At 36.0% G+C, this 231,200-nt stretch overlaps 2 protein-coding genes across 2 annotated transcripts; one reads left to right on the top strand and one right to left on the bottom strand.

Annotated features, from left to right (window-relative positions):
• Positions 1-5,171: 5,171 nt before the first annotated feature.
• On the bottom strand, positions 5,172-126,291 carry Shoc1 (shortage in chiasmata 1). The gene is made up of 27 exons (XM_047525047.1): positions 126,166-126,291; positions 89,449-89,569; positions 85,266-85,353; positions 79,801-79,985; positions 66,494-66,659; positions 66,205-66,289; positions 64,504-64,636; positions 61,178-61,276; positions 59,637-59,745; positions 56,524-56,618; positions 54,834-55,073; positions 52,171-52,575; positions 50,312-50,428; positions 36,451-36,624; positions 30,583-30,687; positions 27,884-28,062; positions 26,628-26,700; positions 21,945-22,014; positions 19,990-20,168; positions 19,188-19,305; positions 17,686-17,797; positions 16,228-16,349; positions 12,293-12,386; positions 8,161-8,292; positions 7,795-7,944; positions 6,094-7,057; positions 5,172-5,300 (listed from the first exon to the last, which is right to left on the bottom strand). Exons 1-27 carry the CDS (start codon positions 126,220-126,222, stop codon positions 5,200-5,202), a joined length of 4,473 nt encoding a protein of 1,490 aa, XP_047381003.1. The 5' UTR covers positions 126,223-126,291; the 3' UTR covers positions 5,172-5,199.
• Positions 126,292-192,722: 66,431 nt separating this feature from the next.
• Positions 192,723-230,317, top strand: Ugcg (UDP-glucose ceramide glucosyltransferase). The gene is made up of 9 exons (XM_047525586.1): positions 192,723-193,259; positions 212,753-212,894; positions 220,428-220,530; positions 221,595-221,696; positions 223,348-223,460; positions 225,510-225,688; positions 226,961-227,047; positions 227,720-227,909; positions 228,379-230,317. The coding sequence occupies exons 1-9, from the start codon at positions 193,162-193,164 to the stop codon at positions 228,547-228,549; spliced, it is 1,185 nt and encodes a 394-aa protein (XP_047381542.1). The 5' UTR covers positions 192,723-193,161; the 3' UTR covers positions 228,550-230,317.
• Positions 230,318-231,200: the final 883 nt, after the last annotated feature.

Genomic DNA, 231,200 nt, shown 5'->3' with positions numbered 1-231,200 from the left:
GCTATTTACCCCATTTGTCCACCTTGATCACCCTCAGTCTGCCAGCATATTTACTACTTTTTGAGTGCAGATTGCTCACTGCTGCCTATCATCTGCCATTTGCTCATCTGCCTGCCCCTTGCCTGATCATTGCCTGCCTTTCACTTACCCATCACCCACCACCCAAGTTCCACCTGCCAATCATCTGCCAGTAGCCTGCAGACCACCCGCAGACTGCCAGCAAATTGCCAGCTGCCTGCTGTTGCCAGAAAGTCCACTGTCACTGTACCTGCAGGTTTGGTTACTTGTGACTGCTGCCATTTTGGGACAACAGCCAGGACCTCCTGCAGGACCACAGCCTGACCAACAGAGTCCTGCCTCCAGAACCCCTGGCCTGACTGACTGCACCTCACATGGACTTGGTGCCCACATCCTGTGCTGCAGCTCCCCATTTACCAACACGTTTGGAAGCCAGTGTAGCCATCTTGGATTATCCTGGAAGCAGAAGCTGCCATATTTAGGTGGGGCCAATCCCATCCTTAGATGCCTGCTGAAGACTGGAAGCTCATTGTCAGGTACCTTTCATGCATCAGGCTACTGAAGACTGGGATGTGTGAATAGTATATGACTGTTGTAGTGTAGTTTTTTTCTCATTTTTGAAAAATTTTAAGTTTTTATTTCTTTATTTCTCTTGTTCTATTTTCCTTTTGTTTACTTGTTTCCTCAGAGTATCTTTCTCTCTTTTCTCATGCTAACAACCAACTTCTTTTGATTCTGCTTTCACTCTTCCTATGATCTAGTACTTCCATATACTCTTATCTTAGCCCATTAACAGTTACATCCTACACCCCTCCCCATCCTCTTTGTCCACCATTAGAAATTGTAGACCTCAATACAAATCTATTTGTTATACTGAAAATAATAATTGAAGTCATCCTCTCTGTTTATTATGATAATATTGATAACATCTTTATGGGGGTTATTTGGTTTAGGACTGCATATTGTCTGTTCCAGGTGCTACTAATATTGATCTCCCCCTTAAAGAAGAATTTTTGGAAATCTGCAGGGTCACTATAAGCCTATGGGGGGAAACTACAACACTCCAGATCTGCACTGCTAGAAGGGAAGATATGTGAACAACATGAGAAAATAAGGGAAGAAAGTGTTCCAAACAAACCAAGATTCTATGTTAATAGAATCCAGTGACAGCATGGTAGAAGAAATGTCAGAAAAGTTGTTCAGAATATACTTAATTAAAATGATTCATGAAGCAAAGGATGAGATAATAGAACAAATGCAGGCAATGAATGATCACTCCAATAAACAGTTGAAAGAGCAACTGCAGGAAGCAAAAAATCATTTCAACAAAGAGATAGAGATTCTCAAGAAAAGAAGAAAAAAAAAAACTAACAGAAATCCTTGAAATTAAGGAAATAATAAATCAAATAAAAAGCTCAATGGAAAGAATCACCAACAAACTAAATCACTTGGAAGACAGAACCTCAGACAATGAAGACAAAATACTTAATCTTGAAAATAAAGTTGCCCAAACAGAGAAGATGGTAACAAATCATTAATTAAATCTCCAAGAACTATGGGACATCATAAAAGACCAAATTTAAGAATTATCAGGATTGAGGAAGGCACAGAGATACAAAGGAATGAAAAACCTGTTCAATAAAATAATATCAGAAAATTTCCCAAGCCTGAAGAATGTAATGGAAAATCAAATACAAGAGGCTTACAGAACACCAAATGCACAAAATTACAACAAATCCACACCAAGACACATTGTAATGAAAATGCCTAACATCCAATATAAAGATAAATTTCAAAGGCTGCAAGAGAAAAGCATCAGGTTATATATGGGGGGAAACCCATACGGATATCAGCAGATTTCTCAGCCCAGACCCTAAAAGCTAGAAGGACCTGGAACAACATATTTCAAGCTCTGAAAGAACATGGTTGCCAACCAAGAATCTTATACCCAGAAAAACTAATCTTTAGATTTGAAGACAAAATAAAATCCTTCCATGATAAACAAAAGTTAAAAGAATTTACAAATAGAAAACCTGCACTACAGAACATTCTCAGCAAAATATTCCATGAGGAGGAAATGAAAAATAAGAAAGTAGGTCAGCAAAGGGAGGAAGTACCCTAAAGGAAAAATCATCAAAGGGGAAACCAAGTCAAGTTAAAAACTAAAAATAAGCCAAAATGACTGGAAATATAAATCATATCTCAATAATAACCCTGAATGTTAATGACCTAAACTCATCAATCAAAAGACATAGACTGGCAGATTGGATTAAAAAGAGACTCAACAATATGCCGCCTTCAAGAGACTCATCTATTAGAAAAAGACATCCACAGACTACAGGTGAAAGGATGGGAAAAGACATACTACACACAAGGACTCAGTAAAAAAGTGGGGGTTTCCATCCTTATATCAGATAAAGTGGACTTCAAACCAAAGTTAGTCAAAAGGGATAAAGAAGGACATTTCATACTGCTTAAGGGAAACATAAATCAGGAAGACATAACAATTGTAAATATTTGTGCCCCAAACAATGGTGCATCCATGTACATCAAACAAATCCTTCTCAATTCCAGGAATGAAATAGATCACAACACAATAATTCTGGGTGACTTTAACACACTGCTGTCAGAATGCATGAGAAAATGCTTTCTCCTCCAGAGTCCTATCAATAGGGTATGTTAGCTAACTTTGGATTGTTGTCAATGGAGAGAGAAAAAATGATCTTTCATCTGCAGTTTTAATTTTCATTTCTCTTTTTTAATGAGTGAAGTTAACAATCTTGTTATTTATTAATAGCAAATCTTATTTCCTTTTTCTATGTTTTGGAAGGGTTATGATTTTGTCAATTTACATGTTAGGAAGGATAACTCTTTGTGATATGAGCTGTAAATATCTCCCTTAGTTGTTTCTTGAAAAGTTTGTTAAACTAAAGGATGAATGATCTCGCTGATAAGCGGATGAGGACATATAATGGGGGGTGGGAGGTGTTAGCATTAGGGTTAGGGTTAGGTTTAGGGTTAGGGATAAGGAGGGTAGTAAGAATGGAGGAAGAAAGGACTGTATAGAGGGAAAAGAGGGGTGGGAGGGGTGGGGGGAAGGGAAAAAATAACAGAATGAATCAAAAAACATTGCCCTATGTAAATTTATGATTACACAAATGGTATGTCTTGACTCCATGTACAAATAGAGAAACAACAAGTATCCCATTTGTTTACAATAAAAAAAAGTTTATGATGCTTATTTCCATAAAAATTTGATTTTTAGGTAAAAAAATCTACATTTGCTCCCTTGATAATCCATTTTGTGACTTTCACTACCACCTATGCCTGATATCTCTCAAATTTGTACTTCCCAGATTTATATATTCTATCAAACTTGAGACTTTTATAATTCAAATGCCTACTCAATATATGCACTTGGAAGTCTAGTAAGTGCCAAATCAGCTCCTGATCTTCTCTCTATACTCTCATAGTCTCTCCATCCCCATATCTGTAATTGACAGTATCTTTCTTTAGCTCCTCAGGCCAAAAACCTTAGTGTTATCTCTGAGTCTTCTCTCTTACGTCACATCTAATCTGCCAGCTGTACCTTCAGAATACACCCACATGTATAAAGAATGACAAACTTTGTGTTTATTCTCATCCTAACTCCCACTGTTAAAAGTTTGTGATGTATTTTTCCATATTTTTTTTTGTGCCAGAACTGTTGTCAACACAAAAGACCACTTGTGAGAGAATGATTAAATATATTATGGCATGATATATTAAGCAGATGCTAAGGAGGATAAGCATATAGTCAGAGCTGCCAGAACATGACATATACATTCCAAAAATTCAGCAAGTTATGTAAAATCACACATAAAAACTACAGGACTTATGGAAAAATGAGGCTAGGGACTTAACACTCAAAAATTTCACCAGTGACAAATAAAAAAGATAGGAATCCAATCGAAATGATAGCACAGTTTTATGTGTCGAATGGTTAAGGAAAACATAACTATAATAAATATGGCTCTTTGCCTTGGGATAAAACTGAAGTTGGGAGTTGGGGAGATAGCTCAGTCGGTAGAGTGCTTGCCTTGTAAGCACAAGGCCCTGGGTTTGATCCCCAGAACCAAAAAAAAAAAAAAAAAAAAAAAAAACTGAAGTTGGCTTGTGGACCTGTGGGCCCCACTCCTGGTCAGCATGCCTAGCTCCCATGCCTAAACTCTTTGTGCTCAAGGAAAAGAACAAAAGGGTGGGGAGAAATAGGGAGAATACATATAAAGAGAAAAAAATAGTAAAGAACTGGGAGGAAAGGAGAGGGAGTTGAAGATAGGGAGGTTGCAGGGCTGAGCAGCCAAGTTTTTAATTTGTGTTATTGTGAGGTGGTGGTAGGAGGGTTATCTAGTCAAGGTTGAAACACCAGATGTGGCATCGAGCAACTTTGGGTGTGGCTCAATGACCTTACAGAGTGTGTGGAGTGTGTGGTGTGTGTGCGTTTGTATTCCTACCTAGCTCATTTCAACTGGGTACAATATTTGAGTTCCCTAGTGTTTCTTGTGAACAAAATCATGCATCAGAAAATTTGAAATTTGTGTATACCCAAATTGTTCCCTAATGTATCTATCATTTTGGAACAAATTTGAATTTCTAAAGGTTTCTTTTTTAAAAAACAAAAATATGGAGTTGTGCAATATTCTGCATGATGTTCTGCCTGAGGAATGGAGTTGGCTGTCTACGAACTAAGAACTCGGAAACTGTGAGCCCTCAGATAAACTTTTCCTCCCTTAAAATTGTTCTTGCCAGGTGTTCTAGTCACACCAGGGAAAAAGCTGACTAAAACGTGCGACCTTCTATTCTTGATCCAAAGTGTAAGACTGTGACAGGGACTCATTAAAAGATTCAGAATGTTAAGACTGTGACAGGGACTCATTAAAAGGTTCAAAATGTTTAGGTGAATCTGGAAGATATTTTGAATTATGGTAATTATTACACTAATTGATAAATCAGAATATTTTACTGATGCAAACTATAAGATGTAAACTATAAGACAGAATGTTATGAAAATTTAATACAGAAACACTGAGAACATCAAAATAAGTAAATTTTCTTTAATGTATAAGCAAACCTAACAAATTTTGTTATAGAATTGTCATAACTGTCATGGAATATGGCATATAACGCTGTTCTTTCCCTATTTCAGAAAAACTTCAGCCGGGTTTGTCCATCTATTCTTCCAGGGACTTTTTCATATATTAGACGTCGTTTTTTGAGTTGTGGTAGCTGTGAGTACATTAAGCCTATTAAAAGGAGAAAAAGGAAAACCATTTTATTGCATATAATAGTAAAGTGTAGCTATTTTTTTCCAGCAGTTCAAGTGGATCCTGTCTGTCACTTATCTAGACTGTTAACAATTTCAAATAGGGGTAAAATAATAACTATTAAAAATTACATTTTAATATACATACAACTTCCTAAGGGTTCAGTATCAAATATTAGAATGCATATTCCTTGTGCAGATAGTTAAATCTCCCTGTATTTCAATGTCCTCTTCTGTGAAATTATACTACATATGATCTCTAAGGATTCTGTTGGTTCCTAATTTTTTTTTCAGTACTGAGGATTGAACTCAGGGCCTTGTGCAATGCTAAGCAAGTGTTCTACCACTAAGCCACATCCCCAGCCCTGGTTCTAATATTTTTAAGTAAAATCTAATCTGAAATGGTTTTGGAAGCAACTCAGGAAGGGTTCTCTAATTCCTGAAGGCTTACAGTATGTTCCCATTAATTAGAATATGGGTTCTAAGTTCACCCTGATGGACTCTGAACCTTAAACAAAGAGGTACCCTGGTCTCTGTGTACCTTGAGAGAATCTATCTGTTTTATGATTAATATAGTTCCTTTAAAACAAAAATTCGACATGTCTTCTTTGTATTTATTTTCTATGATCCAAAAGTTTTGATTTCTCTTTGATACAAAAGTTATTGGAGAATTTCAGTGTAGTAATTAAAATAAGAAAATTATTAAAATTTGGATCTGGTTTTATCTTTTTAATTTAATAAGAGTAGTTTTATTAACTGTTGGATAGTGGTACCTGCTAATGATTCCTTGACTCCCACATCAGATGAAGATTCAAGTTGCCTTTTCTGTCCTAAAGGTTTTCCAGCTCTTTGGTAGAAATGAAAGCTACTGAATTCTTTATTTACATTAGCATCAGAAGCACAGAATAAATTCAAACTGGAAACAGGTGGCGATTCTCTCCGCGAAGTCTTTTTAGTCCCAGCATTTGAACTTTCACATGTGAAGTCTTCTAATTCATCAGGTAGACATTGTTGCTGATTAGTGAATAAATTATCTTTCTGAGAGTACCATTTGTCATAGGCAGTCTGCTGTGCTCCATATTTTAAGTTGAATGAGTGATTCTGTTTTTCATACATGTTTTTTTTAAAGTTCCAGGGAAGAGAAGGTTGAGAGTCCTCCCCTGAAAGGACTGGAGCAGATACTTCTTTATATGTGGTTCCTTTGGCTTCATGTGTTCCCTTTTTCTGATATTTTATAAAATTAGAGGCAACTCCCCTCTGAGTGTCAACTGGTGATATTAGAGTTTCACAATTTATTTGTGTTAGGCCCAAAGAAAAGACATCTGACTTGGAATCTTTCTGGTTTCGATAGGAGTAAAGAGCTGTTTCCTTTGATTCTGTATTAGCTGGACAAGGATTATTCTGCACTATCTTGGGGCTACAATGGGAGTCTTTCCAATAGTTAGTCTGATTGTAAGAAGTCACAGATGGTAAAATAATTGGCATTTCTCTTAGTTCCGTAAGAGGAGAGTTATAATTTGAAGTAGTATTTGCATATTCCTGCACTCTCTCCCCTAAGCCTGTGTATGGGTAATATTCATTATATTCTTGAATGACAGAGTTTGAAGAGACCAAAGATGAATTCTGAGAAATAAAGGTACTAGTCTGATTACTCTCTTCCGGAGGTGATGAAATTTGAGGTGATTTTGTTGTGGAGGAAGAACTAATCTTGAATAAGGAAGTAATGCTACAAAAATGCTAAAAAATTAAAAAATTAATCAGTACAACGCAATATGAACATCAGTCTAGTAAATGCAAATAACAATTCTAATCCATATGGAAAGAAGGAAAAATATAATTATTCTATTCATAGATACTTTATTGATCCATGTTATCAGGAACAAAAATTAATTCAGCTTCATTAAAAGAAAACATAATTTGCATTCATTTTCTAATCACTTATAATACATTTTTTTTTTTTTTTTGTAGTGCTGGGGATTGAACCCAGGGCCTTGTGCTTGACGAGCAAGCACTCTATCAACTGAGCTATCTCACAAGCCACCAATTTTTTAATAGACTTTATTTTTCAGAGAAGTTTAGATTCACAGCAACAATAGAATTTTTAGTTATACAATTTATACATGAATACTATTTCCTTGATGAGAATTTTAAAATATTACCAATAAGGTTGAAGTCCTTTTCACTGCTATAATGAAGGATGTTATTATTTTTGCAAGAGGTAATATAAATACATGTGTAATTGAAATTTATGGACACAATGATATGTCAAAATGAAATAGCATGTGATAAACTATTGAATTATAAAAGTTTTATAATGTGATTGATAGCTAATGAGAATTCTATATGAAATTTAGTTTAAGTAAATTATTTCTTTGCTATGTGAAGCCCAAAACAAAGTCAGATACCTTAATTTTTAAATCTCCTGTGGTAAAGGAAATAAACTCATGTAAGAATATGGATCTCAAATAACTAACCTTTAACACTTTTTCTGGAACTTCGGGTAGGAGGTCCTGAAGTTGACACAGAGTTGCTAATAATAACCAATGCAGTGAGGGTCCTTTATTTAACATAAGCTGAGCCACCAATGGGTTAATACATGGAAAATCAAGTAAGTACATTTCTTCCTAAGAAAGAGTTTAAAGCATAATTAGCCAGCAATCTTTTGAAAGTGGCCCATATTTATTCTACTCACTCCAGCAGATTAAAATTTTGTCATTAAACTTACCACTCAATTTGGGACACCTGGGGAAAAAATGCTATCAGAAAGGAAATTCAGGTAACATGTATTTCTTTCTGTTTTGCTTTGCAAACATCTAATCCATACATTTAGAAAAATAAACCTTAGATGGTGAAACTTCAAGCCAGGATTTATCCAGCCATTCATAAGGATCTTTCTTTGAGGTCATCAAATTGTGGTCAGCAATTTGTCGAATTATTAATGCAGTCTCTTCTACTCCTGGGCAAATTATAAGCTAAAAAAATATATATTTTTATGTGTTAGATTATAGGAAATATTAGGAAGCAAAATGTAGCATTCACAAATAATTTGTAATTAAACAAGAATGTTTAAAAACAGTAGATTCTTAATTTTAACACCATTTTAGATATATTTTATTAATGTATCTGTGAAGTCCAGGATATTTAATTTGTGAGGATAATCAATTTTCTTTCCTTCTTTAATTTCCTGCTGTTTTCTAACTTTTGGAATAAAAATTGCTTTTCTTCACCTCCGTTTGGCATTTATTAATAAAGTCTTCAAAAACATTTAGTGTTGTTTCATCTTTATTAGAAAAAGCAATTTGAATATCACTAGAAATACTTGATATTTTTTTTTGAAAGTTAACCCTAATAGTTCTCGACTAAAAATAAGAATTTAAAAAAAAAGGGAGAAAAGGGAAAGGGAAAAATATTGGGGAGTGATACTGACCAAACTACATTGTTTTTTTCTGTGTGCATATATGAATATGTAACAATGAATTCCACCATTATGTATAATTATAATGTACCAATAAAAATATGGAATATACATCAAAAAGACTTTTTAAAATATAGTGCAGTGTTTTTGAAAAACCAAAATTAAAAATAAAGATACTTATAAGTGGGGGTTGGGGTTGTATCTCAGTGGTGGGGTGCTTTCCTCACACATATGAGGCTCTAGGTTTGATCTCCAGCACCACATAAAAATAAATAAATGAAATAAAGGTATTGTGTCCATCTACAATTAAAAATATTTTTTAAAAACATACTTATAAATGAATTTTATGTATTCAGAAAGGAAAAAAATAAGGTTTTGATTTATAGTAGTCATTTCCCTGTATTATTCTGGGAATCATACTTTCTGATGCCTCTGCCAAAATGCTGTGTGTGTGTGTATATGTGTGTGTGTGTGTGTATGTGTGTGTATGTGTGTGTGTGTGTGTGTGTCTTTATTAAACTTAAATCTAAAAAAGAATTTAATACCCTCTATTTTCTGTTTCCTCCATGCCCTTCTTTTTTCAGAAGTAGCAACCCTTTTTTTTCTTGCTTTCATTTATCTTTCTCTTCTTCACCTTTTAGATTCAATTGAAGGAAAGACTGTAGATTAGCAGTTTAATGTGGACAGAGTATTTATGACCTCAATAATCATATTTTATAAATATAAGAATCCTGTTCTGTAGTGGAAATTTACACTGGGGATATAACTCAGTGGCAGATCACTTGCCTAGTGTGTACGAGGTCTTGGGTTCATACCCTGGGGGGAAAAATACAAATCTCACAAAATAATTATGACCATATTTTCTTTTACAAAAATAACAAATACAAAATGGTTAGTACACAGTAAGGGAATGTAAGTATTTAAAAAGGGATTTTTTTCTAATTATATAAAATATAGAAATACCTTGTTTAATTCCAAATTTATTTTATTTTATTGCTAGTTTGAATGTTTTGAGAAGATATGACATTTTCATTTAAATATAAGCTTAAATGAAATTTTGAATTTAAATTTAAATGAAAAGCAAAATTTTATGATGGCAGTAATGAGTATGACCTTAAATTAATTAGGGCAGGGATTCTGGGGTTTACGTTTGGACTTGGGAGATGTTCTCCTCAATTTGTTTTCAATGTTTTGCATGTGTGCATTAATGTATTTTTCTACAAACATGGTTCATAAAAATTTACATAATTTAAAAAATTAGAATAACATTTAACACAATGCTACTAACCAGTATTTTATTTTGATTTTAAAAAATATATTTAAATATTTTGGCACTTCTTTTATGGTTAAGTCCTTTGGATGCCTGTAAATAACAAGGTACTGGCCAGGCATGGTGGTGCACACCTGTAATCTCAGCAGCTTGGGAGGCTGAGGCAAAAGGATCGAGAGTTCAAAGCCAGCCTCAGCAAAGGCAAGGCACTAAGCAACCCAATGAGACCCTGTCTATAAATAAAATACAAAATAGGGCTGGGGATGTGGCTCAGTGGTTGAGTGCCCCTGAGTTTAATCCCCAGTACCAAAAACAACAATAACAACAAAACAAATTGTCTATAGTTGCTTTCAAAGTCCATGGAAAAACTGACCTACTTTTTAGATTATTATGTAAAATCTGAAAAGTTTTGGAATAGTTTGCTTTAGGTGGAAGCAGACCTAGGTTTGGAAGGGATTGTGCCTAGGCAGTATCCATAGTTCATCCCCCGGTGCCTTCCTTGGGGCATATTCTCTCTGGGCTCAAGCACTGTACAGAAATACAGTACCACTACTGGTAACATGTGTATAAAAGAATAATTTCAAAAGTATATTTACATATAACTTTTTAGCATGTGTGGGGAAGAGCCTAATTAAATAATAAAACCTCACTTGAGTGAGACAAATTTATAGTTTCCATTCAATTATTTAGATAATTTTTCCAAGAATTATATTTCTATGTTTAATATGTATCATAGGATCAAAATTATCTGGAATTCTGTTTCAAACAGATTGTATGCTGATATTCTTAACAGGTTGTGTTACAATTTAATTTTATTCATCTATTCAATAGGTGTTTATCAAATACTTTTGCTTCATATAAAGCACTGCTTTAAAGCTAGCTGCTACAAGTTTTACAAATAAAAAAGACCTAGTTCTTGCCTTTCACAGTGAAGGTTTAGGAATATATATCTTGTACTATAATAAAGACAAGAAGTGTTACTGGAATAATGAAGAAGAGATTTCTCCTGAAAGGGTAAGACTGGGGCAAACTTTTTTAAGGAGGTAGTGTTTGAGCTGGGTAGGGAAAGAGAACTCAGCGAACTGTAAGGATAACAGTATTCCCAGGGAAGGCGGACCAGAATGACATGCTTGTGAAATGGCTGAGGAGTGATAGTGTAGGGAGCTTGTGAGGGAAATGTTGAGTAAAATGATGTTAAAGGAAGGATTGTTAGGGCCAAACTGTGGAGGAGTTTGAATCCAGTTGAGCTTGAACTCCATTTTTAATTAAGCAGGAAGCCACAGAAGTTCTTTAAGTAGGATAATTCAACTCAACAGCAAATGCTTATCCAGAACTTAATGTATACTTGGCATTGTGCTAGGTACCAGAAATACAAATATGGATATACATGTTGTCTGACCTCCGGAAACTTACAGTCTAGGGAGTGAAATTTTCACAGGTATATTTCAGAAATATAACTGGTATATATAACGGAGTGGGGAAAGAACAGAAAAAGGGAAATTATTTAGTAAGGAACTTTTAAAATCCAAGCAAGAGGTGAGGAAGGTCTAAATTTAGGAAAATAGCAGTTGGCAATAGAATTAGAGACAAATTCTAGTTTTACTGCAGAGTTAAAAATCTAATGCTACTGATTAGACCATAACAATGACACCACAAACTAAGGTTGGGGTTAGATGAGAAGTTGTGTTTTGGACATGGTAGAATTTGTGGTATTTGTGGATATTCATATAAGATATTTCCAGGAAACTGCTAAAATATAGGTGTAGATGTTAAGAAATCTCAGGGAGGAAATTAAGAATTGTATTCAGAAATGAAAATTATATCTGTGGGTATGTTTCTTAAAGGAAATAATGTAAAGTGATAATGTAGAATGCTGAGCTCTGAACTTGGACAAAGGTCTCAATTTCAGAGTAGGGCACTGGAAAAAAGAGCCGAGACAGGAAATTTAATAGAGATTATCAGTGTATTACCCTATTCATATAAAATATCCATTACAACTAAGTCTTAGTACAACTTTTATAAGGATATTTTTAACCAAGCAATATTTTTCTTCATATCCTGCCATGTTTTTACAGAAGTCTAAAAAGCAATTAAGAGATGAAATAGGATTTGATTTTAAGTTCACTAAACAGCTTTTAAAACAGAAGTTTAAGTGGTAAAACTATTCATTGGAAGCTGTTTTTTATTTGACTTTTAAGCAGTTTTATTTGTAGGCACTTGAGTTCAAGTTGAGTTCAAGTTTTGTTTATGAAAAATGCTTATGAACAAGCATATAAGAATATAATACCTTTACATCCAGTTCTTCAGATTTAAGCCCAGAGGAAACCAAAGCTGCATAAATCAGTGCTAGGTGATGAAGTGTCTTTTCTGTAAGATGATACCTAAAAAGAATTATGTTACTATAGTTCTACTCATTTGACCTTTGATTGTATTTTCTAAAAAATTCTGTTTTTCACATTACATAGTTTTAGTAGAATAACCTGGTTAGGATATTACTAGTGTGGCAGACTCCAGGGGATGCTGAGGATGTGTGTTGGGAGGAGAGGTATGGGGTGAAGGAAAAAATTTAACTCATCCACTTACTGTCCCCAAGGATGATTATATGACCACAGCCTAGCCAACTAGAATACTCTGTAACCCTAGTCAAAGTAATAGGTTCAGATATGAACAGGTACCAGAGCCTTGATATCTAGAATCTTCCCTGGGTCTTTTTCCAGAACTGCTATGTTAGAAGAAGTACTCATTTTTCCTTCTGTAATTATTAAGCAGGTCAGATGTGAAGGTTGAGCTGTGGATGGATATTTCTACTTGAGGTACCCTAAGCAACAGTGAAGAAATTACTGGTTCATATTACTGAGAAGTTCAAGGGAAAGCATTGTTGGATCCAAAGACTCCAACATTTGCATCAGCCTAATGGATCTCTTCTAAGGATACAATCAACAGGGTTAAGAAACAACCTACAGAATGGGAGAATCAGGTATTCATCTGACAGGATTAATTTTCAGAATATGTAAAAACCTCAAAAAACTTAACAAAAGTAACTAAGTAATTCAAGTTTAAAAAAATGGGCAAATGACCTAAGTGGACACTTCTCAAACGAAGAACTATGAATGGTCAACAAATATATGAAAAAATGCCCAACATCTTTAGCCCTTAGGGAAATGCAAGTCAAAACTACACTGAGATTCCATCTGACCCCAGTTAGAATGGCTATTATATTTTAAAAAATAGCAAGGCAAGGGTGTGGAAAAAAACGAACTCTTATTCATGATTGGTGGGAATGTAAATTAGTACAGTCACTATGGAAAACACTATGAAGGTTCTTCAAAACACTAAAAGTAGAACTACCATATGATCCAGCTATACTACTCCTGGGTGTATTTCTGGAGGAAGTGAAATCCGCATACAAAAGCAACGTCTGTATCCTATGTTTATTACAACTTTATTCACAACAGCCAAGGTATGGAATCAGGAGCCCATTAAGAGATGAATGAATGAAGAAAATATGATATTATTCAGGCATAAAGAATGAATTATTATTCAGTCATAAAGAACTGAAATTCTTTCATTTGCAGGAAAATGGATGGAACTGGAGGACATCATGTTGAGCAAAATAAGTCAGACACAGAAAGACAAGTATTGCATATTTTATCTCTAATACAGAAACTTAAAAAAAAGAAAAAACTGAAAGTAGAAGAGGAACTAGGAACTGAGAAGGGAGTTGGGGGAGAGGGGTAGAAAAGAAGGGGAGAGAAGGTAAAAGGGAGTGTGGCAGTGATCTATGCACAATATATGCATGTATAGAAATGTCACAGTGAGACTGGCTCACTGTACCTAAATTGTTGTACAAACAGTGTGGTTTCTGTTCAACACTTGCTTTCCTTTTTAGAATCTGGAACTTTGACATGTACTAGGCAAAGGCTACCACTCTAACCAGCCCTTATAAAACCCTGGGATCTGTGTCTCTATAAAGCTTCCCTACTAGACAAAAGGCTGTGTGTTATCATAATTTGTTGTTGAGGAAATTAAGCACATCTGAGTGAACTAGGAGAAGTTTCCTCTAGATTGTGCCCTCTGAACTTCTCTTGCTTATTTTGCTTTTTAAGGCTTTGTAAACTTGTACTACAATAAATTACAACATCGTATAATCATACTCATAACAAATCATCCTAGCAAAACATCAAACCTTAGGGTGGTCTCATGAACCTCTGATTCTTCCTCAAACAGGACTTATGGCATGAATACTAAGATAATTCAAACCATTTCTTTTGTATTTTCATTTTCCCTCATCTGATCAGTTGATGAAGACATTTCCTAAATGTTCCAATTATCTAAAAATATAGAGCTGAGATATCTAGAAGCTTGGGAAATAATTACATTTTATAATAATACATAATTGTGAATAAATTATAACTTTATATTGTGAATATAAAACTATCTTTCATAATTCTTTTTATGAAAATCTGGGTAAAAATAAGTTTGAATCATTTTTTAGTCTCCTGTATGTCAACTAACTGCACCATTTGAACTCTAGGGAGATTGTAATCTGATAAACAACTTTAGAAAATTTCCAAATCAGTTATTTTATCTACAACACTTTTAAGTATCAAGCTTAAAATATTTTACAACCTTTATTAATCTTCAAAATGAAGGATTTAAACCTGAATTATTATTTTTATTTTTTAGGGGCAGAAATGAAAAACATATTTTAAATGACTTGCTAGAGGGTATTTGTTAATAGAAAAAAGGGAAAAGAACCAAGTTGTTTAGACTCTTACATTCTAACTTATAGTTTCATGTGAAGAGTTGGATATAGCAGTAAACAAAAAGGAAGTCAAACGAGAAGTAAAGAAAAAGCACACAGGTAATGTCAAAGAAGATATCTACACCTTCTCTAGTAACTAATTAAAGAATATATTTTAAAAATTCCTCTACCATGAGTTATGTGGCATGTGCTATGTGGTACTGCAGGAAAAAAATGAGTAAGAATAGTTTGCAGGTTTGTAGGAAAAATTCATTTATTTAATTAAGAAGTGTTTACCAAGTATTTATCATATGAAATCAACATGCTCTGTGCTGTAAAACAAGTACTCCAAAAATGAAAATAAAGATGAAGAAAAATAGAGAGCTAAGCAGTTCAAAGGATGGAAAGGCCACATCTGAATATCTGTGTGTATTAGTTGAGGAAAGGTTGAATAGAAAAAAATGGTATCTGGTGATAGGTCCTGAAAAATAAGCACAAATTCATCAAATGAACTAAAGGAAGTAGAAAATATCATAGGGAGAAAGAAATTATGAGGAAAGGAGAAGTAGTAAAGCAAAAGTATGTTATCAAGTTATCCATCAGATCTTTGGTTAAAATGGAAAGCAGTGAAAATTAAGTCTGAAAACAGATTAGAATTATATTCTGAAGACCTTGAATATTAGGGTGAGTTGGTGGTACAGATTTACAAGGAAATCAGTAAAAGCTTCTAATAAGAGTGAAATAATCAGAGTCTGGTTTTAGGAATACCAATTGAGTGCATGCATAACACAAGATATAGAGGAACACTGAGAGACATCTGGAGATGGGAAGAAAAAAGACAGTGATTATCTTTTATAACAGTTCACATTAAGTAATGGGAATCTGAACTAAAACACTGGTAATATAAATGGAGGGAGAGGATAGATGGAAGTGAAAATCCAGTGGCTGAATCTAAAAGATTTGTTTTCCAGTCTTGGTGATTAAAAAGAAGGCAATGCCAAAAATAGCTAAGAATTACAAAATAATAAAACACTTAAAGCAGGAATGATTAGTGAGATGTGGGAAGGAAAGGATAATTTACACAGAATGCCCAGCATATATTGTCTCCAAAATTTAAGTTTGTTTTCCTCTGATTCTCCATCTTTAGAGTTCCTGACTTAAAGCAAACTAGATGAGCAAAATTTGCATAGCTATCTCTATTAAAAGAAAATGACTTCGGGGTGAGGTGGTGCATGCCTGTAATCCCAGCGGCTTGGGAGGCTGAGGCAGGAGGATCACAAGTTCAAAGCCAGCCTCAGCAATTCAGCGAGGCCCTAAGCAACTCAGTGTGACCCTGTCTCTAAATAAAATACAAAAAAGGGCTGGGGATATGGTTCAGTGGTCAAGTGCCCCTGAATTTAATCCATCTTCGGTTAAAAAATAAAGACTGAATAATAAGAACTATGAACATGACTTTGGATGAAGAAATCTTTACCTACTCTGAATTTAATATTTCTTTGGTATATAATATCATCCAACAGTAGCTGTATTGGAATGACAATGCCATCAATCTCATAATGATATTGTCTGATGCCTTCTTGTAATTCAATTCTTCTAGGTTCTATCAGAAAAATAAAGATGTATTAGGTTGACTAGTTGTCACAAAAGTATTGTCAAAATTTAAGAACATACGATATATAACGTAACTCAAGAAGAGGAATAGATATGGGCTCCCATTTCGTGGAAAAATTAAAATCACACTGAAAGTAGCAGGAGAAAAGCTACAGTTGACATAAAAATCATAAAAAGACTAATCGAGAGCTTCAGCAGGAAAGGTCATGAATCTATTAAGGTCATAGATATGAAGAAAGAAGCGTACAGAGTGCCCTTGTACTAGAAATGTCTTTTGTGGACTGGGATCTGGGTACTCTAAAGGCAATGGATAATATGTTTAAAAACCTATGAGGGGGCTGGGGAGATAGCTTAGTTGGTAGAGTGCTTGCCTTGCAAGCACAAGACTCTGAGTTCGATCCCCAACACCCAAAAAAAAAAAAAAAAACCTATGAGATAAACTGCGCTGCATGCTTACTCAAGGGAGATGAGAAGGCAGCAGTTATTGAACTTCCTAGGAATTCCCACCTAAAAGTCTGGAATTCCCTTTTCTTTTAACATGAGTAATTTTTGATAGGGTGAGTAATTCAGCAATTGTCCTTCAGACAATATGCAACTGTAGATTCAAACAGTTTTGTCAGATGGAAAATAAATTATTTTTAAGAATTTAAATATGTAAGACACAATATCTTTTTAAAAATCTAACAGAATTGTGTTTTTCCATCATGCAATTCTTATAAACTTTGCTCGTCAAGACTGTACCTTAACATATTTGCCAAAAATCTATACTGTTCATCAAACCTGACTTCTGTTCCCCACTCCTCCTATAATTTCTTTCCAACTGGTACTCCAATCAAGCACACATAAAGGGAGATTTATATATCTGAAATTCCAAACTATATGTATGTTTGAAGAAAATCTCTCTTTAAAAACCAACTGATTTAGAAGCAATCCCTATTTGCCTTAGAGGAAATGTCATGTTACCAATAATCAATTAATATATTACCCTCTTGTAAGAAAAATAGTGGCTGGGATTTGCTTTTTAAAGCTTTCTATACTATAATTATCTTATAAATGTATTTTAAAACAGGTCAAAATTTGATATTAAAGATACTATACTTCCTTTTCTTAAATTTATATTAAAAATTATAAGGTATCAAATCGGTTTGGTAATAGTAAATTTCCACAGTAATAATTTAGCACTTGTGGCCCATTTGCAAAATGTAGAAAAAAATCAGTAATAGATTAAAGTTTCCTATAAAAATACAATAACAGATTACACAATTATATGTATTTTAAAGTATTTTCTTATACATAGTTTATGTTTTTTAAATGCATAATTTTACCTGTAAAATTATAGCAGTCTGTTCATCAATTGTCATAATTACATAACATTCTGTAGTTCCAAAGAGTTTCAGTGACTCACTGCAGTGTCTTTCCACTAGTGTGATATTGTAGCTATAAAATACAATAGTCTTTGGTGAAGAAATGAAATGGCTAAGAAAAATTCTTCAAGGAAAGTTTTATTGTCCTCCTGCTTATTAAGTTATTCAAATCACTGTACTTTTTATTCCACACTTCCATTTATTCCACTTTACAAATTTTAGGAAGTAAATTATGGTTTATTCAGTATATAAAACAAACTCATTGAGATACATGCTGCCTTAGGTATTTATGGCACATGCTACCATTATAAATGTCTTGAACAAGTTATTCTAGCTCTTTAGGTAATAATTCATGAAATGAAAACATCATGTTATGAGACTAAAACATTCTCCATTTATCAGAATTTTCTTTTATTTTTCCTTCAAATTGGCCTACATTTTTAGGGTGGGTGGCTGCTGGGTGTAAGGAATCCGGCCTCCCAACCACCTGTCAATCTGCGTTCTGCCCGCCTGTCCCGTTACAGGAATTTCCAGCCTGCCCATCACCTGTCAGTCTGCGTTCTTCCCGCCTCTTATGTTACAGGAATTTCTGGCTTACGCTGCCATAATCTTCCTGCCTCCCACATTATGTCCTAACATGCTATTGGTTCCTCTGAGCCCCTGAGATTCCAATATCTGGGAGAGGCCACACGCCATCTTTCTCTTCTTTCTTCCCCCGCCTCCCAGAGGACGTGAATCGTCTGCATAAAATAAAGTCCCTTGTGTGAGACCTCGTTTCTGCGGAGTGTTTTTCTGGGAGCTATCCACGAGCCACAACTACCCCTAACACTGGGTATTGAACCCAGGGCCTCATACTTGTTAAGCATGGCTCTACTGCTGAGTTATACCCCCAGCTATTACCTACACTTTAACCACCTTTTATAAGTTTATGGTTTTCTATGAATGTCCTACAGCCTTAAGATATCAAAATAACTCAATTATCTTTCCTTGATATGCAGCCCAAGGTCCAATATTCCTATGACAACTTCTGTGCTATGATAGAACTAAAGATCTAAAAAGAATTTATTTAGAACTTCATAGTCCTGTTTCCCAGGTAGTTTTTAAATTTACCTAGACAAGAATATTTTCTTAATGCTGTCAATGACCCAAAGATCTGAACATCCCATTCAGAGAATAACATGTTTATATTTGTTGGTATCAAAAGAAATACAAGTAAAATATAAATTTAAGGAACAATTAAATTTTACTTTTGTCAACAAAATTGGTAAATATTACCAAAAAAAGACAATATTCAATAATTATGAGGGTATAGTCTTGGAATACATGTATAAAAAAACTTTCTGGAAAACTCTTCTTGTATAATTCCAGGTTTAGGTCAGATATAGAGCTACACTGAGCATAATATTTAGTCTATCAATATAAATACATACATGTTTGCTTAAGTTATAAAATCAATAACTTACTTAGATTCTAGCAGCTGAAGTATTTCTGGAGTATTAAGAATTCCTTCGGAGGCAAAAAACACATATGGAATCTGAATTTCCAGAAGAAAACCACCAAATCTATCTGGCAAGGTGCTTCCTAAATAAAAGAAAATGCATATGTATTTCTTTTTTCCCCCTCGTACTCCAGTTCTTTCTATTTTTACTGAATACGAAAATAATGAATTTTATGTTCAAGGAGTAGTATAAAAATAATATTCATCATAAAATATAAGAAATCTGAATAAAGATCTGAAGAATAAAATTTAAAAAATGTTATCCTCTACACAGAAATAAGAGTAATAGAACTTACTAAAACTATTATATACCAAAAATAGTTAATATATATTTCTAGACTTTTTCCATTTCTATATATTTATTTGCTTATACTCATACATGTACACTCACTTTAAAAAAGCAAGAAAAAATAGGATTATTGTCTATCTGTATTATTCACTTAAGTATATATTGGACATTTGCTGTATAAATATATGGTGGTTTATATCAAATTTTTAAATTATGTACAACAACCATAAGAATAAATGAAAACCAATAAGAATAAATGTAATTCAAAGATAAACAGGCAAAGGACTTAAAAAGGAAACTCAGAATGTCTAGACAAGATCAATTCACATAGGAAAAGAGGAATGATCACAAAGACATGGAAATTTACATAACTATACAATGTTTTCTGCCACCGCTTATTTTCTTTCCATAGGTTATAAACAGAAAAAAAAAAGTTTTTATTCTAATGGAACAAAAAAGCATATTGGTATAAGCTTACTCTTTAAAACTGTGTCTGGAAGAATCACTTTAAAGGCCATATAAGGAATATTCAAAATTTCACAGTGTTTAGACCAACAAGAGTGTTCTACATAATTATATTCCACCACAATTGAGAAATTGCTCCAGGGAAAATCTGCTCCAATATTTTGATTATGTACAATCACACAGGAACTTGCACTGAAGACAAAAGAAAGTAAAAAAAAAAAATGAGATTATACTGTATCATTATTTAAGAGGAAGGCTAAAAATGACTATTATCTGGCTATTCTCTAATCTATGCCTACTCAAGATGGAAAGGCACTAGTGCATTTTCTGTTCATTTCTTCTTTAGTTATAGTAATCTATTTTATTTTTCTTTTTGATGATCATACTTTTTATGCCACAATATATAAAACTTTAGACTATTTCCCACCTAAAATATGATCCTGATTTTATTCCTTGAGTACTATCAACATGAAAATCAGAAATCAAAATGAGAAATTGATCTCGTTTTCATACAAAAGTAAGGTTTTAATCTTTGAAAATCTATATAATATTTTTGACAATTCTAAAATGGGGCATTTTCTTTCTCAATTGGCTTCATTTAACAACAACAAAAAAGACACTTAAATATCGTAAGTTTAGCTTTTGCATCTTCAAAGTTCATACATTACCTATTACCTATTATAATTAAAATTGTCCACTACTGCTTTCTGTCCAGAGCAACCTAGAAGTTAAAAAGTATTTATGTCCAGTTTTTATTGATTTATATCTCTTTTAATTATTTGGCTCCAAATATTAGAAATAAAGAATTCTATGTGAAATAAGGCAAAATAAAGACAGTTTAAAAGCCAGATTTTTTATTAGCAGGCCCTATCTTAAAGAATTTCAGAAAGAAGAACCCAGAAGAAAGAAAGGAGATGTCAAAACAAACAAACAAGCAAACAAAACCCAATGCTGAGCAAAGAAACTGGTAAAAAGAAGGGTAAGTTTCAATAGGTAACCTCTGCCTCTGTCTCCTCAAAAGACTAGGCATGGAACCATCAGATGACCCAACTATACCACTTCTTGGCATTTATCCTAAAGAATTAAAATCAGAGTACTACAGTGATACACGCATACCCATGTTTATAGCAACACAATTCACAATAGCCAAACTATGGTACCAGCATAGGTGTCCATCAAAGGATGACTGGATAAAGAAAATGTGGTATATATACACAATGGAGTTTTATTCAGTCATAAATAAAAACAAAATTGTGGCATTTTCAGGAAAATGGATAGAGTTAGAGACCATCATGTTAAGTAAAATAAGTCAAACTCAGAAGGTTAAGGGTTGTAGGTTTTCTCTCATATGTGGAAGTTAGAGAGGAAAAAGGAAAACAAAGGTGGGAGTGGAGCTCATAAAAATCAAAGAGAGATCAGTGGAGGAAAGGGACTAAAGGGTGGGAGGCAACGAAGGAGAGGGGAAATGCTAGGAGTGATACTGGCCAAATTGTATTGTTATATTGTGTGCATGTACTAATATGTAACAATAAATCCCATCAATATGTACAACTATAATGCACCAATAAAAATGTGGAAAAAATAAATAGGTAACTCTCTGTACTAAGAGTAATAATACTGGTAATTTGAGCATGCTAAAATATTTTGGACACTATTACATATAACACATAAATCTATGATCTGAGTTAAAGATCTTAGTTAAAGTTGAATTCCTTTGTAAGGAATTTTTCAGGAAAAGGGCAGAGGCCATCGACTGATTTCAGATTTCATTAAAACTTTTTAAGTTAAATTCTAGGTGATTTTTTTTTCAATTAGTTCTGGAGGTTGAACCCAAGGTCTTATGCAGGCTAGGCAAGTGAGCTACCACTGAGGTTCATCCCCAGCCCAAATTCTAGGAGAAATTTTGCTTTTCCCATAGAAATAAATTATTTCTGCTTGCTCCCCATAGGTAAAGAAATACATTTTTACCCATTTAAAACACCTTTAGATTCCAGAAAATCTTTTCTTTTATTTGAATGAGAGATAGTCAATATTAAACCTGTTGGGAAAAAAAAGAGTTTGTTCAACAAGAGTTGTTTTTCCCCCAGAGTTTTGTTCATGAACAATTTTTAGGGTGTCATATATTTCACCATCATAAAAATAAAGATATATAAACAAGGAAATTGCTTAAAATATACTTTATGGCATTAGTTTTGAAGTTTAACATCAGAAAGTTTAAACCATAAGTAATTGTGTGTGTGTGTGTGTGTGTGTGTGTGTGTGTGTGTGGCATGAGTGAGTGCATGAAGTGTGTGCATGGAGTGTGCGTGCGTGCATGTATATGGTGTGAGTGTGTGCATGGAAAGTCTAAATTTCTTATATGAAATAATAAAATTGATCACAATTTAAAAGTAACCAAATTAAAACTCATTAACTATACAGTTAATTTTATTTGCTAAAAATCATAGATTTTTTTTTTCTTTAGCCAAGAATTTAAGTACAACTGTTATTTCAATGTGATATGAATGTTCACTTTCTACTGGCTGCATAAGAAACAGAAGACTTCTTGGGCACTACCTGTTTGTTAGATTCATCCCTGCTTTTTTTTTTTTTAATTTTTTTTGGATTCATTTTACACAAGTGGGGTACAATTTTTCATTTCTCTGATTGCACAAAGCTGCTTTTTTTTTTTTTTTTGGTGCTCAGGATTGAACCCAAAGGCCTTGTGCATGTGAGGCAAGCACTCTACACTGAGCTATATCCCCAGTTCCCTTGCTTCTTAATTATAATTCAACTTCTTTATTTTACTAGTGTTAAAAATATATGAACATAAAAATATTCTATAACCTCATATTCAATTTATTTTTGGTAGACAACTGATTTAAGAACAGTTAAATCTAGTTCAAATGAATTCTACTCTCTTTTAGTGTACTCTTGTTAACCTTAAGTTCACAAAGGTGTCATGTAATGACAGAGTAATGGCTAATAATTATATGTAACTTTACTTGACATGACAATTGTTTTGGTAGCAGTAAGGAATTTGTATTCTCTTTTGTAATTCATAAGGTGATTCATATTATTTAAAATCTAATCTGCTTAAATTATTTGCATTAGCTATGATCCTTAGATTACTCAGTGACTTTATTAGATTTTCAAACACATGGAAATTGAAATCACATTTTTTTTTTCCTAATACTAGATAGAAAAAAAAAAAATCCTAGGTCCTAGAAACCTGGATAGGTGTTAGTTTGAAAGAGAGTAAAAACATTTTTCAGTTTACAGATTTAAGCTTTTTGTGTCAATAGACATTGTTGAAATGAAGATAGCAAAAATGATCATGGTAGAATACCCAGATACCAACAGAAATGAGGGTGTTTAGCATGAAGCCTAGATAAAAAAGATACAGAGTAATAATCTGTCAAAATCTTTAGTGACTCCAAAGGAGAACCTGCTCCATTAAGTAGTTTTAAGTATGCTTCTCAGAGGAGCAGGAAGTTGTCCCCTGCTTCTTCACAAAAAACATTCCTTTATTTACTCAAATTCCTTGGTTTTATAAGGCTAACATTGCTCAAAACTTTTCCTGAATTTTAAAAGTGTTTCCAATTGCCCTAATTCTAGACAATGGTTAACTCTTGCTCTAACAGTTTGTTATTAAGAAGAATCACATGAATTTGATGACTATGAACTCATATTGCCAGCATTGAAAAACCAAATGCAATAATGAATAAGATCATTAATGAATAAGCTTGCAAATCTGGACTGTGGACACCTGATAGCTTCATTAAGAGACAGTATCTTATAAGGCTGTGCTAAAAGAACTTTCCATTCTTACATTACTATAATTTAAAATATTGGTTAACATCATGGTCTAAATCTATGAGCAGATATTTGTTGCTGTATTTATATGTACTTCAGTTCAATTATTTTCAATAGTCTCAATATGTACTCAGTATATAGAGAGGTATTCACTGGCACATTGACTTACTCAGTAAACTTTTAAGGAGTGCCTTCTATGTTGTATGTATTTTCCTGAGTATTGAGAGCACAAATATAGGTCTGATCCTTATCCCCCAGAAGCTGACATTTTAGTGAAGTAAGTAGCAAAGAGAATCAGTTATTAAAGTCCAAGGTGGTAAGGGGTACCTTAGAAGTATGCATGTAATGCCCCGAGAGCAGAGGAAAGCATTTAAAACCATCAGAATTTCCCAAAAAAAGCATTCTGTCACTGAGTTACCTTATTTTTAAACAATGTGAGGAGTTAGCTTCATATAAAAAGGGGAAGAGCATACTTTAACAGGAACAGGAGGTGTAAAGTCATGGAGTTATGAAACATCATGATAAATATTTTGGTAGGGCTGAAGTAAAGGAACATTTTAGAAAATAAAGATGGCAAAAATTTACGGAGGAAACTGAAAGAGTAACGAAAGGGTGGCATAGGTTGAAAGTGGCATTTTATTTTATTTTTAATACTGGAGGGCTTAAATGTTAGAGGAAAGAGCCATTAGAGAGGAAGGCTGGGCTAGAAAATAACTGATGAAACAAAGTGTGGAAAGAGACAGCATCCAAAGCAGCAGTGAAAGATTGGTCTTTAAAGGGAGGAGATTCACTTGTAAATGAAATGAGAAAAGGAAAGGATAAGTGAATAGAGAGAAATGAAGGTAAATTTGTATACTGGGCAAGATTCTTACCCAATTAATACAAGTTAAAAGGCATAATAAGTCTCTTCTAAAAAATGATGGGATGAGTGGGGGGTTAGTCATGTAGTCATTTGGAAAAATAGAAATGGAAACTAAGAATGTATAAAAAGATGGTGCTATGGTTTAGATATGAGGTGTCTCCCATAAGCTCACATATGAGACAATGCAAGAAAGTTTAGAGATGGAATGATTGGGTTATGAGAGCTTTAATCTAATCAGTTTAGGAATTAACTGGATGCTGCTATAGGGGGATAGGGTGTGGCTGGAGGAGATGGGTCATTGTAAGTATGCCTTGGAATATCTATTTTGTGCCAGGAGAGTCAGCTTTAGTCTTTCTCAGCTTCTTGGTCACCATGTCCTGATCTGCTTTCCTCCGCCACACTGTTCTTGCATGATGTTCTGCCTCCCCTTGGATCAGAGCAATGGATTTGGCCATCTATGGACAGAGACCTCTGAAACTGTGAGCCCCAAATAATCTAAAATTTTTCTTGTCAGGTCTTTTGGTCACAGTGACAAAAAAACTGACTAAAACAGATGGTTAAGCGGTATTTAAAACCCATGTAAGTTCAGAGATGAGTTCATACTGGTATCAATGTACATGGCTGTGTGATTTTCTCCAACAGTGCTCAGCAGCTCATGTGTAGGAATAGAGAGTTTAAACATACTGATTGAGCCAGGATTAAGGTTTAAATGGAAAGCACAAAAAAAGGATAAGACTGACTGAAAACATGGGTCAAAATACAGAGAGTGGAAAGAAAAGAAAATGAAACAAAATTGATTTGACAAATTATTATCTCTAAAATATTGAAGATTATGAAAGACTGAAGGGTAGGGTGTAGATAAAGAACAATGTGTCAGAGTTTAAAGTTTAGAAGTAGGAGAGTGCTGCATTATCACAAGGTCCATGGAAGAGCCAAGGAGGGAACTGAAGATGAATATAATTTTTGTTGAGGTCAATGAATCTGTAAGGCCTGGGTGTTGAATGACTCATTCACATTAAAGACATTTAAAACACCTAGGATAATGGTACTATTAGCAGTGTAGAGAATTCCCTGAGCCAGGTGTATGACTGTCCATGGATGATGGGGGATGACCAGGTGGTTAGTAGATGATGATAATTTGCAGTGGTGGAGAATGATACAGCAATATGGTTCAGAGTCAAACAATGGAGGAATAATGTTTTGGAAAAAAAGCAAGAAACAACCTTCTCATTCCCATGAGGTATAAATAGAGAGAAAATACCATCTTCTATGAGAGGGATATAAGGGAAACAGTATCATGTGGGGAAAGTTGGGTTTCAGTTAAGGGAGATAAAGAAGAGTTTGCATGTAAGCAATGGGTTTCACAGTGCAAAGCAGGAAGGGTTGACAGAATGGGTAGTGGTGGGTGTAGTTGAAGAATGACACTGAAACAAGAGAAAACTAGGTTAAAATCCTGAATCTCTCACTATTACTTGTGAGATTTGGTATGCTATATCACCTTTATGAACTTGTTTTCAAACTGAGTTAATAAAACCTGCTTATATACCACTTTTATGTATATGTAGAAGAAAGGAAGTTTAATAGAGTAGAGGAGGGAGGAAGGGAGGAAAAGGGAGGGAAATGGGGCTGGAAATAAAATTCCTTGCATGTACGATTTTGTCAAAATGAACCCAATTACTAAGTATAATTATGATGCTCTAACAAAAAAAAAATTCAGAGCGTTCTTGTAAGCACTCAGTATTATTTAGCAACTAGTATGTAATCAGTAAAAGGTATCAATTATTAATAATAACAAATAATGTAAGTACACTCTAGTATTTGTGTGTTGTAGACCTATAGTCTAGATTAATAGAACCCCACTGAGTTGTGTACTTTTAAGGGATGAATTTTATAATATATTAGTTACATTTTAATTTAAAAACCTGGTTAGATCAATACATCTTTGTATGTTCAAACATTTGCTATTAAACAAAGCATAATTTAGAAGTTCTTACCTTCTATTTTGTTAAGGATTTTAATGAGTGAATTTTTTTCACCATCTGAGTCCATTCTTAGTATAATTAGCACCTATTTGAAAATAAGAAGTTCATGTATATCTCTGAATGATTTTACAACAGTGACAAAATAACAACAACAACTGGTTTCATGAAACTAACAACAATGAAGCTACAAAGTAAATACCTGTGATGTAGAAGATGTCAGTACTTAAACACAAAGGAAAAAAATTCTATATTCATCAAACATCAATGAGGAAAATATTTTAGGGTTGGGTATTATTAGTATTCCTCAAGTATTCCAACATATATGACTATCTATACATGGGTTGTTTTTGTCTATTTTGTTAGTGTTAAAATTCAATCCAGACAAGTTAGACTTTATTGGAGAAAATCAACAATTGGTTGGTTTATTTTCCTACTTACCATTACAGTTTCTTTGTTGGAGGGAGAGCAGTAAACTGGTTCAATTTTAAATTTCTAACTTATTAATTTAGTTTAGTTTAATGACTTAAACTAAAAGTTATTCAAGAAACAATAAAGTTGAGGATAAAGATAAAGGGGGAAGGCTGGGGATGTAGCTTAGTGGTAAGTTCCTATCTAGAATGCATGAGGTCCTGGGTTCAACCCTCAGTGCATAAGAATATATATACATACATATGAAGAAGAGGAAGAAGATAAAGCCCATGTAAATTTGTATCCAGATTTAGTGTAAAGAATTTGAAATGCCTTTCTGCTTGGTAAAATTTAAAAGAGCATTTTGTCTTAAGTCTTTGTTAATATAGACTTCACATTTCACATGCTTGATGTAGGGTTAGTAGATAATTTTCAATATAAGCCAATGCATAAACTAAGTGTTTTATTTGTGTACAATCATATAAATGAGATTATGGCTCAATGTCTAAAAGTAAAGTATTTAGTTCTATTATATATGTGTGTGTGTATATATATATGTACATATATATAAATATATTCATGGACTTATGTAAGAAACAAATCTCTTGGCAACTGGAGAAGGAATCCATGGAAAACTGCTTATAAGTAATATTAAAATATTCTAAAATGCAAGACATATAAATAATGATTCAAATCATCTTTTCTCTAGGTCTGATTTTGTTCTGTTACTATAAGAAGAAAACTGTCAAAGGGCCAAATAATATACTCTATTTCATAATTTCAAATTTAATGCAAAAATTTGTTACATCCAGTTCTTTCTTAAACTGATTACTTTTATCTACTTTGTTCCAGTACTTAACCTTAATTTGCTGCTGACTTTGCATCCAACTTTGTATCTGGCATTGTAGTTCTTGTATCTTATAGTTTGTTTCAGGCTTTTTTCTCCTAATAATCTGTACAATCTTCAGCTGTCTCCAAATGTCATCCAAATAGGAACTTAAAATGCTTCTGTAGACATCTTTTGCATTTGACAAGTATCCTGTTAAAGCAAAAATTTCAAAAATTGCATAATTCTGTGACTTTTGGAGGAACTCCCTAGTTAAAAAAAAAGCTGAAAGGAAATGAATCATAATCATGCCACTAAAAATTTCATTTAATCTTATTGTGATTTTGATCAAAGATATTGATGACTAGAAGTTTTTAAATTTATTTTTTAAACTGACACATAAAACATTAAAAGTACACATATTTATGGGGTAGCAATGTGATATTTCAATACATGTAAAACTCATCACATCACCTTGCTGTGTTGGGAGAGGTAGAAAACTGAAAGTTGGAAGAAAATACAGAATTTTGGGAGTGAACAAGGCATGCAAACAGACCCCCATGCATTTTTCCTCCCATGTACTGCTATGGCTTGGATGAGTGTCCTACAAAGGTCCATATGTAAAGGCTTGGTCCCCAGTGTGGTGCTGATTGGAGGGTGGTACTTTGGAGTATTTGGGAGGTGGGTCTAGTGGGAGGTCCTTGGGTCATTGGGGGCATATCTTTGGAGGGTAGTTCCAAGGAGGTTGTTATAAAAGCTCAAGTTTGGCTATGCCAGTTCTCTTTCTAGTCCCATATGTGACCATTTCACTCCTACATGCACTCTTGTAGTGATGTGCTTCCCTCACTAAAACTAAGCTTATGTAAGCACCATGCCTCAAATCTCTAAAACCAAACTAAATAAACTTTTTCTCTTTACAAAATCACTTGCCTTGGGTATTTCATTGGAGTGACATGAGGTTGATTAATACAGTCATTAGAGAAAAAAAGAGAGACAGCCCAACTTGATCTTTATTTTAGAGGAGTGAAAAAGTCTTCCACTAAAAATGTCCAATGTAGCCAGAATATTCATTGTGACTTTGTACCCGAAACTTAAATTAATTTTCCAACAAGAATCTTGCTTTATAGTATTCCTTAAGGTAGCAAAATAGTAATGTCAAAGCATGATTTAGTAAATGCATTTCTTTGAGGGGCAAAAATAATCCAGCTCAAGTACATAGCTCTCAATGGTCTCAATTAATCCCAGTGTAAATAGTAGTATACTTTTTTTGTGTGTGTGTGGTACTGGGGATCAAACTCAGGGCCTTGTGCTTGCGAGGCAAGCACTCTACAAGCTGAGCATCTCCCCAGCCCAATAATAGTATACTTAAAGGTGAATATCCTCCAAAAAATCTTCCATAAATATTATTTCTCTAATTCAAGGTTTTGATAAGTACTGAGCATACTGTATTTGGTCAGATGCCTGATTAAGTTATAGCTATTTTAGACAGATAACACAGTGGTTTTTCTTTCTTCTTCAACTAAACCACTTGAGTGTTGATAGTGGATTAGGTTGTCTTTTGTCCATCCCTAGACAAGTAAGGACTGGGGACTACAGTACTAGTTTAAAGTACCTGGAACAAGTATAAGGGTGTGGTGTCACAGACCCTTCTGTTTTGTGATCTTTCTTCATTATATTTCTCAGTTTCCATAAAAGAATGTCCGTTCTACAGTTAGACTATTAATGCATAATATTAAAGCAAAATATCCAGAACTTAGAATATCTGAGCTCCTGATGCTACAAAAGGAGTACAGTTGTGATTTACACCTCAGCTCAATACTTTTCAAAATTTGGAAGAGATAAATAATATTTATATATGGGTCACAGATAAGAGAAAATGTCTGTATTTTAAATCATAGAAAAATTAATTTTACCATATGTTCAAAATGGGTTCTAGAAGGTTTAAGTTATAAAACATAATCCCATAGGTATACCATTACTAAATGAGCCTAAATAATCCTGCAAATAAGGGATCTAAAGCAGTACTACAATAAAACATTTTAATGATTTTGGAAAAAAATATCTAAAATTTTCAGTATATTCAAGTTTGATTTTTATTATTCAAGTAATTCATATCCTACTTTACATACACAAGTACAAAAGAAATTACCAAATATCTTACTCTTGATAGTTTACTTATATTTCATCTAGCAAAGTTCAAAGCCACAAAAATGCAATGTATATGGCAAAATACGCAATGTATATGACAAAATAGCAAATCTCACATTAAAAAGTAGTGCATGATAATGATTATACAATCAAATCAGTGTAAGGCCATGAAAATTTTGTAATTCAGACCAGGATTAGAGAATCCTAAACCTATTTTTCTAATAGACAATACTTGTTAAAAACAATTTCTTTTAATGAACATAATTAGAATTATTTATTTAGAATTATTATATATTTATATATATAAAATGGGGTGTGACTCAGTGGTTGAGTGCTTGCTTTGCATGTATGAGGTCTGGGTTTGATTCCCCAGCACTGTCCACCTGATATATATATATATATATATATATATATATATATATATATATAAAATAATTATGTCACAATGTAAATATTCTTGGCGTAATAGAGGTGAAAGAATACTGCATAATTTCTTAAGAGGTCTATCTTTTTGAGAAAAGTAAGTTGTATCAGGTGAAATATTTTAATAGGAAAAAAATGGAAAATAAAATTTTCTCTACCAACCCAATGCTGTGTCCAAGTTGCATGTTAAAAGTACATCTCTAATTGTTACCAGAAGGTGTAAGAGAGCAGCATGCTTGTATGTCATTTCTCTTTCCTCATTCATACCTAAATAAACAAAAACAAATTTTAAAACATGAAAAATACAGTAAAATTTCAGAATATGTATCAGAATACATTCTAAAATAATAACTAAAATTTATCACGGAGTGCTTACTATAGAAACTGGTTGTTTCATAAAAATCCTATAGGAAAATTATTATGGCTTTCATTTTATGGCTGAGGAAAAAATCTTCGTGAGGTTAAGTAACTGTCCAAGGATAATTAGTGAACAAATGGTGGAGTTGGCATTTAAACTCATAGCTAACTTTAGAGTTCATGCTTTTTGTTACTTCCAAGATAGTCAATGATTTCTACTTTTGTTAGAAAAAAGGGTAAATGATTTCCAATTAAGAAATGAAAATTAAATTCATAATTTGCCAATTGGTTAACTCCAACTTAACCAGAGCAGCTCTACTTTTCTCTGTTTTATATATTGGGATTCTGTGAAATATTTATTTGAACAAAGAGTTCTAAAACTTTTAGAAATTGTTTATTCTTTTTTTTTTTTTTTTTTTTTTTTTTGGTGCGGGGGATCGAACCCAGGGCCTTGTGCTTACAAGGCAAGCACTCTACAGACTAAGTTATCTCCCCAGCCCCTCACAGATTGTTTATTCTAATCAATAAAGATTGAAGTAAATATGTAGTAGTCTTTGAGAATCAAGAGGCAACAGGGAAAAAAAAAAAAGAAGCAACAGGAAACAGGAGAACTAATTATAGGTCATATATCCCTGGAAGGACTCATGGGAACACGTCAGTCATGACCTATAATGAGTAAGAAGAGGTTGAAAAAACCATATATAGGAAACTGGAAATGTAGAAATGCTTAGAAAATGAAACAGAGACTAGAAAACCAGAAGTAGGAAGTGATCTGTCTTCTAATCTAGGTTTACTAGTTACCTGTAGGTTTAGCTTCACCTCAATTCTGGGATCAATGAAAGAATATTAAGTGCAGCAACTATGTCACGTCCTCAGGATTAAGGCACTATTGTTCCAGTGGAAACCCAAACTCATGTTTATCCTCCATTACACTTCACGAATACTTATGCCTTATATATATTTTATAATAATCACCATTCTGCTTGATGATGTTCAAGGGCGTTAGAAGCTCAATCTATATTCAATGAATTAAGAACCTGAGAATTATAGAACTCAAAAGTATATTCAGAAGTCATGATTTTTAAAAGACTTTGTGGAAATCTTGTCTTCTTCCATAAAGATCAGCTTGCTGACAATTACTGTATTCTTTACTATCTAGTATAATCATGACCACAATGCCAGCTCTCCAAAATGTGAATGCTAATTCTTTTATTTTTCACCGCTATGTTCTTCCTGTGGCTCACAGGTTTTTCAAGTAGTAAACTATAGGTTAACACTTTCAGATGATATGTTCTATCTTAATTATACCACTGTGAACTCAAGATATTGGTGACTAAAATGTTGGTCCCCCAAAGACTGGGTTCTGTATATATAAACAAACAAACAAACAACAACAAAACTCACATGATTTTCTTATAATCTTTAATGCTATGTCTAATTCTTTCTATTTTAAAAAGATGCAATGTTTAAAAAATAAATAGGACATCCAAGATTAATGAATTTAGAAAATTTATTTAAAAAACAAATCAAGTAGGTTTCAGGTAAGATGTGGTAAGCACAATGCACTGTGTTTCTTCCATTAAATATAACCATACACAAGATCTAACAGTATCTGAGGACTTCAAAAAGTACATGATAGCAGGATGATCAGAGAAGGAGGTCATATTTCAAAATGGCACCAAACAAGTGGTGAATTTCCTATGTTTTCACTTTTTAGTATTTCCTTGCCTGAACTAAAGGCAGCCCAAAACTCTGAAGTGCATAGGGACAAAAAGACCTCTAGGAGAAGTTCTCAACCCATGTTCAGAGAAGTGGAGAAGGGGTCACCTAAGGGTAAGTGAAAGTAGAAGAAAGTCCTTATTGCTTTTCTTTTTTAAAAAAATATTTTCCATTCTCTCCTGCCCCAGGTCCCCAAAATGTTAGGGTTCCCAGTGGCAATGGTATAATTAATAGCTGTCAGGCAGGTGTCTAAAACACTTTTTGAACTACAGTATGGGAACAAACATTATTTCTTGCTATATGTGAATGCAGCATGCTATTCCCTCTAATCCTCCCAGATGGTTTGTTTCCTTAACCTCAGGTTGTTTTCTCATATATATTCTACTGAATACTTGAGGGAGTTCCTTAGCAGGTATATAGGGCCCTCTGTGTGAAGTTCTGTGCTCTTTAATATTCTATTCTTGAACTCTATCTACCTTGGTATTCCTGGACTCTCAACTATTTCCTCAACTCAGACTGTCCACCAGGTTCTATCTCAGGTACCCCTCCCCATGTCACTGCCCAGTAACACTTCAGAGAGAGTAAGCTAGTGTAGTGGCAGGGCTCACCTCATTTGTTTCCCTTCTCTCAGGAATCACTATCCTTCATTGCCTGATGTTCAACGACATAAAAACTGGTTTCATGTATTTTGTATCTGTTTTCCATTGTTATTGTTGTTACTTGTAGGAGGAGGGTAAAATCTAATCCCTCTTACTCCATGTTGGCCAGAAGAAAAGTTCAGGATTGAATTTAATCTAGTTTTTTCATCTCCTTTTTTTTCAGACTCATTGGTTCAGATGGTAACAGTAATAGTTTAACTTAGTTTTGGCAATAGGAAACTAAGTTATACTACTCTATCAATCTAATCTATCTAATCTAATCTGAGAAGCAGCCAGATGGTACTCCTTACTTAGCTGAACCTCCAGTCTTGGTTTAGGGGTGGATACATAAGCTGAACTACAGTTAAGCCTTCATCTATGTCTACTTTTTGCATCCTCTAAAGTTTTACTAATTTGATATAACAATCCAAACATAAATTTATATCATTTTAAATAACGCAAACATTTTTTGAGATTCACTGTGATATATTCATATATATGTACATAGGACATTTATGTTATATTCATTCATCTTTTCTTTTCCCATCCCCTCCTTCCCTTCCCTTTATTCTCCTTTGTCTACTCCACTGAACCTTCTATTGTTCCAATCCTGCCCTTATTGTGGGTCAGCTTCTACATATTAGAGAAAACATTTGACCTTAGGATTTTTGAGATTGGCTTATTTCACTTAGCATATTTTCCAAATCCATCCATTTACCTGCAAATGCCATAATTTCATTCTCCTTTAAGGCCGGGTAATGTTCCATTGTGTATGTATACGACAGTTTCTTTATTCATTCATCTATTGAAGGGCATCTAGGTTGGTTCCACAGTTTAGCTATTATGAATTAAGCTGCTATAAACATTGATGTGGCTGCATGGCTGTAGTATGCTGATTTTAAGTCCTTTGGGTATAGACCCAGTGGGATAGCTGGGACAAATGGTGGTTCTATTCCAAGTTTTCTAAGTAATCGCCATATTACTTTCCAGAGTGACTGTACCAATTTTCAGTTCCAGCAGCAATGTATGACTGGACCTTTTCCCCCACATCCTCACCAACACTTATTGTTGCTTGTATTCTTGATAATTGTCATTCTAATTGGAGTGAGATGAAATCTTAAAGTACTTCTGATTTGCATTTCTCTAATTACTAGATATTGAACATTTTTTCCATGTTTGTTGATGGACTGTATATCTTCTTCTGTGAAGTGTCTGCTCAGTTCCTTAGCCCATTTATTGATTTTTTGGTGAAAGTTTTGTGAATTCTTTATATATCCTGGAGATTAGTGCTCTGATGTGAGTGTGGTAAACATTTTTTCCCACTCGGTAGATTCTCTCTTCATGCTGTTGACTGTTTCCTTTGCTGAGAAGCAGCTTTTTAATTTGACTCCATCTTGTTTATTAATTCTAGATTTTTTTAATCTTGCACTAAAGGAGTCTTGTTAAGGAAGTCAGGTCCTAAGCTGATATGATGAAGATTTGGGCCTACTTTTTCTTCTATTAGGAACAGGGTCTCTGGTCTAATCCCTAGGTCCTTCATCCACTTTGAGTTTTGTGCAGGGTGAGAGACAGGGGTTTATTTTCATTTTGCTACATAAGGATTTCCAGTTTCCCCAGCACCATTTGATGAAGAGGCTATCTTTTCTACAATGTATGTTTTGGCGCCTTTGTCTAGTATGAGATAACTATATGTGGGTTTGTGTCTGTCTTCTCTTCTGTACCATTGGTCTACCTGTCTATTTTGGTGCACAATACCATTCCTTTTCTGTTACTATAGCTCTGTAGTATAGTTTAAGATCTGTTATTATGATGACTCCTGCTTCACTTTTCTCGATAAAGATTGCTTTGGCTATTCTGGGTTCCTTATTTTTCCAAATGAATTTCATAATTGCATTCTCTATTTCTATGAGAAAAGACATTGGGATTTAATTGGAATTGCACTGAATCTGTACAATGCTTTTGGTAGTGCAGCCATTTTGATAATATTAATTCTGCTTATCCAAAAGCGTGGGAGATCTTTCCATCCTCTAAAGTCTTCTTTAATTTCTTTTTTTAGTGTTCTGTAGTTTTCATTGTAGAGGACTTTCACTTTTTTGTTAGATTGATTCCCAATTCCTAATTTCTTTCAGAGGATTCATCACTGATGTATAGAAATGCATTAGATTTATGGGTGTTGGTATTATATCCTGCTACTTTGCTGAATTCATTTATTAGTTCTAGAAGTTTTATGGTGGAATTTTAAAGATACTTTAAATACAGAATCATGTTATTGGCAAATAGTGATAGTGTGAATTCTTCTTTTCCTATTTATATTTCTTTAATTTCTTTGGTCTTTCTAATCGCTATGGCTAGAGTTTCAAGAACTATGTTGAACAGAAGTGGTGAGAGAGAGCATCCCTATCTCATTCCACCCTTTTACTCTTTTTTTAAATATATATATATATTTTTTTGGTTGTAGATGAACACAGTACCTTTATTTCTTTTTATGTGGTGCTGAGGATCGAACCCACTGCCTCACATGCACTAGGCAAGTGCTCTACCACAGAGTCACAACCCCAGCCCCCACCCTTTTATTCTTATAGGAAAAATCAGGAAAACTTTTTCGCATTGGTCCTTTAGGTACTTTGCATTTTAGTAGAAGAGTTAGGTGTAGCTATGACTTAGAACAAAATTGCAGAATAGAAAATGCTAAATATAATGATAGTCTTAGTTTACTGTTACTTGTATTTTTGATAATTTCCATTCTGACTGGAGTGATGTGAACTCAGTGTAGTTTTAATTTATATTTCTCTAATTGCTAGTGATGTTGAACATGTTTTCAAATATTTGTTGACTTCATATTTCTTCTTCTGTGAAGTGTCTGTTCAGTTCCTTTGTCCATTTATTGATTGAGTTATTTGGCTTATTTGGTGTTAAATTTTTTATGCTCTTTATATATCCTGGAGATTAATGCCCTATCTGAGGTGCAGGTGGCAAAGATTTTCTTCCCATTCTGTAGGCTCTCTCTTCACGCTCTTGATTGTTTCCTTTGCAGTGAAAAAGTTTTTTTTAATTTTATGCCAACCCCTTTATTGATTTTTAAATTTTATTTCTTGTGCTTTAGGAGTTGATTCCTGAGTCGATATGTTGCAGTGTTGGGCCTACATCTTCTTCTAGCAGATAGAGGGTTTCTGGTCTAATTCCTAGGTCTTTGATCCACTTTGAGTTGAGTTTTGTGCATGAGTTTTGTGAGAGATAGGGGTTAAACTTCATTCTACTACATATGGATTTCCAGTTTTCTCAGCACCTAAATCATGCAAATTTGATGTGTACTAACCTTGGTGAATGGCATCACTTAGTACTTTTTCTTGTTCCTTCAAAAAGAACCTTGTTTGGTCAAAAATAACAGTGGCAAACTTCCAAGTAGCTGGGAGGGCACAGAGGCATACAAGTTTTTTTAAGATAGGAGCAGCTGCTGCTTCTAGGAAACAGTATGCCTGGCACTGGCTATCTGCAAAAATAAAAGCATTAAAAGCAATGTTTTTATAAGAATGGTATGCTCTTTTTGATAAACCAATTAAACATGTTACTTCATAGAAACCTGAACTTACATCCAAATTATTTTGAGGTAAAAATCATGAGACAGTATATAAACTTATTTTATGATATTTATTCCATAGAAAAGTGAAAGTGCACAAAAATCCTCATAGAATTATATAATTTTATTAGAAAGGATTTATTTAGTAACTAATTTAACATAGCAAGTGTAAAGAGTCTTATAAAGAGACACACACTTTTTTTCCCTCTTCCATTATTAGCTTACAAACTCAAGCCAAATTTGTAACAATGACAAGTTGTTTCTAGTTTTCACTAGAATACCATTAAAGATGGGCATAATCTTATATAGGCCATAAATAAAATTGAACCAAAAGAAAGAAAGGTATCTGGGAACTAGTGTCATATTTCCTTGCTGATTTTAATGAGCATGATATTCCTAAGCATGTTGTGCTTTTGGAGTCAAAGAACATTGTACTTTACCATTGTACTTTACAGCAAATTTAATCAACACAGGAATCAATAGTAACTTATTTACATTACTTTGATAGTGAGTAAGAAAACAGAGAGCAACCACTTGCAGTTCACTTTCCAGAATGGGCAGCAGAGTCTGACAGGTGGAATTTGTTTTACTTTGATGGATGTAGGAAGGCAGTAGCAGTTTTAAATAACGAAGAATTAACAATTAGTGGACTGGAGTAGGGTAATGTGGAGGGGCAGAGGCAGTAAAGAGGGCATTCGAGGACTGGAAATAACTTGAAATTTAGAAGTAGAATGAAGAAATTTCTGAAATGAGTGAAGAAAATTACATGGAAAATAAAGTTTGTCCTAGGTGTACAGGAAAGGGCTTTCAAATTAAATAATTTTGAATGTATTTTAAAAGTAGCATACCTGGCGATCCAAGATGGTGGCCTAGAGGGTGACTGCACCCCCAGTCACTCCAGAACTCAAGAGTTAAGAAGGAGAGGCATTGAGAGACACGGACTGAAATAGAGCCACGGGTGAGTCTGCCCACTGGGTAAAGCTCGGCCCGGGTGGCAGGCCCAGATAGAGGTGGCTTATTGGAGCAGGGCAGGGCAGCTAGAGTCTTCCACAGGCAGCCCTGCGCACTCCGGCGGTGGGCCCCGCCCACACAGCCAGCTTCTCCAGGTTCTCGGAGCAGGCCCCCTAGTGAGAGCCTTTCTGACCAGAACAAGCTCCAAGTCCCGGAGCCAGCGCAGCGTACTCCCAGTGTACTCCGGCTCGCAAGCAGCTTCAGGGACCAGGATAGGGCAGCCAGAGACTTCCCCAAGCAGCCTGGACCCCTGCAGTGGGAGGTGCCTTTCAAGGCTAGCTTCTCGGAGCAGACCGCCCAGTGAGAGGCTTTCTACATAGAACCAGCCACAAGTCCTCGAACCAATGGAGAGCTTCGATCTGCAAGTAGCCTCTGGGATCAGGGCAGGGCAGCCAGAGACCTCTTCAGGCGGCTCTGCCCACTCCGGCCACAGACTCTTTCCACGGGGCGATCCAAGATGGCGGCCTAGAGGGTGACTGCACCCCCAGTCGCTCCAGAACCCAGGAGTTAAGAAGGGGAGGCATTGAGAGACTCAGACTGAAATAGAGCCACAGGTGAGTCTGCCCACTGGGTAAAGCTCGGCCCGGGTGGCAGGCACAGATAGAGGTGGCTTATCAGAGCAGGGCAGGGCAGCTAGAGTCTTCCCTAGGTAGCCTTCCACACTCCAGCGGTGGGCTCCTCCCACACGGCCAGGTGCACTGTGCAGGCCCCCAGTGACAGCCTTTCCGCACAGAGCCAGCTCCAAACCCTGGAACCAGTAGGGGGCTAGGGGCAGCTTTCTTTGGATGCACTGCATTATCAAATTCCTCCAAGACATCAGGCTACTGAAGGCTGGGAGGTGATACACTGGAAATCTACCGGGACACTATAAGCCAATAGCGGAAATCTGCAATATCTCGGGGTCCCACTGACAGCTGACCAATATGAGAAAACAAGGGAAGAAAATGTCCCAAACAAACCTAGATACTACATCAATAAAACCCAATGGAGCGCTTGGACTCGGAGCAACCACTGGGGCTCCGGGCGGCTGCCTGAGGAGGAGCTGCGTGGTGAGCTGTTTAGACTCAGAGTAATCGCTTCTGAACACCGGGGGTTGCCCGGAGGAAGAGGAGGAGTGCAGCAGGTCGCTTGGTCTAGGAGTGACTGCATCGGAGCCACAGGCGGTTGCCAGAGGAGGAGCGGCATCTCGAGCTGTTTGGACTCAGAACGACTGCTCCTGGGCACCGGGGGGTTGCCCGGAGGAAGAGGAGAAGTGCAGCGGGTCCCTTGGTCTAGGAGTGACTGCATCAGAGCCACAAGCGGTTGCCAGAGGAGGAGGAGAGTGGTGAGTTGATTGCACTCAAAGCGACCGCTCCTGAACACCGGTGGCCTGCCTGGAGGAGAAGCGCGGTGGGTCACTTGGTCTCAGAGCCACCGCCCCTGAACACCCGGGGGGCTGCCCCGAGGAGGAGGAGGAGGATCAGGGCGGGTCACTTGGGCTTGGAGTGACTGCCTAGGGCTACGGGCGGTTGGCGGGAGGAGGAGACACGAAGTGAGTTGCTTGGACTCCTAGTGACTGCGTCGGAAACCGGGTTGCTGTCCGGTGGAGGAGGTGTGTGGCGGGTCTCTGGGTACCGGAGCTATTGTACAGGGCTCCAGGTGGCGGTTCAGAGGAGGGGCCGCATAGCCAGGCGATTAGGTGCAGAGTAGGGTCCCAGGAGCTAGGTGGCTTCTTGCTGGAAGAGCCACACAGAGACACGCGTAGGGGCGGAGCGAAGTTTCCAGGACTTCGGGCAGATTATCTGGGAGAGGCAGTCTAAGGAGACTCACCTGCGGAGGGTGAGGCTCCCAGGCCCAGGAGGTAGGTCTGGGACCCTGGGAACATTGCAGAGGAGGACGGCCCAGCTCAGGCGGTAGTTGTGGATTGAGGGGAGCCTCTAGGAGGGGAACTGATCAGCGAGACGTTCCCACCAAGTGAGTCTTCCCTACCGGGAGAGGTTTTCCCACAGGGACGGTTAAACCAGAGACACAGACACAAATAGGCCTTGCCTCAGCCCCCAGCCTAGTTCCCCGTTGGATGACCATTGGTCAACAAGTGGAGACACCTCTGACCACTAGCAGGGAATATACGCCACCGGTCACCACCCTAGAGAGGCAGCTTCTTCGTGGAGCTCCGCATTATCAACTTCCTCCAAGACTTCAGGCTACTGAAAGATAAGAGGGGGTATACTAGCAATCTTCAGGGACATTATAAGTCGATAGAGGAAATCTGCAATATCTTAATGACCCACTGATTCCTGAACAATTTGAGAAAACAAGGGAAGAAAATGCCCCAAACAAATCTAGATGTTACATCAATAGAATCCAACGACAGCATGGCAGAAGAAATGACAGGGAGTTCAGAATGTACATAATTAAAATGATTAGGGAAGCAAACGATGAGATGAAAGAGCAAATGCAGGCATTGAATGATGAGATGAAAGAGCAAATGCAGGCATTGAATGATCGCACCAATCGACAGTTAACAGAGCAAATTCAGGAAGCAAAAGATCATTTCAATAAAGAGTTAGAGATATTGAAAAAAAAAACAAACAGAAATCCTTGAAATGAAGGAAACAATAAACCAAATTAAGAACTCCATAGAAAGCATAACCAATAGGATAGAACACCTGGAAGACAGAACTTCAGATATTGAAGACAAAATATTTAACCTTGAAAACAAAGTTGAACAAACAGAGAAGATGGTAAGAAATCATGAACAGAATCTGCAAGAACTATGGGATATCATGAAAAGGCCAAATTTGAGAATTATTGGGATTGAGGAAGGCTTAGAGAAACAAACCAAAGGAATGAACAATCTATTCAATGAAATAATATCGGAAAATTTCCCAAATCTGAAGAATCAAATGGAAAACCAAGTTCAAGAGGCTTATAGGACTCCAAATACACAAAATTACAACAGACCCACACCAAGGCACATTATAATGAAAATACCTAACATACAAAATAAAGACAGAATTTTAAAGACTGTGAGAGAAAAGAACCAAATTACATTCAGGGGGAAACCAATACGGATATCAGCAGATTTTTCAATCCAGACCCTAAAAGCTAGAAGGGCCTGGAACAACATTTACCAAGCCCTGAAAGAAAATGGATGCCAACCAAGAATCTCATACCCAGCAAAGCTTACCTTCAAATTTCACGATGAAATAAAATCTTTCCATGATAAACAAAAGCTAAAAGAATTTACAAAAAGAAAGCCAGCATTACAGAACATTCTCGGCAAAATATTTCATGAGGAAGAAATAAAAAATAAAGAAGCAAATCAGCAAAGGGAGGAATTATCCTAAAGGAACTATAAAATAAAGGAGGAACCAAGATGTGTCAAAAAATAAATAAATAAATAAATAAAATTTTAAATATGAACCAAATGACCGGGAATACAAATCATATCTCAATAATAACCCTGAATGTTAATGGCCTGAATTCATCAATCAAAAGACATAGACTGGCGGATTGGATTAAAAAGAAAGATCCAACAATATGTTGCCTGCAAGAGACTCACCTCATAGAAAGAGATACCCATAGACTAAAGGTGAAAGGATGGGGAAAAACATACCATGCACATGGACTCAGCAAAAAAGCTGGAGTATCCATCCTCATTTCAGATAATGTGGACTTCAAGCCAATGTCAGTCAGAAGGGATAAGGAAGGACGTTTCATACTGCTTAAGGGAAGCATAAATCAGCAAGATATAACAATCATAAACATCTATGCCCCAAACAGTGGCTCATCCATGTATGTTAAACAAATCCTTCTCAATAACAATAACACAATCAATAATTTAGACTTAACAGACATTTATAGAATATACTATCCAACCAAGAGCGAATACACTTTCTTCTCAGCAGCACATGGATCCTTCTCTAAAATAGATCATATATTATGCCACAAAGCTAATGTCAGCAAATACAAGAAGATAGACACACTACCTTGTATTCTATCAGATCATAATGGATTGAAGTTACAAATTAATGAAAGAGTAAAAAACAGAAACTACTCCAACACCTGGAGATTAAACAATATGCTATTATATGATGAAAGGATAACAGAAGATATTAGGAAGGAAATTAAAAAATTCTTAGAGGTAAACGAGAACAAAGAAACATCATATCAAAATCTCTGGGACACTATGAAAGCAGTACTTAGAGGAAGATTTATTTCATGGAGCGCATTTAATAAAAGAAGTAAAACTCAAAAAATAAACGACCTAACACTATAGCTCAAAGCCCTAGAAAAGAAGAACAGACCAAAACCAAAAGAAGTAGAAGACAGGAATAGTCAAACTCAGAGCTGAAATCAACGAAATTGAAACAAAAGAAACAATACAAAAAATTGACAAAATAAATAGTTGGTTCTTCGAAAAAATAAACAAAATTGATAAACCTTTAGCCACACTAACAAAGAGAAGACGAGAGAAAACCCAAATCACTAAAATTCGGAATGAACAAGGAAATATCACAACAGACACGACTGAAATACAAAACATAATTAGAAGCTATTTTGAAAATCTATACTCCAACAAAACAGAAAACCTCGAAGACATCAACAGGTTTCTAGAGACATATGAATTGCCTAAACTAAAGGAGGAGGACATACACAATTTAAATAGACCAATTTCAAGTAATGAAATAGAAGAAGTCATCAAAAGCCTACCAACAAAGAAAAGTCCACGACCAGATGGGTTCTGAGCCGAGTTCTACAAAACTTTTAAAGAAGAGCTCATTCCAATACTTCTCAAAGTATTCCATAAAATAGAAGAGGAGGGAACCCTCCCAAACTCATTCTATGAAGCCAATATTACCCTGATACCTAAACCAGACAGAGACACATCGAGGAAAGAAAATTTCAGACCAATATCCTTAATGAACATTGACACAAAAATTCTCAACAAAATTTTAGCAAATCGTATACAAAAACATAATAAAAAGATAGTGCACCATGATCAAGTGGGTTTCAACCCAGGGATGCAAGGTTGGTTCAACATCAGGAAATCAATAAATGTAATTCACCATATCAATAGACTTAAAAGTCAAGAATCACATGATTATTTCGATAGATGCAGAAAAAGCATTTGATAAAATACAGCATCCCTTCATGCTCAAAACACTAGAAAAAATAGGGATAGTGGGAACATTCCTTAACATTGTAAAGGCCATCTACGCTAAGCCCATGGCTAATATTATTCTAAATGGTGAAAAACTGAAAGCATTCCCTCTAAAAACTGGAACAAGGCAGGGATGCCCTCTTTCACCACTTCTATTCAATATCGTCCTTGAAACTCTAGCCAGAGCAATTAGACAGACCAAAGAAATTAAAGGGATACGAATAGGAAAAGAAGAACTCAAACTATGCCTATTTGCTGATGATATGATTGTATACTTAGAGGAACCAGGAAATTCCACCAGAAAACTGTTAGATCTCATAAGTGAATTCAGTAAAGTAGCGGGATATAAGATCAATGCACATAAATCTAAGGCATTTCTATACATAAGCGATGAATCTTCAGAAAGAGAAATTAGGAAAACTACCCCATTCACAATAGTTTCAAAAAAAATAAAATACTTGGGAATCAATCTCACAAAAGAGGTGAAAGACCTCCACAATGAGAACTACAGAACACTAAAGAAAGAAATTAAAGAAAACCTTAGAAGATGGAAAGATCTCCCATGTTCTTGGATAGGCAGAATTAATATTGTCAAAATGGCCATACTACCAAAAGTGCTATACAGATTTAATGCAATTCCAATTAAAATCCCAATGATGTACCTTGCAGAAATAGAGCAAGCAATTATGAAATTCATCTGGAAGAATAAAAAACCCAGAATAGCTAAAGCAATCCTTGGCAGAAAGAGTGAAGCAGGGGGTATCGCAATACCAGATCTTCAACTCTACTACAAAGCAATAGTAACAAAAACGGCATGGTACTGGTACCAAAATAGAAAGGTGGATCAATGGTACAGAATAGAGGACACGGACACAAACCCAAATAAATACAATTTTCTCATACTAGACAAAGGGGCCAAAAATATGCAATGGAGAAAAGATAGCCTCTTCAACAAATGGTGCTGGGAGAATTGGAAATCCATATGCAACAGAATGAAACTAAACCCATATCTCTCACCATGCATGAAACTAAACTCAAAATGGATTAAGGACCTTGGAATCAGACCAGAGACCTTGCATCTTATAGAAGAAAAAGTAAGTCCAGAGCTTCAACATGTCGGTTTAGGACAAGACTTCCTCAACAGGACTCCAATAGCACAAGAAATAAAAGCAAGAATTAATAACTGGGATAGATTCAAACTAAAAAGCTTTCTCTCAGCAAAGGAAACTATCAGCAATGCGAAAAAAGAGCCTACAGAGTGGGAGAAAATCTTTGCCAATCATACTTCAGATAGAGCGCTAATCTCCAGAATCTATAAAGAACTAAAAAAACTCTACACCAAGAATGCAAGTAATCCAATCGACAAATGGGCTAAGGAAATGAATAGACACTTCACAGAAGAAGATCTATAAGCAATCAACAAACATATGGAAAAATGTTCAACATCTCTAGTAATAAGAGAAATGCAAATCAAAACCACCCTAAGATTCCATCTCACCCCAATTAGAATGGCATTATCAAGAATACAAGCAACAACAGGTGTTGGCGAGGATGTGGGGAGAAAGGTACACTCATACATTGCTGGTGGGGCTGCAAATTAGTGCAGCCACTCTGGAAAGCAGTATGGAGACTCCTTAGAAAACTTGGAATGGAACCACCATTTGACCCAGCTATCCCACTCCTTGGCCTATACCCAAAGGATTTAAAATCAGCATACTACAGACATACAGCCACATCAATGTTCATAGCTGCTCAGTTCACAATAGCCAGATTGTGGAACCAACCTAGATGTCCTTCAATTGATGAATGGATAAAGAAAATGTGATATATATGTACAATGGAATATTACTCTGCCATAAAGAATGATAAAATTATGGCATTTGCAGGCAAATGGATGAAACTGGAGAATATCATGCTAAGTGAGAGAAGCCAATGTCAAAAAACCAAAGGAAGAATGATATTGCTAATAAGTGGATGAGGACACATAATGTGGGGTGGGAAGAGTTAGTATTAGGTTTAGAGTTAGGTTTAGGGAGGGGGGCTAAGAATGGAGGAAGGAAGGACTGTATAGAGAGAAAAGAGGGGTGGGAGGGGTGGGGGTAAGGGAAAAAAATAACAGAATGCATCAAACATTACCCTATGTAAATTTATGATTACACAAATGGTATGCCTTTACGCCATGTACAAATAGAGAAACAACATGTATCCCATTTGTGTACAATAATAAAAAAAATAAATAAATAATTAAAAAAAAAAAAAACCAATGACAGCACAGCAGAAGAAATGTCAGAAAGGGAGTTCAGAATGTACATAATTAAAACCATCAGGGAAGCAAATGAGGAGATGAAAGAGCAAATGCAGGCATTGAAGGAGGAGATGAAAGAGCAAATGCAGGCATTAAATGATCGCACCAATCAACAGTTAAAAGACCAAATACAGGAAGCAAGAGATCATTTCAATAAAGAGTTAGAGATACTGAAAAAAAAACAAACAAACTGAAATACTTGAAATGAAGGAAACAATAAACCAAGTTAAAAACTCCATAGAAAGCATAACCAATAGGATAGAACACCTGGAAGACAGAACCTCAGACATTGAAGACAAATTATTTAATCTTGAAAACAAAGTTGGCCAAACAGAGAAGATGGTAAGAAATTATGAACAGAATCTACAAGAATTATGGGATATCATGAAAAGGCCAAATTTAAGAATTTTTGGGATTGAGGAAGGCTTAGAGAAACAAACCAAAGGAATGAACAATCTATTCAATGAAATAATATCAGAAAATTTCCCAAATCTGAAGAATCAAATGGAAAACCAAGTACAAGAGGCTTATAGAACTCCAAACATACAAAATTACAACAGACCCACACCAAGGCACATTATAATGAAAATACCTAACATACAAAATAAAGACAGAATTTTAAAGGCCGTGAGAGAAAAGAATCAAATTACATTCAGAGGGAAACCAATAAGAATATCAGCAGATTTTTCAATCCAGACCCTAAAAGCTAGAAGGGCCTGGAACAACATATACCAAGCCCTGAAAGAAAACGGATGCCAACCAAGAATCTTATACCCAGCAAAACTTACCTTCAAGTTTGATGATGAAATAAGATCCTTCCATGATAAACAAAAGCTAAAGGAATTTACAAAAAGAAAACCAGCATTACAGAACATTCTCAGCAAAATATTCCATGAGGAAGAGATGAAAAACTACGATGCAAATCAGCAACAGGAGGCGCTAGCCTAAAGGAATAGCCAAATAAAGGAGAAACCAAATCATGTCAAAAACAAATATGAGTCAATTGACTGGGAATACAAATCGTATCACAATAATAACCCTGAATGTTAATGACCTGAACTCATCAATCAAAAGACATAGACTGGCAGATTGGATTTAAAAGAAAAATCCAACAATATGCTGCCTGCAAGAGACTCATCTCATAGAAAGAGACACCCATAGACTAAAGGTGAAAGGATGGGGAAAAACATACCATGCACACGGACACAGCAAAAAAGCTGGAGTATCCATCCTCATTTCAGATAATGTGGACTTCAAACCAAAACTAGTCAGAAGGGATAAAGAAGGACATTACATGCTGCTTAAGGGAAGCATAAATCAGCAAGACATAACAATCATAAATATCTATGCCCCGAACATTGGCTCATCCACGTACGTCAAACAAATCCTTCTCAATTCCAGAAATCAAATAGACCACAACACAGTAATACTAGGCGATTTTAACACACCTCTCTCACCACTGGATAGATCGTCCAAACAAAAATTGAATAAAGAAACTATAGATCTCAACAACACAATCAACAATTTGGACTTAATGGACATATATAGAATATACAATCCAACAAAGAACGAATACACTTTCTTCTCAGCAGCACATGGATCCTTCTCTAAAATAGACCATATTTTATACCACAAAGCTACTGTTAGCAAATACAAGAAGATAGAGATACTACCTTGTACTCTATCAGATCATAATGGATTGAAATTAGAAATAAATGACAGAATAAAAAACAGAAACTTCTCCAATACATGGAGATTAAATAATACACTATTATATGATGAATGGATAACAGAAGACATCAGGAGGGAAATAAAAAAATTCTTAGAAGTAAACGAGAACAAAGACACATCATATCAAAATCTCTGGGACACTATGAAAGCAGTACTTAGAGGAAGATTTATTTCATGGGGCGCATTCAAAAAAGAAGTAGAAATCAACAAATAAACGACTTAACACTACAGCTCAAAGCGCTAGAAAAAGAAGAGCAGACCAATACCAAAAGTAGTAGAAGACAGGAAATAGTTAAAATCAGAGCCAAAATCAACGAAATCGAAACAAAAGAAACAATTGGAAAATTAACAAAATAAATAGTTGGTTCTTTGAAAAAATAAATAAAATTGATAAACCCTTAGCCACACTAACAAAGAGAAAGAGGGAGAAAACTCAAATTACTAAAATTCGGAATGAACAAGGAAACATCACAACAGACACGACTGAAATACAAAACATAATTAGAAGCTATTTTGAAAATCTATACTCCAACAAAACAGAAACCTCGAAGACATCAACAAATTTCTAGAGACATATGAATTACCTAAACTGAACGAGGAGGACATACACAACTTAAATAAACCAATTTCAAGCAATGAAATAGAAGAGGTCATCAAAAGCCTACCAACAAAGAAAAGTCCAGGACCAAATGGGTTCTCAGCCGAGTTCTACAAAACCTTTAAAGAAGAGCTCATTCCAATACTCCTCAAAGTATTCCATGAAATAGAAGAGGAGGGAACCCTACCAAACTCATTCTATGAAGCCAATATTACCCTGATACCTAAACCAGACAGAGACACATCGAGGAAAGAAAATTTCAGACCAATATCCTTAATGAACATCGACGCAAAAATTCTCAACAAAATTTTAGCAAATCGCATACAGATATATATTAAAAAGATAGTGCACCACGATCAAGCGGGTTTTATCCCAGGGATGCAAGGTTGGTTCAATATTCGGAAATCAATAAATGTCATTCACCATATCAACAGACTTAAAGTTAAGAACCACATGATTATTTCAATAGATGCAGAAAAAGCATTCGATAAAATACAGCATCCCTTCATGCTCAAAACACTAGAAAAAATTGGGGTAGTGGGAACATTCCTTAACATTATAAAGGCCATCTACGCTAAGCCCATGGCCAATATCATTCTTAATGGTGAAAAACTGAAAGCGTTCCCCCTAAAAACTGGAACAAGGCAGGGATGCCCTCTTTCACCACTTCTATTCAACATCGTCCTTGAGACTCTAGCCAGAACAATTAGACAAACCAAAGGAATTAAAGGGATACGAATAGGAAAAGAAGAACTCAAACTATCCCTGTTCGCTGATGACATGATTATATATTTAGAGGAACCTGGAAATTCCACCAGAAAACTTTTAGAACTCATAAGTGAATTCAGTAAAGTAGCAGGTTACAAGATCAATGCTCATAAATCTAATGCATTTTTATACATAAGTGATGAATCTTCAGAAAGAGAAATTAGGAAAATACCCCTTTCACAATAGCATCAAAAAAATAAAATACTTGGGAATCAATCTTACAAAAGAGGTGAAAGACCTCTACAATGAGAACTACAGAACACTAAAGAAAGAAATTAAAGAAAACCTTAGAAGATGGAAAGATCTCCCATGTTCCTGGATAGGCAGAATTAATATTGTCAAAATGGCCATACTACCAAAAGTGCTATACAGATTTAATGCAATTCCAATTAAAATCCCAATGATGTACCTTGCAGAAATAGAGCAAGCAATTATGAAATTCATCTGGAAGAATGGAAAACCTAGAATAGCTAAAGCAATCCTCAGTAGCAAGAGCGAAGCAGGGGGTATTGCAATACCAGATCTTCAACTCTACTACAAAGCAATAGTAACAAAAACGGCATGGTATTGGTACCAAAATAGACAGGTAGATCAATGGTACAGAATAGAGGACATGGACACAAACCCAAATAAATACAATTTTCTCATACTAGACAAAGGTTCCAAAAATATGCAATGGAGAAAAGATAGCCTCTTCAACAAATGGTGCTGGGAAAACTGGAAAACCATATGCAATAGAATGAAATTAAACCCCTATCTCTCACCCTACACAAAACTCAACTCAAAATGGATCAAGGACCTTGGAATCAGACCAGAGACCCTGCATCTTATAGAAGAAAAAGTAGGTCCAAATCTTCAACTTGTTGGCTTAGGATCAGACTTCCTCAACAGGACTCCAATAGCACAAGAAATAAAAGCAAGAATCAACAACTGGGATAGATTCAAACTAAAAAGCTTTCTCTCAGCAAAGGAAACTATCAGCAATGTGAAGAGAGAGCCTACAGAGTGGGAGAATATCTTTGCCAACCATACTTCAGATAGAGCGCTGATTTCCAGAATCTATAAAGAGCTCAAAAAACTCTACACGAAGAATACAAATAATCCAATCAACAAATGGGCTAAGGAGATGAACAGACACTTCACAGAAGATGATGTACAAGTAATCAACAGATATATGAAAAAATGTTCAACATCCCTAGTAATAAGGGAAATGCAAATCAAAACTACCCTAAGATTTCATCTCACCCCAATTAGAATGGCGATTATCAAGAACACAAGTAACAATAGGTGTTGGGGATGATGTGGTGAAAAAGGAACACTCATACATTGCTGGTGGGGTTGCAAATTAGTGCAGCCACTCTGGAAAGCAGTGTGGAGATTCTTCAGAAAGCTTGGAATGGAAACACCATTTGACCAAGCTATCCCACTCCTTGGCCTATACCCAAAGGACTTAAAATCAGCATACTACAGAGATACAGCCACATCAATGTTCATTGCTGCTCAATTCACCATAGCCAGATTGTGGAACCAACCTAGATGCCCTTCAGTTGATGAATGGATAAAGAAACTGTGGCATATATATACAATGGAATATTACTCCGCAATGAAGAATGATAAAATTATGGCATTTGCAGGCAAATGGTCGAAATTGGAGAATATCATGCTAAGTGAGATAAGCTAATCTCAAAAAACCAAAGGACAAATGATCTCGCTGATAAGCGGATGAGGACATATAATGGGGGGTGGGAGGGGTTAGCATTAGGTTTAGGGTTAGGTTTAGGGTTAGGGATAAGGAGAGCGGTAAGAATGAAGGAAAGAAGGACTGTATAGAGGGAAAAGAGGGGTGGGAGGGGCGGGGGGGGGAAGGGAAAAAATAATCAAACATCATTGCCCTATGTAAACATATGATTACACAAATGGTATGCCTTGACTCTATGTACAAATAGAGAAACATGTATTCCATTTGTATACAATAATAAAAAAAATAAATAAAAATAAAAAAATAAAAAAAAAATAAAAATAAAAAATAAAAGTAGCATACCTGATGCTTGAACCTCAAGGACATCATCCACTCCCCTTTTCTCAGGCATTTTTTTAGTGGAAATAACTGGACTCTGTTCTTGAAGAGTCAAAGAATATTCTTCTTTATCTTGAAATTCTAACAAAAATATTAATATTACATTGTTCAGGAGAAACTTAATGCTTTAATTCAGCTTTAACACTTTCTAAAATATGCTCATAATTGCTAAACTTCTTCACTGCAATATATCAGTATTAAATTGAACAAACTCATCAGATCAATAAGGCTATGACAACACTGTGCTGGATAAGAAGATAGATGATAAAATTGGGAAGAATGTTGTCATCAAATCAGTATTTCATCATCAGTTCTGATGTGAGCTTTGTTTCCTCATGTGTTTATATGGACAAATATACCTATTTTAAATACTGTTATAAAGATTAAACACCAAGTACAGTTCCTGACACATAAAAGGCTCATGCCATTCTACATCATTTCCCTGTGACATTCATTCCCACAAGCTTATGCCCAATTTATTCACTTTTTTCAAATTTACCGTTTAGCTTATTATTTCTACACACTCTGGGGAAAATGTATAAAAAAGTAAAGTGGCCAGGAACATACCACTAATTGAGAAAGCATCAGAGTACAGAAGCATTTCCAACTAATGTTCCTTTAATTTTTTAGTAAATTAATGGCTATTTTTATAAGAAAATATTTTTTTATCCTTTTTTCTTTTCTTGCTACTTTTTCTCATTTATGTTGCTAATACATCCTATTACAACCTATTAAGTATGACAACCAGACAAGGATGTCAGTGTTAATTTTGGAGTGAATTCCTTTTTTAACAAATATAAGTAGACTCTGAAAACATTAAGAATTATGAAAATAAATATTTTAAATGATTCTTATTTTAATCATATCTATAACATAATTCTTTATATTTTGCTCCTCCTTCTATGTAGAAGTTATGCTTGAATTATAGTATAAACATTGCTTAGAATAATCTCAGTTACATGTAGAATTATCACCTAGCAAGGTAAGTTTAAGATGGTCAAACTATTACATAAAAGGGAACTTTAAGGTGAATATATATAAACATAAAGGATCACAAAATTCTGAAATATTTAAATTCTATTCTGCATTTTTACAAGTTTTTTTCACCATAAAAATGCACTGACTGACAAAGTAATACAATTCTAAGAAGAGCTACAAAAGGCCAACACATCTTTTGGAAAAGTATATGTAATCACTGTGATATTAAGAACTAAATATATATATATTTATTAATATATAATAAGTGCCACTATTAAGAAATAAATATATATATATATATTTATTTAAACCCAAAGTGAAAAGATTTGACACATTTCATTACCTTTGATGTGGTTATAAGTGGGAAACAAGACAATGACAACTCAAACAGAAACTTGTTGATAACAGTAGAAAGTGTAGTAAGCAATTAAATGGGGAAAAAGTCCTTAAATACACATTAAAATATAAGTTAAAATATTGAGATAGGGCTGTCAGCTAATAGCGAATAAAGAATGGCAGAATGATCAATATAAGTTAGAAATACTATGAACTTGTATGGCCCAGTTGTAGAAAGCAAGTTTTCCAGATAGTGACTTTTGTTACAAATTCAAATGTAACTTTTAAATTTTTTTGGAAATATATATGTACATCTATATCTAAATCTATATTTATTATTATATACCCATATCCATCTCCACATACAAGTATCATCAATGGTATTTTCTTTGACTGTGAAAAATATAATTTTATCTAAAACAACTTTATTTCTTTGTCTTTTATAATAAATTATGTACTTTGTCTTTACACCTATCAAAGCTATGCCAAAATATTGCTAAATTGCCTACCATCTTTTTTATCATGGTCTGTGACTTCAGTCTTTGAGGTGCAAGTTTTGTATTTATTTCGCAGCATAATAAAGTCACTCAAAAGGTCCAAATCATTCTCCCGCTTTTTACCATGTTCAAAAGAAGCTATTTTAATTCTTGAAGAGGAAGATGATTCAGTGGATGGCACTATGCAGTCATGTTCAACATGATCTTTGTTTTCCTTCTTTTGGCTTGTTTTATCAAGTAGTTCCTGATCTTCCTTTTTTGGTCTTTCAACAGATACACATTCATCAGACAAACACAAAAGAGCTGGTACTTCTTTTGTCAGGGATGGGCTCTTTTGTAGCAGCAACATATGATCATTTATAGATTTCTCATTACTAAGTACAGTTGATGAGGGACAGTCTTTATGTTCTAGCTGTGCTGAAAACAGAAAATAAAAAACCCAAATAACTTTCATACTTAAATGAGTATTCTGTTAGGGTATTGGATACCATTTAGTTGTAGTTTCTTTAAACATAATTTGATCCTTAGGAGTATTTGTTTACTGTTTTAAAAATCAATTTTGGTCTAAATAAATGAAAATATAAAAAGATAGAAATTTAACACCTCTTTTTCTTTCTATAGGAGCTGGGTTGCCAGGCAAAGAAAGATTTCCAGAAAAGTCCTATTGCTAATAGGCTTATTATGAGTCACACCTTTGGAGTTAACAATTGCCAAAATTTAGGTACAAAGCAAACCACAGACTGTAAAAAAATACTTGCAACATATGTATAACTGACAAAGGACTATATCCAAAATGTCCAGAAAAGACAAATCTATAGTGAGAGAAGAAATAATAGTTCTACCACTAGGCAAAATGGGGAGTGACTGCTAACAGATGGGGTTTCTTTTTAGGGTAATAAAGTGTTCTCAAATAGTCTCTAGTGATGATTGTATACCTCTGTGATTATACTAAAAGTCACTGAGTGGTATACTTTAAATGGATTAATTGTATGGCATGGGAATTATATCACAATAAAGTCCGATTTCTTAAAGAAGATAAATAAAGGCCAATGAACATGTAAAAAGACTATCCCCATCATTAGTCATTAGGGAAATACAAATTAAAATCACAATGAACTACTACAACATACCAATTAGTGTTGATAGGATACAGAGTAACTAGAACTCTCACATATTGCTGGTACAATGGCAAAATCACTTCAGAAAATAATTTAATAGTTTCTTATAAAATTAAACACATCTACCTCCAGATTCAATAATTCTAATTCTAGACATTCACTCATGAGAAATGATAACATGTATAGCATGCCCACAAAAACTTGTACAAGAATATTCAGTTTTATTTTCAATAATAAAATAATAAAAAACTGGGAAAGAAAGACTGGAGATAATCTTTGTACATCTAAATAATAAAAAATTCAATAAAAAAATGAACTAGAGATGTACATAGCATGGATGAATCTCAAAATGTGTTATGTTGAGTGAAAGAATTCAGGCACAAAATAGTTCATACTATATGATTCTATAAAAGAAATTCTACAATAGGGGAAACTAACAGTGACAGAAGTAGACGAGGGTGTTCCAAAACTCAGGGGTGAAGGTGGGTGGTAGAGAAGAGTGATATGGAGGGAGAATGACTGAAAAAGGACATAAGGGAACTTTTGGTAATGGAAATATTCTGCTGAATCTTTGTGTGTGTGTGTGTGTGGTGCTGGGGATTGAGCCCAAGGCCTTGTGCATGTGAGGCAACCACACTACCAACTGAGGTATATCCCCAGCCCTTCTGTTATGTCTTAATTGTGGTGTAGCTCTGCAGGTATTTACACTTGTCAAAATGCATCAAACTGTACAATTAAAATAGGTGCAGTTTATTATATATAAATTATACCCTATAAGGTTGATTTGAAAAAAACTGAAATGCCTCTAGAGTCAACTAAATAATGTGAATGAGTGAAGTAAATGGCAAGGGCTTAAATCATAATCTTTAGAAAGATAGTTACTGCACAAACTCATTTTAAAATAATAATATATATTTCAAAAAGGTATAATTCATGTTAAATATGTTCTGTTTACTATAATGGCATTCATAGAACCAAACTAGCAAAACAACATGCAAAATATATTAGACTTCTTAAATTGTATAAGTAAAAAAATACTAAATTAGTATACACTAAGGGAGATTTCTTTTACCAGTATGAGGATTGAATCCAGGACTTCATATGTTCTAAACAGGTGCACTGCATATCACTGAACTCCTGACTGAGCCCCAGACTCAGTTTGTTGTTGTTGTTGTTGTTGAAAAGAGATTACTAGAAGTTTAGCTCTCAGGTCAAAAATAGTTAATGCAAAATACTGATATAAATATAAACTATACTAATAATTATTTATAAAAGGAAATAACATCAATTGAAAATGACTAGAAATTTAAAAACAGTCTCTAGAATTTTAGGACAGAATTGGATTTTAGGATCCGCTAGCCAAATTTCTTTCTTTCTTTCTTTTTTTGTTTTGAGAAAGTAAAGTCCAGGGAAGCCAAAAATTCTGGCACAGCTAAAGCCAATAATGAATGCTAGAATTTGGTTTTATTTTCATAATCACTGAGAAGAAACCCAGTTATCTAACTTTTTTCATTGTGAAAATGCTCACACAAGTTATATTTATTATTATGTACTTACATTCCAATTGAAGCACTTTTTTAGGCAAAAATATCTCCATTTTAGTATCATTAGATGAATCATCATGACATAAATATGTATTTAGATGTTTCAAAGTTTCTGCCATTATTAGATTTAGTCTTGTTGGTTTCCACCATTCTGCCTTTACAGAATTAATCACAAGGCTTTCTTCTTTAATAGAAAATATCTTTTTCAAATCTGTAATTGAATATTGACTGTTGGGCTCTTGAATTCTTAGTGCTTGGAAAAAAAAACAAGGAAACAGTTTATAGGGAAAAGAAAAAAGAAAAAAAAACACAATAAATAGAACCACATTGGATTTCCTTTTTAAAAAATTTTTTTAGTTGTAGATGGACACAACACCTTTATTTATTCATTTTTATGTGGTCCTGAGAATTGAACCTAGTGCCTCACACATGCTAGGCAAGTGCTCTACCACTAAGCCCATCCCCAATCCCCACATTGGATTTCTTTATGAAATATATTTTCATTAGAACAAAGTGAAACTTGAAGTTATCTGGTATTTTGTCTTCAAGATGTTAATATTTGTAAAAGTATACATTTCTTTAACAATAGAAGTCACATAAAAGATTTATTTCAACCTTTGGATATAGAGCAGAAGAAGGAACCATATTTTGACCATTTTCAATTACTAAATTAATATATTTGATAATATTTTGAAGAACATAAGATTTTATAAGTCAGAAATTCTATTTCATTTTAATGAGCCTAAACAAGGCACATTTATTCAGATTTTATGATAAATTTCATCTTAGATACTGTTGTACAGAGGTTACTACTTCATTACTTTTTAGCTTAAATAGAAGAAATCATAATATGGAGGACCCAAGTAGCACAACTACCTAATATTACTGTCTGCTATCTCAGACTCTATCAAAGGTGCATCCATTCAAAATTAGGATTATGAATTCTGAATTTTTATAATGATAGTATTAATAATAATATGAGTACTAATATTAATAATAGTAATTACTAGTTACTAAACAAATCTGACACTGTGCTTTATATGCATAATTCTTAAATAATTCCTAAAATAATCCTGAGATGAATATTAGGAACTTTACTGAGTTATTATTGATAATTATCAAACTACATATATTTAGTAAAAATTTTGATAACTTTTGACATATGTATGCACTCATGAATTCATTACCATAATCAAGATAATGAACATATCTCTAACCCTCCCAAGTTTCCTCATACCTTTTTATACCTTTGTATATACCACCCTTTGTAATACCACCCTTGTAGTCCACTCTACTCCTCCACCTCTGTCCCAGGGTCTGCTTCCTGCCACTACAGACCTTGCCATTTAGCATAAAAAACTTTCTTTTTTGGGGGGTGCGTATCAGGGATTGAACTCAGGGGCACTCAACCACTGAGCCACATCCCCAGCTCTATTTTGTATTTTATTTAGAGAAAGTCTCACTGAGTTGCTAAGTGCCTCATTTTTGCTGAGACTGTTTTTGAACTTATGATCCTCCTGCCTCAACTTCCAGCCCAGCCAGCACAATAAACTTTTTGATACAAATATGGATATTTTAGCTTTGTGCTAAGTTATATACTTTATGTTAAGCAATACTTAAAGGAAAACTATATCTAGATTTCCATTCATTGTACATTTTTACCTAAACTTTCTACTTGCCATTTGATAGCAATTACTCTTTACCTGTACGAAAAGATGAGTTCAAAGAGCTTTTACAGCTTTCTAATTGCCACACCATACAGTATTTATTAGCTGATTCTTCAGTAATAAGCAAACTACTGCAAAGGAAGAATTAAAGTTTAATACATTAATAACATTGAGTATTTTTTGATAATAAAATTTGTTTTTAAGGAACGTATTTTTCTAAGAAATGTTTACACTCAAAAGCAAGTGAAAAGTTAACTCATAAATGTGTAAGCTGAAGTACAGTTCCATAGACAACATTTCAAATATTTATTCCTTCCCTAGGCAGGTCTAAATCATTTGTAAACTCCTTCATTATTCCTTCTTGTCTCTAAATTACTCTACCTTCTTCAATGTAATCTGGAGCCAGAAGGGACTAACTTAGAAGAGTTTTAGCACTCCCCTCTATAAACTGACAATACCAATCCTCTAAGCCACCAAAAATAAAAATACAATCTAAGTAAAATTTCTATGCTTACCATGCAAATAGCAGCTTTTATAAAAATTTTTACAAAATGGTTGTGCCCAAGATCATTCTATATAGAAATGCTAGACCACTTACTGGCTGAAGATCAGAACTATGCAAAAGTCCTGTTTTACTTCTCCATTAATTCATAAATACTTTATGCCCTAAATCTCCCACTCCCTGTGATTGAGAATTAATTGTATTCTGTTGTTTTGTTTATATGGACAATATGTGAGCATGTGAATTAAATTCACAATCTAGTCTAGTACAAAGCTAGGTTTCATGTCTGCACTATCCAGTTTACCCACATAATCCAAATTTGGTCATGTGGTAGAAAATTTGAGAACCTAGATAATTCTTGAATCTTACTAGGATTTTTTTTTAAACAATTATCCTTAAGATCACAGAAAATAATTTTTAGCTAGAAGGGAGAAATATTTAGCCAGTCTCACCAAATATAGACAAATATTGCTGCTCTTAATGAACTTTCTGAAGACATCTTTCCCACTGAATTCCACATCTGCAAATAAATATCTTTCAACTTAGCAAAGAGACTAAAAGAATTTAAACAAATTATATTTCCATAATTGTCCTATACTATTTTTGGGGGTTTGTATTTATGATATGAACAGTCCTAATTCATGGTTGAGTTCTGTAGAGGTATAGCACAAATTTATCTTAAACAGAAGAGGAAGATACACTTGCGGACCTCAGTGCTGGTTCCTCCATTTTATGGCTAGACATCTTCCTGAGACTATATAGAAATCTAGCAGCCTAAGTAGTGATGAGTTCTAGAGGCTAAACTCCAGTAACTAGGAACTTAAAACTCAGAATACAGTTCCCTGTTTCCAATCCTGGAGTATTTATTAGGGACTTGTAGACTTTCTTATAATTTTCCTGAAAATGTGTTATTTTAGGATACATTAAGTTCCTAGGTTTACAGTGCAGAAGAAGGGGACTGTACCCTGCCTAGTTTTGTTAACAGGAGTAAGAAGCAGAGAATGGGGGAACTTTATTTCAAAATACCTAACTAATCTATCTTAGAAAACATTAAATGACATATATGCCAAATGGTATAAGGTAGCAACCAAAGCTATTTCAGACTCTGTCAAAGATACAGTATGCTGGACTACTGAGCTTTGCAATTTTGGCTCAAATTAGAATACAACAATCTAGCCCTCAAATGTTGGTTCTAAGACTACAGACCATTTTGTGCAGTAACAATGGTATACTGAACAGATTTATGGTTCTACATGTCTGGTTTTCCCAATACTGAGATCACACTGATGGAGGTCAGTGGATGTCCTCCACTATAAGTGAGATATGTTCCCCTGGCACTGATAGGAGCAGTAAGTTGATAGTCAAATCTGCTGATCAACAGCCATACTATTCTATCACTATTCTGTGATCCTAAGCTAATTCCTAGTCAGAGATATATGACAAATCTTTTAGACCTTGTAATAACACTGTGAAGTAGATATTATTATTACCCAGTATTACAGATGAAGAAACTGAGGCACAGATCAATTAAGCTCAGACTTACTAAGTGATAGAGCCAGGGAATCTGTCTCTAGTTCAGAGCTTTAAACTATTTATTGGCTGAAGTGTGCCCCTACCATGTTCCATTCATTGTTGAAACCCTAATCCTCAGTACCACCTCAGAATGTGACTATATTTGAAGACAGGGCCTTTCAAGAGGTAATTAGGTTAAATAGTCATTAAGGTGTACCCTAATTCTACATGACTGGTGTTACTATGAGAAAAGGCAAATAAGACAAAGACAAAGATGGAGGAAAGACCCTATGAACACAAAAGGAGAAATTGGCCATCTATAAGCTGAAGGTAGAGGCCTTAGAAAGAAACCAACCTTGCTAACATTTTGGTCATGAATTTACAGTCTCTAGAATTGTGAGGAAATAAATTTCTGTAGTTTTGTACCCCTAGACTGTGGTATTTGTTATGGAAGCCCTACCAAATTGATACACCACAACTGCCTTTATGGCAGTGAGTGACAATAGAAGCACTATCCAAAGCAATGTCCTAAGCATAATATTCTGATGTCAGGATCTTCAAAATTTCAAAGTACTTATTTTTAGTAGTAATATATTCATATTGAAACTCTAAACTTTGGATTTTGCAGAGGGGAGTGAGGGTAGGGGAGAGGATGTTGGGATGTGAAGGACAGTGGAATGAGATGGACATTATTACCCTATACACATGTATGATTACACGACTGGTGTGACTGCACCATGTACACCCAGAGAAAGGAGTTGTGCTCCATTTGTGTACAATGTGTCAAAATGCATTCCACTGTCATGGATAACTAATTAGAACAAATAAAAAGAAAAAGAAAACTCTAAATGTATAAAAGAATATATTGTGAAAAATCTCCCACCCATATTGCCAGTTCTTTTGTATACAACCAATTTCTTTTTTCTTGTGTCCCCTTCTAAAGATATTTGATGCATAAAACCAAATATGCACATATATATTCATGTATTCCCTTCAGTTGCTTATGATAGACACTATATTATCTCTTACATGTTTTCATGGAATTATCTTGAGAATTGCCTTTATATGGAGAGATCATGTTAAAAATTGGTTATTCTGAATCACAACTTGAGTTCTAGATACAATCTTTGCTTACATTTTAAAAACAGAAGAAAATGGAAATGTCTGAAGTACTGTACATAATGAATTTACTGAAGAAAGTTGACTTGCTAGGTGCAGAGGAGTTAGTGGTATTTCCAATTCTCCTGGAATATATGAAAATTAAAAAGTTATATAACACTGAATAAAATAAAATTTAGAACATTTTATAATCAATTACTATATTTGATCATTGTTACAACAAAATATTTCAATAAAACAAATTTGGGTTACTTGAGACATAAATAATAGGCTTAAATTTATATATATGTATATATATACATGTATATATAAATGTACATATATAAATATATGTCACATGATATCTTAACTACACTAGTAGTGATTTTTTTTTTCTTTGCAGTACTGGGGATTTGAACCCAGGGCCTTGTGCTTGAGAGGCAAGCACTCAACCAACTGAGCTATATCCCCAGCCCTAGTAGTGATTTTTTAAAAACTACATTAATAGCTAAAGTTTACTGAGTTTATTTATTTATTTATTTATTTTGGTACCGGGGGATTGAACTCAAGGGCACTCAACCACTGAACCACATCCCCAGCCCTATTTTGTATTTTATTTGGAGAGAGGGTCTCACTGAGTTGCCTTAGCACTTCATTTTTCCTCAGGCTGGCTTTGAACTCGAGATCCTCCTGCCTCAGCCTCCCAAGCTGCTGGGATTACAGGTGTGTGCCACCACACCCGGCCTGAGTTTATTTTATAAGATAAGTTCTAAGTTTTATATATAATAATGGTTTCAATTATGACAGCTTATTTTGTTAGTACTTAGGAGATAGTACTATTTTATTTCCTTACTGAATAGTGCTGATGTTAAGTAAATAATATTATGAAAAGTAATTTTTTACCATAATGAGTCTGGATTCTAGATGGCCTAGAAGAATTATACATTTATAGAGTGGGGTTTGAAAAATGTATCTTCATTTATTGACAGTCAGCAATAAACAATTTTATCATGTTAATAAATAAAGAAGTAAACTTCCAAATAGATGATTAATGTGATCCAATTATAAATGTAACTAAGTAGCAGTATCATCAATAGAGTTAAGAAATAACATAGTTTGGCATTATATTGGAACAAAAGATGATCCTGAGGTTCCAAATTAAGTAAGATAATAATACAATAATGACAGAGCAGAGAATGATGAAATTGTGAGGGAATTAAAAAGCTAAAGTTTTAAAAAGTATAACAGAGATCAGCAAGATTGCTAATACTGAGATAAAATAAAATTATATTAAGTTATAATATTTTAAGATTTCTATTTCTAATATTAATGCTACTTTCTCCATTCCTCTTCTCCAATCTTTGTAACTCTCCTCTATATATTACTTTTGATGTTGATAAGATTCTGGTAGTAACAAATATAAAGGGATAGAGAAGAGGAAAACATGACAAGTAGGATTATAATAACCAAATTTTAAAATGGAAAACGGACTCAGAATGGATCATATATGTGAATACACTGTACTTTTGTATCATATATTTGTAGTCCTTGATAAGATCAATTATTGAAATTTTCTACCTGATTTTTTGCACTCTGGTTCACTGTGGCTTTGAATAGCCACAATCTCTGTGGAGCTATGTTTGTCATTAATATCAATTCCATGCTTGGTAGAAAGATCTGAAAGGAAAAGGTAGAAACTCTACTAGCAACAAAAGTACCATTAAATTAGTTTTTTTGTAACATTTTTCAGTGGCCTTTTCCTTTTAAAGTATCCTGCTTTATTGTAGGTCAGTTTTCCTTTTAGAAAGAAGTGGAGATTATACTTCTGAAGAAAATGCTGACTTAATAGTGAACGTCATTCATCTAGACATGCTAACTTCTGTCAGTCAAAATTACCTCTATGTATCCCTCTACTGTCAATCAAAATTACCAAAGAAAAATAAAAATGGGGAAATCTACATAATCTTTGGAAGCTAAGACAGGGTGTCAAATCCATAAGTTATAAATTTCAAAGAATAAGATCACTTTGAAAGATTTAATCTTCATCAATACACAATGACTTTCTATGCTCCATTTAGCTAGGCTTCTACATGTGGTCTGGGAATTCAACCCAGGGGTTCATGTATGCTAGGCAGATGCTCTACCATTCAGTAGCATCCCCAGTCCCTGTCTATATTAATACTGCCACTTTTTCTTTTTCTTTTCAGATGTCTGACACACTGTGCCAATCTTTTTACCTTTTGCTTTCTTTCTTTCAAGGCACAACTCTTGTAAATAGCACATGTGGTAATTCCCTGACGATAAGACATAGTTTTTCATGGTTTGTGAAATTGTGATTAATCTTATAATCACTTATACTTAGAATGTTTTTCTCCTAAACATGTTTATAAACAGTTTATCAACTGTTTATAAACAGTTGATACTGCATCTTGTGGTTGGTGGGATCTTAAAATTACAGAAACATGGCAATTAACTTTACTTTAAAAATTTAATCTAAGAAGTCATCTCTCATTTAATGGAGATGCTTAATCCATTTATATCTATTCAGACAAAGGTAGTACTTCTATAATCTGATTTTATGCTTCTAATTCCTTTTGGTTGCTTTATTTTATTTTCCAAAGAATTAATTCTACTGATTAGAGGCTTTTTTCTCTATGTGTTTAGAAACTATATATCACCTTATTTAAATCCATGCATTATCATTAATTTTAAAAATATAGTTTATCTTGACTTTTTTCTAGTTTATTAGAAAAAAAGCAGAATCTCAATTTCCCTATTAACATTAGAAACTCAGCATATTTTTCTATCAAAAATTTCTCCCTTTCTCCAAGATCTCAGAGGCTATAATTAATTTCTTTCAAAATTGTATTTGTGGCTTCTGCTTCAGTATAGCATAAAACATACCAGCAGTTTTCCCTTCCGAGTCCTACTAGACTGACAGCTAAATATATACAAAAGTGAAGTAGAGGAAAAAGGAAGGGAAAACTCATTTGTGGTCCAGAGTTAGTAGAATACTAGAAGATAAAAAGAATTATGTAAAAGAGAATGAAGAGTTTTGCTCCTGACAATTGCTTATATTCTTTTGTAGATAACATCTATAATTCTGAACAAAATGTATAAAATGACTACCAGAAGGTTCTATAGTCTAAAGCAGGCAGATGCTGGAAGGGAACTGCAACTGAGTGAATTTCCCATTTTTACAACTTTTCACTTGAAGGGAGGACACAGTTGGTGTTGCCTGGGGCAACTAGAACTTGAATTAATAACCTGTAGTCTTATTGTCTTAAAGAATTATAGGACAGGTCTTCCTGAACTAAAGTTCAGTTACCACAGCAGCTGAAAAGTGACTGAGAAAAATTCAGGAAAGGAGAAAGCCAACAGAGCCCCAAACCCTGTATAAACTGCCTAATTGTGAGCTATATACACTTATGGCGCAGACTCCAAGCACAGCAGATAGGCTAAGTGTACTTAATAGTCTTCAGTTTCTTCCCATCACAAGGGAGATAAAGTTCATAGTTTGAGTTCATCCAAGTTAACAGCCTACTAAAACAAACAAAAAAATTAATTTAAGGAACACAGTAAAATATAGTTTCTGTAATACATCAGGTATGATGTCAGGACACAATCCATATGTTTAGTAAAATAAAAAAACAGGGAAATATAACTCATACTCAATAAAAATATGTCAATGGACACTAACCAGGAGATAACTCAGATTTTAAAGCTAGTATACAAAAATTTTAAAGCAGTAATAACATAGCATATTAATAATCACTATGTTCTACTTAATACAGTATTTTAGTCGAGTGAAGAGTGGGAGTTTAACTAAGTAAACTATAATTGCTCTTTCCATCAGCATTTATAGAGTTAAGATTTGTGTCCTGCTAAAAAGTTCATGACCCACCGTGCAGCTTTGAACTTTGATATACTTTCAAGTTCTGGTATGGATTTTTAAAAAATTTTTATTTTTACAGACTGCATTTTAATTCATTGTACACATGTGGGGTACAACTTCTCATTTCTGTGGCTGTACACATGTAGATTCACACCATTCATGTAATCATACATGTACATAGGGTAATAATGTCTGTCTCTCTGGTATGGATTTGATTCACTTGCTCAGTTAGTTTTTCATTCCCTTGATTGACTTGTAGCCTGATCAGTAATTCCCTTGATTTAGTCTTATGTGCGAGAATTCCTTCAAGTCTATGATCTGTGGGTGGCAAGTATCCCTCTTCTCAGTGGATGTTACAGATCCCCTCTTTTATTCCTCCCTAATGCTATATATCTTTGACCATTTCAAATGGAATTTATGAGTAGTTAAATATTTGACTCAAATTGTCATTAAAAATAATTCACTAATATTTACTAAAACAAACTCGGGAAAAATCATCTTAATTCTACATTATTCCTCTCCCAGTCATCTGATTCCATGAATATTTAATCTGTGTGCCTTAACTATGAACTGCTCCTGTAGCTCACTAAAGACAGTATAGAAGCTGATAGTGTTTTCATTGTATATATGACAATTCTTTATAAACCCAGTAGAGAAATAGGTGTTTTAGCTTTATTTGCATAATTATTTTGAAATAATTAATGTCAGAGACATTTCAGGCCTAGAAAGTACAAAGAGAATGACAGGGCTGGAGATGTAGCTTAGTGGCAAGCACTTGCCTAGCATGCTTAAGACCCTAGGTTCAATCTCCATCACTGACCGCCCCGCCCCCCAAAAAAAAGACTGACAATGAGAAAAGACTCCTATTAATAGTAATTTTGAGATTTCAACATGTAACTTGTATAAATTTTTTTTTACAAAATATGGAGGTTCAGGACATATTTTAATAAAGAACCAGGATCATATTAATTGGTTTTTATAAGAAATACATTTTAAATTTAATTCTTACCTCTTTTAAAAAGTTTTTCATTTTCGGTTACACAATTTTTTATTTCTGGTATTACATTTAGTGACTCCTTCAGTTCTGAGGGCGGTTGAATATCAATTTCTTGTTTGAAGCTTGAAGATACTAAGGATTCAAACTCAGAAGGAAAAGTTGATGGTTGAAATAATATATAGTTAAAAGAAGTTTTTAGGAAGGAATTCTAAGTAAATATTTTTGAATTTGTAAATATAAATGTTTGCTTAAATGGCACACTGAACTTTAAACTAAAACCACACTCAATTTCTCAATATTATACATACTTTCAAAAAAACATAGAAGTGTAGCAGCCAAAAGTATACTCATATTACAAGCAATGTTCTGAGTAATGTCTTTTTAAATCACTCATTAAATTAGTGATAGACAATATTCCTAGATGCAGAAGCATATTCTTTCTGCAAAATTAGCAAAATTTCAAAATTCTAAATTAAAAACAAGCACTGCAGCAAGTGGGAAGTGGTAAATGGGGAGAAGTGAAAAGATGTGATAGAATGGAATGAATCTTTACTGCACTCCATGGAAAATGTTTCTTTTTCATTCCTACAGACCTGGCTTCCTCAACAAATGAGACTGACTATATGCACAACTCTCAAAATTAACAGGAGAGGAGATGGGGGACTGGAGGGAAGGAGTCAATAGGCAATGATTATTTTTATCATCATGTTAAATTTTTAACTGTAAGAAAACCATTTAAATGTCATTATACATACAAACATTATATGTATGTCCTTTGAATACTTTAAGAAAAACCCAAAATATAAAATATTTTCAGTTGTCCTAAAAAGTTTTTTTAAGTACCTTAGTGAATGCATCTAATCTATATGGACCTGACTTTTTGAGCTTGTTAAATTACAAAAAGATATCTCCAGTTTCAACTTCTAGGATTCCTTACATACTATACTACAATAACAATTCTGTAACATTTTAAATTCTTTAGTTCTTCATTATATTATGCACACAAAGCATATAGCATAATAATGGAACATTAGGTAAAATTCAATATATTTTAATATTATATGCTTAAAAAGTAGGGTTATCTTTGGGAAGTTTGACCTTTATATGCAAAGATGCTATTTTCCTTATTACATACTGGTACACCTCAAATTTAGTCGTAGACAATATGTATTCTTACTCCCTTAATGAGATCACCTCCCATATAGCTTAGGTACTATCTGCTTTGTGCATAATTCATAAATCAATATTTCTAGCCCCAGCCTCCAATTTTTTAAATTAGACATGACTTCTCAATTGTCTCTACCAGATATATTAGAATTATATTATTGTGAATTATATATTGTGAGTTATATATATTATTATATATATAATTATATATATATTATTAGAATTATATATATTGTGAGACATTTGAAATTCTCTATGCCTGGGATATACATCAGATCAATTAAATCAGATTATATCTGGATAGTACCCAGGCTTCAACTATTTCAAAAAATTAACTCCTCAAATGATTCCAATGTATAGTCAAGCCTGAGAAACAATATTTAGAAGTAAATTTGACTCCTTAATTTACATTCAACCCATTATCAAATCTTTTAAATATGATAATCGCAAATAGTTCATATATATTACTAAAATTTATAAGTGTGTTTTCTTACTTTCCTAAAAATATTATCAACAGTCAAATGTTACCACCTCATTTATACCTACTTCATCTTCTAGTTTCTCCTGACAAAAGTTTTCTTTACCCATATAAAAATCTTCTTTCACACAAACTTCCAAAACTTCTTGTTCCCTTAAAATAAGAACAATCAAACACTGATCAGTGTTTTACTAAAAGCAAATTATATAAGAAATGTAGGTAACCAAAATACACAAATGACTAAAATGAAAGTTGAGGTAAAGCAAGGGTAAAATAGCATTGATAACATCTCAACTTGTGATTGTACAAAGAATATATTCTCCTATAAAAATATTTATACCACTGACAATTAAATACCTGAAAAAATTAGCTTCTTTGAAAATCTGTTCTTTGAAGTCTAAAAGGGGGTCCTTTATCAAAAAGAGTTTTAGTCTACTCAAGAGAGTATTCAAAGTTGGTAGCTGACTTTTATAGGTTGCCAAATCATTTATAAAAATTAGTTCTTCATTATCAATAAATAAATCTGAAAAGAAATAAGACATACACAGGAATAAGAAAAAAATCTGAAAATTATACAAAGGGATCTAGATACTTACTGTTATTAACCATTAGATATAATTGGGCTTCTCAAACATTTTAAATTCTTTAGTTCTTCATTATATTATGCACACAAAGCACGTAGCATAGTAATGGAACATTGGTGAAAAAAATTCAATATATTTTAATATTATTTAGTAAACCAGGAAGTAGCCAAATGTTCCAAAAGAGCTATACTATAATGATTTATACTTTATTAATAAAGATAAGTCCAATAACTAAAGGAAAAGATCCTGTGCCTCAAAGTAGCCAGCAAACATTTAAAGAAATAAAGTATTGACTTTGGCTGACCCTGGACTTCTCTTCTCTGCATGATTTTAACTTGTAAGATCTTTAATCATCCCCCAAAGACTCTGACATGTGGGGAAGGGAGATAGTCTTCAGAGCCTACAAATGAAACCAACTCTGATTATACCATTTTAAAATTACTCATGCATGGTTACTATAAAGTTAATTACAATGAAAATTAGACATCAAAGTATCTACTTGAGAATGTGATATATCTTACATGTTAACAAACACTATCGCTAATAGTTAATTGCTGGAATAAATTTTTCTTCTCTATCTTCACCCTGTTGAATTTGGGTTACTTTAGAATCTTGGCTGTTTGAGAATTCTAACAGCTCCTGAGCCTTGGGAGTTTTGGAGCCAGTTTCTGAACATAAAACCCACCAATAAACTCCTGCGTGGAAAGAGAAAAAGGAAAACATATGCACAGATAAGAAATCACTCGGAAAGTAAAATCCTCCAATGTGAAAAACACATTGTGAAGGAGGAGCAATGATCTCTAGTTCTGGGCAGTGGCCTTTCAGTTGAGTGATGGTAGAATGTTATGTGAGAGAGGAATAATAGTATGGAGTTTGCAGGCAGTGATATCTCTCATGGTCAACTACATAAGTGGTATGTATATGTCTGATAAATATATAAATATGTGGTGTAAGTCAGATAGCCAGGGAATCCAGGGTGCTTAAACACTGAGCCACATCACCAGCCCTTTTTTGTATTATTTAGAGACAGGATCTTACTGAGTTACTTAGGGCCTCGATAAAATACTGAGGCTGGCTTTGAACTCACTATCTTCCTGCCTCAGCCTCCTGAGCTGCTGGGATTATAGGTGTGCACCACTACACCTGGTGAGAATATGTGATATAAACTAGCCTCCTAAGAGATTGTTTATCTGAACCTAAGTTCCTGATGATCTCATGAACAAAAAATCTTCCATGACACAAAAAAGACAATTCCATGTCCTAGGAGGTCTTATTTGAGAAAGTTAAAATGGTTTATCCATTTAGTCCATTTTGAAAATATGAATGGGGTCATATTTATAGTAAAAACAGCATTTATATCACCATCTCCACTTTCCTCTTCCAAACACAGACCCTCTAAATGTCTTCCCAACCCAGAGACACATTCTGTTATTTCTAGGAATACATGGGGACATCTCATGTCAGTTACAAGACTTTGTTTTCCAACAATCCTTTTTTTGATGCAACCACTTGATGGCAGCATCTCACCATAGCCAACCTTCTCTATAATTATACAAAGATTTTTTTACCAAGCATGCTGCTTTAAATTCTCTATACAGCATTTCCTAGAGTTCTTACTTTATAACAACTACTATGTGCTTTACAGATACACACAGACTATTTCCTTCTATCATAGGGGAGTGTTAAATTGTCACCAGAAAACAAAATTTGGGCTAGTTGATTATGAAAAGAAGCAGAAAAAAGAACCTATTAATAGGAAAGAAGAAGAGTTTGTTCTCTATAGAAGATACTTCTGTTTACCTAAAACACTCCAACTAATTAAGTAAAAATAAAAGAGTTAACTAAGGTCTCTTGGTTAATAAAATTTATTAATTTTAATTAATTTATTAATTATTAGTTAATTAAAATTATTAAATGAATGGTTTTCTAACATAAAAAAACTTTATTGAGAACTACTAAAAAAAAAAGCAACTTGAAGAAAAGACAAGATAAACCATATTCCTGGATTAAAAAAAAAAAGATAAATTTTAAAGGATCTCAACACAATTTCAATTTCCCACAAGGTCTGTTTTAGAACTTGTAGAAGTGATTAAAAAGGAAATTTAGAAGACTAAAGATATAAGAGTAGGGAAAATAATAACAAAAGAGGAGACCATTACTACAGGTTATAATTATATATTAAATAGTTAAAAACATATAATGCTGACACAATACTAGGCAACACAATAGAAAACCCAGAAACAAACTCTTAATGAGGGTAAGAATTCAGTATATGATGCAAGTGGCATTTCTTTTTTTTTTTTTTTAAGTTGTGGTTGAACACAATGCCTTTATTTTATTTTCATGTGGTGCTGAAAATCAAACCCAATGCCTCACATGTACTAGGCAAGCACTTTGCCACTGAGCTACAGCCCCAACCTGCAAGTGGCATTTCTAATCAATGGGAAATTATATTGGGACAAATGCCAAACATTTCGAAAAAAAAATTTCATACTTTTAAACATATAAAAAATTCAGAATAAAACTATACAAAATCTTAAAGAAAATACAAGTAAACAATTATCTAATTGCAGAAGAATTTTCTAAGTACAAAAGCAGCCATAATGGAAAACATTAACGGAATTCGTTAGGTTCAAATTAAATATATTTGGAGTCACTGATACCTTTATATATAAAGATAACATACACAACAAGAAAAGAAACAAAAAAGTGAGAACCACTTTACAAAAGAAAACTATTCACATGGCAAATAAACATCAATAATTTTAAAAATGAATAAAAATATGCTTTTTTACTCATCACTCTGGTTTAAATCAGTAATATGCCCAATGAAAAAGTTGTCATGAACAGGGTATTGTTATGTTATGCTAGTGGACATACATCTAAAAAAGACATATTAAATAATTACATATTCATAAATTCATTTTAATGCCATAATTGGAAATGAGAAATACATTTATATACATATTTGAAATTAGCAGCATTAGTGCTCTCGAATTGGGAAATGTGTGATGCATACTAAGATTAAAAGTTGCAGGCATTAAAAGCTATTGGTTTCGAAGAAAATGTTAGCATATGTGCAATGTTCCAAAGACAATATTAACATTAAAAAGTAACATGTTATGCCAGGCATGGTGGTGCATGCCTATAATCTAAGTGGCTTGGGAGGGTGAGGCAGGAAGATGGAAATTTCAAAGTCAGCCTCAGCAATTCAGCAAGGTCTTAAGCAACTTAGCAAGATCCTGGTTCAAAATAAAATAAAATAAAATAAAATAAAATAAAGGGCTGGGGATGTGGCTCAGTGGTTAAGTGCTTCTGGGTTTAATCCCCAGTACCCTCACCCCAAAAAAACAATAACATGACGCATATACAGTAAAATAATATAATGAGTATATCTGATCATAATATTACATCAATTTATTTTTGTATTATTGGACTATGAGTTTTTAGTAAAGAGTCATTCTATATATTTAAGATGAACATATCTTAACTGATAAAATTCAGTCCTCATTCATGATCAAAAGCTGTTAGCAAACAAGAAACAAAAGGAAGCTTCCTCAATTCATAAATGCTTCTAACATTTCACCAATTTTCAGATGGAATAGGAATGTTAAAAGTTTTTTCTTTACTGTCAGGAACAAGACAAGATAGTAACTATCAGTATTTCCATCGAATGATGCTCTGGAGTCCTATACAGCAGAGTAAGAAAAAAAAATGATATAAAAAGTGTATAGGAAGAAATAGATGGCCATTATTCACAGATAATATAATTATGCACATTAAAATTAATTATTAGAGGGGCTGGGGTTGTAGCTCAGTGGTAGAGTGCTTGCCTAGCACTGTGTTCAATCCTCAGCACCACATAAAAATAAAAAATAAAATAAAGGTATCGTGTCTATCTACAACTTTAAAAAAAAAAAAAGAAACTAATATGAAAGTTTAAAAGGTGGGTAAATAAAAAGAGTACTATAGCCAGGCACCACAGCACATGCCTGTAATCCCAGCAGCTTAGGAGGCTGAGGCAGGAGGATCTCAAGTTCAAAGCCAGTCTCAGAAAAAGCGAGGTGTTAAGCAACTAAGTGAGACCCTGTCTCTAAATAAAATACAAAATAGGGCTGGGAATGTGGCTCAGTGGTTGAATGCCCCTGAGTTCAATCCCCAGTACCCCGCTACAAAAAAAAGAGTACTATAAAAATCAACTGCCTTGTTGTATATGAGCAATAAACAAAAAAACTTGGTTTAGAAATATAATTAATACTGGTAGTTTAAATACTTAGAAATAAATCTAAGAAAAGATGTGTAACATCTTAAAAAGAAAATAAAAATACATAAAAATAAAACATTTAACATCTTCATAAAGAAAAATGTTAAACTTCATTGAAAGATATTAAAGACGATCTCAAGAAATGAACAATAAGAGATTCAGGAAGAGATAAGGGAATTTGTTGAAAAGATAATTCAAGAAATTTCATAAAATTGAAGTGCATAAATATCTAAACTGAATGGATACATCATGTGCTCTGTCTATTAAGTAAAAACAGACCCACAACAAGCACACCTTATGATATTTCACAATAGTGGAAGAAAAAAATCATTAAAGATAAAGATTATGACATGATTTCATTCTTATTTATGACTGAATAAAACTCCACTGTGTATAAATACCACATTTTCTTTATTCATTCATCCACTGATGGCCACTTACGCTGTTTCCATAATTTGGCTGTTATGAATTGTGCTACATAAACATGGGTATGTATGAACCACTATAGTATGATATTAATTCTTCAGGTAAATGCCAAGGGTAGCATATATACATTGTATTTTATACAATCACAATTCTATAAATACTATTGGCCTAACCAAAGTTATAATATAACTACAGTGGGGGAGTAAACAATAGGTAGTGTGGGTGTATATGGTGGTAAGGGAATAGAAGAGTAGAGACAGCTCCATCTTCATTTTTGTGGTAAAATTTCAATATATAAAGCCTTAAAAATCAAGAAATGGAAGGATAAGTATGTCATATAGACACAAATATTGTAAATGGCAAAGGAATAGAGTTTCTTTTGAAACTGTATCAAAGAGTTGCAAGCAGTTACCTCAGGGAAGTGAAAAAATGAGGGTGGTTGATGAACCAGGGGATTGTTGCTTTTTATGATAAGCATTAATCAACTATTGACTCTCTACATTATATGCATGTGTAACTTTATCTGGAAGTATAAAAATAAAAGATATATTTGTATTTGTTTATGTATTTCCAGGATATCCTGAAGGATACCCAGAAAAATGATTACATGTATTTAAAAACTAAGAAATATCGACAAACCAGTAAAAAGTAAACACCAGTCACTCCTTTTATGTCTTAAAAATGTTTTGAAATAGGGCCGGGGTTGTAGCTCAGTGGTAGAGCACTTGCCTAGCATGTGAGAGGCACTGGGTTTGATTCTCTGAAAAAAATTAATAAAATAAAGATATTGTGTCCATCTACAACTAAAAGGTTTTAAAAAGTTTTAAAATAATCTTATAATTAAGGAATTTTATATCTTTATTATAAGATGCAGCAAATATATAGTATTAATTGAATTTCAAAGTATAATATGTTCCTTTTGATTTAGACAGTAAGATCAACTTATCTGTAAATCTGGAAGCAATCAATGAGTACCAAGAAAATATATGTAATTGCAAATCTAAATTTACAAAAGTAATGTCAAATGACACAGGACCTCTTAGGAAATATAGGATATGGACAATTGGTAATTATTCGGGAAATTCAAGCATTTTTCTTTCAGTGAATAGTTGATTCTAGTCAATAGTGACCTTAATAATAATCCTATGTTTATGCAGCCTATTATTTTTCACACACCATTCCTTTATACATATACATAATATATTATACATTATCTTATTAATGTATTAGCCCCACAAAGTTTTATAATTAGAATAAATTAAGAGAAAGGAATTATAGATGAATATTAAAAACCATAACATTTTCCCTCAAGTCCCAAATGACACTTTGTTTTTTATTAGTGCATTTTAATTATACAGAATTCACTATGGCATATTCGTACATATAACATACTTTAATTATATCTACCCCCTTTACCCTTCCATAACTTGCCCTCCTCCTCCCTCTGTTACCCTTTCTCTTCTCTAATAGTCTCCCTTCTACTTTTATATAATCTTTCATTCTTCCTAGATTTCACACCAGTCATCTGATACTTGTCTTTCTGAGTCTGGCTTATTTTTACTTATTTATTTATTTATTTTCATTAACTTTTTTTTTTTTTGACAGTGAGAAATATTTTTTAAATTCTTTTCATACATGTATATAGGGCAATAATGTATGCCTCACAATATACTGTCCTTCCCTTCCCCAACTACCTCACCCCTCTCCTCATTTCCCTCTGTACAATCCAAAGTTCCTTCATTCTTCCCTACCCACCTTCTTCTATTTCTTTGCTTGAAATCAATCTGCTTAAATTGTATAAATACTCCTGCATCAGTTTGGGTAGGTCATATGTCTCTAGAAATTTGTCAATGTCTTCAAGATTTTCTATTTTATTGGAGTATAAATTTTCAAAATAGTTCCTAATTATCTTCTGTATTTCAGTAGTATCTGTCATGATATTTCCTCTTTTATCATGGATTTCAGTAATTTGAGTTTTCTCTCTCTCTTTGGTTAAGGGTTTATCAATTTATTTTTTCAAAGAACCAACTTTTTGTTTTATCAATTTTTTGAATTTTTTTTTTTGTTTCAATTTCATTGACTTCAGCTCTGATTTTAATTATTTCCTGTCTTCTCCTGCTTTTGGTGGTGTTCTTCTTTTTCTAGGGCTTTGAGATGTAATGTTAGGTCATTTATTTGTTGACTCTTTATTCTTTTAATGTATGAGCTTAATGCAATGAATTTTCCTCTTAGCACTGCCTTCATAGCGTCCCAGAGATTTTGATGTGGTGTACCGGTGTTCTTATCTACCTCTAAGTATTTTTTAATTTCCTCCTTGATTTCTTCATTTCTTGATTTTTATCCATTCATCATTCAATAACACACTATTTAGTCTCTAGGTGTTGGAGTAGCTTCTATAATTTATTTTATCATTGATTTCTAGTTTCATTCCCTTATGATCTGATAGAATGCAGGGTAGGATTTCTATTTTTTTATATTTGCTGAGAGTTGCTTTGTGGCATAACATGTGGTCTATTTTAGAGAAGGATCCATGTACTGCTGAGAAGAAAGTATTTGATCAACGATGAATGAAATATTCAATATTTGTCTGTTAAGTCTAAATCATTGATTGTATCACTTAATTCTATAGTTTCTTTGTTTAGTTTTTGTTTGGAAGATATATCCAGTGGTGAGAGAGGTGTGTTAAAGTCACCCAGTATTATTGTGTTGTGGTGTATGATTCTTGAAATTGAGAAGGGTTTGTTTGATGTACATATATGCTCCATTGCTTGGGGCACATATGTTTACAATTTTTATGTCTTGTTGGTATATGATTCCCTTAAGAAGTATGAATTCTTTATCCCTTCTGACTAACTTTGGTTTGAAGTTCATTTTGTCTCATATGAGGATGGAAACTCCTGCTTGTTTATGCAGTCCATGTGAGTGATGTTTTTTCCCAACCTTTCACTTTCAGTCTGTGGATGTCTTTTCCTAGGAGGTGAGTCTCTTGAAGACAGCATATTGTTGGGTCTTTTTTTTTGTTTTTTTCAAATCCAATCTGCTAGTCTATGTCTTTTGATTGATGAGTGTAGGCTGTTAACATTCAGAGTTATTATTAAGATATGATTTGTGTTCCCAGTCATTTTGGGTTTTTTTGGTTTTTAACTTGACTTAGTTTCTCCTTTGATTTAACTTTCCTTTAGTATAGTTCTTCTCTTTGCTGATTTTAATTGTTTTTTTGAAATTTCCTCCTCATGGAATATTTTGCTGAGAATGTTCTGTAGTGCAGGCTTTCTAGTTGTGAATTCTTTTATGTTTATCATGGAAGGTTTTTATTTCATCTTCAAATCTGAAGCTTAACTTTGCTGGATATAAAAATCTCGGTTGGCATCCATTTTGTTTCAGAGCTTGATATATGTTATTCCAGAACCTCCTGGCATTGAGGGTCTGGGTTGAGAAATCAGTCGAGATCCAAACTGGTTTTCCCCTGTATGCAATTTTTTTTTCTTATAGCCTTTAAAATTCTATCCTTATTCTGTATGTTAATCATTCTCATTATAATGTGTCTTGGTGTGGGTTTGCTGTAATTATGTACATTTGGGGTACTGTAAGCCTCTTGTACTTGATTTTCCAATTCATTCTTTCAGATATTATGTCGTTGAAAAGACTGTGTATTCCTTTGGTTTGTTATCTCCATGCCTTCATCTATTCCGATAAATCTTAAATTTGGTCTTTTCATGTTGTCCCATATTTCTTGGAAGTTCTGTTCATGGTTTCCTACCATCTTCTCTGTGTAGTCAACTTTATTTTCAAGAGTACATATTTTTTCTTTGTTGTCTGAGGTTCTGCCTTCCAAGTGGACTAGTCTGTTGGTAATACTTTCCATTGAATTTTTAATTTGGTTTATTGTTTCCTTCATTTCGAGAATTTCTGCTTGACTCCTTTTTATAATCTCTTCCTCTTTACTGAAGTGATCTTTCACTTCCTGTATTTTCTCTCTAATACCATCCCTTATTTTGAAGATCAATCTAACTATATATTTTCTAAACTCCACCTCTGACATTTCTTCTACTGTATTGTCTATGGATTCTATTCTTGGAACATTTTGGTTTGTTTGAGGCACTTTGTTCCCTTGTTTTTTCATGTTGTTTGTGTGTCTTCTCATCTAGTGTTATGGAGCTGAGGCAGTACAGATTCTACCCTGTAGTCTTTTAGTATCCCTGAAGGCTTCCAGTACCTCACCTTTAAGGGGAAGACCAATATTAACAGCACCTGATACAAACAACATACCACCTTAAACCAAATGATTCCTATTAAGGCGTGTACAATTTTGTCACAATAGACAGAATGAAGTGTTCAATTATTGTCTACAATATAAACAGTAAGTTTGTTAAATGGGTTTACCATTTCAAATGATAGACAATGAGGGAACAGAAGTAGTAGTGTAAGATATGATGTTTATGAGGGAGAGAACATAGAGGTAAAATTTTATAGTAAGAGTGAGGGAGGAATTAATAGAGGATGACTGTTAGTAGAGAGAAGTGAGAAAGAATTTAGGGAGACAGATAGGCAAGAGAAAAAAATATGTACAGATTTTTTTTTTTAAAGTAAAAACCCTTTGCAGGGTTGCTCCTTTGTGTGAGTGCATGCCCGGGGGTCTCTCTGTAAATTGAAATGTCATAGAGATTGAAACTGCAGCAAGACAGGGTCTGGGGAAGCTGAAGCCGAGGTCCATCAGGTTGCAGCTGGGTTTATGTGGGTCAGACTGGGTCTAGGCCAAGGAGTGGGATACCTGGGTCAAATGGGGTTCCATGCTGATTTTATATCCAGATACTTTGAAGTCTTCTGGTGGAGTCTTTAGGGTTTTTAAGTATAAGATCATATCATCCACAAACGGATAATTTGACTTTTCTTGTCCCATTTACTTCTTTGTATTTCTTTGTCTCACCTACTTGCTCCCATTAAAGTTTCAATGGGAATTTAAAAATTTTTCTAAAGAATCTCCACACTGCTTTCCAGAGTGGCTGCACCAATTTGCAACCCCACCAGCAATATACGAGTCTACCTTTTTCCCCACATCCTCGACAACACCTATCGTTGCTGTATTCTTGATAATAGACATTCTAATTGGGGTGAGATGAAATCTTAGGGTAGTTTTGATTTGCATTTCTCTTACTGTTATGTGGATTTTTATTAGAGTATTTACCAAACTGGGATCTCTGAGCTGCATCCTCAATAGCTTTTATTTATTTATTCTTGAAAATAACTGAGCTGGAAGTTCACTGCGGTTCTTTCTTTTCTTCGCTTTTTTGGAGACAGAGTCTCAGTAAGTTACCAAGGCTGAATTTGAACTTGTATTCCTCCTGCGTTAGCCTCCTGACTTCCTAGGATTATAGGCAAGCACTAATGCACTTGGCTCAATGAAGTTTTGAGTTGCATTTCTCCAAGGTCAAAGAGCTGAATTCTCTTTCTTATAATTATTAGCTATTCATACTTATTTTGAAACATCTATTCAATTCATTGTACATCAATTGACCTGGTTATTTGTGTTTTTGGTTAAGTTTTTTAGTTCTGGATAAAAATCCTCTGCTGGAAGGTAGCTGGCAAAGATTTTCTCTTATTCTGTAGGTTGCCTCTTCACTCTGTTAATTGTATCCTTTGCTGTGCTCAAGCATTTTTTTTTTTTATTTTTTTACGTTTACATAGGATAATGATGTTTCTTTTTTCCCCTTCCCCCCCACCCCTCCCACCCTTTTCCCTTTATACAGTCCTTCTTTCCTTCATTCTTACCGCTCTCCTTAGCCTAACTCTAAACCTAACCCTAAACCTAATGCTAACCCCTCCCACCCCCATTATATGTCCTCATCCGCTTATCAGCGAGATCATTCGTCCTTTAGTTTTTTGAGATTGGCTTATCTCACTTAGCATGATATTCTCCAATTTCGACCATTTGCCTACAAATGCCATAATTTTATCATTCTTCATTGCGGAGTAATATTCCATTGTATAAATATGCCACAGTTTCTTTATCCATTCATCAACTGAAGGGCATCTAGGTTGGTTCCACAATCTGGCTATGGTGAATTGAGCAGCAATGAACATTGATGTGGCTGTATCTCTGTAGTATGCTGATTTTAAGTCCTTTGGGTATAGACCAAGGAGTGGGATAGCTGGGTCAAATGGTGTTTCCATTCCAAGCTTTCTGAGGAATCTCCACACTGCTTTCCAGAGTGGCTGCACTAATTTGCAACCCCACCAGCAATGTATGAGTGTTCCTTTTTCACCACATCCTCGCCAACACCTATTGTTGCTTGTGTTCTTGATAATCGCCATTCTAATTGGGGTGAGATGAAATCTTAGGGTAGTTTTGATTTGCATTTCCCTTATTACTAGGGATGTTGAACATTTTTTCATATATCTGTTGATTACTTGTACATCTTCTTCTGTGAAGTGTCTGTTCATTTCCTTAGCCCATTTGTTGATTGGATTATTTGTATTCTTCGTGTAGTTTTTTGAGTTCTTTATAGATTCTGGAAATTAGCGCTCTATCTGAGGTATGGTTGGCAAAAATATTCTCCCACTCTGTAGGCTCTCTCTTCACATTTCTGATAGTTTCCTTTGCTGAGAGAAAGCTTTTTAGTTTGAATCTATCCCAGTTGTTGATTCTTGCTTTTATTTCTTGTGCTATGGGAGTTAATCTGATGCAGTCCTAGTGTTAATTCTTGTTATTTCCTGAGCTAGGGAGTTGAGGCCTGTACTTTTATCTTGAAGTGTTTCCCCTATGTTTTCTTTCAGAAGATTCAGTTTCAAGTCTTACATTTAGGTCTTTGATTCATTTTCAGTTGACTTTTATACAGGGTGAGAGATAGGGATCTAGTTTCAGTCTTTTACTTATGGATACTCAGTTTTCCCAGCACCTTTTGTTAAAGAGGCTGTCTTCTCTACAACACATTTTTGGCTCCTTTGTCAAGAATAAGATGCCTGGAGCCGCCACATGGGTTTGTCACTGCATTCTCTATGTGTCTGTTTTTATGCCAGTACCATATTTTGTTACTATGGCTATGTAGTATATTTTGAAATTGGTTATTGTGATATTTCCAATATTGCTCTTTTTGCTCAGAATTGTTTTGGCTATTCAGGTTCTTTTGTGTCTCCATATGAATTTTAGGATTGTTTTTCTTGTACTTTGAAGAATGTCACTGATATTTTGATGGAGACTGCACTGAATCTATAGATTGCATTTGATAAACATGACCATTTTAACAATATTAATTATGCTGATCCATGAACATGGGAGGTCTTTCCATCTTGTGTCTTCTTCAATTTCTTTCTTCAATGTTTTATAATTTTCACTGTAGAAATTGTTCACCTCCCTGGTTAGTTTTATTCTAAGCATTTTAAAAAGTCATTGTGAATGGAATTGTTTTCTTGATTTCTTTCTCAGAGGGTTCATTATTAATGTATAGGAAGGCTGTTGATTTTGCATGTTGATTTTATGTCCGGATACTTTGTAGTCTTTTGGTGGAGTCTTTAGGGTCTTTTAAGTATAAGATCATATCATCCACAGAGATAATTTGACTTTTCTTTTCCCATGTACATTCTTTTTATTTCTTTGTCTCACCTACTTGCTCCCATTAAAATTTCAAGTTCTAAAGTGATAGAGTGGAGTCTTTGCCTCATCGCTAATTTTAAAGGAAATGTTTTTGTTTTTTCCTATGTTTGTTTGGAAATATTTTCATTTTCAGTATGATGTTGATTATGGGTTTTCAAATATAGACTTTATTATATAGAGGTAAGATCCTTCTATGACAGGCTTTATCAGGCTTTTCTCATGAAGGGGTGTTGAATTTTGTCAAAAATTGTACCACTTCTTAAGAGTAGATTTGGATTAGAATTTTAAATCTTCTGACTTCAAATTCTGGCTCTTCATATTATACACTCAACTTTTGTCTTTTTTACTATTAAAAACTTTGAACTTTGGTTTTACTTAAATTAAGAGATAGAAAATCTTTAGCATGTTTTGAAAAATAACATATAAACAAAGCTTCACAATTGTAATCGAATGTCACACTAGATTGCTATGTCATATCCGTACACAGATGCCAATGTCACTGTAGCAAATGCTATGAGCACACTATGATCAAATCTCTGTAGGTTATTTTGAGGTTCAGCAAACTTACACTCCAAAAAAACAAAACAGAACAATAACAACAACAAAAAATTCCCATTTACAAAAAGGGGATTAATATGAAAGAGGAAATATTTTCCTAACATGAGAAAGCTTAGATAACAAGTATGTACAGTTATCTTTAATAAAAATAAAAAATTTAACTCTAATTAAACAGAAATGCACTGAAGTGAAATATCCATATTAATAAGTCATATTTTATAACAAATAACAAATGCTGTACCTTGGTTCTGTGCCTGAAGTGCTGGACATTTTTCTGATAACTTGACAGGTGTAAAGACTTCATTGTAATCCTTATGGGTGTAGAAATTTTCTTCCTCTACTTCAATTTGGGAGTTTGGATTTGAACTTGGAACGATGTCTTCAAATTCATCATTAACTTGGTATACCATTCCTGTAACTGTCTTTCTATGACATTATAAAATTATTGTTTTTATCTGTCCTTTTTTAAAAGTTTGATTAATAAATAGTGTATTTCATTGTGGAAAAAAATTTAAACTTCCAACAGATAAAAAGAAAAATCATTGTAGCCCTACCACTCAAAATGAATATGAAAATTTTAAGAATTTCTCAATTTTTAAAACTATTTCTCAATTTTAAAAAATATTTTAAGACAAAAATGCATTCATGTGCATAAATTTTTGTAACCTGCTCTTTTATGCTTAACAATGAAGCATGAACACATTTACATTCATTCATTTTTGAATGAAAAGGATCCCATTGTTATCAGTGCTATAGTTTAGATCTTACATGTTCCCCAAAGGAAAGGCTTGGTCCCAGAGTGCACTACTGGCAGGTGGTGGTGGATTTAAGAAGTAGGGTCTAGTGGGAGGTCTATACATCATTGCTGGCATGCCTTTAAAGGGGATGGTGGGACTTCAGGCCCTTCTTCCTCTCTTTCACTCCTGATTCATGAGGTAAGCAGTTTATTTCTGCCATGTGCTCCTTCCATGAGGTGCTGCCCCACCACAGGTCCAAAAGTAATGAAGTCAATCAAGGGATCATGGACTGGAACCTCCAAAACAGTGAGTCAAAATTAATCTTTTCTAAGTTGATTATTTTATAAATTTTGTTAAAATATCAGAAAGCTTACATAATCAGAAAATCAGAATTTATTCAACCAGTTCTCTATTATTGGAAATTGAGGTTTCTTTTAATTGGTTGCTATTATGAGCAAGAGTGCAAGGTGCATCTTTGTAAACTTATCTAATTATTTTCCAATATTACATTTCCTAAAGAGGGGAATGTTGAGGTTAAAGGTATACAGATTTTTAAAGTTTTGTCATGTGCTGCTAAATTGCCCTTGTGCTGTACATGCAATGCCTGCTCCTCAATATCATTATCCAAAGTTTTATATTCTGTTTTGCAACCTGGGAAGCTGATCTCTAAGGACAAACCAATCTTTTGTGCCCTTTAGCTTCTAGTTGGGTTTAGAAAGCACTGGCAGGAGAACAAAGGTGAGAGAGACAGGTTGAAATATTATTCCTCCCCAATCCTTCTCTGCTGGGCCATAATTTGGAAGTGACTATACTCTTCCACCAAAGGTTACATTTCTTACCAGATAGCCCATCTCCTGTAAATGTAGTTCTTACTATCTTGGTAACTGTTCATTCCCTATGCTATTTCATACTTAGGTAGAATAAAACTTCCAGATGTTCCCAGTTCTGGGGAGTAGTTTTGGTTCCCTTAACCTTGCCAATACCTGTTTCCCAATTGATACAGATATATCTGCCATTGTCTATACCACTAAGATATTAGCATTATAAGAGATCTTCCAACAGATAAACACACTATTGACAGTTTTGCCATATGCCCTAATATACCTTTTTTTTTGATATCCTAAAATATTTTAGCCCAAATAATTCCCTCATACTGACTGAAAGACCAAAATTGGCTTAGCTCCCTAAAGTAATTGAAGAAAAAAATGAATATGCTGTATCTTAAAATCATAGGTAGAAAAAATCTCTAAAATTTCTCCTTTACTCTTGAAGAAAGTATAGGTACAATAAGAAATATTTCAGTTCTCTTACATTCATATTACTCATTAAGAACATTGATTCATATGTGGATCTTAACAGACTTTTGACTTCAGTGCTTATATAGCTGCTGTTTTTTAAAAAATAAATGTTGCTGAGTCAGTCTTTGTAATAATACTTGGTACTAAGATTTTGAGAACACATGGCCAATTCTTTTCCCCCTGATACAAAAGATCTATGAAGATCATTTCATGTTTCCTGGCCTTCAAAGGTTTCAGTTATTCATTCTTTTTTCACTGGTACCTCTCCTTTTCCTAACCTGTAAATACTGATGCTTTTGAGATTTCCAATCTAGATCAGCTTTTCTTTCTTTCTTTTTTTTTTTGCTATGATTCTTTTTGTGTAATTCCATCCACTGTCATTCATTAATTCCTTAAGAAAATATTTATTGAGTGCCTACAGTGTACTAACACCATTCTAGGTGCTGGGAATGAACTGGTAAACAAAGCAATGTTCTTGCTCTCATGAAGATTATCTGCTAAAAAAAAAAAAAAGATTATCTGCTAAAGGAAAGATGGATAAATAAATAATGATGGTTAAAAAACTGTTATTAATGGAATAAAACAAGAGATTTGAACATCAAATAACAGCAAGTGGGTTCATAAGAGGTATAATTTAGAGAATATAGTTAGTGAAGGGCCCACTGAGGAGCTGACATAATGGTAGGGAGTGAACCACCCAAAGGCCTAAAGAGGGAAACAAGATTGGCATATTCTAAGAACAGATAGGTCAGGATGCCCAGGATAGAGCAAGGCTAGACAGGTAGGAAGGGATCAAACCATTTCTGAATCTTACAGGCCTTGATTAACATTTTGGATTTTATTTTGGAGTGGGACACTTCTGGAGGTTTTCTGTGGGGACTTGACAAGTAAATGCTAATAGCTGTAAGATTTCTTTTGGCATCAATGGAAGTGATCTAAAATTGATCATAGTAATGGTTGCACAACTGTGAATGTATTAAAAACCACTGAATCCACATTTGAAAAAGGGTGGATTATAAGTAATATGAATTACATATCAAAGTGTTATATAAAAAAACACAAAACAAAATAGTACAGGGTTTGAAGTCATATATACACATGCTAGATGTTTAACCTTTGGCATGTTACTTAATATCTTTGAACCTGTTTCTTGCACATAATGTTGGGATGTGTATTACTCAGATTTGTAACTACAACAAATACTGGAAATAATTGATTTATAAGGAGGAAAGTTTTATTTTGATTCACATTTTTGAAGGTTGCAGTCTATAATCAGTTGACCTGTTGCTTTGGGCCTGTTGTGGCATGTCATAGCAGAATCACATGGTGAAGCAGAACCACTCACCTTATGGTTGGCAAGAGGAGGAGGAGAAGGAAGAAAGAAGAGGAGGAGAAAGAAGAAAAAGGAAGGAGCTGGGGCCCTTTGATGGCACATGTCTAATGACCTAAAACCTCTAACTAGTCCCAACTTCTTAAAGGCTCTTATCACCTCCAAATAGCACCATCCTGGGGTCTAAGCTTTTAGCACACAGGTCTTTGGGAAACATTCAAGATCCAAACTATATAGCAGGTCAATATTTGACCTCAAATAGCTATTCCAAGGAGTATAGGAAATAATTATATGTACAATATTCTACATTTCAATTGTATCAACTGAATGCAGCCAGCCATAAAGAAATAGAAAGTACTGTTACATTTTCTTCCTCTTGTTAATTTGGCCATGTGCTCTGTCTTGGAAGTTTATTGCATGGTTCTCTCTGATCTTTTGCATTTTTCCCTTGCTTCGCTCTGCCATTCCTAGATTTAGTTCTTGTCAACATAGTCCAAGATGACTGCTGGAGCCAGTCATTATATCCATATTCCAGTATGAAGACAGGCAAAAAATGAATAAGAAAAACATGTCCCTTCCTTTTAAGATTTATCAGAAATTGCATTAAGCCTCTTTTGCTTATATCCCATTGGGAAGAACTTAGTCATATGGCTATGTTTGGCTCCAAGGAGGTTAAGAAATGTAAATTTGATTCTGAATGGTGCTAAAGCTTTCACCTATTTGCCATGGACTCTATCTTGGTACTGAAAAATAAATGGAAGTCAGATATGATAAGGTAGCCATTCCTTCAGGGTCTTCCACTTCTCTCAAATATGAACCTTTTATTTGAGTCAAACTAGCCTTATCAATATGATGAGTGTATTCTTACAGCATGTTCCTGCCTCTTTGCCTTCACATTGTTTTCCCTGTCCACAATATTTTATCTAACGTTAATTTCTTCTTCAGTGCCCAGCCTAAGCTCAATTCTTCCTTCTTTGTGAAGTTGATTTTTTCCTATTTATAAATGCACAGCCCTACCAATATAACACTTAGGAATAGAGATTTTAGAGATCATCTTGTATATTGTTATTTAAAGAAGGTTCTTAGACCAGAAGCATTAGCAACACTTAGAAGTATATTAGAAATGCAGACTCTCAGACTCCAACAAAATGCATATTTTGATTCAGACTGAATGAATCAAAATATGCATTTTATTAAGATCCTCAGGTAATTCATAAACACATAGTTTGAGTAGCACTGATTTATCATCAAACCAACAAAGAAAGTGGGAGAGGTAAAATGACTAGTCAAGTGTTAGCACTTGACGTTTTAGGTCAGGATTTGAAATTCACATCTTTCACTTTATAGTACAAAGAGCTCTTTTCACTATACCTTTCTGCTTCCTCACAGCTCAGGATGAGTGTTTACAGGATACTTCTTATTGCCTTATATCTTATAACAGACCTTATGTTGGTCAATTTATATTCTCATTTAATCCTTACATTGTTAGATTTTTTCTATATCTACATCATGTTCCTAACTTGACTTTTAAATTCCTAGATGACGGAAATGGCATATTGGGTTTAACTGTATCCATAGAGTAGACACATGGGTTCTTGTTTCTTTTAGTTGTAAGTAAGGAAAAATTCAATTACTAAAACTTGAAAATGTGAATAATAATAAATTCTTCCTGGGTCCCATTAGTGCTCTGCATGAAATGAAGAAACAGAGCAAACTATTTACTTTTGCACTGAAATCTCTATTTCTATATTAACATATGTAAAATGGGTTAGATGTTCTTCCTCATATTTTTGCTTTGCATGTCTATATCTGTTATTTACTCTGCACATCAGATTGTAATTATTTATTGATAAATCTCTATTCTCTGTTTTCTTGTGTATTATTTGTTTTTGTATCCTGTATTTGATGAATAACTGAATTAATAATAAATAACACTTTGACCAAACACACTAGAAATTAGCCTTAATACTGCATATTTATTACAGGAAATAAGACTGACCTTAATATAAAGACACTTTCTATAGTAGGTCTACTTATTGATTAAAATCACAATGCCGTATTTGCTCTATTTTTGAGTGTCTTTTACAACTAAATACAGAGAACAATTAAAATATTATAAATGGGGGTAATAAATAATTTCCAGTTAGCTTCTTTTTGGTTCAAATTAGGGCTTCTCTTTCTTTCACTTTCTCTCCCTCTCTCTCTCTCTCCCCCCCCCCTCAAATAAAAAAAGAAAATATGTGGGGAGATGAAAAGAATTTTTCCCTTTTCAAGTGTCTGGAGAACTTACTGCTTATCATTTCCTAGATGTAAATGGAAATTTGAAGTTAATAACACATACTTCTCAAGGAAATCTTCCACAAGGAAACTTGCTTTCCATTGATTCAAGATTGATGTATCTGTCATTCCCCAAACTGAAACTGCTGAGACTAGGAAAAAGAATGGTAAACATTAGCTTCTAAAAGTTTCTTTTACATTTAATATGAGGAAGCCAAATCTTTTACATGGTGAATCTTTCATTTGTTTACAAATAAAGTGTTATCTTTATTTTTCACAAATGTATTTTTTCCCAAAGTTGTATCTAATTCCAAACATTAAGGTAATCATTCTCATTGTTACAACCTGCCTCCCCCAAAATTCAACCACAGAACATCATCTAAACATACCATCCTATTTCACAGCTTCTCTTTAGGTTAGCACTATCATCCCAGATAGTCCTGTTTAATAGCTCATGCTATAACTAATAAGGCCGTCATTAACTATTCCATCTCCCTCTCATGTGCTCCCCTTGAAAGTCCATAATATTGTTAGGAGCACTCTGACAATTAATCATGCAGTTGCATATTCAAATTTTTATGTATTTAAGCTTATTTTCCAAATTGTCTCCTTGGTTCCTAAAGGAGAGGGACCATGTCATATGCTAGGGTCAAAATACACAACTGAATACCACCAGTAAAATCAGACTCCCTCAGTGTTACTTCTGACTAGTTTTGATACCTCAAACAAATCACTTTATCTAAGTCTATGTCTTATTGAAAAATATGAAAGTTCAGTGAGTAAATGTTCTGGACTCACTGTGCCTAGATTGTAATCCTTATACTACTTCTAAGAGAATGAGGCAGGAAGGTAGACTTCTCATAGGCAGACAGGATAAGGGCCTTGAAGAAGGGAAAAAGGGAATGAGAGTGCCATCCTAGAAGGAGACATCATGACTAGGGGATATCCTGTCATTGCCCCTGACAACTTCAACCACAACACCTCGATGCCTCTTCCTTAGCTACCCCATTTCTATCCTTAGCAATGGCAGACCACAAAGTAGGCCCCTTCTTCTCCCCAACAGATGTGTCAAACCACAAGTTCAGACATGTCCTCTTAATTATGTAAATAAGGGATTGAAATTATGCACACTGATTGGTCTGATAAACTCAGAGCTTAATTGGTCTATGCTAGCATCCCTCACTCCACCAACCACCTACACTAGGCCATTAGATACACCTTTAAAAACTCCTAGACAACAGACACCTGTTGGCAGCCCTCTCTTAGCACCCCTCCGTCTTTGGGGGCTCTGCTTTCTTTCTGTTATTCTAATAAATCCTGTTACTGTGCTCTCACCCTTGTGTCCCCGGATTTCATTCTTTGAATTCGCAAGACCAAGAACTCACCCATCCACCCTACTTATACTACTTACGTACCTCGGTTTCCTTATGAACAAATTAGGACTAGTAATAGCCGATACATAGTGTTGTTATAACTTACATTGTAAGTTCCATGGTCACTGCTTTACAAAGACTCGATTCCCTTGCTTCTCTTTCCCTTTTATTAATGGAGGAAAATACCTACTCAACTTTCTGGGTAGGTACTATAGAAAAACTGTAAATTATGGGGAAAAAATAATTCAGGTATGTTGAATGACCTCAGTTCAAGTTATGATCATAATTTTTAAGTGACCATCCAACATTGACAGATGATAATAGTATATTCCCTAATAAAATGGCTTTCTTGCTCTTTAAGATAGTTATTTTATATTTTCCCCTCAAACCCTATCTATGACTCTGCATTCACATACAAAATTGACATAAACAAAGGAGAACTACCTCATCTTCCACCACCAGGTCTACCAACTTCCTGGCATAAACACCTACAAACTCCATCTTCCTATCTATACAATAGAAGAAATCATTCTGGTACCTATTGAATACCAACTTCCATAATTATGCTCCTGATCCTATTCCCTTTTACTCCCAAGTTTCCTTTTTCTTTCCTGCATCATCATATTCTCTTTTTACCAAGACAAAATAAGCGTTTCCAATCACACATTTAAGCATGATCGATGTGATCCAAAATATGTATAATCAGAAAAATGAGATTACACTCCATTTATGTATGATTTATCAAAATGTATAAATGCAGTCTACTGTCATGTACAACAAACTAGAAATAAAAAATTAAAAATAAAGTAAAACAAAAACAAAGAATAATTCTCTTTACATCATTCTCCCTTCAGCCAGTGCTTCATTTAAAAACTTTCCTTCATAAAAAGTTCTCAAGAGAGTTGTCCAAACTTGCTACCTTACTTCCCCACTTCTCATTCTCTTCTCAATATACTTCAATCACACTCCAACCACATTCTAATCAAATATGTATCCATATTCCAGGGAAGCCACTCATACCAAGGTTATCAATGACTTCCTTCTTGAAGCACTTTTTTCTTTAGAATTCTACAACACCACACTCATATCATTTTTCTATCTCAACTCTTAGCTGGTTTCTCCTTCTACATGGGTTTTTAACTACTGATGTGTTCCAGGTGTTCCAGCTCTGTCCTAAGCTCTCTATCTATATTCATGGCTGTTGGTGTCTCCTTCTATTTTCATTAGTTTATGTGCAATCTACATTTTGATAACTCTATTTTGAAACTCCAGTTTATGAAGCAGGTTTACTATGCACTGGCTACCAACTTGTTTGACTGCAGTGAGACATACAAGAAGTAACAAATAAATTTAATATTTACAGATAGGCAGTAAGGTACAACAGAAACCTAGGGTTCATTGTGAGCTGATCCCCCAAGGCTTGGGAAAATTACTGAGGGTGGATGGAATCTTGTTTTCATGGGCCCCACTGAACAGCCACTGAGAGATCCCAGAATACACCCTACACTGGGCTAAAGCGTTAAAGGACATCCTCCTTCTGAACAGAGCCTAGTTGTTCCAGTCAATTCCCCGTCTATTTCAGGATGTTATATTTCCCAGAACATTTTATAATAATTCTTTCTTTTTGGAGGAGGGTACTAGGGATTGAACTCAGGGGCACTTGACCACTGAACCACATCCCTGTGATGGGTTGACAGATCTGACTCCATGAGAATGTTATAGGTCAGACTCTAAGGGAAATGACTAAACAGACTCCATTTTGCTCTGAGACTCCATGTTACGTAGGAAATGAGCTTCTCCCATGGGAACACCCTGCTTCTGTGACCATCATCAGTTACTTGGTGTGACATGTTTAATAATATACAATGGCAACTCCTATGTAGTAAAAAATTGCTCTCTTTTGATTCCTATTGCTCCTAAACAATGTACCATGTGAACAGTGATTGTGTGGATGTTAGTAACCATTCTTTAGTTTGTACCTAGGTAAGGGTCATTTTGACCCACTTCCTCCTGTCGATGATCTCATGATGTTAATGTGTAATTTTGAATCATAGCAACAGACACTTATGATTAATGTAATTTTTGGTATAAGAACCCCCTACAACCCTGTGGTCAGGGCTGTTCTCCCAATAGCCATTTTTTGGGGCATTGTGTGAGACAGCCCAGCCGGCTTAATAAAGACTCTCAAATTTGAACTTCTCAGTGGTGATTGTTCTGTTCTTAAGTTGCGCCCCATAACAATCCCCAGCCCTATTTTGTATTTTATTTAGAGACAGGGTCTCATTGAATTGCTTAGTGTCCACTTTTGCTGAGGTTGGCTTTGAACTCATGATCCTCCTGCATCAACCTCCCAAGTCGCTGGGATTACAGGCCTGTGCCACTGTGCCTGGCCTCTTTTTTTTTTTTTTTTTTTGGTACTCAGAATTGAACCCAGGGGTGCTTTACCCCTGAGCTACATCCCCAGTCCCTTTTATTATTTATTTTGAGACCCGGTCTCACTACATTACTTAGGGTCTCACTAATTTGCTGAGGTTGGCCTTGAACTTGTGATCCTTGTGTCTCAGTCTCCTTTTGTGTGTGTGTGTGTGTGTGTGTGTGTGTGTGTGTGTGTTAGGGGATGCTAGGGATTGAATCTAGGGTTTTTCACATGCTCCATGCTAGGCCAGTGCTCTACCACTGAGTTACATTCCATGACCCTTTTTATTTTATTTTGAGACAGAATCTCCCTAGATTACCCAGGCTGGCCTAAAATTATGATCCTCCTGCTTCAGCCTCCTGAATAATTTGTGATTTTAGGTGTGTACACCATGCCTGGTCACAGCATTTGCTAAATAAGTCACTGCACTAAACTCTGAAATAATTTTTAAAACATACCTCTTGTCCATGGCCGCCTATATTTATCATCAGTCACTCCCACATAATTTTCATCTTGATATAAACATGAAGGGATTCGAAGCAATAAAGCATCTCTGGAAAACTTCTTTCTAACTGCACTCTGTATAAGAAGGTAAAATTATAAAATCTTTTAACATAAACTATTAATATTCAGAATATTAAAATTTCTATTGTTTTAAACATAATTTTTCTTTAAAAGTAATACTTGCTTATAAAATATGAAATAACACAGACCCACATATCTGAGAAAGTTAAGGTCCCTAGTAATGTCATTTATAGTTTGTGTATTGTCATCATTTTTTTTCCCTAGGTTAGGCTAAAATATGTGTGTGTGACAAAAAAATGGGGTCTAATCATTTATATATCACTAACCAGTGCAATGAGGCTGTCCTAACTTTTGCTTTCTAGGCCTTCGCAATATTTCACTTGTTAAAACCAGCAAATATGTTTCTAATTTGAAAAAATATATCTAATGAAGAAAACTAAAACTATTCCTTGAAAGGGATGTTTAATCAATTGAAAAAACTGGTAAATCAATCACATTTCTCTCTAATTTAGATCTTTCTTTATTTTTCAATAGCAATTCCCATTACTCTACTTATTCTTCCCCACAGACCAGTTCCTTCTCTACCTACCCATGCCATTCAGAGGTCACTCCCTCATCAACACCACAGTCTATAGTGTGCTTTCAAGAGTGCCTGGCTATTCTCTAGCTATCAAAATGCTACTTATCTTTCAAGGTCCATCTTAAACAATATATCCTTTATGAAGATTAGCTCAGTAACTCTAACTTCTACATTTTTTTCTACATATTTGGACAAATGATACTTTCTTATATTATTTCCAAAAGATTTTTTATGTTTGCCAAAGAAGTTATAACATATTAAATAGGAGGTTATCATTATGTAAGAATAAATGGTAGAGAAAAGATAACTGTATTTCTATAAAATGAGGACCAAAGATTCATAGTAAGTAGGAAAAATGCTTAACACTTTATCTAAAAAAGAAAGAGGGGCTGGGGCTGTGTGGCTCAGTGGTAGAGCATTTGCCTGGCATGTGTGAGGCACTGGGTTTGATCCTCTGCACCACATAAAAATAAAATAAAGGTACTGTGTACATCTATAACTAAAGGAAATTAAAAAAAATAAAGTTAGAAAAGGTGACTTTTACAAAATTTTGTTTATAATTAGCCCATAATTGCTTTTTATCATAATATTCTCACAATATTATGATGTGCACGATGTTAACCATTGCTTTACCTTTGATCATAAAGAAGATATTTTTAGAAAATATTTGAGGAGCTGGGCACAGTGGCACACATCTGTAATCCCAGTGACTTGGGACACTGAGTCAGGAGGATCACAAGTTCAAAGCCAGCTTTAGCAATTTATCGAGACCCTAAGCAACTTAACAAGACCCTGTCTTGCTAAAATAAAATAAACAAAATAAAATAAAAAATAGGCTGGGGATGTGGCTCAGTGGTAAGCTCCCCTGGGTTAAATCCCCAGTATCAGTAAAAAGTAAAAAAAAGAAAGTAGTATTTGAGGAAGCAAAACATCTCTAACTCCTTTGATAGTTCAAATCATTCTCTTTCTCTTGTCTGTATATTGATCTAAGTTGCAAGATCTTCATTTGATAATAGCCTTACTTATTATTTACTGGTTCTTCAATATTATCTTAATAAACTTTTCAAGGTCCTGCATCTTTTACACTTGCTGTTGATTAGTATCATATTTGCATTATATCACAGGAGTGTAGTACACCAGCAAGAAACTAAGAATCCATGGATAAGGATAAAGGTTTGAGGATGACTGAGTTTGAGGATGACACACTGCTTTTGAAAGTGATCAATATATTCAGAAAGTGTTATGAAGACATCTGACTCCCTACCATACATATCTTTTAACACTACACATTTGCTTCCCCCAGTTATGAGGGAATAATAAAAACTGAAGATGGTCGTATGTCTTATTTCCTGTAAGATATAACACAGTTTTAGTTTAACTAGAGCGATTTTATTTTTGTCCTGGTAGATGGGCTCAATTTTATAATGAAAAAGAAAACTTAAATTGCCAATTAAGATCATAAGAATAATGAACTGTTGTATGACTACTCCTCCAATGCATTTTTTAATAATGTGCCTGGGGCTGGGCACAGTGGCCATGCCTGTAATCCTAGTGGCTAGGGAGGCTGAGGCAGGAGGACCTTGAGTTCAAAGCTAGCCTCAGCAATTTGGCAAAGCCCTAAGCAACTTGGCCAGACTGTCTCTAAATAAAATATAAATAGGGCTGGGGATGTGGTTAAGCACTCCTGAGTTCAATCCCTGGTACCAAAAAAAACCAAAAACAAAATTAAAAAACAATGTGCCTAGGCTTGAATCTCACCTCCAACATTTGTACAAGCTATTTAATTTATCTGGAAAGTATTTCCTAACCTGTAAAACTGTAAAAACTGAGTAATTATAATGATCAAAGAATACAATTCACAGAAAAGCAAAGTATCTGACCCATCATAAGTGATTAATATATGCTATAACTGTTATCTTATAATAAAGATGACTAGGATTACTTTTTCCAAACTCATTTCAACTGTAGAGTGTTAATGGACACTTCCAACTGGCCAAGTTCCATTTTTTCTTCTGATAATTTCAGATTCATTTTAATTGTTTAATTATTTTAATGTAACAATTTCCTTCCAAAGTGGAATTTTAAATGCATATTAAAAGTGGGAAGTAATTTTAAATGAAAATAAAAATAATTAGAGTGAGGATTAATTTAAGGATTACTGTAACCATCATATACTGAATGCACATAACATTTTTTTAGAACATAATTCCTAGTAAATAGATAGTAAGCCAGTAACTTTACCTCATATAAATAGTCTATTGCACAATATTTCAAAGCTGGAAACATATCTTGTTTCTTTACAAGCAATACAAATTTAAACATCTGGAAATACAAAATTAAATGTTGGTCAATAGCAAAGCCAAGAGGACAAAATCTCTCAATCACAAGACTTTGTTTCATTCATTAAAAAAAAAGGATTTCTGAATGATAAAAGTTAATTATAAAGTAACATTTATTACTGATTTTAAATCTAATATTAAAATAATGTGTATTTCTATAAAATTATTTATAATTTTCCCATATTGTTTAACCATATAGCTGTTGCTGGGTTGAAATATATTTAATGTGATCATTTTGTTGCAGAAGAGACTGGAATTTCAAAGATTGGCAGAGTGGTTTTCTTAGGGTAGCCAGGCTTCTCAAGTGGTCTTGAAATTGCATACCCAAGGCAGAATTCTGTGCTGAAGCACTAAAGTGGTATTTGGGAAATTATTTCCATGTTCCTAATTAGAAAATCAAAATCCTAAAGCTAGTATTCCCTAGTAGATAGCTTATTTGGAATAAAGCAAATAGGGTATGGCAAGGCAACTAGGCCAAAAGGTTATTACTGGTAAATCAGCAAATACATCTAATGAAGCAATAAGTAAAATTTAGAATGCAGAATTAGTCCAGGCTGGTTCTCATTTACGTGAGAAGTAATGGAATTACACTTACAAATTAATCTAGGAAAGAGCCCATTTTATCAAACAGTTCTTAGTATTTGGTTCATTGAAAATGTCTTGGGGAAGTCAAATACAAGCAAAAGTTTTCCACATAGTAGTTTGTAAATAAGCTTTTATGAAATGGGCATTTTAATGCAAATGGTCTTGCTTTAGTTTCATTATTATTTTTAAATGTGTTGGTATTACCTGTTTCCTTATCTTTAGTTTCATTATTATTTTTAAATGTGTTGGTATTACCTGTTTCCTTATCTGGGGCAAATCTAGTGAACCAAAAGATCTGAAGATACCATTTACATTAAAGGGATGTGAATATACATCTATTTTCAGTGATAACCAAGTGAACATTCTTAATTATGCAATTGCTGGGTTTAAAAAATTAAGAGTAAACTAAAATAATCTAGAACACAATTATTTGATTAATGACTTAAAAGAATTTTTGGATATTACAATAAGCTTTCCAATTAAATTGAGTCCAATAAGTTATCTAGGCTACTTATTGTTTACCATATTATAATATTAGCTTTAATATTATTAGATTCTGTAGTATGAGCTATGTGGGCCAATACAGTGTTACCACTCTCTTTTATTCTACTTAAACAATGCCAACATGGCATTTTATTACTGATTACTTCTCTGAGAATATTTCTAATCATTGCATTTCTATGCCTTTTTCTAATCATTGAAACAAATATTCTAGAATTTCCAGTTCTTGATATTACACTTTCTCAAAAATGTATCTGATTGTGTTTCATTCTAGAAAGCATTTCAAAAAGCAAAAGCAAGTACAACTCTATTAGTTTATCCTTTTAGTTTATGTGAGCATTTATCTTAAATCTCTCTTGTGAAGTCTACGATCTCTATCAACTTCAGACTCAACACTCTCATCAATTACCTTTAAAAAGTTCCTTTTGTATTGAAGTCAATCATTCATATTCATGCTAAATATGTAGTTCTTAACGTATCATACCTTACATACATTCTTAGAATTTCATTTGTTAAGTGTGTTTCATTGAATTATAGATATCTGAGCCTATCTTATAGTAGTGAGTGGATGGGAAGAAATATAAATTGTTCTTATTTTCTAAAACCAAAGACATGAAGAAAACAAGCAAAATCGTGGTTAGAAGGTACTTAAAAATGATCAACTTCTGAACTGCTGCAATTAGAAGGTACTTAAAAATGATCAACTTCTGAACTGCAGCAATTCCCCATCCCCCTTTTTTAAAATTTTTTTTTTTTTTCTTTTGCTTACCTACTCCCAAAGATTTGCTTTCTCTTGTGCTACGTCCTGATGGGTTTCTACTGGGCCCAAATGGAAACGCATACAATTAGATTGGGTTTTTAGGCTCAAGGCCAGGGAAGTAAGTTTTCCCAATATTATTTACAATCACACAGAGGTGAGTGAATCTTTAAGCTGGCTTTTCTCCTACTCACACCATTCTAGGGCATCTGGAACTTTCTCCCTCCCTTTCCTCATTCCCTCGCATAAAAACCACATTTTAACAATGTAAAATCACAGACGAGGCGAGGTTCATTTATTTCCTCGTGTTAGTTAACCCATGCAACTTCTAGCTGGTGGGTTGGAATTCCACAGGCCTTTTCTGGCTGTTCCCTTCACACCCACTTTGTTCGCCTAATGAGGTGAGGAGGACGCTGGTTCTGGGCTCTTGTCCCTACACGGTTACATCAGCCAGGCCTCACAAATCTGTTTTCCAGAAATTTCTGAGCTGCCTTCTTTTAGCCCCGTCCTGTTCTCTTCTTACCCTCTGCTAGGGAATGTTTCCCCCCGAGACTCTCAAGGACTTTACCTGAAGTAAAATCGTTTCCTAAGGTTTTCTCCCCTGGGGAAAATTCCGGCCCACTAAACACGTGACTTCCGGTGCTGAATCCGGCTCTTCCATTGGTCAGGCCAGGCCCCGCCCCTGGTGCAGCCCACCCCTCAACTTCCGGCGGGTGCCCACAGTCTAGGGCGCCCGGTGTACTGGAACCCCACGGCACAGTCTGATTGTTCCCCGGTCAGTGAACAAATCCCTGGCGGCACGGGAGGGAGTGTAACGGTGGAAAAGGCTGGGGAGGTTAGTATCCTGAGTCTGGGCTTGTTATTAACTAGTCCTGGTCAAAACCCAATAGGGCCACTAGTCACTAGACCTAGCTGAGGAGGAAGAACTGTCTTTTTCTCTGTATTTTTTTTTTTTTTTTTAAATTCCTAACTTCTTTTCCATGACATGACTTGGCATTGAATTCTGTCCCAGAAGCTTGCAGGAAGTAGCATGCATGCACTTATTTTACTAGCACACAGTTGTCTACTGATTATTGAAATACTGTAAAACATTAGTATTCACAGTTATCCCATTATTCAAAGAAACCACAGTATTAAGTCTCCTTCCTTCTATTTTGTACATACAGGTTTATGCAGTTTTTTTCAGTAATATAGATTGTTGTTTGGCAGTAATCAGTTTTAGAGATGCTCACCTGCCATTGACACACATTAATTATTTTGTATTCTTAAATATATATATGTATATATATATCTTGAATTAATTTTAAATAATTTTGTAAAAGTTATAAAAGTAACATACACTCACTGTAACCAATGAAAACATCCAAAGACTTATGCAGAAAAAGTAATCTTTGTTTCCACCCTGACTCCCAGGTGACCAATATTAATAATGTAACTTGCATCTTTTCATGCCTACTTATATGTTCATACCTTTTCACACCTTCTCACATGTATAGATAGGCATACACAGAGTTCAGCAGTGATAATAAAATGGGTAACTTACTTTCCTCACTAAACAACTATCCAGATCAGGTTATATAGATTTAACCCAATTTTTTAATACTGCATAATCTAATATTTCACAGTATGTGCCATAATTTATCTAAATATTCCACTATGAATAATTAACAGGTTATTTCCAGATTTTTACCTTTATAGATGTCATAATATAATTCTTGGTTATTCATTTTCAAATAATCTTCATGGGATAGATTTGGTTTTGGTTTGCTGGCTCAAGTTGTAAGAGCATTTCAAATTTAATAAATATTGCCAATTTACTTTTCAAAAATGCATAGCAGTTTACACGAATAATGCTGAGCAGAATCATTTTCCTGAATACATAACAGTACTAAGTATATTTTGCTCTTCAGAAATTTTTGCTGATCCGATACATTGATTAAACTATTTCATTTTAATATATATTCCTCTGATTGTCACTGAAATTTAATGTTTTAGATGTTTATGAATCCTTTGGATTTCTTCTTCCATGAATTGCCTAATTATATATGAGCATGTAATGTGGTGAAAATATATATGTATTTATGTATATTTATGTCTATAAGATCAGGCAATTTTTCTATTGGGTGTGTTGTCTTTTTGAAAATTTCGTATATAGGTATATTCATTAAAATCAGATTTGACTGTATAAATAACAAAGCATTCCAAAATAATATAAAATTTGTTTCTTTTTCATGTAAATGAAGTCCAGAGTTAAGAAGTTCAGGACTGATATGGTAGCTTGGCCCCACAGAATTCTCGGGGACTTACCTTACTTCCAACTCCTTAGTCTAACTTTTCTTTTGTGGTCTCTCTTATTATGGTCTTAGGTGGGTGTTTCAGGCATCAAGATGGAGGAAAAAAAATGAAAAAGAGGACAGGCTAAAGATACCATGTCTCTTTGTATGTCTGTAATTTAAATTATGAAATTTAATGCTTATATGGAAAAGTAAAATAAAGTCAATGTGTAGCTCTGAAAATTATTTTAAAGAAACACCTATGGAATCTCCATTACAGTGAAAAAACATTTCAAGAATTGCAGAAGCCCTGTGATTCCTTTTCTAATCACAACTCTCCCTAGAGGAAATCTCCCTCTAGACCTAGAGATTACTATAATCCTCAGTTTATAGTAATCATTGCCTTGTTTTTATGTAAAGCATTCCACCCAAGTATGCATTTCTAAATAACACAGTCTGCCTATTTTTGAATCTTTGTGTTTGTGTTGTTTGTGTTCTTACTGCTATTCAGTGGATGTTTATATATGTGTGTATATATATGTATATATATATATATATATATAACATATCATGGGAATATGTATGTATGTGGATATATATATATATATATATATATATATATACACACACATATATATAGCAACATCCACTGAATAGAAAAACAAGAATATATATATACACACACACAACACAAACATATGTATATATTTCCATTTCATTGCTGAACAGTATTCTATGGTATAAATATACCTTAATTTATTTATCCATTCTACTGTTAATGGATGCTATAGTTTGACTCTGAAGTATTCCCAAAGGCCCACATGTTAAAGGATTGATTCCCCTAGCCCATGGCATTCTTGGGAAGTGGTAGAACCTTTAACAGGTGGGGCTTAATGTGAGATAGTTAGGTCATTGTGGTTATGCCCTTGGGAATATTGGGTCTTCCTTTTCCTTTTGTTCCTAGCTATAAGACGAAGAGCTTTGCCCTACCACTTGCTCCTTACAATGATGTGCAGCCTCACTGTATGCCCCAAAGCAAGTGGGCTAACCAACCATGGATTGAAACCTAAAACTGTGAGCCAAAATAAACCTTTTAAAGTTCATTTTGTTGCATATTTGTCTTCAAATAATCTTTATGGCATAGATTTGTTTTTGGTTTGTTGGCTCAAGTCATAAGAAAGCTGACTGACACTAGGGATCTTGAGATTATTAACAATTTGGAGCTACTGCACATTTCTTTAGAATATAAGTTTAGGAAAAATTTCTGGATTATTGAATATGCATATCTTTACATTTATTCAGTAAATGCCAGGCTGCTTCCCAAAGTAATTATACCAATTTATATTCCCACCACTAATGTTTAAGAGTTATTGCTATCTCTGCTCACCAACCCTTAGCAATTTACTACTTTTTAAAATTTTGAGAATCTAGTAAGTGTCATTTGTCTTTTAGGGAAAGTTCTAATTAACTCCCATGCAACTCTTCTGCTTACATCTCATTGGATAGTCCCTAATGATATGGTCATGCATGACTGCAATAAAGGTTAGAAGATGCAGTGTTTACTCTGGACAGTTATGTGCATGGTTACAACTTGGAGATTCTATTAATATATGAAAAAGAGAAGAGATGTTGGAAAATATATTGCAGTCTCTCACATTAGAGATAATAGTTTTAAAAATGAATTCTTTTTTTAATATGTCATGGTGCTAGGGATTGAACTCAGGACCTTGATCATGCTAGGCAAGCACTCTTCCACTAAGCAACATCTCCAACTTAAAGCTAAAAATTTAGCTTTTTAAAATTTTATTTAACATTTACTATGTACCAAACACTATTCTAAACACTTTTGTCACAACTTATAAACTAGATCAGTTTACAGATATCACAAGCCCCAGTTTATGATGAAAAAACTGGGACATTGAGAGCTTAAGCATCTTGCCCAAGATTAGCTAGAAATTATGAGACAGAATTGCAAACACAGGCAGTCTGACTTCAGAGCCAAGCTCTTAACTAGGCCATATACTTTTTGAAAGAAGTATTGCTTTTGATCTGCCATATGCTTTGCAAATATTTTCTCCCAAGTTGAGGAAGGCTGGCCTGGAACTCTGCCTGCTGAAATGTCTCTGAAGCTGAAGATGAGGACCTGGGTGAGCATTTTACCCAAGGCTAGTCTAATTAAGGAAATACATCCAAATGTGAAAATATTAAAAATTTTTTTCTCTGCAAGTCAAATCTACACTGAGATTCCATCTCCAGTTAGAATGGCAATCATCAAGAATACAAGCAATAATAAATGTTGGTGAGGATGTGGGGGAAAAAGTACACTTGTACATTACTGGTAGGACTGCAAATTGGTGCAACCTTTCTGGAAAGCAGTGTGGAGAATCCTAAGAAAACTTGGAATGGAACCACCATTTGACCCAGTTATCCCACTCTTTGGCATATACCCATAAGACCTAAAATCAGCATACTACAGAGACACAGCCACATCAGTGTTTATAGAAGCTCAATTCACAATAGCTAAACTATGGAACCAACTTAGGTGCCCTTCAACAGATGAATGGATAAAGAAACTGTGGTATATATACATAATGGAATATTACTCAACCACAAGAAGAATGAAATTATGGCATTTTCTGGTAAATGGATGAAACTGAGAATATCATGTTAAGTGAAATAAGTCAATCCCAAAGGACCATAGGCTGAATGTTTTCTCTGATATGCAGATGCTAATTCACAATAAGTGGGTGGGGGGAGAATAGAAGTATTTTGGACTAGACAGAGGGGAGTGAAGGGAGGGAAGGGGGCATGGGGGTAGGAAAGATAGTAGAATAATCAGACATTATTACCCTATGTGCATATATGATTATATGATGTGTATAACTCTACATCTTGTACAACCAGATGAATGAGAAGTTTTAATCCATTTATGTATGATGTGTCAAAATGCATTCTACTGTTATGTATAACAAATAAAAAATATAAAAAAATATTTTTTTTTTTTTTGCAGTGCTGGGGATTGAACCCAGGGCCTTGTGCATGTGAGGCAAGCACTCTACCAACTGAGCTATATCCCCAGCCCTGTTTTTCTTATTAAAAAATTTTTCTCCCTATTTGTTTTTGTATGTTTTTAAAGGTAGGTTTTTTTTTTTTTTTTGTATATCTACGGGGAATTTTACCATATCCAAATCATCTGTGTTTCTGTATCATTATTTATAAAATTTTACATATGAAGAGAACCTTAGAATAATTTGTTTTCCCTGTTTTTTTTTTTTTTTTTTTTTTTTTTGGTAAATTTTAATTCACCATTATTTGCACCATTCTTACTTTGAATCTAAATGGAAATTAAACAAATTTAGTTTACTCGAGTATAAACTAAGCTGAGGGATCATAATGGAGGGAGGGAGCCCCTTTACTGTCCAGACCTATTCCTTGCATTTGTGGAAATCTCTTGTAATGATACTAGGCTTCATGAAATGTTCACATGCTGTGCTATTGAGGCCACAGAAATAATGTTTAATGTTACTGAGAACATACTTTGTGCCAGACACAATACTAGGCACTGAGGATGCAAAAATTAAAGAAAACAAGTCTTCACCTTTAAGAAGCACATACATTCTTGTCTAAAGTTGCTTTCCTTTTTCATCTCTTCAGATAATTCCAAACATTGTTTCACAATGATATTTTTAAAACAACTAATTGAGAATATAATTTCTTGACTCAAACTCTTTTAGCTCTTTACCACCTAGAGCATAAAATCAGAAATCCTTAGCATGGAGTATGCCTAGAGCATGGAACCCTGTACCATTGACCATTCTTTGAGTATTTCTGATTCTCCCACTCCCAAGTCTTTGTTCTTGCTATTTTATTTTGTACTCTGATCACATGTTGAAACCTTACTTATTCTATAAAATTCAATTCAAATGTTTCCTCCTGCTGATACTCGGTAAGAATTAATTGTTATTTGTTGTCCTTCCTACAGTTTTTCTCAATATCCCGCTGGGGCAGTTTTCTTACTTTGCACAATAATTGTTTTGTTCTCATCTGCTTCACCCACCAAACTGTAATCTTCTTGAGGTCATGGGCCTTGGACCATGTCTTAATTATCTTTATGTACTTTAGTAACTAGCACAATGCCTTATCATTGTGCTTTAGAGCAAGCCCTGAAATGAATATGTTATTTAATTCACTTCTTAAAATCTGGCACTAGGTCATTTTGAATATGACTTTTTTGCATTTTCTATTAATTGTACATTTTCATTGTTTTTGCAGGAATACTAAGGCTTATAAAATACCACACAAACATGCACATGTGCATGCCAAAGTGATCATGGCATGAGTATAGTAGATAATCAACTTGAGAATTGCAGATTAGCTCAAACCAGATCATGCAGAAAATCTGGATATATGGAATGAAAACATATTGCACAAATGTGTTGCATAAGTAATTTATTGTCTTGTGGGTGCTAATTTATAGGTGTAGCTTCATGTACTATCTTCTGATCATCATGATAGTATTGTTTTGCATCAATGCACTGAGAACAAACACTTCCGCACAACATATTCAATCTAATTAAACTAGATAATTAGTGCTGGCAAAGAGCTGTGGTAGCATCAGCATGTAAAGAAATTTTGCAAGTGTAGAAGAGAACCCTAACATTTCATATCCATGTAATTTACCTTTTTTTTTTAAATACAACAAACCAGATGTCATTATATCCTATTTTTGTAGCATTTGTCTCTTGAACACTATCACTTTCTCTTACATGTTAAACCCCTCAACATTTTTCTGATTAGAAACTATCTCACACGGTGTTGGATCTTTTACACACATTGAAAAATTCACACAAGCTAAGATTCTGACCAGGATAAAGACTTTGCCCATGTTGGCACTTAACTGTGTAACTCAGAAGAGCCCATTGGTTGTAATAAGTAGTGATAATTGGATCACCATTTTCTTTGGAAAATGGAAAGGCTAACTCTACATTTTAACATTTCCCTGGATAACTCTTACCCTAAAACCTCTCATATTTTATAGTCTGGTTAAGTGATTTACTCAAAATTACCTAGGCAGATCTAGGACTCAGGTTTTCTGACTAATACTCAGTACAGTCACTCATTAACTGATTTAACCTTTTTTTTTTTTTTTTTTTTTTGGTGGTGGTGGTACTGGGGATTGAACCAAGGGATGCTCTACCCCTGAGCTATATCCTCAGCCCTTCATTTTTAATTTTGAGACAGGGTCTCCATAAGTTGCCCAGGTTGGCCTCAAGTTGGTGATCCTCCTGCCTCAGTCTCCTGAGTCACTGGAGTTATAGGCATGTTCCACTGTGTCCAGCCTATTCATCAGTTTGTTTGTTTGGTACCAGGGATTGAACTTAGGGGCACTCAACCACTGAACCACATCCCCAGCCCTATTTTGTATTTTATTTAGAGACAGAGTCTCAATGAATTGCTTAGCTTCTTGCTTTTGCTGAGGCTGACTTTGAACTCGAGATGCTCCTGCCTCAGCCTCCCAAGCTGCTGGGATTACAGGCATATGCCATGGCACCCAGCTTCATCAGTTTTTAAAAGCATATTATGTGCAAGGAACAAACCAGTCAGGAAGAGCAAATGGATTCCACTCTGTCAATGTGTTAGGGAAAACAAGACATTTATATGTATTGCTTCCTGAGATAATTAATGTTATGGGAGTATAAAATGGGAAATAATGATTTATTACTTTAACAGATAAGTTGTAGAGATACTAAAGAATAATGGATTAGATAATTCATACTTCACCAGATTAATGACACTTGTGGGAAATCTAGCTGTTTGAACCATAAAACCCATAATATAGCACCACTATGTACCTAAAAATAGGTAAGAAAGCAGGCAGAGTACATCCCCCTTGAGTTCAATGTTTCATCCCCACTTACCTCTTCCACAATTTAGTCATAGGTTCATCCTCTTATGTACATCTTCAGATTCTCTCCCATATGCAGTAACAGTTTTTCTCTGTGCCTAAAAAGTGTTTTATTGTATTCTATCCCAAAGTAGTCCCTAAAACTCCCATTTTTATCCTTCTGCTTCTTGCCTAGACTACTGTAATTTCTCTGAGCTCTTCTTCTAGCCTCTAATCTAGTCTTTGTAGTGCTGTAGAATTTAGATAATGTCCACTACTATTCTCAGAGTTTTTTAGCAGTTAACCAATGTGTATGCATAATAACTCTGATACATTAAGCATCTTCAATTTACAAAGTACTAAACTTGGCACTTAAGTTAGTACTAGTGTGTCCAGTTTATAGAAAACAGGCTTAAGTGACTTACTGAGAAGTGGATAGCTAGGAAGTGAGGATCCAGAATTCAAACAGGAATCAGTCATATGTCAAAGTCCACACATGTTACAGAACTCTTCATTCCTTAAGGAACCAACTTAGGCTCCTTAGCTTGGCCTTCACAATGCATTGTGATCTGGCTCCAAACTTTTCAGCTACTTCTGACTGTCATCCAACTCACACTCTTGTCAGATTACTGTTGTTCTTTCTATACATTATTTGCTTTCTTTTCTTCTATTTGCTCCCCCTCAAATTATTACTGTCTACATGATCCTTTTCACACATTTCTACATCTATAGGTTCAAAAACCTGTCTTCCAAAACCCAGCTCAAGTTTCTTAACTGAATTCCCTGATTTTTTCTGATTCTTTCACATTTTTTTTTCCTGGCAGAACTTTTCTCACTTTCAAATGTATGTATGCTTTTTTGCTCTTCCACAACTCTTAGCTCCTTTAAAATAGTAAAATTGCTATGCAATAGTAACATTTTTATGTAGCACTTTACATTCTTCCATATATATTAAGAACCTGGCAAAGAATGTTTGCTTGCTTGCTTGCTTCTAATCTTCCTAACAACTCTCTAAGATATTATTATACTTTATTAACAGATAAGGAAACTGAGGCTCAAAGAAGTTAAGTGACCTGCCCAGGGGCACAAATGTTCCAGGATAACCCAAGTTCCAACCTGAAAGTTCTGTCTTCAGTTGAGATTCTTTCTACTACATTACCTATGGTTTCATAGTTTTGTCCCCTCTCCCCCAACATATCCTAGCTTTTTATCTTGATCTTGGTAGTTATTGAATAAGTATTGAACCAATGACTAAATGTATGTTAAGAACATATTCATTCAGGTTGAGAATCATGAGAGATTTATTGGTCACCAAAAATAAGAGTACTCTAGGATATGACTCATCCTTACACATAATAGTTATTGTTCATTTAGGCAGAAGGAAAACAAACCCTCCCATTATGATAAAATATCTTAGACTATAATGAGGTCTGTATTATTCACTTAAGAATACACCTTTAACAAACAATTTTTTTATGTTATCTAAAATGAGTAGGTAGTAAGAAAGTTGAAGGAATACTTTTTTATTTTTTGTTTCTCATTTTTATGTAGTAAAATTAACCATTGTCTTCATTACTGTTTTCTGCTTTTGGGGCTATGTTCAGAAAAACCATGTCCACCCCAAAGATTATATAAATATTCAATTATTTTCTTCTTTTTTGATCATGTTATCCTTTGCATCTAGAACCACTAGGATAGTGTGTGTGTGTGTGTCTGTGTAAGGCTTGAAATATATTTAATGTTTTTTCTATATTAGTTTAGTGAATTATCCCAATACTGTTGGTTTCTCCTTCTGACTTTAAATTATATCTTTGTCATATACTCCCATAAGCTAAATCCACATATATATGTACATGTATATTTCCAGATTTTTTATTTACTCTGTTGGTGGTTTATTCCTGAGCTATTAACACTGTTTATTATTAAAATTTTTAATTTCTGGTATAGTGATCTCATTCACTTCTTTAAAAAAATTTTCTTGACCTACTCACTAAGATTTATTCTTAAAAATATACATAAGAAATATTTTGCCCATTTGTTTTGCTGGGATTCTGACTGAGATGGAATAAAAGTTACAGATTTATTTGGAAAATTGACATATTTTAATATAAAACTTCCAAAAATCAGAGGACCCATGTGATGTGTATTTATTCAGTTCTCTTCTTATTTCTCCCAGGAGTTTTGCGGTTTTCTGTGTAGTACATTTGTGTTGGTATGTGGGTATGTATACTTTAGTAGAGTACTGTTGAACACATAGGCTAGAATCAAACTGCCTGGGTTCCAAACCCAGCTTTGCCATTTACTTGCTCTGCAATCTTGTTCTTTCACCTTTGTGTGCCTCAATTTTCCCCTCCTATAATATGAGGGATGAAAGCAATAATGCCTTCTAGATTTATTGTGAAGATTGAATGAGATAATTTATGTAAAGTTTATGAACAGTATCTAGCACATATTGAGTGTCATAATACCTGTTATTATATGGGTGTATGTCCTACACATGTTCCATATTTCATAGGAATTTATTATTTCTAGATGACTTATTTGCTATTTTAATAAGTAAGTTTTTTTTCTATTGCTGGTTTTTATTAAGTCTTGTTATGAAGTATGATCTCAGTAAAACTAAACTGTTATTTCAGCTGCCAGAGGGCTCCTCTTTCCTGTGAAATACTGCCATTTCCACTAGTTTTTTTTTTTTTATTAAGAATTTTATCATTTAGAGACTATCTCCCAAATTAACAAGTGAATTATAACTCCAACAGAGAATGTTGCCTTTGAATCACTTCTTTAAGAGCCCCTGTTTCTGCTGATGTGTAGAATTACAGCCTCTGGGATAGGAGTCCCCTGTGTTTCTCCTTTGCTATCAAAGCAATAAAACTTATTTTTTCTTTTTCTTAAAAAAAAAAAAGAACTTTATCATTTAGAGTCAAATGGTGAAGCAGAAAATGAGTATCTGATACTGTTGAAAGGTCTAACATAATAAGTAAAATCAATAGCTGGTCCATTGAAAATACTAAAAGAAAAAACAATCCTCTTCCAAAACATGAAAAACAGGTGAAAACTGCAAAAAAAAAAAAAAGAAATTGAAATTAGCAGAAGAATGTAAACATCTAAGGAGAAGTTTTTAAGTTTATAAGAATATGTGAAGTTTAAAATACTAACAAAATTTTGATGAAATATGATATCTAAAATATAAATTATGAATATTGATAGGACCTGCAAAAAAACTTGAAGGAGAAATAGGAAATGCTATTAAAGTTCAACCCCCTCTGAAAAAGTACAAGGTCTAGATGCTTTGAAACACTGATTTTTATGAAAATGTTTAAGGGTAATTTTATTCACAGAACATTTAAAAAGGTGGAAAACTTTATAACACATTCTAGAAGGCAGACATATGCATGAAAACAAATTAATGAGGAATAAAAGAAGAAAACAACTTTAGACCAATTTCTTTGGGGGTTGGGTACTGGGGACTAAACTCAACTCTACCACTGAGCCACATCCCCAGCTCTATTTTGTATTTTATTTAGAGACAAGGTCTCACTGAGTTGCTTAGTGCCTTGCTGTTGCTGAGACTGGCTTTGAACTTGAGATCCTCCTACCTCAACTTCCAATGAAAATAAATGCAGAGATTCTAAAACATTAGCAAACTGAACACAATGACTTTTAAAAAATTGAATATATCATGAACAAATAGATTTTATTCCAGAAATGCAAACATAATCCAGTGTTTTAAGATGTAAGTTGCTTGTGATTTGTAGCTAAATAATGTTTAAACATTTTATATCATATTTTCTCCTAAAATTAGCCTACATTTCTTCTTTAATCGTCTCTGCCTAGAACATCTTTTTACTTTCCTCTTGCATCCAAAACACGCCTTAAATGACTCAAAGTGTCACCTCTGAGTAATCAGGTGTCAGCTCTGGGTCTCCTCTGACCCCTCTCCAGTTGAGCCTGAGAAGTTGCTACTCTTCTCAGTATCCATAGTACCTTTTGCTTACCTCTATTGCAACACTTATCATACTGTTTTGTAACTGCTAGTTAACTCGTTTGGCTCTTCCACCAAACTTTGAGCTCTTTGAGATAAGATTCAATTTATTTGTTTTCTTGATGTCTTGCATATAATAGTGTTCCTTAGTAAATGGTTGGGTGACCAACTCTTATAAATGGCCTTTGTTCTTAAAAGTAACTGTGCTTTTATTCTAAGCTATCTTTAATTTTTTAAAGTAGCTTTTAAACAAATAATTCATCTTTCATAGATTAAATGTGAATAATTTTATAGAGGCTGAGAAGATTAAAGAGAAAGATTATATGGCACTGATGAAATACTCTTAATGGATCAGGTCAAAGTACACCTTCATCATGACAATGAAAACATAGGTGAAATTATGAACTTTATTTAACTGACAAACAATAACATTAAAGATGACTGAAGTTAATTATTAATGCATACATCTATGTTCTATTGTTGACCAGTGATATTTGGCTGAACAATAAAGACCTGTGTAATAGGAAATTATTATGTAATATTTACACATCTTGTTTTCTTTGAGCAAAATTGATAATTAGACTGTTAAAATCAACACTGCCCCTATATTATGTTCTATTAATCTAAAGCAGAAGTTGGCAATCTATGGCCCATGGACCAAATCTAGGACATATCTGTTTTTGTATGAAATTTTTCCTAGAACACAACCATGTCCATTTATTTATATATTGTCTATGACTACTTTAGAAAATAGGGCTGCCTCTTCCTCAGCCCCCAGTCAAGGGCTATAGTATCATCATGAGGAGAAACCAACCAACATTTTTCAGCCTCCTCTCCCCACATGCCAGATTTTGAGTTGTACAGGCCAAATTCCTGGCAAATGTGCCAAGATATTGTTGGCTCCTTTTCTCCACCGAGCTCCCACTCTTAGTATAGAGACTCTCCCACAAACATGGTAGGCCAAGATCCCAACTGGGATCCTGATTACTCTTTTCCCACCTTGCTCATGGGATAGAAGTTCCATTTGGGTAGATGCAAAGTTGCCACCTCCACCCAGGACCCTAATCCATAAAAGTAGGGATGTCACTCCAGTCCTTGATGCCTAAACTATATCTATCTCAGGAGCTCAGAGACTTTGCCTAGGAGAACAAAGAACACAGAGCTACTAAACTTTCTTCAAATGAACTGTCTTGTTTGAAACTGAATGTGAGAAGTTCAAGCCTAAGAATGCTCCCCAAAATCATGGAGATTTTTGTAGTAAGCAATTAAGGGAAGACTGGTAACTCCATTAGAGCTAAAAGCCAAACCATATGCCACTTTATTAACCTATGCAAACCAAGAAAAGAGAGAGTTAATGACTGTGGCAGGAGGACTGCAAGTTCAATGATAGCCTCAGTGAGGCCCTGAGCAACTTAGTGAGACCTTGTCTCAAAGTAAAAAATAAAGAAGGGGCTGGGAATGTGGATCAGTGTTAAGGGTCCCTGGGTTCAATCCTGGTACCAAAAGAAGGAAAAAAGAAAGAAAGAAAGAAAGAAAGAAAGAAAGAAAGAAAGAAAGAAAGAGAGGAGCACCAGCATGCATACATGCAGGAGCTAGGTATGAAGTACCCTCCTGGGATTACGACAAATTTTAAAGACTTGCCTATAAAACTACCCCTAAGAATAAGCCAAATTACACTATGGACCAGTTTGTGCCCCAGAAAACAATAGCACAATGAGTTGGCAATTAGAGGAAACTAACAGCTAAATATGATAACAGCAGAGGCAGAAATCAGGAAAAGAAATTCTCAGAGACAGTCCTGCTAAACCTATTATCAACCCAGGGTTGCATACCCAAGTTTGTACTCTCTGAGGAACAACAATGAAGACTTCACATTGTAGGGAAAATAGACTTCACTAAAATAGTCTAGCCTAGTCACTAAACTAATAAACAGCACACAACAATAAAAAAAAAGTCCTGGGGAATGGAGGGTAATTGATTGGAGAGTTACTATAATGTCAAGTTTTCAACAATGACAACAAAAAATGAAGCAAGAAAAGAAACAAGATTCATACATAGGGCAAAGAACAGAAACTGCCTATGAAAGGGTCACACAGAAACATTTAAAAAGAAAAAGTGAGATACAGTTAACCCAGCACTTAGAGGGAATTTTATAGTTGTAAACACCTATTTTAAAAAATCTCAAACCAATAACTTTCCACTTTAAGACACTGGGAAATAAAGAGTGACTAAACCCAAATTAGGGAGCAAAACAAATAAAACAAATTTAATGAAACAGAAAAGAGAAACAATAAAGAAAACAAATGAAACACAAAGTTGGTTCTTTGGTGGGGAGTGACATCAGCCACATGGTGATATAGGAGGTTCCTGACTACATCCCACTATACAACAATAATCTGGCATCTATCCATGGATAAAAGTGCCTTTGTGGGAACTTTAGGATCCAGGAGGAGCTTGCAAAACCTCCTTAACCAAAGAAGACTGTTTCAAAAGGCAGTTCACACCTAGGGTATTAGGCTTGCCAACCACCTACCTGTAAATAGCCCTGTCCCCATGTTGGACTTAGTTACAGTACTATTTGGTCTTCACACTCCAACCAACACCATCTTAAGGGACCCAAAATGGTCACACCCAACTATGCTTTAGATAACAGGCCTACTGACCATGGTCCTGGGCATAAATCCTATAGTGGCCTATGACCTGTTTCCTATATGCTTTGGGAGTAGTTTTGTCTGCCAGAAACCCACTGAGAGACATGCCCATATGTGCTCTTGGTTACAGACCTGCAGACTTTGGGGACCCTTAAAGATACACTCTGTTTTGGTTCTATCTCTACTCAGCTGGGACCAATCTTGCCCACCAGGGATTCACCTAGTGACCTGAGATGAACCCTTCAAGAGATTCAGCAGGAGTCTCATCTTCTGCAATCCTACTTGTAGACCCAGAAGCATACCCTTGTTCCCAGTGGAAGGTCTTCTGACCAAGGTCCTGGAGTCAGTCCTGTCCACCCAGGGACCAGATTGGATCCATACTTGTTTGAGTCCGTAGTAATGGGCCTTCCAGCCATAGGCACCACTGTAGATCCAACAGAAACCACATGACCTAGCTTCTACCCCACTTGACTGTGATCCTGGAGCAATTCCATCTGCCCAAAGACCCACATGTCTTTACCCATCTAAGTCAGTTTGTAAAGATCAGAAGAGATGTTACTCCTTTGAATGCATAGGTGCCAACATATGGCTACACAGATCATTAAGAATCAAGCAAAACTACCTAACATTTAGAATAAGGGTAGAATTTTAAAGACTGTCAGAGAAAAACAACAGGTAACATTTAGAGGGAAACCCATCCAGATCTCAGCTGATCTCTCAACCCAGACCCTCAAAGCTAGGAGGTCTTAGAATAATATATATCAATCTCTGAAAGAAAATGGATGCCAGCCAGCAAAATTAAGCCATCAATCTGAAGATGAAATAAACGCCTTTCATGACAAACAAAAGTTAAAAGAATTCACAACTAGAAAGCCTGAACTATAGAACATTTCAATAAAACATTCCATGAAGATGAAATGAAAAATAAAGTTGAAAACCAGAAAAGGGAAGAACTACACTAAAGGAATAGTCGATCAAAGGAGAAACTAATTCAAATTAGAAGCCAGAAATAAACCAAATTGACCAGGAATACAAATCATATCTCAATAATAATCTTGACCATTCATGGCCTTAACTCATCAATCAAAAGACATAAACTGGCAATTTGGATTTAAAAACAAGACTCAGCAAATGCCATCTCCAAGAGACTCACCTCATAGGCAAAGACATTCACAGACTGAAGGTAAAAGGATGGAAAAAACATATTACTCATATGGATCATGTAAAGAAGCAGAGGTTTCTATCCTCATATCAAATAAAGTGGACTTCAAGTCAAAGTTAATCTGAAGGGGAAAAGAAGGAAATTTCATACTTCTTAAGGAAATTACACATCAATAAGACATACAATCATAAATATTTGTACCCCGAACAATGGAGCATTGATGTACATCAAACCAACCCTTCTCAATTTTAAGAATCAAATAGACCACAACACAATAATACTGGGTGACTTTAACACACCTCTCTCACTATTGGATAGATCCTCCAAACAAAATCTAAACAAAGAAACTATAGAACTAAATAATACAATCAATAATTTAGACTTAACAGACATATATAGAATATATCATCCATCAGTGAGTGAATACACTTTCTTCTCAGCAGAACATGAATCCTTCTCAAAAAGAGACCATATCTCATGCTACAAAGCAACTCTTAGCAAATACAAAAAATAGGGATAATACCCTGTGTTCTGTCAGATCATAATGGAATGAAATTAGAAATCAACCATAAAATTAAAAAAAAATAAGCTACTTTAACACCTGGAGACTAACTAATATACTATTTAATGATGAATGGATAGCAGAAGAAATTAGGGATGAAATAAAAAAAAATACTTAGAGGTAAATGAGAATAGCAATACAACATAACAAAATCTCTGGGGCATTATGAAAGCAGTGCTAAGAAGAAAGTTCAGTGCATTGAACTCTTTCATTAAAATATTAGAAAGTCAATGAATAAGTGATCTAACATTACATCTCAAAGTCCTAGAAAAAGAAGAACAAATCAATACCAAAAGCAGTAGAAGACAGGAAATAATTAAAATCAAGAGTTGAAATCAATGTAATTGAAACAAAGGAACAATTCAAAAAATCAATGAAACAAAAAGTTGGTTCTTTGAAAAAATTAATGAAATTGATAAACCTTTAGTCATGCTAACAAACAGAGAGAGAAAACTCAAATTACTAAACTTTGTGATGAAAAAGGAAATATCATGCCAGATACAGAAGATAATAGAAGCTATTTTGAAAATTTATACTTCAATAAAATAGATAATCTTGAAGGCATCAACACATTTCTAGAGAAATATGACCAACCTAAACTGAATCAGGAGGACATAAATAATTTAAATAAATCAATTTCAAGCATTGAAATAGAAGACACCATAAAAAGTCTACCAATTAAGAAAAGCCCAGGACAGATGGATTCTTAGCTGAGTTCTACAAGACCTCCAAATAAGAATTAACACCAATACCCTCAAATAATTTCATGAAATAGAAAAAGAGGTAACCCTTCCAAACTCATTCTATGATACCAAAACTAGACAAAGAACTTCAAGAAAAGAAAACTTCAGACAAATATTCTTGGTGAACATAGATGCAAAAGTTCTCAATAAAATTCTGGCAAAAATGCTGGGCACAGGGGTGCACGCCTATAATTACAGCAGATTGGGAGGCTGAGGCAAGAGGATTCTGAGTTCAAAGTCAGTCTTAGCAATTTAGCAAAGACCTAAGCAACTTAGTGAGATCCTATCTCTAAATAAAATATAAAAAGGACAGGGAATGTGACTTAGTGGTTAAGTGCCCTTAGGTTCAATCCTCAGTACCAAAAAAAAAAAAAGCTTCTGGCACTTCTCATACAAAAACATATTAAAAAGATAGTGCACCATGATCAAGTTGGGTTCTCCCAGGGATGCAAGGTTTGTTCAACATAGAGAAATCAATAAACATAATTGATCACATCAGTAGACTTAAATACAAGAATCATATGATAATCTCAATGGATGCAGAAAAAGCATTTGACAAAATACAGCACCCCTTCATGCTCAAAACACTAGAAAAACTAGTAGGGATAATAGGAATATACCTCAACATTATAAAACCTATATATGCTAAACTCAAGACCAACATCATTCTAAATGGAGAAAAATTGAAAGCATTCTCTCTAAGAACTGGAATAAGACAAGGATGCCCTATTTCACCACTTTTATTCAAGATCATCCTTGAAACTCTAGCCAGAACTATTAGACACATGAAAGAAATTAAAGGGATACAAATAGGAAAAGAAGAACTCACACTATCACTATTTGCTGACAGCATGATTCTATATTTAGAAGATCCAAAAAATTCCACCAGAAAACTTATAGAATTCATACATGAATTCAGAAAAGTAGCAGGATATAAAATTAACACCCATAAATTAAATGCATTCCTATACATAAGTGATAAATTCACTGAAAGAGAAATTAGGAAAATTACCCCATTCATAATAGCCTCAAAAAATATTTGGGAATCAAAATAACAAAAAAGGTGAAAGACCTCCACAATGAAAACTACAGAACACTAAAGAAAGAAATAGAGGAAGACCTTAGAAGATGGAAAGGTCTCCCATGCTCTTGGATAGGCAGAATTAACATAATCAAAATGGCCATACTGCCAAGAGCATTATACAGACTTAATGCAATTCCTATTAAAATCCCAATGACATTCTTCAGAGAAATATAAAAAGCAATCATGAAATTCATTTGAAAAAATAAGAGACTCAGAATAGCCAAAACAATCTTTAGCAAGAAAAGAGAAATAGGAGGCATCAAAATACCAGACCTTAAATTATACTACAGAGCTATAATAACAATAGTATAGTATTGGCACCAAAACAGACATGTATACCAATGGTACAGAATAGAAGACACAGAGACAAACCCACATAAATACAGTTATCTCATATTAGACAAAGGTGCCAAAAACACACAATGTTTTTGGAGAAAAGATAGCCTCTTCAACAAATGGTGCTGGTAAAACTGGAAATCCATATGTAGTAAAATGAAATTAAACCCTTATCTCTCACCCTGCACAAAACTCAAAGTAGATCAAAGACCTAGGCACTAGAACAGAGACCCTGTGCCTAATAGAAGAAAAAGTAGGCCAAATATTCACTATGTTGGCTTAGGAACTGACTTCCTTAACAAGACCCCTAAAGCACAAGAAATAAAATCAAGAATCAATAAATGGGATGGAATCAATTAAAAAGCTTCTTCACAGCAAAAGAAACAATAAAAAATGTGAAGAGAGAGCCTATAGAGTGGGAGAAGGTCTTTACCACCTGCACCTCAGGGAATTAATCTCCAGGATATATAAAGAACTCAAAATACTTAACACCAAAACAAACAAACAAAAAAAAAACAAAAACAAAAACAAAAATAACAAGATGTATCCCATTTATTTACAATAAAAATGAATTAAAAAAAAAAACTGGGTTGGGGACATAGCTCAGCTGGTAGAGTGCTTGCCTTGCAAGCACAAGGCCCTGAGTTCGATCCCCAGTACCACAAAAAAAAAAAAAAAAAAAAAAAAATCCAGTCAGTAAATGGGCCAAGGATCTGAACAGACAATTCACAGAAGAAGAAATACAATAAATCAACAAACATATGAAAAAGTATGCAACATCTCTAGCAATTAGAGAAATGAAAATCAAACCTACACTGAGATTTCATCTCACTCCAGTCAAGATGGCAATTATCAAGAATATAAGCAACAATAAATGTTGGTGAGGATGTGGGGGAAAAGGTACGTTCAAACATTGCTGGTAGGACTGCAAATCAGTGTAACCACTCTGGAAAACAGTATGGAGATTCCTCAGAAAACTTGGAATGAAAACACCTTTTGACCCAGTTATCCCACTCCTTGGTTTATACCCAAAGAACTTAAAAGTAGCATACTACAGTGATGCAGTCACATCAATGTTTATAGGAGCTCAATTCACAATAGCTAAACTATGGAACCAACCTAGGTGCCCTTCAACAGATTAATGGAAAAAGAAAATATGGTATATAGACACGATAGAATATTACTCAACCACAAAGAAGAATGAAATTATGGCATTTACTGGTAAATGGATGGAGCTAGAGAATACTATGCTAAGCAGAATAAGCCAATCCCAAAGAACAAAAGGTCCAATATTTTCTCTGATATTCAGATGGTAATTCACAATAAGTAGGGAGGGCTAGGGAAGAATAGAGGTACTTTGGATTATACAGAGGGTAGTGAAAGGAGAGGAGGGAGAATGGGGGAGGAAGGATAGTAGAATGAATTGGACATTATTACGCTATGTGCATATGTGATTAAACGACTGGTGTAACTCAACATCATGTACAACTAGAAGATTGAGAAGTTATATCCATTTATGTATGATGTGTCAAAATGTCAGGTAGTAGCTAGCAATGTGCAGTGAAATGCAAGGTAAGGTCATAAAGTGTTCTCTAAATTACTTGAGGGTTCTTCTTTATCTTAAAAAGTCAAATGGTGGCAGTTAATATGTAGAAAACAAAACAGAAGCAAGGGAGCTAGTTGGAAATCATGTCAAGAGAAAAGGATTAACTCTTGACAGAGTCCATCAAGGTTGATGTGAAGTTAGAAATTATAGCTGTACATGTCTCCAATTGTCTGGGAAGGAAGATTCTTTTAGGTGCACAGGCACACCAAGGTAACTTCTGACCAGCTGTTGACCCCAGTGCCCACATTAACATGGGATTGACTTGTAGATGAATCCCACCCTAAATAGGATGGCCACCATGACAGTTCTGAAGAGGACAAACTAAGGTCAAAAACTCCACTGCCTGATGTGAAGGAGGAGTTGAATACCTGGTTGACAAAGACTACAGAATGGTTCCCATTTCTCCTAGTAAACATCAAACAGTAAAACACTTGAAGACAGTGTTGTCTCCTTTCTTGTTCTCTGCTTGGAGTCTGTCCTCTCTCTCTCTCTCTCTCTCTCTCTCTCTCTCTCTCTCTCTCTCTCTCTCTCTCTCGTGCTTTCTGCTTAAGCCTCACTTTGCTTTTACCTTATTTTCACCTATGATAAAGTTCTCTTGCACAACTTTTGGTGTCTGACTTTAAATTTTCTTTCATCAGAACACAAGAACCAAGGTTTTGAGTTTCAGCTTCCTACTTTCCTTTGATAAAAATGCATTCTACTGTAATGTATAACTAATTAGAACAAATTTTAAAAAAGAATCAGGCAAACATGACTGATAAAAAAGGGAGGAGGGACCTGATGGGGGCTGATAAAGTTTTAATAACTGACACCAAAGAAATGGAAGTCTACAGACTGCCTAAAAAATAAGTTAAATAATTATCTTAAACCCTATGAGATGCATGAGAATACATGTAGACAACTAAGCAAAATCAGGAAAAAATGCATGAATAAGATGAGTTTAATAAGAAAATAGAAACCATTAAAAAAACAAAACAAAACCAGAAATCTAGAACTAATACAGTGACAGAGCTGAAATTCAATAAAGAACTTCAATGGCAAATTCAATTTTGTGAAGAAAGAACCTCAAACTCAAAGACAGATCATTTAAACCAGTTAGAGGAATAACAAGAAAAAAGAATGAAAGAGACTAAAGAAAGCATATGACCCCCATGGGGACTATCAAGTGGACTAATACACATATTATTTGAGTCTCAGAAGAAAAAGAAGGAAAGAAAGCTTATTTAAAGAAATAATGGAGCTGGGTGCAGTGGTTCACACCAGTAATCTCAGGAGCTCGGGAGGCTGAGGCAGGAGGATTGCAAGTTCAAAGCCAGCTTGAGCAATTTAGCAAGACCCTAAACAACTCAGCAAGATCTTTTCTCTAAATAAAATATAAAAAAGCACTGGCTCAGTGGTTAAGCAGCCCTGGGTTCAATCCCTGATACAAAAATAAATAAATAAATAAATAAATAAATAAATAAATAAATAATGACTAAAACCTCTCCAAATCTCAAGGGATATGTAGACAACCAGATTCATGAAGCTCAAAAAATCCCAACCAATATCAATCCAAAGAAGATTATCCCAAGGTATATTATAATCAAATTATCCAAAGACAGAGACAAAGGAAGTTTGAAATGGCAGGGGAAAATACCTCATCCCATACAAGAAGGTGGATGCCCATAGGCCATCAGCAGAAACCTTGCAATTCAGAAGGAAGTGGGATGACATATTCAAAGTACTGAAAAAAAAAATTGCCCACCAAGAATATATCCTACATAACTGAACTTCATAAATGAGATAAAGACATTTATGAAGACATTAAAAGACATTCCCAGATAAACAAAAGCTGAGGAATTTTTGCCCCCATTAGGCCTGCCATACAAGAAATGCTAAAGGGAGTTCTTAAAATTGGAACAAAAGGGACACCAAGTAACATGAAAACATATGAAAGTATAAAACTCACTGGTAAAAGTAAATATATGGTCAAGTTTAGAAGACTCTGCTACTGTAATGGTGGTATGTAGATCACTTTTACCTCTGGAATGAAAGTTAAAATATGAAATTACTGAAAACAATTAGAAGCAAAAGTATAACAATAATTTGTTAATGGATGTAACAAATTACAAAAAGTACAAAAAGATGTAAAGTATGAAATGGATATCTTAAAATGTGAGGATGGAAGTGTAAGTGTAGAGTTTTTGTATGTGATTGAAGTTAAGATGGTATCAGCTTAACATAACCTATTATAACTATAAAATATTACATATAAGCCTATGGTAATCACAAAGAAACCTCTAGGAGATAAATGAAATATAGAGGAAGGAATAAAAGCACACCACTACCAAAAAATTAACAAATCACCAAGAAAGACAGCAAAAGAGAAAGAATGAACCAAAAAATTAACAAAATGTCCTTACTGATCAATAATTACTTGAAATGTAAATGAATTAAATTATGCAATCAAAAGACATAGAGAGACTTAATGGATTTAGAAAGCAAGATCCAATAATAGTCTGCCTACAAGAGACTCATTGTATCTTTAGTGACATACATGGGCTAAAACTAAAGAGATGGAAAAAGATATTCTATGCAAACAAAAATCAAAAGAGAGCAGGAATTGATACTTATATCAGACAAAATAGATTTTCAGTCAAAATCTGTCATAAGAGACAAAGTCAAAACATAATGATAAAGGAAGTCAGTTCATCCAAAAGATATAACAATTGTAAAAATATGAGCACCCAATATCAAAGTACATAAATTTATACAGCAAATATTAACAGAACTAAAGGAAGAAGTAGATAACAATACAATGGCAATAGAGGATTCAGTACCCCCTTTTAATAACGGATAGCTAATTGAAACAGAAAATCAATATGGAAACTGTGGGTTTAAATAACACAAGAGATCAAATGTGCTGAACAAATGATACCGCCGTTTACTGGTGATGAGTTCTGCTCCCTCTAATGTTGAAGACTGAACACTAGAGAAGCACGCCAAGGCAAGCATATTAAGCAGGTTTTATTTAAAGGTAATAATACAGACTTCTCCCGACAGGAAGAAGGGGGCCATGGCTATTGTTCTAAAAGTCCCAAGAAGTGAGCGCACCCTACATCTTTTATAGGTTAAGGTCTCTTTTGTTCTCCAGATCTCTCCCCCCTTATCTCTCCTTCCTGCCTATGTGACTAGGCCTGGTTTTGCATTAAGTGAGAAGCTATGGGCAGGGGGAGGGCCAGGGTGATTCAGGCAGATAAGGGCCCAGGGGGCACCAATTAGCAGCCCCTTGTTTGCAGTCCTTGATAAAGGCAGGTAAATTTGGTAATCAATGGCCTCCAGAGATCCTTGACATTCCATTCTTCCAGGGGCAGTCTCCAACTTCCAAAGGCAGATGGCTTCATGGCCTCCATTTCCTCGATTTGACCCGATCCCCTATTTCTACACTAACTACCTGTCCTTAATACTGGCTTCACAAATACATACAGAACATTCCATCCAACAGCAGCAGAACACACATTCTTCTCAAATCCAAGGAACATTCTTCAGAACAGATCACAAAACAAGTCTTAACAAATGTTAAGAAGATTGAAGTTATATCACAATGGTGTGAAACCAGAAACAAATAACAGGAGGAAACTTGCAAACTTCACAAATATGTGCAAATTAAACATCATGCTCCTGAATAACCAATGGATTAGAGTAGAAATAAAAAAATAGAAAAGTCAAGTGAAAATGGAACTTATGAACCAATGATACACTTTCTTGTTATTCCAGCAGCGATGTGAGTTGCCAGCAACTGAATCACTTGAGAGTGTAGAATTAGTAGAGCTTCCTACTTATCTCTGGTAATAGTACCTTTTGTTTCTGTGCTGAGTATTGAACCCAGGGCCTTGTGCTTACAAGGCAAGCACTCTGCCAACTGAGCTGTATCACCATCCCTGGTTATAGTACCGTTAGCTATACAGACAGTCCCACCATGAACTGAGTGCCCCAATAATCTCTAGTCCTAGTTATATTGTGTAAAATTCCTGTCCCTGGAGAGGACTGAGGGCATAATGTATCTAGTGAACATTCTGTATGTCCATACCAATGGAAAGAGCCTCTTATGAAAGACTATAAGTGATGCTGAAATCAAGCATAAAAAGGCAAGAGAGATGAACTGATGTTAAGTTTGAGATGAGGTCTAGAAGTTCACCAAATCCAAAAGAAAGGCTAAAAAAAGTTCCAAAAGCTGGATATGTGGAATCAGAGATCCTCAAAGTATGGTGGTTTAGAAGCATGTCCTTAAAATTCTTTGACATTGATAAGTGAGGTCTATGTCCCTTCCTTTTGTGTCTATGTGAGCTTATTATTGCTTTGACCAATGTAGTAGGGAATAAATGAAACTGTGGGACAGTAAGCCTGGGTCAATGTATTTTCTGTCTCATTCACTCACACTTGGAGCCCTGAGTCACAAAAGAAGTCTATTTAGCTTGAAGCCAACCAAGCTATGAGAAGCTGAGTCATGTCAGAGATGGTGTTCTGCTTTTAACCCTCATCTTCACATTACCCCAGCTCAAGTGTCAGACATGTGAGTGAAAGCACCTTCAGATTTTTTTCCAGATGGTCAGTTTTGCTCAGTGTAGGAGATTCCTCAGTGACTAATGCAAATATCTCTAGATTGACTTCTTCCCTTTAATATTGATCTGATCCAGGGATTAGCAAACTATATATAGCCTGTGGGCTAATCTAGCTCGCTATTTTTTGGTATTAAGAATGGTTCTACATTTTTTAAATAATTACATTTTAAATAGTTACATAAGCACCCACATAATATTCTTCATCCTGTCTCTTGTCTTGCAAAACCTAAAATTACTATAGGCTCTTTACAGAAAAAGTCTGCTGACTTCTGATTTAGTTCTCCAAGTAGAACACAGAAGAAAATAAAAGATTATAGCAGAGGCCTATCTAGATAGTATTGATTTTCATCCCCCAGAAACAGAGATCAGAGACAGATAGGAACTATTGAGACAACTCTCTTTGGTCAATAACATAATGCTCAATAATCTACTTGAAGTTTCTGTGTTTTTTTCAATCACAGGATTAATTTCCAGGGTTGTTTCCTTGGGTTAATATCCAAGGAAAATGACATTCTTTTTGTTCCTTGTGGAACAATTTGATATTCCAATGGGATATCTCTCTGATATAAGTCCTATGTTGTTGAATTATTCCATAATTTTAGAATGCTGGAGATAGAGGGCATTTAGGGTTATCTGATCCAACCCCTTTTTCATATTAAAGGAGGTGAGGTTACAAGAACATGACTACTTGTCTAGAGTAAAAATACCTCATGAATTCACTTCCAGACAAGAGTATGGTAAGCAAAATGGTGGTTGCTGCCTGCAATCGTAGCACCTTGGGAGGTTGAGGCAGAAGGATTGCAAGTTCAAGGTCAGCTAGGCAACTTAATGAGACTCTGTCTCAAAAAATAAAAAATAGCTGGGACTGTAACTCTGTGGTAGAGTACCCCTGGGTTTAATCCTGGCACACACAAAAAAAAAAGAATGAGGGAGAGAGAAAAAGGAAGGAAGGAAGGAAGGAAGGAAGGAAGGAAGGAAGGAAGGAAGGAAGGAAGGAAGGAAGGAAGGGAGGGAGGGAGGGAGGGAGGGAGAAGGAAGGAAAGAAGGGAGGGAGGGAGGGAGGGAGGAGAGGAAGGGAGGAAGGGGAAGGGAGGAAGGAAGGAGGGAAGAAAAGAAAAGAATGTATAAACAGACTAGAAATGCCCATGAACTGAGTGATAACCTCTTGAACCCCTGGGTGCAATGTAATTGTTCAGTGTTCTGGTTGTTCCTGATGCCTGTGGTCAAAGAGCAGAGGTGACCGATGTCCACATTCTTAGGCAGCAATGGGAATCTTGCAGGAGTCCTGTGTCCACAATGGCCTCCTGACTCCATTTTGAGAAGTTCTTTCAATGTTGCTTTTGTTATAATTTTCCTTTTATTTTCACAGTAGGTCACTGTGAAGAACTTTTCTCAATAGTTTTGTGTGTTTCTGTATGTGTGTAATTTTAAAATATAATTTGCTTGTTTTTGTTAATTATATTATACAAAGGAACAACAATAATAAAACCCACTTCTGAATTCCACAAGCACAACCACAGAACAGACCCCTAAAATTACTGAAGGTTGACAAAAGTTTATTGGACAAGGTACTGTGATTTGAGATTCAAAAGTTTTGTTGATTCTAGTCTTTATCCTTGCCCTTTACTAGCTGTGGCTTTGGCTACGTCCTGTAGTCTTCTGTGTTCATGTTTCTTCCTTTGCTTACAAAATTAGGTTAACTACAAGGATCAGCCTCAATCTGAAAGCAATTTCCTGGTTTCAACTATTTTAATTAGTAAGTCTTTTAGAACAAAGACTTATCAAGATAAACCATCCATACTCCATTGGTAATAAGCAGAGCTGCAAATGTTGCAAATTTGAAGTTTTTGATAAAAGAAAACCATGTGAGGAGCACTCTACTTTAATGAGCACCAGTTCATAAGAAATAAACATGTGACTTAGTTCAGACATCTAGATACCTCTCCATGAATGCCCTTCTGGGAAAACAAAATCTTAAATCTTGGGACCCTGAAAGGAAATGCAAATTAACTCCTAATGTATACTGCATAATAAATAGTCTTTGCCATTCTTGTTCTGTCACCTTTGGCTTTAATGAATCCTATCAAGTTCCTTGTTCCCACACTTCTCAATGTTTATAGAAAGTAGGTCATAGAAATGGGGATTATTTTTTCCCAAACAAAAAGAGGTGCATATATTCTTAAAGTTAATGGGCACTGGTGGCAAAGTCCCATATTATGTAATATCAAAATGACTAACTGCTTAATTACCTTCAAACAATCTTCACCACACACTGACTTGTGTCTTCTAAAGCTTACCGAGTGTCCAACATAAGAGGAAGAGGATCGTTATGTGCCTGTACCCTACTGGTGCTTGTGACCTAATCTATTTCCATGACAACCCTAAGAGTATTTTACATTCAAAGAAACAATATTAGAGAAGTTTTAGAACCTTCTTCATCATGACTACATAGCTGTAAAGTGGAAGAACCAGGACTCAGGTCTATATGACTCCAAGCCCAAATTTTCTTTGAAATAATATATGAAAATTACTCATGACAGTCCTTGATCCTTAGTAAATACCATGTGTTGGCTTTAGATTATTATTATCATATCACAGTGTCTCTCTCTAGAGTGTGCTCTCTTTCTTCTGACAGTGATTCCCATGGGACTAGAACAAATATAGAGACACTACTTGAAGATGACTTCGTTCCTAGATCCCTTTTACAGAGGAACTTGAGAACAGGGTTTTTTCTAAGATGTGGGTAAAGACCTGCTCTTTTCCACTTTAAAAGCCAGTTTTCAAATGTTATTTGAAAACATATCTTTCTCCCACCATTTGTCTTCCCTCTGATCTTTCTGCTGAGAGTATTTTCTTGAAGACCCCCAGAGGGCACTGGACCAGTTAAAGGTCTATTTCTTTCTTTCGCCTTGTGAAAACATGGTTTTGTCTTATGATGTGCATACTGTGTCCATCTCAAGAATTCAGCATGGGATTCGCAAATTTATGAATAAGCAGAATTGTTCCCCATTTGCTTTGGGGAGACAGGAGAAGCCATGTGAGAGTCACATAAGATAAAGAGGTTTATTGATTCACAAGCTACCCTGCATAAAACCTCACTCAATTTATAATTAATCTAATGCTTTTGACTTGAAACCCTAGAAAGGGTGGATAAATTCCTTCTCTAAAGGAAAATAGGGAATATAAACAATATCTTTTACATAAATGCTGTACTTCCAGCAGCCATACTATTAAGCACTCTGGAGTTCCACTAAAAATACACTTGTTTTCCAAGTATAGATAGCAGCTGAAGTTCAAATATGTGTGAAACTAACTTTAGTTGTTTTTTATGTTGAATTCACCCCACATTCTAATGGATAAGAATGAGGAAGAAAGTTGCTAAAGATGTTGGAGGAGACATTAGTAAACTCTAGGGAAATGAGGAAGAAAACTGAGAAACTAGTGCAGATAAAGCATCCATTTTACTACCACTTGGTCAAATTCTGACTATGTTCACACAAAATTTATGATTTGTAACTAGGGTAACTGTCCTCCCTGATTGGTCTGGGTCAGCCTTAGTTTGTTCCTATTGCTCTAGTGTGATTATTAATTTGCTTCTTTTATTCTCAAAAGCATCAATTACATAATCAACTTATTAATACTCTAATCTCCAAAATTCTGGGTTCACATCACTGTAGTTGTTTTTTTGGGGGAGGTGGGGGGTAACGGGGATTGAACTCCGGGGCACTCAACCACTTTTTTTATTTTTGGTATTTTATTTAGAGACAGGGTCTCGCTGAGTTACTTAATGCCTTGCTGTTGCTGAAGCTCACTTTGAACTCTTGGTCTTCCTGCCTCAGCCTCCTGTGCCGCTGGGATACATGCCCAGCTCAATATAGTATTTTTTTTTTTTTTTTTTTTTGCGGTGCTGGGGATTGTCAATATAGTATTTTATAACCACATTTTATCAAGTTAAAATTTTCATTTATATTGAAACTTCCTCATACTAGATGACTAGAGAAATATTGTTGACACTAAGTAGGTTCTGATAAGCATTCCGAAATTAACTAGAAAAATTATAGAGTGGAATTTTTGAGATCATGTACCTCTCTAGCATGTAAAATGCCAGTTTTCTTAGGTTGTGATATCAAATCCAAAATCAGATTGTGTGGAGAGTTATTTCTTCTTTTCTTCTTCAGTCATGCCTCTGCCTTCTCACTCGATTGGTTGAAGTAGGATAATATAAAAACTTTGAATGAGGCTGTGGCTGTAGCTCAGTGGTAGAGTGCTTGCCTAGTATGCATGAGATGCTGGGTTCAATCCTCAGTACCACATAAAAGTAAATACAACATGCTGACATGTTGGTCTTGGATTTCTAACTTCTAGAACCGAAGAGAATACATTTCTGTTGTTGAAGTCATGCAGTCTAGGCTACAATGGCATGGCAGCCTAGAAAACCAATGGAGCAGCTTATGTTGATTTTTACCCATCCTTGAAAAGGAGTCCTTTCCTTATAGCCTGCTGGCCATATTCCACTTAACACCTTGTCTTGCCCCCAACAAATAAATAAATACATAAATAAATAAAAAGATATTGTGTCCATCTAAACTAAAAGATTTTTTTTAAAGTTATGAATAGTCCAATTCTGTAAAATAGACACATCTGCAGGAATGAAGTTGCAGCATAGCTCATCAACAAAAAAAGTGGGTAGTGGCAGGCAGATTGCTTCAACAATCTTTGTTGCACAAGATCTGGCATCTGCCTCTTATTGTTAGACCCTAGTCTTTGAACATTCACACTTTAACCATTTGATAAATAGCAAGCTCAAATCACTTTCAGCTAAAAGAAACCTTGGCCCATATTTTAAAAAATCAGAGTAATTATATTACAAAGTTCCTTCAATTTCCTCAATTCTGAATTTAGTAGAAGTCTCTATACTCATAAGAAGTCAGAGGCAGGCTACCTGAAGCTGGTAGAAGCATTGCTTTCTTGTTTTTCCTAACCAAGGTTTTTGACTAGTTACTTAGAAATCACTCAAAGGTTGTGTACTGCATTTTGGGGGGGACATTTCTCAGGGATATTTTGTACAACTTTTCCCAACTTCCTCTCATCTTTAGACTCATGACAGCTATTGGCAAATCAATGGATTTTCTTTTCATTACACTTTTCAATACTCTCCCTGGATGTATATACTCAGTTACTATGGATAATTTTCTTGAGGCTCTTTGCCCATTCTTTCACTTTGCTACTCCAGTCAGAAACAACCCAATATTTGTGTTAAATAAACATAGAAAAGGGAAAAAAAAGGCATGAATATGAGGGCAAGAGTCAAAGGAAGTATGAGGAGGAATAGAAGTAGAAAGAAAAAAACTAAGAAACTAATAAGAGAAAATGTAGCAGGTCAAGATTCAAGAAGGGGAGGAGAACCTGGCCTTTTCCTGGATAAGATCTGAGAGTTTAAAAAAGTTTCTCTCTCAAGACCTTAGGAGAACCTGACTTTAGTAGGAACAAATAGAGATGATAAGTGCAGACTGCTTAGCATTTTAGTGCCTGTGCCTGCACTCTCCACCCCTTAACCTCACATGGCTGCATGGCATCTATAATACCAGAGTAATGAGAAAGTTCTGAATTCAGTTCTCGTGACTTTAATTAGGGTGTCTCAGGTCCAGTGCTTCATCCTGTGGTACTTACCCATATATCTGGTTAGGTGTTAAAAGCCATACATCTCCTCTGTGTGGTTGTTGCTTTGCTATACTCTTACCACCACGCCTGGCTATGCATTCTTTCCATTTTCTCCTATCAGTTATGCAGTCCTGTTTTCTCTCATTTTCAATAGTCTAAGCTCCCTCTCCCAGTCTTCCTCAGAACACTGATTGATAAGGATATCTCCTACGAACCTGTGACTCCTGAACTGCAATTACTAACAACCCACCTAAAATCATTTGTTCAGTTTCTGAGTTTGGATTGGTCAATATTATATTGCATCCTTTGTGGGATTCAAAGTGATCTCTACCTCCACTAATAAGGACACAAGTATAGGTGCTTACAAGTAAAAGAAGCTCTTTTGTACTCCATAGTCTTCCCCACAGTTTCGGCTGTCAGGATAAGTCCTCTTGATTTCAAAACTTCATTTTCCTTTGGTCAAAGTTCTGAACCTTTATGTGAGTTTCCTTTTATCCTTGACTGCCTAGAAGGGACATCCTCCTTTCGATGAGTACTGAATTTTGAGGAAAATAAACTTTCCCTGTGAATACATGCAATGATGGGGAGTTCTTTCTCTATGAATGCAAACGGTGGGCAACTATTACTGGGACTTCAGCTTCTTTTGTGGTTAAAACCTATGGGCTCCTTCTTTTGCAAATTTATGGCATGATGGACTAAAATTATTCATGATATTTTAAATTATGTTGGTTCATTTTGATATTTCTTTTGATATGTTATTTCAGAATTGGTTTATTTTCATGCTTGATTAGAAGAAAGATTATAAAACTGAATGACTTAAATGAAAATTATATCTTAATTGGTATTTTGAGGCCACTAACTGTAATAATAATTCTACTATTGCTTTGGGAAACAAATTCACAGTTGTCTTAAAGAATTTCTAAATTGTAAAAATCCTTTGAGATTTCTGAGAGTTTTTCTCCATTGCCTTCTATTTTATCTTGTTCCCTTAATTACTCCCCCCGACCTGTTCTCCTCTTTGCTATCCTTCTGAGTTTCCTTTTTTTATAGTACTAGAATGAGTCCCCTCAAAAACCCAAATATGAAAAAAACCAATTATGAACTCTTGCATATTTTAATGGCCCCTTTAAAACTCTAATGAGTGTCGCCGCCCGCGGCAACAATCTCGCGGATATTTGTTACCACCTGCAGCAACAGTTGCTCGGGTATTTATCGGAGGCAGACTGGGAATAAACTACTTTTCCTATATTCACTAATTTATAGAGGAAGAGAGACTTTAAGAGAAAGATAGGCTTTGCTTATAGAGAAAGTTTTAGAGAAGGACAGGCTTCTACGCTTACCAGAGATCTATTTCTTCTTAGAGTTCTGCTGCTTCTTCTTAGAGGTGCGTCCTGCATCTTGCGAACTAAAGGTGCATACTAGAGGTGCGTGCTAAAGGTGCTATGTGAGGTGCTTCTTAGTGATGCGTCCCACGTACTGCGATCTGTGATATGCAACCTAGAGGTGTGTTCTCAGTTCTCCACTCTATGATCTGCCTTCTGCCGCTGCTTCTTACTGCTTGCTGCTTACTCTCTCTGCTAGCTGCTTCTTCTCTCTGCTAGCTGCTGCTTCTCTCTGCTAGCTGCTTCTCCTTGCCTTCTGCCTACTGCCCGCTTATATTCCCTCCAGGAGTTGGAGGGCGGGGCCACGCCAGTTGAGATCAGGTGAGGAGCCAGCTGCCCTATCATGGCAAAGGTTAAAATGAGCAGGCACGAGCAGGAGCACTCTGGAACACGTGTGCACACGTTGTGTGCGTGGACTTATTTGAATACGGCCAATGATAAATCACCTGGGTGTGCTTATATTAATCAACCTCCTCAGTGCTGATGTGATCAAAACAACCTCCGGCTGGCCACCAGGCGCCATCCCAGCGCAGCCCACATGGCACAGCCCCCAACAAACGAGGATAATTCTAAAACTACTACTTGTATCCTTTGGTCAAAGACTAAGTTGCATGCTATCACTAAAGATTTTTCCAAATGTTAAGAAAGACTTTATTAAATTTACCAGACAAGTTGATCTTTTACCTAAATCCTGTGTCCTAGCTTTCTAGATTTATATCAGTTAATCCACCTACTTGTAGAAGATGTCTTGGTCAGGGATGTACAATGCCTATTTGAAATGACCTTACTGGAGGTTTTTCTAAAGTGAGTACAAGAGGTCAGGCAGAGGCTCAAAAACTAGCCCAAGATTTTCATAAATAAATTCCTATTCTGTTTCGCAAATGCTTTGACAGATACATTGTCCAATAGTGCATTCAGTGACCAGATGAATCCATTTATAATTAATATGCCTGGTTTGAGACAACCTTTCACAATTCTGGAATGAAACACTAGGCAGATAAAACTACGAGCTTGTTCAATTCAAGTTTCTCAACTGGTCTTCAGGATGATTTAAGCACTTTAGTTAAACAACGTTTCCTGATCTGAACTTTAAAAGACTCCATGAGCTAACTACTCAAGTTGAACAGTTGTCCCAAACTTCTGCTCAAAAATTTAAAGAAAAAAAAGTCATAGGGAACAAAATGAACTAAAGTTATGGACTCTCAAATCCAGTTTACTCAACTCTTGAGACTTCAGATGAAAACAATCATCTCTTAAACCAAATTCTCCAAATGGTGTTTGTTATCATAACAACAACAACAACAACAGAAACCTGGGCATGTAAAAAGTTACAGTGTATATCCAATGCCAACAGAAAGGCTTTAATAAACAGCCTCGCCTTATATTTTTCTATTTTGAATTTCAGTTGAGTTTCTCCAAGAAATGACAGGGGATTTTCCCAACACTGACAACAAACTCTAGGGAAGAGAAGTTTAATAATTGGGAATGGGTTTTTAGAGCACCAATTGATAGAAGAACAACCTTATCTGTCCTTAACCCTACCAGAACAAAAAGGACTAAAAGAAAACCTAAGAATGATTTTATCCACCTCTTAGGAGGACCTATTCCCCAATTATAAGGTGCATTTGTGTGGCTTATATCTAGTTATGGACACATAAGTTCTAAGGCTCCCTTCTGTTGATAGCAATGTAATTATACTAAAATAAATTAACCAAGTAGCACTTGCCACCTTAGGTGTTGCCCACCTGAGTCCTGTGCCTCTATAATAACTTTTAAAACCTCTGATTGTTCTAAATTAATTGGGAATAAAATAACCTTGCATTTACTGGGTAGCATCTAATAAAACCCAATGACTCTGAGCCTGGGCTCCCCCAAGTTTGGGTAAGATGTTTCATTTGGGTTTTCTCTGGGAATCGGGCATGTTTGATCCACTCTGGATATGGCCCTACCTCTAGTTTTCCATTTTTAAAGGATAGATGGGTCGGATCAGTGATTCAATGGTGTGATCATTTATTTTTGTGTCCATCTCTTGCTTAGGGTCAAAAATGTGATAACCAATGTAGAAGTGTACTGGGTAACTGACCCAGGCCTGGATATAAAGTAACTAAGGTCGCCGTCTGTAAGAATTAGTGCCCAGGAAAGGGAGAGTTCCCCTCCCTGTTCCCGCCAGTTGGTTTTCAGGGAACCTAATTAGCACCATTCACTCCAGCTTTTGGATTGTAAAGGACTTTCCTGAGCATCTAACCACATTCCTTTGAAGTGTAAACGCCGCTGTGAAGGCTCCAGGGCCTTGTAAGAGGAGTCAGTCTCCCTTATCACGCTCTGTAAACACACTTTCAGCTTGAAAACCCCTAAACACACTCATATATGGTGTTTTTTGAAACCTTGTGCACAACTATGTATCCTTTTAGACTAGAACATTTATGACATTAGATAGCTTATAAATGTTGTCAAAAACTGGTAAGGGGCGCTCAGAATTTGGAGTGCTGATCTCCTCTGGGCCCGCTGGCATAAAATAAAGTTTGGTTTCTCCCACTCTTTGAGCGCGTTTGCCGTGTCTTGCCTGATTCCCATAACAGAATCATTACCTAAATTTATCCAACAAGCCCTAACTGACAGCCAGCAAGCATTAAGTTTGGTGAATATTGAAATACCCTTAGTGGAAAAAGCAGTCTTACAAAACTACGTGGCACTTAATATCACACCTCCCAAGGGGGCATGGAATACTGTGTCTGTGTACCTAATGAATCATCAAATATCATCAACCTAGCAAATTATATGAAGAAATACATTAATTCTTTAAGTGATCCCACCCCTAGTTTAGGAGACTAATTCGAAAGGTGGTTTGGATGGTTAGAACTCTTACTAATGATGCTATTATTAATACTTGCTATTCTTTTTATTTTCTATAGTTTCTACAAGATGCTGCCACATTGTGTAAATTGCTGTTTAACCATTTCTGGTTAAGTAATGATTACACAATGACTAGAGGCAATTGATCATTCTTACAGGGCACCCTCCAATGGGGGGAAAAAAAATCAAGATATTGCCTAAGCTCTGTTCCCTGACCATCTCTTTCTTGTTCACTTGTGGGCTTTAAGCTCTCTATCTGTAGTCACCTTTTTCTCCTCTTCGGGACACTGCTTCCTGGGGACGAGCATTCCCAGATCCAAAGAAGCAGACCTATGAAATTCAACACACAACCCGGAGATTGATCATCAATGCGTGTCATCGAAAAGATTGTGCTAAAAAGGGGGAAATGTGAAAATAAAATGAAAACTAAGCAAACACCTATCATTCCAGCTACTTGGGAGGCTGAAACAGGAGAAGCACAAGTTTGAGGCCAGCATTGGCAACCTAGTGAGACTCTATCTCCAAACAAAATTCAAAAAGGGTTGAGGAGGTAGTTAAGTGATAGAGAGCTGGCCTACTAGGCAGAGACCCTGAATGCAATCCCCAGTACCTCAAAAATATTAATAATGAATAATTGAGAGAGAGAAAGAGAACTTGATGAAAATAGCATTGAAAGAGCATCTTAAAAATGGAGTCAGGAGTCTAACAGGCATGGTGGTGCATGCCTGTCATCGCGGTTATCCAGGAGGAAGGAGGAAGTTTGTGAGTTCAAGGCAGCCTAGAAAACATGGTGAGACCCCCATCTCAAAAACAAAACAAACCAAACAAACAAACAAAACATAGGAATCAGGAAACCTTTATGGATGGAGGACTTATGCACAATTCCCGCGCTGCCTAGGAATGTGAATCTTGATTACCTCCATCTCTTTTTTTTTTAGTTGTGATTTCTGTAATGCAATATGTAAAATATCATTGTTTTTATTGGCATCAGCTGCTCCCAGTATTCTGCCCACCCGCTCCACACCATTTTACAACCCATGTTGTCATTCTGCGAACATCCTAGCCAGCCATTGGTCCATTGTTATTAGCCTGCGAAATTCAAGTACTTAAGAATAGCTACACCATTCTCTCTCTCTTCCTCGCTCTCCCTCTTGCACACGCTCTCTTGCTCTCTCTCACTTTTTCTCTCTCCTCCTCCTTCTAGCTCTCTCTCTTTTCTCTCTCTCATTCTCTCTCTCACCCTGCGGGCAGACACTCTGCCTGTCCACTTAATAAAATCTCTTGCGTAAGTTCCGGCGTCCCGAGTGGTTTCTGGGTGCTTTCAGTTTTACTATGTAATCAATACAAGGAGGCTTTACCATTAACTACTTGTCTTTATGGTACGACTTCTTCAAAATTTTACTGTATTCTAATCTCTCAGTAGCTCAGTGCAGATTGGCCACATTCCATGTGCTCAGGAGCCCAACCTACTCTTTGTGGCTGCCACATGACAGGTACTTCTCTGAGGTTTGTGACTCCTTGATATCTGTCAGCAGAAAAGGACCTGCAACATCCACCCCTCTTTTATGCTACAATGAGGAAACATCCCTTCCCAGCCAGTAGCTCTCCTGCTCTCCAAGGAACACAGAATCAGAGCCCAGGGGAAAACTGGAGCTGCAGGCAAAAATAATCTCCAAGGTTGACCACAGTGTCCCACCTGCTCCTTGGTGGTGGCCCAACCCCTCCCAGAGATCACACAGGGAAAAAAAAAAAAAAAAAAGGAGAAAGGAAACCTAAGTCTTCAGCTGTGTCCCCAGCTGACCTCCACAGTTTAGATGTGCAGGGAGTAGATTAAGGGAATACTTACTGAAGGACGTGGAGAATAAATCAAGGACATTTCCCCTATTGGCAGTTGTTTCCCCACCCACCTTGTCTAGGGTAAAATTGAAGCTTTTGTCATTTAAAAGCTCAGGCCTCAGTCAGAGGGAAGGAACATAAAAGGAACTTGTACCTGACTGGCACCTGACCCTGCACCCTAATGGGTCAGCTGACCCCAATACAATAAGTCCCAGGAAATTCCCTATCCACACTCCTGTTCCACCCTTATGGATCAGCCTGTAAAACCCAGACCCTTGCTTTAGCCCACCGCTATTATTACCCCACTACCTCCACCCAGAAAATGAGCCACATCAGGTGTTTGACTGATTGACTCTGCTGCTGAATAAAGAGCTTGCTGATCCAAGGACTGCCTCTGGCTTCCCGCCTCTGTCGTTCATGTACCTTTTGTGCTTACACTTACTCTGTAGTTTGACCTTGGCTCTAATCTTAAGGCCATGGTTGTCTGTGTGCTCTTCATGTGTGGAGTACTGTGTCACTATCAATCACATGTATAGCTCTTCACTTGCATATCTGTGTAACTCAAGACCATCTAATAGAAAATCCAAGCTTAAACAGGGGAAGATGAAATCAGTGCCTATGGGTTTCCTGTTGTTGGCCAGGTAACTCCTAGTGAACTTGTTGAATCCTGGCCTCCCGTCCTCACAGGGTCTATGTGTCAGGTAGCTCTGACTGCAGAACTGATCACTCCACAACTTACCAGCTCATGATTAGGCTGGTCAGCAATCTGGGCACAGTGGGGTCTACTCGGGCATGTGTTCCTTGTGTTGACCAGGCAGCTCTGCTTCTTGGGGAGAATTAGCTGTTGAATGGGGCACCTTGGGTCTCCTCCCCATGGTATCTCCTTTTCCATCAGCAAACACAGTCTTTGCTGTCATGGAAATGGAGGGTTCTGGTAAGAACACTAAAAGCACTCAAGACTTTTTGATCCAAAATGCACGATGATACACTGTCACATTTGTTGTATTCTATTGGATGCAGTGAATAACGAAAATGTGATCGTAACAATATTGAGTTTTGTTGTGCTCAAATGTTAGCTACCTTTCCATTTATTTAGATCTTCTATGATTACTTTCAGCTTTCTGTCTTACCTTTCCAGTGGACAGGTCTCAACATTCTGTTGTAAAATTTATTTCTATAAATTTTTTGTACACTTTTGAATATAATTGCTTCTTATTTCATTTTGAGTTTGCTCATTACCAGTGTAAAAATCTTCTATTTCTGTCTGTATTTGGTTTGCAATCTACAACTTTGCCAAGTTAATTGAGTCTAGTGTTGTGCGTGCTTATGTATGAATTCCTTAGGAATTTTTACATATGCTTCCAATATAATTTCTCCTTAGTTTCTCTTTGTTGTTCAATGTTCAAACCTCAAGTTAAATACTGAATACAAATAGCAAACTCAGACCCTCTTGCTTATTATTTCCTGAGATATAAAGCACCCAGGTTTTAACTTCAATCATGCTGTCATCTCTAAGTTTTCTATAGATGCCCTAAAGCATGTCTAAGAAGCTCTTCTGTAGTTCGGGGGTGCTAAAGAGTTTATCATGATGAACATTGGATTGTTTAAAGTTAGTTCTTGTCAAAATAATTTTTATACTTTATGGCATTATGATAGTGTGTTATATTGTTTTGTTCTCTAAATCACATTTGTGTTCATGAGATAATCTTGCTTGGTTTCCAGTAATTGTTATATCTTGTTACATTCAATTTGTCTGTATTTTTGAAGATATGTGTCTATGTTAGTAAGAGATAAAGGCTTATAGTTTTCTTTAAGAGAGGTTATTGCCTGTTATCTGGGTGATTGTTTAGGCATACAATACATAGGTAAGTTTTCTCTTCCATTTAACAAATACCCTTCATTGAATGTCAAAATGTGTATTTTCAATGTACAATGTTATGAAATGTAATACCATCACATTATGTTGCTAAATCAATCTTATTAACCATGCATTACTTCACATCCTTATTTCTGTGGTGAGAACATTAAATGTCTACTCTCTGGTGATTTACAAGAATAAATTGCATCCTTCTCACCAGTCATCACCACCTTGTACAATGGATCTTTTGCATTTTCCCCATCTAACTGAAATTTTGGGTTACTTCCATCTTTTGACTGTAGATGCTTGAAATGACTGAAACAACTCAACAATTACATTATGCCCAGAAGTTCAAGGTACATATCAAGAAGTTATCAGACTCTTGGTTTATGGACATTTCTAACCTGTTTATACATTCTTTTATCAGTCACATAGCCCCTGTTCCTTCTCAATACTCAGTAGCCCACATAATCTCCTACTTTTCTTGCCTTTCTCGGAATATTGTTTCAGAGATACCTGAACCCATCTCTCCTGAATCACAATTCCTATTATCTGGGTGATTGACCCTGAATAAATCTGTTTTACTTGTTTGTTTTCTGAGTTTGGATTGATTGACATTACTAATAAGCACTATTAAATAATCAAAGGATGAGTGCATCACAGTACATCCTTCAGAGGAACATGCAGGGTAAGCTGCTATCCATAGGAATAGTTTAAGATGTAAAGTGGTTTACATCCATACTTTGCATGTGATTCTATTCTTACTCTTTCCATTTAGCCAGTCCACAGAGATCACATCAAAACGAGCCACCAGTACTAGGGTTCTTAGCATTTGCTCACAATCCCCTCTCTCACTAGTATAAGAATCCTGCTATTTTTGAGTTTTCAGGCTGTCTGAACTCTCTGATATCCTCAGATTTATACTGTGGTTTTGAGAAACTATCTCAGTCCCTCCTCTGGCTGACTTCTCTCAAACTCTCAATAATATTAAGTAACAGACTTTCTACCCACAATCTCTGTTATAGCTAAGTTACTGCTATATAACGTTTTTTTTTCTGTTTTGATTTTTTTTTAATTTATTTTTATTGTAAACAAATGGGATACATGTTGTTTCTGTTTGTACATGGAGTAATAGCATATCATTTGAGATACAAAGACTATTTTCCTTTTGACCGTTGTGTTTTCTTGAACAAGTTAACCCTCTTTAGATAAATGGGGTGACAGCAGTAGCTTCCAAAGTTACTGCCTAGGTAGCCAAAAATAAAAGAAAAATTCTTGGCTTTGAATTCTAAAGTAGGCTCTTGAAATTCATAGCAAAGACAATATGCTTGAAAGCAGACTTTTAAATTGCAATAGTTGAGCTGTTTGAAATAAGAAATATTGCTGCACATGGTGTAGCATGCCTGTAATCCCAGCAGTTTGGGAGTCTGAGGCAGGAAGATGGCAAGTTCAAAGCCAGTCTCAGCAACCTAGCAAGGCCCCAATCAACTTACAAAGACATTGTCTCAAAATAAAAAATAAAAAATAAAAGAGGGCTTGGGATGTTGCTCAGTGGCTAAGAAACCCTGCATTAAAACCCTAATACCCACCCATACCCTTCCCACCTCTCAAAAAAGAAAGAGGAAATATTTTTAAGTTCATAAGGTTGACTTTGAAAACCAAGAGCCAAAATACAAATATAAAGTTAGACCATAATTATCAAACTCTGCAGGAATGTAGAATGGTGTAGAAGCAATCTACCTAGTCAAAAGAAAGTAAAATTTCTACCACTGGGCAGAAAAGGAAATGAAGGAATGGCGTTATGGGTATAATTTTTATCCTTTGTATACTTCAAGCTAAGTCCTAAGAAGGACATGAAAGGAAACACATCATCTGAGATTTAGGGGTATATCTGAGCAGGAGAACCTCATCAAACTCCCCAGAGTATTGCCTGATGGATGTCACACTTTGTGGTGAGGCCTTGTATCTAGCAGGGTCAAAGGGCAGTTTCTCAGGGTCTGGCACACCCTTCCATGATGTGGGATTACCTTCAAAAGTTCCCATGCTACCATATGGTTATTTCTTTAAAAATAAAATTGAAATTATTATATGATTCATTGATTTCACTTCTAGGTATTATTGGGACTCAGAAAACCATATCCCTAAGTGAAGGTCTCAGAAGCAAAGTTTCTCTCTGACCTGTTTCCTGATCCTCTTTCACCTCCTTCAAGGCAAGACATATATAGACTAGAATTTCTCTATGCCAAGACAAATCATAGAGACTTCCCTGAAACAAACCATAAGGCTAAAAATATTACAATAACCTTCACTATCTTTCTGTCTTGAATTTAACCTTAAAGAATTCTCTGACCTACCTCGTCTAATAGTAGATTATAAGACCCACATTTCAGAAGGAGGCCTATCTCGTGCCTGAATGGAAGGAATGCCACACAGAGAGGCAAAGAGGAATCTGAACAGACAGGCCTTGCTGGGTTTCTTCTCTTAATTTATTAGCTTTTGATCATATCTTTTTTTGTCCAATAACCTTTCTACTTGATTGTTACTGCTTCACTGGATAAAACTTCATGGTCTGGGTGCTGGGATTGTGGCTCAGTGGTAGAGTGTTTACCTAGCATGTGTGAGGCACTGGGTTTGATCCTCATCACTACACAAAAATAAATAAATAAATAAAGGCATTGTGTCCATCTACAACTAAAAAAAAAAATAAAATTGTTTAAAAAAAAAATTCGGATTGGGGAGATAACTCAGTCGGGAGAGTACTTGCCTTGCAAGCACAAGGCCATGGTTCCATCCTCAGCACCGCAAAAAAAAAAAAAAAAAAAAAAAAAAAAAATGTATGGTCCACTGGGTCTTTGGGTTTTCAAGCTAAAGTCCCCCAGCTATGATCACATGAATCTGTTGTGTTTTTTTCATGTCGGCCTGGTTTTTGATAGAGGGGTATCATTTCCACCCTTTAACGAGCAGGAAGAGAATCACTCCTTTTTCTGCCCCTACAGCTTATACCCAAAATAACTGACAGTAGAGATATTTGTACACCCATGTTCATGGCAGAATTACAACAGCCAAAAGATAGAAAAAACAACCCAAAACATCCATCTGTGGATGAATGGATAAACAAAAACTGGCATATCCATCAATGGAATATTTTTTCAGTTATAAAAAGAGTGAAATTCTGATACATGAATGAACCTATAAAACATTAGGCTAAGTGAAATAAGCCAGATGTAAAAGAACAGATACTGAGTCTACTCAGATGATATATTTAGAACAAATTCATAGAGACAGAAAATAGATCAGTGGTTTCTGGGGGTTGCAGGAAAGGAATGGGGAGTTACTGTTTACAGAGCTTCGGTTGGAGATGATGAAAAAGTCATGGAAATGGATAGTGGTGATGGTTGCACAACAATATAAATATGAACAATAATACCACAGAATTGTACACTTAAAATGATTAAAACAGAAAAGTTATACTGTGTATATTTTACCACAATTATTAAAAATCAAGTTAAAAATTCTTATGAACCCCCAAAAGGATGAAATGACTGGAAGTGAGGCCAGTGGACCTGGAGTGGCTTGGACAAAGAGGTCATAGACTGGCTTATGACATCGTAGTGACTGGTAAGCTAAGGTGACCCAGATCTTTCAGCATGGCTATGGGGGGACAGGTAACCAATACAAGAGAAAGTGAATTATTTGTCTCAACAGAAGTCGACTAGGTGGTTTACCTATGACCATGAGACTTCTTTCTGTTTTAAAAAATTATTTTTGTGTACATTTTTTGTTGTCGATGGACCTTTATTTTATTCATTTATATGCAGTGCTGAGAATTGAACTCAGTGCCTCACACATGCTAGGCAAGTGCCACAACCCCAGCCCCAATGAGCCTTATTTCTTTTCACAAGGGTCAGAATGATAGGTCACCAAGGACTTGGAACATTCAGGACTTAGATTCCTTCTAAAAAGGGGTGGAAAAATGTGGGGAAAAAAATCTAACTCGACTATCCAAAAAAGTTAAGTTTAAATTGAGAATAACTAAGTTTACTTTGGATTACAGAGTTAAGTTTTCTATTATCAGTGAAATAAGAACTCCTGAGCTAAAATAAGTAATAAGGTAAATGATAAGGAAATCATTTTCATTTTGCACACATGAATATGTATGGCTGTGAAACTTTTTCCCATTACGTTGCTATATAATCTATATAAGATTGCTATACAATCTTATAACTAAGATGTTCCTCAAATACACAGCAATAATAGGCTCTTTTGTGAGAGACAGGGAGTTTTGCTTGGTTCAGGATTACTGTATGTGAGTTCACCATCTGAGATGACCACAGAGTCTCATTGACAGTCAACTTCTGAACCAACCCCAGAAGATGGATATTTGTTAAGCTGGATCTGTGGGGTACCTACTACAATTGAAACAAAGAACATATATGATTTTCCAGGTCCTGTGTTGCCTTTGAGAACATCTTTATACTATTTTAACTACTGGTAAACCTTCCCACTATTCTCTTCCAGTACTTGATCATAAGGATTTAGAAGGGTCTTCAGAACTAGTAGCTCTTAGTAATTGCTTACTCTTTGCTGGCACTGTGTTGAGCACCTCAGAGGAGGATCTTGTATAGTCTTCACAACAAATCTATGAAGTAAGTACTCCTATTAGTCAAATTTGGCAGAAAAAAGCAACTGAAGTTCAGTGAAAGTAGATAACCTGTTCAAGGTCATTCAGTTCATAAGTGGCAGAGGTAGGAGGAACTTAGAAACCAAACTTCATAGCTCAAGTTCTAACTAAATTACTACTTTTATTTGGGGACATCCTCCTATATTACTTTAAAAATCTGGCTTTACACATATCACTGACATGAATATTCCTGAATGCAGAACTGGCTTATTGATTAGATCTTTCTTTGAGGACTCACAGATTGATTACTGGTCCACATATATAAACAGCTTCTGCTTGATATCCACTAGGACATTCTTGAAATTGTGAAACATGACTTTTCTTAAAATTATGAAAACCATCCAATATATATTGGGATTCACTAGTTTTATGGATACTTAATCCCCCAATTCTATTCAGACCACCTCACAAAAGAAAATACTGTACAGGGCTGGGGAGATAGCTCAGTTGGTAGAGTGCTTGCTTTGCAAGTACAAGTCCCTGGGTTCAATCCCCAGCACCACAAAAAAAAAAAAAAGAAAAGAAAATACTATACAATGACGTGCTACATCCTCAAAATATGAAAACCTCCCACCATCCCAAGTGCTTCCCACCTCCATACCATTGGAAGCTTTACTTCTATCCCTGTGGCATGGGGTTATCCTGTTCTTCCAGGAACTTAATAGCTGTGACTTCTACAATTACACGTGGAGTGAGAGTTAATAGTTCTAAAGATTGCTTTAGAGGATAGAAGACTAAACCTCAGGGATGATCTAAAATCAATAAGGTAGCCCTAGAAACATGCCTCATTTTGTAGAAAACGGCCAGCTTTTTTGTCTCTCCCATAGCCACTAGGCTGACAGGAAGATGATGCCTAATTTCATAAACAAGGGAAATAAAAATACAAAGACTTCTCTATTCCTCATTTGTTCTGCCCTAAAGATACAGCAATCCCGTCCCCAGGTAGAGTAAACTGGTACTCTGTGGTTCAGAAAATATGCAGATGCTGTACACCTGAGCTTATTTACGACCTCCCAGTCATCCCACCCTGGCCCAGGTATATGCAGAATTCAGAGATAAACTATTCTAACCAGGAACAGCCAGTATATCCAGGCCAAAGAAACCCTAACCACTTGTTTTGTCTTTGTCCTAAAACAAACCCTGTCAACCTCTTAAGACCATCCAAAACACTGGCAACTCCCACAGGAAGACACGTGTTAGCCTTACATGTCACCTACTGTACACACATTAATGACATTTAAAGCAGAAGTCATGATAGACCCCCAAAGCCTGAAGGAACTTTTCGTCTCTTTCTGATCCTGAATAATCCTGGGATATCTTCCACAATGTATCTCTCCACGGAAAATCTAGAAAGTTGGAAAATTTTGCAGAAAAGGCAAATAATACAAATGAATCAAAGAGAAAGAAATGCTCTTAAAAATTTCAGGAAAACACTAAGAAATACAGAAGAAATGCACAACCCAAATACAAAACAAACAGAACTTCAGATGAAAATGTTTCAGGGCATTTATACCCCCAAAATGCTCTGCAGTCCCTGTACCTAGTGCTCATAAAAATAAAATATAAAGAAAGAAAATCAAAAGTTATAACCAGGCTCAAATATTAGATAAAAATATCTAAAATCCAAAAAAGGAATAGAAACTCAAAACAGCGAAAAGGACGAAAGATGAGGCAGCTGGAAGTTTGGTTTTGTAGGGTGCAGAGATTGAATATTATTTAGGTCTGGAGCCTAAATAAATAGCTCAAAGCCCTGGATAGCAATGGGGATCCTTGATAACTGTGAAGTAAGAATGAAAATGAGCTTCTCCTACTAACTGCTGCCTGGGAAACAAAACTTCTAGTGAGCTGCAGGCTTAAGGAGGCTGGTCAAAGTCATGGTGTTGCAACCAGAAGATGAGCCAAGACACCAATGGTTGTAACCAGATCCACCCTACCCTTAATTAATATCACCTGGGATCCACTACTGTGAGACATAGTTCTGAATTATAGACCCAGAGTGCTAAGTGAAGTTAATTAAAAACTGAAAGACAAAGAAGAGTGAGGAGACAGTAGAGTGGTAGAGAGATCAATAATAAATTCTCACTTAAATCTATAAAACAAAATTCCATAACACAAACTTACTGCTGATGAAGATTGCCAATAAAATAAACAATTAGAAGAAGAATTCCATCCAGATAAATTCTTCATGGAAAGGTCTGACAAAGCCTTAATCATAGAAGTATTGAAGATTTTTTAAAATGTTAGAATATGCCTTCCTATTAAAAGATCACAAGATTATAAAACAAAATATGTAGAAATGAAACAGGTGGCTATCTAAAAGAAATAATTTTGGGGCTGGGGAGATAGCTCAGCTGGTAGAGTGCTTGCCTCGCAAGCACCAGGCCCTGAGTTTGATCACCAGTACCGCAAAAAAAAAAAAAAAAAAGAAAGAATTTTAAAATCTAGAAATTAAAAAGTACAATAATCATTGAAAAAAGGAATAAATTGGTAAATATATAACATGGATGAACCTCAGAAACATTAGGCTAAATGAAAAGAACCAGATGCAAAAGACCATATACATTGTTTGATTCCATTTATATGAAATGTCCCCAAAAGGCAAATCTAGAGATACAAATTAAACTAGTGATTGCCTGGGGCTAGGGGATAGAATAAGAATTGACTACAGTGAGCCTAAGAGGAATCTGTTGGGGATAATGGAAATGTTCTAAAACTGAATTGTGAAGAGGGAACCACAATTCTATACAATTGCTAAAAATATTCAAATTTACACTTAAAGTGGGTGAATTTATTGGTATATAAATGTTATGGAAATTAAGCCACAATCAAATTGTTAAAGATTATATCACAATTGGAATAAAAAAGTATTATATTTAGGGATAGTCTCTAAACTGGACACAATTGAAAAAAGGAACTGAAGCCTTTACAGGAGGAATTCACAGTATTCTATGCAGAGAGGCAAAGTTGTGATTGGTTAAAAACAAAAAAGCATTTAAAGACATGCAGGATAGAGTTTTGAGGCTCTAACAATTGTTTAATAAAAGTCTCAGAAGAAGAGAGTGGATGTTGGTTAGAAAAGCAATATTTGAAGTGAGGATTGCCAAGAATTTTAAAAACCTGAAGAAGCTTGTTTTGTTTAAGAAATATTCATCATGTGCCTGTTTTATGCAAAGCACTAAGAATTTAACAGTGAACAAAGTACCTTCACTCAGATAGATGTGCATTTTTAGTGCCAAGCAGAATAAATAAAAATACCAAGCTGTACCATAATAAAACTACAGAATATTAGGGATAAAGAAATAATCTTAAAATCTCCCAAAGACAAAGGGATGATTACCTGTAACAGTAATGACAGATCATCAGCAGACTGAGTAGCAATGCCAGTGGAAGTCAGAAATCAGTAATGATGATGCTGATGATAAATGATCACCTGCAAAGAACTTTTTACCCAGATAGATTATCATTCATTAACGATGGGGAAAAATATGTTTGGATATGTAAAAAACAAAAGCACATATCATCCATAGCACTTTATTAAAAGAACTATTGAAAACACTTTAAACAAGGAAAAACACAGAAGACTTGGGTATAAGAAAAAATGAATCTAAAATATCACTCTGTACTCCACTAATATGTACAATTATTACACATTATTTAAAATAAAAATATTGCTAAAATCAAATAAAATATATCAATAAGTTTAACTATTTCCTGTTTTAAAAACCCCAATTTCTGTGTGTTTTTAAATACAGTTAAAACTACAACTCTGAACAATAATAAGAAGGTGGGGCTGGTATTCAATGGGTTAATAAAGCAACCTAAGGACTGTGTTTGGGTCAGAAGTATAATAGAAATTCTGAATTATTTAGATTTCCTTAGAAAAATTATAATTCATGATGTATATGAAAGTTAGATTTAAGAATGGAAACATCCATAATAATTATTTAATTAATTAATAGAGGGGAAGCAATTGTCAGAAATTCTATCAAATATCAATAGGAAAAAACAAGAAAAATAATAGTAAATAGCAGACACTAATTAAGATTGTATAATAAAATCTGTCAATCAAAATGTTTAAATGAATTAAGCTCATCTATATAAAGACAAAAAGTATGAAAGTATGTCTTTAAAAAATCTAGCTTGATTAATTGGGGAAACACATCTAAAACAAACCTACCCAGAAATGTTCAGAAATGAATGGATGGAAATAGGTCATTTAAATACTAACCCTGTGAAAACTAGGGTACCAAGACAAATAAGATTTAGGTCAAACAAACCAAAATGTGACATAATTTTAACTGAAGATACTGCAGGAAAATAGATATCACTTGACCATGACAATTCCTTGTATTGTGAAGGCAAAACCAGACCTGGCTGTGAAATGAAATTTCAAAAACGTTATGGAAGAGACCAAGGCCTGGGGGGTCAGTTCCCCTTCCCTCTCTGTCTTTCTCCAGGAAGACTAATTAACCATAGGTTCCTACCGTTTGCATTGTCAATTACTGCCCTGAGAGTCTGACTACTCCCTCCTGAAATGTAATAGATGTCTGTGAAAAGAATATTTTCTTCTTATGTGTTCTGTGAGCAGCTTTATGTTAGAGAACCCTGCACAGGCCTTCAGCCACCATAGATTAGGAATTTAAAAAAAAAAAAAAAGAGGAAAAAGTCCCAATAATAGGATGGGTCTAAAATGACATCAAATAACCTATAAATATTGTGAGAAACTGTGGATCAGGGCTCAGAATTTGGAGTTTTGTTTTCTTCTGGGCTGGCAGGCATAAAATAAAGTTCTCCTCCTCTCTGAGGGCTCCTTGCTGCTTCTCCACCAGTTTGTTTTCTGCAACACTGGAGGAGAAATACAATCCTAATATGCTGCCTGGCCCAGCACTGGACAATATTTATATGATCTTATTAATAAGAACGCTGTCAAAAAAAAAAAGAACGCTGTCAATTGGTTTGCAACTTTTAGCAACACCTGGTTGGGGCGGGGCGCAGGGAGAAAACAAAGAAAGTCTTGTTGCAGGCAGAATGCATATGTTGAGAAAGTAAAAATAAAAGTGTGAAGACAGTTGGAGAAAGGGGGAAGAAAGAATACAGGAATTAATATAGGAACTAATATAAATGTAAATGGGAGTCAATAAATAATGCCTAAAATTGCTAAATCAAGAAAAGGAAGTGTAAAAATGCACACATAACATAATGAAGATAACCAGCAAAAGTGCTAAACTCTTAGAATAGGCTGCCTCTGGAGAACAGAACTAGAGCAGAAGTAGAGAAGTAGTGAATAGTTATGAATAGTTCTTCAGAAGCAGAACTATTTTGATGGGCATACCCGTAAGTTATTTCAATAAAGTAAAAATTAAAAGAAATTTAAATGCATAACAGCTGTACCACAAAACAATTCTTTCTCTTTGGGCCTGGGCTGCCTTTCATTTTCCTATCTGGAAGAACCCATGCAGCCTAAACAAATTATTGGGGACAAACTGGAACCATTGGGGGGTATGTGTGACTTGAGAGCATTTACATCTCTACGGGGTTTCTGTGCCTTTTTATTTTATTTTATTTTTTGGTATTAGCTTTAACACTGGCATTTTGGCTCTACCATTATCAATAACATCCACAAATTCTCAGATCAAACAACACAGAGACCAATGGGACTGGGAACCCTTCCAGTCTTCAGTGACACATCTGAATTTTTGCTTCCCTGCTAGGGGGCAGCAGTCAACAATCATTTAGGATTTATTCTTAACCATAATAAAGACTAGCAAGAAGACTGGCCAGAAAACGTGGGTGACCTGGCAAAGACTTTTTTTTTTTCTCACTACTATTTATTTATTTATTTACTTACTTACTTACTTATTTAGTTGTAGATAGACACAATACTTTTATTTAATTTTTTTATGTGGTGCTGAGAATTGAACCCAGTGCCTCACATGTGCTAGGCATGCTCTCTTCACTGACCTTCAACCCCAGCCCCTGGCAAAGATTTTGACAAGGATTTACATTGTTCAGCCAAAACCCTTCTCTTCTCTTTAGATAGAACTTCTCATAAAGAGTAAATGCCTCTTGGAAGGAAATTGAAAGGCTAGTTGACAGAGTAAAAGGGAGAATGACTCCCTTATCTTAGCATATACTTTAATACCTTTAAAATTTGGGACATGGGTTTTATTTTCTATCAAAAAGTCCATGGAGGGGGCTGGGGTTGTGGCTCAGTGGTAGAGCCAGTGGCATAGCATGTGTGAGACACTGGGTTCAATCCTTAGCACCACGTAAAAATAAACAAAATAAAGGTATTGTGTCCATCTGCAACTAAAAAATACTTTTTAAAAAAGTCCATGGAAAACTACTGTTTTATTCTTTAAATCTTACATTTATATGTTACTCATTTTTCAGGCTCTCTCCGTAAAGATTTTTAGGCTGAGCAGGCCTTTCAGAGTCTAGGTCCAAAGACCTCGATGACAATTTTATGGTTGAAGAAGTCCCATAAATGTTTGTGAACGTTGGTGTTGTTGATGATGATAATGGTTATGATAGTGTCAATGATCATATGAGCCAGAGCCTGTTTTGTCACCCCAGAAGCCAATGCACTGGAGCTTTGTGAAGAGTCAACACCCTGATTTCTCTAGAATGGCATGTCAACAATGCCATTGCTAACTTCCCTTAAGGCTGGGCACTATGTTTGACACTAGCTTTAGAGTCACTTTCTGCAGTCTTATCATATCATTCAGGCTCCCAATATGAGTTTTCCAGTTATCAGATTTGAGAGGCTTGACTTAAATTCTCTCCACTCAGTAGTGGATGCTGTAGTTGAGAGTGATCCACGTATTTGGGAGGAACCTACATTTCAGGGAGCTATAAATGCTCACTAGTCAAGCAAAACATCAGGTGCAGAAAGCATATTATTAAATCATGTGTTCTTATCTCTTCAATGACAAATACATCCACTGAAACATTGTCTGATAATTGCAGACCTGCACTCAAGGGTTGTAGGGAGAGACATATGGAAATCATTGCCACCTAGACATGCCATTTGCCCAATTCATCATGCATCAGCTATCTGAATATAGCCTGGCCTAAGGCTGATTGTGGAATTCCATTATATTTTATCACAAATACCTGGTATTTGTCACAGAGAATTCTCCACCCCTGATCTTCCTCCCTTCTTCCCTTTAGCCTCCTTTTACTCACTGGACATCCTTTAAGCTGTGTGTGCCAGACACTACTCCTGTAAGATGTCAAGACTCTTTTGCCAACTTTAAATTTAGGAACCTATGAAGGACCCCAACACCATAAGGTTAGGTGAGTTTTTGTCAGACTCTACCACAGGAACGAAAGAACAAATGTCAACTAAAACTGAGTAATACCCATCAGAGCTGCATCTGATTGCATAACTCCCTCTCCTATACTTGATTTGGGTGATAGGATTTTGTGGGCAATCATAAGTTTGGAGATGGAAACATTCCCCTGTGTGATTAGTGTTTTTTGTTTTGTTTTGTTTTTTGGTACTGGGGATTGAACTCAGGGGCACTTGACAACTGAGCCACATCCCCAACCCTGTTTTGTATTTTATTTAGAGTCAGGATCTCATTGAGTTGCTTAGTGCCTCGATTTTGCTGAGGCTGGCTTTGAACTCACAATCTTCCTGCCTCAGCCTCCTGAGCCGCTGGATTACAGGTGTGCGCCACCTTGCCTGGCTTCATCCGTGCGCTTTGAAGGAGGAATAGTAAGGACTACTGACCAATATGGCTGTACAAGTTGGGCCATGCAAAGGAGAGTCAAGGAAGAAATCTAGTACATACTGTGTTCACAGAATCATGAGGTTAGGGCCCCAGAGGACAGGGCAGCTTTTTCTCATTTCCCCAAAGGTACTGTCCATGTGCTAAGAAGTAGATTCATGTTCTCTGATAGTAATTCTCTGGTGGGAAGTTCAGGGGGTTTACAAACCACAGTGTGGATGCACAGCAGAGAGAAGCAGGTTCACAAGACAAGGTGGAGAGTGCACATCACCAGGTTTTCCAGGGCCAAACCTATCTCCTGAAAAATCTTCCTAGAAAAAAAGATCTAGGTTCAGTCATGGTTTGAGTAAAGCCTGTTCTTGAATAAATCCTTTTGTGTCTCTTTTGTGTCTCCACATCCAGTTCCCTGATTTGAAACAGATGGTGCCAGGGTTTTTATGAATATATCTTATAAGATCTTGAAACATTTCTACCTCGTGATTCTGACTTCATAATAGGTCTTCTGTTTTCTTCTCAGTCACTCTTCATTAATTAGTCCTATTGACTTTTTTAAAAAAATTTATTTATTTTTATGTGGTTCAGAAGAAAGAACCCAGTGCCTCACACATGCTAGGCAAGCACTCAGCACTGAGCTACAACCCCAGCCTAGTCCTATAGATTTTTATCTCCCAAATAAAATATATCACTTAATGTAAATATATACTCTTCATCATCACTACATTTTCATTTGGGAAAGTTCTAAAAAACTCCAGAGGGCTGGGATTATAGCTCAGTGGCAGAGCTCTTGCCTAGCACATGTGAGGCACTGAGTTCTATCCTCAGCACCACATAAAAATAAACTAAAATAAAGGTATCGTAAAAAATAAAAAAATAAAAATAAAGGTATTGTGTCTGCCTACAACTAAAAAAAAAAAAAAAAAAAAAAAAAAAAAAGTCGTTTTTTTTTTTTTTTTTAAAGAATTCCAGAAAATTGCCAGGTGTGGTAACAATGCCTATAATCCCAAAGGCTTGGGAGATTGAGGCAGGAGAATTTTAAGTTCAAAGCCAGCCTCTGCAACTTAGTAAGACCCTGAGCAACTTAATGAGACCCTGCCTCAAAATAAAAAATAAGAAGGGCTGGGATGTGGCTCAGTGGTTAAGTGCCTCTGGGTTTACTCTCTAGTGAAAGAAAGAAAGAAAGAAAGAAAGAAAGAAAGAAAGAAAGAAAGAAAGAAAGAAAGAAAGAAAGAAAGAAAGAAAGAAAGAAAGAAAGAAAGAAAGAAAGAAAGAAAGAAAGAAAGAAAGAAAGAAAGAAAGAAAGAAAGAAAGAAAGAAAGGAAGGAAGGAAGGAAGGAAGGAAGGAAGGGAGGAAGGAAGGAAGGAAGGAAAAAGAAAGAAAGAAAGAAGAAAGAAAGAAAGAAGAAAGAAAGAAAGAAAGAAAGAAAGAAAGAAAGAAAGAAAGAAAGAAAAAGAAAGAAAGAAAGAAAGGAAGGAAGGAAGGAAGGAAGGAAAAAGAAAGAAAGAAAGAAGAAAGAAAGAAAGAAAGAAAGAAAGAAAGAAAGAAAGAAAGAAAGAAAGAGAGAGAAAAAAGAATTCCAGAAAGTTGCTACTAGATTGCACTAAGAATTTAAGGAGGTGAGGCACAGAACGCTGATTTTCCAGGGCCAAACCTATCTCCTGAAAAATCTTCCTAGAAAAAAAGATCTAGGTTCAGTCATGGTTTGAGTAAAGCCTGTTCTTGAATAAATCCTTTTGTGTCTCTGGCCTTTGTTTTCTTGATCTGTGTGATAAGAGGATTGGGCTTGTTTGTAATGCCGAGATTATACCCATTTGACTTCCAGAGGTTGGAAGCATAAAAAAGCCCTGTTTTGTAGCTTGGTGTAGTCTGCCTGTAGGAGGAAGAGGTTGGAGGAGATCATGACTGAGCCACCAGGGCAAAAAAGCCCTACGTCCCCTCCCTATTTAGTTCATGGCAAGTTTATCTAGGATATAATTGGCATACCAAACATTACTGTACTTACTTCATCTACAGCTTCTCCTTTTGTTCATTAAGCCCTTGTGGAAGTTATCATCCCTCCCACCTGTGCATGAGTATGCAGGATGCTACAGTAAAAACCAGAAGCTTTGAAGTCCTAGTTCCACCCTTTATTAGTTTCGTGATTGATTCTCAGTTTCCTAATCTGTAAAGTAGAGATAATAATGCTTATGTCATGGAGTTGCTCTAAGGATTAAATGTGTAAAAAACACGTAGTGCAGGACCCAACAGATACATATTAATTTCCTTTTCTCTCCTCTTGCTCCCTCCCTTCTCTATCCCGTCACCCTCCTCCCCCCAGTGTGCCAGTGCATGCACATGTCATTAAAAACTATTACAATTTTGTACCCTAGCAGAGTGGATTGACTGACTAATGGCAAGTCAAGACCTGAAACAAGTATGCTCCTGGCTATCTGTGGCTTGAAAAAATCTCACCCGTGACATTACCAGTTTCATTTGAAGAGATGTTTCATTCGTATAACAAAAATTTGTATTTTTTTCTCTGAAGTAGTGGGTACCTCCAGTTATGTTGGATATGATAATTCTACATGTCTGTACATGGAAAAGACTAGCATACAATAAAAAGATCCACTCAAATGACATTGAAAAGTACCCGTAAGCTTCAACCTCAGAGCTCTCTGATAAATTGTCTCCCAGCATCTGTAGAGAGTTCTCTTTTAGTGAAATACACAATCTGCAGTAATCATACTGTCCCTATTTTGTAATGAAGTTAGTATAATGTACTGGTTAAGAGCAAAGGCCTTCAAATTCATACTGGCTGTGCTACTTACTAGCTTTGTAACATTCAGTAAACCAGTTAACTTCTCAGTTTCCTCATCTGGAAAATGGCACCAACCTGGTAAGTATGTTGTGAAGGCCAAATGAGTCAATATATAAAGTGTCTGGCACATAGTAATTTCTCATAAGTGTCTATTATAATTAATAATGATAATGATCTCTTCTCCACATGATAAATCATCATGTTCTAGAACAAAGCTGAGAATGGCCCAGTTAACTACAGTAGAACAGGTTGGGTGGAGAGGAGCCAGTAGCTAGAACTTTAACAACCCATTCCAGAGATACATCTAGCTACTGGTCCTGGAAACCTGAGCTTCCATAGTCACTGGAAGGAAATCATAAGTAGCAGGTGGAAGATATGACTATTCAATGTGAAGGATCACTTCTTGTCTATTAATCTCTTGCTAAGGCATGTAAGAGAGCCCAGGTTCCTCTTCCTGTCAGATAGGACACCCAAGCACAGAAAGCCTGTGAATTCCTGATCATCAGTCATCTTTGTATTGTTAGTTTGATGGCTATGACCCAGTCATCCCCTAAAACTTCTAGTTCACAGCCTTTACCTCAAGTCAAATGCTGTGAACAGTATGTGGAACTTGTTTCAGTAGTCAATTATCTCTGCTGGGACTTGGGCTACATGATTGAGAGGATTTCTTGGAGGAAAAGGCAAAGGTCAGGCTCCGGCTGTAATCTCACACATAAATTCTGAGCATAAAATTCAGAGTACAAATGGCTTTAGCTTTAGAGTAACTTTAGACCTGAGGAAAGAGAAAAGGATTTGAACAGATCAAGGTTATTTTGTATACCGTAGACAAGGGACAGAGGCTAAACATAATTACGCCTTTTTGTTTTGTCTGTATTTTACTAAGTGAAGCCATTTTTGTAAGAAGAGGAAGGGTATAACATAGAAGATATAGAAAATGTTAAGAGAAAAGTTTGAAATAACTGCTATGGAGGAATAGGAGAGAGAAATGACCAGCGACATGCTTTATGAAAGGCCCAGATGTTTTTAACCAGTCCTCAGAACACACTCACTTTTGGCACCAAAGGCCCCTAAAAGGACATAGCAGAGAACCTGTTGACAACAATTTCTTTAGCTTTTGGTTTACTCTGCCTTGCCTAAAGGGGGTGGGGGGGGGGGGAGAGGAGAGAAGAAAGAAAAAAGAAAAGAAAGGAAGGAAGGCAGTGGGGGAAAGCAGGAATCAGGAAGAGTTAGAATTACTGGAGTTTCTTGGCAGCCAGGGTGTGTAATCACTGCCTACTCCTGACCCTTCTCAACTTGCTGGACCAGTGGGGAAAGCTGGGTTTTCACAGTCTGCAGTCAGGGAGTTGCCAGGAAGGCAGCTTCTACAGTGACTCAGGCAACCTCAGTACTGAGGGATGCCCTTTAGTTTCTGAACTTGAAGATATTAATTTTCAGAAATGCAGAGAATGAAGGATAAACAAAGACTGGAAGGGTTGGGAAAACTTCCCTGGAGGAAGTGGTCCACCTACTCTACTTCTACAGCTTTTTCTTTTTTTCTTCTTTTTTGCAGTACTGGGGATTTAACCAGGGCTGGTGCTTGCCTGGCAAGCACAATGAGCCACCAATGAGCCACATTTCCAGTCTTACTAGTTCTACTTTTAAGGCCAGTTCCCTACTTTCCCCTCAGTCCCATTCCTGAACCTTCCATGCCATGATAAATAATGCCCTCTGCATCTTCAACTTCTTCCTGACAGAACTGAAAGGGTTCTTATCAAAGGACACTATTTCCCCTACTGCATTTTCACATTTCATCTATCAAAAGGCCCAGAAGAAAGGCGAGCACTCTTTTTACATCCCAACACCTTCTTACCAACTACTACTCTTGTGCCCTCAAGTAAAAGCATTTTCCCCTGTTCAATTTCAGGTCACTAGGTTATACCTTAGCTCCGTTCCTTGATTCTGACTACCCTCTTACCAGTCCGTCCCTCACACTTACCTGCAGCCCCTGATTCAACTCCAGACCCACAATCATTATGAGTGATCAGAACATCCAGGCAGATGACCTGTCCAACAGCTCCTTAACCTTCTCAATGGTGTGACCTCCTCAATGGTGTGACCTCCATGCAACTTCAGTCATTGCTGTCTGCGGACAAATCTTGGATCTTGTCATTACCTCAAACTATTCCAACTCCAGAAACTTAAAACTGTGGTATCATGGCCTCTAACTTCAACCTTCCATTTCTTTCTCCTTGCTTCTTCTAGACCTGATCTTCAATCTTAACAAAATCTTTCAGCCTTTGATTTTAATTTTTTATACTTTTTAAATTAGAGCTTTATTGTTATACATAGTAGTTGGGTTCATTCTGACAAACTCATACATGCATGTCATTCAATTTCAGTTCATGATTTCCCTATTCCTTCCCCCTTTTGTCTTCTTTTTTGGTTACCCCTTCCCCTCCCTCTCCCATTTTCCTTCCTCTACTTGACTCCCTTTCTATCTTCTAATTACTTGTATTTGATTGTTTCTTTTTACTTATGCATAAAGGTGAGATTCTGCGTGGTATATTTATATATGCACACAACATGATTTTTTTAAAGAATTCATTCTGTATTGCCTCTCCTTACCCATCCCTTTACTCTGCCTCTCAATCTCCTTCTTCTACATTACTGATATACCCTTAATCTTTATGGTATCCTATCCTTCCCCCTCTCTTTCTTTTATTTTACTCTAGCTTCCACATATGAGAGAAACCATTCAATCTTTGAGTTTCTGAGTTTGGCTTATTTCACTGAGTATGATATTCTCAATTTCCATCCATTTACCAACAAATGCTATAATTTCATTCCTTTTTTTATGGCTGAGTAGAACTCCATTGTGTGTGCATGTGTGTGTGTGTGTGTGTGTGTATCATACATCTATTGATGGGTACCTGGATTGATTACATAATTTAACAATTGTGAAATGTCCAACCTTTGATTTTTCCATTGTCTTCCAGTCTGTTTGTCTCTTCCCTATCCAATCTGAATTCCTGGTTCTTCAGATCAATTACTGTATTGGAAAAATGATCTGTTCTTTTTTCCCCTTAACCTTTCATCTAACCCACTTGGAAAAACACCTGGACCTTCCACAAGGTACAACCTGATTGTTCTCATTCCTCTTGCCCTATCATAGTTATTTCAAACGTTCAAGCTCCTCACTTTGTGTCCCACCCTACCTCTTCTTATAAGAGGGGCTCCTTTAATACCTTACAGAGAAAATGAAGTAATTATTGGGGCTGGGGAGATAGCTTAGTTGGTAGAGTGCTTGCCTCATCAAGCACAAGGCCCTGAGTTCAATCCCTAGCACTGCCAAAAAAAAAAAAAAGTAATTATCTTAGGTCTCTATTTCTCAACTCCAGTGTACAAAATTATCTTGATCCATTCAAGTCCTCTCCTCCTTCCTCTGATCTACAGCTAAATTCACTTGTATCCTGGATTTTATCCCTGTCTCTCTTCTCACAGGCCGAATGCATTACTAACACTCTGGTGTCGTTAATCTCTCCCTCTTCACTTGTATCTCAGAAACGTCCCAGGTAAATTGCTGGTCACTGGGACATTGCCTTGTCTGGGAAATATCCTCTTGAAGCATTTCTTCAGATGAACCACTGACAGAAGAAAGAAGAAAAGGGAAATGATTCTTAGGAGTGAGAATTAGAAACTGGGGCTTTATTTTTTAAATGCAAGGTTTGATGGCCATTCCTGTGGAATGGTAAATAGGAGGATCTGAGATCCACAGGTGTTTCTAAAGATAAATCCTGGCCATTCAACTTTCTTCAGAGTTACAACTGTCTTATTTGACACAACAAAGATATGTAACTAAGATGGGGTATACCTGGGTGTTTCTTTTCCTTGAGTTTTTCCTCCAAAGGATCTTTACATTTGGGGTATATAAATACATTTATTTTAATAGGATTTCTGTGATTTTGAAGACACAGATGTTACAACTCTGAATTTTATCGTCATCTCCAAGTATGGGAATCCAGACTGTAGAGGAAAGGACAGACAGTGTTACTCTGGGCCCCTATTAGGAATTTTTATATTTTTACATCATTTAAGGAACCATGTAGGGACAATACAAACACATATTTACTAAAATAAAGGCTCCCCTAACTCTTTAGAGAATGACTTTACTATTTCCTGGAGTCAAAGTGACCTCCGAACAGAGTACATGCTACTTCTACAATAGGGAAAGGCAGAGGGTAAGAAGGGTCAATGAATTCTTGGGTAGCATGACTTTGGCCTTTGGTTGAAACTATTTCAGGAAAGTTTACGATATTACAAATTGTCTCTGATAAAGTTGAACTTGATTTCTCTGATGGATAATTCCTTGGTCAGTCTCAATGGCTTCATTACATATTTTTAAATTATGTTATTTTAAAATACACTCTTTTTTCATAACACACTTTGGTTATAAATACTATCACAAAGTGCACTTTAACATTCATCGGAAACTTAAGATTTCCTTGAACTAACAGGATGACATGCTGGAGTGTATGAGTATCTGCAGTGCAGTTCTGCCAAATGGTCATCTGTCTTCTCTTTGAATCATGGGTCATGAAAAGCTAAGATAGATGATAACCAATAAATAAAAAGATAGATCCCACTCCTCAGTTTATACCCAAAGGACTTAAAATTAGCATACTACAGTAACACAGTCACATGAATGTTTATAGCAGCTCAATTCACAATAGCTAGATTGTGGAACCAACCCTACATGCCTTTCAACAGATGAATGGATAAAGAAACTGTGGTATATATACACAATGGAATATTAATCAGCCATAAAGAATAATAATATTATGGCATTTGCAAATAAATGGATGGAATTGGAGAATATCATGCTAAGTGAAATAAGCCAATCCCAAAAAACCAAAGGCCGAATGTTTTCCCTGATAAGTGGATGATAATATATAATGGGGGTAGGGGGGTGGGGAGTAAGAAAAGAATGGAGGAACTTTAGATTATATAGAAGGAAATGAGAGGGAGGTGGGGTATGAAAGATTGTGGAATGAGACAGACATCATTACCCTATGTACATGTATGATTACATGAATGGTAGGAATCTACATTGTGTACAACCATAGAAATGAAATGATGTACCTCATTTGTGTACAATGGATAAAAATGCAATCTTCAAAAAATAAAAAAATGAATAAATAATTTTTAAAAGATAGACTAAAATTATAAGACTGGAAGAGGATGCTATTTTAGAATCTATTTCTATCACCTTGCCTTTCTTTTTTCCTCTCCTCTATTCTTACTTTTGCTCCTTTTTAAACAAACTTTTACTTTATACCCACGGTATTCCAGGTCCTATGTTACATATCAAGGATATAGTGATGAACTGGAATCAATTTCTGCCTTTAAGTCTGTCTAGTACAGGAAAGAGGAAATGTTTCTGCATCTAAGAACCCAGATAGGAGAGATGTCTATATTCCTTAACTGAGTGGTGAGGAAATAGTCTATGGAGATGTGCTTGAACTCATTCTTTAAAGGATGGGTAGAGTTAGCCAAAGTGGGAGTGGATTTAGCCATACAGGCAACAGAAGAGACACCCTAAACAACGCCATGGGAGACTGATAGTACACACGAAGTTGTAAATTGGTGGTATGTCAGGAGCATATTGTGGATGTAGATATAGGAGAGTCACGGTCACTTATTCTGATGATGATATTTCAGTAAAATGAAATTATCCTTTACTTTTAATTGTCTTCTGTAGCAGAGGTCTTAAAAAGCTGAAAAGGATAAAATCTGATATTTTGATATTTAATCAGCAGCACATAAGTGCCAAATTCAGGGAGAGAAAACTCAAAGGAAATTTTTTGTCCGTTTAACTTTCTTTTGGTAGTTTCTCTTGCTATTTGCTGAGGGCAATGGTTATTAATAGGAATAGTCAAGGGAATAATTTCTCAATTATTCTCAGCTGATTTTCCTGGCAGAATTTCATGCAAATCAGAAGGAAATTAATTCCATTTTGCATAAGATAGGAGAGCATGACCAGTTGAGTCAAGTGGACTCCAAATCTCAAAGAGCTCCACACCATCTTGGATCAGCCTCAGGGAATCCTGGTTTTTATCTGATGTGGACCATAAGTCCAATTATTATATTCACAAGAAAGGCTCTTTAAGAACTCACTGTTAGTCATATTTAGCATTCAGGGGCAGGAAGTGATAAATTCTAACAAGGTCACATAACTTTTTAAACTGAGGACACTGAATCTCTCTCCATCTATTTCTCTTGATCTCTCTCTATCCTTCCTTTTGATCTTCCTTCCTCTTTGCCCATTCTCTTTTTGTTTTATCCCTCTATTTTTTTTTTTTTTTCTTTCTTAATTTATGTCTTATAACTGTCAGCATCTCCTTGGGCATTTAAAGATTTGTTGATATTTGGGTTTCTAACACATTTCATAAAAACAATTTCAAATAATTCTCCAGATTATTCACTTTATGAGGAAGGTCATAGTTTCCTTTTATGATTTCTCACATATTCCTGTGGTTGACAGAGCCACACCTGGAACGATGGGATTATTTCTTCTGTGTCATTCAGGTGCAAATCTCTTGTGGAAGATCCAGTCTCTCCCTGGCCCTGCCCTGTTTGGCATTTTAAACAGGGATGTGTATGAAGACATAGAAGCAGAATTGCCAAATCTATAGGTGGTGAAAGCCAGGTTGGATAGTTAAGATGACAGAATCTATTTTCAAAATAATTTCAACTGGATAGAATTCTGGTATGAAATCAACAATATGAAATTGAAATGAGGCAAATTTATATTCTAGTGTGCTGAATTTAGAGAGAATCTTTAAAAATTCAAAGCCTATATAGACTATATTGATGGGTTTTACTGGAATATTAGCTTAATGTAAGCCCAAAGCAAAAGTAGCTGAACAGATTAACATATTATTAGACTGCGAATTAAAAGTAGAATCCAGATCAAAGGAAGGAATGACCACACTGTACTGTGCATTCCAGTACCATATCTGAAACATGACTATTCCTGGTGAGGCAGAACAGGTAAGGTAGGTAGATGGAAAGGGAAAGCCCGTGAGAAATAATGAAACTAGAAGAGGGTCTTCCTTTCAGATGAAAGGAAAGAAACAAGTGGAAGGAGACCTGCTGGATGTCTTCACTATTCCAAGATCAGTGTGAGCCAGAGAACAGACAAGAAGAACATAGCAATAGCTTCTGGTAACCCCCATCTCTCTCCTACCTATGTTCTCTCCCTCTGCCTAGCTCTGTTCCTGTGAGTTCTGAAATGAGTCTAAATTTCTCCCATCATCATCTCTGTTTCTAACTATACATACTTATATCTCTGTTTTGACTAAGGTATGGACAGGATCAGCTTCAAAAGTGCTAGTCTATGCTATTGCACAGAAACTTGTGCTTAGAAGAAACTCATGCTGTTTAATGTCTACTAGGAATTCTTTCTTTAAAAATCTATTTTATTTAATGGAAAAATTAAAATTGTATGTATTTATGGCATATAGTATGATATTTTGATATATGTTTACATTATGAAATGGCTACATCAAGTTAATTAACATCCATTTCCACACATATCTTTTTTTTTTTTTGCTTAAATCAACTTGACCATCTGCAAGTTTTACAATACATTGTTATTAACTATAGTTACCATGTTGTATAGTAGAGCTTTTAACCTTCTTGAAATTCTTGACAAGTTTTGAACAAGGGACCTGACATTTTCATTTTGTGCTTGAGCTGCACATATTATATAGCCAGCACTGGGTGTTAAAAATATCTTTTTCTTCTTAGTTTAATTTTCCAAAATGGGTTTATTATTAAAATCAAGTGGCAAACAAACAATCTTGGCTACAGTGATAACTAGCAAGAATAAAATTTCAGATTACATTAATCCCAAAGTAAAGTGGAACCTGGCCCCAAATGCAATTAGTTTGCACAGTTCAGAGTGTTCATATTTTCTGGTTACTTTCCATCTCATTTTTAGCTGCCCAAAATGATAAATTCAGATAAGACATAATCTGAGATGAATTTTGGTTTAGCAGCAACACTAAATTAGGATCTGATGCACAGGCTGCGATCCAGGAGCCAGCAGTAAGTCATAGGCTACCTCTATCACCTCTTGCCAATTCCCTGTTTCTAACCTGTTCCTTCTACTTCTTTCTACCTGCTAGAGATCTCTGAGCTCTGACTTCTTCTGTGTAACTCCATTTACTTTTTTTTTTTTTTTCTAGGCAATTGAAAAGGCCAGTTACACAAGTTAAGAATGCCATCTTCCTTACGTCTTGTTGGTATCATGTGAGTTTATCATGTTTGGCTAATTAAAAACAGGACACAGAAGAATGCTAGATACATTTTTTAGCATATGTTTCAAATACTCTATGACATATTTATGCTAAGAAGTTATTTATGTATCTTGAAATTCAAACACAGTTTGAATTGAATGTTCTGTATTTTTATCTTGGAAACCTAGCATTTCAAAGACCTCAAACATCCGGGAGATGCCTACTACGTGGCCTTCTCAACATCCACTGCTACCTCCTCAGTTTTAAGACCAGAAAACTATCTCTTGGCCTTACCTAGTGGCAAATCCTGCCTCCTCCCTAGTTTCCATTACAAAAACGGTGAGCTTATTGAATAATCATGTATCTTCCCCAATTCACTTTACCAATTCTTCCCATTTACTCAATTTGACTTTCATAATTCCACTTCCAAGTGCAAACAGAAAGGCCACTATTACTAGATTTTGCAACTGGATGGTAACTGGTTTTTTCGCCATTATATCCACAGTAACAACTAACGTGCATGGCACCCAGTGGAGTTCAGTAACTATTTGTCAATTGACTGAATGAGTTAATAAAGAATAATTTCCCTACAGACTGTTTGTTGGGATGGATGGAACAGAGAGTTCTATTTTATTCCAGAGCAAAGGACTTGGGCCAAAACCATTAGTACTCAGGAAAACCATTTTGACTTCAACACCAAGCATCAGAAGTCAGTGGAGGTGTTGAAATGTCAAGAGCTTCCTGCTTCCAGCAAATTCAGTCTCCTTGAGGAGTGATGTGGAGCTGCCACTACAGACCGAACTCCTGGATGGGACAGTGGGAATTGTTAGACTATTTTAAAACCGAGTCAAGGAAGCTAATGCACCTCTTCACATGTGCTATTTTTTTTTCCACTTTAGAGAGGTGTGTGTTTCTGAGTCCTGCTCTTCTGAGACCTGAGACATAGAACAGACTCATGCACATGTTCATGATGTGCCAGTTTTCTTTGGTTTCAGACCTTACAGAGCACAAGGTCAGGGAAGTGGTTCCTATTAACGGAAAGTAAAGAGCCCTTAACTTTTCAATTTATCTGTGATTTATGTGTTTCTCTGTGTGTGGCCAGATTTTCCTTGGCCTTGGACAAAACGAACATGGTATAACAATCAAAAATGTGTGGTAATCGACTACAGGCTTATGGGGGAAATGCTATATTTTGGAATGTTACTCAAAAATAGTAACTAATGGAATTTTTATATATCTTGCCCTTTCTTTTTCTTTTTTTTTTTTTTTTTTTTGCAGTACTGGGGACAGAACCCAGGGGTACTCTACCACTGAGCCACATCCCCAGTACTTTTGTATTTTTTATTTTGAGACAAGGTTTCATTAAGTTGCCCAGGCTGGCCTTGAACTTGCAATTCTCCTGCCTCAGTCTTCTGAGCCACTGGGATCACAGCTGTATCTCACCATTCTTTTAATGTTGTAATACATGAGGGAAAGGGGTGAAGCGATACAGGGTGAAGTTACTGTGCATATTTGAGCAGTACATGTGGTGCACATGGGGGGATATAAAAGTATATAGGATGGGGTAAGAGGTGTGGTGTCCATGGGTCTAGGGTGAAGAATTGGTGGTGGCTCAGCACGTCCTGTGTCAGTTGTGAAGGCTGCATAGGGCACTGTGTGTGGGGGTGAACACACATGAGCAAACGAGTGTATGCACGCGCAAGAAGGACGGTGGCAGAAATCAGGTATGTGGTGTTGATGGAGTTGGGGACAAGTGTATGGATATGTGGTCAGGATTTATACAAAGGTGGGGGGAGGCATGGTGTGGGAATCCAAGAATATAATATAAAAGAGATATAATATAAAAGAGAAATGTCTGTGTGAATGGACTCAATGCGAGGATGTTTGTGTTTTGTGTGTGAGAGAAAACCTATTGGTGGAAGCTAAGAGTGAAGTGTGGATAAAGTGGTGGGGACAAAGTCTGCAAGTGTGTGTGACAGGATATTTAAGGGAGTGAGGATTAGATGTACTGTATTGAATTGAACAGAGTGTACATGTGGGGGGTAGTAGTGTTAGACATTTGTGTCTAATTATAGATAGGATGTATCTTTGAAAAGTTACTTGTGTGTGACAAGTCATATGCTTTGGACAAGGTGTGAGAGAATGTGTGTGTGTGTGTGTGTGTGTGTGTGCGCGCGCGCATGCGTGTGCATGTTCATATGCACTAATGCACAATATGTTAGGACAGAGTATATGTGTGGCAGATAGAGTCCCAGGGTGTCGGTGAGTGGTAGATCAGTATACATGTGTTTACGACAACTGTGTTTGTTTGGTAAATGAGTGTGTGCTGCAGACCTCCGGTGACAATGAGACCCTAGAAGGAACACCAAGTCATAATTGTGCATGTTTTTCTCTCTGACCTGCTTACCCTATTTCCATTGTACTGATCATTAATAAAAGAGGAGCTTCAACCCCCTCCCTATGGTTAGTCATGCCTAACAGACAAGTGGGCAGTGAGATTTCAACACAGTGCTTCCTCAGTTCTGCCCTGGGTGGGCGGAGAGGATGCCCCCAAGATGTTTCCACCCAGAGTGCTTTGTGCCACATCCTCTCAGCATCCCTGAATCTCAGCTTCATTGTAGGGTACTTAAGATTTCATCCACCTCTGTCCTGAAAGCGTATGTCCTATAGTGTGTTGGATCTGAAAAGATCCTCAGAGGTGCTCTAGCTAGTGGTTCCCATTCAGGATAACAGGGGAAGGGATGGTATCTGTAACAGAATCTGAGACTGATTGAGAGTGGGAATGCCAGGGTGGTTCGGGTTCCAGGGAGTTTTTAAAAAAGGCTCCTTTCATCATTTGGATGTCATTCCTTCCTCCTCTAATTGAGAAAACCACTGCTTTGGGCCAGCCCTCTCCTAGAAGAGAGGAATCCTGGCAAGATAAAACAGCCAACTTGAGGTTCTCTGAGCCACCCATTGAAGACAGTAACCTTTTGTTACTTGTTAACTTTTGTTAGCTTTGTGCAACCCTGAAGATAGCACCTGAGTTAAAGAAGCGTTCTTTGTGAGGTTAATTAGACAAAGACAATGATCTACTTCATTATGATGTGGGACATGGGGGAAATCATAAATATACTACCTGAGTTTCAATAAAAACTGAAAGATGAGCATCATGACCTTTATAAGGCACTCTGGAATACACGTTCATAATGGATAAAAATATCAGATAGTATAGAAAAAAAAAACATTTTAACACATCAGTGTGTGTTCTAGGAAGAGACTCTGATTTCCCCAAACTATGAATCAATAGGTCTAAGAGGAAATAGAAAAATAAGAAATAGGATTTCTCCTATTTTTTTTTTTTTTTGCCTCTCCAGTTTGCCCTCACTCCTTACAATGGCCTTCAGATCTAGCTAGAGAATTTAGAGATAATAATTCTCTGAACCTTTTAAATTTATCTGTCATTTCCTTTCTGTTTTCTTTGATCCCAAGGTTATTCCTCTTCCTGATCAAAAAGTAAAATAATGGGGAAAAAACATAATTTAGAAGTAAGTAGATCTTTCTTTAAATTTTGGCTCCATTTCTTACTTTGTGACCCTGAGAAATTTGCTTAACCTCTCTGAGTTTCAGCTTCTCCATCTATAAAACGTTATACTACTGACTACTATATAAAATTATAAAAATTGAATGATATGTATATGCCCAGAGGAGACAGAAAGTGAGTATGAGTCCTATTTCCTTCTCCAACAGATATATTTTTTTTAACCTTTACCTGCTTTGCTAAATACCAGCAGTCACTGAAGGCAGAAAGCACCCCAAACTTCATCTGCCAGGAGAGCCCAGAAGGACCAAAACTAGGGTGAAATGAATGGGGTACTTTTCTTAGGCACAGAATTTAAGGAGATATCCAAACTGTTAGTAATCAAGATGTTACATTTAATGTATTTTTAAATAAAAATTAATATTTGGGGGGATGAACATGTTCTAAAATTAGTGGCAATGGGTGCACAACTTAATGAATAAACTAAAAACCACTGAATTGTACAATTTAAAAGTACAAGTTTTATGGTAAGTGAATTATACTTCAAAATAAAGCTGTTCTAAAAAATATAAAAATGATGAACAAAATATCAAAATTTTAATTTTAATGAAGGTAAGAATCAGGTCAGAAGTTACCCAAACCCAAAGACACTAGATTCCAGATCTAAGAACCACAAATACTTCGTGAGAAGAGGTAAGAAGGAAGTGGGGCCATATGCAGCAAGAAGGAACAGCTAACTTCCTGTTTCCTGTTTGTAGAGATCATTTTTCTTTCCCAAGCTATGAGCACCAATTTCCCCTGAAAACCTCTGTTAACGTCCTCTCAGTCTCTTCCTTCCCTTTCCTCTCACTTCTCCAGTTTTCAATGAAGAATGTGCAAGAGAGGGAGAGAAGCAGTTTGGTAGCCAAGCTTGATCAGGATGAGCAAAGCAAAGTCACTCTGTTCCGGGTCCCCCTCTAACCTCATAATAAGGTGAAGGAACTATTAAATTAACAACTGGCACCTGAATTCTTAAGGGAGGAAACTTGGGGAGGGAAAATACCTCCAAATGGTTCGATGGAGACGGTAGCAGCTAAGGGTATATGTATCAGTTGGTATCTGGGCTTGCAGAATCAACCTCTACCTTAGCGATGAGAGGAATTTGCTTGTCTGGAGGAGACAGTAAAACAGAATAAAACAGCTGATTGTGATGGAAAAGGAAAAAGAGAGAACCTGGAGAAGACATGAGACCAGGTTCTGTGTGGGGAGAATGGTGAGGGAGGGATCCCCTGAATGAGTGAATGGGGAGGGACACCCAAAAGACTTTTAAAAACAGGAATGTCCAACATGGATTTTAAGTGTTGTTTAATATGTTCTAGTGGCGTAGTATCTCTCCCATAAATCCCAGGTTTAAATAAATTCTATAAGTGAGTGGGGGGTTGGTGTGGAAGACAATGGAGGGACTGAACTGCATATATAGCTTGGTCAGCTCAGAATGAAAAATGGGACAGGAGGCAGAAGCTCAGGATGCAGAAGAAGCTATGAGGAATAATCCCCTGGAACTGTTCAAAAACCTTCGAAAGCGTTCTGGATTCTTACTGGCCTTTGGAATGGGGAGAGATGAATCAGTTTTACCTGGTTCTCAAGGATCAGGGAGGTCACATCTGAGATCCAGGTTAAGATTAGCTATACATCCTGTTTAGAAGGTTCTTGTGGGCTCCATGGAGGAGAGGGGAGAATCTGCAAGTACATTCCATTTATATCCAAAAAAAAGTTGGAGGAAGAAATAATTGATTGGATTGATACCAACCATTACTTCAACAGAGTTAATCTAAATACTTGGGCCCAATTCTCTGAGGTTCACGCCTAAGGTTATTATTTGGTACATTTCAAATATGTCACATTCAAAAAATTAGAATCTATATCAAGTTCAAGATCTTAGTTGGACAGCCAAGTTTTTTATTTTGATAACAGACATTCCTATTTAAGAGCAGATGTTTGCAATATTACCTTACATGTATGATTCTCTTCTTTCCATCAGACCTCACATTAAAGGAGGTTTCCAATGGGAAATGATGGTTCAGTATGAACTAAACTGATTCTATAGTTTCATAACATGCCAGGTAAATTTTTACTGGCTTTACCAGGCTTGTTTGTGACCAACAACTCAATTTTCTTCCCAGAACTTTCTGATCATAGATTATAATGTTTTATTTTGGACAAGCCTTAAAAAGACTTACTCCAGCTCAAACCTGAAAATTCAGAAGTGAGTCTTTGGGCATAGGTAATTTTAAGTTCCCAAACTGTTCTAATGTTCTGCATCAATGAAGAATTGCAGGAACTGAATTGTTGGAGGCATGTGTGTTTTGAAAAACCTCATTCTTTCCAATCAGTTACGATTGGTTTACTAAAATAAGATTTAAGATTATATAATTCTATGGACTGAATAACTGTTTATGTCATACTCTGTTTTTTCCCTATCAAAAGTCTAAACTAAGGAATGCAAATTTAGAAATTAATATAATAATCTCGAAGAGTCCTGATCATTTAGTTCCTACACACAACAATAATAATTTTACTCTATTGAGAGAGTAATTTCATTTACTTGTTCATTAAATCAACATGTTACTAAGCACCTTTTATGTGTCTATACTCTTCTATGCACTGGGGATGCAAAAAAGAAACAAGATCCAAGTCCCTGGACTCAGGAAAAATTGATAAGGTAACAGGGAATTAAAATATAGTGTGACCCACGTGAAGAAAAGAGTAAGTGTGCAGAACATTTAATTGAATCTTGGAGGCTAGGAAAGTGTTCTTCGAAGGCGTGGTCTAGGATGAAGCTAGGTGAATGAGAAGAACTTAGACCAAATGAAGAAAAGATTCAAAAGAATTGTAACTATAAAGGTAAGAAGGGTAGGGACCAAAACCAAACAAGCAAAGAACACTCAAAGATCACAAGTATTGAGTATGACCACAGCTTAAAATTAAAGATGGATAGCAATTCAAGATAAGGTTGAACACACAAGTAAAAGTCAGACCATGAAGGGCCCCATGTATCATGCTGCGATATTTGGACTTTACCCAGGTGGAGTGTCAGAGAAAGATTTTAAAAGTCACCAAAATGGTTAATAACAAGATGATTGACCACCCCTAAAACTGATGAGGACGTGGAGGTATTGTGATGAGCACAAGGTCTACTAAAGCTCTTATGACTCAGCTATTCTTCTGTAGATTATGTGCCCAACAGAAACGGGAACTGGTATTTATCAAAAGATGTATGTAAAAAATCAAAACATAACATCTAAAAACCCAGAAATGACTTAAATATCCATCAACAGTTAAAAAGGGTAAATAAATTGAAATATATTCATAGAATGAAATATTACATAGCAATAAGAAATACTGAGTTGCTTACACATGCCATGTACTGTGTGAACCTACTGTATAATTCTGCTTGCATGAACTTTTAAAGTAGGCAAAGATAACGTATGATGACAAAAGTCAGAAAAGTAGTTACCTCATGGGTGGGGTATGATTCAAGAGGGGTGTGAGGAAAACTTTTGGAGTGCAGAAACTGTTCTATATTTGCTCTGGCATACATATTTAAAAACATATCAAGCCAAAAATTAGATTTGGGCACTTTCTTGTACATAAATTATAAAAAGGGGAGGACAACGGCAAAATTTGCTTTTTAGAGTGACCATTTTAGTTGTAGAATAGATGAAAGGCAAGGAGAACATGGAGCAGTTTTCTCAGTTAGAGATGGTGGTGGCCCAAAATGGGTGTGGATGAATTTTACGCAGAAAAGGTAAGGAAAGGGGCTTGGCATTTCCTATGCATGGTGGGTGAGGGGGACGGAAGTGTTAAGAGTGACTCAGAGGATCCTGGCTTAGGTAACAGGATGGATGGTGGTGACATTCTGAAAAAGGGAGAATAGGAGGTGGAGCAGGCTTGAAGTCATATTTAGTAAATGAGAAAAACTCTGGGAAGAAGAAAAACTGGGTGTGGCCAAGATAGGCCATCCACTCTCTCTAGCTGGTCTGATGAGATGTTCATAATCTTAATTTGAGTCAGCTGCATTTTATTGGCACTGGACGAACAGGCTTGAGCCAGTCGGAGTGGTTGAGGGAAATATTAAGGAGTCACTGTCGCCTTGTGACTAGGAATCTGGTTTGAAAAGAAAGTCTGTGAAAAAGAATGGATTTAAAGCAATAGGCTTTAAAGTTTTCTAGATGTCAGGTAATGAAGAGGTAAGGGCAGATTATGCCAAAGGAAATAAATATTCTATCTTTATCCACATGGTGAGAAACACAACTCTTGGGCCTTTGAGAATGCATCTATTTACAGGTTGTGTGGCATGAGGGGTAGTGGGGAAGAACAAGAGCTCCAGAGCCAGGCAGGTTCAAATCCTGTCACTCAAACACCCATATCCTCAGTTTTTAATTGGTAAAATGTTGCAAATAATACCCATTTTTCTAGATGTGGTGCTTAAATAAGTTCGTGTATAAATACTCAACAAAGAGGAGCTTCCCTTTCCTCTTGTGTTCAAAGTGTGCATCTCCTTTTCAAGTCATGTAATCATCAGCCCTGAGACGTAATGGCCTACTCTGACTACTTTCCCATATACCACTGTATTTTCTGTCTGGTTTTCTAAATCCTATTCTACAATTGTGTTAAATAGTCATATTCTCCCTCTAATGTATGATATAAAAAGAGTAACTCTTAGTTATTGTAAAAAGTCTCTTTGTTCTTATCCATTCCATCTCTGAATTCCCATCTTTCTCTCACTAAAATGCTATTAAAGATGGTTTTCATTATTATTATTATTATCATTACTATTTGTGATACTAGGGATTGAACCCAGGGCTGCTCTACCACTGAGCTATATATACCCCAAGTCCTTTTAAATTTTATTTTGAAACAGGGTCTCACAAAATTGGGAGGTTGGCCTCGAACTTAGAATCCTCCCTCAGCCTCCTGAGCCACTGAGATTACAGGCATTTGCCACTGTGCCCAGCTAAAGATATATTTTTAAGATCCAGAGATTAAACCATTGGTCTTAATGCTATAGTCTGAAATCATCTATTTAAATGTATCAGGAACTTTTTGGATCTTCTAAATACACAATCATGTCATCAGCAAATATGAAGAGGAAAAGAAGACAATCACTATTTGACAACATGATTGTATATTTAGAAGATCCAAATAATTTCACCAGAAAACTTCTAGAACTGATAAATGAATTCATCGAAGTAGCAGATATAAAGTTAACACCCACAAATCAAGTGTGTTCCTATACATAAATGATAAATTCACTGAAAGAGAAATTAGGAAAATTACTCCATTCACAATAGCCTCAAAACAAAAAACAAAAAACAAAATATTTTGGAATCAATCTAACAAAAGAGGTGAAAGTCCTCCACAATGAAAACTACTGAACACCAAAGAAAGAAATTGAAGAAACCTTAGAAGATGGTTCTAAGCACCCATGCTTTTGGATAGGTAGAATTAGCATTGTCTAAATGGCCATACTGTCAAAAGCATTATACAGATTTATGAAATTCCTATTAAAATCCCAGAACTTCAACTATACTACAAGGCAATAGTAACAAAAACGGCATGGTATTGGCACCAAAATAGACAGGTAGATCAATGGTACAGAATAGAAGACACAGAAACAAACCCAAATAAATACAGTTTTCTCATACTAGACAAAGGTGCCAAAAACATGCAATGGAGAAAAGACAGCCTGTTCAACAAATGGTGATAGGAAAACTGGAAATCCATATGCAGCAGAATGAAACTAAACCCCTATCTCTCACCCTGCATAAAACTCAACTCAAAATGGATCGAGGACCTTGGAATCAGACCAGAGACCCTGAACCTTATAGAAGAAAAAGTAGGTCCAAATCTTCATCATGTCGGCTTAGGATCAGACTTCCTCAACATGACTCCCAGAGCACAAGAAATAAAAGCAGGAATAAATAATTGGGATAGAGTAAAACTAAAAACCTTTCTCTCAGCAAAGGAAACTATCAGCAATGTGAAGAGAGAGCCTACAGAGTGGGAGAAAATCTTTGCCACACATACTTCAGATAGAGCACTAATCTCCAGAATCTATAAAGAAATCAAAAAATTTTACACCAAGAATACAAATAACCCAATCAACAAATGGGCTAAGGAAATGAGCAAACACTTCACAGAAGAAGATCTACAAGCAATTAACAGATATATGAAAACATGTTCACCATCTTTAGTAATAAGAGAAATGCAAATCAAAACTACCCTAAGATTCCATCTCACCCCAATTAGAATGGTGATGATCAAGAATACAAGCAATAATAGATGTTGGCGAGGATGTGGGGGAAAAAGTGCACTCATAGATTGCTGGTGGGGCTGCAAATTAGTGCAGCCACTCTGGAAAGCAGTGCGGAGATTCCTTAGAAAACTTGGAATGGAACCACCATTTGACCCAGCTATCCCACTCCTTGGCCTATACCCAAAGGACTTAAAATCAGCATACTACAGTGACACAACCACATCAATGTTTATAGTAGCTCATTTCACAATAGCCAAATTGTGGAACCAACCTAGATGTCCTTCAATAGATGAATGGATAAAGAAACTGTGGTATATATATACAATGGAATATTACTCAGCCATAAAGAAGAATAAAGTTATGGCATTTGCAGGCAAATGGATGAAGTTGGAGAATATCATGCTAAGTGAGATAAGCCAATCCCGAAAAACCAAAGGACAAATGATCTCGCTGATAAGCGGATGATGATACATTAATGGGGAGTGGGAGGGAGGCAAGAATGGAGGAAGGAGGGACTGTATAGAGGGATAAGAGGGGTGGGAGGGGTGGGGGGGAAGGAAAAATAACAGAATGAATCAAACATCATTACCCTATGTAAATGTATGATTACACAAATGGTACTCCTCTACTTCATGTACAACCGGAGAAACAAGTTGTACTCCATTTGTTTACAATTAAAAAAAAAAAAGAAAGAAAAAAAATCCCAATGACATTCTTCATAGAAATAGAAAAAACAATCATGAAATTCATTTGGAAAAATGAGAGACTCAGAATAGCCGAAGCAATCCTTAGCAAGAAAAGTGAAGTAAGTGGCATCACAATACCAACCCTTGAATTATACTACAGAGCTATAGTAACAAAAAAGGCATGGTATTGGCACCAAAACAGACATGAAGACCAATGGTACAGAATAGAAGACACAGAGACAAGCCTACATAAATACAATTATCTCATACTAGACAAAGATGCCAAAAACATACATTGGAAAAAAGATAGCCTCTTCAACAAATGGTGCTGGGAAAACTGGAAATCAATATATAGCAAAATGAAATTAAATCCCTATCTCTCACCCTGTAGGAAACTCAACTCAAAGTGGATCAAGGACTTAAGCATTAGACCAGAAACCCTGCACCAAATAGGACAAAAAGTAGGCCCAACTCTCCACCAGTTCAGCTTAGGAAATGACTTCCTTACCAAGATCCCTAAAGCATAAGAAGTAAAATCAAAAATCAATAAATGGGATGGAATCAAACTGAAAAGCTTCTTTACAGAAAAATAATCAATAATGTAAAGAGAAAGCCTACAGAGTGGGAGAAAATCTTTACCACCTACACCTCAGATAGAACATTAATCTCCAGGACACATAAAGAACTCAAAATACTTAACAGCAAAAAAAATTTTAAAAACCCATCATTAAACATCATTAAATGGACTGAGGATCTGAACAGATACTTCACAGAAGAAAATAAAAATTAATCAACAAATATATGAAAAAATATTCAACATTTTTAGCAATTAGAGAAATGCAAATCAAAACTACACTGTGATTTCATCTCACTCCAGTCAGAATGGCAATTACCAAAAATACAAACAACAATTAAAAGTTGGTGAGGATGTGGGGACAAAGATAGACTCAGACATTGCTGGTGGGACTGCAAATTGGTGCAACCACTCTGGAAAGCAATGTGGAGATTCCTTAGAAAACTTGGAACCACCATTTGTCCCACTTATCCCACTCCTCGGTCTATATCCAAAGGACTTAAAATCAGCATACTGCAGTGATGCAGTCACATCAATTTTATAGGAGCTCAATTCACAATAGCCGAAACTGCGGAACCAAACTTGATGCCCTTCAATAGATAAACGGGTAAAGAAAATGTGGTACATATACACAATGGAATATTGCTCAGCCATAAAGAAGAATGAAATTATGGCATTTGCAGTAAATGAACGGAGCTGGAGAAAATGAGGCTAAGCAAAATAAGTCAATCCCAAAGAACCATAGGCCCAATGTTTTCTCTGGTATTTGGATGCTAATTCACAATAAGGGGGTGCAGCTAGGGAAGAATAGAGGTACTTCGGATTTGACAGAGGGGAGTAAAGAGAGAGGGTATGGAGGTGGAAAAGACAGTAGATTGAATCAGACATTATCACCCTATGTGCATATGTAATTACACAACTGGTATAATTCGACATCATGTGCAACCAGAAGAATGAGAAGTCATACTCTATTTATGTATGATAGGTCAAATGCATTCTGTCATGTATAACTAATCAGAACAAAGATCAATCAATAAAAAATAAATAAAGATAAATAGTAACAAAATATATCAGGATTAGTTTGGTAGCATTTAACCAAAAGTTTTTAAACCGCAGTGGTTCAAAAATGCTGAAGTGTATTTCTCACTTATTAAGAAGTCTGGGTTGGCCTGGCAGCTCCTTGATAACATATGGCCCTTAGGCTACTTTGTGTTCTCTGTCCACCACCTGAATGTTTGATCCTCAAGTTACCTTGTAGTTCAAGGTGGCAGTCACAGCTCCAGGCATCTTGTCTTAGCGGTAGGTCAGAAGAAGGAAAAGAGGCACAGGGGCAATAAAGGACACGCTGAGATGGGACAATTTTCTTTACAATGGCCTTTATGAAAGTTCCACAAAAAATTTCAGTTTGCATTTCACTGACCAAAACTAGCTTCAAGGAGAGCTTGAAAACAATTCCAGGTGATAAGATGACCAGACAAAAATCTAGTATTCTCCTCCCAATATTTATTATATGACTTTAGTTAGTCACTGTTCTGAACATTAAGGAAAAAAGGAAAAGGACAAATCTCTATTTTCATAGCATTTACATTCTAGTGAAATAATAGCATTTATGAAAGTGACTACTATATGACAGACATGGTTTTAAGAATTTTACTTGTTAATTGAGATTTGTAACGATCCTTTGGGATAGGTACCATCATTACCCATACTTCATAGATAAAGACAGAGAGAAATTGACGTTAAGTCATAACTGATAGAACCAGGATTTGGATTCAGAGAGACTAACTCCAGAGTATATGTTTATAACTTCTATACTATATTGTTTCTCTTCCATTTCCCCATATGTTGAATTAGCTTTCTTTTCTTGGCATAACGAATATTTTGGAGGCTTAAATAATAGGACTCAGTTCTCCCACTTTTCTCTGCTTGTTGGGAGGATCAATAGAAGGAAGAGCTTATCAGGAATGAGTGGCAAAAAGTTGTCACATACAGACCTAGAAAATTACTGGGCTCAGATGCCATTTGAGTAGGAAGCATCCTCCTTCCCTTTTTTAAGAGCTGTGACTTGAACTGACATCACTAGTTGCTCAATCCAGAAACCTGAACATCATCTCTGACTCTTCTCTGTCACTCCTACACATAATCAATTAGTACTTTTGACTGAACCTCCTAAATATTTTTAGAATTTGTCCATCTCCATTGTCACAGCTAAAAATTCATGCCATTTCTTCTCTCTTGCCTGTGCGATTCAGTAGCCACACTTGTGGTGGTCCTGCCTCCAATCAGGCCCTTTTGAGTCCACTCTTCATGCTGTATCCAGGTGATCTAATACCCCAAACTGATCCCTTAACCCCCTACTTAAACCCTCCAATCACTCCACATTGTCCTTAAAATAAAGTCCAAGCCCTTCATCTGACTTGTGAAACCCTTCATTCTCATAGTAGTTTGAAAGACTCTTGCCAAATGGACTCCCCAGGAAGCAGAGGGAGAAGAGCATGCAGATTTCTAGTCCTTGTGGGTTTTGCATCTGTGAAGGGGAAGGGAAGAAAGCAAACTGAACAGAGGAAGTGAAATTGTGATATAGTTTCAAAAAGGCCTCAGCTGCCATTATGTTCCCATCTGCAACTGGGATGACCCATTGGAATTACCCAAGTTGGAGTGAGAGGGCTGGGTCTTCATATCTCCACGTCAGCCATTGGATATGGGTTGCCCTCGGAAAGGGGGATGACTTTGGATGGAATCATTCATCCATTCTATACCCTTTCACGCTAATTCCAAGCCCCTTTTAGAACAGTGAACTAAACTCAGCACTTCCACCTGCCACACCCTTGAGTACTCAAGACCTTTCACCTAGTTTCCCCAGTTTGCACTGGAGAGGGCAGGATCAAGGCGGGGCTAAATACCCTCAGGCCCATCCACCCATTCAACTGCTTCTTACATCCCACACAGGACCCTTGGCCTCCTTATGAGGTTTGCATTTTGTGGATTCTTGGGTCTCCTTAACCCTGTCAGGGGTTTCCTCCCCTGAGCTTCCTCTTACTCAACCACCAACAGATACTCTTAGGAAACTTCCCAGGAACTCAGTATCTGAGGTCTAGTCACATCCCCTCCCTTCTCTGCTCATCAGTTCAACTTTTACTCTCTTTGGGTGGAAATATACTCTTAAATTTACCCTCATGATCCTATATTGATACAGAAGTTTTATGGTAAAATTTTATGCCGAATCTCTGAACTTTGCCCTTTTTTAAAAAAATTATTTTTAGTTGTAGATGGACATAATACCTTTTCCTTTATTTATTTTTTATGTGGTGCTTTATTTATTTATTTATTTATTTATTTATTTATTTTTATTTATTTTTTTTGGTGCTGGGGATCGAACCCAGGGCCTTAGTGCTTACAAGGCAAGCACTCTACCAACTGAGCTATCTCCCCAGCCCCTATTTATTTATTTTTATGAGGACCTAAACCAGTGCCTCACACGTGCCTGGCAAGCACTCTACCACTGAGTCACAATCCCAGTCCTTGTCCTTGTTTTTTTTAAGGCCAACTTTTTGTTCTTTTTTCCTCTTAAGCATTAAGCTTATTAAATTGAAAACTGTGACTGTCAAGATTATTGTCTGTGCTATAAATTTATGAAAAGACTACTCAAAAGCTCAAATCTAAATAATTCAACTCTGGGGCGTGTGTGTGTATGTGTGTGTGTGTGTGTGTGTGTGTGTGTGTAAAAATGTCTTCCTGCTCTTGGATAGTAGGGAGAATGATTAGAGCAAAAGAGAGAGAGAGAAAATCCCACATTATTTTAAATCAAATTTTACCCCACTGTACATGTAAGCCTGCTGTTTCACTCTACCTGCCCCTTTGGACCATCTCTCAAATAAAATTACCTGCCTCCAAGTCCCTGTGGTACGTTGTGCTCTGAGGGGTGTCGGTTGCACGGAAGCATGATCTTCATTAATTACTGAGTATTCTCCAGAGTGTTGCCTTCCATGTGCTCAGGAACAGACTCATCATGATCTTCCTTGTGGTCCCCTCCTGAACTTCCACACTCTACACTGTGTGTACTCTTATTAGATGACTTGAGCCACTGGACACAGGGCTCTTTCTTGGAAATCACACCTGGTATCACCAATAGGTCCTCAAAGTAAGGGACTCTTTTCTAAAGTGCAGAACACACTTTGCAAGTTGTGTAATTTACCACAGTTCAGAGATGAGCCTGTGACTTTAAATGGCATAGGACTGTGGCCCAGGAATCATGAAAGGGTTGTGCAGTAATGAGAACAACTTATAACCATCATGCAAACCCAAATCTGTCCTGAAGTTTTTTTTCTGATAGGACTAACTCCATGATTGGTTCATGGTGCTGCTTCCATGGCTGGTGGGTTAATTCACAATTCTACCACTGGAATTACTCCTTAACTCCACATCTCAAAGTCAAGGCCAAACTGGACCTCTAGCCTCAGAAAGAAGGGCCATTTTCCCTCCTGTTTCATTGTAAAAACTATGTAAGTCTTCCACATCTTCCTTATTATTATCATTATTATTTTGGTGGTGGTACTAGGGATTGAACCCAGAGCCTCATGCCTTGTAGGTAATTGCTCCACCACTGAGCTATATCTCTATCCCTGTGTCTTCTATTTTTTAACTGAAAAAAAGACACCATTTTCCTAACATAATTGTCAGTGGATTGCCTGGAGGGAAACTAACTCATAGGCATGATCTCTTTTTAAAAAAAGAGATTTTTTTGGAAGTCAGTGTTCAGTTTAGGTTAAGTCTGATAGTTTGATAGATTCAACATCTAGGTCGTCTCTGAGTTTATGAAAAACTTATCTTGGTTCCTTTTCAATCCTTTTAAATTGAGTATTAAAAAATCTAGGGGTCCAGTCTAACCCACAGTCACCTTGGTACAAATATATTGGAAAGCTGGGCATGGAGGTGCATGCCCATAATCTTGGTGGCTTGGGAGGCTGAGGCAGGAGAAAAGAGGATAGAAGGTTGGACAATCTTTGGTTAAAAGTGACAGAGCCAGGTACGGTGGCACATGCCTGTTATCCCAGCAGCTCGTGAGGTCGATGCAGGAAGATTGTGAGTTCAAAGCCAGCCTAAGAAACTTAGTGAGGTCCTAAGTAAGTCAGCAAGATCCTGTCTCTAAATCAAGTATTAAAAAGGGTTAGGGATGTGGCTCAGTGGTTAAGTGCCCCTGGGTTCAATTCCTGGTACAAAAAAAAAAAAAAAAAAAAGCGACAGAAATATGATTTGTTCTAGCTCAAGCAGAAAAAAGAATTTGAGTTCACATAACAAATCATGGGATGACATTTGTCTTCAGTCACTGGAGCAAAGCAATTGATATTATTATACACACTCCCTCCCCATCTCTCATTTCTGCTCTGCTTATTACTCTTTATTGATTTTATTCTATTAAGGTTCTCCAATGAAAATGAACAGCAGTTGTGAGGTCTAAAGGTCTTATTGTTATTATAACAAAGTGATTAAAAACAAGAAAAAAACATTTTATTTATCATAATTGTTATTATTTCTTATACTCATTTCTTTGTGTAGGTCCAGATTAAAAAATATGGTATCATATTTTTTTCCATCTAGTGAACTTCCTGTAACATTACTTAAATCTATAGAACTTCTGGCAATAAAGCCTTTCATTGTTTGTCTCTAGAAAAAGTCTTTAGTTGCCTTTATTTTTGAAAGATATTTTGACTGGATATAGAATTCTAGGTTTATAGGCTTGTTTTTTGTTTTGTTTTGTTTCTGTTGTTTTTCTTCCTTAAACATACTGCTTCATTGTCTCTTGATTTGCATAGTTTCTAATGATAAATATGCTGTAATTCCTTTCTAATTATTTTCTTGTAATTTTTATCTTCGACACTCAATGTAAATTTTTTCCTCTTGCTACTTTCAAGAATTTCTCTTCATTCTTTCATTTTCAGAAATCTAACTATGAAGTCTCTAAGACTTATAGGAGTTTTTGTTTTTGGCCTGATTGTGGTTTTCCTGAATTTTCTGGATCTATGTCTTGTTATCTTTCATTAATGTTGGAAAATTCTTGGCCTTTATCTCTTCAAATATTTCTTCTGCCTTGTTCTCTCTCCTCTTGGTACTCTAATTACACCTATGTTAAGCTTTTTTTTTTTAATCTATGTTTTTAGATGTTGACAGACCTTTATTTTATTCATTTATTTTTATGTGGTATTGTGTATCAAACCCAGTACCTTACACACGCGAGGCAAGTGCTCTACTACTGAGCCGCAACTCCAGCCCCACATATATTACACTTTTGATACCACAATTCTTAGATACTCTTTTCTGTATTTTTCTTCCTGGTCCCCCTTCCATGTTTCAGTTGAGACAATTTCTACAGACATATCTTCTATTAACTGATTCTTTCCTTAGCTGCATCCAGTCTGCTACTGAGACCATTAAAGGAATTCTTCCTTTTCTTCCTAGCATTTCCATTTGGCTCTGTTTGATACTTTCTATTTCTCTAATGAAATCTACCATCTATCCATGTGTAGACCGACCTTTTTTCACTAGATCTTTAAATAATTAATCACGATTGCTTGAAAGCCCCTACATGATAGTTTCATCTGATCTGGGTAAACTCTGTGTCTGGTTTTGTTGAGTGTTTAATGTCTGGGCAATGGATAGTTTATTTCTTGATTTCTGTATAATGCACATTTTTTTAAATTGAATGCTAGACAGTGTGCATAGAAAAACAGAAAAGAATGAGTTAATGATACATTCCCAAGAAGTGGGTATAGATCCTCTTCTCAGGCTAATATCATGGAGGATTGAGTTAATCTAGTCTTGAATTGAACTGAGTTAGGATTCTGTTGTTTTTTCTATTATCTTTACTGAGCCATAGTCTTCATATTCCTCCAGCAGTTTGTTGCTATTACCTTATGCATATAGCATAGTCTGGAGTGCTGAAATTTTATCTCAGTTTTCTTGCTTCAGTCTCAGCTTTTAAGAGTCCCTGTATGCCTATGCCCAGAGAGGGCCTCTCTTTATGCTACTATACCTCCCTAAGAGATAGACTGCTATTGCTTATTACTTGATACTAGGTTCAAGTATCTCTGATTCAGCTTCCATTTTAGGCAGACCCTATGCTCCTGTCCTCAGAGTTATAGTTTTTTCATATTCCTTTGCATTCTTCCTATTTCTGCCTTAAGTTCCCTTGCCAGTTAAACTCAGTCTTATATCTATGGTTGGTCTTGGGAATGAAGGAATTTTTTGTACCTTCTTAAGAGTAACAGACCTGCATCTCATTTCAGTGAATAATAATAAGCCCATAGGAAGTTTTATCTTCCTTCCTCAAGGGCAAAGAATTTTTGCTTCTGTCCCTTCTGCCTCAGTAACAGGTCCTTGCCTTTGTCTTATTGACAAGATGATTTCCTTCTACTCCAGAAACAAAGACTGATTTTGCTTCTACTCATCTCCCAGAAGCAATGGTATTTTTCTTGGCCCTAGTGGTTACCAGAAGCCGGGGGAATTAGGTGGGTGGGAAAACAGCAATGTTGATCAAATGGTACAAACTTTCAGTTAGACAGAAGGAATAAGTTTTAGTGGTCTATTTCGTAGAATAGTCACTATAGTAAATAATCATATTTCCAAATTGCTAAGAGTAGATTTTAAATGTTTTTGCCATAAAACATAAATATGAGGCAACGTATATGTTAATCAGTTTGATGTAATCATTTCACAATGTAAACATATCAAACATCACATTGTATTCCATAAATATATACAATTATCATTTATCAATTAAAAGTAAAATTAAAGAAAAAGAATTACTGCCCTGACCTGCAAGGCCAAGCCCTAGAAACTGGTAAGGGGCAATGGGGGATTAAGAAAGACGCATAAACATTTACAAAGAATTTTAGCTGGGACCAGGTGGGACAACAAGCTCTGATGGAGGAACAGTGACCCAGAGCTAGTACACCACATTTATTATACAGACTTTGTCATCAAAAGGCTATTTGTGGGAAAGTTTCTGTAAAGCATACAGGCTTAAAGTTTGCATCACTTGCAAGATATTGTGGTTTTCTTGTTACGCTCAGAGTTCTTTATTCCCAGCAGCTGGTGTCTAAGCTCAAGGTCAAGACTGTTATTATTCCACGCCTTTGCATGAAACACTCCAAATCTTTGCGCAGAACTTCCTCAGGCAGGGTGCTGCCATACCTACCCAGAAATCTTGTCCTGCACCTTTGCACAGAATATCCCCAGGGCAAAGTGCAACCACAGTTCTGAGGCAGTCAAAGACCAAGGTCCAAGTCACTGCTCTCCACAAATTACTATCCCTTCCCAGTGGCTTAAGACTTTGAGGGAAAGACCTAGGAAACTAGATAAGGTTTTGTACCTGTTCCCTAATAGTAGCAATTACCTTCATGCCTGGAACACCTAAGAGGGCTCTCATAAGTATCCTGCTCTGCCCCCATCTTTCTTGTGCTTAATCAGAGGAGGTCATAGAATAGGTTTTGCCAGTGAGTACAAATTTCCAGTATCTAGCCATTCCAAAATGATACACTAGTTCACATTTGTCCTTTAAGAATTAACATTTTAGATAAATTCTTCTTATCTGTTTTTATATACAGCAGCACCCTCTTTCTCTAATGATCTGTCAAAGGTGAAAGAGTATGTATTTCATCTCTCTTCAGAAGAGTTTGTCACTCTGGGAATTCAATTTATTCAGTTGCCTTTTGGGTTTATGAGAGGTTCAAGAAAACATATTTTGTAGATTATCCAACTTGTTATTTTGAGACTTGCTTCACCAGAAAGATGTTTTAATTAGGGATGGGGGAGAAATGGCAGAAAAGAATCTGATTGGCCTAGTCATGATTGACCTACATCATATGTTCTTCCCTGTATCAGTCTCTCTCCACAGGGGATGACACTATGATTTGGCCTCACCTGGAATGGGGAAAGAGAGTCAGGATGTCTTACCAGGAGGATGTCCAACTAACAAAAACTTTAGTCTGTAATGGGCTACAGATCATTTCTAAAACAATTTTAAAAAGAAAAACATGTACCCATGGAAAAAAATTCAAACAGTATGTGAGTGTACAATAAGACGTAATTCTCCTTCCCAAGTCAGACTCTGGTCAACCTCCCCAGAAGCAACCATAGTTAGTAATTTCCTGACTATCCAACCAGAAAGATTCTCTGCATATACAAACACATACACACAAACATATACCTTCACTCAAAATAGATGCTTTCTAAAGCAAACCTCCACTTAGCTGACTCATAAGATTAACCAACACTCTTCACTTTCTCTGTAAAACACACATTGAATAACGACAGCATCCATAAGTCTACTTCTACTGGGTGAGCTTCATGCTTCCAAGTCTGTTGTGTTTATTCTAAACCTGTTTATGATAATTTTTGTTATTATATTTAAATAATTTAATTAATTGTACATAAATTGATGAAAATTAGTGCAGAAATGCCAGTATTTATAAAAAAAAATTCTTCGGAAAAACTTAACAAAGGTGGGGTTTTTTGTTTTTTGTTTTAGCTGTGAGAGAAGCAACTAAAAATTTTTGGGGAAAAACTAAAAAGTCAAAAAGGAGTTTGTGCTGAGATTGTTTTCAAGCTATTTTAATTGCTCAGGTCTTCATTCCACTTAGAAAGTCATAAATAATGTTTCAGAAATTAAAGTGTCATTTTAAATGGAGGACATAGGAAATGCATTTTATGCCTTATTGAGGCAAGAGAGAGAACATGATAAATTCAAACCCAAATAAAAGATTTTGAGTCAAAATTAAATTGTTAAAGTACATTTAAACTGGGCACAGTGGCACATACCTGTAATCTCAGTGACTTGGGAAGCTAAGGCAAGAGAATCGCAAGTCCAAAGTCAGCCTCTGCAACTTATCCAGACCCTAAGCAACTTAGTGAGACCCTATCTCAGAATAAAAAATAAAAAGGACTGGAGATGTGGCTTAATAGTTGAGTGTCCTTGGGTTTAATCTCTGGTACCAAAAAAAATTTTTTTTAAATATATAATTTTATGACTTCTGGTTTTGTTTTGTTTAGTCTTTAAACACTCTAATGATAGTCTTTATTTCATTGGATACAATGTTTCTATTTTGAGTATATGTGTGTTGATACGGTGAATTTGGAAATAAAGAGTGGTAGTGTGTGTGAATGTACACATCCACTCACATGCACATTAATTTAGTGAATTGTGGGTAGAATGATATTCCAATATAATTTACTTCCTTTGCAATTCCATATATTTCACATTTAATACCTATTTTTTAGAGGGGTCAACTTCCTCAAACTTCTGTCCCTCACTTTGTTCAGGTTTTGGTTCAAATGTCATTTCTTTGGAGAAACCCTACTTATCACTATAGACCCTAGATTTACTCTATCCCTTCTTCCACACTATCCTAGGTATTTATTTTTCATTGCTTACCTGCTCCATTGGAATATGAGTCTTTGAGAAGAGAAACTTAGTTTTGTTTACTGCTATTTCCTCATCACTCAAAACAGTACCTGTGACATAACAGATGCTCAATAAATATTTGTTGAAGTAATGAATAAATAAATGGGCTTAGTCTGTGGGGTGCTCCAACACTGGGAGCCAAAAGAATATGTTCAGTGAAGTCTTGGGGTCCTTTGGCTCAGTGTAGAATAGGAGTTCATTAACATTAGTCATATAGTAATTCAATTTGCAAATCAAAGAAAGGCCTAAAAACTTCACGTTTACCTTTCATTCATTTTTGCCTAGTGATTTAATAACAGACCATCTTGGAGCTATTGTGAATTGTCAAACATATTGCAATGACTTGTTTTTTGTTCCTTCTTTAGAATGTCAGGTTATTTCCTATCTCTTTCTTGCATATACATTTTATGGCCCTCTGGTAAGAATCTAGTTTCATTGTTAAATGTATGTACCAAGTAAAGACTAGTGCTATAAATCATGGAGTAAATCAAGGCTCATGAACCAGATGAGCAGATCAAGGTGATGAATGAAAAGAGATTAGGAAAGGTACTGTAATATAGGAGCTTATAAATGCTAGTGAAAGTTTTCCTTTCCTTGTCAGTCTTAAGTTAGGGCATTGATCAACTCCCATATTCCACGTATGCTAAGTAGTCAGTAAAATACCTCAAATTATGGGCTGGGTTTGTAGTTCAGTGGTAGAGTGCTTGCCTAGCTTGTGTGAGGCACTGGGTTTGATTCTTAGCACCACTTAAAAGTAAATAAATAAAATAAAGTTCCATCAACAACTAAAAAATATTTTTAAAAAATATCTCAAATTAATATAAAGTTTAAATTTTAGGGACTAAGGATGTAACAGTGATAGAGAACCTGTTTAGCATATGTGAGGACCTAGGTTCAATTCCCAGCATGGAAAAAAGAAAAAGAACTTCTTTTTTCAATGTAAGGTACCATAGATACAGAGAGATTGGGGGATGAAGAATGGGAGGAGAAACAAAAGAATAGGAATGAGGGGACATTGCTGGTAACTTTAAGGAAGTAAAACAAAACAAAAATCCCAAATAAACAGAAAAAAAAAAAAAAAAAAAAAAAAAAAACATTTTGCAAAATTCTCCTAACTACCTGGAAGGCAGACCATTTAGAAACATCTTACTGTTAATCCAGAGGTGAATAATACAGATGACCAGATCCTCAATTCTTAAAGTAGGATTTATAGGCCAGCTTGGGCATTGCTTGGGTGTCTATTAAAATGTAGAATCTCAGGCTCCACTCCAAATCCATGGGGCTGGAATCTGCATTTGCCAAGGTCTCCAGCTGATTCCCATGCGTATTAAAGTCTGAGAACCTCTGGCCTAGAGCAGCAGTAATGAGGATTGAAGAGCCAAAGTGAATTTCAAAACTCTCACAGTGGAAGAAGGGTCAAGTTGTTGAAACACGACCCTCTTTAATACGAAGTTATCATTTCACAGATTTAAAAAAGGCAAGCCTCACATCTACTTACTATCTGTTTGAATTTAGGTAAATTATTTAACACCCCTATGTCTCATTACTTGTCACTAAGCCACCCAAAAACCTCTAGTTGCCAACTCTGTGGATTATTTGTAATTCTCCTTCTCTTGCATTGCCCTGTCAAATGGTCATACCGTTCACTTTAATTTTATCTATTTGATCTACCTCATTATAAAGTTAAGAACTTACAGAGGAATGAATACAAGGACTAATGATGGGTCGGGTGGGGCTCTGCTTTTAGCTGTGGGGAATGAGATTGCCTCCCTATGGACCACAACTCTAGGGATAGGCAACCTAAATAGAAAATTGCTTAACAAATTTATTAATTATGCCTAATGTGCACATAGAATAAATTTGGTAAAAAAAATAACTGATCTATGTGCCAGAGGACAAGCAGGAAATCATTAACATCATTATCATTATCATCATCATTTTTAACCCTTAGGATAATTTTCTAGACTTATTTACCCTTAGAGTAAAGGTAGCCAGGCTAAGGGGCTGAGAAAAAGTAACATAAACAGAGTATATTTTAAACTTAATTAATAATGACTTCCAAGGACTTTTTTAAAAAAATATTTTTTAGTTGCCAGTGGACCTTTATTTTATTTACATGTGGTGCTGGGGATGGAACCCAGTGCTTCACACGTGCTTGGCAAGTGCTCTTTCACTGAGCTGCAACCCCAGCCCCAACGTCCATGGACTTTTGAAAACTCTAGTGCCTCAACAGAAAAGTTTGTGCTCATTTCTTATCAATGGATGATTAATAATTTTAAATTATTTTTTTAGTTTGGTTTACTTTTAAAAAGTTTTTTTTGTGTATTATAGTTATACATAATAGTGGGATTTGTTTAAACTATTTTTATTTAAATGATTTTGAACTGTTTTTATCCACAATTTGTCCCCACCTTTGCCCAGTTAAACAGAATTTCCAGTAAACTCTAGCCAGTATAAAAATACTGTTATGACTTGGATATGAAATGACCCCAAAGGCTCATGTGCTGAGAGCTTGGTCTCTAGTGCAGCAGTGTTCAGAGGTGGGGCTCTTGGGAGGTAAGTGGATCACAAAGGCTCTGACCTCATCAATGGACAATTCATTGATGGATTTGTAGCTTATAACATTGGGGGGTGAGGGAAGAGTAGGAGGTGGGGCCTAGTTGGAGAAAGCAGGTCACTGGGGGCATGTCCTGGAAGGGTATTTCCTATCTCCAGCTCCTTCCTCTCCCTCTCTCTCTCTCTCTCTCTCTCTCTCTCTCTCTGGCTATCTCTCTCTCCCTCTCACTCTGCTTTCTGGAAGTCATAAGGTGAGAGACTGCTCCGCCATGGCCTTCCACCATGATGTCCTGCTTCACCCACAGGCCCGGAAACAACTGAAAAGAGCTGACAATTCACTGAAACTTGTGAAACTGTGAGCCAAAACAAATCTTTCCTTCCCGAAGTTGATTCTCTCAGGTATTTTGTCAGTGATGGAAACTGACTAATGCAATGCCAAAACTGGAGATGAGTTTTTATAATCATGGGCCAGATTTAATATTGTTAAGATACAATACTACCCAAATCGATCTACATATCCAATGCAACCACTATTAAAAAAAAAAAAAAAAAAAAAAAAAAAAAAAAAAAAAAAAAAAAAAAACCAGCATTTTTGCAGAAATTGACAAGCCAACACTAAAATTCATGTTGAAATGCAACAGACACTAAAGAATTAAAATGATCCTGAAAAACAAGAACAAAGTTGGAGTACTAATACTTCATGATTTCAACTTATTACAAGTTGATGAAAATCAAGATCATGTGCTACTGGCATAAAGATAGATATGTAAACCAAGGAGGTAGAATTTCAAGTCCAAAAATAAATCTTTAGATCTATACTCAACTGATTTTTTTAATAAGTTTTTTTTTTCTTTTTTAGTTGTCAATGGACCTTTAGTTCACTTACTTATATGTGGTGCTGAGACTTGAACCCAGTGCCTCACACATGCTAGGCAAGCACTCTGCAAATGAGCCACAATCCCAGCCCCTAGTTAACTGATTTTTGACAAGGGTGCCAAGATCATTCAGTAGGGAAAGAACAGCACTAGGGACAATTGGACATCCACATGCAAAAGAATGAAGTTGGACCCATATGTAACATTGTATATAAAAAAACCAACTGAAATTGAATCAAAGATTTAAATATAGCAGCTAGAAATATAAAGTTGGTAGATGAAAACACAGGCATGAAACTTGTGATCCTGAATTAGGCAATGATTTCTTTGACATGACACTAAAGCATAGGTGACAAAAGAGAAAATAGATAAATTGGACTATCAATACAGAAAGCTTTGTGCTCCCAATGACATCACCAAGCAAGGGAAAAGTCACCCCCATTGTGAGACAGTATTGACAAATCATATATGTGATAAGGAACTTGTATCTAGAATACAGAGAACAATTAGAATTCAATAATTAAAAGATAAAAATGCATGTGAAAATTCAACAAGGGATTTTAATAGACATTTTGCCATAAAATATATACAAATGGCAAATCAACACATAAAAATATGATCCATACCATCAACTATGAGGGAAATGAAATCAAAACAACAATGATATACCATGTCACACTTACAACAATGACTATAACAATCTTTGATGAGGATAGGGAGAAATGAGGACTGACATGTATCGTTGCTGGTATTGTAAAATGGTGGAGCCACCTTAGAACTAGACTCTGGCAGTTCCTTAAAAGGTTATAAAGTTAACATACAACCCAGAACTCCTAGGTTTATAACCAAGATAAATAAAAATACATGTCTACACAAAACCTGAATTCATCACAGCATTATCTGCAATAGCCAAAGAATGGAAACAACCCAAATTCATCTTAACTGATGGATGGATAGACAAAATGTGGTATATCCATACAACAGAGTATTATTTGACTATAAAAAGGAATGAAGTACTGATAACATGTTTCAGAATGGATGACCTTGAAAACATTATGCTGTAAAAGAATGTCACAAAAGTCATAAATGGCTACCTATTATTTAATTCCATTTTTTATGAATTTTCCCAAATAGGCAAATCTCCATAAAAATAAATTAGTGGTTTCCAGGGGCTGGGTGTAGTGGGAAATGAGAAATGACTGCTTTGGGGTGTGGGTTTCTTTTTTGCAGGATTGAAAATGTTCTGAAATTAGGTGGTATTATGGTTTGGAACTAGAATGTTCCCAAAAGCTCTTTTAGGCAATGATTAGGACTCTGACTACATCAGTGGATTAATCTATTTGCTGGAATAATCCATTGATGCCTGATGGACTACTAGGAGGTGGACCTAGTTGGAGGAAGCAAGGGCATGACCACCAAGTGGCATGGCCTTGCATGGCCTTGGACTCTATCTCTGGCCCCTTCTTCTTTCCCTCTCTCTCCTTCCTGGCTGCCACGTGGTGAACAGCTTTCCTCTACCATGCCCTTCTTCCATGATGTTCTTTCTGCCTTTCTCTGGCCCAGAGCAAAGGAATCAACCAACCATGAACTGAGGTCTTTGAAACTGTGAGCTCCAAGAAGATGTTCCCACTTAAGTTGTGCTTTCAGGTATTTTGGTCACAATGACAAAAGCTGGGTAATGTAAGTGGTGATGGTTGCAGAACTCTGCAAATATACTATAAAAATCACTGAATTATGGACTTGAAAGAGTAAATTTTATGCTGTCTCAATAAAGCTATTGTTTTCTTTTTTTAATTAATTAATTAATCTTTTGGTACTGGGGATTGAACCCAGGGCTGTTTTACTATGGAGCTGCAGCTCCAGCTCTTTTTAACATTTTGAGACAGGGTCTTGCTGAATTGCCTAGGGTTTCACTAAGTCGCTGAGGCTGGCCTCAAACTTATGATCCTGCTGCAACCTCCCAAGTCACTGGGATTACAGACGCGTGCCATCAGACCTGGCACGCGTCTTGTTTAAAAGCAAAACCAAAAAAATTGCAAAGGTCACAAGTGGTTACCTGAGAGCTTTGTATTTAAGATGTCCTAGAAATTAATTCTCCATTGTTTTGGGAACACTCTTTATTGTGGACATGTCTGTTCCCTCTCTAATGCTATTTATCCCTCACTCTTTACATACAGCCATGCTTTAGTGGATCCCAGCTTGACCATTCTAAACTTGCTTGTCATAACTAAGCCTATTAGCAAATGATATTCAAGGGTATGCCATTTGTGAAAAAGAAAGTTAAGATTTCTGTTAGGTACCCGTGAATAACACATTCTCTCTCCCTGGATATGAAGTGAAAACCGTGGAGTACATGTAATTGTTGGCAGCCATTTTCAACCACCAGAGAAGTCAGGTGGAAGACGAAGCTAATATATAGAGAAGGAGGGAGGCAAGACTACCCAAGAAAATGGAGCAAGGGCCCGGTTTGAGCCATGCCTGATTCCTGTGTCCTTTAAATAAAGTGTGACTGTGTGACTAGCTTGCCTGGGACAGTCTCGGTTTACAACCGTTCTGCTGACCTGATTGTTAGTAGTGCCCCCATCTTTCTCAAAAGTGTCCTGGTTTAGATAAATAATTTACAGGGTCATACTCCCTCTAACTGGATTTGTAGTTACATATCAATTAACTTAGTAGTTAACCAAGGTCAACTGTTTCTCACATTGTGTCCATTCAGGCTATTTTCTGGTTGGCTCTCAACATGCTCCCTGGATTCTTTAGTTGTTTAAGTTACTTAGATTCAAAAAGTAACCACAGAAGACATCTTGCTTTCACTCTTTCTCTCTGCCTGGAAATCTGTCTTTCTTCTGGGACATAGGTGAACTTCTCCATAAACTCTTTCCAGACTTTTCAAAATAAACACAATCATTCCAAAATCCCAAACAATTCTCCTCATACCTCTATATCAACACTTATTGCATTACAATCATATGTTTTTATTTATCTTCCACAGCAGACTGTGAACTTCTGGGGAAAAAAAGGACCATATTATTTTTAACTTTGTATGCAAGACATGAGAACACTGTGTGCCTAAAATGTAATATATTTAAATTTTTTTGTCAATGAATAAAGGAAAAGAAATAACTGGATGGGAAATCCATTCATTTATTTGCCTCATCATTTTAATAGAATGTTTAAATAATTTTAATCAATATTTTTTTATTTAATTTTTTTTAGTTGTCCATGGGCCTTTATTTATATATTTATTTATACGCAGTGCTGAGAACCGAACCCAGGGCCTCATGCGTGCCAGGCAAGCGCTCTATCACTGAGCCATATCCCCAGCCCCAATATTTTCATTGTATAGTGACTGACCATTAAAGTAGGCTCCCAAGCCCAAATGATCCCAAACTGTTCAGTTGAGCAATTGAATATAATGAACTTACATGATCCACAAGGCCCCAATAATTGGTTCTGTTTCTTTGAATTGCAAAATGAATTGTTGTATGCCTTTTCATGTTGGAGATGCTACTACAATGCAATAAAGGCTTAAAATAATCAGACATGATTTCCGAACCATAAAATTATTAGTCTTGAGTGAGGGCTCTATTCTTCACAAATTCATTGTTTGGTACCATTCATATAAATATTATAAATTGTTTTTTGCTATTTTGAAGTAGAAAAGATTTTATGTAAACTTGACTCTGAAAACTTTGCCTTGTGTTAACTCTGATGTATTTTTTTTTTATTGTAAACAAATGGGATACATGTTGTTTCTCTGTTTGTACATGGCGTAAAGGCATACCATTTGTGTAATCATAAATTTACATAGGTAATGTTGTTTGATTCATTCTGTTATTTTTTCCCCTTACCCCCCACCCCTCCCACTCCTCTTTTCCCTCTATACAGTCCTTCCTTCCTCCATTCTTGCCCCCCTCCCTAACCCTAACTCTAACCCTAACACTAACCCCTCCCACCCCCCATTATGTGTCATCATCCACTTATTAGCGATATCATTCGTCCATTGGTTTTTTGAGATTGGCTTATCTCACTTAGCATGATATTCTCCAGTTTCATCCATTTGCCTGCAAATGCCATAATTTTATCATTCTTTATGGCTGAGTAATATTCCATTGTATATATATACCACAGTTTCTTTATCCATTCATCAATTGAAGGACATCTAGGTTGGTTCCACAATCTGGCTATTGTGAACTGAGCAGCTATGAACATTGATGTGGCTGTATCTCTGTAATATGCTGATTTTAAGTCCTTTGGGTATAGGCCAAGGGGTGGGATAGCTGGGTCAAATGGTGGTTCCATTCCAAGTTTTCTAAGGAGTCTCCATACTGCTTTCTAGAGTGGCTGCACTAATTTGCAGCCCCACCAGCAATGTAAGAGTGTACCTTTCTCCCCACATCCTCGCCAACACCTGTTGTTGCTTGTATTCTTGATAATTGCCATTCTAATTGGGGTGGACTCTGATGTATTTTATTTTTAGTATTTCCTAAGGCATTTCTTACCAAAAATCACTTTAACATCTATTTGGTATTGCTGTTTCTTATAGTCAAAAAGTCTCTGTATACCTTTCTAATCTTATACTTCACTTATGTAGTATATTTTATTTCAAGGCCTGAAATTAATTTTTCCAAAGGAATAAAAAGTATATTTGTTCCTTACCGTTTAATTATATCTCTCCTGTCTCATAGAATTGTCATCTAATTGCTTTTGTTTCTGATTGACCAAATCAGTTATCTTAGCAGAAGGAAGAGATCTATAGGCTATTCTGTGTGTAATAAGTAAGAGTTATGAAGTACTAGATGAGATGAGATTAGACCAAATGAATGAATCATCTCTATTAAGGAAAAATAAAGAAACTCATAGAATATACATGAGCCTGGACTATTATCTTTAACTAGTGTAGTCCTTACAACTCATTTTACAGACAAGAACACTGGGGTAAGAAAGGTTAAGGATTTGCTCTGTCGCATAGCTAGTAAGTGGTGGAACTGAGATTCAGTTTTTGTTTGTTTGGGGATAACGTCTCACTGTATGCCTATTCTGGCTTTGAACTCCTGAACTCAAGGGATTCTCTTGCCTATCTCTGAGCAGCTGAGATTATAGGTGAAGCCCACCATAGAGCTGGAATTCAAACCCAGCCAGTCTTCCCTTCAAGGCATATGTGCTTAACCAAGAGCCTGCATGGTATCCTAAAACAAAACATTCTTAAAATAGAAGGTATTTTGTAGAAATCCTAAATTCAGGCAGTCTAGATTATCTCAACAGCTCTGTTCATTAGTAAAAGTTAAATTCACATTTTAACCATATTGTTGGTGATTCTTTGAAGTAATGTAATGAAAAACAGACTTAATTGGCATTTTCCTAAATAATTTTATGAAAAGAAAGCATTTGTGAAAAAAATCCTTCTTTTAAATTCTTCTATGAGCTGCTTACTCTCTTAAATGAATTTTTTGAAATGATAATATATTTCATGAAATTCCTTTTAATTGAAATAAATGATGTGATAAAAGGAAATAGCAAGATGCTTAAATTACCAGTGTATCTTAGAAAAAAAAATTTAAAAATATACTTTCCTGATTCTCAGATGGTGAAATTGACTTATATATGACATTGCTTACCAAACTAACTAATGCTAGACAGCATTACTTTGCAAATGGAACTTTGAGGATTGAAAGATTCGAGATTGATATACCTACTGCATATCATTTAAATTAACTCAATACTGTTATATGTTTATTTATATGGCATTAACTTTGAAGTCTGACAGGCCTGGGTCCAAACTCCATCTCTCTCACTTATCAGATATTTCAACTGGGTACTTTACTTAATCTTTTGGGCTTCTAATTATACATTTCATGACTGTTGCAAAAATCAAGTTAATATATTTTTTAAGTTGCCTGGCACATAATTTTTCTTATATTTAATAAATATTTCTCTCTCTCTCCCCTCTCTGTTTCTCTCTCCACAGTAAATTTACCACTGGTTTTCATAATAGCCCCCATACCACATACACACATAACCAAAGTGACAATACTAACATTCTGAACTTCACTAAATAAACTGGAATGAGCCATAACAATCCATCTATCTAAAAAGGAAGAATTTTTAAAAAATTTTTTATTTCTTTTTTTCTTATTCTCCATAAATACACATTAATTTCATTTGGGAACAGGAAAAATGTGAACATTTCAGAGTAATCTTAGTAAAGTAATATGTGGTATTGAAAATTTTTCATTTTCTTTTTTTTTTTTTTTTTTGACAGTGATAAATATTTCTAAAAATTTTTTTCATACATGTATATAGGGTAATAGGATCTGTCTCATTCTATGGTCCTTCCCATCCCCACTGCCCCACCCCTCCCCTCACTGCCCTCTATATAATCCAAAGTTCCTTTATTTAAAAAGAATTTTTAAAAAAAAATTTAGCAAGAAAGTAGTTGATATTTATGTGGGTCATATTTGGAAATCTTTTAAATTTAGTTTCTTTTAAGAATGAACACTAGGGCTTTAACCTAATAAACTGTGGAGTAAAATGAAATCAAATATGATTTAAAAAAATTTTTTGGTGATGCTGGGGATTGGACCCAGGGCTAGACAAACACTACCAATGAACTATATCCCTAGCCCTCATTTTTAAAAGAAAAATGAGAATATGGGAAACAGATTTCAATAGAGCATTTGGATAAGAGTTGGGAAAGCAACTGAGGAGGACATGAACTGCAGTGACCTGCACCGCTGCCCAGGACCATGCCCGCAATGTAAACACCAGGCCAAGTGTTCATCAACAGGATCAGGCCCTGAACTGACAACCTGCCTGGAACCTTGGTAGCATCTGAAGGGTATCCAAGGCAGTCACTTATCTTTGGATCTGAAGGTTTTTACAAAGATACCACTTCATGGATAACAAACCAATGTAAATTAATCACCTGAACTGATATGTAGATAAAGTACTTCTCTACTGATTCCAAACATGCCCAGAAAAGAATGCAAGAGAGACTCATTGTTCCTCTTTGCGTTAGCACCACAAATTTTAGGTCCATTGATTCTCATTTTGTTTTTGAAACTCACTTTGGAGGGATCACCTTTTTTTCACCTTGGTTTAAAATGTTTTTATAGGGTTGAAATTTTACAACACACCCTTTTAAAAACAACAGATTAAATATAAGAAGTTAAACTGTGATTTTTAAAATGCTTAGATATAAGTTTCTTATAATAATGCCAAAGGTGGAAAATGGGCCCAAAACTGAAATGAAAACTGTGCTATTGATTCTGTTAGATTGAGCATGAGTTTTGTTGCAGGTCTTCAGGCTGTGATTAAGCGAACCAATGCAGTTTCTTTCCCTCCTTCCCTCCCTCCCTCCCTCCCTCCCTCCCTCCCTCCCTCTTCCTTCCTTCCTCCCTTCCTTCCTCCCTTCCTTCCTTCCTTCCTTCCCTCCCTCCTTCCTTTCTTCCTTCTTTTCTCTCTCTCTCTCTCTCTCTCTCTCTCTCCCTCTCTCTCTCCTCTCTCTCTCTCTCTCTCTCTCTCTCTCTCTCTCTCTTTTTGCTGAGGATGAAATCTAGAGCCTCCCAGCCCCTATATAGTTACTTGTATTCTAACTCTGTGACTTAATTCTATAGATGAAGGAGGAGATATGGTAGTTATTGGGTATTTTTTTTAACAAAGAAAAACTTTTAAAATGTTTACAAAAGGAGGAAGGGGAAATTTTTTTTCCATTGATTTTTGTCAATGTAGATTAGTTTATTTATTCAAGCATTCACCAAATATTTTGAGTGTCTACCAGGTGCAAAGCCTTGGGATCTCAATGGCAAACTAGTATATCTTGTTTATTCAGACACAGCACACACACACACACACACACACACACACACACACACACACAAACACACACACATACACAAATTATTTCAAGTTAAATATTTGAATATGATAAATATTATTTATGTAATGTAAGTGGAGCACTAATTTTTTAAAAATACCCTCTTTTATTTTTGTACTGGGGATTGAACACAGGAGCCCTTTGCCACTGAACTATATCCCCAGCCCCTTTTATTTTTTATTTTGAGACAGGGTTTCACCAAGTTGTTTACAGCCTTGCTAAATGGCTAAAGCTGGCCTTGAATTTGCAATCCTCCTGCCTCAGCTTCCTGAGCCACTGGGATTACACGCGGGGGCCACCATGCCCGGCTTTAAAATAAATTTTTTTTTAAGAGTAGATTTAAGGTTCCCAGCAAAACTGAATAGAAACTACAGCATTCCCATGTATACCTCCTTCCCCCACAGCCTCCTCCTCTGTCAACATCACCTACAGAGTGTTATATTTGTTACAACTGATAAACTTACATTAACGCATCATTATCACATGAAGTTTATCATTTATATTAGGATTCACTCTTGGCATAATTTCTATGGGATCTGGGGCAACTGTATGACATGTATCCACTATCATAGACTCACACAAAATAATTTTACTACCCCCAAATCCCCTGTGCTCTGCTATTCTTCCTTTCCTTCTTCCCCTTGGCAACTGCTAATTTTTCACTCTTTCCATACTTTTGCTTTCCCCAGAGAGTCATATAGTTGAAATCATATGGTTTGTAGACTTTTCATGCTGGTTTCTTCTAGAAACCTTATCACAGATCATAGTTTTGTTAGACACAACCCAAATAAAAAATCCTAAGTATTCAAAATGGCATAACTCAAAAAATATAACATGATAAAGGTACTTTGGGCAAAATGTAACAAAGTATCAAATGGTCCAGGTTCAATGGTTTTGATTCTCTGAAATAACCTATGTACCTGTGTTCTCCCAGGCCACTGCTCTTTTCTGGGATATTAAATGAGTACAATTTTCAGCTCAGTTACAATTTAGAATTAGTTATAATTAAATTATTTTGGTTTGGATTTGGTTCAAGCAAAAAATGTTTTTCAACCACTTGGTTTGAACCAGACATTTTGAATTATTTTCTCATTAAGGTTTGATAAACTATCTATAGTCATTAAGAGTTGAACTTGGGTTTTGTTTGCACCATAGAATACATCAATTCTAATATATATCAAGTATTACCGAATTACCACTGGACAAAGTCAGAAGTCCTGAACTTGATGGAATTGTCTTTCTGAAAGAGTAGAAGCCCCTTTAAACAAACAAACATAAAAAGTTAACTGCCCCAAGGGAGATGAGCAATCTGGGTCTTTGCTGCCTTACTACATGGAGGAAATTTAGGCTTTGGAAGAATATTAGGATTATTATTCTAAAGCTGTTTAAAAGCCAAATTTGGTCAGACTTAATTTAACTAGGGTCAAGTATGATATAGCTGATTTTTAACTGATTATACTCAATTACAGCAATTCTGGTAACTTAATGTCTACTTTTAAGTTTTTTTGGTCTCACTTTCTGTATTATTGATCAATTCTGTGGTAAGGTTGCATGAAACATTTTGGAAAAATGCAGAATATAACAAAATGTTTAAATGGAGCAATCAATGTATTTCACCAAATCTAAGATAACATTAATTAAATATGCAGCATTATTATATATATCATTAAGATGCACTGAAGGGGGAAAAATATCCTGCCTGTTTTTTGTAAGATGTGAATGCACCTCACAGAATTTCAGAAAAGTTAAAATGTTTTTTTTAAAATTGTCTTATTGTCTTAGAACTACTGATTAACTACAATAGTGACATTTTAAAATTTCCTTTTTTTTTTTTTTTTTTTTTGGTACCAGAGATTGAACCCAGAGGCATTTAACCACTGAGCCATATACCCATCCCTTTTGGGGAGGGGGTGCCAGGGATTGAACTCGGGAGCACTTGGTCACTGAGCCACATAAGCAGCCCTATTTTGTATTTTATTTAGAGATAGGGTCTCACTGGGTTGCTTAGCACCTCGCTTTTCCTGAGGCTGGCTTTGAACTGTGATCCTCCTGCCTCAGCCTCCAGAACCGCTGGGATTGCAAGGCCTGGGCCACTGCACCCAGCTCCCAGCCCTTTTTATATTTTATTTTAGAGACAGTGTCTCTCCCTAAATTGCTGAGGCTGACTTTGAACTGGCAATCCTTCCTCAGACCTCCCGGCCGTGGGATTATAGGCATGCACCACCACGCTGGGTTAAAATTTCCATTTGTAATGTTATTTCAATGTTAAGATCTATTCTGCTATAACTTTATCAACCAGTAGCTCTCAACAATGAAAATTTAGTTTGCAAGCACGGGTCTCTCCTAACTTACACTAGTAGAACAAAGGGCATCGAGAACTCAGCATTGGTTCTCAACACAGACTTTAAACTATTTTAAAAACTGTACTTTATCATTTAATCATAGATTGCGGTTGCTCTATCACTATTAACTACAATAAGTAGTAATAATAAAATAAACAACTACTTTTCGAAACTGAATTCAATTCTAAAATCTCTCAAGGGAGGTCATGGATTATTTAAAAGGAAATCACTTGAAATAATAAACACTGTTTAAATATAAAACAATCGGAAAACAACATAAACTCATCTAGGCTAAAGAAACAAACAGAAACATTTAGTACTAGCACCTCCCTGGATTTAAGATAAACACTAAGTTACCTTATTTTCTAAAGTAACTTCTTTCCATTCTAAAGCAGTGTAATCCACATGTGTAATTAAAACTTTCCAGTAGCTAGTCACATTTAAACGTTTTTTAAAAAGTGAAACTAACAACGCAGTATATCCAAAACTTACCATTTCAACGTGTAATCAATACAAAGTTTATTAATGAGCTGATCTACATGCATGGTGTATTATCAACACTAACAGCACGTCCGCATTCGAACTAGCTGCATTTCAAGCGCTCACTTAACCTCCTGTGGCTACCGTATTCAACAGCAGTTTCGGGAGATTTCAATTTCAACCTAATTCTTTATCCTCTTGAGTTTGAGAATTTTATTACATACTACCCCTAAGATGCTTAAAAATCTGTGAGGCACACGGAGATTTAACTCTTGGGTTCATTTTGAACCAAAATTCCTAGGTATTAAGAGCAGAGGGGGACGGGGGCGTAGTCTATGGGAAACCCTCGCGCCCAGGAACGTGGCCTGGAGGAGGGCCTAGCACTCGGAGTAATGCCGGGTGGGGAGGCAGCAGACACGGCGTTGGAAAATGAATTTCGAGACAATGTCGGGAAGCCAGCCGTGTCTTTTTTCTGAGGGAGCCCCGGAACTGCAGAGCTGGAGAGAAGAGGAACAGCCTCCGAACCGGGCACTGGGTCCCGAGTCACCGCCGCCGCCGTCACGGAACGAGCCCAGCTTGGGCTGCAAGGCTGCTTGTCCCCGGCGCCTTGGCGGCGAGGTGGGCGGCATCTGAAAAGAGGAGCCCGGGGAAAGCCCGGCGCGCGTCCAGCACAAGCCGCCCAGGGGCGCGCTCGCGCCGGCGACGCAGCGGGCGCGCGGGCGGCGGGATAGGCGGGGAGGAGCGGGTGCACCGCCCCTCCGAGGGGCGGGAGCCGCGGTTCCGGAGGGCGGGGGCGGGGCGGGCAGCGCCGAGGAGTCGGGGCGCGATCCGCTGGTTTCGATTAGTGCGCGGAGCTGCGGCGGCGGAGCAGGACGGTGGAGCTGCACCGCCCGGAGCCCAGCGGCGAGGAAAGAGGGCGGCGGCGGTGCGCACAGTCCGGCCAGCGGCAGCAAAGGTCTGGAGACACGAAGCCGAGCGCCGGGCGGCGACAGCTCAGACCACGGAGCCCAGCCACCGCAGCGCCCGCAGCCGCGAGCGAGCCGAGGACAGCGCGCGGGCGAGCGCGCGCGGGCGGGGGCGCGCAGGCCCTGCCCGCCCCTTCCGTCCCCACCCCCCTCCGCCCCTTCCTCTCCCCACCTTCCTCTCGGTTCCCGCGCCCCCGCACCGGGCGCCCACCCTGTCCTCCTCCGGAGGGAGCGCTGTCCGCGGCGGCGGCCGGAGCGGGCCGGGCCGGGCCGGCGGGCCGGGGGATGGCGCTGCTGGACCTGGCCCTGGAGGGAATGGCCGTGTTCGGGTTCGTCCTCTTCTTGGTGCTGTGGCTGATGCATTTCATGGCCATCATCTACACGTGAGTGAGGGGCACCTGAGGTGCTCGTGGCGAGGGTCTGGGCCTCGGGGAAAGGCGGGAGTGGGAGGTATTTGCGCTTTGGAGGAGACTGGACTTGGGAGGGGGGAAGAAGGCTAATTCTCAGACGGTTCCCTACATCCCCTCTTTCCTTATACCGGCTGGGGTGAGTAGTGAGGGTCCTTCAGAAGGAAAGTATTTGACCAGTGAAGGGGTTGCTGGGTTGCAGGCGATCGGAAAGCAAGGGGAAAGGAGGCTGTTCCTACGTGTCAGGCGGAAGGTTGATTGCTTGGTCTGATTGTGTTGGGGATTCGTGTGATTTTTCATCTGGGCCAAGATGTATGGTGTATTGTTTTTTTCTCTCGGCATGGACCACATTTCTGTTACAGTGATGATCGATTCCACTCTTCTGGGAGCTGCTCACAGCTACCTGGAGACCTCCCTGTGGATTTTCTTCTTCCTGGAAGAGCTCTATGCGCTCTGATAGGTGTGAAGCACCTGTCCACCTTGAAAAATGTCCACTAAACCTCCCATCTGGCGATTATAGCTTTCAGTATGGTTTTCTTTTGGTTCCTCATTTGTCTTGTTCAGATTTGAACCCTTCCTCCTTATCTTTTAAGTATTTAACAAATACTTCTTGAGGCCCACAAGAAACCATCTGTGTCTCTTCTTGGCTGGGACACAGTGGTGAGCAAGACATAATTCTTGTCCTCATAGAGCTTACGTTCTAGATGGAAGAGACAGATGACAAAATCCAAATAAGTTTATTGCAGGTAGTGATAAAGCCTGTGAATAAAATAGAATAGGGTGAAAGGATGGAGACTTGAGATTTGTGGCTAGTTTTGATATTTCACTCAGTGTCTTTAAAATGAAGTTTGCCTGTGTAAATAAATGAAAGAATGTAGAGCACATTACTGATGTGGGTGCACTTGGCTTTTTAGCCTGGAGGGGAAAAAACAAAAAATAAAGAACACTTTTTACTCTATCCTGATAGGTGATGTTAGGAGAGGAGAGAACTTGAAGAAATTAGTTACTTCCAGGTTTTTCATTTTTTTCTTTTTACTCAGAAAAAGGTGTGTTTTTCTTTTTGCAAACATTGCTTTTTATTAATATAGTGTAGCATTTCCTGATACTATAGAAAAATACTTCTTGTACCAGATACACTGATTCTTTGAAAGAAAACATGCCACTTCCATATTGTTTATCTTTGTTTTTGGAGTTTTTGAGTTGTAGTTACTGAACACTTACTGGAGTTCATTTTAAATATATGTATGGGTTCTTTTTTTAAAAAAGTTACTTTTTCCAGTTATAAAAATTAAAAAATGCTCACTCACTGTGTAACAAATTTAGGCAATATGGAGGGGAATGCAGAAGAGAGTTAAAAACACACATACCCAAACATTACCTTGTTAACCTTTCCTAACTATCCTTCCAGTTATATCTCTTTGTGAGAGAGAGTGGGAGCAAGAGAAGGAGGAAACCTTTTCAAACTCATCTCTTAATAGATGGTTATGAGAGGCAGTTTAGTACAAAGCACTGTTCAGGGTGCTAGAAATAAGACCTCTGAGGTCATTGCTTAAGTGGAGCTGACACGTAAAATATGACCATTTCTTTTCATGTCAAAATATAATATGATCTCTGCAGTTTTTAAATTATTAATTTTTTGGTATTGGGGATTGAACCCAGGGGCACTCTGTCACTGAGTTCCTGCTCTAGTTCCTCTTATTTTTTATTTTGGAACTGGGGCTCACCAAGTTGCCCAGGCTGGCCTGAAACTTGGTGATCCTCCTATCTCAGCCTCCTGAGTAGTTGGGTTCACAGTGTGTTAACAACTGCAACCAGCTCTGCATCACTTTTTTAATAGATTTATGAGATTCTAGTATTTGTTGTTATTGATGGCATTTAGGTCATTTGCAGTTTATAAGACAACACTTTTTGTTTGTTTTTTGTTTTTGTTGGTGAGCAGTGAACCCAAGGCCTTATGCATGCTAGGCAAAGATTCTACCAATGAGCTACATCCCCAGACTTTTTTCAGTTTTTATTTTGAGATAGTGGCTTACCACGTTGCTGAGGCTGACTTGGAACTTGTGATCCTCAGCTTCCTGAGTAGCTGGCATTACAGGGGTACACCATCACACCCAGTAGAAGTGGTGTCTCTTTTAAACTTTGATACAAATTGTTCTGTAAAAATGTTTTATCTATTCGTAGGCCTGGTAACAGTGTATAATGGTGCCCATTTCTCTTACAAAGTATCAGGCTTTTCACTGTTTTTTGTTTTTGTTGTTATTCCATTAGTTACCAGTTCTGTCAACTATTTTTCATGTATTTATATACTGGTTATATTTAGTTGTGATTGCATATTTGTAATCTTTTATGAACAGAAGATCATTAATCTTTTACCTTCATCTTTCTGATACAAAAGTAATTAGTCTGTTAGCTGTCATGTATTGCAAGTTTCTTCCTAGTCTTTTTTCTTTTTCTTTTTTTTTTAGTGGTGTTGGGCATAGAACCCAGGAGCACTATACCACTGAGCCACAGCCCTTTTTAATTTTTATTTTGAGACAGAGTCTGGCTGTCCAGGCTGGCCTTGAATTTGTGATTTTCTCCTGTCTCAGCGTCCTGAGTTATTGGGATTACAATCCTGTGCCACCACAACTGGCTTCTCCTAGTTTGTCTTTTTTTTTGGGGGGGGGGGGGTACCAGGGATAGAACCATAGGCACCTAACCACTGAACCACATCCCCAGCCCCTTCTATTTTTTTGTTTTAGAGATAGGGTCTCACCAAGTTGCTTAGGGTCTTGCTAAGTTGCTGCGATTGGTTTTGAACTTGCAGTCCTTCTGCCTCAGCCTCCCAAGCCATTGGGATTATAGGTATGTGCCACCACACCTGGCCTCTTTCTTAAATTTTTAATTTTACTCTTTAATGCACCTAATATTTTGCTTTGTTATGAGATCTAGAGCCCTCATTCTAGTTTCATTTAAATAGTTATTTGTCCCAAAATCATTTTTTGAATTATTGATAATTCCAGTTTTGAAAATACCGCCTTTATATTTTCTTTCTACTTGGATATTTTGTGGGGCTTCCAGTGGCATTTCACAGATTTATTAATCCTTGTACCAGTTTTCTTTTGTTAAACTAACAAAGTTTTATTAGCTGGTGAGGCAAACTTCTCCTTGTTCTTTTGCAAAACTTTTTGATTTTGTGCACATTTTTACTTAAAGATGGACTATAAAGTCTTAGTTTCCGAGTCTTAAGTAATCTTTTTCTTACTGCTTTGGTTGAAATTAAATTTACAGCTTCATTTGGATAAAGACTGAATTTCCACATGAGACCATGATATTCTGCCTCCCCCATTATATCTACATATTGATAATTATCATACTTCTTTAATTAAAATTAACCCTATTGAAGTATCCAAATATTTCAGATAGCCATTTGGAAATGTCCTTAGACTTGAAACCACTCCAGAATTGTTTTACATTCTTATATTTAATGGTAAAGAGCAAATGTTTTCTTAAAATACTTTTAAGTTTTTTACTCTTGGGAAAATGTTCAGCTTAGTTGAGATAATGTAAAGAGGCTTTGCATTTTCTATAGCCCCACAAAACTATCTTTTTTTACTGATAGTAACAGGTTCCTGAAAAGTATGTGAAAATCAAAGAAAACATTTAGATTGTAACAAGTTGGAGTGCCTTGTTAATTGCAGTAAACCTGTGACTATTTTTATGAAGTAAATAACTGATGGAAGGCAGATAATCAACAGATTAATTTGTGTATAAATTAAGTCTCACCTTTTTTGATAAGGACCTTTCTTCTGGTCTGATTCCACCAATCAAAATTTTTGATTTGATACCTTTTTTATTGAATTAAAAGATAACTCCCAGTTTAATGAGTTGTTTTCAAGCAGAGAGCTAAGCACTTTTTCATTTCCCTCTCCCAGCTGTATTTAGTAAAATTGCAATTGAATCTGGATATTTAACAAACAAGGTTAATGAACTTTGGCAACAATATGTTGCTTAAAAATACTGTGCTACAGAGTTTATATTTTATTAAAGGATATGTTTTCTGAATACATGTTCTATATCCCCTCAAATCCTTTTTTGAAATAAGGCAATGATATATCAATTAGCAGGTACTGATACTTCTGAAAACATGTGCTTGCCGCTGGTAGAAATGGAACCAGTTCTCAAAAACTTATGACTATATATCTAGGTGTCAGATGAAGGGGCATTGTCTTGGCTTCTCCTTTTAAAAATGTTTAATATAAATAGTGTAAAGAGATTGCCAAGAAAAATTAGAACATTTAAAGTACTGGTTATTTTAGAAATATTAAACTCTGTGTATCAGTGTATAATGGCATCTACTTAATTTTGTCTTGGTGTTTTATTGTATCTTCTTACAAAGAAAGAGCTAAGTATTGGCCTTTATTTTTTAAAATGGAGTTGAAGTTGATTAGAACAACAAACAACTCTTTTTTAATGAGGTTATTTGTTCTGATTTTACAGATGTCTTACAGTTTATTTAGTCTGCAATTTAAAAACATTTTTTTGGTACCAGGGATTGAACCCAGGGGCAGTTAACCACTGAGCCACATCCCCAGCCCTTTCTTGTATTTTTATTTTGAGATAGGGTCTTGCTTTGTAGCTTAGAGTCTCGATACAGTGCTAAGGCTATAACCCTGCAGTTTTGAAAGTCGTGATAACTTACAAACTAGAAAACCAGTATTTCCAGTGTTCAGAACCATCTTTACTCACCATTATCTCCACCAGCTGCTTCACTCCTTCCAATCATAATTCTGAACCAAGGCTTAGTCATTCCCTAACATTTTAGATAACAAGACACTTGTTGGAAGGGTCTTATTCCCAAGATTTTTGATTTCCTAAAAATAGTTGATGACAGTAGCCTCAACTGGCAGAGTTAGTTGGTGGACTCTGCGCTGTTTTTCCCTCCTTTTTGTGAGAATGAGCATGGTTGGATAGTTGGGGACAGAGGTGAAAGCATACGTAGGTCTGAAACTAGGTGTTTTCTTCCCTCTCAACCCTTCGGAGCCATCTTGCTGGATAATAAGGGTATCTAAACAGGACACCTTGCCTTTTTCTACTCCCCTTCATTCTTTTTCTCCTTTCTTTTCCCCATCCAACTCTGTCCCTCTCATTATCACTTTTCCCCTCCGTATATAATGTCCTAATATTTAGCATTAGACTCTATCTTTCCTGTTAAACTTGTTGACTTAGAGGTGCCAGGCTAGTGTGGAAATAACTTCTTGTATCCACAGATATTAACTGTCCTCTAGTAAAGCACAAGTCCTTTTCCTGGAGGTTTTTTCCGAGTGAATTCTGCTTCCTACAAATATATTTCTCATGTTTCCAGTTATAGCAACTTTTATACCTGTTGTATAACTTCTGAATGGAGGTTCCATGATCATTGTGATGACAGTTGCAACAAACTATCTGTCAGAAGCTAGTTGTGTTTTTAATCTAAATTTTACTATTTAGAATATTTAGGTGGTATGATTTTGGGCTTAAATTCATGAATATATTGGTGTTCTAAACCTTGATGGAATAAAAATTGAGAGCTTCATTTCTGGTTTAGTCCTGAAGATGAACTTGGACTTTGGTCAAATGTTGATCAGAGCCTGGTGTGGTGGCATATGCCTGTAATCCCCAGCAATTTAGGAGGCTGAGGCAGGAGGTTTACAAGTTTGAGACCAGCCTTGGCAACTTAGTGAGATCCTATCTCAAAATAATACATAAAAAGGACTAGGGGAATAGCTCAGTGGTAGAACACTCCTGGCTTATGTCCCTAGTACCTGAAAAAAAGTACTGATCGGTCAAATTTATTGCAGTGGGACCAGTTGGCGATGAATGAATGAAATATTTCAGTAGTTGAGCCTTTTTAACCTGAGCCTGAAAACAAACAATTAGACTAGAGTATGTTACCTTTAAGGAGTAGAATGAAAACTATAATTGAGGTTTAATATTCAATGATAACTCTATTGATTCATTTTCCCCCTTTTACTTTGTAATCAGTTCTGCACACCTTCCTATCTGCCCTAGGTTATGGAAATTATTTCTGCTTACTGGTATCTTGCTCCCTTTCTAGTTTATCCTTCTGGAACACTCACTTGGTTTATGTGCTTAAACACTTTCCATGACTCCCCATTGCCTTTAGGTAAAAATTCAAACTCCTTAACAAGACATGCACAACTCTTTAGCATACATACCATCTCTGTGTATCTGTTTCTTCAGCCTTATTGAGTTCCTGCGGTTTGTCTGAATGTGTAGTGTAGTGTAGAATTCTGTAGAATTCTCTCTTCTTTTCTTTCTTTCTCTCTCTCTCTCTCTTTTTCTCTTTTTATTACCTTTTTGCATAACTTACTCCTGATCATTCAAGTCATTTAATTTATCTATTTATTTGTTACTGGAAATTGGACCTAGAGGTGCTTTTTGCCACTGAGCCATACTCCAGCCTTTTATTTATTTGTTTGTTTATTATTTTGAGACAAGATCTCACTGGATTTGCTTCAGGCCTCACCAAGTTGCTGAAGTTAGCCTCAGACTTGTGATCCTCCTGCCTCAGTTTCCTGAGTTACTGAGATTACAGGTGTGGGCCACCCTACCCAGCTTCCTGGCTTATTTTAGACTTTAGTTCTCTACTGGGTTAGGTGCCCTCTCTATGTCTTTCCATAGTACTTTGGATTTACTTGTCTAAATTATAAATGATGGTCTCTTTTCTCATTAGATTTTAAGTTTTTGAAGGTAGAGATGGTGTCTTGTTTACTACTGTGTCTTCAGGGTCTACTAAGCACCCGGTTACTACCTGTTGAATGAGTGATCTTTGAGGTTCCTTCAGTAGTAATGCTGGATTTTTATTTATTCACTAATTCAGTCTCTGATGGCCATTGTGGTTTGAGGTACACTGTAAAATTTGGAATGCTTTCAGTGATCATAGTTTTAATGAAACTAATTAGACCAAATGAAATCTTTATTTCACTATTTCTAACCAGTTACAAGTTAAAATAGAAACAGGACTACATCAATAACTTGTTTACTTTCAGATTCATTGTTAAATCTGAATTTTCCTCCAGAAGTTTTCCAAACAGAATGGCTGTCTTTCCTATAAATAATCTTTATACTCAAATCTGTCTTTGGGGCAGTGCATAACCCAGGACTATCCTGATTTGGATCACAAATGCAGATCATTAAGAGCGTCTCTACTTTTTCTCCATCCATGGAATTTTATTTTATACACAAAATGGTTTAATTTAAAAATAATAAAATGTAAGTTCACTTTAAATGGATTATTTTAGGGGATTTTGTAGAAGAGGATAGGGACAGTCTCATTAGTTTACTTTTGATGCAAAGGGTGGCTTTTGGGCGTATGGTATGGTTGCGGGTGCTGTGTTTTTAGTGCTGTGTAGTGAGTGCAGATCTGCTGGGCATCTTTCTTAGTTGCTGTCAGCAAGACGCTGTGCTCTACGTGTTTTCTATACACTGGCGCTAATTCTGTTGTCACCAAATGTTAGGTGAGTTGGGTTTTATGTTGCTGTTTGACAACTTAATAAGGATCTTCTCTTTGTTTTCTATGGTGGTAGACTCCTTTATGTTTCATAATAATTGGTGTCCGTTGTCCAGTGGAGATAGTTTGTGTTTTCCTGTACAGCTAACTGACTGTTGACTCTTTTTTTCTTTCTTTCTTTCTTTTTGGTGGTGCTGGGGATTGAACCCAGGGCCTTGTGCATGTGAGGCAAGCACTCCACCAGTTGAGCTATATCCCCAGACTGGTTATTTTTCTTTCTCTGGGGAAATCTTGTCCACAGACTCAAGATTGCACTGGAAGTTATGCTTTGTGCTACTGCTGAAGCCCATTTTGATGCAATGCCATTTTAAAATAAGTACTGTGGCAATAATATTAGTCATGACACATACCAATCATAAACACACAACAACCACCTTCCAGAACAAAATCATAACAACAACAACAAAGGCCTTTAATCTTTAATCACTGGGAATTGCTGGCATGGACTATGTGAAGTACGGGCCTGCTAATATCACAGTCAACCTAATTTTATGTGAAATATTAAACTTGGTGGCATGGAGCAGAGGAGATAAGTTCCTGGAGTTAGATAAATTGTTTTAACTGAATTACATAGCAGAACTATAAAATAGCAGTCTGGAGCTGTTAAGCAAAGTGGCCTTTGTCCTTGTGGAATCCACATTCTTTCTTGGAATTGTTAAATGCAAGTCTTGTGCCTCACGTCTGGCGGAGAAGAGCTGTAAAGGTTGCTGCAGAGGCTGCTGCCAGCCACCTGAAGGGGAAGGAGCACCGCCCACCACCACCCTCACTCACCTTGTCTTTCTCCAGGGACTCCCTTCCTATCAGGCTTCCCTCTTGCAAAAGCTAAATTAGAATACAAAACTGTAAAAGAAACCAGTTTAAAATGGTACAAAGCATTAACCCAAAAACCGCTGGGGTTGATGAGACTAAACCATGAGAAGACTAAACAATCAGCTAAAATGATGAAAAAGTAACAGTTTTAGAGACTTGGATGCTAGGAAATAACCAAGCTGGGCACCTGCCTGTTCTCATGTTTGCAGGAATGGGTGGGGTGGGGTGGAGAGGTCTAAATTTGAGAGTCACACTCAGGGGACCTACAAGGAGCCTTCTGCTGCCAGCCCCTCTTCAGACTGCTCAGATGGCAGCAGAATAACCACACTGTCCTGTCACCAAGTCCAAGTGCAGGCAGCTCCTGGTACTGACAGAACAAAGTCCCACTCCTGAGCCTACCGGTCCCCTCCCCTCCCATGGGCTTCCCCCAGCTGTTCAGGTGTGGCCTTATCTCAGAATCCTGCTGAGTCTCCTTTTCTCAACCTCCATTGGTACCTTCTCTTGCAAGAATAAAATTTCCTTTCTGCATGAAAAAAAGGTGGTGAGGGGGTGGGGGGAGAGGGAGAATCAACTAAGCTAACATAAGGCCATCCCATCAATTCAGAGGCAGTTAGGATCACCGAGCTAAAGCAGCTATAAAGCCAGCAGAACCCCTGAATATTTCTTACTGTCACTTGAAGTTCTTTGAAGTGTTTCCTGAATAGATAGATGTCCTCCTAGCTCACAATGGAAAAAGCAGGACCCTGAAGGTCTCTCTCTCTTGCCACTGATTCATCCCTCAAGATGCTGGGTTATAAGAACCCTCATCCCAAAAGCTCAACCTTTGAACTTTAGGCAGCTCTAAGTTGCTCTGAGGAAGCACTGCGGAGCCTCCACTCCTCTGTCCCCAGTTTGGCAGTTCCAACCCCAAGCACTTCTCTGTCCCAGGTCTTGGGTGTGTTGATGCTTTTAAAACACCTGAATGCCCCCCCCCCCCTTTTTATGGTGACTCCCAGCTCCCAATCCCATTTTAAATTTTAATTTAAAAATAATTCCTTGGGAAAATGACACATGTATTGAAGTTTTACTATGCTTTCTACCTCCCCAGAATTGTTCACCTGTATCAGGATCACTTTACTCTTGAAAAAATGAAATCAAATCATTAACGAGCTATATAGGAAGGCCACTCCCTTTATACCCACTGCATTTCTGAAAAGGTAATAAAATCAAATTTCTGACAATTAAATGGATATATATGTTAGGAGGGCAGATTATATTTCAAGAGAACTAAGGATGTTGTTAAAATCACAAATGATTTTAAGATTCGTGATCCTGATGCCCCAGAGCTTGCTGTGCCACAGAGAGCTTTCTAGGTGTGTTAGGGGCTATAGGAAGGGGCTTTCTCTCCCACCCTGAGCGGGGTGGGAAAGCTGGTGGGTAGCTTCTCTGGAGACTGTGCTAGACATCAGAATATAATGGTCAAACAGAACAAATATAGTCTCTACAGTCTCTTCTGGAATCTTTTCAACATCTTCATAGGAGAAGGCAGTAGCTTGGAATTACATAATAACTAGCAGTTACTTGATGCATTGTATCTGCTGCAGAGTGGAAACAGTTCTGCCTTGCTGGTCTTAGCTCTTGGGTGCCACCTGCTACCTCTACTAGCCATGGGAGGAGGGTTCTTGTAACCCAGCATCTTGAGTCAGCCTCTGAAGATAGGGGCATTAAGAGAAGCCAGGACTATGCCCAACTGAGAACCCATTTCATGGTTTAAGAGGAGAGCACAGCTAAAAACCAAATGAACAAAACAGTAATGGACCATTTTTGATGGAAAATAATTTGTGATACTGAATGTTCCTTACTCTTATATTTGCCTCATTTTTATGCTTTGGGATGTCTGTGGAACTTTAAGTTTTCTAAATATTTGCTGTAATTTTAGCTTTAAGTACAAGGTTAACCTAAATATTGGGCATACTTTAAACTGAACATTTGGTGTGTTTTATGCCTAATTTTGTTTTAACCATGATTGGGGACTTTCAATCATTCCTTTCTCCCTTTTAATCTTTCTTAGTACATACAAGTTGATAAAAGTTGATTTTATGGTGTTTTTTTTTTTTTTTTAATTGTAAGGGCCTAATATATATGAATCTTTATAAAATAGGCAAATTTCTAGTCTTTCCATTTTGGTATATGTCTCATCAATATTTGACATCTCTAAATCCCTAATCATAACTATGATGATTCAGAGACATTATATTTTGGTGGAAAAAGTCTTTGAAATTATAGCAGAGGTCTTATTTTAAAGTTACAGATGGTAATAGGTATCCTTGAATGTTTATTTTGTGGCTTAATCTCATGTATTGCTCACAGTTTCCGCATAAGATAGGTACTATTATGCACACTTTTAAAAACACTTTAAGAAGTAACTTGCCCAAGGGCACAGCTAGTAAGCTGGGATAGAAACCTAGGCCGTCTGCCACCCGCCCAGGCTTTTAAATCACTGTGCTATACACTGCCAGAGGTGACCTAAAAATAACCCCGGAAGTAATCCATAGGGATAGGGTGTCTGAATGAGGATTTCTCCACTTGCCCTGAGTCTTATTTTGTGACATTGGAAACGCTTAGATTATGATGGAGAAGGCCCTTGCTCATTTTCTCAATTTATCCCAAAACTGATTTTTCTAAGAGTTTCCACCTTGACCCTCCTCTGTTTTTACAGTAGTAACCTAGTCCTAGACCTGTGGTTCTCCCCCTGGGCTGCACTTTGGAGTGACATGAATGGCTTAAAAAAGTACTGCTACGTGGGACCCATACCTGGAGATTCTGATCGAATTGCTCTTGGCATAAGGATTTAAGCAAACACACTTCCCCAGGTGATTTTGACGTGCAGCCTGGGCTGAGAATGCCTGCCCTGGATTGTTGATCCGCAGTTGTATTCTGCACGTGCTGCCTCTTGACTTCATCCAGTTGTCCGTGTAGCTGGGAACCCACAGTGCATCTCTCCATTATCTCGCTCCTTTCCTCGCCTCACCTTGCCTGGCCTTCTCTATCAGTCTGCTCTGCTGTCCTGAATTCATCCAATAATTTATAGCTTCTCAACTTTCAAAATCCTGCAGAGGGTAATCACACGCCATGTGGATTAGTACTACTACACATTCATGGTCTCAGATCTCAGCCAAGCCTACAGTGCTATCTGGCAGTACTTTGTTTCTTTATTTAGCTCTGTCATCCATTACCTCTTCTAAATCTTCACCGTTCTACCACATTCTTGGCAGATTTATCTTAATTCCTACTTCACACTGTGGGTCCTCTCATGCCATTAATTATTTTTTTCTTTTCTTTCTCTTTAACTAGTTCTTTCCCCTTAACCCATGTACTGAAGCATTCTTACAAAACCAAACAGAAATCCTGTGCTCCATGTAGCCACTCTTTGGCCCTGTCCCTCACTGTGAGGTTTCAGGGAACTAGTGTTTATTCTTTATCATCATGTCCCACTTCCCATTCATTTCCTTTGTAACCTGTCTACCCTGGGCTCCATCAACTACCCCATCCCTGCCAAAAGGGCTCAGAGGTCATCAAGTACACAGACTAGTGAACATTTCAGTTCTTGTCTTGACTTCTTGGCAGCATTTAATGTTGTTCTTTCTTGATCCCTTGAAGAAGAAAACAGCCACCCACATAAATCTTTCTGTTACTTTACTTTCATCCCGGCTGTGTTTATACTTCTGATCACCTCTTACCCTGGGTCCTCTTCCTGTCTTGCTGGTTCATTAATGTAAGTTACATTCATTCTTTATTTTTCATGTAATTTTTCCACTTTTTAAAATTCTAATTAGTGGTACATGACAATAGAATGCACTTTGACACATCATACGTAAATGGAGTATAATTTCTCATTCTTCTGGATGGTTCCCATATTGTTATCTCTAGACTGAGCTTACCTTTTGAGCTCTGTATCTGTTTACCTACCTGTCATCTATTCAGCAATCTAAAAAAAAAACACTAAGAATATACTTCAGTTTCATCGTTTTGCTGGGCCCTGGAGAATTGGTAGTTTAGTGTTTCTCCTGTTCATTGTCAGCCTGCATTAGGGTCACTTGGCGATGTTTAAGAAAATGCACACCTTAGGCTCAGCCTGGTCCATTAAATTGTGTTCACTTCCTGTGGGCATTATCCATACTCACAGTGGCAAACTATTAGCCCCCTGAGAGAGAGATCACCACTCAATGTCTTAAGAGTAACTTTATCGTGTTCAAAATAATGTTCATTACTTTCTTCCCTCTGTCATTGTGGCCAGATTTTATGAATCTTAGGCCCAAACCTGAGTGTCATCTGTGTACGCCCTCACCACCTCCTCCACCCCCTCATTGAACATTGGCCAAACCCCAGGAATTCTGAATTTTCATTTGCTCTTGACTCTTCATTTCCTGCTCTTCCCTCTACTTCCTTTTTTTTCTTCTGAACCTTTAGAATAGTTCCCCCTGCCTTCCATCTCCCATTCTCTGAACTTCTATAAGTACAAAAATAATCCCGCTATCTTCCTTTTAGTCTTTATGGTTATTTCTTGCCAAGAGGCCGGGCTCCTTTTCAGCGTTGTCTGTGAGGTGGAGGCAGAAGGTATAGCACAAAGGAATCTTAAAGTATTTCTTCCCAAGCTTCAGCATGCCCACGAATCAGCTGGAGATCTTGTAAAAGTGCATCTGTTTCAATAGTTCTGAGGGGCAGGGGAGCTGAGATTGAAATTTAGCTCAGGTGACACCAGGGCTGCTGGTCAGTGCACGGTACTTGGCGTGTGAAAGTCTTAAAGGAACACCACCTGTTGAATATTAGATGTTTCCCTCTCTCTCCTCACAGAGTATCTAAACATAACTTTAATGATAGTGTGTATCATGCATTCACAGAGGCTTGGGCAGAAGTTACTTTTGTGACAGGTGGCCTGTGCACAGGTGACAACCACCAATCCTAACACATGGAGATGATGTGATGGTTCTTTGTGTGTCTGGCAATTTTTTATTAGATGCCACACCTTTTGGATTTCACTTTGTTTGAGTGCTAGATGTTTTTCTGGACTCAGTTCCATCCCCTTTGTGTGGGGGACTCTGCTGGACTCTGCCTGGGTTCCCCTTTCCTGCACCATGGCCTGAAGTATTGAACTGGGGCAATTGTAAAATCCTCCCTTATTTTTTTTCAGTCTCAAGAATCACTGTCCTCTTCTATCTAATGTCCAGTATCTTAAAACCATCCTTGCATATATCTTGCCTGATTTTTTTGGTTGCTTCAGGTGGGAGAGTAAATCTAGTCTGTTATTCTTTATCTTGTCCAAATGTTGAAGTCTAGAGGAAGGGGGGACTTGTTTTTAATATTTGCACAGTACTTGTGTAACAAGAAGTCTTCCTACCGTTTTGAATCGCCCCAAACTGCATATAATCCAATTGTCCATTAACCAAAAAGTAGATAAATTATGGCATATCAATACAAGGAATACTACACTGTACTGAGAGTGAATACATTTTAACTGAATGTAACAATGGCTAAATCTCAGACATACTTTTAGACAAAAGAAACCAGATGCAAAAGGGTTTATCTAAAGGGATTCCATTTGTATAAAATTTGAAATAGGTAGTATTAACCTGATGTCAGTCAGAATAGCAATTACCCTTGAGAGGAGGGAGTATGTAGAGGTGGACATGCAGCAGCTTGGGGGATTTAGTGATACGTTTGTTTCATGATTGGGTACAGGTCACGGGGAGTTTGATCTTGGGAAATTCTTTGAACTGTATATTTATGTGTGTGTTACAGTGTGTGTGTTATACTTCAATAAGAAAGTCCCTTACAACAAAAAGGTCAAGGCTGTAAGCCACATGTACTTTAGGATAGTAGAACAGAATTCCCGGTATAGAACCTGGAACTAAGAGAGCAAGTAGAAATGGGTAACCAGGGAAAACCCTGTCAAGTAGGTGCCTTAGGCTCAAGTTCATACTGTACCTAATGTGGAAGTCCTGACCTGAGATAGTGAAATAAAAACTGGTTCGAAACCAGTAAACCTTAGAGTGCCCTGTCAGAAACACTCATAAAACTGACTCAGGCAAGCCTGGCACAGTGGTGCATGCCTGTAATCCAGGCAACTCAGGAGGCTGAGACAGGGGGATCACAAGTTCAAGGCCAGCTTTGGCAACTTAGCAAGACACTGTCTCCAAATAAATTTTAACAGGGGGGACCTGGAGGTGCCGCTCAGTAGTAAAGCATCCCTGGGTTCAATTCCCAGTAACGAAAATCAATCAATAGATGAAAAAATGGCCCACTTGGAGGACTCCACTGCCGAGACCACTTTAGAGATAAGTGTAAGTGGGCTGCGGATCACATTTTGAAACCTACAGCTGCAGATTGGTTTACAACACACTGGTCGTGGCCAAGGTATCATTTCTTTGTGCAGTAGGCAGAGACACTACATCCTTGTTCCAGAGCATAGCTTTGTCGTCATCCATAAAAATTTTTAAGAATATATTTTTAGTTGAGGATGGACACAATAACTTTATTTTATTTATTTATTTTGTAATGTGGTGCTGAGGTTCAAATCCAGTGCCCCACATGTGCTAGGCAAGGGTTCTACCACTGAGCCACGACCCCAGCCCCATCCATAAGAATTTTACAAGACTTTGTGTAACTCCCCTCATTAAACCACAACCCGATGACAGTAGGTGATCTGCCTGTTCTTCGTTGATCTCTAGTGCATAGGATAATGTTAAATGGGCTCAAAATACATTGTTCAGTAAGTGAACTCTAAATAGCATGGAGCTTCACTGTATGCTAAACACCATGCAAGTTTTGTGATTTAATCACATTAAATGGCATGTTTTGTGATTTAATGGATATTCTTTCATTGTTTAGGTAAACTTTCATGTAATTTGTAGTAAGGGCTTTTTGTCAGTTTATTTCATGAGTCAAAACAGTATTCTCCAAAGTAGAGTCTTATATCCTAGAGGATATATGACAAGCTGACCCCTTGGACTATGGAAAGAAAATCCTAAAGCGTGAGCAAGGCAAAGGGGGTTGCAGATGAGAATTTTTGAGGGTCCTGCCATATATGAGTAGAAATTTCAAATATACTCACTTGTCTTTCTTTTTTTTTTTTGAAACTGGGGGTCAAACCGAGGGCTTTGGGAATGCAAGACAAACGCTTTGCCACTAAGCTCTGTCCTAGCCCTATCAGTTGTCTTTATCCATAAACCTTCACTGCTATTTGGAGAGTCAGAATGAGTTTCTGATAAAATACTGCATTCTCAATATGAAAAGCTCTTCAAAGGATAGCAGGTGTATCTGTGTTCATATTTGAAGTAAAATATTTTAAGAAGGGGAAAAAGAGAAAAGTAGGATTCACTCTCAACTTTTTCACAATTTGAAAGCTGTGAGACTGTTGAGTACAGTTTAAATGGTCCTTGTTGCTCTTCTGTTTTTAATCTAAAGTCTACCAAGTGCAGCGGAATTATTAGTGGGCTGGTTTCCCTGTAAATTGGTCGGCACTTCATATAAGTGTTTTGAGACAGTTTCTTATTATTTAATGATCACTTAATGGGGAAAATGGATAAAAATTAATGGGATTTTAGAGTTCTGTTGTCCACTCCTAAACTCTCAGGATTTCTGCATCTTTGCTTCTTATTCTCTCTCTGATGCATTTTGGATGATTACTACAAATCTAGTTTCCAGTTCTCTCTACACTGGATGTGTGCAAACTTCTGTCTTAACCTGTCCACTGAATTCTTGTCAATGAGACATCTTTCCCTTTTAAATATTGTGTGATTCTTTTCATAGATTCGTGGACATAGTTGACGGTTTCTCTTATTCTTTCTCTTGGGTTTTGTTCAGGCAACACAGATACTTTGCATTCTGGTGTCCACACCCACATGATTGAGTGTTTTCCACAAAGACTTTTTCATTTTATTCCATAATACTTAGGACCAAATCTAAGATAAGCAGCATCCCCAGCTTCCTCTTAGGGCCAGGCCTTTTCTGCTTTGCCTTTCGGGGATGCCAGATTTATACCAGGCTTTTAGAACAGATCGCCTGTCATTCTTGTGTCAGGTTTGTCTCTGTCTTTTCGGTCACCCAGGACCGGCAGATGGCCCTGAGGCAAGCATTGGCCTCGGCACACATCACTGAACAGTTCTTGTTTCTGATACAGGAGGCCTTTTAAATATTTTCCTAACAGTTCAATCATGTATTTTAAAACATGCTTTATTTTTAACATGTTTGAATTTAAAGGGAGGGGAGAAAATTATATTTTATACACACATATATGCATACATACACACACAGTTTGTGTGTTTTGGCTTTTGTACACATTTTTTAAATCTCTGGAAGGATGAGTAAGAAACGAGTAATCCTGGGGGAAGTAATGATTGGAATGGGGCAGACAGGGGTAAGGGTGACAGGGAGACTTCTTTTATGAGAACTTTTAATATTTTTAGTGATTTCAACCCTATGAATATGTTACTGATTTAATCAATTAAAATGTGTGATACAGATTTTTTTTACCCCTCAGCAATCCAGATATCTGTACTGGGTAGGTTTCTTCAGACAACTTGCCTGCTATTTTGTTGGAAATGGGAGAAGGATCATTTTTGTGGCATTACAGATTGTAGATCCTAGTTTTGCCTCTGTGTAACCCTCTTGGTGGACTCTGTAAACCAAGTTTCCACACTGTGTGGCAGAGGATTCATTCTTATATTTTCCAGTCTGCCATGGACTGATATTTTGCCAAACTACAGTAAAAATAAATTGCTGATCACATGGTTGGGTGTCATGGCAATGTCAGATTGCTTTAAGTTTCTTAAAGCTTTCTCTCAGTTTCTTCTCATTGCAGACCAGCAAAAAAGCAGCTGGTGGACCAGAGTACACTTTTTGAGTAGCACTGCTATAAATGGTGTTCCATTGTTTTCTGGTGTTTGATGTTGTGGATCAGAAATTAACACCATCCTGTTCTATAAATTTCTTATCGATTAAAAATTGTTGCATCGTAGATAACCTGTTTTCTTCCTGTAAAGATGTTTCTGTGGCCATTTCTAAAACGAGGTGTTTGTTGTAGCACATCCTTTCCTTAGATAACTGGGAGTGAGCTTGTAGCTGGCTGGTCTGGAAGGTGGTACTGGTGTGCTTCCAGGTCATTCATAGGGTCATAGTGTAATTCTTTGATTAAAAGATGCATTGATACTAGGTGTGTGTATGTGGAGGGGAGTTGTTTTGTTTTACTAATCTTCTCAAACGTCTTATTGGTTGTGTTTCACAAATCTGGCTGGCAGCAATTAAAGAGGCCATTAATTTCCGAGATGTTAAAATGTGTCTTAGAACATCTTGCAGAGGGACCCATGATTGCCTTAGCATCTAGTTACTGTTGAATACTTGGATACTTGCTTTTGAGAAGTACTTGGCAATGTACTTATGAGAAGCAGGGAGGAAGTCTTCAGTGATCTGCTTTAGAATCGGCACCATTCTGTCTCATATGGCGCTCTCGTTTTGACAGCCTGAGGTACCATAGAACACTGATTGGCAGGGATTTCTTCATTAAGAGCCCTGAGCTATAGCACCCTTAGTGAGAACCTTGGCCACCTTGATGCTGGGATATCTTCAAGTGTCATTAATAGACATTTTTCTCATTGAGAATTTTTCCCCTTATTTCAGCTTCCCTCTATTCTACTCCTGCCATTTCGAACTTACTAATATCACGTCCCATTTTCTTCTTCCACGCAAGATATTTGATATTCCTTTCAATTGTATATTATCTGGACTGTTTATTATAAATTTTTCTCCAAACTTTATTTTGTTTTATATTTCTCTGGCATAGATAATTGATTTTATTTTACCTATTAGAGTTTTTTGTCCACCTTTTTTTTTCCCAAAACAAAATCAAATTTAATGGTCTTAAATGCAAAAGTAAAAACAAACAAACACAAAAAAGCAAAAGAAAGTTAGAACAGAACAACCCAAAGTGTCAAAGCACTTATGAAGAGAATTTTGAGGGTTAATCTTTAAAACTACAAATCAGAGTTTTTTGTGAATAGATAACTGGCAGGAAGTAAGTACTATTCTGCCAAGTGTCCTGTATGAAAGCAATATACCAAAATAAAGTTCGACTAAGAGAAAAAAGTCTTAGCACTCACAAGGAGGGATGTGAGAAATACAATGCTCAAATGTTAATGTGTTGTTAAAAAATAGAGCTGACTTAGGTATTCAAGCTGTGTTAAGTGCTCTTGGGAACTGCAGAAGTTGTTGTGAACCTAGTTGTTGATGTGTGGGGCACCATGCACACAGGGTGTGGACAGAAATTCAGGACGTCAGAGCAGCAGCACATTTGCAGGCGTGCCTGGAGCTCAGGTCTGACTCTAGAATATCCTGGAGTTTCCCTGAAACTCTGATCCATTCCCATTGGTGCCCAGGCTTATGAAACACCTTTGTCTTTCTCTGTAGTGCCCAGTCTGGCCTGACATGTGGGACCCTCCCTTCCCTGGTGGTGGGCCACGTTGGACTGACCCACTGCCACTCCAGGACCACTTAGCAGAACCCAAAACTGAGTGAGCAGGAGGTGGCAGAAGGACCCGCGTGGGAAACAATTTTTTGTCCGCCAAAGCATACATAAAATGTTGAAGTGGTTGAGAAAACGCACACTGAGTATCTGACTAACATCTTTAGATTAAAAACTAAAAGTAAAAGGTCATGTTTTTTAATCCAGTTTGTGGAGACATCAGATGAAACAAGTGTTAGCTTTGTCCACCTTGATGGCAGTTCAAGAGGAAAAGCAATAATGTGTGGGCTACCACTGTCATTCATTTCTTCACCATGTCATTCCTCGATGCCCAGCCTAATTTTTGAGCACTGAGAGCACAACAATAAACAGTCATTTAAGTTCTTCATTGGAACATTTGTTCTGCTTAGTTCTAAACTTTGTCCTAAACCAAAAGCTTAATTGGTTCCCTTTTCCTTTGTTTTCAGGTCTCCTTTTTAGAAAGATGTCCACTTTAAAAAAAAAAATCTCGGTTTAGGATTTAGTAATTGATTGATAGTTTGTTATGTGCTTTATTTTGGTTTGACACTAATACATCCCCTAGAAATAAATTCTGTGTCATTTGCTTTTTAGCCGATTACACCTCAACAAGAAGGCAACAGACAAACAGCCATATAGCAAGCTCCCAGGTGTCTCTCTTCTGAAACCACTGAAAGGGGTAGATCCTAACCTCATCAACAACTTGGAAACATTCTTTGAATTGGATTATCCCAAAGTAAGTACGACACTGTACTGACTAGAAGTGGGCTGGGCCACGTGTTAATCCTCCATCATAAACACTTAGGAATGTCCACACTGCATAAAGTGAAAGATTTGAAAATTCACCGTGATGGTGAACTCACAACATTTAAGCTTCAGTGCTAGTCATCACAGGACAGCGGTGGGGCTGGCAAAGGGGGCGTAAAGTCCTTGTCTGAGCACCTGTATATCCACCTGAAGTCGCAAGCCTCCTGGAACTCAAGACATGGTCTGGTGCTGGTGATATGAGTTTAGAAATCTTGTTCTGTGAGAGTCATGTGGAAACAGAAGGAAGAGGAGGCCGTGAGTGAGAAGGGGTTCCGTGGTCTGAAGAGGAATGTGAGATACTAGGACCAACCAGGAATGCCCTTGAGAAACTGGCTTTGGGCCTAGAAGGGTTATGATTAGTGGCAAGCAGCGGCCTCATCTTACCTAATTTTTAATTTCTTTATTCTGATTTTTAATGCTTAGTTGTATTGCTCATGCCACTTACCTATACAGTTGGCATCTACAACTCAGTGTGTCCCTTCATTGGATAACTTCCAGTTTTTTAAAGATAGATCTGTATTATTTTTATAGCTTCCTTTTAGTATTCACTTTGAGTTTCTTGGGAGAAGTTAATTCATGTTGATTTTTGTATTTAACTTTACTGCAGGTTTACTGCATTGCCTGTTTGAGCTAAGCAAAATAAGCCAATCCCAAAAAAACAAAGGCAGAACATTCTCTCTGATATGTGGATGCTAATACACAATAAGAAGGGAGAGAGTAGAAGTTGATTGGATTAGACAAAGGGGAATGAAGGGAAGGATGTGGGATGGGAATAGGAAAGATTAGACTGAATCGGACATAACTTTCCTATGTTCATATGTAAACATATGACCAGACTAACTCCACATCATGTACAACTACAAGAATGGGAAGTTATACTCCATGTATGTGTAACATGTCAAAATATATTCTGTCATGTGTAACTAAAAAGAACAAATAAAAAAATAATAAATTGCCTATTTGAGACACTGCTTTTCAAAGGGCATCGATTACTTGTAAGAAGAACATGTCTTTGAATTTCTGCCTGCTTGATTTTCAGTATAGCTTTACTTTCCCTTTCTCTCTACTCATCTCAGTTTTTACCCTGTTTCCTCAGTTTCTTTTTTTTTAATAGCTATTTTTGCTACTTGGAGACTCTTTCCTCCTATTTCTTTAGTACTCTGTAACCTGCACTGTCAGAAAGATCGTGATAAACATACCACACTTCTCATGGGGATCAGTGTTTGTTCTTTTTTTTTTAGCCCTTATTTTCCTTGGTAGCACCAATGAAAAGAATAGCAAAGACATAGCTGTGGCAACCTTAATATAATTCTTATTAGGTATGGGGACGTGAGTATCATTCAGATTTTTTTTTAGTGTTATTTTTATATTATCACTTTGTGAGTGTTAGATTTAGGTATTGAAAACTAAAGCAAAATGTTTCTTCTGACCTGTATGTATTTATATTTAAAAATTTTAGAGATCCGAATTATACATATGTGTTATGTAATCAAATAACTATATCATTTTCAAAAAAATAAGATAATTGTATACACTTGATTTTTCCCCCCCTCATAAAAGATGCAAAACACAGTCTTTTACAATTTGGAAAGAATGATAAAAATAAGATTAATTGTAAAGTAAGTTCTGCAAGAAGAAAAATGGAAGTTTTCCAAGACCCATAGTATGCAAGTAAATGCAAAGGAAAATTTATTTTTATGAGTGAAATAATATTTTCATTCATTATGCATACATCTTAGGGCGTAACATAGAATTAGAATCATATACATTTATGGATGTGGAATGTAATCTCACATTTCACTTTCTTAACCACCCAGCTGTCCTTTCCCCAATCACCCCACCCTCCTCCACATTCACTCACTTTTTTTCATGCATTGCCATTTTTTAATTGGTACATAATTATACGTAAGAGTGGAATATGTTGTGATACAGCATTTTCATTCTTTTCTCACTTTACTTCCTAGAAATTGTTGGTTTTTGAAAAAGGTCTTGACCAAATACAGTACTACCTTGCCTTCACATGGCATTACACTTTTCAAATCTCTTTTCCAACCATTATTACATATGATACAAACCTGTGAACAAATGATAATATTATTTGATGGATTAGCAAACCAAGGCACGAAGAGGATAAGTGGTTTGCTCCAATTCACCCAGTCATAAAGTGCCCAGAATAAATACTAAGTTTGTTAAATTACTGTAGTCCTCTCTCTACAGGTTACTTGATAACTGAGACCATGCTCAAGTGTAAATAAATGAGTTTGAACCCTAGAATTCTAGCAACCTTTCAATTCCAGGTTTAAAAGCAAGATTTATCTTTTGTGCAAAATCACCTCTGATCTATACATGAAATGTTACCTCAACCAATATTGACTTGTCTCCTTTGTTTCAATCACTTTTAAGTCTTGGTTATTTAATTTATATGTTGCAGCCTTTCTGAGCTGATAAGTCGTGGGATTTAAATAGTTGAGGAAGTTTGTGCAGCCTTTAGTTATAGAAAGAGTTCTTAAAAATAACCCTGGGAACATATGTTCCATTAATTATGAACATTTGGGGTGAATCTGTAATTGATTTCTTCTTCTGAATGAAGTTTTTTAAAAAGATTATAATTCAAGATTATTTCAAGCTCCAGTTTGAATTAGGTCTTTTACCATTTGCGATATATCATTGAGGTTTTAAGTTAGTTAAGGAGAAAGATATTTTGGTGCTCCTTATGAAAAGAGAATAGCATATGCAGGAGACTATTCTTTTAAGACAAACAATTTTATTTTATAATTATAATAGCTGTTTAAATAGAAAATTTGAAACCAGACAAAAAGTACAAAGTATCTGCGAATTAGGGGAAAATTTTTTATCACATGACATTTTATTTGTTCTTTTAAAAACCAAATGCAGTAGCAAGGGTTTCACTAGAGACTGAAGGTAGACCATCGAAATCACAAGTCTGAGTGTGAACTGATGCAATGTTTGTGTCACCACGGAGGCAAATTGTCACATAATCAACAGTAACATGACTGCCATGCCCAGCACACTTTAGTGTTTGCTTTTTGTTGAGTGTGAAGGTCATTTTACAAAAGTATGGAAATATCTCCATTCTGGACATAAGTTTTTCCTCTGCTATTTGATTTGGACATCATGGGCCATTTTGGGGAAAAGGGTAGAACATATGTTGAAGTTTTAATTTTTTATTTAATTTTGGGCATGTGCGAGAATACTTATTAGTGATACTTGTTCAGAATTTCTAGGTTTCATTTTGGTAAGATTACACTAATAGCCCTGAAAGATGTCTATGCTTTAAATGTCTTATAAATCCACCTTTATGTTGATGCATATTCTTTAGGAGAAGATACAAGAGTGAAAAAAATGATGCAATTCATTTTTTACAAAATTGAGTGCTCATTTGGCATCAGCATAGGACAGATTTGGGGGAGATCCAGCAGTAGCAGAAGGATTCAGCAAGTGTCTTGCTAGCTTCACTTCAGCCATATGAACACTTTAAATTAATGGTCAGTTTTTAACAGTACAGCTATGGTAATTGGAATTTTTTTTTCTCTCGTGCAAACATAGAAATGGTTTAAAATGTTATAAGTTCAGAGCCATATTTTGAATTCCTCATAGTCAGTGGTGTAGCTATCCTTATGATATTTTTCTAACCAAGTAGTTATCTAACAAAGAAAGGCTAAAAAATATGATCCAATTAAAAGATCAAGTATAAGTGTTGTTAATACAGGTAGTAAAATGAAGTCTGAAAGATTCGGAATTTATCGAATTAGTTTGAAAAACTGTATCAACAATCTGGTTCTTGAGAATAGATAACAAATATTCAGCCTTACCTGTCAAAACTTAGAATTCGGAGTAGTTTTCTCATAAAACATCTTCTTCCTGGCATCTTTTTTTCACTCAGAAGTTACCCAGGACAAATGTTTTAACAAACATATTCACTACCGGCTCTGTGCCAGCAAATGTTCTAGGCATTCGGGGGTCAAAGTGCCTTCTGTGATAGGTTTCGTATTCTATTGTAATTCAAATATTAAATTGTCTATAAATATGTGAAAAGTAGTTATCTATAAATAATAACTCAAGCTATTTCCAGGTATTCTTACTTGATAATGCAATATAATTGATCCAAGCATGAAAACATTTTTCAGGACAAGGTGGAGCTTGGTGGTAGAGCATGTGCTATACAGGTTAACCTGTACTAGGTCCTGGGTTTAATCCCCAGCACAAAAAAAAAAAAAAAAGCCCAAAACGTCTATTTTAAAAAGAAATTTTATCCTGTTTCTTATAATAAAAAGTTTACTTTCCTAATGCCTACGAGACTGAATCAGTGGGATTTTAAAAAATATTTGTGCATTTAAATCTGTTACTTATGCAGCTTAACTTATTCATAAGTGCAAAAAGTAATAGTCATCATTATTGCAATTTCAGATATTCAGTTCCTAAATATTAAAGGACTGAATGTTCTTGCTTGTGGATTTTTTAAAATACTTATCTTGTTCCTTTTAGTCATGTCACTGTTTTAAAAGAAAAAGGAGAAAGTTACTTTGTTTGGCTATTTGCATAGAAATCTTGCTTAAGATTTAATGGAAGCTAATCTTACGCCTAGTTTAGAGGTTATGTCTAGAGTTCATGTATTCAAACAGTATCTATTTAGAGTAGAATTTACTTTCTCTTCTATCCCTTGCAGATTTATAAAGTAAATGTTTTCTTGAAATATCTTAAGTGTTTTTTAATACAGTTTTTAACATACATATTTATACCTAATCCTAAAGAGTATAAAAATACCTGAAAAGTTACTTTTGTATGAACTAAAAGCCTCTCACCAGTTTAGTGTCTTGTGTCAGTTACAGTGTAGTTGGAATGCTTTAACTATTTTAATACAGAGATTTCTAGCAAATAAAATGAGCAAACTGTGAAGACAAAGAGGTGATTATCACAGCTGAAAAGCAGAGTCCTCATTAAAATTTGATACCTTAGGAAATACTTGGAATGCTTCCTCCAATTGGGTGTGATTTTTAATATCAGAAACATTTATATAAAGGTTACGTGTTTTAAGAGTCTATACTTCTTTTATGGATAATGTGAGCTGAGTTTCATTTGCACTCTGGCTAATCCGAAGGTATTTGTTTATATTCTGTAATTAAGTTTAAGAAGCGTAATCAATAAAAATTATAATTTTAAACCTTGCATCTGAATACAGGTCAGCTGTACCTCCCTTACTTATAACCTCCCAAATTATCACCATAGAACTCTTAAAATATTTGTGCTATACTCCAGTTTTTCAGGTTAGCTCTTTGTTTCCCATTGAGTACATTTTCAGTACTATGTTTTACAAAATTTTCTTTTGCTATTGTGGAATTACATTGCTTAGAAACATTTTCTTTTAATGTATTTACTCATCATACCTACAAAATAGCATGAATTATAAAAACATTAAAGAAACTAAGCTATGTCTGGGAAAACAAGGAATTCTTTAAAGCAAGCCTGGCTGAACAGCTTACTAGAGTAGAAAAACTAATTGTTACTTTTACCCTTTAGAAAGTCAAGCGCTTAACCTTTCCAATCTTCACGGTGAAGGCCACTGCCTTTTGGTGGATGGACTGAGAATTTTGAGAGTCAGGACAGGAGGATGACTGACACTTTATAGAACCGAGACTCAACTCCGGGAAACTTCAGGGGTGTGGAGAAATGGTGTCTTTGCCATTGGCAGATTTTTATCTGGCCTCTGAAGAGCACGTAACTGCAGAGTTGGTTTTAATCCTTCTTGAATGGCAGTTTTAGTCATCATTAAAGGTAGATATCAGGATGTATAACAGTAGGCAGAAAGTGTGAAGAAAGAATAAATTGTTTTCACCATTGATTTAATTATTGAGAAAGCTTTTTTTTAATTTTTATTTTTACAGACTGCATTTTGATTCATTGTACACAAATGGGGTACAGCTTTTCATTTCTGTGGTTGTACACAGTGTAGATTCACACCATTCAGGTAATCATACATATACATAGGGTAATACTGTCTGTCTCCATCTACTCTTTCCTTCCCCACCCCCTCCTCCCGCCCCATGAGAAAGATTTTTTTTTTTTTTTTTAAAGCTAAAAGCTTCACTGACCTTGGTCCTGGTGTTTCTGGACTTAAGCCCCACAGTGCTGGGAATTAAACCCAAGGTGCTGTGCTTACTAGGGAAGCACTCATGCTGAGCCACATCCCCAGCCCTACAAATTTCTTTATTGCTAACCCTTGGTGAAATAAGTTGTATTTGGCAAGTGGTGATTAATTATTATGCTCAACAATACTGTAAACATTTCATTTCTACTTTTTACTTGTGCATGCTTATCAGTAGACATAAATAAAACAGCCCTGCCTATTACCCAAGTTAGTTCCTGTGTGTTAGACACATAAAATGTCGTGTCCATAGCTCTTTTTAATTTTTAGAACACATAGCTTTGTTATTTTTTCATGGACATAATTAACTTCCTTTCTGTGCTTAAAAATGCTCAACCAGTTTTAGAAAGGGGATTTGGTAGGAAATTTGTCGTTGAGTCAGCGTGAATTCATCACCACTTCTGGAAAAATTACTACTTACAATAATAACCCACAAAATAATACATCTTCGTATGTGAGAGCAAGCACTTTTAACATTTAGTAATGGTAACTGAGAATTTCAACTCAAGATTTTACGAACCTGGCTATGTATCAGAATCACCCTCAGAGCTTCTGATTCAGAAGTCTAAGAATAGGACCCAATTCTCTTTTTAAAATAAATGTCCTAGGGTAATTTTGACACAGCCATTCAAGTGTTAAGAAATGAGTTTCTGACTAAACGTAGCCCTGAGCAAAATGAAATCCTGAGTATTTTCATAGTTATAAAGCTAGCAAAGCATGCTTTTCAAGATAGTGAATGTTAAATCAAATAAAAGTTTATTTTATTTTAAAAATTATATAAAAAGATCTGATCTCATTTTGTCCTTTAAGTATGTCATAATGGGATTTTATTTGTATATTTATAGCACCTTCATGAAATAATATTGAGTTTCAAGACAAAGTTCCTAGAAGATAGAGGATGTATTTATATTGCTTCCTTTCATTGTTACTTTTTATTCTGCTGGGTGCCCTGTGAGCATTTAGTCTTCAATAACGAAGGCCCTGGACAAGCTCCAGATGCAGTTTACTCACTAGAGCCTGCTTGTCTGGGAATGGGCGAGACCTCAAGCTTGGGCGCTCCCAGCCTCTGCCCTATTCCTCCAGCTTGCAAACAGGTCCCTGTCTTGGAGGATCTTCCCTCCATTTAAGCAACACTTGTTACCATCAGTGTTTGCACCCATTATGAATACTCTCTTAACTTGTAAACTTTATATATATATGATTGCTTGTTTTTCTTATGCTTTTGATTGGTTGTAAATGCTATCAATAACTGCTTATTTTTAAAGAGGTTAATTTACATAAAACATCTTCTTTGACTAGTATGAAGTACTCCTTTGTGTACAAGATCATGATGATCCAGCCATTGACGTATGTAAGAAGCTACTTGGAAAATATCCAAATGTCGATGCTAGATTATTTATAGGTAAGCAACAAATTAATTCTTCACCAACCATTTTGTTTTGTTACTATTAATTCTCAGTCTTTTCTGCATTGAACCATAGATTAGGTGTTTGCCACCCATTGACATTATTAGCATGTTTGCTCTAAATGTAGTGTTTAGAGAAGTGAAAGATGTTTACATTCCTTTGAGAAAAGTTATCAAAACAAAGGTTTTTGGCTTTTTCTCCCAAATCTGTGATTTACAAAACACACCAAAAAATAACATTTTACTCACCAATCAGACCCACGTATGTTCTTTTGGTAATATTTTCATTGTGTAAATGGGTATACCATTTTCTGGGTATCATTGACTATAATTGGAAGTAAGCAATAGAAATCACTTTTATTATATCACAAAATGAGTATTTTTCCAAATGCCTATAGACTTATTCTTAAGGCTTATAGAAGTATATTTACCATTAAATGTTAGTTTTGTTTTTGTTTTTTTTTTTAACTGTTAAACATAGGTCTGATTCCATCTGATTCCACTGTTTCACCCTAATAGTCAATTTCTGTATGCTGTTTTAATAGCTTCAAAATGAGCCCTATAGCTTTTGTTTCTTACTATCACTTTTTAAATGACAGGATTTATGTGCATTTATAGTATAAAATATGATGTTTTGAAGTATGTACGCTTTGGGGAATGGCTAGATCAAACTAATCAGCCTGTGCACGACCTCACATTCTTGTTTATTTGTGGTGAGAAATCTACTCCCAGTAACTTTCCAGTATTCAACACTTTGTTGTTGTAACCATAGTCGTCATGTTGTACAGTTGTTACCAAATATTGATTCCTACTACTAAGGTAAGAATTTAAGAATTAAACTAAACCAGTGAGTTTTCAAAGCTAAATGTTATAATTTTTCCTTTTGAAAATGAAACATTTCTTCTCAATATTATAAGTAATAGAAAATGTAAAAATTGTAGATGTATGTTTAAATTTTTAAATATAAAAATACTCTAACTTCTCTCTACCATATTTCTTTATAATAAAAGTATTTTCAATATTATAATTCTTTTTTTACTGTTGTATCTTTACATTCTTAGGTGGCAAAAAGGTTGGCATTAATCCTAAAATTAATAATTTAATGCCAGGATATGAAGTTGCAAAGTATGATCTTATATGGATTTGTGATAGTGGAATAAGAGGTGAGGTTTTTCTTACTTATTTTATAAAACTATTTAATGATAAAAGACAATCCAAAACTAAATTTATCAATCCTTTTTGTTTGCCTAATAATTTATTTCATCATTATCTCATGGTAGTATGTTCTATTATACTTACTAATATTTTGATTTTTTTTCTTATCCTAACCCAGAATATTATACATATTAAAATGTTTTCATTTTGAAGAGAAAATTCCAACCATTAAAAAAAATAGTCACAGTCCATTATACAATTAAGGAGCTTTCTCATGTGTGTAATTTTCCCTTGTTTGTGTGATGCATATCTTCTGCTTGAATCTGCCGTGACTTACATAATACACTGTCTCAAAGGGGACAGAAATCACTAAGTGCATGTTGTACTAGAATACATACAGTTATTAGGGTATATCTGTGTGTTCTTAGATGGTTTTAGCAAGAAGCCTTTTATATACTAAATTATAATTTGCACTTTTAAACACTCATCCTTATGTTAGATACTGTAATACCTTGCTGTGCTCTGATTACCTTACATTTCTTTTTTTTTTTTACTTTTTTTAGTTGTTGATGGACCTTTATTTTATTGTTTGATGTATATACGGTGCTGAGAATCAAACCCAGCACCTCACACATGCTAGGCAAGCGCTCTACCACTGAGCCACAACCCCAGCCCTATCTTACATTTCTCAACCTCAACATTAGTGACATTTTGGGCCTCATAATTTTTTGTTATGGGGTCTGTCCGTGGGATGTTTTATCAGCATACCTGGCCTCTACCCACTAGATGCCACTCTGAGCCCCCTGCTCAGTTGGAAGAACCAAAGTTGTCTCCAGACATTGCCAAGTGTCCCCTGTGGAGAAGAATTGCTCTTGGTAGAGAACCACTGACCTAGAATACGAGTGTTTAAGGTCCAAACACAACTTTGTTTCATACAGTAGGTTTAGTTCTTGAATACTAGAAGGAAGTACATAAGGTCATGAAAAATTAGATGTTTGCTATTTGAAAATAGGGCAAAGAGTTCTTTATTAGCTTAAATGCAAATTTGAAAATTTACAGGAGCAGTACTCCTACAAATGAATCAGGACCATTACAAATCCGTCAACTCCTGGTCAAGTCCTTATGCTCATTCTGTCAACTTCCACTCATTCTTCACGTTTGCCATCTGTTATAAATTCATTTTTGTTATGCCTTTCAGGGTACAAATCTTGGTTAAATATGGTTTTACTCCATTTCTCATTAGCAGTTCTAAGGGATCGGGTACAAATAAACACTGTGAAAGAGGGGTCAGGTTGGAGAATAGAGACAAGAACTAAGGTCCTTTGACCTGCTCCAGAATCTTTTTCATAGAACACGTTGCCCTTATTCCATTTGGGCCAGGGAACATTTGCAAAGTATTCCTAGTGTGTGATACGTATTAGATGTATACTAGACTGAATATGTGTAGAGTAAAATTATCATAAAGTATGCCTTTATGAAATTTCGTGTCCTACTCAGAAAAGTAATTGATTCATCTTATTAAATCCAAATGTTTAAAGTAAGTTTTATTTTAATTTAATAACAATTCATAAGAGATATTTTACATTAGCATTTTACTAAAAAGTAACCTTTTCTCTCCCTTCTCCTCATCTTTATTTATTTTATTTTTTTTAATTTTAGTAATTCCAGACACACTAACTGACATGGTTAATCAAATGACAGAAAAAGTAGGCTTGGTTCATGGGCTGCCTTATGTAGCTGACAGACAGGGCTTTGCCGCCACATTAGAACAGGTAAGTATGGTGGTTATAAATAATATTGGTTATCAGATCACTAATCTTCTAGAAGCTTGAGATTGTTCTGAGAGTTAGTATTGACTACCTGAGGTTATATCTAAACTAAAATCCTCAAGGTGAGAGTAGCTGTTTCCTTAGTGAGGACATTCTCTGGCCCCTGGGTGACCTACTGCTGAACTGACCATACCCTGGCACCAGGAGGTGCACCTGGGAAATGCCTAGACTGTTGACTTACATAAAAGAGCGTAGTAGTGTTCTTTCTAAAGTTCAAACTGAAAAAAAAAAAAAAAACCTTTGTTAATATATCATGAAGTATTTCATATTTACAAGAAAGGTGTTTGTGTGAGTTTTCATATAGTCCATTTGATTTCCCCTGTTTCGCTTCAACTTTGTGTTTGCCTGCGGTGCTGAGCATCGCACCCAGGACTCTGCACTACGCAAGTGCTCTACCACTGAGCCAAATTCCCAGCCCTTTTAACATTTTGGTACTTTGGATTCTAATTTTTTTCCATGTGCCTTTTTAAAAACATAGTTGAGGTAGTATTCTAAAAGTAATTTTCATTTTGTCATTTAAACTTTTTCCATGTTAGTAACTTAATTACCTTTCATAAAGGTACTTTTATTGCCTATATCATAGTCTATCATGTAAATTCCTATACCATTAAACATTTAGGAAAACTTACCTTCATGTTATAAGGGAAGGATTCATGGTTTCAGTTTTTAAATATATCTGCATTTATATTCTTTTGAATTACAGTGTTATGATGGCTGCAGATATGAAGGGGTAAAGATACATTGTGAGAACTTGCATATTTGACCTTTGACAATTTGAGCCATGGTCTCTTTCTTAATATTGCCTATGAATATGTGTCTCCTACTACAAGAGCTTGTTAGTCCTGAATTACTGAGCTTTTTTGATTAGTAAGAGAAACTCTGGGTAGCTGTGTTAAGTTAAAATACTCTATATTCTTTTATGCCATATTGTCCTTTTGTTTAAGAAATACCAAGTTGATGTATATGTCAGTGATCAACATTTCCCAGAATACATCCACTCCCTAGGTAGGTTTAATCCACGAAAGTCACTCTGTCATAGAGTGAGTGGAGATCAGTCAGAGAAGTCTTTATAGGCTCTAAAAGAAATCTTCAACACAATCCCCAGTCCCCATAGTCCTAAAACCTCACTGCTTAAGGGATTAAGATGTGTGCTTGTGATCTCAGAAGTTAGGTTTGATTCAGTCTCACACCATGACTTCAGTGTGCTCTCTGAGTGTGTAGCAAGAAAGCCTATCTAGAGAAGGGGCAGTAAGATGGAAGACAGAATGTTAGTATCCACCTTATTTATAAAAAGTACATTGAAAAACAAAATTGTAGAAATTAGGAAGAATCTCATTGATCCAGGACAGAGAGCACCTAGCGATGAAAGGTTGCAAGAAAAGGAATTAAGAAATAGTACTGGGTTCAATCCCCAGCACCACAAAAAGAAAAAAAAAAAAAAAAAAAAAGAAATAGTACCGTCCTGAAGGTTTATACTGCTATGGATGATGTGTGTATACGTGCAAGTCTGCATGTATATGTAAACATATACCTGTACATATGCACATGCAACTATATGTGTATGTAGATACACTGATCAAATAAAACAAGTAGATGTGTAAGTTTTTTTACATGTGCATCCTAAAAACATGATACCTTGAATAATTGTTAATACTTTATATACCAGTTAATAACATTTTATCTGTCTGATTTAATATCCAGGTTTTTACTTGGATAAATCTTTGAGTTTTACAGTTTTAGAAGATAGTATTTGAGATATGCTTTTCCTTCTAGAAGTAAAGATTTATTTGTAATGGTGGTTACAAAAGTAATGAACCAAATAAAATACTTATCATCTACTAAATGTAAGTACTCATGTCCTGCTTTTTATTCAGGTAGTTTAAGAATAATAGGATATTCACTTAATCGGAGAAACTCATAAGGAAAAAACTTATAAACATCATATTTTAAACATCAAGTTCTAATTGTATACATTTGTGTTTTTCTGGACAGGTATATTTTGGAACTTCACATCCAAGGTCCTATATCTCTGCCAATGTAACTGGTTTCAAGTGTGTGACAGGAATGTCTTGTTTAATGAGAAAGGATGTATTAGATCAAGCAGGAGGACTCATAGCTTTTGCTCAGTACATTGCTGAAGATTACTTTATGGCCAAAGCAATAGCTGACCGGTAAGAAAACTAAATTAAACTGTAGTACTTTTGGTACCTAACTTCTGTTGGTTTACTCTTTCTGTTAAAATCATGGATTAGGGCTATTTTATTTTTTGCTATTGAGTACAAAATAGATTAATAATTTTGGAAAAGCAGTTCATATTGGTTATAGATATGTACTAATGAAGCCAAGTACATGTTCTGATTTCCCTATTTTCTTCAAATTAGTGTGGTTTGAAGTAGTGAAAAGGAAGCTTCTCTGTGATTGTGCATTTTCACTAGTATAGATAGGAATTTCAATTAAATTTCTTTTAAAAGAATTTAAGCTGTCAGTGCAACCATAAGCCATTAGGCTTAAAGTATCAGTTCAGCATTTGAAATTTCTTTTTTTTTTTTAATTAGGTTTTATTTATTGCAAACAATTTTATATATATATATATAAAATATATGTTTTATTTTATATTTTATTTAGAGACAGGGTCTCCATGAGCTTTAAAATATATATATATATGTGTATTTTATTTATTTATTTGTGGTGCTGGGGATTGAACCTAGGACCTAGCACTCTATGAATGGAGCTATATTCCCAGCCCCCTTTATTTTATTTTTATGTGGTGCGGAGGATTGAACCCAGGGCCTCACACGTGCTAGGCAAGTGCTCTGCCACTGAGCCACAACCCCAGCCCCAGCATTTGAAATTTCTTGGCAGATTATTTGATGATTTCCTAAGAAGCCCTCTAATGGTTCATATGATTGACTTAGCATTTCTCTGTCACAAAAGACTTGTTTGTTTAAAGGACATCACTGCCTTGCTTGATAGTTTATTTAAAATATGGTTTTAAAAATTGAAGTGTTATTTTAAAAATTCTCTCACAATGGTGTTCATGTGGTTCATAAATCTCCTAATGTCTCCCATGAGACACATAACACCACTTTTTGTTTATACTTCTTCTTGAATTAGAGACATGCCTTTTTGGGGAAGGCAGGAAGTAGTGATCAGAGACTCAACTATTCAATACAGCACCTTCTCCATTAAGTACTTTCAGAGTGACTGCCCTTTATATTACCTTATACTGTGAAATAAGAGGGCTGTAGTTCCTTCTAGTTTGTAGATGGTGTTCTCTTGGGCCAACATAATTGCTCAAACATCCGTGAGTAGTGTGTTAATCCTGAGGGCTGGGCTCACCCTGAATGCCAGCAGTTGCTCACTCTTACAGAGATTAAGCCTAACCAGTCAAGCTTGCGTGTGCTCATCATCCTGGTTCATCTTATAATCATCTTCATTTTCAGAGGTTGGAGGTTTGCAATGTCCACTCAAGTTGCAATGCAAAACTCTGGTTCATATTCAATTTCTCAGTTTCAATCCAGAATGATCAGGTAAATCAAGTGTTTCTTCTCATACTTTGTTAAAAGAACGGCAGGGATGGATGATTTTCACATGGGCTAAAATGTATTTTAAAAATATCTAAAAGTGAGAGATTTTTGTTTGCTTCCAGAAAATAGGCTTAGGTGTTCTGTATTAATTTTGTTTTTTGTTTGTTTGATTTGAATTTGGTACAGGGGATCACACATCCCCAGCCCTTTTTTATATTTTATTTAGAGACAGGGTCTCCATGAGCTCTATGAGTTGCTTAGTGCATTGCTAAACTGATGAGGCTGGCTTTGAACTCGAGATCCTCCTGCCTCAGCCTCCTGAGCTGCTGGGATTACAGGCGTGCACCACCATACCCAGTATAGCACTGAAATATTTTTTAAAATGTTGAAACTTTGAATTTTTTTATATGCTGATTTCTGTTGTCTACCTTTTCTGCACTTCAATTAAACTTTATAATCTGTATTCATCAGAGTTTAGGCCATGCAAATGGATTTATACTTTCCTCTTTGATATACTAAATAAAAATAGTCATAAACACAAAACAATAAAAAACAAAACAAAAATATCCCACAAAACTTTTTAAAGAGGTAAAAAGTTGATTATTTTGAGAAATAAAATTTTGGGGGAAATAGACCAGCCTGTTGTCTTAGAGAAAATTCTTTTTATTTTTTTAGGTGGACCAAATTGCGAATTAACATGCTTCCTGCTACAATCATTTGTGAGCCAATTTCAGAATGCTTTGTTGCCAGTTTAATTATTGGATGGGCCGCCCACCATGTATTCAGATGGGACATTATGGTATTTTTCATGTGTCATTGCTTGGCATGGTTTATATTTGACTACATTCAACTCAGGGGTGTCCAGGTATGTGGATAGGCATGAAAAAGTTAGGACTCATTTGGTGGAACTAAAACTATTTCAATCTAGGGAAGGTTGAAGAAAATCTATCTAAACCATTCTTCAGTTTCCCAGTGAAGGTTAATAACAGGTTTAAACATTTTCCCTAGTGGAATGTTTTGACGCAAAATTTAACTTGATTTGCAACTTTCCGTTGGTTATGCAGTTACTTTTATTAAGGCTGCAGAAAAAAAATCATGTTATAGAAATCAGCAAATATTGAGCTAAGCATATGGTAGTATAGCAGTTATTTAAATGTTGCTTTTACTAATAGTCAGCATTTTCTTAAATGGTATTGCATGGCAGTTAAATTACCTAAGGAAGCAGACTTGATTTTATGTAATATACTTAGAAATTTCCTCTTTTAAAACCGTGTCTTTAGTCTGATAATGAGGAAATTAGTTTGTTTTGATCTTTCTTTTTTTCTAATTCCTAGGGTGGCACACTGTGTTTTTCAAAACTTGATTATGCAGTTGCTTGGTTCATCCGAGAATCCATGACGATATACATTTTTTTGTCGGCATTATGGGACCCTACTATAAGCTGGAGAACTGGTCGCTATAGGTTGCGCTGTGGAGGTACAGCAGAGGAAATCCTAGATGTATAACTATGACTTTGTGACTGTATATAAAAGAAAAAAAAAGTATTATAAATTATGTTTATATAAATGCTTTTAAAGATCTACCTTCAGTAGTTTTATCACATGTATGTTTTGGTATCTGTTCTTTAATTTATTTTGCATGGCACTTGCATCTGTGAAAAAAAAAAAAAAAAAAAAAAACACATCTGTAGTCTTGGCCAAATGGTACTCTTTATTTTGTGGAAGTAGAGAATCAAGAGAATTGGTTCTAGGAACCTTGGTTTGTTTTTTGTTGTTTATTTTTTTAAACAAATAAATATATATATACATATATATATATGAATGCTCTGCAACAGACACTATGACAGTATCCTTCAGTAGAGAAAGTTTCTTACTTGAGTCCTCTCTCTTAGATCATGGATGAGTGGGATGGTAACATCATTGAGGGTTTAGAAAAGACCAGAAGGCCATGAGCTTTCACGTCTAAAGTGAGTGGTAATCACACAGTGGACAAGCCACAGTGAGGTCCTAACTGAGAAACTTTTTCATGCTTTACGCCTACCTCTTGTAGTTGTTGCAGAGCAAATATAAATTGTAATAAGGTAGCTAGGCCTTACAGAAACAAACGGGAAAACTTTTAAAAATAATTATAATAAAAGAGCTGGAGTCTAGTATTTATATGAATCTGTGAGAGATTTTTTTTTTCTTTTTTTCTTTTTTTTTTTTTTTTGGTCTCACTGCAATGAACCAAAAGGGGCTGAGTTTGGTTTTTAATTGTAGCCATGTATTGAAGGCATCTTTTTGACCAACTCTTGTTGGTTCTGTCTTGAACCATTGTTAATCACTGTGCTGTAATTACTATAGCTGAATCTTTCCTTCCCTGCTCCTTGCTGGGCCCACCCCATCTTTCCTTAACTTTTTTTCAGGGGGGGTTTGGGGTGATTTCGTTTTAGTGTGAGTGGATCTTTTGATAGATGTAAGGAAAAATGCATTTCAGACACATTTCACACATGAGCTATTTTCTTACACAGTATGTCTTATTGTTAATAAGAATGTAATTTCATGATACAGGTATTTAATATCTTTTTTAAGTAAGTAAATATTCTAGCCATCAATAAATCAATTGCAGTAGAGTATTAATTAAGAGGGGACAGGATGAGTTTTACTCTTAAAATCAATCAGTATCAAACTAAGTCTACTGTGTGTGTTTTTTTTTTTTTTTTTTTTTACTATGATAGTCTAGTCTTATTTAAATTGGATTTTTGTATTCCAGTTTGTATGACAAAATAGACTAGATCAGCGCTTGTTGTAAATGCATGCCGTACTTCACTCTTCTCTCCCAATCATGCAGCTAAACTTGCTTGTCAGGTTGTTCTTAACTTGTGGTGAACTGGACTTGTTTTTGTTTAAAAATATAAGCAAAAATGTAAGGGACAGTGCATAAGCCTTTTTTTTCTTTTTTCTTTTCTTTTTTTTTTTTTTCCTTGGTAGTAGTGTTCCGCTTTTCTTCAGGATTGGGTGGCATGTTGTCCATATGATGCCTACTGCAGGGCTAACACTGGCAATGTGGCAGCTTCGAATTCTAAGTTACTACAGTTTCCACGTCAAAGCTAATGAGTAGCATATTAGCAATAACTACATATTTATAGAAACTTCACTCTACTGAGCCAACTCATTCAATTGTCTAATAACTATATACATGGTTTAAATTGCAATATATCTATAAATGTGTATATTCTATATACACGTTTTATTTAAGTTTTTCTCTGGGCCAAACTGCTTTTTTTTTTTTTTTTTTTTTGCCTTATGATGAGTTTGTTTGAAGGGCATTTTCTTTGTGAACAAAGGCTTGGATGCATTTTCCTTTCTTTATGTAAAATGGGTAATTTTGTTCCCTAAGGAAAGTTGCACAGTAAAAACCAGTCTAGTTGTGACCCACTACTTTATTACTTTTTTTTTCAATCACTCTTAGATGAGTTTTGCCTGACCATGTTTGTAATTCGTTGGTGTGTTTTATGAAGTTTGGTTGATGCCATCCTTTGCACTGCTGAAGTGAAATCTTGCTTATTACATAGCTTTTTTGCTGATCTCAGTATGGGCAAAGTAATAACAAAACCAAAATGGCTGGACAGACTTCTTGTGGTCTTGTAAATATAAAAATGACTGTTCTGTCAATGCATCGTGTGGCAGTGGAGTACTTACTTAAAGTGAGGCTTCACGTAAGCAGAGTGATTCTTTGTTTAGCAATTTTGGAGTGCAGATAAAATGGCAAGAAATAATATAAATGTTGAAGAAAGCATCACAACAGAACTGTAGGAGTCCAAATTTAATAAACTGTCTTTAAAAAAAAAATCCAGTGTCTAGAATATACATGTTTTATTATTTAAAATCATTGTCTTAAGTTTTTTGTTCAAAAAAATAAAAATTTGAATACAATCAAAACATTTGGAAGTGTGTTTTTTTGCTTATTCTTTCCTTTTACATTTTTATAAATAATCTAACATGGTCCACCATTCATAGCAGAATTACTAGAAGAATTCTGTCAAGTATTGATTTTGAAATCTTCCTTTTACTTATACCGTAGGCTTACTGTGACTTAAAGTAGGACTTTTCTACATTGACTGCATGTTCGAATCACCTTGAGAATATCTTTAAAGATACAGATGCCTGGGCCCTGC

Source organism: Sciurus carolinensis, chromosome 14 (assembly GCF_902686445.1).
Source record: "Sciurus carolinensis chromosome 14, mSciCar1.2, whole genome shotgun sequence".
NCBI lineage: Eukaryota > Metazoa > Chordata > Mammalia > Rodentia > Sciuridae > Sciurus > Sciurus carolinensis.
The sequence above is the reverse complement of the archived record's forward strand: the minus strand, read 5'-3'. Positions and strand labels throughout refer to the sequence as shown.

Bases quoted from the DNA above. Each gene is read 5' to 3' on its own strand.
- Ugcg (XM_047525586.1), top strand. From the start codon at position 193,162: ATGGCGCTGCTGGACCTGGCCCTGGAGGGAATGGCCGTGTTCGGGTTC. The intron at 223,461-225,509 runs GTAAGTATGGTG...TTTTCTGGACAG, and splicing joins TTGCCGCCACATTAGAACAG to GTATATTTTGGAACTTCACA. The intron at 227,910-228,378 runs GTATGTGGATAG...TCTAATTCCTAG, and splicing joins TTCAACTCAGGGGTGTCCAG to GGTGGCACACTGTGTTTTTC.
- Shoc1 (XM_047525047.1), bottom strand. From the start codon at position 126,222: ATGCAGGACGCACCTCTAAGAAGAAGCAGCAGAACTCTAAGAAGAAAT. The intron at 66,660-79,800 runs GTACAGCATTTG...ATTTCTTTTCAG, and splicing joins ACTTCAGGCACAGAACCAAG to ATTTATTTATTGATAATGAA. The intron at 7,945-8,160 runs GTTTATTTTTCT...ACTCTTTCTTAG, and splicing joins TTGAAGTTTCACCATCTAAG to GAAGAAATGTACTTACTTGA.